The sequence below is a fragment of the Lissotriton helveticus genome, chromosome 5_1 (genome assembly GCF_964261635.1).
Source record: "Lissotriton helveticus chromosome 5_1, aLisHel1.1, whole genome shotgun sequence".
NCBI classification, from domain to species: domain Eukaryota; kingdom Metazoa; phylum Chordata; class Amphibia; order Caudata; family Salamandridae; genus Lissotriton; species Lissotriton helveticus.
In genome coordinates, this window is record NC_136065.1 from 1,937,992,375 (window position 1) to 1,938,280,732 (window position 288,358).

General features: G+C 45.6%; 1 protein-coding gene across 2 annotated transcripts; it reads left to right on the forward strand.

The window, feature by feature from the left end:
* Positions 1-9,169: 9,169 nt before the first annotated feature.
* Positions 9,170-125,897, forward strand: COPZ2 (coat protein complex I subunit zeta 2). 2 transcript variants are annotated; one of them, XR_013595064.1, is made up of 10 exons: positions 9,170-9,334; positions 37,254-37,322; positions 54,889-54,970; positions 56,213-56,304; positions 63,473-63,528; positions 64,897-64,974; positions 117,096-117,147; positions 117,968-118,075; positions 121,490-121,528; positions 123,015-123,111. XR_013595064.1 is itself a non-coding variant. In XM_078645571.1 (9 exons), exons 1-9 carry the CDS (start codon positions 9,311-9,313, stop codon positions 123,060-123,062), a joined length of 540 nt encoding a protein of 179 aa, XP_078501697.1. In that variant the 5' UTR covers positions 9,173-9,310; the 3' UTR covers positions 123,063-125,897. The 2 variants fall into 2 exon arrangements, 1 of the variants encoding a protein (XP_078501697.1); XM_078645571.1 differs by lacking the exon at positions 117,968-118,075 and having other exon boundaries at positions 9,173-9,334; positions 123,015-125,897.
* The last annotated feature ends 162,461 nt before the right edge of the window (positions 125,898-288,358 follow it).

Sequence of the window (288,358 nt, forward strand, 5' to 3'; positions counted from 1 at the left end):
CAGGATTTGTTTTAGAAAAACAAGTCTCTACTGGAGGAGCCGGTTTGAATTCGATGAACCATGTAATTGTTGGATATCAGACTTCTTGCCACGCTCGCGAATATAACAGGAATAAACACCAGACAGACATGATGTTTGAAAATAGAAAGATACTTGCAGACCTGCACCACAGCAATGATGCATGAGTTAACAGCGTACACCGATGTAAGGATTACTAAGCATCCACCCTATCGTGACCAATAAACGTTTCCCCAACTACTTGGGGTTGGGAGAGAAATTAAAGTGTGTAAACATCTTCCCCTGCCAGTTCTCTAAGACTTGTTTTTTTTGTACTCATTTAAAGATAACGTGCGGTCGTCGGAGGAGAGGGGCCGGACGTGATGCACAGCCTGGCTGCAGATCGGGGAATATCTATGACCTCGACCAAGGTGGAGCCACAGAGCAAAGAGTTGCGGGACAAGGCATCATTCTCAACGTGGAAAGTGAAGGAAAGAAGGGCTGTCCAGAAGCCCCTACATGTTGATGAGCTCGTGCCGAAGGTCCCAGCCCATTGTGCCCGATTGATGGGCCCACTTGCTTGAAATTTCTGCCCTCCTTGGTCCGTTTCAGATCTGATCCCACTCCACCCTCTTTTCCCTCGGCCTCCCAAAGCACGCCCCCATCACCCCTTTTTCCATATGGAGTTTTTGAACTTGACTTAAAGAAAGAAAAAAAAACACAGCACAAAAGATAGAATAGGGTTTGTCCCGAAAGAAGAACGGAATACGGGTACCCCGACTAAAGTACCTATGGTAAATTAGTTAGGTAACAGGACAAACAGGAGTGTGGTCCGAGAGCAAAGAGCGGCCACACCCTGCAACGCGAAATCTGAATCCGAGCTGGACGCATAGCTCCACCGCCGGTGCTCAACAGTGCCAACGAAAGAAGAAAAACAATGAGAGCCTACCAGTGATGGCTCGCTGTGATAAGACACTGGAAAGACGAACCCTTTTTTTGAACATTGCCACCCCTTGACTGTCCCTTGTATTAAGTTGAATTCCTCTCCCAACCGCTTTGTATTGATTACCACCCAATTGAGCTTTCGAAACCTTACATCGGTCACTTTCAACTGTACATGGATAACTAAGAAGGCGTTAACTCTGTATCTTGATGATTGTAGAACACCAGTCATGCACATGAACATGCTGTCTAGTTTTGACCCCCATGGAGTCCAGACCTCAAGTGATAATAGCCCTTATCCTGCCAGAACATTTTTGTATGACATCATGTTTGTATTCGGACTAATCTCCTACATCGTCTAAAGTAATGTCCCCGCCTCCAAGGTCTAACGTATGACGCAGCTAATGTAATTTTGTATGCACTGTCTCCCCGCCCATCACATTGACTACATATGGTTATGTACGATTCTGTCTGCATTGATAGCAGAATTATATCCATCTGCCTGTAATGCATATGGGCTACCAAAGCGAATTGTATAACTAATGTCAGCTTGTACATCCTCACCTATGACATGAACAGGAATGAACTAACTTATGATAAAAACTGGGGACTGTGGAAAATGACTAAAATTAGGTATATATAAGCGGCGTTCATTTATGTTCACCCCAGCCACTGTTGAAAGTAAAGTGAAAATCGTGAAACAGTGGCCACGCCATCGTGTCCCTTTTAGGCCCCATCATGCACGCAAGTGGCAGCCATTTTGTGTGTCGTGGCCTCTCTGCCCACTGCCAATAGCCTGCGCGTCTCTCCCCCTCACTCCCCGGCCTTGCAAGCATTCCCCCGCGCCCCGACAGCCCCCGGTCTCTCCTGCTTGGGCCATAAACGCACCTCTAACGCGACCCTGTCTCCGAGCCACATCCCGTGCTAAACCCCCTCGCTCTTTCATCTCACTCAAAGAACAGGCCCTTTTGATAACCTCTTCCTCCCTGCCCGATTGTCCGGCCTGATCCCAAGCCATCACCTAGCCCAACAGATGCAGTTTATTGCCCCCTACAGTAGGACCTCGCCTCACATCAAAGGAGCAGGGATTAATCAATGCTTTCGCACCCCGAAGATCCGACTGATCACACACATCCCCGTTCCCAGCGGAATGTCCAGCTGCGCGATAACCACCACATGCTGAGATCGGGGTGGGAACTCTACTGTAGATGTGTGTGGGAACGGGCCTGGACCGGGGATTCCGAGGATGTCATTTTTGTCCTTCAAAGAAACATTACGGATGCAGTGTATGTAATAAAGCCATAAACCTGTGTATAAGAGGCCAGGCCTCAGAGATGCGGTTAGAGCACCTCGAGAAGATACCCTGTTGTCTGATTTGACGTGTTCTGCTCCGTCGGAATAAACTCCTGTTTCCTGCCTTCCGTCTCCAGCGCCTGCCTCTTTGTTTGGTAATATCGTATGGTATGAGAGGCGGCTAACGCCGGGCAAACACTGAAGGTCCTTGGTCGACATCGGCTCTACCTTTTCACACAACGGGATCTGACTCCGAAACTGCCACGGGACTTGACCTCCGGCGAACATCACCGCACGAAGAGCAAACTGTACCATACTGGAATTGCAGAATGTCCATCTTATAACTGCAGCATCAACCAGCAAATCGGGTGCCATCAATCATGTTCAGGAGTGTTTCTGGTTGTTACCTACAGGAAAAAAGTACATTAAAAAACAGGGCGAGCATACATAACCAATCAATGATACTAAATATTTGTACACGTATGTATAAACATAAACAATCACAGATTCATACGTAAAAAATGATACTACAGTGATACAACAAGCCAGGGTGGGATAATCCTTGCCTCCGTGTCCTTAATAGAATTGAAATTTCTTATTGGGTCTGCTCGAATTTTTTTTATTCTATGTCAGAACCAGAGGCTCTGATTATGGTAGTTTAAAGCTGTGCCATCACCACTTATGCCCATCAACAATACGCTTTCATTAAACGGATCAAATTAGCGGTTATTTCATGCACTGCCTATTTTGCCATGCATTAACAGATGATTCCGTTTCTATACTGAGTAAAGGCATGAATCAATATGTCCAGATGATGATCCCATATTAAATAGGGATCGAAACGTCGTCGACAGCTTACACTTGATGATTTGAATGTTCTATTGTGAAATCACACAAAGTGTACCTAAATATTAATTGTCTGTTTTAATTGTGAACAATTTACAGACTGCCCTTCCTTGCCTCGCATTTGTATGTTATTTTGTCTGTATATATGTGGTAGTTGGACACAGGTTGTGCCCTACTTGGAAATTGTTTAATAACTTTGCCACATCTGACTATAACAACTATTAAATCTGTCCGGCTGGACAGTTCATATAGATTTCAATCTTGGTCTATATTTATTTTTGTCTTGATTATTCGAATTGATGTTTGGGACCATTGTCTCTTGAAATACTGTAATAAAAAGTTGTTAAAGTTTACTCTGAGGACCAATAAGCAGCCTTAAGGTCATCCAAACAAGAAGCCAAAGGAAAAGATTTTGATGGCATTGCACTGTTTGCAGATTGAACACCAAAAATGGTAGTATCAATACCTGCGTCTGTCAAAAGTCAATGTGTCCATCAAGCTAAAATAGGAGCCGCCACCAGTTTGTATGGATTCTGCAAGGCAATAAGGAGTTGACCCCTCGGATTCAACCTAAGTTTGCTAGTACAAGCTTAGTACACTTTGAGGCATTGAACTACACACATCTTCGCGTTTTATGGAAACGCTGGATATGAAACTGATCTGGAGTTCGATTTAGTCCATCTAAAAATGGAAAAAGACACACCCGCCGGATAAAAAACTCTACCAGAAAGGTTAAGGGCACGCACATCTGACACTCTTTTACAAAAAATCATAGAGTAACTTTGTGAGTTTAGCTGACTGCTGTTTGCAGGAGATATATTTGTTGTCGTGCCAACCGTCAAAAAAAAGAATTGAGGACAATATTCACAACACAGAATACCTAGGATGAGGGGGGAGGGACATTCTAATACCCCCATGAGTTTACGAACTATCAGGTGCTCGCAAACCGCTTTATCTTCCACTGGGAGATGCCCATCTGAGATTGCCGACCTGAAGTTATTAACCGATCTGTAGGCCAAACCAGAAGACGCCAAGGAAGGTAAGAAACTCATTACTAAACAGCAATCCGCCCCAAAGGGATCAGCACCCCTTTCACTGCACTAACCATAACATCATCTCTATGCCAAAGCATAACATTTGTGGATGCTATTAGACCAGGCCTGTTTGATGTAGGCACCAGTGTTTTCTGACCTGCCTGGCAAACTCCATCTCACCTGGAAACTTTCCAAGCCACTAGTGAGATGTGTCCTGAGAGAATCAAAGGATGAGGCTGATTCAGCAATAGGGTCTGACAATAGGAGAGTAACATCGGAATGGCACAAGACAACTCTAGAATCACCGGCAACCAAGGCTGACCTTTCCACAGTAGAGTCACCAGAACTAGGTCTGTTTTCTGATGCTGCGCTACAGAAAGAACCTTGGGGATCATTATAAACGGAAGGAATACATAACCCATTAAGGGAGACCAAACGTGGAGAAACGCGTCAGTAGCTTGCCTCTCCGGATCTGATCAACAACTGTAAATGGCATGGATTTGGCAATTGAGGCGAGAGGCAAATAGGCCCACACTGCACGGACCCCACAGGTGATGGATGGTGAAGAAGATCGTCGGATAAAGTCTTCAATCTCTGAAATCCCTGAGGTTTTGAAAATGCCAAACCACTATTGTATTCCGTTGGCCTGGGAGATACTCTGTCATGACCAAATCTGATGACGGAGGCAAAAGTGCTAAAAGTCTTTGGCAGTCTGCACTTGTAGACGAGATTTCGTTCCACCTAGTTTGTTGACAGACCGCACAGCTGAGAGTTTGACCATCTTCAGTAAGATGCAGCAGTCCGACTTTGAGAGAGAAAGACTCTTAATCGCATAGGATCCTGGTAAAAGTTCTAGACAATTGATATGGAGGCTCAACTCCGACCACCAGCACCCTGTGGAAATCAGATCGCATCTCACTCCCCAGCCCCAACGGCTAGCATCCGATTCTATCACTACATCCTGGGAACTGCTAAAGAATGCTTTGCCATTTCATGAATCCATGCAATCGAGCCACCACACAATCTCCGTCTTGGCTTCCACTGACAAACTAACCTGATTTGAGTTGAGACCCTTTCGGAGAGGTTCAATCTTTGAAGAGCCCTGTAGTGAAGGATACCTGGAAAGATTGCCTGAATCGAGGAGGCCAGGAGGTCCACTATCCGGGCTACCGAACTTAATGATATTGTCGGGCTTCACATAGCAGACCTCAACTCCCTCTTGATCGTCGGAATCTTTTGAGGGGCAAGAATAAGTTGGGATAGGACTGAATCTATCTGAAAACCAACAAAGTCCATGCGCTGAGATGATGTCAGAATCTACTTCTGCGCATTTATTATAAAACCTAGATCCTGCTATAGCTGAATCATCCAGGTCGGGTGACAAAGCACTGTCTGACAGTCTTGCACTATGAGAATTAGATAGTCGTAGTAAATGATCAGCAGCACATCCTTTGTGCGCAGAGATTCTACTACTGGCCTCATGATTTTGGTGAAACACCAGGGAGCTGAGGAAAGGCCAAAGGAAAGAACCTTGAATTCGAATCAACGGCCATGCAACATGAATTGCAGAAAGTGTTGATGTAAGAGAAAAAATGAGAACTGTCAAGTAAGCATTTTTCAGGTCCAGCCGGACCATGCAGTCGCCGTGTCGAAGGATATCCTGAAGAATATGGGTGCATACAGCGGTGACTGCGTAGTTCATTGATCCAGGTTTCCTCATAGATAGCCCTTCAGTTGCTACGGGTGGTTTTGGTAGGTACGGTTCATTATTGGTGGTTACGGTGTAGGTTGAAACAGACCAGAGAGAGATCGGCCCAGAAGGGGGTGGGATTGTCTCCTGCGATGTCGAAGAAGTTGGAGAAGACAGGGTCTAGGAGATGTCCGGTGGCGTGGGAGGGTCCTTCACTTGTTGTGAGAGCTTGCTCCGGGCTTTGCAGCTTCTGCACCATGATACATAGGTCAGAATTAAAAATAGGGGATGGATTGCGCCTGTCACGGCCTATAACCACCACGTTCTTGCACCCACGCTTTTTAACTTATTTCTGTCCGACCTGTCACCGGTCCTCAATTCAGTAAACTTGCATCCACCCAAATTGGGCGGCCTCCGCCTCTCAAATCTACTGTGCGCTGATGATCTGGTCCTTATCAGCAACCAAAAGATTGTCTTGCAATGTCTTCTGGACGCAACCGCCACATACTCTGATAGGAATGTCTGCTGATAAATAAAAAGAAAACCAGGATCCTTGTGTTTCGTACAGCCAGGACTAAAAGCCAACATGATCTCTAGATCAGGAGAAAATAGCTGCCACAAGTATTTAGGTGTTCTTTTCAACGAAAACAGCAGATACGCGAGCCAGTTGAGATAATTAAAAAAGAGAGGCACTGCACTGTTGTTCTCTCTCAGATCTGCATACAAAAAATGTAATGGCCCCACTTTTGCACCGATTCTCCAGGTAGCTCAAGTGAAAGTTCTCTCAACCTTAACATATGGGTGTGAAGCTGTGAAAGGGCGAGAGAGCGGGACACTGGACAAAATACTTACAAAAATTTACAGAACGGTTTTCCAGCTCCCATCCCACACATCTCCAACACAAATAAGACTGGAATTTGGAATCTGCAGACAGGCGCTGGCTCGCAAGACGGCCTTTGCTATAAGCTACCACAAGCTTATGGTCTCCAAAGAAGGCACTCAGGCCCACCACTTATGAATTTATTTGGATACAAACCACAGGTCAGTGGGAAACCACTATCTGACCCAAGCCCTCAGCACACTTGGCTTGGCACACTCTTTGGGCCTACACATCCGCCAACAAGAATTTAAAAGGTTAGCAAAAATTAGCATGAAACGGCTCTCTTAAATAAAAGACAGGGCCAGCCTCTCCACACGGAATAAAGGCTGGATGACCTTATGCACTTATAAACAACTGACACCCCAGTGCTACCTAAAAAACCCCTGCAAAGAAAGGACTAAATTACAGTTCATGAAGCTGAGAATAGAGGTCATCCCCATCACCGGTCACCTCCCAATAGGGAAAAGGGGTAATGCTCAGGAAATGTGTCTGCTCTGCAATCAACATAAAGAGGACATAACACATGTATTGTGCCTTTGCCCCACCCTTCCAGAGGATAGAAGGGCTCTGCTACGAAGGGGTTGGATAGCAAAAGACATAAGATACTGCAGAGGATACCACCCTGAACTGTGCCTTGGTCAGATTTATGGACCGTTTTTCCAAGAAGCTAGAGGCGCTGACACGCGAACTTGACAGGCTGATAGATATTTTGACTACTACTGGGCAGTCACCATCGACCCCTCCCCCCAATGATACACACGATTTTCGGCTTATTGACCAACAGACTTGTTTCATTCCTCAAAACGGGTTAAGCATAGCAGGAGCTCATTAGTTTTCACATATTTTCCATATAATTATGCTCCTCTCCTCCTTCAGAGTAATGATGCTGAGCCCTCGTCCTTTACACAAGTATGCACTTTACGCTTAGTACCATCGTGTTAGCAACGTGTAACAGGCATTTTATGACACAATGATTTCTTAACTTCTAATGTTTTAAGCTTGTATTTTAAAAAATCTATTACATAAGTACACTGTGACTTGATGGCATCATCTTTGGCTGCACGAGTTTTGACTAATTATGCAATAAAGTCTTAATACTTGTTGTGAGAGATCAAGTGTGTTCAGGTTTTCCAGAAGGTTGGTGGTTTTCAGGTCGGTGTGGTCCTCCTGGTGAAAGTTGAGATCGCAGAGGAGGATGAAGGTGCTGGAGTTGGAAACGATGGGGGCGGCAAGGTCTGCTGTGGTGTTCCTGAAGTCGGCTCCTGGCCTGGAGGACAATAGTGCAGGGCTCATCCCTGGGTGGAATTGTCGGAGATACCGAGTTTTAACACCCCCAGGAGTTGGACGGGGTGAGGGAGCATTGGATGTAATCTTTGTATGACTGCTGGTTCTGGCCTGCCTTGTGATATTGTAGTCTGGAGGGATAGCTGGGCGGAGGTGGGTTTGAGCCAGGTCTTGCTGAGGAAGAGTAGGTTTGGGGAGAGGTTGTGCACGAGATCCCAGATTTTGATGCAGTGATTGGTGAGAGCCATTACATAACAATGGGGTAGCCCAATATTAATACGCCAGGATCTGGGTGAATAGCAATGCAGAACAACACTGTTGTTACATATCGTGATTGGTGAGAGAGCAAGTGTTTAGGAGGGTACAGGTCAGAGTGGGGTGAGAGTTGCGTGTGGCTGTGCCACGAGGACTGGTTGCGCAAGTGTGTTTGTGTTGGGAGGCGTGGGGTGTGCGTGTTAGCAAGGGGGTGAGGGCAATGAATATGCGGATTTCTTTTTCAAAATCTCCCTCTTTCTGCCCTATGTGTGTTACCATTTTTGGATATTTTATAGTTCAGGCTACTGCCACATACATAGCAACACACCCCATTCGTGTGGGAGACTCGAGACCTTTTTAAAAGGAAACATTGCTTCATTTTAGTTGTCACGCAGCTACAATTACCTCCAATTCAATAAAGAAATTAAAGGAACTCATTTTTTGTAAAAACCTCCCTCTTTCCTGTCTCCAGATGTTGACATGGATTTGCCTATGAGGACCTGCTCTGACAGGTGTTAGGGTGGGTGGGCTCTCTCCTCCTGGCGCTGACCTGCCCCTGTGCTGTTCGTCAGAGGCATTCTCTCCTAGCTTCGGGAGCGTGGGTGGCAGTCTCCGGTGCTGGCCCTGCCTCTGAGGCCTTGTCCTGGCGGCTGAGGGCGGGCAGTCTCCGGTGCTGGCCCAGCCTCTGAGCCCTTGTACTGGCGGCTGAGGGCGGGCAGTCTCCGGTGCTGGCCCTGCCTATGAGGCCTTGTCCTGGCGGCTGAGGGCGGGCTCACAGCGGTGTGATACGGGCCTGTGTGCGGTAGACGGGCTCTCAGGCGCGGGCCTGACCTGGGCCTGCTGCTCCTTTAGACCCCTCTGACGGGGTTGGCCCGGCTCTCTGCTGCCGGTTCTGGGCCCGCCTCCCTGGGCCCGTCCCGGCTGCAGGAAGCGGCTTCTGCTCGGCACTGGGGCCGCCTCCCCGCCTCCAGGGGCGGGATTGCGTGCAGGGGGCTGGCTCCTGAGTTGCAGCCAGGCTGGGGAAGGAGGGGGCGCAGCTGTCTCGCAGACCACAGAGGCCACGTCAACACCGCCGAGGGGACCAGAGCCATGGACCCGATGGCCGTGCTGCCGGTAAGGGGAAGGCGGGTCAGGGCAGCGCTGCTTTAGGACAAGACTGCCTGCTCGCAGCACTAAATGCGCGTGCCCTCCTTCACTCACCAGCGCACATCACTCTCATACCACCTCCTGCACTCCCTGTCGCTCGTCATCTACGGCCATCCTCCTGCACTGTTCCCTCAGTCTAACCATCTGCTGTCACTCCGGCTCACAGTTGTCTGTTCTGCCCACTGTGTCGTTCAGTTTGCCACTTCACTCACTATTGTTTATCTCTGTCACTCATTCTTCCCCTTCACTCATGTTCAGTCCGGTCACTCACTGTCCTCTGCCCCACCCCCTACAACTTCCCCTGCCACTCATCTGTCACACCAGCTTGCCTCTTGCTCTATAATACTTCTCTGTAACTCTTACTCTCTGCCACTCCTGTCCTCCTCTATCACGTTTGCCCACTGCCACTCTTACACACTCTTCTGTCTCTGTTGCCCTATGCCATTCTTGCCCTAGGATTGCCACCTTCCTATTTCTCACGTGGCAGTCTCTACTTTGTTTAAGTGATAGTATATAGTCTAACGGCCAGAGCTGCCGACTTTGAGCATTGGGAATCTGCGCGAATCACGTAATCTCCCCGTGCCTACAAGCGTGATGTATGCTGGTGCTCATGTAAAGCGCTCTAATCCCCTTCGGCCAAATTCGCGCTATGTAAAAATGCAAAACAACTACACTTACTATTTCGTGGGCCGCCTTTGCTTGCGTATTCTGCCCCTTATCACACGCATTTCGCTGGAATTTAAAAAGTATGTCAAACTATTCAAATGTATGCAAGAAATATTCTTATGAAATATCTAGTGGAATGTTGTAACTATAAACGCTTGTCGCATGTGCCTTTATGTGCGCCCTACTGTCCTTCCGCATCACCTCCACTTATCCCAGTCTCTCCGCCCTCCACTTTCAGGCGAATTATTACCTAGTCCTACGCTCTTAACCTCTCCGTACCGCCCCTGTTTACCTAATTATTATCCTGAATTTTTTTTGTCGGCCTTCCAGTCTGCCTGCCTCTCCTACTACTGTCTTTTTTTCCTTCTTTCCCTACTGTTTTTTTCTCCGTCCCTTTTCTTGCAGCTGCATGTGCCCTTTGCCACTCAGTTTGCCCACTCTCTTCCTCCCACCATGGCTTGTTTCTGCTATCGCTGCATTGGCAGCCCTTTCCAAACATTCTTCTCTGAGCAGTCTCTGCAACAGCTGTTGAGTGGGAGAAGTTAGTTAATTTGGGATTTATTTCCAAGGGAGACTGAAAACCTTCAAAGCGCACCACAAACATGTCGAGTATTTTCAAATGCGTTAATGCATCCCTCACACCATGACGTGTTATATAGGGCAGGCAAACCAGTTACAGTACTTAATTTGTAAAATATTAAGTGCCAGGGCTCTGACCTGGAGGCCACTGCAGCTTGCACCACCCATCGCCCTTGTCATCGCTGCCAAAACAACTACTAACATCTCTCTCACATGTAAATGCGACAGCTCAGATTATTCCAGGTCCACAAAGCTAAAGGAATGGCTGGGGAGGCAGGTATGAGCACTGTTTTTATGTATATTGTATTCCTAAACAACAGTTGTTCTGCTCATCTCTAATTTAGATGAGCAGCGCCACTATGTGGTAGACTGTTCTAAGTATGGTGTTGACAATTAGTTGCCGGTGACAAGCACCGGAAACCAATTAAGTGTTGGTGCTGAGCACCGGAAGGCACCGGCTCAAATTAAGCACTGGAAACAGCTTGGGTTTAATGCAAACATTGGGCAGACTTGTGGAAGTAGTTGTCCAAACAAGAATGCTACAACCTGTGAAAAACGAAGTGAAACATTGAGAGGTACAAATAATGTGGTTTGGTGTCTACTTTTTGGTATTTTATTGCTCATACCTGTATTTAGGTATGATGACGTGAGAGGAAGAGGGTAGTGGGTTGAACTGGGAAGACGAGGAATGCGATTGGTCCCTGAAGTCCTCATGCTGCTCCAAGACACATGTACTGTAGATTTTTAAAGTACTTGTGGTGCTTTTGGGTCACATTCTTTGCTATGTATGACACTGGAGAAGGTCATCTCCTTTAATGTAGGTCATGTGGCCTACGCCTTTCTGTAAGCACGCACATCTAGTGTCACATGTAGCCCCAGGGGCCACATATGACACCACCAGAGACTCCTGTACTTGGGATGGCAGATTTAGACCGAGACTTATGTGCCGATATCTTTGCTGTAAAAAGAACTATTGATGGACAGAATGCAGAACAATGTCATACATTCACCCCAGTACAGAGATCTGGGCCTAAATCCATAGTTTTTTTGCTCACCATGCCATTCTAGTTTGGACCTAGCCGTATGAAAATCAGTCTTGACCCTGTGCCCAATAGGAACAGTCTAGCCCGAACTGTCAGGCCAGGGCCTCCCTGGACTGGAAACAAGCATCCTAGGACCGGTTTCGGGGTTTCACCCCTCTTCAGCCAGGATAGCTTGATTCCAGTGGCATGGAGAGCACGGCTGTGGCATCTCTGTTTCTTTCAGGGCGCTGACAAATACTTCAGAATGAAAGATGTAGTTGACAACATGGAGCAAATAATGAGATCAATGTTACTTCATTTTCTGGGGGGGAGAGGGGGGTGGTAATGCAACACATATTCCTGATGCACCAAGTTGCACAACAATTTCATGGTGGCAGTGGATGCCCTCAAACCTCACTTATGTCCTCAGGAAAATGCATATTATTGCTGGTTCCTACGGGTTAAGCATGTCAATAACTATGAAAAGCCCTGGATTTATCTCCCACACAACTGAAAAACGCAATGAGAATTTGTAGAATGATGGATCTTGAAGAAAACATGAATAAGTGCTCATATCACGCAGGTCTGCACTGCCTTAAAATTGCATTAGCTTATATTGAGATAAGAATGCATGCTCCTTAACAAGATGCTGGAGCTGCACTAATGCCAAAAACGGTCAATAGTCCCAACAGTACATAAGGAGGAAGCTTTTGGGGGTGTCAAAGGATAGTCTATAGATCAGGTGAAAAGGATAGAAGCAAGTGGCCACAAGACAGCGTAACATCTTCGGAATATAAATAACTTAGATATGGGTCTTTATATCTATTGCAGTAGAAACACAACCCACGAGGAAGGAGATATAAGGGTGCAAGTATGCCACATGAAGAAAACTCAATAATGTTGTAACTGTATGATGTTTGGGGGGGCCAAGCTTCACAAGCACAAAGCCTAGGAAATCGCTATGAGGCCCTACTGCCCATCCGGCATACAGACAACACCCCTAGGTACCTCACTGAGGAATGCAAGATGAAGAAGTCCATGTTATATCACAGATGCACAGTAATTGTAATTAGGATTTGATAGAACGCATTAAACAAAGAGGCGTTAAAGCGCTAAACCGGGTGAGACTCTGTTAGAAGGAGGAGGAAAACTAATCAGAACCCTAACCTACAGAACCAGCTAGACACACAAACTGAACCAGATAATTTTAAGGGAAGCCTAGTTAGAACAAGCATTTACAATGCAACGGTTTCGCCTTTGGAGAAGTTACAGCTATTGGCATTGTAAATGACAAAATTTGTATTTATGTGTTGGTTTTGAAAACAGATAAATAAATGGCATTGTCATTTACATTGCCAATAGCTTAATCTCTCGCAAATGTGAGAACTATTGTACCCTACGGATGAGCTCAGCAGACAGCAATTACTACCACCCACACACACACCCAGAGCCACACACACACACACCCAGAGCCAGCCACATACACCCAGAGCCAGCCACATACACCCAGAGCCAGCCACATACACCCAGAGCCAGCCACACACACCCAGAGCCAGCCACACACACCCAGAGCCAGCCACACCCAGAGCCCCCCACACACCCAGAGCCCCCCCCCCCACACACACAACCAGAGTAGTCACATACACACACCCACTGGAGCAGTCACACACACACGCAAGCAGTCACATACACACACACACACACACTGGAGCAGTCGCATACACACACACACACACACTGGAGCAGTCACAAACACACACACACATTCTGGAGCAGTCACATATACACACACACACTCTGGAGCAGTCACATACACACACACACACACTGGAGCAGTCACATACACACACACACACACATTGGAGCAGTCACACACACACACACACACTGGAGCAGTCACATACACACACAATGGAGCAGTCACACACGCACACACTCGGGATCCCTCATGTGTAGACAGCGGGTGAGATAGTTGGTGTTTTCAAATATAGAAGAACAGGCAAGGAACATACAAGAACTAAGAATATTGTGTTCATTTGTCCAAGTTCTATTCCTATAAAAAATAACTGCCAAGAAAATAGTCAGAGGACTCAATATGGGAGATGGGCTTTAACAGCGAGGTTCTTCACGATCACCCTTCTTGAAATATGTATGATTAATTAGGTGGACCAAGAGGGAGACAGATGAAAAGTATTCAATCACACTGGATCACCAATAAAATGTAGCATGGAAAGAACCATGAACCTTCTTCCTGACGTACCTGAACTAACCAGCGCCTTAAGACAAATCACTTGTCTCGCTATTTAGGTTATTCTCTCATCATCTCTCCGTGTAGCCTACTGGACCAGGAGCAAACTAATCCAATTTGTATTTCTCTTACTAACAATTGGACCTATCCTGTTTTCACCTTGCTATCTGTGACCATGCCCTCCCTCAATCCTCCACATATCCCCTTCCATTACCTGGCTTCCCTCTTCCACCTGAACAGCATTTTCCCTTATCTGTCCTAAATTGTCCTTAATGCCTCATATACAGACCTTATATTGTGCTGGTACTCTCGTCACAGAAAGTGCAGGTTATGTCTCAGAAGTGGGGAAATGTTATTTGCAATAATCACGACTTGATAGTTGCACAGCACAAAGGTACCATTGCATCCAAGCAATGTGAAATGGGTGCGCGTGGGAAAGGGTATTTAGGTTACACAGCAAGTACACAAAGCTTGATTAAATGGAGAAAGGCACACAGTAAGAACTGGGGGGGGGGGGAGCAAACCTTGCACAGACAGATTTTCATATCAAGAACACTTTCAGAACAAGCAATAGTAAAGCCAAATGACATGGTCTTTTAAACTGGATTCTACTGGCGTTGTCAATGCTTGTTCGGTTCTTCCAATTTTTGTTCGAATACCTTAATTTCAGAACTCCCTGAAGAAAGTGTCACTGTATGCAAATAATTATATTAAAATGCATTCCTGCATGTAAAATATACTTTTTAAATGACTACATTCGAAGTTAATTATAATATTAACAATAAGGAACGCTGCTTGTCAAAACGGACTTATTTCACCATGCAACAAAATGCTGGCTGAAGGCTGGACCACAGCCACGACATTGTTAAGTGGAATCGTGTATTTTAACAACGTGTAACATATGTGGCTGCGACTATGTTATTTCAACTCGCATTCTTACTATAAATGTTCTGACTAAATATCTCCCTACGGGAAAGCGATAAAAATGCAGCATTTTGACCGTATAGAAATGGTCTGAGATACAAATCTGTTTTATTCCAGCCAACAATCTAGGCTTATAGACACAAAATAGGTAAATGTAATAAGCATGCAGAATTAAAGCTGCATACTCTTCACTGCTGGAGAATTCACTGTGTGCACTATACACAACGGGATTACACTGAGCAAGCGAGGACATACAGTTGGGAAAAGAGGGAGCACCCCCTCGATGGAAAAGAAATGTGGGTCGGATGATATATATCTCTACCTAGCAGAGACGCGGGGCGCTGAAATGAGCAGCTAACACACACCCTGGTTGCGGCGTGCTGCTTAAAAGTAAAACATGAATGAAAAATTTTGAAAGAGCACCACAAATTAATAATAAAAACCTACAGTAGGTTCGGGAAAGAGGTGGACAATGGGCAATTAAAGTCAGGAGTAAATACTAACATGATTAGGCGGCCTTTGACCGCAGAAGTCACAGGTGGAGTGCGTGCGTCAGAATGTCCCATGGCAAAAATGAAAGGAACTAATTTGGGAACCGCTAAAGTGGCATTAATAGTTTCAGACGAACACCATAAAAGTGAAGAATCAGCAGTTCTATCCTACCAGAAGGGTGTTTTGTGGTCCACACACTATGCAGATCAGGGCCTTCAACATACGCTATAGCCCTAGGCAGAAGGCTAGAATAAAACCTTCTGCTATACTAGACCAGAACGCTCTCACTGTAAGACACTTTTCGCTCATTGTCCAGAACGCTCTCACTGTAAGACACTTTTCGCTCATTGTCCAGAACGCTCTCACTGTAAGACACTTTTCGCTCATTGTTTTGAAATCGCATATCTGTACTTTCTCATACAAAATATCCTCCTTTTTACAATACTCGTACATTCACTTGTTTGCCTCTCATCGCTCCCCTTCGTTTTACTCTCTCACGAACACACACCTATCACAATTATCTTCCTTCGGCGCTGTCAATATTTTACACCTGTGCACACCCCTTTCACAGGAAATTATTATAAAGATAACCGAATAAGCATGTAGGCTGAATACGCTCGTTTCTTGGGGAGTTCGCACTACCTTAAAACTGCAGAGATCTGTGTACCCCAGATATGAACACCCACAAGTTGAACTCACCCAGGGACCTACAGGTGACTCAGTTCATTGTATACCCTATATGTGCCATATATTGCACGAAAAAATACAAACATCTGGAACACACAAATTCTCTAGGATGAAGTAAAATATAAACGGGACCTGCAGCGTGGACTTAGGTGGCCATAAGGATTTTTAAAGTCATTTTTGGCGACTTAATCAGTATTGTACCTTGCAATTTTAAGGCGATAAATGGGCCCAGGTACAAAAATCAGTAATTATACCGTCCACGCGTCTAGAGTGTCTGCCCCCTCCCAATCAAACTTTCCATTCTAGTTCCAACCACCAGAGCTCACTCCTTATGTAAATGTATATAAAGTTGCATTAGAATTGATAGGGCTCATGCAGCTGCTGCCGAAAGGCGCCTAGAGACTCCACGAACCGTTCCCTTCATTCCCAGCAGCACTTTCTCCCCCTGTTGATGATGTAGTGGGACACTCGCGAGTTTTCGGACACAGAGAGCACATAGTCCCCAGGGATTGTGGCCGAGTCGCGGACCAGGAACGTCCCGTGGCACTGGCCTTGCAAAAGGGCCACTGCCTCGACCCGGGTCTGTCGCCCCCAGTACCAAGCATTGCGGTCCTCTGCATCGAAGTGCCCGGACATGGCGCCACCGCCCCCTAGCGCAGCCCGAAATGGCGGCCGGAAACGCGGCCTCACCTACCGGAAGTAACGCCGAGATCCTAACCAATGAGTGTTAACGGAATATCGCTCAGACGTTGCAGCTTTTTAGTGCACTGCTAAGACAATGAAGCAGTGGTAGTTTCGGACTCTGGTGCCGAGACACGGGGAGCGGGAGGGGGTTCCTCTTCCCGCCCGCGCCGCGCCCCCTCCCAGTGCCACGCCCCCCGCCTGAGCGTACTTCACCTCTCGCGGCCCCCGCTGCGCGGGAGCCGCTCGAGAGAGACTCGTCAGTTGGGGATTCTACAGCACGCTACAGGAGTAGCCTTTCCAGTCCCTACCTTGCCAGGAGCCTTGGGCGGAGTGACAGTGTCCCCGGAGGTTGGCCGCAGAGGAGGTGAGAGGCACGGTGAGCGGGACTGCGAGGACCAGCATTCTTGCTGAACATCGTCAGCTGGTTCCTCTTCCTGCCCGCGCCGCGCCCCCTCCCAGTGCCACGCCCCCCGCCTGAGCGTACTTCACCTCTCGCGGCCCCCGCTGCGCGGGTGCCACTCGAGAGAGACTCGTCAGTTGGGGATTCTACAGCACGCTACAGGAGTAGCCTTTCCAGTCCCTACCTTGCCAGGAGCCTTGGGCGGAGTGACAGTGTCCCCGGAGGTTGGCCGCAGAGGAGGTGAGAGGCACGGCGAGCGGGACTGCGAGGACCAGCATTCTTGCTGAACATCGTCAGCTGGTTCCTCTTCCCGCCCGCGCCGCGCCCCCTCCCAGTGCCACGCCCCCCTGCTATTCATAAGAGCCCCTGGTCACGCGCATCGCGGGACGCGCACGGGGCGGTCCCCGGGGCGAAGACCGGGCAAAGAGCGGGCCGTTTTAGGCCGTTAGAGGCCGGGAGAGACCGGACCGGGCCTCCCCTCTAACGTCGTGCCTGTCCCAAGTCTTTGCCCTTGTCTTCATTAGCCTGCTCTCCCCGATTGTTCCCTCCCCATGGCTACCAGAGTATCTAGGAGCAAGTCTGCCCAACAGTGCTCTAGTACACTTGACATTTTTTTTCACAAGGCCAGCGCTGCGGTCAAGAAAGGTCACACAGTGCCAGACACTCTCCCTGAGGTGAACACTGAAAATGTGTCTGTGGGCCCTTTGGACTCCTCTTCAATTGATGTTAGTACTCCAATACCCCTTCACGATACCCATCTATCACTTTTGGACAGCATTGACGAGACAATTGAGTCAGTCCTCCAACAACTTAGGACCCCGTCAAACTTACCAAGGGATAGTGAGTCCTTGCGTCTTTCCGGGGTGGTGGAGACCACTCCCTATGTGAATTGTGCGGAAATGACCAAGTCGCTGGTCGGGGGCCAAGTTGTAGTGCTAACGGAACCCGTAGGCAGCAGAGTGGACCATCCGCCGAAAAGGAAAAGGTCAAGGGAGCTAACAGGGGCAAAAAGGGCTAAAGTGGACATAACCAATCCAATACTGGATGCCAGCACGGATATTTCGGCATCTCCTGATATCACTTCCCCGGGTATTGGGTCTGGTCAATCAAGCTCGCCATTTGTCACAGTTGTACCAGGGTGCTCTGGGCCATTTATATTTGGTGGACCCCCACCTAATATCACAGATGCTCTAATTAGTTCACTTACGGTCATCCTCAAGAACCTATTGGAACCCTTATCTGTAAAATTGGACTCTATAGACGCTAGACTCATAGCTATAGAAAACGCATACAATAGTAATAGTTCTAGCGGGGGGTTGGGCCTAAGCGCACAGACGGCTCCTCGAGAACCTGTGGGGAATGGACCTCCTACTGTTGAAACAAGCACACAGGCCCAGATTGGGGCACAACACAGTATTACAGGTAGTCATGTCCCCCTACTGCCCCCTTCACAAACCCGTAGGCCCCCTGTCCCTGCACCTAGAAGATCCAAGCCACCGACCCCAACCAATGAGTGAGGGTTGTGCTACCAATGAATATACTGGTCGTCCCATTAGCTCTAATACTAGGCGTAGGGCGGTCAACCTGCCCCCTGAGGCAGTGCCTTATACAGCGATTATGGTGGGAGTTCCTGAGCTCACTGGCGACACTAGAGAGCCACAGGACTCACTTCGCAATAAGGTAATTAGCTGGCTCAACATTAACAGGCCCCTCCCTCCTAACATCAAAGGAGATGTGTTGATGGTTAGAAGGATCCCATGGATTGGAGTCACCCCCAAGAATAGGGCAGGGGACTGTATTATAATCAGCTTTAAAAGCCCACTGGTTGCCCCTTATATCTGCAACTGGCTGGTAAGGCCGGATAAGTCCAACATAGATTTAGTATCCCTCTCACACTTCTACCCAAATGTTTCTAATCAAGTTGTGGGGAGGGAACAGAGCTGGACTAGAGTGGGCTTTGCAATAGATGGTTCACGGTATAGACCCAAGCATAACACACTTCCCGCTTATGGCAATTTCATTCACCAGAACAGATTTTCCTGCCTGGATCAAGAAGATTGACCACAATGGGGAGATACACTACAACACTCAGAAAAATCTGCCCTTGGGGTTCCAGACAGGGGGGAGGGTATACCTCATCCCGCAAATGACAAAAAGATCCAGGTCTCTCTCAATGAGGGGGGGACCTTCTTGGGAAGCATCCCAGTACAAGTTGAGGAATCATCAAGCACATGCATTGCTTCTACATTGCAACCAGTGGAGCTTGTTGTATTACCCACCCCGTCGTCCACCATAACCGGTTTGGGTGATCCGGCTAAGCATGCACACGACATCTCGCCCGTATTAAGTGAAGCAGGTTTGCAACCTCAAGGCTCAGGGTTGAGTATTCTCTCCTGGAATGTGGCAGGCATCATAAATAAGGTGGGCACCCCGGAGTGGGAAACCTGGTCAACAAAAGTGATATCCTCCTTTTCCAGGAGACGTGGGCAAGGGAACCACAGTCTAGGAGGGGGTATGATATTTCTGAAATCCCGGCAAAGTGGAATGGGAGGGGGAGACCTTCGGGCGGTCTAGCAATCTGGGTGGCGAGCCACATTGGGTGCCAGGTGGAAAGGATGGAGACACTTTCACAGGACATTCAGTGTGTGCTCCTCAGATGGCCCGGTAAAAGAACTTGGGCCATTGTTAATGTTTATTCACGACCAGTCGCTGTGGGCAATGAATCCTCTACCCTAGTCGAACTCTCATCTTTTCTAGGACAACTGCCCGGTGACCTGAAAATAGTGATGGGAGGGGACTTCAATTGCCACTTCGAACCCCTGGAGGGTCTAATGGAGGGTCCCTTCACTGCCGAGGATGATCACTGGGGAGTTCCACCCTCCTCCTCACCTCACCCCAAAGCTTGGTCTCCGTTGGTAATACAACTTACTTCCCTCACTTTGAACTTTGCACTGAGGGCGTGCAATGGGCGCACCCCTTCCGACACTCCATCGGTGTGCACATTCAATAGAAAGGGTCATGAGTCAAGGCTGGACTACATATTCATAGACATCTCCCTGTGGTCTAAAGTTCAAGACTTTAGAGTGGTACCGAGAACAGATAGTGACCACAATTCCCTCTTGCTGGAGATTCAGCATCCAGCCCCTGCAGCAGGGCTGACAACTACTGACACCGGAGTTGACCAGGGGGATATACTCCTTACTACAAGTAGGCGTCGGGTGAAATGGGGGAAGTTGGTTGACAAAGAAGATGCTATTAACAAGTTATATGGCATAGCACTCCCCAGGTTCCAGGAGGTGGATGCTCTCATTAACCAACTAAGACCCTCTGATTACAATGAGAGACTATCTGGCATCCATCAGGCCTTGGTCAGGGACCTTGCAGATGTTTTCAACCCGGTGGTGCCCTTAAGAAGGAAAGTGACTCGTACCGCGACTTGGTACACCTCTACTTGCAGGAAAACTAAACCTGAGCTACTTTCCGCCATTAAAGAAGGTAGTGACAAGGCGAGGGTTGTAGCCCTTAGGAGGGAGTATAAGTTAGCACTAGCCAGCGCAAGGGCAGAGTGGGATTGGAACCATTGGCACGAACTGATTGAAGCCCTGAAATCCAAAGACTCTAGAAAATTCTGGGCCCTGGTTAATAACGGAACAGGGGATCTTATATCCGCAGTAGAACCCAATATTGCCCCCTCTATTTGGGAGGCCCACTTCGGAGCATTATATCAAGAAACCACTCTATGGCCCGAAGGGATGGCGGCGGAGTTCCCCTGTCCTCCAGATATGGCCCTGGAATTTTCCCTAGGTGAGGTGAAGATAGCACTGGAGCGCTTGGCGCTGGGGAAGGCACCGGGGCTGGACAAGCTACCCGGTGATCTGTTTAGACACCATCCTGACATCTGGGGCCCGTACCTTCTTATCCTTTTTAATGCTATATTAGGAGGTATGGCGGTCCCTCCCTCCTGGTTAGGGGCTGAAATAGTGCCGATTCATAAGAAAGGGTCCCCTCTGAGTCCGGCAAACTACAGGCCAATTAGCCTTATAGATGTCCCCCAAAAGCTTTTTGCGCGTCTTATTTTGAACCATCTATTAGACTGGGTAGAGGATAACGACATCATGAGTCCCTTGCAGGCTGGCTTCAGGAAAAACACGTCGACCATGGACCAGATCTTCCGCCTCGTACTCCTCTACTGGAAGACGGTGAGGATCGAGGGGGGAAGATTGTACATGGTCTTCGTGGATCTGAGGTCAGCTTTTGACCTAGTCCCGCGCAGGAAACTGTGGGAGGTGCTGGAAAAGCTAGGAGTTCCCCCCCAGCTACTTAACATCTTAGCCAGGCTGCATGAGAACAACTATGCGCAGGTCAGGTGTGGGAGAGATGGCAATTTATCATCCAGGTTCCCCGTCCGTCGAGGGGTGAGGCAGGGTTGCGTCTTGGCACCAACCCTGTTTTGTTTATTCATCAATAATGTCATCTCACACCTGGAAAATGTCAAGAACAACGACGCCCCATGTTCGGCAGGTAGGAGGGTACCGGCAATTATGTTTGCCGATGACACCCTCCTCCTTTCCAAATCTCCTATGGGGATCCAGAGGATCCTGGATGGATTTGGTCTTTTCTGTCGTCAGCACGGGTTGGAGGTGAACACAGAGAAGACCAAGTTTATGATCTTTAACCCACCTACTAAAACTAGGCCCAATCCCACCCTGGGGACTGCCAGCCTTGAGAGGGTGTCTACCTTCATATATCTGGGGGTAACATTGCAGGAAAATTTATCATGGGACCGCCAGATAGTACGATCTAGGGTTAAACTGTCCCAACTGTCGGGCGCAATTTTGAAGGTGGCCAATACTTCTTCCTTCAAGCCCATAAGTCCGGCCCTTGGAACTTATAGGTCCCAGGCCAAGGCAGCGGCCATGTATGGCAGTGAGTTGTGGGGGCATAAAGCGGTGAAGGACTTATCAACAGTTGAAAATAGTTTCTTAAGGCGCCTATTGGCTCTTCCACGTGCCACGCCACTTCTGCCTCTGAGAATGGACATGGGTCTCCCCCCTATTGCAGAGGAGCTTGTGTCAAAGCCAGTGAAGTTCTGGCACAGGCTCTGGTCTACGAATGAACTTCATCACTATAGGGAGGATCTTACCCACGTCATGAGCTTCAACTGCAGTGGCAAAATCCCCTGGCTTGCCTTTGTGAAAAACGAACTGATTGCCATGAATCTCCGCGACCTCTGGGAGGACCCTGCGCGAGGCTGTCAAACAATATCGCGCAAAGCCCTGTCACAAATCTATAAAGATAGGTCCCTTGCACACTTGATGGACGCTCAAAACAGCGGCACCCTTACTTCGCGATTTTTAGAATCCAAAAATTCATATGTTTTTGAACCTTTTATGGATTTTATCTTCCCTATCCTGGCGAGGAAACTCTTTGTTCAATGGAGGCTTGGCACACTCCCTATTAACTCATACACTTGCAAGTGGACCAACGGGGACGATAAAACATGTCCCTGCTGTAACAGCCACTTGGAAGATGATCTCCACATTTTGTTTGTGTGCCCCGCATATCAAAGGCCCAGGAAACATTGGATAGCGCCGTTATGCAAGAACCTAGGGTTCAGAGAGTATGCACAGGCATACAGGATCCTGAAAACCAGTACCCTGAGCCATATTGTGTTCGCTGTTTCCAAATTTCTTATGGCTATATGGTTGATTAGAAAGAAAAAAACCTCTGAAGCCTCCTGAACTTTCTAGTGTTTTTTAATTCTTTCCCCGCCGGGCGAGTGAATTTTATTTTATGTATTTTATAAAAAAAAATAAAAAAAATGTATTTTATTGTATGTAATGTCTTGTACTGCATCTTTTATGGTCTATATGGCCGAAATAAAGAATTTTTGGATTTGGATTTGGATTAGATGTAACTGTCCCCTGTTCACAGAAAGATACTAGATCATGTGGCGCAAGAGGAGCTCTGCCCCAGGTTCATGTGAAAGGACCTATACTACCTGTGGCCTGTGTCAGCCGAAATTTGACAATACTGACAATACTGATAGAGAAGTAAGCTATGGTCATACTCTGGAACTGTCACGATTTCCATATATATCTGTACAGATTCTATTTTACAATCACCAGGAACCATAAGTCCTGCGTACTTCCGATACACAGGTGTGCCATATCTTCTCCCTTGTCGGTAAACTAGTAGATTCTGCAGTATTAATAGCACCAGCATCCTTGTAGTTTATAGCCCTGTCATAAAAACCCTGCAGATTATATCTCCTTTACACACTCGCCCTGTCATTCATTGCGAGCAAGAAGATGACATGTTCATGGAAAACCACATATGGGTAATCGTGAAAGCAGCCTCCCCCTAGAGCCATCACACTAAAATGTATTGTAGCAGCACCTTCTGTAGGTAAATATCTACCAGGCACATGCGTGGGGTTGATTAAATAATATCCAGGAGGAACATCACTATAAACGCCAGAGAACTTGCATTCATAAATGTTTGAAATTAGCTGGCTAAGTCTTAATAGGGCTCATCCTTGCCGGCTTCCTAATCAGTGACACTAGTATTAATACTCCACATCCTTATCTACAAGGTCGTCCAGTTGGCATACGTGGGACACCAAAGGATGAACACAATAAACGCCCATCTTGGTGAATTGATTCCATGGTGGAAGTATGTGCAAGTGGTTTAGAAGATGGTGTAATTGGACAATATTCCACGTCTCATAGCAAACTGAAATACCAGCACCTATGCGGTCAGATGATTGCAGTACAATACTTTGGGAAAAGCTCCTCAGCACTTGTTATGGACATCAGGCACAGTGGATGCCTGTGCCCACTACACTTAGTTTCAGATTGCTGGACCGTACATCTATTAAGGCATTGCTTCCCAAGTTGGAGATTATACATGGCATCCACAGCATTCCCTCAAAAATCAGAAAGACAGTGGGCCCCATGTTTTATGGTTAAGAATTTCGGAGATGCCCCAAATCCCTTGGCATTCTCTTAGCACCTTACCACAAGGGGGGTGAAGCCAACGGTAAGCTTGAAAGATTCATGTTCACCCTCAAAAATCACAACGAGGATTGCTACCATGGTGGACACAGACCTCAAACAAGTACTTCATCGTTTTCTTTTGCTTGAGTAGACCTTCACTGCCCAACTCCTCGACCAAAAGGGCCCTACCATTGATTGTCATGATGCACTTTTTGCTTGGCACCATCCCCAATCATCCTTCCCAGTCAACAAGTAGAAGCTACCCAAGGGCCTCTCCAATAACACAGCACTGTGATGCAGGCAAATGGGCAGACTTGCCTGGCTCTAGAGCAGGAAAAGCAGAGCAATAGACTTGCCAGGTCGTCCAGCAGTAAGAAGCAGAGTGACAGACCCTCCAGGTTCGTGAATAGTATAAAGAAGGATATCACCCTCTTTTGACCTTTGGGACAGCAGGAAGCAGAGAAACCGATAGACCAGGCCCACCAGGGGCTGTGGTCAGCAAGAAGTATGACGTCTGATCATACAGACACATCAGTTCTGGGAGATTAAGAAATCGGCTGAGCTCCCAGGCACACGAAAACCATGATACAAAGAAAAAAATCATACTAGGATCATGAGTTAGTAGGGGACAGATAGATTGACCGTGGGCCTTAGAGGTCATAATCATATGAACAGACCCCCGGGATAGCAGCATAGTGCTTGTTACCCCAGGAGTAACACACATAGTGGTGGATAAGACGTGGCTCATGGTAGTTAGAAGTACAAGTATTGGCCTGCCAGATTCCTGGGGAATAGTAGGAAGCTAAACTGCAGGGCAGGTGGACTTGGGGCAAGATGAGTGACCTGTCATGCCTCTTTTAAACAGAATACTAATGATTTAAATTTGTTTTGTAGGCACTGATAATGTAGATCTAAGACTTGTAATGACATCAGGAATAGGAGAGTCAACCTTATTCTGATTCTAAATAGGACATTGAGGAATTTGCAAGTGCATAGTGGGTTTGGGTTAATGAAAGAGTGAGATTAAACGTTTCCTATAGGAAACTACTCATTACAGACATGACTGTTTAAATAGGCTTTTACCTTACAGTTCATCAGAGGAAGTACAAGAAGGAAAAACATTTGTTTCAAGATTGCAGCATGAGTCTTTTTTGTTAAAACTGCCTTTGAGCCCCTTCTTACCATTTTCTGAATCTATAATTATTCACCACCTATGCTGTGGATACTGTATTAAACAAGGCACTTTTAACACTTTATTTTTTTTCTCTTTATGGATACAATCATTTTATTGAGGATCATTTTATGAGTATCATCACTTACGTCCGAAGAGCAGAGTGAGCTACATATTATTTGGTAGTAACTTCAGTAAGTATTATTCCGCTATAAAATACCTCATACATTTCCCTACTAAGGTACCCCCTCACCATCCCATGGGCATCAGGAAGCTTTTGGTAACCGAAATAGACTCCTAATGTGTTTTCCAAAGAGCAGACTATATTAGGATCTACATGTCACCATGCATCAATCAGCTTTCTGACCTGAAACGTCTGTTTTGATGACATAATTCTCAATATCTTAAGGTATTTGGAACATGTGAGTTCCCTAAATTAAGTCATTACGTATTCCAAGAATGGCGCCCATTCAGCCTTGTAGGTATTACATTCATGCTATAAAGACATGGAAAGCTTTTCCATTCCCTTTAACTCCAACTTGTGATGCTACCCATCGTTGATATCTGGTGTTCTCTTCTTCACCAGAGCACTGTGATGGCTTATCTTGCAGCATATAACAACAGGAAAATCAGCTTTATTCAGAGAGTATAGTGGGAAGGTCAAAGCATTTGGGAGACCCAGCACCGCGTAAATCTTGAAAATAGGACTAGAAGTCTGGAACAGCCCATTTGTGGCATCCAGAACTTTTGCCATTATGTATGCAACCTCAGACAGTGTCACAATAGGTGAATCAGAGTACCAGTGCCCCTGCACACATCAGCACATGCTCGACTGATGTTTATCCCAATCATACAATTTGAGGCCATGGCTTCCTTTGCACCCCTAAGCGAGTGTTGGGACGGAAAAGGCCTTTGCATGGTAAAAGACATATCTCTGCCCTGAGTGCCCAACTGTTTTGTTGTTTACATTCCTAATGCTGATTTTTATTGTCATAGGCTCATGCATGTGCACCGTGACTTAGGCCTGTCTCATGGATTGCAATCTTGTTGGACCGGAAGTGGCGCTCAAAGTGCTACCCTCATAGTGGTGGAAGGCTACCGCCTTCACCAAGAGTTACGCACTTGTTTTCTATTGATTAAATTGTTTATGTGACAGTCTTGCATAGAAAAAGAAAAACAGAATAATACACTAATTGTTGAAATCATACAATAATACTCTTGGTGTGTTTCTTGATACGTATTAATTATGAAAAGCTAAGAAATTGCTCATCTGACAGAACTGCTTGTAGTTCATTGTGTAAACGCCCAGGTTCTGAGGGTCACAGGGCCACCCCATTACAGTTCATGTTCACCTAGAGCTAAGCAGCACAAGAGTGGTAGTGGTAGCTTACCATGTAGTGAGTGATCACTTATAGTTAACAGGTCCTGTTTACCCTGTATCACTGGGGTGAGTCCTACAGTCTCATTCACCTTTTCCGCTGCTGTGTGCTTAACTCACCCTTGGCCTACATCAATTAGATGTTGAGTGCTCCGCAGTTCAGGAGTGCTGACTATGCTTTGGATGTGTGTGTGTGCCTGGGAAGGGTACAGTACAAGCATTGAGCAGTGCTGTACAGTAAAGCATGGTTAGTGCATGCACTGAATGTATGTTTGCCGGCAAGGGATACATTACATGATTGATGTAGTGCTGTGCAGTGCATGTGCAAGAAAAGCATATGCTGCGAGTATGCGTGCTTGCGAGAAGTACTATACATGACGGTTGAAATGTTGTGGAGTGCGCTGGGTGAGTGTGTGTGCAGGCAGTGTGTGTGTGTTTGAAAATAGCAAACAATGGCACAATTCAGAAAGGATACAGTACTGAGCAATGTGCACAGAGTGCGTGCTGCTCATGTGTACACCTGGGATGCCACAATACATCGAGGTGAAAGTAGTGGGCACTACTTGTGCTGTGTATGTATGAGTGCAAATGTGCCTGCAATGGTTCATTACAAGGAGGTTCCTAGGGTTCCATTCTGGGAAGCCTAGACCTGCTGATGAAGACGTGAGGAGCAGAGGACTCCCCCTAGTCAGATTTGTGTATTGCTGCATTCCTGTGAGCTGGGTGGGACACACTGGAGAGTGAGAGAGAGACTCTCTCTAGACACTTCAAAAGGGTACTCTTTGATTTATTGATAGATCACAAGGAAGGGGCCTGAACGCATCTTAGGATGGAGATGGGGCTGGTAAGGAACTCATAAAGAGTAGGGCTGGGAACCCAGGATTAACCTTTTGATGCACATATCACTGTCGCTGACCTCCAGGTGTGAACTAGAGTCACTCCACGGCCTGTGCTGTGGGACTATCAGCTTTGGAGTCTCTCCTGCTGTAGCTGACAGCCTTTCAAGAGGAAGAAGAGTGAGACAAGTGTTCACTTTAAAAGAAGCCGAATTCCAACATAAGACCCAGGCCCTAAAGCACATTTGGTGTCTAGAATGAACTATAATAAAGGGAGGTCATGACCCCCAATTTTGTCATCTGCCAAGCAGCCAGATTGACCGTTTGAGAAGGGGAAGATCTGCAAGACATCTGTCTGTGACCAGGACTGGGGCCCAAGACCTGCTATTCTCCCTGTTGGGTGAGAGGATATCACTCAGGGAAACCAAGACCACCTGCACTGGAGCCTGGAGCACCAGTGCCTGCCTGCGAAGACTAGTATGTCCTCTGAGGAAGAGGAGAGTGTTTGGAAGGAGCGAAGTCCAGTGGAGAGCCCTACTGAGAGGACTCTGGTGTGAGGAGACAGCTGTGCACTGATGGGGTCGTTGACTGTGCGCAGGTGTGTTTCGGCGCCCTTTGTATGCCAGGAGAGGGCCACCATGAGCCGTCCATTGAATGTCCTGCGGGAAGCGCCAAGCCTGTACCGCCTTGTTGCAGTGATTGTATACCAGTGAGAGCCAAAGCAGAAGTGACTGTGCTGAAAAAGTGCCAAGACTTGTGTGAGCTTTAGTGGTGAACCCTTTCGTCGGTAGGGGCCACCAGCAAATACAGAAGCAACCCAGTATGCCAGGAGAGGGTTGCTGGTACTGAGTTTTGCTAAGTTTGGGCAGTTGCTTGGGAAAGTGTAGACTTGGAAATAAAATACTTCTTTTTCATGTTATGGTAGTAATAACTTTATTTGGTTACAGAAATATAACTATAAAAGTACATTATAAAAATACATAAATACAATAAACAGTATTTCATAAAAGCACAATAAAAACTCAGTACCATAAATAAAAATTATTATAATCCACACAGACAGAAGGCAATAGAAATTAGAGACAATAGGCTTGTCCCAATTAGAACAACAGAACATTTCCATACAATAATTAAACATTTAGAAAGTGGAATGCCACTGATAGATGATGTTACATGCCATATAAAAACAAGTATTTGACTGGACATTGATTTTATTGACATTACTGAGGGCACGTTGATTTAGGATTTGGGTTCACTAACCTGTATCTACACTCCCCCGACTCACCCGCACTATCCAAGAGGGAAGATTTGACTGCTCATCCACAGCTACCACTGGGAGTAAAGTGCAGACCCTGTACCTGGCTCAGTTGTTCACGATCCATAGTAGGCCTCAACCACCATAGTTGTGCCAAGTAGTCCCTGCACACCCGTGGCCCTCAGAAGGGGGTCTGACACGGAGCTATGTACGCATTTGTTTTATGTCTTCCTTTCACCTTCAGAAATCATCCACTTAAACTCATCTTTTCATGTCCACTACCACAGGGGTTTCCCCACTTGTCAAGATGCACAAGTATCTTAAAAATATCTGAAATAAGTTACTTGTAATCCTTTCCGTAATTAGTAATTTCCTAAATCTAGTCAGATGCTTCGCTCTGTGGGGTTTAACTGAAGATTGCAGAGCCCTGTGACAAATCTGAAACTAGTATTATCATCTTGTCTCTGGCAGACCGAATTCCACTTAAGGGACGTGCAGTTTGTTTTGTTTATCTTATCACATCAGTCTCCGAATCTGTTACAACCCTGAGTTCTCCATTCACCAAATGAGGTTTCACCAACACGTGGTATAAAGCTCGGTTTACCCCCTATTGAGTAGAAAAGAGAAAGTAATAAAGTAAATGCTAATCTATTAGCTACCTTCTTTTTCTCTGCTTTAGTAGCTCTGCTGATAGGAAAAGAATACAACCCAATCTGCAGTGTCATTTCTCCAGCCATTGCACTTCCAAGACACTTGCCCTTACAGTGGCCTGGTCTACAAGGCAGAACTACAGCTCAAGATTCCTTTGTCGCCCAGTTCATGCTGTTGGACTGCCTGCTAATATCAACAAAATTCTGAAGACCCAAACCAGCTTCCTTGTGGCCTTGCTTAGTAGCAGTCTTGCTAATCTAGGTCATTTCCGCGTCCATATGAAATCATCTAGTTCTCTCCAACTATTTAATCAATGGAGTTGTAACCAGTAACGCAGAGCCTGTAATAGTAATTCTTAAAAGTACCACCATCTTATCTGCCTTCCAAACCACAAGAGACCCTGTCCTCCCATGTACCATGCTTGTAGATCTTTCTGTAACTACTTCAATAATGGGTATAGCATCTTTGCCTAATCTTTTATATTGGGAGTAATCAGACCCGGTAATTAGATCACCAATTTTCCCAGCGATTATTGAGGACTAGAAGTAGGCCCTGTTTCAAGAGATGTCCAGTGCCTGGGATTTCTAGAGGTTACATTTTAACCTAGACACTCCAGGCAGCGGCTGGAGAAAGTGTAGAGGGTCAGACACTGAAATTATAATATCCTGAGCATATAGTGAACATTTTTAGGGCTCGCCTGGCATTGCAGTGCGAAGCGCTGCCGCCAGCGAGCCTTATTGTCGTTGTGTTGCCTCCCCAAGTGGTACAGACCGATGCACGAGCAGACTCCGGTCTGTGAACGCGCTTCTAAGACGCGCTTCCCAGAAACGGGCGAAGACTGCAGGCGCCGCCGCTGGCACGAGCCGCAGGGAACGCAAACGTGCACGCTCACGGCGTCCTGCTCCTGCCCTCCCGCGTCTCTTCCAAGGCTGTTCTGCTCCAGGCCGACTTGTTTACCTAAGGGCTCCGGCTCTCGTCTTTAGTGAACTCTGCAGACTGTGCTGGCCCCCAGCCAGTTAAAAGGTGAGTGAAAGGGAGGTGTGTACATAAATGTGTGCATTGAGGCTTCAGTGCATGCCTGCTCACGAGAAGCACACGTGTTTGCTCTTGTGGGGTGTGAGTGGGGAGCCTACATTATGATGCAGTGTGGGGGTGCACTAGGAGTCGCGCTCCAAAGTGATGTATTTGCAATAGTTATTCATAAAGATATCTTAGCGTATTGCAAAACAAAACGAGTTCGCGCCTCCTCCAGTGTGACTAAAGCGCCATTCAAGGAGAGGTTTCCGACCGTGCAGCAAGCATACATTCTAACACAAAAGTCAAGTCCACGCCAAGCGGTGGGTAGGAGCCTCTCTAACAGCGAATAGTAGGTAACCAAACACTTGTCGCATTCTATTTCCACCCAAAGATGCACAACCCTGAAATCCTGTGCTAGCTCTATCATTTACCCTCAGGCGAGGAAACCCTGTTTAACGTTTAATTGCTTCGTCCGCATGTGCAAGGGCTTATAACTTTGAGCAAATTTAGACCGCTGAGAATTTACAGCACTAATTTTCACATTTTCCAGGCCAGTGAACTATGCATTGCACTGAATGGTAATACATTTATTTTTGGACTGTTCTTTTAAACTCATGAGAATAATGTGGGACACAAGGTAGAATTTCAAAGTTATATGTACTCCACAAGGAACTCGTGCAGAAATACTGCCCGCCACACTGATGGAACGTTAATTACAACTCCAGCATGGAGGTAAAAACTGTAAAAAATAGTAACATTATTGCTACTTCACCTTATTGTTTTCTGACATGACACATACCTCTTGCATTAAATGTGTACGTGGTGCCTGTGATTTTTCTCAGATACACGCATTTATCACACATAAAAGACTTTGTGACTAAGGGTCCAGAATGGAAAAGGGGAGTTGTTACTCCAGATGCCAGATTTCCACCTAGTGGCTGTTCTCCATCTCAAGCCTTTTGGAGTTTCGGCCTCTGTGATTGGAGGGATGGTCAATGGAAGTTTCCAGATTACATATTTCATTCACGTTGTCCACAGTAGTGCACAATTAGATTACATTCTGTCTTGCGACAAGAGGCGGGGCGCAGAATGTGAAAATTCCACAAGGCATCTATTGTGGATTCCACCCCTAATGCCAGGCAGGCAGATCCGTCAGCCTAAAAGTAATCAGGACATCAGATCTGTGGATATTTGTGATCGCCAGTGCTTTAAATGGACAAGTACTGCCCGGTACCAAGATGCTGCACTTCTTTAATTTGAAAGGGAGAGTACCCGCACTTATCAGCACTGTCAAAACACTTTTAATGGAAGAGTACTAGCACTTCTCAGGAAACAGGTACTCTATGGGGTGAGTTTTGTCTCTGTATATCTATTTAAAGCACTGCTGATGTCACAAGAAGCGTGGTGTTATGATATGATGGCCAGGGTACGGCGGGGACCTATGGAATTCACTAAAATGTTACGAATACGGGATGTGACGTCATGCTTCCGTCATGCCATCTCACTGTTGGCTCGCTGCCCTCCTCTTAGCTCTCCCACACCCTCCTGCTTGGTGCTGATAAGGTGAGAACTTGTCAAAGTGTGGAAGTTAGAAGGAACAAGTCAAGTTTATTTCAAAATTTGGAACTCCTTCGAAGTCCACGAGATTAATCATAAAACATCACAAATAAAAACAGTTTTACACTAATAAATAAAATATAAGCGGCAACAAGGGAATCGTCAAAGTATGGAACAGATAACTGTGAAAACGGCTTAACACCTTGCACCGGTGGTCTATCCAGGGTTAGCGGCCGCTACCCCTCGTTGACGTCAATGACTGCTTTATTTATTATACGATAATGCCAAGCTAAATAAACATAATACATTGTGAGTTTTTGCATCATGATAGTCTACACAACAAACGGTTTCTTGGCACCTGTGTAATAGGCATCATTATTATGTGACAACATTAAGTCTATCTGTTTCGGTAAGTTGGAATTCAGTTTCCTCTGCACAGAACAAAACTATTAATGTGCAGTTACACCCCGCTCCTCACAGTGTGCGCTCTACCCACTGAGTTATCTTCCGGAAGACGCCGTCATTAATCGCTCAGAAGCCTGGCTTCTCTGGTGGGGGGGAGGTCAGTGGTGCTGTCATTTTTTAGGTCTCGCGAGCAGAGCGAGAATTCAAGTAGCCAAAATCCTCGTCAAACCAAGGGCTTTCTGCTGCGGTTTTGTTGAAGTTCACGTGAATCACGTGATCAAACAAGCACGCGCATCAGCCTCCCTCCCTCCTAATTGCATTTTTTTAACGGCCGCCGCACAGCACATCAAAGGGCTTCGCCCAGCGTGCGCTCTGCGGCTTCTCGGCTTCTCCTCCCCTAATTATTCATGGCTCAGTTTCCCGGTGCACGCATTTGTTGACATTTTTTTCACCGCTCTCCCCACTCTGCCCCCTCCCCTGCCCGCCGTGTCGCATTTCTCCTCCCCCCTCCCCTTCTCTGCCTTCCATTCCGTCTTGTTTTAATTTATGTTCCTTCGTCCACACTAATTTTTACTATTATTTATAAGTATTTAGTTTTGCAGCACAATATCATTGGTGCAACAAGGATATTGTGCTGCAAAACTAAATACTTATAAGGTCCCACAAGCGAGACCTATTGGCAATGCCAATGCTTGTTTTTCCAGTCCCTGCACTCACTTGGGTGGCTCCCTCCCTGCTTCTCGCCTAACGAGCGAGGTGTTGAGAACCAGGATGGAATATGTTGCACTGGAGTGGAGAGGAGATATGAAAGGGCACGCATTGGTGAACGCACGCTGGCTCCGGTGGCTTAGTGGACTTATGTGTCCACTGGAGGGCCTGTGCTCGACCTCGTGGTCACTGGTTCAAACCCTGGTGGGTCCTCTTAGCCTTTCATCCTTCTAAGGGCGCCAAAATGAGTACGATTGAGTCTGGTCAGAACAAGCATCTGTTATTTAGCGCTAAGATGCCCTTCTGGTTGAAAGTGCACTTTACAAGTGATTTTGGAAGAGGGGATGTATAAGGGGGGGAATTTGATGTGCACAGGGATGTAAGACAGTGCGCAAGGAATCAGAGGCGCAACTAGAGCCAAATTTCGGGGGGGGGGGCTAAGAAAACATGTCGTGGGGGGCTGAATCTTTGAGCAACATGCTGAGTGGAGCTGCAGGGGGCTCTTAAAAGGGGTGAAACAACAGCAAGGTCTCATTAACATTCAAATGGTCTTTAAAAGACCTGTGAAGTGCTGGGGTGGGGCTGTGTGTGTGCCCGGGAAGTGTTTCATCCCGGGCTGCCACACACGACAGGGGGAGGGGAAAAAGCCCTTTCAGTCCAATGGGTGTTGTGCGCCTGCAAGGAATACAGATGAATAGAAGAATCGGGGTAGTGCGAGCATTGAAGGATGTGTTGGATGTCATGAACATGGTTTGGAAAGCACGGATATTCACGCTTTGGATAGAATAGATGTTTCACAAGGCATTTACATAGCCAGAGCACACCGGCCTTTCAGAGGGCCCGGCCTGGAAGGGGTTTCCATGGGTAGAGACTGTCTGCCTCTTTCTCTTCTCTGCTTGAAAACATTCCATTACAAAAGTATTCCACAGTCTTAAGTACCAGTGTGTCAAGAAAGGGCAGTTTTCTTTATACAAATAAGCTGCCAATGTTTATCACCACTGCTAAGCCATTCCACATCAGTGCTCCGCTGGCCTCAGTATGATGTTTCAACAGATGGTTCTCAGCTCAAGTTAGACGCCTATCTTCATTGGGAGTGGGATTTTTAATATTGTTTTCATGGAAGTTGTTGCTTTGGTTTAGAAGGGTTTAATTTGTGGGCAAATGAGTTAAGTGCACTCATGAGTTATATGACTGTAGATATCAGTTGTCCAGTGCCTTATAATGGGCTTCTCTCCCTACTATACAATATGTATCTGTACTACTATCTCCCCAGTATGTTCCAGGTGTTGACTAATGTTTACCCTTGTAAAGTGGACCAGTTGTTATGAAATGGATGGGGCGTCATCTTAGTAGCGCATAGATTTAGTGTTCCTGGTGCCTGTGAAAATTAATTTGACCTTGTGTAATCGAACTGGGGCTCATGTAAAGCGTTTCAATACCTTCTGTGCCAGTTCACACTATACAAGAAAAAAACAGTAATATATAAAGGCAAACAATAATATTACCCATTTAATCCCTACTGAGATATTATCGATCACTAAAATGTACATACACATTGAATGTTAGTAAAACAAAAAGAGTTTAATCAAAGGAAGCAATTTTAAAGCAACTGAAGTAATGCTGATGTAAAATAAACAAAGAAATAGGCTGTCACTGATTCAAAGACAGAATTGTGAAAATAGTTGAATCTGATAACAAATCACATTGTTACACAATAAAAAAAAAAATCATCAGTCCATATTAACTGGCTATAGGTCAACGTTTCAGCCCAAAGGTAGAGTTGATCAGGGCCATTATCGGGATATAGTGTCGCAAAATACAAAAATATATCTGCACACTTCGTAACAAACAGTGGAAGATTTGTTCGTGCCCCTCATGGAATACAAGGTAATTCGCAGAGAACAAAAAAGGGGCAAGGCAGGAGACAATCCAGCCACGGCACACTTTATGGGGCTGACAATTAAAAGCGCCCAATTCTTGAGCCTATATATTTAACATGCAAAAAAGAAATCAACCGTCGGAACGGTCGAGCAGAGACATTAACCGTCTGTACGTTCACTTAAAGGCCCGCAATTCATACGAAACAAGCATTTGCAAGTAATAGGTCTCGCATTTGCGAGAGTTTGAGCTATTGGCTTTGCAAATGACAATACATTGTGTTTTGAAAACCTGCGAGGGTGCACTTTGTACATATAGTCCTTGCTTACGAGATGCAAGGCTGGCAATAACTGCGCCTCTATTACTGCCAGCCTTTCTACTTGTAAGCAAGGACTAAAAGTACAAAGTGCGTGTTTACAACCGCTTGCAGCTTTTAAAAACACATAAATAAAAGGCGAAAGTCATTTACAATGCCAATAGCTCAAACTCTCTCAAATGCGAGACCTATTGCATTGCAAATGCTTGTATTACAATGTGACTTGAGCAGCTCTAGATTTAGGCCAAACATATTAAATATCATAAGCTGGTAAGGAGCAGCATGGTCCCCGGGTGTGTGCTTATCCACCCCCACATTCCTCTCTTTGGTGCACCCTCTTACTTTCTGTTTGTTTGATTACTGTGGCTTGTTGCCCCTGTTTGGTACCTAGACATGTTTAACCTGTTGCTGGCTTGTTGTTGTTGAAGTAAGTGGTATTGTTTTTATCTTCTGCTTACGTCCTCAACTCCCTGTTCAGACCTCTTTATAGTGTGAAATACTAGACGATATTAGCAGTTGTCGGTACCCTAAAAGTGGCTAAGCAGGGTGATTACCCCCCTTCTCGTAGGGTGAATGAATGAAAAGTTTATTCTGTCAATTAACAAAAATTGTTACAAATGATTGAGTATGGCTCTGTGTGTGTGTGGCTGTGTGTGTGTGTGTGGCTGTGTGTGTGTGTGGCTGTGTGTGTGTGGCTCTGTGTGTGTGTGTGTGGCTCTGTGTGTGTGTGTGGCTCTGTGTGTGTGTGGCTCTGTGTGTGTGTGTCTGTGTGTGTGTGTGTGTGTGTGGCTCTGTGTCTGGCTCTGTGTGTGTGTGCGTGTGGCTCTGTGTATGTGTGTGGCTCTGTGTGTGTGTGTGTGTGTGTGGGTGCAAATGCAATAGGGCTCGCATTTGCGAGAGATTAAGCTATTGGCATTGTAAATGACAATGCCATTTATTTATCTGTTTTCAAAACCAACACATAAATAAAAATGTTGTCATTTACAATGCCAATAGCTCTAACTTTTGCAAATGCGAGACCGTTGCATTGTAAATGCTTATTAAGGTTTGCTACCTTTCTGCACTTCCATGATGCCACCATTCCAGCAGACTCATTCTGCAGATGGCTCAAAGGTGAAGGGTGAAGTGGGACAGTTCTGCTTGGTATTTCAATATAGCGAAAAGAGAGGAAGAGTTTCCACTGATTATAGCAGACTCATGATATCTTATACCATGCTTATACCCCGCCATAACCCTTTCATGATATCTTGGACCAATGCAAAATGTATCCAGTTTATTCCTGTGGATGTGCCAGTTTTGAACACCTCCTCTGCATCGATTCTGAGTCAGAGCACATTCTGTGAATGCCCTGTACACTTTATAGGAGGCTTCTCCAATAAGCAGCTCGTGAGATACTGGTAGCTCTCCAGCTACCTGTAAGTAGCTCTCCTGTGTGCAGACCAGCCTACTAAATATGAAGCTTTCACTTTGTTGAATTGATATGTATTTATACTAAGAGATGCATACCAAACTTGAAAGATGTCTATTCAAGATGAATGAAAATTTGTGTGTTTTTAGAACTAATAAACTGATGTTTGGAGAGAAATGGTTAACTTCCTAAAATATATTTAAAGCTGATATTTGAGTGATAAATCATGCAACATTGTGGAGACATTGCTAATATCGACTTGGTGCCAATGGCATTGCACCCGTGGCTGCTATGTAACTCATAGAGGCATTCTACATCGATAAAGAATTTTGTTTGTTACTGTTGGCAACTGTACCTGATGCACTGAGGTGATAACTGTTGGTAATCATGCATGTGGTGGCCACTAATGTAATCATGTTGGACATGGTCTATATTATGACTCTAATAATATTAGTATCTTAGGGCGATTTTTATTGAACATAAGTAGCTCTTGTTACAGAAAAGGTTGGAGAGCTCTGCTTTAGAGGCGTACCTTTGGGACATAACTGTGTGATTTAGGTAGTGTTAAAGACTTACCCTAATAATACATGTCTGTTGCAATTACAGGAACCATCGCTCTACACTGTCAAAGCTGTCTTTATCCTGGACAACGATGGACATCGACTTTTGGCCAAGGTACAGTACAGAGTTGCAATACAATGCATGCAAGGCCTGGGGCATTGGAGAGATTGGGTGCTGAATACATAAGGGCACAGTAGACCAACCGCTTATTGCATAGGAGACGTATAGCACAGGTGGGGCACCTCCCTCGTTATGGCATATTCCACTTTTCCTCCTGGTTACTTACTCCCTTCCCCAGCATCAGTTATCTGTACAGTGCTCACCAGCCCTCCTTTCCTACATTCTGGTAAAATTAAACTCCAGTAAAAAAAAATTAAGAATGTAAAGTGGAACACTACAAATAAATTGCCACTATGTGAAGGCTACTTAATATAAGGTACAAAACCAGGAACTTACCGATAAAGAGTTTAGAAAGGGGTACAGCTGCAGCCACTCAATTGTACCATTATAAGGGGGAAACGTAGGACAGAGTATTGATGTATAGACACAGAGAAGATAGAAAACGAAGGGAGTGCACTCATATATATATATATAATGACTTAGAACATCATTGGGAGACTAACCCAATATACAGTCAAATAAAGGGAATGGAACTGTGCAAACGGCGAAAACTAGAAAATGGTAAAACACCAGGAGACTGCACTATACTAGGTAGTGATGTAATAGTAGGGTTATCCTTGTAAAGTCAAGGAGATGATACAACTCCAGGAGACTACAGTTGAAATACTAGGACTAGGATACACGGTTAGGTGATTGTTCCATATGTAAAGGCATGGATACAGTAAAACACCTGAGTATCGTTACTAAATTAAGGTTAGAATGAGGTAAAGCACCACTGGGCTGTACCATTGTTAGCAAGAAGAGGGCATAACACCATTCAGTTTTAACACAAATAAGGAGTCAGTGGCAGAATGTGGTTGTGTAGCATTGGGCGAAGTGAGAATGCCAATGGTCTGAAGAAACAGATTTAAGTGGATAGCACTGCAGAATGATGCTGTGTCAGCGGCTCATCTGATAAGGTTATTAAACGGGACGGACGGCCTCATTCCAGGTATCAAGATGGAGAATAGCTCAGATGATAACTCCAAATAGCTGAGAGACGTTCATGGATAACCAGACCTGTACCATGTACAATGTAGTATTTAGTAAGACAAGGGCCCCTGTGGGAGGGTTCTACTCTTGGACCTCTCTGCTTTGTCAACCGTAACAATGGGCTGGACTGGGAGTAATTGGGCAGTGCCCGCTAAGCATTCAGCAGGAGATGTCTTGTAATGCTGGCTTCTCCAACAAGTAGCTTGTGCGCTTCTGGTTGCTCTCCAGCTATCTGTGAGTAGCTCTCCTGCCAACTAAATTAGAAGCTTTTGGTTGTCTAAAATAATATATGTATACCAAAATAGAAAATTTGAATCAAAGATCAAAATGTTTGTATTTTCAAAAGCTATTTTAAAAGCTGATATTTGAAAGCCAAATCATGCATCATTAGGAGGCTTATTACTAATATTATTACCTTGGTGCCAGCTGCATTGCAGCTGTGGCTCTTGTGCATTACCTTTGTAGAGGCATTCTAAATTCACAAGGCCTTTTTTCGCATTGCTGATGGGAATTCTTACTGAAATGTTCTGAAGTGATCATGGCTGGTAATTATGCATAGAGTTTCCACTAGTGCAATCTTGCCTGATGTGTACAACACAGATTATATCAGTAGCTGGGCGTGATTTTCATTGAACATCAGTGGCTCTTATTAATTAAAAGGTTGGAGACCCCTGCTGTAATGTATTTAAATTAGATGGAAACAAGACAGAGGTATTGGCCAAAGAAGGGTATTACGAGCTGTGAGCCACTGAGCTTTGGCCTAGAGAGCTGTGTTCACCCCCAGGTCCCATAACAATACAAAGGAACTGATCAAAAACTGTCCGTCCTCTCCCAAATCCAGAATGCATTGTCCACAGGGTTCATCCTTTTAAAACTTATGAGGAGGAAATATCGGCCTTTTCCACCACTGGAGAATTTCAGCCAGGTGGTTGGAGCTTGTGGCTTCTTTTATCTTACTATTGCAATGCAGTCACCCAAGGACCTCCATTGGCAGACTGCAGCCTCCTCAGAACTTGGCGGTGCTGGTGATGATGGGGCAGGGAAAGTTCTGCCATGTCTCACCTGTGAAATACTCTCTGAATTGGTTGTCAATAAAAACAGTACCTTCCTTCAGACACTGCTTTGTCCGCAAAACATACCATATGACCGGGCCTGCCTTTCTATTGAACGTGGTGACTCTACTGCCTAGTCAGGCGGCTGCTGTCAAGTGCTGCCCATTGTCTTGATTGTCCTCAAGGTTACTGGTCATGGGCGGGTGGGAAATGGTTTCATGTCATGGCCATGACTCTCAAACGACTTGCCCCTGGAGTTTCATGCCATCCCCAACATTGCAGTTATTAAAAGCGCATTGAGATTTTATCCACGTTCCCAATTTTAGCCTCTGGTATACCGGTTCCTTCAGATTAATGGAAGGACAACTGGCTTCTTGCTTTGGGTTGTTTGTCCTTTCAGGATTGTCATTTATTGTGTCCTTTCTCTATATAGTCTTAGTTCCAAGATGCTTCGGTGAACGTGGGTCAGTAAATAGAATATTAATAATAATAAAGTCTGAGTCCCTTAATAAATAGGCTCTTTGGGCTGGTGCTCAAGATAGGAGGAGCTTAATCGTACAGCTATATTGTGATGAACTTTGATTATAACTGTATCATGCAAGGCAATACGTTTGTGATCTATGTGTTGCATTTACTTGCATTATTTAAATTGGTAATATGTAGACCTTGAGTTGCAAGTGCTTTGGTGGCGCAATGGTTGGTATTTTTCCCAGCTGCACTTTACAGTTCTTTAATGTTTTTTAATAGAGCTGTGTTTATTTGTGCCTGAAAATATTCTATAGACCAAATATGTGCCAATATGTTGCTTAAAATTTATAGTTGTACTTTTACTTGTTTCTGTAAATCGTTTATATACTTATAAAAAAAATCTTCTCGCGCTGCCAAAATAGGCCTATAAAGGAAACTGATAATGAAGAGATTTTTTTTTCCTCTTGAATTTCTGCAAAGGACAAGACTGTTCATCCTAAACAAATTGTATAACACTAAACTGTACGAAGATGTGATGACAGAAACATAATCCCCAATGAGACCTTCTCTTTTGAGTATTTTCTTTGAGTGACTCCTTAGAATTCCTCTTGCCTATTCTTGGTATTTAGTGTAGTTTTGAATTTGCAAGGTGTGCCTGAAAAAGGATATCATTGGGTCTGCAGTTTTGTAGTTCAATAGGAGATTGTTTCTGCAGTCCCACTTGGGCATAGGTAGATGGCACGTCTCTTTACATATCTGTGTTTCTTGATATGGAGCTCAAGACTTCCAAGAGGACGACCCAGGCCTTCCATAGGTCATTGTATCCGTGTAATTGTCAGCTACAACCTATATATCTGGGATGAGATGGACTCGTATGTGGTCATCATTCCTGTACAAGATAGCCACATTAAAAAAAAATCCTTTTTACAACAATTGTGCTCATGACAGAAGAGTTTACTTCAGGACATGATGAATATCTCAATATATACATGAAATGTAGAAAAGGACTATTTCATTGCAGAACATCAATCAAACCGTAGGGGCGCTTATACGGCCCATCAGTTAGAATCTACCGGTTACCCGTTATCCCTCCCACACTCAACATCATAATTCCCCCCCTGAACTTTCTCTCTCAGTACCCCAGGGGATTTGCCAGGCAAGATATCCATTTTAAGCTTCATCATGGGAAAAGGCAGCACATTCTCTAATATATCCAACAAGGACACGACAAAGAATTAGAAACTCTGGGGCTGAAATTGACAATATTTGCAAATGTCAGGATATATTGATCAGAAGACTTTATTTCTACTTCTACTTACCATCATTCATCTTATCTCTGTGTTAACCCATAAGGTTTCTGTTACTCTAGAGAGGTTCCAAAACTATAGCCATCTAAAAAATGTAAGCAGCCTCATTGTAACCTTAGAGTACACAGCCTTCACCAGTGGGAGTGTGTCCCGTTTATCCCATCAGTTGCAATGTCCCTCAAAAGACCAACCCTCACCAAAGAGGGTATCCTAAACATAATGTAACCTATTTGTAAAGCACACAATTGTCCCAAGAAGCGTTTTGCTGCTGAATAACATGTTTATTGTTACCTAACTGAATGTAACTAATTTGATCAGGTTCAGAAGAAAGTAAGACTGAGTCTGCCCACTAGGATTCAATCCTGTGGCCGTAAGGTCAAACATAGATTTCTGGAGAGGAGGCATTAATCCAGTGAGCTAACAGATGTGGTTACTCCCTTACTTTGCCAAAGATGTTATGTTATATTTAATTTATAGAGCGCGCAGCTACTCGAAAGTGTCCCGGCGCTTACTTCAGAAAAGAAAGAAATGCTGAAGAAATCCGGTTAAAAGAGCAACGTTTTTAGTTTCTTCTTGAACAGCAGTGGATCTAGAATGACCCGCAAGGCCAGGGGCAACCTATTCCAGGCCAGACCTGCTCTGCGCACAAAGGAATTTCCACCAAGTCGCTGGCGCTTAAACTTCGGGGTCTGCATCAACAGCTGAGCAGAAGAGCGCAGCTGTCTCCCTGGTGTATAAAAGGCGAATCTCTTTTACAAATAGATGAGACCCAGACCATAAAGAGCCCGATGAGCAATTGTCAGCATTTTACATTTCAGGCGAGATTGAACTGGGAGCCAGTGCAGAGAACGCAAATGATTCCGAACGCAATGCCTGGATGACAAACCCACAAGAAGTCTGGCTGCCGAGTTTTGCACCACTTGCAATTTCTTCACAAGGAAACCCGGGCAGCCGACCAAGAGGGTGTTGGCATAATCCAAACGGGACAAAATCAGTGCATGGACCACGGTTTCTCTGGCAGTGCTATGCAAAAAGGGAAGAAACTTCATCAAGCTTTTCAGCATGCCAAAACAAGTGCCGGCCAGTTTCTTTACTTGCGTCACAAAGTTCAGATTTTCCTCGAACCAGACGCCAAGATTTTTGGCGGCGCCTTTCTTCTCAGAAGGGCGAGGGAAGCCAGGAGGCCAAAGCGTCTCTCTAAAATCCGATGGGAAAGAGCCATACAGCAGCACCTCAGACTTCCCCTTGTTACATTTCAACTGTGCATTTGCCAGCCAATGGAAGACTGAGGACAGGCAGTGTTGAGCTGACTCAACTGAGTCGTCCTCCTTGTTCCAAATAAACAACAGCTGGGTGTCGTCAGCATATGCCATCACTTTAGCCCTCAGTGACTCCGCAAGGTACACCAGCGGAGTCACGTAGATATTAAAAAGGAGAGGGCTAAGTGATGACCCCTGTGGTACCCCAGTGGTCACAGGCATAGACGCAGAGGCACTCGGAGGGAGCCAGACCTGCTGAAGGAACTAATCCATTGCAAGGCGTGCCAGAAATGCCTATTTCTGACAGGCGGTCGAGGAGCATGGCATGAGGCACAGTTTCGAATGCCGCCGAGAGATCTAGCATAACCAACGATGCTCTCTCGCCGCCATCCAAACACTACCGGATCGCCTCTGTGACCGCTAACATTGCGGACTAAGCCAGATTGGCCAGGTGGAGCTGACTTGCCCCCTCAACAAAGTTGGTGAGTTGAAAAGTAACCACCTTCTCGCATACTTTAGCCAAACTTGGCAGAAGCAAGATAGGGCGGTAGTTCTCAGGCACCAATGGGTCAAGTGACAGCTTCTTAAGTAATGGGAGAATCAAAGCATGTTTCCATGCCTTAGGAACACATGCATCACACAATGATTTGTTGACCATAAGATTTACTTCTGTAATAATGGTGTCTGCCAAATCAGACAAGAGTCTGGCTGCACAAGGATCGTTAGGTGAGCCGGATTTAAGGGCCTTAAGGATTCTGAGAGAGCTGGCAGAATCAACAGGCCTAAACTCAGAAAAGGTGGAGGCCGGTTCTGCCCTGATCATACGAAGTGCCAACACCGCACCAGAATTCCTAGGAGAAATCGAGAATGTCTCTTGGATACTGATTATTTTATCCCTAAAGAATGACGCCAAGGTGTTACACCAAGTTTCTGAGGCAGGTGTAGCCGCCACCTGGTCATTGGGGGCCAAAAAGCTCTGCACAATTGCAAAGATTTCTTTGGGGTTGTTGTTAGCCCGCTCAATCCGAGTGGCGTAGTGCTGGCCTTTGGCCTCTCCTATCGCCGCATAATAGAGTTTTTGTTTAGCTCTAAGAATATTTTTGTCAGTGGGCGGTAGCCACACACAGGCACGCCAGGCTCTCTCTGCTATTTTGCACGAATGTTTCAGAGTCCTCAGCTTGGAGGAAAACCACGGCTTAGAGGGGGACCCTCTCCTCAACCTTGGCTGATAAGGTGCCGACAGGGTAGCCACCGAACTTGTGATCCAATCAGTAAACTGAGATACATTATCCTCCCAATCCCCCGAAAGGGAGGGCTGGAAAGCTGCCAGGGAAGCCCCAGGTCCATTTTCCTAGAGGCTTGGGGACGATGACAGTAGGCCGGATGAGGAGAATTCTTCAAAGCCCAAGAGAAGAATATGGGAAAATGGTCCGACCATGCGATCGGCCTCGGCCCCTTCACCGATGTAAGAAAATTATCACAGATGATGTCTAAAGTGTGCCCTCCTGAGTGGGTGGGAAACAAAACTCTTTGTGAGAGACTCGCCAAAAGAAAGGCGTCCAAAAGAACTATAGAATCCGCTGCCTCAGTGTGGTCGAGGTGGATATTAACATCTCCAAGAACCACAAACTTCAAGAAGCGCAACGCACGGTCAGCCAGTGCGTCCCCACAGGTATCCAGAAAGCTCCTGGATGTCCCAGGAGGCCGATAAATCAAGGACCCCCCCCAAAGTAATGTGGGCTGAGAGTTGTAAACTAAAGTTCAGAACCTCACAATCACCCCAAAGGGTGGATAATTCACTGTGGAGGGTCCAGCCTTCCCTATACCAGATGGCTAGGCCACCACCTCTGCCTACCTGGCGATCCACCCGGTGAACTTTAAAACCAGCAGGTGTAGCCAATGCCACTATAGGGTTAGAGAAGGCATCAAACCAAGTCTCAGTAACAAACAGTATGTCCAGACCGTTGTCAGTGATCAAATCAGCAACATCTACATAGTGCTTCTCCTACGCAGACGACACCCAGCTGATCCTCTCCCTCACCAAAGACCCTAACACCGCCAAAACCAATCTACACGAAGGAATGAAAGAAGTAGCCGATTGGATGAAGAACAGCCGTTTAAAACTAAACTCGGACAAAACGGAAGTCCTCATCTTAGGATCATCCCCCTCTGCCTGGGACGACTCAGGGTGGCCACCGGCCCTGGGTACAGCACCCATACCTACAGATCACGCACGTAACCTGGGCTTCATCCTAGACTCCTCGCTCTCGATGACCAGACAAGTCAACGCCGTCTCATCTTCATGCTTCAACATCCTACGCATGCTCAAAAAAATCTTCCGTTGGATCTCCACCGAAACTAGAAAGACAGTCACCCACGCACTGGTCACTAGTCGACTGGATTATGGAAATACCCTTTACGCCGGAACCACAGCCAAACTACAGAAAAAACTCCAACGCATCCAAAACGCCTCAGCCAGACTCATACTGGACATCCCCCGTCATGCCCACATTTCCGGTCACCTGAAAAGCCTCCACTGGCTCCCAGTAAACAAGAGAATCACATTCCGTCTCCTCACCCACGCACACAAGACCCTCTACGACCTAGGACCAGAATGCCTCAACACACGACTATCCTTCTACACACCCACCCGCCAACTACGTTCATCCAATCAAGCCCTCGCCGCAATTCCGCGCATCCATAGATCCACCATGGGAGGAAGATCCTTCTCCTACTTAGCGGCCAAGACTTGGAATTCTCTCCCCACTCACCTCCGTCTTACGCAGAACCACCTCTCCTTCAAAAAGCAGCTCAAAACCTGGCTTTTTGATAAGTAATGCACCCATCCTCCCCCAAGCGCCTTGAGACCCTCTGGGTGAGTAGTGCGCTATACAAATTACTGAACTTGAACTTGAACTTGAACTTCTTCACCGATCTGGCATTGATGAGGCAGGCACTAATGTTCCCCGACCTAGGTGTATCAGCAAGTATATCAGTTACCAAGGGCTCCGGAACAAAATGAAACCCACAGTCCACACAAGCATAGTCCCTTGTAGGACCGATGGACCAAGCTCTATGGGACGGACAGGGAGGGGGTTTCAAAGATGTCAGCTATTCACTTGATAGGTGAATGGTAACGTTGCTCCCCGAGCCATAACGGGCAGCGTGCCTCGCCCTGAGCGCTGACTTAGCGCTGACGGGCACAGACTGGCTTGCTTTAGGCGCGCCTTAGGCGCGCCCGAGCAGGCCTCATCTTTAGAAGGTGTGGCTGGAGGTGGCGTGCAGCATGCATCATCTGGAATGCTGACCTCGAACAATGCGAGTCGTGTCCAAGGTGGCCTCTGTCCCGTGGTAACCCCCAACAGTGCCGCCCAGTGAGCAAGGGGTATGGTGCACTCAAATTTTTAAAAAATAAGCCTGAGAATGACAGCGACTAAAAACAATTCCCCTACTATGTTTAAAAACGAAATTCAAAGTTTTCCCAGATCACACAACTAACCAACCCCCAAATTCCCTCTGTCAAGATATCACAGAAGCTTAATTTTAAATCAGGAGAGTGAGCAAAGCACCCTTTTCCGCCATCTTTGGTTCAGTTTTGCCTGTCACACATCTTTGGTTCTGTTTCAGAAGTTAAGCTGGAATAACATTCTATACTTAGTATTTAACAGGACCTTTACAAAAAACCATTTTCATAATGTGGGTTCCTTTCATTAAGTGACTCGAAGTATTCCACAAACGTTCATGGTGCACACCTTGACAGTGCTATCAGGAGCTTTGGGAGGTATTTTGGGCTGGTGATGAGAGGCTCGCACTTCTACTACAAATTTCTTCTGTTTATGCTGAACTCTCCACCCAGCTTAATTGTACATTGAGTTCAGTCTGCTCATTCAGTGATTGCTTTATGGTCAATGAGACCCTTGCTGGCTTTCAGTGCTTTTAATTTGTGATTCTCCATAGCTCAAACCCAATCCATTTTTCTTTCTTCTGAAAGAGTTAACTTGAATACCTCTTTGAGATATCCATATCAAGAAGATATTTGTGCGAAAAGAGACCATGGCCTGTTTTTCAGTGATACCAAAGACTACTTTTTACTAGACCTTTTCCTCCTTTTACCTCCTAGTGTCTGACTGAGAACTGGGTAAGCAGAATTGTAATCCTCTCCACAGCTTGCCCAAACAACAAATCCCTAGGAGATGGAAATCGACCTTTTCCTATGGACTCTGTGAATACAACAACCCGACCACCTAAAGGAGTATCCCACACCTATTGTCATTTTGCCTTCCAACTCCTGTGATAAGGCTGGCTGCCGAGCTCTATATACCAAAAGTTGAACACAGGACACAAAGGGAGGTTAAACTTCAGCGTTCCGCAGCTGAAATTCTGTTGTCCCACTATGGCCTTTGCAGTACTGGTGTTCTAACCTTATTCTTGTGTCTGGGAAGAAAAGATGAATTGTCCGTTGAATCCTCAGCTTCTGATCAGACGTAGGAGATGGTTTTCCACCATTCTCTTTATACCAAACTGGAAGCATGATTTTGGGAAAAATCTTATTCTTAGATAGCCTATTAGAAGTTAATCTTGATACCATGGACAACACAAGGAAGGCTCCTTGCAGGAATCCTTACTAAAATGAATTGTCAGTGGTTCTGAAATTGGATCTTTTTATGAAATTGACATCTACTATTGTTCCACTCAGTGGGCATTAAATTTGATTTTAGGCACTGTCATGAACAAACCAGTTATTTAGATAAAACATTTTTTACAAACAACTGTTTCTTGGTTAGTCTGTGAACCTAACGTACTGTCAGACAAAAAAGCTTACATTGCATTTTTCAGAGACCAATGTATTTTTTAAACATAATTCCATTGTTTACTTCTAAACGTGTAATTAGAATTTCATCTTTATCGAGGAAATTGTTCCTTACTATTTTTCATGTAAGACCTAACGGTCCTTCCTATCACACTTGCATAGATTTGGGGATGATTTTGAGATTCTCCAGAGGAAATTCTGTTTCCAGTAGCGCCATACTATATTTGCCACATTCTACAAGGCAGCATTAAAAAATTCACTAAATTTTCCACCACTATGGCATACCACATACAACTCTGATCCCCGCTCACACCGCCATCGCATACCCCACGCTGGACAAGATCATGGCCACCCTCATCCAGGTCAAAGAAGAACTGCACATCATCAAAGAACTTCTCTGCACAAACCCCATACAACTCTCACCCAACTCAACCCACCAAGTAGTTCAAGTGTACTTAACCACTACTTCGGACTCTTAAAGAATATGCACAGACCTTACTCCCTGCTCGACCTCTTTGTTTATCTGTATTATCTGTATTTGTGATCTACATCGATTTGTACTGACTTAGCTGTCTGATTAAGATCTTGTACTCTCTCTATGTAGGGCGCTCTGATATCTGCAAAGATCTTGTTCGCGCTATATAAAACTTTCAAATAAAATAAAAATAAAATAAAATAATAAAATAACTCTGATGCTGATTGTTCAGATAGAAATGGTCAATTTAGCCATTTCGTTGTGACAATGAAATGAAGAGTTCCTAGCCCATTGTGAAATAGGAAGACCAAAGATTAACGTTACCTGAATCACATGAATGTAATTTCTTACCATGCCACACTTGCACTGTGTATGGTGAGGGTGATATTTAGGTCGATATTCAGAAAGCTGACCTTACATTTTGTCCATTGCTTACCGTTGACTTTGTGATATGTAACTCTCACTTTCTGACTTTCTATTTGCTGGCTTTATTTCCTTTAGGCTGTCCAGCTTTAATTTGTCCCCCTGTTGCCCAAACCTTGTTTACTATATTCTTCTACTAACTCGCTTTCTGTAAACAGGCCTTTAAATCTCGTTCTTAACTCATATTTGCTGTGCATTCAGAGATAGAGGCCAAATGTCAAGTTCTCTCTTCTGAGGAAGCTTGGTGTTAACTTTTCTTTCTCTGAATTCAAAGCAAGTGCATTCATGTGACAATCCTGCTGAGTATCCATGTAAGAGGGGAGGGTATATGATGTTTTTTTTCTAGCACACAGAAAAAAACATGTGCTCATGTTTCAGAATATATCAGAATTAGTACAAATGATGCACTTTTTTTGTAATTCAGAAGTGTGATGGAAATAAATATTTGAATACGATCAAAACATCAATACACTAGGTCATGGGTACTCACAAACTTTATCTCTGGGCCAAATTTACTGTGTGGTTTGTGGCAGAGGGCCGCACCGGTGGGGGAGGGGTCAGTCGGGGAGGGGGCGGGGCTAGAGCAAAAAAAACTGTGACCAAGTGGTTGAACACAGACCCCTGCAGCGGACACATTCGTCCACTGAGCCACCAGACCTAGCATACACACATCTATCTATCTATCTATCTATCTATCTATCTATCTATCTATCTATCTATCTATCTCTATCTCTATCTCTATCTCTATCTCTATCTCTATCTCTATCTCTATCTCTATCTCTATCTCTATCTCTATCTCTATCTCTATCTCTATCTCTATCTCTATCTCTATCTCTATCTCTATCTCTATCTCTATCTCTATCTCTATCTCTATCTCTATCTCTATCTCTATCTCTATCTCTATCTCGCTATCTATCTCTATCTCGCTATCTATCTCTATCTCGCTATCTATCTCTATCTCGCTATCTATCTCTATCTCGCTATCTATCTCTATCTCGCTATTTATCTCTATCTCGCTATCTATCTCTATCTCTCTCTGTCTCTATCTCGATCTCTCTCTCTCTCACTCGATCTGTCTCTATCTCTATGTCACTATCTCTGTCTCTCTAGCTAATATCTATCTCTCTAGCTTCTGTCTATGTCTCTGTCTGTCCCTATCTCTGTCTGTCCCTGTCTCTGTCTGTCCCTGTCTCTGTCTGTCCCTTTCTCTATCTGTCTGTCCTTGTCTGTCTGTGCCTGTCTCTATCTGTCTGTCCTTGTCACTATCTGTCTGTCCCTGTCTCTGTCTGTCCCTGTCTTTGTATGTCTCTGTCTCTGTATGTCCCTGTCTCTAACTGTCCCTGTCTCTTTCTGTCCCTGTCTCTGTCTGTCTGTCTGTCTCTGTCTCTATCTGTTTCTCCCTGTCTCTGTCTCTATCTGTCTGTCCCTGTCTCTGTCCCTATCTGTCGGCCCCTGTCTCAATCTGTCTGTCCCTATCTTTCCCTGTCTCTGTCTCTATCTGTCTGTCCCTGTCTCAATGTCCCTGTCTCTGTCTCTGTCTCTATCTGTCTGTCACTGTCTCTGTCTCTCTTTCCCTGTCTCTGTCTGTCCCTGTCTCTACCTGTCCCTGTCTGTCTCTATGTCTGTCTGTCCTTGTCTCTCTCTATCTGTCTCTCTGCCTCGATCTGTCTCTGCGCCTCTATCTGTCTCTGCGCCTCTATCTGTCTCTGCGCCTCTATCTGTCTCTGCGCCTCTATCTGTCTCTGCACCTCTATCTGTCTTTGTCTAAACAGGAAGCTTCCCAAAATGTCCTTTTAAACGTCAGCTGTGAAAGCGCTTACAGCTGACTTTTAAAGGGCCTTTTGGGAAGCTTCCGAAGGTGCCTGATGCCACAGAGGCCAGCAGTAAACACAGAAGATAGCCGCAGGAGCATACGTAATGAATACCTATTTAATATGTATTCACTACGTATGCTCCTGCGGTCATCTTCTGTGTTTACTGCCGGCCGTGGAAACTGCAAGGCAGGGTCCGTGGGCCGCCAATGAAGGCCTGCCGGGCCGCTGGTGGCCTGCGGCCCGTACTATGAGTACCAATGCACTAGGTAATGACATTTGCACACATTATCATTTGTAAGCAGTAAACCCGTATTTCAGTACACATCTAATGGTCTTTTCAAATTAAAATGTGTTGTCTGTGATGGCAGTGCGGTACCACACCATGCATATTCCACACTACTCCACTCCACTCTATGCAATGCCACTCAATCCATGACACCCCACGCCACTGCACTCCACTCCCCTCCCCTCCACACCATTTACCCCACTCCAATCTACCCCACTCCAGTCTATCCCACTAAACTCCAATCTACCCCACCCCACTTCACTACGATCTACTCGTCTACCCCACTCGACTCTACCCCACTCCAGTCCAATCTACCCACTTCAATCTACCCCATCCCACTCCAGTATACCCTGTTCCAATCTACCACATTCCACTCCAATCTACCCCATGCCACTCACTAATATCTACCTCACTCCACTCTAACACACTCCACCCAATCTACCCCTCCCCAATCTATCCCATCCCAATTGACCCCTTTCTACTCTACTCCAATCTACCCCACTCTACCCCAGTCTCCCCACTCCACCCACCTCACCCCACTGCAATCTACCCCACCCCACAGTACCCCACTCCAATCGACTCTACTCCAGTCTATCCGACTCCAAACTACTCCACTCATTTCTGTTCAATCCACCCCACTCCGATCTTGCCCCACCCATTCTCACTCCTGCTGAGAGCTGGGACAAAGTTGAGGAGGCCATTTCAGACCGGCTAACAGTAGCCTGCAATATTCATGCTCCTCTTTGGAAAAACTAAGCAAATTCAACGACCTGAAGCATCTAAATGGTTTTTGGAAGAATTATAGCTAGCTAAATTGAGACTCCACCAGGCTGAACAGAAATGGCAAAATGCTTACCTGCCCGAAAACAAGGAAGCCTTCGTCCAGTGTTTAAAATTAAAATAATCAATTTTGCAGGCTAAATTGACCTTTATTTCAAACAGAATTCTATGCTCTAAAAATAAAACTAAGGATATCTTTGAAATTGTCAGAGAACTATTAAACCCGGGAAGAGTAACCGTACCAGTCACCCCCACCCATAATTTGTGATGCTCTGAACTCTTTCATTTTTCATAAAATAATGGAGATAAGACAGCACCCCTCCCCAGAACGTTAACCATTGAGAACCCATGTGAAGAAAGGAATCCCATCCCACTCTCGGCCTTCCCCATTATCAGTCAAGATTCCCTCATGGATTTAATGGCCAATGTTAAATTGGGATTCCCGAAAGATACTTGGCCCCTCCCCCAGATCCTAAAAATAATTTTCTCCTTTTTTCCTGATACAACTAATTCCCACCTTAAACAATCCCTAACTCAGGGAATTGTCCAACACTCTTTTAAGGAGGCTGTGATAATCCCACTTGAAAATAAATATGGAGAGGACCCAGCAATTTAAAAAAAAACAATCCACCAATCTCTCTTCTCCCCTATTTAGCAAAACTACAAGTGACCCTTGTGGCGCAGCTCCTCTGCTCCTTTCTAGAGGACTCTAAATTCATCGACCCATACCAGGCAGGCTTTCGAACTGCCCACTCAACAGAAACAGTCATTCTTTCTGTAGTAGATGATATGATAGAAGAAGCAGACATAGGCATTAGTCGGACAGAGGATCCAATTTAAAGCCCTTTGTATAGTGTTCAGGGCCCTCCACGGATGACTGCCTCCAGACTCTGGAACACTCTTCCCTTCGAGATTAGGGCCACTAATGAACTTCTGCAGTTTAGGAAAAGGGTAAAAACCTGGCTTTTCCCTGGCTAGCCCGGGTATACTCTGTGCCTCTGTTTCTATCTGGGTTTGGATTTTGTTAGCGCCAGGATGCCTGCAACGGTGACAGTCGCGCTTTATAAGTCTTAAAATAAATATAATAAAATAAATAGTCAGGCATTGGTCCTCCTAGATCTATCAGTGGCCTTCTACATGGTCGACTATGCGACCCTGATTGGACGTGTCGAGGCAGCGTGACTGCAGGGTGTTGCTCTGGACTGGATGGAATCCTTTCTTAAAGACCATTCCCAATTAGTTTGTCACGCTCCCCCTTTTGTTCATCCAAGGTCCAACTAAATTACGAAGTACCACAGGGATCATCCGCATGCCACTATCTTTTTCATCTTTACATCCACCCTCTGGTATATTCCTTTCAGCTGCAGATGGTGACAATGTATAACTAGGCTGATGATATGCAGGTGCTTTTCACCAATGATAACACCTTGGAAATCAAGGGTTTTTTCCAAAACACTATGCTATATATTCGTGATTGGACAAACAGCAATCAGTTGAAGTTGAACTATGACAAAACAGAGATTGTTGTTACAAACAATAAGATCAACTAATGGAATCCTTTCTTCTGGTCTGCCTCCAAAGATGGGATCCCCTTCCTTGCCCGAGAAAGCTGTAAAAAGTCTTGGGTTCCTAATTGATATCCTCATGCGTTCTCCAACTTAGGAGAATCAGAAAAATCAGGAAATATTTTAATTTTCCAGCCACCATCCAAATCATTATTGCCTTAGTCATGTCCCAGATCGTCTATGCAAATGCTCTCTAGCTTGAACTTCCAATAGGCCTCAACCACAGGCTAAAGAAGCACTAAATCAAGCAGCTAGTCTAGTCTTTCAACAACTTAGGTACTGCCATATTAAACCTTTGATGGAAAAGCTACATTGGCTCGTAGCTTAGCATACCATCTTCAAAACATGTTGCACATTTTTTAAATCCCTCCGTGACAAAAGCCCATCCTTTATGTCCACAAGAATTCAGAGCTACACCCCTAATTGAAATCTCAGATCGGCCGACCTAAACCTTTTAATGGTACCAAGATTAGGATAACTCCTTCCTTAATGCCGTTAGATCTGCAGCCAACTATGGGAGGTTCAGGAAACTCTTGAAGACCTGGCTAATTTTCCTGCTAGTTGTCGCCTCTTATTACTTCGGCGCTAAGAAACCATTTTGGTGTACACACACTCTACAAATGCTGCATAACATACCCTACTCCATTCCAATCTACCCTACTCTAATCCACTCAGTCTATCCCTCTCCACTCTACCCCACTACACTACACTCCAATCTACCCCATTTCACACCACTATTCTCCGATCTATCTCACTGCGCTCCAATCTCGACTCCACTCCAGCCTATCCAACTCCACTCCACTCCAATCTATCCCACTTCACTCTACCTCACTCCAATCTACTCACTCTAATCCACCTAATCGACCCCACTCCACTGAACCCCAAACTACCCCACTGAATTCCACTCTACCCAATCTACTACATGCCTTCCAAATCTACCTCACTCCACCCTAATCCACTCCACTCATCCCACTTCATTATACCCTACATCAATCCACACCATCCAATCTGCCCTACTCCTATCTACCCACCCCAATCTACTCCACTCCAATCTACTCAACTCAATCTGCCCCACACTTACCAAATCTCCCTCACTCCAATATACCCCACTCCAGCTAAATCTATCCCACACCACTCTATCCAACGCCACTCCAATCTGTTCGTCTACCCCACTCCACTCCAATCTACCTGACTCCTATCTATCTCACTCCAAACTACCCCACTCAAATCTACTCCTCTTCACTCCAGTCTACCCTACGATAACCCACCTAATCTATCCCACTCCAATCTACCCCACCCCACCCTACCCCACTCCAATCTACCCTACTCCACTTCAGTCTACTCCTTTCCAATCGGCTTCACTCCACTCCAATCTACCCCACTTCACTTCAATCTACGCCACTCCACTCCAGTCTACCCAAATCCACTGTACTCCACTTTTCCCCAAATCTGCCACAATATGTCCTACTTCACTCTACCCGATCTACCCCACTCCAATATAACCCACTCCAATCTACCCCACTCCACCCTAATCTACTGCACTTCCCCCAGTCTACTCCACTTCAATCTACCCCACCCCCACTCCAATCTACCTCAATCTACCCCACTCTACCCAAATCTTCCCTAATGCACCCTAATCTTCCGCATCCCAAGCTACCCCACACTACTCCAATCTACCCCAGTCTCCCACCTACCCCAATCTATGTTCCCTCCATTCCATTCGACCCTTCTATAATCCAGTCAGTGTACACCACTCCAGTCTACCCCGCCCAACTCTACTCAGCCCCACTCCAGTCTACCCCAATATATCCAACACCACTCTACCCCACTCCAATGTGCCCCACTCTATTTACTTCTATCTACTCCACTGCCGACTACCTCACTTCACCACAATCTACACCACTCCAATCTATTCCATTCCAATCTTCTGCAACCCACCCCATTTCATTCTACCCCAATCTATCAAACTCCACTCTACCCCATTCCACTCAACCCCACCCCACTCTGCGCCACTAACATTAAGCAATGCTGACTAGCAGCCACACTGGTGGGCATCATGTCTAAAAACACATTGCCAAAGTCAATAGCTCTTGCATAGGTGAGACGTTGCCAATGCTTGTTCCTGTGGGTCTGTATGAGTGACGCACGCATCCCCCTCCGCCCCCATCCTCATGGTGAGGGCTCATTACCCCTGTGCAGTCTCTGCGAGTTTTCATTCTAACTTCATTGTCCATGTGTTTTTAGTATTCCATGTGTGCGCTTGACACGCCTCTTTCCCTTTTACTGCAGTATTATGATGACAGCTTCCCGTCAACCAAGGAACAAACTGCCTTCGAGAAGAAAGTCTTCAACAAAACCCACAAGACGGACAGTAAGGAGCAGAAAGTGAATTCGTGACCGGCTGAGTGGGGAGAGCACAGGAGTTGTAGCAGGCGATGGGAAGAGGGAGGCGGGAGCGGCGGACTGAAGGGGTGGACTCGGTGGCACTCGAGGCTGGGAGAGGGGCCAGGGTGGTGGCACAGGAGCGTAGAGGATAACTGGTCAGGGCATTCAGGGGCAAGGCTGGACCTAGAGTATGTGAGTGGCAGGAGTAGGAGGTGTGCAGTGGGTTGGGACGGGGTCAGGTGTGTTGAGGCAAAGAGGCATTGTGAAGAACAGGGAAAGGAAGGAGTCTGGCTATAAATGGACCATCAGATGGTGCCTTAAGATCAGGCCCACCGGAGTTGTGATTCTGCAGCATTATCCTTTTGCATATAATTATGTCACGTGATCCCTCATCTGCTGCACAAGTTGCACTATTTAACCAAAATGTGTGTTTCTAGCTCAAATGGATCAAAGGTTACAGAAACCTCTGCTACACTTGTTGCCGCACTGTTGCAGACCATATGATTTGCAAAAGTTAACTGGTCACCGTTCAGTTGCTGCTTGCTATTTTTAGTTGTTAAACAACAGACAGTACAAGCTTGTTTAATAATGACAAAATAGTCCAGCCCCTTTACACTACGTTAAGTCAACCATGCAGCATAACCTGACCCTTCCCTACCACAGACTTCCAGTGGCCCTGAGTAAGATCCATGACTTGTGCTAGTGGTAACCTCCCAGCTTTCTTGCTCGTCTTCCTCTCACACAATATCCCTCCATGGTTCATTTCTGTTTCCCAGGCCTTGAATTAATGACTTCTACCCACAGGCCTTTGGTCGATGCTCTCTGTCCTTAGCTGAATGTCCTGCACCTCTGAATGTCTAGATACTGCCCTGTCTCTTTCAACATCGAGTTAATGCCTTGTATCGCTCCACCTACAGTTAACACTATGTACCTTAGACATCAGGCCAATGCCCTGTAACCCTTGGACATCAAAATAATGTCCTGTGCATTTGTTCTGCATTTATTGTTTTGTTAATGCTTTGTTGCTGTACACCTTGTATGTATCCATATTCACAACACTTCATTGAAATGTTCCTTACAGCAGCACCCTTTCTCCATACATGTAATATTCAGCTAATGCCTCAACTTCCAGAACGCCCCGAGAAAAGAAAAAATATTCCCCACCTGTTGTCCTCCCTCTCTCATCATTACAGATGTTTTCTGTTTAGAAATGTCCTCTCTTCCACAGGTGACATCGCCTTCCTGGAAGGAATGACCATCGTCTACAAGAACAGCATTGATATTTTCCTGTACGTGGTGGGAAGTGCCCAGGAGAACGAGGTGAGAGGCCTGTCATGGGATGGGCAATGTGACGCCTGCCAAGAGGCCCGAGAGACCTGCTCCACTCTGGAGCTAGCACTTATCAGTGCCTGCTAGCACATGCTGCTGACTGGAGGCATTATCGGCTCGAGGAGCACAGGGCAAATAACTACTGCTGATGTTACACTGCAGTGCACGTAGCACTGGGGGTTAAAGGTGACAACAGCTGTTGAAAATGATACAACAGTTTGATTGAGGGGTTCCTGTAGAGCTTTGCTTTGTAAAGTTAGTTAAACCTTTATTTTATAGGTAGATACATCACTTAAAGTATTCCTTGTGTAATCTGAGGGTGATCGCCTGGTGGGTGCTCAATGTGCACGTGATTGTGTCTCTTGAATTCATTAAGCATTTTTCCAAGAATGCACCTCGAATTAGTCATTATTAGCTGTCATGCCCACGGGAGAATTTCTCAAAATGTATTTTGTTTAACGATCACTCCAGAAGAATCATGGTCGCCTGTATTCTGTGACGTGATATTTGTGAAGAGAATTACCCTAAATATCTACCCATAATATTAAAGGTGGCCGGCATGCTGTTCCTTAGATAGTCGCCCTTAACAGCTGTTACATTGTGAAAGTTGTCTGCCTGTCTGTTTTTAATGAAAAACTAAATTCCTTTCAAGACCTAACCTTTTACAAGTTCCTAAATGGGCCAAATCAAAAGTGCATGTATATTTTCTGAAAATCGCAGGAATAGCGGAAGCTTTAATGGCTGAGAAAACATTGTTGTATTTGCAGCCCAGGTGTTTTACACACATAGCAACTTGTATCTTACCTCTGTGGTCTCTTACATTAGCTGTTCGTAACACAGAGGGGTGTATTTGGGTTTAGGAGAGTGCATGTGAAGGATATCCAGGGAAGTCTTAGACATATGAGAGTGACAAGTGCATGTGAGACTTCAGTGCATACTCTGGTGTGTCAGTGGTGTGGGCAGTGTGGCCATGAGCTAGTGTGAGTCACCGTCGCATGTGTGTAGTGCTAGATGTGTGCATGCTATGATGAGCTTGAGCAGTGGCGCCTGTGTTATCTTAGGAATGGTAGGAATAGTTGTACATAGATGGCTTAGAGCAGGCGTGCAAGTTGGCGTGTTTGTAAGCTGGTGTGCATATTGCGCGCCATGTTTGAATACAGATGAGTGTAGATACAAACTTGATGGTTGTGAAAGTGTACATGTTAGCATGTGTAATTTAGAAAAGGGGTGAGCTGATGTTGGGTTGCCTGAGAGGTGGGGTGCGCCAGTGAGAGACCAGTTCACGTGAGAATGACGTGAGGGCTTATTTCAGAGTGATGGTAATCCGTTGGGGCTACTGGTGTTTAAATGTTATCAAAATGGGTAACACAGTTACTCTCTGTACACATACCTCTAAAGGGCAGGGAGGGCTTCCACTGAAGACTTGCTGCTGGAAGTGGTTAAGAGGTGGAAACTCAATACTGTATGAAACATCTGATTGCAAGAAATACATATATTGTCCAGTCAGAGCTTTACCTTTTGAAAGAATAGGCCTTTAATATACAAATGACATATGGTAGTTACAATTCAGAGCAAGAACAATAAAACAAAACGTCTTAGCTGCCTAGCACCTTCTGGTGCAGAGCTGCGCCCACAATGACTGAGCTTACGTAGTTATGCTATAGAACACTAATAACATAGCACCCATTGGACATATATTTTCCAATAGAGAATGGTTCCTTTGGAAACTCTCTGGTCCCATGTCACATAAAATGGGCTCTATTTACAAGCATTAGTTAATTGGATGGTGCCAGACTAGTGTACCAAGATAACTGTGATAACAGCTTTTCTGAGAACTAGCACCACTGGTTTTTAGCCAGTGGTGCTACGAATTTTACAAAAACACCCCGGAAATCATTTATCCAAAAGGTAAGCATCCTCAATGAAAAGTGGGCTCATTCAAGTCAAATTGGAAGATTTATGGTAGCAAAATCTTGATTGTTCAAGTCTTGATTGCCACCCAGAGTAGCAGAGGCACTCACTGATTCTACACAATCACTAATGAAAATTAGGATTTAGGGTAAGAGTCCGACCTCCAATTCAGATATCTCCAGAAACTCAAAGGCTATAGGAATGGTTTAAACCTGTGGTTCTTAGCCTGTGGTCCGAGGAAACCTGGGGGTCCGCAAAGCTTACGCCGTGTGTCCACGGCTATTTAACAAAATAATGAATTATATTATTAAATAATAATAAAATGAATACATTAAAATTAAGTATATTCAATTAAAGAAGCAAAATTGAAAATGTGAAAACGTTTTCTATATTTGATTGTGAATTAAACAAAGCAATTTAATATTTGAGCATTTGTGTGGTCTATACTTTATTTGTATTTTCTGTATATTATATTGAGGTTCAAATCATAGAAAGTGTTGAGCGGGGGTTCCTGACTTTCAATAGTGACTAAAAGGGGGTCCCTGAATTCAAGTAAGATTCAGTGGGAGTCAACCTGGAACAGTACTCCTACAGTCTGTCCTGCGTGTGTAATCATGCACTAAGGTAAGAATCGGTCTTTCCTTTAACCGGCACATTAACGTCTCATACTCGGTTACCTCCAGGGTCCAAACTCAAGAGTCACTATGGTAGGGAACCACTCCTGTAGTTACACATTCATCAAGAAGCAGGTCCCGCCTTGAAACCTACTGGGCTCCACCCTAGTGCTCCTCTTCACATGCCCTGATGAAGGTCCTGGACCTTCCCGCTGGGAATTTTATCGAAGGAGGGATCCCATTGATGGCCAAAACATGTTGCCACTTAATAGGTGTGTTGAGACATTGAATCTCAAAAGCACCCAGATTTAACACCTTTTTTTAACCCAACCCTGTTAACCCTCTAAACAAGCATTTACAATGCAACGGTCTCGCCTTTGCAAAAGTTAGAGCTATTGGCATTGTAAATGACAACATTTTTATTTATGTGTTGGTTTTGAAAACAGATAAATAAATGGCATTGTCTTTTACAATGCCAAAAGCTTAATCTCTCGCAAGTGCGAGACCTATTGCATTTGCACCCCCACAGAGCCCCCCACACACACACACACAGTGCCACACACACACAGCCACATACACACCTGCAGCCACACACACACACACACGCAGCGCCACACACACACAGAGCCACACACACATACACAGAGCCACACACACACACACAGAGCGCCACACACACACAGTGCCACACACACAGCGCCACACACACACACAGCGCCACACACACACACGCCACACACACAGCACCACACACACACACACACACACACTGCAACACACACATACACACAGAGCACTGAGGGTGAGGGGATGTGAGGGTGAGGGTGGGTGAGGGTGTGTGAGGGCGAGGGTGTGTGAGGGTGAGAGGGTGTGTGAGGGTGAGGTGGTGTGAGGGGGTGTGAGGGTGAGGGAGTGAGGGGCTGGGAGGGTGAGGGTGAGAGGGTGTGTGAGGGTGCAGTTTGACGAGATGTGGAGAGAAAAAGGGCGTATATGTCTAATATGGAGTGAACGTAATGGGAATGATTGACCCACTCTGAAAACCACTTCTGTGGCAACATGCTTCAGAAATATTTAATTTACAGTCGAATAATTTCAGAATCTAAATATATTCACTAATTACAACAAATTAATTCTTGCTACTTATTTAGTGAACAGCCATTGACAAAGCCAATAGTCCTGGGTGGTTTTAGGTGCATGATAGTTATTCTGTTTTATATTTGGCTGCAATAACAGAAAGCTCAAAGAGGAACCCAAATGCTAATCAGGTGACACATTATGGGAGTCAGAATTTAGTTTGCATGTTTAAGTCACACCCTTATTTAAATAGGCCGTGCCCCTTCTAGAGGCCCCCCCACTTTTTTCATTTCACTTAAAGCCCTGACCTTGCATGTGGCGTCTATTGATAACTTGCCGTGCTGAAACACAAACGTTTGTGTTTTTACTCTTATACCTGCTCGGTACTGCCATCTGTTAAAACCATGCTTTCACTGTTGTACTAGAGAGTGCTTGGGGGTCTTATTACCTATTGGATTTTTAAGGTTTTTGACCAAAAGGGGTTGCAGAAAGAGTGTGACTTTATTGTCTGGAGGTAACAAAGCTAATGAGACTGGCTGAGAGTGAGACAGTGCTCCAATGTGTTGAAACTCGCCCCCAGTGAGAGAGGCTCCGAGCACGAACACATTTTCACACCTGTGCAGGTCAGGTTGACCGCCTCATGCTGGCAAATGCAGTGAAAGGCAGACTTCACGCTGTGTAAATGTAGAAAATAAAAAAGAGGCTTTTTGTCAGCTCACTGCATTTCATCCTCTGTATGAAAACTGACGCTACAGACCAACGATTCAAGTGTTTGTCTAATTAAGGACATTTGTGAGCCATTGCCTAAATCTATTTCCCACATTACTGCGTTGCTCCACTCTGAACAGCTCTAAAATATATTATTTTCAGAATATTTACAGCTAAACCAAGTGAACTCCTCTCAAGGACTTTGGCAGCTTTTTTTTCCCTCGCTCTCACCTTACAAGCAGCCAGTGCTTACAATAGGCCCTCAGGGGGGCCCGTCATTGGGGGCTTGATGGTTGCTTTGCCCCCAGCGCCTCGTGAGCGCTATATTTGTATTCATGGGCAGAGCACTGTTGTTTTCCCTCAGGGGCAGAGCGCTGTTGTTTTCCCACAGGGAAGCGCTCCTGCCCTTGTGTGCACATCGCGGGTGCCAACACCGCTTATTGCGATATTTTTATTAGCAGGTGCCCACCCTGCGTTATGCCCGTGTTTTTAATCGTTGATCGGACTTTTGCTAGAGAGAGCCTACCCCTCGCTTTTGCCCCCGAGAAAAGGAACGCCGCCGCATCACTTCGTGAAAACCGGAAGTCAGGCAGACCCGCCGGGACGGAGGCGGGGCCTGCACCTAAGCCAGACAAGGCTGGCATGGGCTATGGCGCGGGGCTCCCATGCGCTAAGGAGAGCCCCGCGGTTGCAGCCGGGGAGAGAAAGCCCCGGGTCCCAGGAGGGGGCCCGGGTGAAGAGAGGCAGCGGTCGATGTAGTCAATGGCAGCGCGGGGCTCCCGTGAGGAGAGGGAAGCACGCAGGCGCTGCAGACCACCTCCTTAAAAAGACAGGGAAGCGAGGCAGCTGTTCCGCGGGGCTCCCATGTGCCAGGGAGAGCCCCGCCTTTGCCCGGAGGAGAAGTGCTGCCCCCCTCGGAAGCGAGGAGTCCCCTACGCTGGAGCCCGGTGAGTCGGGGCTGGGCAGGGGACATGGGTGTCTGACTGCTTCCGCTCCTCAAGGGAGCAGATCGTGTGGGTGGTGTCCGCGTGAGGCACCACGTCCGAGCAGCCCCGGATAGCAGTGGGCCGCTCCAATGTGCCCCATGGCCCTGTGGGGGTAGAGAGAGCCCTGGGGAGGGCCCGTGCCCATTTTTATTCTTCCAAACAGCGAGACGGGCAGACGGTTGTTCCTCCGAACAGCCTCCGAACAGCGAGACGGGCAGCAGGAGTCTGTAAGCCCCGTCATTTTCAGACTGGGGGCGTGTTTCTTTAGACTTTCTTTCTGTTGATTGACTGAAGACGTCACAGAGAGAAGGAACATGAAAAAACACCCCCTCAATCTGAAACGGACGGGGCTTAAAGTGACAGACAAAGCTCTTCTCCAATGACTGGCCGCCGTTTAGGAAGCCAGCCTATGGAGAAGAGCTGGCTTGTTTAAGCTCCATACTAGAAGACATAAAATCTCGCCAGCAAGACTGCGCAAGCGCAGCCTATGCTAGCCGAGACCTAATAAAGGGAGTCCCCTGGGTTTACACTGAGGTAGTTTTAATGTGATATCTGGACCCCTTGATTACCCAGAACTTCTTTATACTACGCTCCCTTGTACAAAGGTTGAGACCACTGTGTTGGCAGTGCCCTAACACGGTGCGGCGGACTCGCCGATGATGAAGTATGCCACAAAAGGCCTTTCCGTCCATAAAACTCTGGTTTCTTTGTTCACGGGGGAAGGGAATACCCTTTGGGAAAAGGTGAGCCAAATGACTAGCTGCCATACCGGTTGTGAGTATATTGTCAGTTGTGGAGGCAGTACGGCAGTCGTTTTTCCTCTCTCGCTCTAGTTTGTCGCTCACATGATGGCTCTAAGCCAGTGAATGTGAGAGTCAAGATGAGTGTGCGCAGGTATATGTGTGAGGAGGAGTACGTGAGTGTATACTGTTGTGTTAGGATGTGTCTGTGTACATAGGTCTACACTGTGGTGTTAGTATAGTGAGTGTTCAGATGAGGATCGGAATAAGTACGAGCAGGTATATGCGTGAGGAGTGGATGTATGACATTACAATGCATGCTTTTACCACACATGCCTTTACAACGAGGTTTTTACAACAAAAACTTTTACAACGCATAGCGCCTTGGGGTGCCGGATAGTGAATAGTTTAATTTACTATTCCAACTCCAGTCCCCGTGGACACTAGGGAAGGTGTTGGATAGTAAATTAAACTTATTCCCTATCCTAGAGCGCCCCCAGGGCAATGCGTTGTAATTGTTTGCGTTGTAAAAGTTGCGTCGCAAAGGCACTGCGTGGTAAAAGTTGCGTTGTAAAGGATGTTTCCCGTGAGGAGTGTGTGGGTGTACACTGGTGTAGGTATGGGTCTGAGTGAGTGTACAGATGAGTGTAATGATGATTGTGAGTAGGTGATAGGTAGTAAATATGCACAATTGAGCGAATGGATGGGTGGGCTCGAATGTACATGTAGGAGTCAGGAAGGGTGGAAGGGAGCAGTGGGTGGATGAAGCGGTGATCCTGTGAGCGTCTGAAGCGGTGTTATGAACGCTTCTGTGCAAGTCAGAGTTGGTGTGAGTAATTGTATGCTCGTGTACAATAATGGTTTCTTTTTGACAGTCTAATGTGTTGTGAGTTTGTTTTGTGTGGCTGTAGGTCTAACTAGGATGCTTATGTGCCAAATGGATATCTGCAGGTTTGCACTGCCCAAAAGGTTATGTGTGTGTGAATTAAATGGAGCTATTTGATGGTTCTCTGGAACCCTGAAATCGAACTCGCTGCCTTCCCTGGCTTGTGTAGGTGTTTGAGCTTATGTTTGGGATCCTGTGTATGCAGTTCTTAAAATTAACAGCCATGCTCTTGATCTGCAGTTAATGCTGATGGCTGTACTTGGATGCCTTTTTGATTCCCTCAGTCACATGTTACGGTGAGTGTCGCCAGCAGTGCAGATATCTCCATTCTGTGAGTATCACTAAAAGTACAGACCCTCCATAATTGACTGTAATTGACACCATAATCCCTCCACCCCATAAGTGTTACTAGCAGTTCATTCTTTTTGAACTACGCCAAGGGCTTTGCATAGAAGGCCATCTATACACATCAATGTGTTTCTAATACCCGAAACCATTGATGCACTTTACGTGTGCAACTTCGTAAAGGATCCGTCTGTGCATTACACATACACATACGTACTATGCAATCTGCCTGCCCCTCACGCACAATCTTCCTTCACACACACACACACTGTGTACTGGTCTGATGGGCCCGCCATACGATTTCCTGGTTCTTCTCCTCACACCTACTATGTGCCTTTATCTTTCACTCACAAATGCTCATTGAACCCTGGAGTACCCTCATCTCCCCCTCCTCACACATTCTTTCCATTTAACACTTTTATTCTTCTTTGTCTGTACCTCACACACACACACACACTGTGCGCTGTGTGATTCCAGCACACGCGCAATGGCATGTCCACCATACCCTCACCCGTTAAACATATGCTTTAAGTCTGTTATTCACACATGTCCCTCCATGTTCCTCAAATGCATTTTCCAAATGTATCTCTGCTCTTGACACACATTTTCCGTCTTAATTTGGTATGTACAGAGATCAGTCTAGTCCCTGAGCCGGTGATAATTCCAAACCGGTAGGGTGCAAGTCAAGAAAACAACAGTGAGTACTGTCTCTGATCTCTGTACATACCAAATTAAGCCCTGAGAGTCGGAGACCACTGTTTCTCTGACGAAATACGTGTCGCCTGGCTGTTTTCGTATCATAACAAATTAAAGAAACCAGGACAACAACGTTTAATAATAATTGTTCCAATTGTATTCAAATCACTTCTACATTGTTTACTTTATTTCAAATGTGTGTACGGGATTGGTGCTACGTGTATAGGTGGTAGGATTTTCCTCCACAAGTTAAGGGGTTATTAGGGTCTTCCCTTGTTTGTTAGCACCATACCTATTTGTTTCAGGTCTAACAGACCAACGTTAAGTAGCTGAGCGTCATTACTTCCTATTTACGAAAACCCTGTTCTTTGGTAACTACACACTTTCCGTCTATTGCTAACGCAAACTCATTCTTCCAGCGTTCTAACATACATTCTCCATTTGTTTAAGAGAGGCCCTTTTTCACACAACCTCTCTCTTTGCACTTCGCACACAATCTTGTTTCCTCACATAGAATCCCTGTGTTCTTCCGCTGTTTTCCTTTTGTTGCTCTCACACCCCCTCATATTGTGCACTCATTGTTCCTCTGTTTCTTAGACTTACCTTGATCTCTCCTCCTTTAGAAAGAGCGTGGAGAAGAGATCGCTTTTGGAGAACATGGACGGCACCTTCCTCGTTCTGGATGAAATCGTTGACGGAGGGTGAGTGCCAGCCCTGCAACCTCAGACCAGAGGGGTCTAGACAGTACACCAGGAGTGCAGGGTTTGACAGAGAGGTTCACGAAGGTCTACATTGAGGACAGTATATTCAGGGTGCAGTTCAGTTAGTGAGGAAGCGTGCGGAGAGAGTGCACTGAGAACCTAGCATCTTCTGCATTGTATGGCCCTGAAGGGCAGTGAGGGATGGGCCTGGATCTAACCATATACATTCAGCCTGGGCATAGGTGAGACTGGATTGGGGTGCGCAGAAGACAGCGTTGTGCCTGCTTTGTTTAAACCCTTGAGCAATGCAGCACTGCGGTGAGGCTAACCTGATGGAGTCTCTTGAGAGTATGTGAGGCAGTTGAGGGTCTTGTAAGAATTATCCAGACCTAAGATGGCCGCCTGGTAGGAGCTCCAGCGCCGGAGCTCCTAGTGCTTGGGATCCCTCTCCTGGATTTATCCCCTGATAGCACACGGCATCTTTGGAACGTATACAAGTAACTGGAGTGTTAAAGTAACTGGATTCTAAGAGTAACTGGATTGTCGCTGTAACTGGACTGCTTGGATTACTAGGTCCCCCGCAACGGAACAGCGGAGGAGCACTGGACGACAGGAGCTGACCACCGGAGTTCTCGCCCGAGGGACCCGCTAGAATTCCGCCATCGCCTGTACCGGACTTCACGGCGGGGAATGCCAGGATCCCTGCGGCAGATGTCGGTGAGGCGCCGGACGGACGACTGACCCCCGCGACCCACAACGGAACACTGGAGGAGCACAGGACGACTGGACCGGACCAGAGGGGGTGTCGGACCCCCCCCCCAGCGCTGTCCGCTCTCTCTACAGCACCGGAGAGCACTTCGGAGGACGCTGGGTTTGGAGCCAGGACTGAAACGGCTCTGAAGCGGGTCGTGGCTGCCCCCTCCCCCCTGCATGGAGAACGGTGTCTGTTGCTGAAATTCGGCGTCTGTTGCTGAAATAGCCTGGAGGCTTGGCGGACCCTCCCCCCCCTCAACCCCTGCATGGAAAGCGGCGTCGGAGATCTTTACCTGCAATAGCCTGGAGGCACCCCCACTGGCATAGCGGTGAAGTCCGGAATCCTGCTGCAGGTCCGCGGTGAGCCTCACTTATCTGAGAGGCTCACTCGGCTGAACCTGTCCCTCTCTACATCGGACCCTCGGAAGCTGGAGGTGAGAGGGAGGGTGGAGACGATGCCCAGGGAACCACCAGAGTGGAGTCCCTAGTCTAACAGCGAGACCAGAGTGAAACACACAGCGCCGTCAGCTGTGACGGAAGGGGCTGCAGCACTAAGGCTCAGAGCGCCCTGCAGGCAAGAGCGGGGATTCCTCCTCTGGGGATGTGACACCCTGCGCCCCCCCCCCCCCCCCCACCGGCTGCCGCCGGGACCTTGGGAGCAGCTCTCCGGTTCCTACAGTCACAATTACCCCCCGCCCCACATCAGAGGATTCCTACAGCCTTTGAGGGCAGTGGAGGGCTCGGGGACGCTGTTTAATTCACCAGGAAACCTGCAAACCCCCCCCTAACTCACAGGCTTTCACGACAAAAAAAGGTATTTCTTTTGACCATCGCTTGTACTTTTGCAAAACCCTTTGTTCAAAATGGCGGGGTGCTAAAAAGAAAGGCAATAAATCACCTCCTGTGCCTTCAGATGCCCACGAGGCCCCTTCAAGATAAGACTCCCTCACAGCAACTCTGGAACTGGGCTAGCTTGAAAACGAAACTGCCCTCCCTGCTCACAAAGCCACAAAAATAAAAAGAGGACTACTGTCTCTTCTCCTCATATGGAGCGGCCATCTTTGCCCAGTCTCTCTCTCGGGTGGCTAGCTTGGGTTTACACCCTAGTGTTTACTCCACTTCCTAGGGCCTACCTCATCACTACCTCAACACTATATTTTTCCTATATTATTCTACCTGTCTTGTTGACATTTTTGCAGTATTATACCTTTTTCCGGCAGGTTAGACATTTTTGTAACTGGCGCTCTGTTCACTTTCACGTGTAACACACAGTCTGCTACCTCTTTATCTGGGTTCACACCATGTGTATCCACTACCTCTTGTGTTAGAGACAGTGTTTTTGCCTCTGTTAATGTTTAGACAATGTTTTATCTATATCATATTATTACTTGTATCTTGTACACCTTATAACCTGCACCCAGTTCACTTTCTCTTTGTGACGCACCGATTGCTACCTCATGTACTCTGATTGCTCACTAATGTAAATGCTACCTCGTATACCACTATTATATTTTTACTTGTATTTTATACACTTGTGTAACCTGCACCCAGTTCACTTTCTCTTGTGGCGTACCGATTGCTACCTCATATATTTTGATTGCTCACTAAGGTCACTAATTTCATTGTTGATTCTGACTGCTACATCATATACTCAGTCTGCTCACCATTGTCACTATCGTTACATGTAATTTGTTGTTTGCACCTGTTTTTGCTCCTGTTATCATTATTGTACACCCTCCTACGCCTACCTCTACCCAACATGGATCTCATCGGCAAACACACATATAAAATCATCTACCCACCATTACCCAACAAAAAAGCCGCTAAGCGCTTTAAACATAACTTCCTTAGGACCCACCCTGAAACCCCCTTTGTCGACACCTATTTCTCACCGGTGAATGGATCCATGAATATTGACATCATCTTCCACACCACACGAAGAGTCCAATGGAGAAAAGTGTTCTGCACCTTACTCACCGTCTCCTCTACCAGGAAATCCGCTCATGGCTCAACACTCTCCATCACACCATCCCAACTCTTCCCAGGCAGAACCACCATCACTATCTACAATAACGGGATTGTCCTAATTCAATCCACAGACAGGAACCTGGAACTACTAGACAACATGTTCCCCACCTTCAAACAGCACCTCTCCAACCCACGGACCCCCACTCACAGCACCCCCAGTCCTCACATCCCTAACCGCACAGCCTCCAATCACAACCCAGCTAACATAGCTCAGCCCCAAAACGACACGCACCTCTCCGCTACCCCCAGCACCTTATTCACCCACCCACCTTCTGTAGCTACCCCACACTCCTTAATCACAGACATAGATCTCTCCCCCTCTACCCCCTGCACCTTAATGACCCACCGACCTATTGTAGCTGCCCCACACCTCTCAATCACAGACATAGACCTCTCCCCCATATACACCAACCGCACCCCATCACAGCTGAGAAACATCTCACAGCTCTCCCCTCCCCAATCCGCGGTAATCAGTCACCCTCCTGATCATACTTCCCATTTCATACCACCCGCTCATATCCCCCAAATTCCCTCATGCACTAGCGAAGATCTCCCCCCTTTGCTCACTCCCGTTATCCTCACCCTCCTCACCCCCCACCACACAACCTCTGCAAACGTCGCAGATGCTGCTGTAATCGATCACCCTTCCGATCTCACTTCCCCACACCCCTCATGCATTGGTGATTATCATCCCCCATCACACATCCCCAATACCCCCACCCTCCTTACTCCCCACCCCACTCCTCACACAACTCGCGCAGAACCCACCTCCACCACCTTGAGCATACCTCCCGCGCCCCGCGACATGACCAACCCTCACCCCCTCTCCCCCCCACTCTCACTCCCCAATACCCCACCCCATCGGCCAGACTCACGGAACACACCACCTCCCTCAACCTAACCCCTTATCCTTTATCCCCTCCCATTCTTAGCCCTCACCCCCCTATTGTCACCCCTTCCTTCTCCAGTCTACATTCATCCCCCAACTCACCCACACCGCCTTCCACAAGCGCCATCACTCACGCTATCAACCGCCCCCTGTCCTCATCCCCGCCCCCTGTTCACAAACTCTCTCTTCCTCCGAACGCTACCCCACCTACTCGGACCGCAGAGCCCTGCTCCATCGCGCGCACATCCCGTCACATTCGATCCAGTTCCCACCCCATTACCCGTCTCAAACACTCACCCCCTGCTCTCACTTCCAATTCCATCCCCAATCCAACACTGGACATGATCATCTCCACCCTCCTACAAGTCAAGGAAGAGCTCCACACCATCAAAGAACATCTTCTCACACCCCCCAGGCACCCACTACCCTACACTTCCCCGCCCAACAAGGATTCCATGCGCCCCTCAAACCGCTCCACCCTGCTCTCCCCGCGCTGGCCCTCTATCCCTGATCGCAAGGCCACTGGCCGTCCCCATCGCACCCTAAACACCCTCTCGGGCCGAGACTTACACAATCTACTCTGCTCTTATGGCCCAGGTCCCACAAAACGCTCACCCACAACACACCTCCCCATACCCACGATTCTCACAAATCCCCTCAGGCCACCCACACTGAGCGACAGAAGTTCTGTCCCCTGTAATCTCAAAAATATCCCCCTCTCCTTAGATCATTCTCCCACCCTCCTCACCCCTAGACTAAAGTGTTTCCTGCTCAACTGCAGATCGGCCCGGAGACACTCCTCTGGCATCGCGGAGCTCATCTTATCAAGGGGCATTGATCTTGCAATTCTGACTGAAACGTGGTTAACTGAAACATCCACACCTATAATGGACATACTAGTCCCCCCCAACTATCTCATTATTAGACTCGACAGGAACGGCAAGACGGGCGGGGGAATCGCTTGCATCTACAGGAGCAACCTAGCTGTCACTGAAGGCTCCTCCCCCTCCCTCTCCTCCTGCGAACTCATCTGCCTTGATATTACTAGTGAGGGCAAACCTGTGTGCTCCCTTCATGTTATTTACCACCCACCCGGTGACAACTTCATCTTCTCCCAACAACTAATGGACACGATATCCACCAACGCCGGTCGACAGCTCAATCAAATTTACCTGGGAGACTTCAACCTCCACTGGAATGACCAGAAAGACACTGTGGTGAAGAGCCTTAAGTCTTTCCTCGACGCGCTTGACCTCACCCAAATCTGCAACGGTCCGACACATGAAAAAGGCTCTATCATTGACCTTATCATCGCCAAAGAAGACTCTACCCAACTAGTCGCAATCGAACCATGCGACTGGTCAGACCACCACATCATCACCTTCTTCATCAACGAAAAGGTCAAACTTAACCCGGCGCAACCTGCCAAAACCAAGATTTGGAAGAGGGACCTGAAGAACCTTAACCCAAAGTCCTTGCCTGCCCACACAGGCAGTCTCCTTCTTCCCCCGACGGACGTCTCTGATGTGCATGCATTGACCAACCTCTACCTAGACTCCATGTCTACAATAATCAACGAAGCCGCACCCTTGCAATTGAAGAGAGTCTCCACCAAGAACTCGAACCCATGGTACGATGGCAGACTCAATGAAGACAGACGTGTGATGCGCTTAGCTGAACGCGCGTGGAGATCTGACCCCTCAGCACTGAACCTTAGAACGCTTAAGAATAAGAGAAACGCTTACTTCAGAAAAATCAAACGCTCGAAAGCAATATTCTTTAGCCAACAGCTGGATCAAGCTAAAAACCGACCAAAAAAACTGTTCGAGTTAGTCAAAACCCAAACCAAAACGCAACCTCCACAACCCAACAACTTAACAAAGGCTATCCCAAGTTGCGAAGACTTCTCTGCTTTCTTCAAGCAAAAGAACAACACTATAAGAAGCGATCTCATCAAGGATGTAAGTCGATTCGCCGGCTCCATATGCATAACTAACACTCATGCTAAAAACAACGCTTCATGGACGTCCTTCGACACCTATTCCGAAGAATCAATTCACAAGCTGCTGGTCACCTTGAAACCCGCCAATCATCACACAGACCCCCTACCTGCCAATGCTGTTAAAGTCCTCACCCCCTGTTCCTCCCACTCTGGACTAAAATCATCAACTGTTCCCTGCAACAAGGGCTCATCCCAGATTCCCTCAAGATTGGGCAAGTCACACCTATACTCAAGAAACCCACAGCTGACCCGGCCAACCTAAACAACTATCGTCCTATCACCAATATCACCACTCTAGCAAAACTGTTAGAAAAATGCGTACAACTCCAACTGACAAAACACATTGAGCAGTTTGACCTCCTCAACTCCCACCAATCCGGATTCAGAGCAAAGCATAGCACGGAAACGGCCATGACACACATAATAGATGATGCCCTCCAAATCCTTGATCACAATGAGTCTTGCCTCCTCATCCTTCTTGACCTCTCTTCAGCATTTGATACGGTCAAACACGAGAATCTACTGGAGCTCCTAAATACCAGAATGGGCATATCCGGGACGGTTCTCAAATGGTTCACGTCCTTTCTGCACAACCGTTCGCAGAGGTTCAAGATCAACAACGCACTGTCCTCGCCTGTGCCAGTAACACTGGGCGTCCCGCAAGGTTCCTCCCTATCCCCCACATTGTTCAACCTCGTCATGGAACCACTCACCACCTTGCTTCAATCTTCTAAGGTACATTTCCATATGTACGCCGATGACACTCAGCTCTACCTCAAGCTTCAATCCCCTGAAGACATCAAACTGTTGAATGCCACACTAAGAAACACCCAAGCTTGGCTGGCCGACAATCACCTCAAACTAAATGCTCTGAAAACTGAGTTCCTTCTGATCTCTCCTCCTGCGAAAAAGGCCATCACCCAAACCTGGCTCAATCATCTAACCGCACTCAATGTCCAACCCACCATCGTGGACTCAGCGAAATCCCTTGGCATCACACTGGACTGCAATCTTGACATGCAGCAGCATATTACCATAGCAACTAAAGGAGCCAACTTCCAAATCAACACGCTGAGAAAACTCAAACCCTTCCTACCACCCAAGGACTTCCAAACTGTGGTACAAGCCTTAGTCATTCCTCGCATAGACTACGGAATTGTGGCTCTCAGCGGGCTCCCCCTGACAACAACGGCTCCCCTAAGAGCCTCCCTTAACGCGGCCGCGAGACTCATCACTGGCTCAAGAAAACACTCGCATATATCCCCTGACTTAAAAACCCTGAACTGGCTGCCTATTGAAGCCAGAATTCAGTTGAAAATTGCCTGTATGACACACTCGGCCGTACACCACAAGGCACCCAACTACCTCTCTCATAAGCTGACCATATCAGGAGGCTCAAGATCCAACAGAAGCACAAACACTCTCCTCCTGAAACCACGGAGATTCCGGAAGGAAAAAACATACAAACGCTCCTTCTCTGGAATGGCACCTAGGATCTGGAATGCACTCCCACCAGAAACCAGGCTTATCCCGTCCACTATACTCTTCAAGAAAGAGGTGAAGGCCATCCTTATGGCTAAATACACCTGAACACTATTGATACTGGAACAATGACAGTATTTGGCCCCCACATTATCGGCTGGATGAATATTTATCTATGTCAGTCCATTTTTTGTCTGCTTCTGGATCTAATTCATTGCACGGATGCTATACTATTGATTTCCAACTTGTCTATTGGGTTGTACACAAGGACTTGAGTGCCTCAATAACCTGCAACGCACCCACTACTGACTACTTCTTTGCTCTCAACATTGTGTTTACTCACCCTCTGGGGTGCTATAATCTTATCCGTTTAGACATTGTACTGCTTCCATTTTATTGTTTCTTGATTGTTATTACTCTGTATACTCTTGTATGACTGATACCCTATTTTTTGCATCTCACTGTCTACGGAATCTCATATTGATTTAAGAGTCTTGTTTATCCTACCTACTGTTACTGTAAAGCGCTCTGATATCTGCAAAGATCTTGTTCGCGCTATATAAAACTTTAAAAATAAATAAATAAAATAAATAGGTTGCTGACATGTATCTACAGCACACGCTGTAACTGAAAAAGAGCAAAGTTGACCGAAAATCTTTCCAAAAATGCTTACAATTCCACGTCTCAGACTGCAACATAATGCCTAATTTATTCAAGTTTCTTCTCTCTTGACCCGGCTTCTTGTATTCATTTGTACCTGTTTTCATATTACCGGTTACTTGTGAAGCACTACTGTGCCCGAGTGGCCAGGCCCACTCCAAATATATATGTAAAAAATAAGTAAATACACAGGTAAATAAATACCTAAGTACATATTACGCTGGTCATTGTCATAAGCCATTTCCTCCACAGATTATCTCTGTCCGAATTATGTACACTAGAGACTAACATGACAGTCTGATTTAAAGTTAAAAATCAAGCCATCATCTATTTTCCGAATCATTCTGAGACGATAATGCTAATGCTTACCTGACATCCTTCACCACCAGATTTCAGGTTTGCAGATATTTTTCTAGATTTTCTGAAACCTCTCAACAGTGAGCTGTCTTTACTGTTGCAGTTGTTACATCCTTAATTGACTGTAGCAATTGTAGGTCCTTGTTGCTTGAAAGATCTCCCACTATGACCAGGAGGAACTGAGCCTTGGTTGCCATGAATATTCTTTATTTCACATGTCCGTAACAACAATTAAGTAGTAGTAAACAGACACCACTGCAGCTCAGTCACTGCCTCTTTAACTGCCTCCCAGAATCCTTCAACCCCCACATTCCAGCATGGCATTTTAAGATTCTACTCCAAACCCAACAGGAATATATATATGCTTACATCTAAAATGCCACACATCTGCCTTGTTTATATAAAAATAAATCAACAAACTAAAAAACTAAATACAAATTAACAATAAAAGAAAAAATTGTTTAAAAATAAACAACACTTCTAGATATCTTACAATAAAAATTATACAATACATGCACTAACCTGTCCATAATACAAATCTATCCAGTTTCTTAGGGCGATATTTTTCGCACATGTTACGTCACACCAACTAACTCCTCCAAACAGAAGGAATCTGCTCATTTCCAACCTAAACGCCATTCTTACCATCCTTAAGTGCAGTTGAACCAGAATCAGTCAGACAACTAGAATCATTCAAAGGTATAGGATGAGACAATGTGTTGATCTTCAGGTGACTCCCAGTCAACACCAGGAGGAACGTCACGCAAGCCCTCGTCAGCAGCAGGCCTGATTATGGGAACATACTCTACGCAGGAATCACTGCACCCCTCCTGAAGAGTCTACAGACAATACAGACCTCAATGGCAAGACTCATCCTCGACCTCCCTAGACGGACCCCCACTACACAGCACCTCAAGAAGCCACACTGGCTTCCGATCCAGAAGAGATTCCAGTTCAAGATGTTGATCCATGCATACAAAGCATGCAATGAGGGACCAGCATACATCAAAAAATGCATGACCTTTCACTAACCAGATAACTTCGATTCGCCTCCCTCTTCCTCGCAGACACCCTCTGGATCTGCCGAGGCAACTGCGAAGGACTCTCTGTCTCACACCTGGCGGCCTAAGCTTGGAACAACCTTCCCTTGCCCCTTGCACCTCAGGACCGCCAATCGATCTAGGAATTCAGGAAAGGCCTCAAGACCTGGCTGTTCAAATTAACACATCGGCACAAAGCAGTTCGCTACTTCAGCGCTCAAGTCCCTTAACAGGTGATTTGCTCCACTTTATAAATCCCTGATTGATTTTGGGCAACACAACATCAAAGAGCATATTGCCACCATGCCCATTACTCTGAATTTGTTTCCCTCTACAAATTCAGGGCCAGCCACACTGAGATTCTGTTCATATTCCACACCTTCCACTCTCGCAGCTCTTTTGAAAACCTGAATAACCTTCAAAGGAGAAGACCATTGTGGACACCCCTTGCCTTCACTCTGGTTTCTTACTTCTAACCAATTTCCCCACACAAATTTCCGGTTTAAATAGCCATGCCTTATTATAATCCATCTTTCCTCTCATCTTCTCCTTCACCATTTGCATGTGATCCACACTACTTCCCTGGTTTGGAATAATTGCTGTCCCCTCTCCATTTCCTTAACCACCAAAGGCACAATTTTAACACTTGGATACAACCATGTACGAGTTGGAAAGGAGTGAGACCAGTCACAGGATGCACCGTGGTGCAATATGCCAATAACAGAGACTACAAACACTTCCTCCAATTAAGACCAGAAATACAAGACCATTGCAAAGATTCTTCAGCTATGCTATTGAACCTCTCGACTTGTCCATTAGTTTTGGGATGATATACTGAAATCATTTTATTTACAACACCCAATTCTTCAAAATTTCCTCAAAGCACTCATTAGAAAATTGTGGACCATAATCTGGCACCAAACTTTCAGGAATACCTCCAGAGAAAAAACATGATCTAAAAAAACAATAATATTTTTAGTTTTAACCTTTGGCCATTTAGAAAAATAGTCACCTAAAACTATTCCAAAAGCTTCCTTCCAGGCAGTATATTGAAAGGACCAATAATGTAAATTCCAGCTTGCCTCCTAGGTCCTCAGGGACAGCCACTGGACAAAACTCAACCTTAACTGGACAAGACTCAACCTTACGAGCCTTAGCCATTTTGTCACTATTCGCACAAGCAAAACAAAGCCGAACCCAATTTTCAACAACCGCATCCATAGATGCCCACCAGTATATTTCCCTTAATAGAGGACATTCGAAGATGACCCTCATGGCATAACTCAATTATTCCTCTTCTCAAACCATTAGGTGGAACAAGTTTATCTCCCCCTAAAACAATCCATTAGAAACAATGAACTCACCCTTAATTTTAACAAAATCACCTAATTCACCTATCAAATTCCTTTCCTTAGGCCAACCAATAGAAAAATATTCAATGACTTTTGTTCAGTTACACATTTTTTTCCAAACTTCTTTCTCCCATTTTTCCTCTGAAATAAATTTGACAATAGCATTGATGTCCTCAAAAGTAAATGCAACCTCAACTTCATACTCCGCAAGATTTCTAAATTCATCATCAGTGCTTCCCCTAGGCATCCTTGATATTGAATCTGCATGTACTTTCCTGTGACCAGGAACATATTCCACCCTGTAATAAAAAACTGTAATTTACCAGCTAATCTACTCCACCTAGGAGTTACACCCCATCCTCCAACAGGAGACAGAATATTCACTAAGGGTTTGTGATCTGTTCTTACGATACATTTAGCGCCCCAAACATAAGTTCTATAATGTTTTGAAGCCCATGTGCATGCCAACAATTTCTTTTCAATAGCAGAATAATTTGGTTCAGCTTCCCTCAACATCCTATAAGCATATGCAGAAACCCATTCTTCCTATCCATCCTTTTGCATCAAAACACCACAATCCCCACAGCACTTGCATCTACATGACTTACGCACTCTTTCCCTGCAACAAAAGGTTTCAAACAAGGCCCTATAATGAGTTCTTCCATAAGAGATCTGAAATCAGTATTCAAGCTTCTCATTCTTCCTCAGAATCCACCTTAGATGTTCAACTTTAGAGTCATGGTTTTGTACAAATTTTGCATAAAACTCAGTGAAACCCAAAAAAGAAGACAGTTGTTCCATCATTTGCAGAGTTGGTGCATCACAAATGTCTTTCACATGATCATCCTTTGGTGTAATTCCTTCAGCTGAAATGCAATGTCCTAAATACTCTACTTTGTTTCTAGCAAAATTATACTTATCCATTTCCAAAGTCAGTCCCATAATATGGGAAGCTTTCAAATATTCCTGTGCGTTATCATGCTCCAATTTGTCTTTTCCATAAATGAATATGTTATCATGGAAGGCAACTGCACCATCTAACTCATCCAGGGTCTCCTTCATGATCCTTTGAAAAATTACAGCGTCACTGGCCAATCTGAAAAGCATGCGTTCATAAAGGAAAAGACCATCTGGTGGCTAATAAAAGCAGTAATTAAATTACTGCCTTCATGTAACACCACCTGGTCATACGCACATTAGATCTAAAGTTGTGAAACCAGTAGCTCCTGCTAACATAGATACCAACCCATGTATATTTGGCAAGGGATGTTGATCAATCCATATGGCTTAATTTACACTACATAAGTCTACACACAACCTGAACTCTCCCGATGATTTTGTTTTTTAATTGTTTTTATCGGTAACATTAACAGGGCATCTGTTAGATAAACGGTACATACATTGGATATGGCAGTTCATTATAGAAAACAGCGTCAGTACATTATGCAAGATATTAAATTGACATAATTTCATCTCTATTGGTACATCCCTTTAGTCCCCTACATCCTCCCGTCTACGGATCAGAGTCACTCTCCCCGTCAGGTGTTGGTGGATCACACAAATACTCCCTGTATTCATTCCAGGCACCCCAAATTTTGTCCCATTTCCGAGGGCTCCCCCGGTGCAGATACACCACCCTCTCCGCAAGCATTGCTGCATCTAGATCTCTGCACCAGTCTCCAAGTGCTGGCACCTACCCGGAACCCCAATATTTGGCAATATTTTGCTTGGCGTACATTACACTCAAAGTCACCCAATCCTGGGCAGGGTGGGTAAGATCATTTGGCTCCCAGATGTTCAACAGTCAGAGCCTTGGCTCCGGTACTACAGATTCCTTCACCACCTGTGATATCGTTCTCATGACCTTAGCCCAATATGCCGCAACCTGAGAGCATTGTCATATGGTGTGGAAGAATGTTCCATCCTCCCCGCAGCCTCTCAGACAAAGGCGGTGTGTGGCCCTTCCAATGGTGTGTAAAGTGACTCTAGTGTAATACACACAATGAAGTATCTTCAGCTGTACCAGGCGGAGTCTAGAGGGTATGGCTACTTCCCGCGGGGAAGACAGTGCTGTTTGCCATTCCGCCTCATCTAATTCCCCTAAATCATTAGACCATCTGCTCTTTAGTTTCAGTGTTGGGTCCGGTGAGTTATTAACTAGTTTGCAATATGTGAAGGACATTGCTTTTTTGGGCATGTGTTCAGTAAGTAGTCTGTCTTCCAACGGAGTGGATACTGGTATATCAGTATCCGGCGGGATAACCGATCCTAGGGCATGACTAATTTGCAAATATCTGAATTTTTCAGTGGGCGCTAAATCATACTGGGTTTGTAACTTGTCGGATGGTATTACTACACCTCCCTTCCATAGGTTCCCTACCGTGTAGATACCTATCAGGTCCCACTCTCTGAAACCCTTGCTATTGCGAAGTTTGCCTAGCCTATGTGCTGACCAAAGTGGAGTCATTCTAGAAATAGTGTCCTTGCATTTAAGACGGGTCTGTGCAGCATACCAAATGCCAACTGTGTGTGCCGCTGGGCCAAGCAGGGATGATGTGCCCTTTGTATCATACAGTGTAGAAAGAATTCCTGCCTCTCCCAACTCGTATCTGTCTGCTTGGAATGCTGGTTCTGTGTGGGGTGTGTGCAACCATTGATTTATTATTTTTAGATGGGCGCCCCAATAGTACAACTGAATATCCGGAAGGGCAACACCTCCGTCATACCAGCCCCTATTTAACTTGCTACATGATATGCGTGCTGGCTTATCACCCCAGAGCAGACCTGAGACTAATGCATCTATCATTTTGAAATACTTTACAGGGACAGGGAATGGAGTATTTTTCAATATATACAACAGCCGGGGAAGTGTCATCATTTTATAAAGGGCCGCTTTGCCCAGAAGTGTCAGAGGCAGATAATGCCAGTGTTTCACATCACTCCGGAAACGTTCAAGGGGGGGCTTTAAATTTTGAAGGAGGAAGGCATTCGAATTAGGTGTTACCCACACCCCCAGATATTTAAAGGACTCTTCCGTAACCCTTAGGGGGCATTCCGCCGGAAGTCGCGGAGGAGGGCCTTTAAGAACAAATAGGACAGATTTGGACCAATTGAGGTTATAGCCTGATGCTCGCCCAAAGATTTCACAAATATCTAAGAGCACTATGATAGACCGCCTGGGGGAAGTCAAGTATAAAAGAACATCGTCCGCATACAGAGAAATGCGGTCTTCTTATGTTGCAGTCCAGTTTAGCCCCTTAATCATGTGGTCCCATCGAATCCAGGCCGCCAATGGTTCCAATGCTAGAGCAAAGAGCAAAGGAGACAGTGGGCAGCCCTGGCGCGTTCCACGACCCAACAAAAAGTCCCTTCTCTCCCGATGATTTTAAAGAAATCAAAATCTTAAAAAACCAATGGTGAAGATTCAATAGGTTCATTAATGTTGTCATCACACAAATACTTGAGTAAGCTCTCCAATTTATCTCTATAAATAAATGGAATATTCTTCACTTTATGTCTTACCGGAATAGCATTCTTTATAAAGATTCTCTTGTGCTTAAATCCTTTAAGGCGCACAGCTACCACTGCGGGTAGCTGTGCACCTTACAAGTTTAATAAAAATAAATAAATAAATACTCCCCAATTTGCCTAGTGAAAACTCCAGGAAAGGTCTTCGCTATGGACCAGAGGTCTCCAACCATTTCTGTAATAAGAGCTAGTTATGTTCAGTGAAAACAACCCAAGCTACTATTATTAGATTTGTAATATTAATGACCACATCAGACAAGATTACTTTAGACGCACCCTATGCAAGATTACCAGCAGTGGTCACCTCAGTGCAGGGTTGCCTATAGTGATCACTTCAATGCATGAAGAAATGTTCAATAGACTTTGTCAATTTGGAATGCCTTTACATGGGTAATACGTAGCAGCCATAGCTGCAGTGCCTCTGGCACCAAGGTCATATTAGTAATACATTTCCCACAATGTCACATGATTGTTCACTTAAATATCAGCTTTAAATGGAGTCTTGGCCAAGCAACTTGGCCGACAGGACGTGAGCTTTGCAGCTCCCGGCCGGCCTGCTGTATTATTCTTAAATTATTTTAAAGTCTGGACCCACAGTTTGGCCCTGAGCGCAGCATTGTGACCAGTGGCTCTTGGTGCATTGGGGGTGCCGGGTATTGGCCGAGAAGATCGAAAATGCATGACTTCTGGAGCTGGCTCGTCTAGGCCCGGCAAGAGGTTGGGCCTTGTTACGCGGCAACGGCCCGGGAATCGGGTGGCTATGAACTGGGCCTCTTAGGTCCCACGAGCCCGAGGAGATCTGCGTTATTCACACGACTGACACTGACCTGTCCCCCTGAGGTGCGGAAGGATTGGCAGTGCCAGGGGGTGCGCTCCCTGCCTGGGTGACGTCTCGCTACAAGCGTGCACCTGCAGTCCATTAAAGCTGGGCCTCGGATTCGATAGGGGCGGGCGCTGACCGGTTGGAGAGTGTTCGGCCCAAGAGATTTGGCTGTGAGCTGCTACTTTCTGGTGGGGGAGGGCCCAGATCCTTGATCATGGCCCGTGGATGACTGGATCAGCATTGCGGAGCCGCTGGCATGTTCGGTGTCTCCTGTGAAGTGGCTCGACCCAGCGACGCACTGGGGGCTCTGTGTAACTGAGCTGGGTGCACCCGCTGATTGTGGGGAGCCGTCCATTGTACTGAGCCCTGGGGAATTGGGCTCGGCAGCTCCTTGCACGCTGGTCCGGTTGGCGGGCCTGGGTGGACCCCTCTGCGGCGACGTGAGCTGGTATGTGGAGTCCGTTGCCGGCTGCCCTTCCCACGACTGCTGAACCACTGGGGCACCTGGAGTCCTATAAAGTATTAGCCTGCCTCGTCTGGAGCAGTGGGGTCTTGGTCCGCTGGCCTGGGGATTTCTCTTGACGCCTTAGTTGGACCCAGCAGGTCCCAGGTATGTGCTGGTCCGTGGCGCAAGGCAGGGGCCCCCCTCTGTGGAAACTCTTGGGAGTGGAGGCGAGTGCGCCTCTTATTGACCTCTGCTTTGCGATGGAGGACAGGCAGCTGGGAGCAGAATCCTCAATAGAGGTGGGGAGCCCGGGATGCTCCCCTGCAACATGAGGCGGGTGTTTCGCCGGGCGCTTGGAGTGGTACACTAGGACGACGAGCAATGAACACCAGCGCTTCGCCCAGTGAGTAATAGGCACAGGAGTTCCCTGCCCTGAACATAAGCAGAACTGTAAGTTTGTTTATTAATTTGCGTGGTGTTGGATGCGATTTGGTGTGTATTGGAGGGTCGTTCTTAGAATGAGCCGAGGCTCTGGCCAATTGTAGTTCTACTGCGCCTTGAGGGTTTGCTGCTTTTGGTCAGCATAAGAGGTTGGACATTAAGAAGCACAGCAGTTATTGCTTGCGAGCCCCCCCCCCATGCTATATCGGAATTCTAGCTGGAAATAAGTTTTGCAGCCTGATCAGAGGCGGCACACGCAGGGGAGTACAAACCAACTGAGGGCCATGCTCGGATTGGCACAGGGTCATTGTCCTCTCACGACAAAAATGGGGAAGGATAAGGTCATTCACTCAGGGGCATCTAACACCATCTCACAGTACACCACCCCGCGCCATCCGCCGCAGCGGATCACGCGCCAAAGTACAGGAATGTATGAGGAAGACAGGGGTGGTCATGCAGAATCGAAAAGGGTGGAGATACTGGCCGCCACACAGAGTTTCCTGAAGGCGGTGGAGGCTTGAATAGATACAGTTTCTATTGATGTAAACCTGCTGCTGGCTCATCTCCCCAAGGTAGCAGATAAACTCACGGTAGTGGAAGACGACGTATCAGACCTCAAGGGAGAGATCTCTACCCTAAAAAAACAAGTAATACAGCTAACCTCCACTACGAAAGCTCTTGAATGCTGCGCCGAAGATGCGAAGGGGCACGCTAGGCGTAGTAACATTCGAGCACAGGGATTTTTCGGAGAGAGTGGAGGGCAGGTCGGTTGAGCGGTTTCTGGGACAGTGGATAAAAACACAGCTGTGTACCTCTGGCCTATCTGATATGTTTGCCATTGAGAGGGCCCATAGGGCGCTGGTCCCGCTGCCACCGGGGGCACCCCTGCGTGCCTTCATTGCAACATTTTGAACTATCGAGACAGAGACTGTATCCTCAGGGCCACTAGAGAGCAGCCAGACATTCAGTTTGAAAACCATTTATCCTGATTGTACCAAGCAGGTGCAGGAACAAAGGAAATCGTTTCTAGGTGCAAAGAGGAAATTAAGGGAGTTGATCCTGCAATACATGCTGCTATACCCTGCAGCACTGAAGGTTGTGGTGCAGGGCAAGGCCCACATCTTCGAGAGCCCTGAGGAGGTATGGGAATGACTGGAGATTAGGGTAGATGAATGTTGTATAGTGTATTCTAATCTCCCTATCTGTCATCTATCTTCTCATGCTTTACAACTTGCCTGTATTTAGAATGTTATAGATGTCATAGAATACTTACTAGAGATGAGCCTTCACTTGGTGATGGAAGGCTGAGCATCCAGGAGGACAGCTCCTGGTGGGGCTAACTTAATTACTTATTCAACCATTTAACTACCATCTTGGTTCACCTGTACCATCTGTAACTTCAGCTACAATAAATAACAACTTGGAACTACAACCTGACTCCATGAAGATTATTACATTATTACAATGCACTTCCACAGCGAGAACCTCGCACCCAGACCAAGAAATGGGGCACTGTGCCGCTCCGAGGGACTCGGCCCATGGGGTGGGAGGGTGGCTGAGGAGCGGAGTGGAGGTTCCTCCAGTAGTGGGCACTGGCCCTGACAAAAGTATTACAGTTGGGAGCGATGGAACGCTTCAAGTGAGTACAGATGTCGCGACGACCTCAGATGCCGAGGTTGGTGCCCCCGACCTGGGGGTTGACGATCAGACACAGTGGCTCAGTGAGTCAGTGGACGTGGTCCCGTAAACCTTACTCGGAAAGGAGGGGGAGTTTTCTGAGTAGCAGTTAATATTGGGAATCCGGAACGACCTTCAAAATGTAACGCTTGTGAAGTCCAGCTGTCTACCCTACGCACAGGCCCAGTTCCACTAATAGGGCTGGACAAGATTAGCATGTACAGGGGTGGGCTCAAAAATAATGCTGTCGTACTGGTAATATGAAGATCTTAACATGGGGCATTATCTCCTGCTTGGTCTGAATTGTTGGAGTTCTGGTTGGTGGGTCCAGATTTCGACTTTTTGGGAGGCTTGTGAGTGCTATAGCCCCATTTGCGTGGCATAGTGAGATGCGTGTGACTTGGCACGACTTGGGGGTAGGCATTTTGGATGATAACTGCTGTTTAACAAATGTCCATGGGTGGGGGGGGGGTGGTTGTTGTTGTTGTTCACAAGTTCTTAGACTTGGTTTGTTACAAAGGTGTGAATACCAGTGGCTTTCAGATGGGTGGTCGGGGCTCGGGATTGACGTGATGGTGAGACCAACTTGCGATGGGGGTTGAGTATAGGTTTCTGACCAGGAATGTTCAGGGGATGGGCATTCTTAAGCTCCATCACATAGCTATCGCTTACCTTCAGGAAACACACCTAGATGACAAAGATGCTGATAGACTAGGTAAGAAATGGCGAGGTGAGAGAATTCCTCCTTTTCTACATACGCAAGGGGCTCCATGATATGGATGGCACCTGGCATTCCATTTACACCACCGTATAACGAATCTGATGTGAATGGCGTTATGTTATATTGCGAGATTTGTTAGATGGCAGGGAAATTGTTAACATAAATGTATATGCACCAAACACGTATGACCCCTCGTTCATTCAGGCCATTCTGGAACTCTTGTCTAACGAAGTAGGCGTCCCGTACATATGGATTGGAGACTTCAATTGTGTCCTAGATTTAACCCTCGCTAGACTCCTTCCATCCCCCCAAGGTAGGAACAAAACTCAGAATGTCTCAAATGCTTAGGAAGGTCATGCTGGACCTGGGACTCGGAGGATCATGCTGGACCTGGGAATGTGCCATTCACACACCCATGGAACACAAAGGAGACTGGATAGGGTTCTGGTGTCTGGTGTGCCGGCCTTTCTCGATGTGGAGGTGACCCAGCTGGCGCGCTTCCTGAATATTCATTCCCTGTTGTATTGTTTGTTAGGTGGGGATCGCCCGTATTAGGCCCGAGGCGTTGGCGATTTCCGCCCGATCTACTTCAGAATGAGGTGGGGAAAACTGAAATACCTAAAACAGTAACAGAATATTTGTCAACAAATTATGGGGGTCCCACTGGGAGGGCTACCTAGTGGGAGACCTTAAAGGCTGTAACTCGCCGTGCGAGCATGGGATTGGTCTGTGGGGTGCGGCGGCAGCTGCTTGGAGAGTTGGATAGAGAGGAGAAAACCTTAACCGACATACAGGCGGGAACCTGACAGACATAGAGTAAGGCGCGAGGAAAAGGACACCGCGAGAGCGCATTGCGGACATTTGGGAGAGGCTGGACAGGTACACATTGACGAATTACTGCCAACATCTACATGCTGATGTTGACAAATCAGTTCCTCTCTTGGCATGGATACTCCATAGAGAACAAGCTCCTCCATCTGTTACCACACTGAAGGCTGAGGGTGGGAACCTGGTGCACACCAGGGCTGATATCCTAGACGTATTTCAGCACCACCTACAGAAGGTAGACATTGCTGACCCTGGTGTGACAGCTGAGGGGTATGCCCCCGTTGTCGGGGGTTGGTGCTCACACCCGCCATGGTAGAAGAACTGGATGCTATAATCTCAGCTGTAGAGGTTCAGGAAGCGCTACGAGCTATGCCTGGAACTAAGGCACCAGGAGCCAATGGGTTCCAGTGGCCTTTTTACAGGCATATTCTAGTCAGCTTGTTCAACCCTTGCTGCAAGTGTGCGAAGAGGCATTTGAAGCAGGGTTATTGCCTCAGTCTATGTGCATAGGGGAAATTGTTATGCACCTTATGCTGGGGGGGAACGACTGGGACCCATCATCATACCGCCCCTGACAATGATAAATTCAGACGTAAAAATTCTGTGCAAAGTCCTGGCTGCTAGATTGGCCCCATACATGGTGCACTTGGTTCACGAATACCAATGTGGTTTTATACCAACACGTAATACAGGTATGAATATTAGGAGGCTTACACATGTTTTGCATGAATTACGGCATAGGAGTGATGATCTGACCCTGGTCTCCATAGACTTGGAGAAGGCATTTGATTCTGTGGATTGGGGGAACCTCTTGGAGGTGCTTAGGGTGGCTGGTTTTGGCCCACGGTTCAGAAGGTGGTTACAGATCTTATATACAGCGCCCAGTGCCAGGGTCCGGGTGGAGCACAGTAGGTCGAGAGAGTGGCTTCTTGCGAGGGGGATGCGCTAGGGCTGTCCACTTTCTCCGCTGCGGTTTGCACTGGCTATAGAGCCCCTGCCAATACGGGTGCGTAGAGACTTAGGTCCCCGGGGCATCAAGGTCGGCGAGACCTCCCACATCATATCATTGTACCACGACAACGCTCTATTCTATGTCTTCTCACCACTGGAGGCTATTCAGAGGCTACTACAGGTCTTGGATGAGTTTGGTGCTTTCTCGAGGTTTGGTCTAAACCAAACAAAATCGTTGTTATTCCCCCTGGCTTGTTTGGCGAGCTGTTCTGCGGCTGCACTACCTAGAGTGGGCTTACGGAGGTGACGGAGCATTTTAGGTATCTGGGTGTACAGGTGGTGGGTGTGGACTCCCGGATACTGCAGCACAATGCTCACAAGTTGATAGATACATTGAAGGGGCGGGTGGGCTTTTGGAATACCCTCCCGCTCTCCCTAAAGGGCAGGTTGGCGATAGCTAGGATAGTGGTCTTGCCCCGCTGTCTGTAAATGCTACAGAATGCCCTTTGCCCCGTCCCCAGGTGGATATTCCGGGCTTTGGACTCTATTTTGATAGACCTGTATTGGGCAGGTCGACGTAGCGGAGTGGCACCTGCCACACTAAATCATACATATGAAGGGGGTGGCATTGAGACTCCCAGAATGAATTATTACGCTGCTCATCTACAGTACGCAGCTAAATGGTATGCTGCGTGGCACAATTGCAAAAAAAGGCTGCTCCAGGGCAGAATACAGGATAGTGATTTACCGTTCCTCTTGCAGGGAGCAGGCACCTCCGATGCAGTGCCATATGTGGTCAGGCAGACTGCGCGCTTCTGGCAAACGTTTGCGGTACGCATCTTAAAATGCACCCATTCCACCGTGAGCTTTCTGTGTGGGACATTGCTCCTGTTAAAAGGGTGATGTCCAATATGACATTCCGGGTCTGGCGGGAGGGAGGTTGGCGAGTTTTAGCGCATCTGTACCTTGGAGAGCGCTTTATTACATTCGAACAAGCTTGTGACGACTTTGACTTGGGGCAGGGACAATATATACATTATGAAGCCCTAGCCAACATATTTAAAGAAGTGTGTCCCAGGTACCCAGCGATCCTGCAGCTTACATTCTGCTTGCGTGTTGTGCGGGCAGTCGCCTCATATCACTACTCTATAGGGCTATGAGGGAGGATGCCTGTGCCCCCTCACCCGGGGTGTCTGCTACTTGGAACACCGACCTATCTGCCAAATGCGATGGTCGCTATTTGCAACTCCATTAGCTATTTAGGATATCGCTTAATGCATTTCCCTAAATACCAAACCGACTACATAAGTAATCACTATTTATTTCGCAATTCATTACGTACATATCGATTAGTGATTATCAAATAGTGATTCGCAAGTATTCGCTTTTTGGCCCTCGCTATTCGGTCATTTTATTCATATGACCACTGGTGCTTAAACTGTTACACTGCTGAGAATTTTAAACCCTGGAAATGCTAGTGATGGAACTCTGGATGCGTCAATATAGTAGGAGTTTAAGCGATACAAACTCACTCAGTGGTACGGACTTTCTTTATCTAGGAAAGACAAAAAGCGAGATTCCGATCTTCCCCACTGAGATGTGTACATATTGATTAGCATGTTACAATAAATATCAGCTACAAGTGCTTAACTCACTAGGCAATCTAGCGAGGCACACACTTCCCTTTATTAACATACTGCAGAAAATACAGAGGCAGGCAGCCAGAAAGTAGAAACACCTCAGAAAACAACAGCATGTGAAACCTGCATCGTGATCACTCCACATGCCTCAAATGGAGCCAAACATTAAATTCAAGATTCTGTACACCATACACAACACTTAATCATTCCAGGCAGATACTGGTACTCCCACTACACCATGGCAAAACTCTTCAATCCGACACCTCGAATATGATCCTTTAACCAAGGTGGTGACCACAAAAGTATCAGTCCAGGAGTCCAGCTTGTGGATTGTGCTGAAACATCACTGCTGGGCACAACTCAACCACCTATGGTACAGCAATTGCCTGAGAAGCAAGTTTTTCAAGATAGCCTTCCAGAGTGCCTGCCCATGGAGATTAGCAGCAGACTAGTACCACATGGGAGCTTACCTCAAATTCAATTACTGTCGACCTGCTTACTGAATTTCTGCTGGAGTCCTAGCACTCCAAAGTGACTGCAAGGTACACTATACAAAACTCCTTCAGAAACACAGAGACATATTTGTATAACGCTACAATAGTATATTTTATAAAATGCAGATCACATTTCACAAATGGTTTTACCACATTTAGATGTAAGCATATACATATTCTTGTAGAGTTTGGAGTGGAATCTTAAGATGTCATGCTTGATGTGGAGCTGGAGAGATTCTGGGAGGCTATTGGAGAGGCAGTGACTGAGCTGCAGTAGTGTCTAATCTCTCTTTGGAAAATTCAGGAAATGCGGCTCTATTACCTTTGATTACTGTTACCCCTGTTTCCGCTTAAGGTCGATAGATGTTGGCCACCGTGTTTTGACCCAAAAGGCTCCTACATAAACATCGGCAAATAATCAAATGCAAATAAAAAAATTTGTCAAAAATGAGAGTTGTGAGTAATTTTAAAGGAATTTATTTTTAAGGTTCTCTGACTCTTCATTCATTAGTAAGATATCAATCAGGTTACAGAATTGAAAATAGAAATTTTAAGATATTACAAGCATATCATAATTTCCACACAAGCGGTCCATAAAGAAACAATCCTGTCTAAGACAGTGAGGCACAAATTATATCAGTCAGAACTCATGAAGAGTTAAAATCCTAATGCAAGAGTGAGCGAAGCATGAAGCTACATCATTCATTAATAACCGCAAAATCTCCCATGAAGAGAAATCAAGCATGAAACAAATAAGCCTTAACAAAGCCAGTTAGTCAAAGCATAAGCTTAGGGATATTAATAAAAGTCAGAATGGAACTAAACCTACATCTGAACTGACTTTGTCTGCCTCCGTTACGCTATCCATCAAGTCAGCCCTCTCCTTCCATACATCTGCAAAGCACATCTGCTCTTCTCCTTTCATTTCTGCATCAGAGTCTGAAACTCCTCTGCAGCCCTCCGTCTCTGTCTGCAAGGGTTCTGTCTCTCGCAAAGGTCTCTGCAAGAGTTCTGTAAGCCTTCTGAAACTCTTAACTAGGAACGCATTTATCAAAGAAAAATGTTACAAAGAATGTAGCGTGACTTCATCTTCCTCCAACCGGAATCCAGCATTCTCCACAAGGACACCTGGGCAGCTGCATACGTCATCTTATCACACAGGAAAAAGTCCTTCCCACAGCACATTCTGCATCTTGATTAATACAATTTCATCTCCTAACCTTCATTTAAAGAAAACATTTTTATTTCTAACTAAACACATAATATGACCTACATATGTACTTTTTAATTAAGCATGAAACTTTAAATGTAACATGTTAATGCACTCTTAAAATACCATGTGTTTTCTATTCTCACTAAAGCAAAGAATTAAAGAGGCTTTGTTTAAACCTACCACCAATTACAGAGATACAGCTCCGAGGTGACAGCTTTAAATTATGCAGCTGTTCCGTCTTCACAGGGAGAGAGAAATTCCTTTGCTTATCTTGAAGGCCAACAGAAACTTTCTCAGAGCAATAGCTAATTAAGAGCGGTTTCTGTTTTATGGCGTGCTACTTCTAATAAACGTAATTTTCTCCTAATGCACACTTTTAACACTCTCACAAATTAAAATCACATTTCATAGTTAGAACAAAATCTAAGCTAAATACATTTAAGTCAAACTATGAAGAGTATCAACTCTCCGGGAACCAGCGCGACCGCATCCATAGCGTCAACACGGCCTTCACCCCACACGCTCAACGCCACCACCCACATTGTGATTAACTGGGCTCTAGTGAGAGGCCCCTCCTTCCCTTCAAACCTTGTTTCAAACTTTGCTGCCTCCCATCTCTGCCTGGGCGCCTGTGGTCTTTGTCCCCTGACCCTCTGGTCTCCGGACTGATCTCCTCTGCCCCAGCTCCTCTTGAACGATGAGGCTGCGACTTTGCTGCGGACTGCCCTTCTCCCCCTGGACCTGCTGGCTATGTCAGCCCTCTTCCTGGACTTTCGGACTTGGATCTTTGTGCTCCCTGCCATTTTCTCTGTATGACTCGCCTCTTCTTCTACCTTTCTCCTCCGCCATTTTAGCGATCTCTGACCTCCCCCTCTGTCCTTTCGACTTTCCTATTGTCTCCCCTGTTGCCTCTGACACACTCCTCACTGTCTTATTCACCACTATCTTCTTCCCTCTCTCGTTTATCTCACGTGCCTGCCCTTCTCTGTGACTCTTAGAGTATATCCAGTCCTATCCCTTCCCTTTTTTAAAAATGTTTTAATTTTTTTATTGCCTCGGTTTGGTAAAAAAAAAAAAAATACATTCGTCACATACAGTAATTCATTTCAATACATTATGCATAACTCAGAAATTATTTCTCTATATATCCTCTATATATTCTTTAAGAGCCCCCCATATCGATAAGCCAATCTTTTTTTTCTTGCCCCTTTTAACGCATATAAATTCCACTCTAATTCATAAATATTAAATAATTTTCTTCTCCAAAACTCAAAAGTAGGTGCTTCCAGTTGTAGCCATTCAGTAGCAATACAAAGCCGGGTAATAATCATTAATACAAACAAAAAGTTCTTAAATTTACATAAGTCCGCATTATCGTTAATAGATTGGCTCACCCCAGTTAGCATAAGAGCTGGAGAAATTTTTATAGGATAGTGAATAACATCAGTAATAAATCTTTCTATGTTAAAAATGAAAAACCGCAATTTGGAACAATTATAAAAAATATGCATAATGTCTGCCTCTTCCGCTTTACAACGAAAACACTTCCCATCATATTGTGGACCCCATGTGGCCATTCGTTTGGGAGTATAGTATAGTCTAAACAGGGTTTTATATACCTGTGCCTTCATGTTAGCTGACAAACATAGCTCTTTAGCCATCAAAATAGTATCTAATATGTTCCAACCATTTTCTGCCAGCTGAGTCTGCCAAAAAGTGTTATATTTATCCAAGTCGTCGGGTTTGTATGCCACTAATAGCCGATATAGTAGACCAATCTGTTTCTTTGATTGAATTGCCTCTATTAAACTAATAGTGGGCGGTTTATTTAATTTCCTTGAACAAAAGTCTCTGAGTTGAAGATATTTAAAAAAACTGAAGTGGGATATTTGATATTTACTATTTAAATCAGAGAAGGTTCGGAATGTTCCATCTGTCTCAAACAGATCTCCAATTCGAACCACTCCTTTCCTGTTCCATTCCTTGGCCACATGGTCCCAGAATATAGAGGGTAGTATCTTCCTCGCTGAGAACGGGGTATAATAAGTAATTTTCTCTAACTTTATTAAGGACCTAACTTTTCTCCAAACTTTATATACTGATTCAATCACCTTAAATCTGGTGTGCTTGTAGTAGTTTCCTTCCAGCTCTTTTAATAAGCAACCCTTTGAGTGTTCTCCCAATAGTAAGTAAAAAAATTGAGGGGGATTCTGCTGGATCCTCTATTTGTTCTCCAGTCAATAGAATTCGCATTCTTTGTAGGAAGCATACATAATAATTATATAAAAAATCCGGAATCCCCCGACCTCCTCTCTCTATCGGGAGTGTAAGCCATTTCATCGAGCGCCTTGTTTTCCCGGGTGCCCATAGAAATTTTGTACGTAAAGATTGCAGTTTAAATATATGATTGGTGTGAATTTCTAGGGGAATACTGCGAAATATATAAAGTATCTTGGGTAATACGTTCATCTTAATGATGTTACCTCTACCAATTATGGAAAATTGAAGTTGCCTCCACCTATCTAAAGATTGCTGAATTTGATGTGAAATATTGACCCAGTTAGATTCCACAATCTCTTTTGTGTGTGATTTTATGATAATTCCTAAGTATGTCACCTCAGATGTTACCCTATTATCATTGAATTGAATGCTGTCTGAACACAGTATCTGCGTTTTTGACGCGTTCAATTTGTAACCAGAACTATTTCCAAACTCAGTAGCTAGCCGTTCAATCTCTGTAATTGCCTGATTGGGATCAGTGGTAACTATGGCTATATCGTCCGCATAAGCGAATATAGAATGGGGTATATTGGCAACAACGAATGGTTTAATATATGGTGATTCCAGTAATTTACTTAAAAAAGGATTAATAAACAACGCAAAAAGAAGTGGAGAACAGGAACACCCCTGTCGAGTACCTCTTGTAATGGCTATTCTTTCTGACTTTTGACCCATAACAGTAACTCTCGCGTTAGGTGATCGATATAAAACCTTGATAGCTCTTACAAAGTTTGTGCCGAATCCCATTCTATCCATAACTTCCCACATGTAAGCCCATTCTACGCGATCGAACGCTTTCTCAGCGTCGAGCAATATCAGAGCAAAGTTTCTTTTCTCAGTTTCTGCTATGTCTATTAAAGTGATTACCTTATTAATGTGTGCTACAGTTCCTCTATTAGGAATAAACCCATGTTGGGTCAAAGAAACTAGCGGTGTTATTATCCTAGACAAACGATTTTCTAACATCTTTGAGTATATCTTGCTGTCGCAGTTCAATAGGGATATGGGTCGATATGATGCGGGTAGCTCCGGAGGTTTCCCTTTTTTTGAGAAAACCGCGATTAAGGCATCATCCCATGATTGTGGAGCTTTCCCCAATTGTGCCCTTCTAAAGGTTTCCAACATAATTATTTTTAAGGATTCAAAAAAACATTTATACACTTCAGCTGGAATAAAATCGGGGCCAGCTGCCTTGCCATTAGAAATACTTTTGACTGCCTTCTCCAATTCTTCCATTGAAAAGGGTTGCTCTAAATCGATCTTTTCCCTGTCCGTTAATTTTCTAAAGGTACCTCCATGCAGAAAAGTGTCGGGTACTAGATTGGATTGTTTAGTGTACAAATCAGTATAAAATTGATAGAATATTTCTAGTATTTTCTGTGAATCTTCATATATTATCCCATTTTCATCTTGTAATCTAGCAATTGTACAGTTAGATTCCTTCATTTTTAGTTTTAAGGCCAAGGCCCTACCTACAGCTTCTCCATATTCGTGCATATACCTCCTGTATGTTAAGTATTTCCGCGCTATCTCCTCAGACCAAATTCCTGTAATGTGCGCACGGCATTTGGCAACTAAACCCTCATACTCATAAATTTTAGTTAAATTATTATCCCCCTTCTTAATCTCTGATATTAAATATTCTTCAGCTTTAGAGAGGTGATCATATAAATCCCGCATTTTTCTTCGCTGTAGGTTCTGATAGTAAAACCCATAGCTTGTTGTTTCCCCTCTAAAACACGCTTTCCATGTATCCCAAATTACCTCAATTTTAGCAGATCCTGAGTTATTCTGTATAAATTCATTAGTCCATTTAGTTATGACCTCTCTATACTCTACATTCAAACATAATTTTCTATCAAACGAAAAATTCTTATTCTGTTTTGATTCTCCTATGTGAGCTATCTCTATTGTCAATGGGGAATGATCCGATGTTACCCTAGGATATAGCTGAATTTTTATGTTAGAATGAATTGCAGTTGAAGTGAAAAAATAATCCAAGCGTACGAATTTCTTATGAGGCGAGGAGTAATAGGTGTAACCAGGTGCTAAAGGGTGATTTTTGGCCCATATATCAACCAATGCATGATCTTTCACTAGATCGTATAATGCTCTAAATACCCGAGGTTTTCTACCCTTATAATTCTCAATTCCAGCTTCAAGCTCACCTCCCCTCAAATTAATGTTTAAATCCCCACATAAAACTAGGGGGGATCTCCAATTAGCAAGTTCCATGTTTAGGTATTCAATTATTTCCCCTTCATCCAAATTAGATCCGTAAATAGAGCAAATCGTAATAAGTATACCCCCTATGTTTAATGTGGCTATCACCCATCTGCCCCATTTATCCGATAAACTTTTTACAAGAGTGCCTAGGCGTGGTTTTATCATGATCATTACCCCTCTGATCATAGTTGTTTGTCGAGATGTTGCCAAGAGTAAAAACCCTAAATCAGATGCTAGAGCTCTTTTCGCCCAAGGAAGATGAGTCTCCTGTAAACAAACAATATCTGGGTTCATAAATCGAATTTCAGTTGCAATCCTCTTTCTTTTATTTATATTATTAAGGCCCGACACATTGAAAGAGCATATTTTCAGATTCTTAGCCATTACAGTAATAGCAGATCTCCATTTACGGTGATTAAATTACATCATCCCGCCTTCCTCCTTACTGGCCCTTTAATAGTAACTCTATTCCTTATTATTAGTGCTATACGCTCATTTGACCCCCGCGGCATTTCTCCCTTTTTCCCACCGTGCCACCCTCCACCTACACCCCCCTGCCCCAACTGTCCCCACCCTACCCCCCCCCCCCTCCTTTACCGAGGCTTTCGGACTCCTGGTCCTGATGATGGTACTGACCTACATCTCTCCCCTGTTGTACCTCACAGGCTATTGTTTCAACAAATAAGTATACTGTGCATCCTAACTTTTTTTTCTCCAGATTTTCTCTAACTAGACAAAGCTTCATAAATACTTCATAAGGAAACATAAGAACATTCAGTATTCAAAATCTAAGGATCTTTCCATCATACAAGTATATTCTTTCAGCTATCAGCTATCAGCCATAATATTAGACTTAAACAGTTAACACTAATGAAGCTTAAAAGTCTATTGTATCGTATTTTCCCCTCCTTAATAATTAACAAAAATATACTGCACAGTTGGAAAAAGAAACGAAAGAAAAGCTGAAATCATTCATATTCTAAGCATCTTTTAGATCATACAGATATCCTTTGGCGGCTTCAACATTAGTAAAGAACCGAGTATTCTCTTTATAAATAACTTTCAATATGGCCGGGTTCATGATATATGCTTGTGCGCCCTTCCTTTGAAATTGATTCACTAGTTGTCTTAGTTGCCAACGAATATCCATAGTATATTTACAATAATCCGATGTCGCAAAAAATGTAAATCCTGCTCCCATGCCTTTACTGTTTGGTCGTGTATTCATATAGATATCTTCTCTAGCACGAAAGCTGTTGAAGGCCACCAAGATTGATCTGGGTTTATTGGCATTTTCCCCATGCCGAAGTTGAATATTAAATGGAAATCTGTGGGCACGTTCAATCTCTCGCTCCCAATCCCACCTCTTCATCTCCGGGAATGCCCTTTGAAATAGTTCAATGATAAACTTGCGTGTATCTTGCCCTTCTTTCCCCTCGGGAATTTGCATTAGTCTAAGATTATTACGCCGAGAGCGATTTTCGAAGTCGCCCATCTTCCAAAGTATGTCCTCTTTGTTAGCACTGAGGTATTCAGTAACAGCCTTTTGTTTTACTAGTTCATCTTCGATATTAGACACTCTAGTCTCAACCTCGTTGAACCTCTCCCCAAAGTCAGATTGAGATTTTGCAAGTCTCCGGATGGAACTTTGGAGCTTCCGACAAGAATTTTGAATTTTTTGACTATCTCGTTCTGTCTTTTCCACGTGGCTCAAAATGGTCTGGTAAATTGTAGCTAAAGTAATGTTTTCATTTAAGTCTTCTTGACAACCTCCTGTAGCCCCCTCGATTAGAGAGACATCACCCTCACCCCTAACAGTAATGGGACTGTCTTCAATATCTTCCTCAGCCTCAATTTCATCATCGTCATCTACCTCACTCTCGCCTTCCTCCAAATGCATCTATCCCTTCCCTATGTATATAGAGATAACTCTAATCACTAGTATATGCTGTAGACCGTTGTGCTCTCCACCATTCCTATGTGACTCTTAGAGTATATCCAGTCATATCCCTTCCCTATGTATATAGAGATAACTCTAATCACTAGTATATGCTGTAGACCGTTGTGCTCTCCACCATTCCTATGTGACTCTTAGAGTATATCCAGTCATATCCCTTCCCTATGTATATAGAGATAACTCTAACGACTAGTCTCCTATGTGACTGTTAGAGTATATCCATGTGTATCCCTTCCCTATGTATATAGAGATAACTCTAACAACTAGTCTCCTATGTGACTCTTAGAGTATATCCATGTGTATCCCTTCCCTATGTATATAGAGATAACTCTAACGACTAGTCTCCTATGTGACTGTTAGAGTATTTTCATGTCTTGTAAAATCTTAGGTAAAGTGTTAAGGTATAGAACTGAGGTTTCAGTCTTTAGCGACCATAACCCAGTTCTAATGGAGGTTTTGTCTAGGGATCTGTTACCTTTTAAAACAGCGTTTCACAAGGGAGGCCAGCGAGTGATTCCGATAGATCAAGGACGTAGACTAAAATGGGAAAACATAGAACCAGAGGCCATCTTACAGGATGTTTTGAACAGGGTGGAGGATGACGTAGCTACGTGTCTAGACCCACAGGCTGCTAGCGAGCAAGTAGTTAGTGCATTTGACAGTATTTGCAAACAGATCAACCAAACTCTTACGGTGGTAAAGGGACCCCTTCAAAATTCAGGAAAAAGATGGTTTGATCACTCCTGTTCAAAGGCACACGCTGATTTGTTAAAAGCCCTAAAGTCTAACATAAAAGACCGCGTACTAATAGCCAAGGTGAGAGCAAACTACAAAAAGGTTATACAGACCAGGAAGAACGCTGTGAAAGATAATGCTTGGTCACAGCTACTTGATCCAGAGGTTTTAAAAAATAGTAGCCAATTCTGAAAAGTGGTAAGTCACCCCTTATTCTCACCAGTAGAGAACTGCCCTCTTGAGTCCAACATTGCTGATGAGGCTTGGAGTATGCATTTTAGTAACATATACTCTAGTACCGCTCCTCAAGAGTCATTAAATATGACAACCAAGAGAGATGAGGGTATTTGTATTTCTTTCAAAGTCTCAGATGTGGAAAAGGCAATAGACCAGACCATGAGAAATAAGGCACCTGGCCCTGACGGGGTCCCCGCTGATATCTTTAAGTGTGCTCCAAAATTATGGTCGGAGATCCTGTGTAAGGTCTTTAATAAACTAAACTATAACAACATCCCAGCATCCTGGAAAGAGTCCATTATTGTCCCAGTTTTTAAGAAGGGTAATCGGTCAGATCCAGCCTGTTATCGACCGATCTCCCTAATAGATTCGTCAGTTAAAATTCTGGGACGTGTCATCCTTTTTAAATTACAGGATTGGCTTGAAGAGAAAGGGATTCTGTCAAATGTCCAATACGGTTTCAGATCCAAAAGAAGTACTGTGGATCAGTGTCTCAACTTACAATTGTTAGTGGACAAATACACCGTTGCCAAGGATGGGCTACTATATCTGGGGTTTATGGACCTCTCGTCGGCTTTCGACCTTGTGAACCGATCGAAATTGTGGAAGATTCTAATCGGACTGGGTCTTGATCCAATCTTGGTAAACTTCTTGGCAGACTTACATACTGGCTTGCAAGCCTCTGTCAGAGTAAACTCAGCGGGACGTTGTTCTAGCCATTTCCACTCAGAAAGGGGGGTCAGACAGGGGTGCATTATGGCCCCTCTTTTGTTTACAGTCTATATAAACGCTCTTGAACCTGTACTCAGGGAGGCCATGGCAGACATACCGCATATAGGAGATCTGGGTATACCGGTTCTCCTGTATGCGGATTGTGGAAAAGTAAATTTTGCCATGTTATATGTGCCTACGTGTTCCCCATATTATGCTATATGTGCATGATCGATATGCATGTATACCCCTCTGATCGATTAAAGACGCAATTACAGTTGTGTCCATCTCTAGTATGCCAGTTTCCAGTCCTCGTGAAAACAACGAATATTAGGCTTATGTAAACCTACGTTGCCACATTTTACGGTGTGCACGTTAACTCATTGAATTGTCCCCGTTTCTAGGCCTCAAAAAGGGCCCGGACACCAGATTCAGCTCCTGTCTCCTGAACCCTCTCCGAGGAGCGATACAGCCCCCACCTGCATCCCTGACCCTTAGCTTACTTCATGCCTCGCAGTGCCCGGCCCGGCCTGGCTCTGCCTCCCAGTCTGCCAAGAGTATGTTATGTTTCTAGTTATCAGTCCAGCCCTCCTTCTCTGCATTCCTAAGCTACTGCATCGCATCAATAGTTTCCGTCATGGTCTAGCCTTTATGTCTCCATGTAAGAGAAATACTGTATTAATATTCATAGAATATTCCTCGTACACGCAATACATGTAGAATTATGCATGCATCAGTCCTAATGTCTAGTAGCCTTTGCCCTGATAACTTTTGGATTCTATCAATATGTACTCCAAACACCAGATATCAGATATGCCTTAGGTACATGTCGCTCTGACACTCCAGACTTTAGTCTCCTCTTCTAGCGCAGAAGTCATAGCCCCCAGTTCTCCCTGGTAACACGTCATTGCCCGTTTGCGCGCACCACTAGGTTAGAGGTCCCAGCTGCTCAGGTAGCCCCCTCCATGTTTCCGCCCCGTTCATGACACTTCTGTTTTGTTTACATCACGTGTCTATGTATACGCCCTGTACACGCCTTCTTGTTACATCATTTTGCCCTTATCTTTCGCGACTGCTACGAGTCACGCCTACTGCTACGCCTACTGTATTGAATGTAATGTATTTGTTTAAGTATATATACTGTGCACCCATATTAAAAGTTGCCAATTAGCCACCCAGTTTCCCTTGTCCCTTCCCTGGCAGCTGCCATCCCGTACTATTGCAGGCTGTCCTGTTCCTGTCCTTTATGCCTGATTAAAGCCTGTAGACTCAAGATACCTCGAATCCTGACTCTTATTTATTGAGCTATCTGTTTCATTCACTGTATTAAAAAATAGAACCGGTAATTAATTATTTATTTACCACATAATGGCGCCCGAATAGGGACTTGCCCTTTCCCCACGCGCCGGAGAAGCCACGCAGGCCCCCTGATCCTCTGCAGCCGTGACGGAACCATACCGTGCACGTGCAGATATTTCTGCTTCAAGTATCCCTCAGGCCCACGGAGGAGACGGAGGTTGCGGTCCAGCATCCAGACGAGGCAGTGAGGAACGCGGCGAGTCCCGACCAGAGCCCAAGCCGAGAGTCCAAGGTCCGAGGTATCCGGAGGCCCACCTGTAACTGAAGTCCGAAGTTCGTAGTCCGTCGTCGTAACAGTCCAGTCCAGTCCGAGGCCTTCCGTTCTTGCTGCCCGGTGAGTACCGTTGCTGGGGTAGTATCTAGACAGGGTCAACTAATTTGTCTCTGGTCCGTGGGTTTGGGTACACAGATCCAACACGAAGTGTTCACCTAGGTGGACGCGGGTCCTGACGTGTCTCTTTATGGGACCGGTAAGTTTCGTGCTGTTTTAGCAGTGCATCTAGTCATTCTAGTAAGTTCTGTTCTCGAGAAATTCATGTGTTCTGTCCGAACTGTTATTTTAAATGTTATTCCATGTGTTTTCAATGTCGTGGTATGAGTGATTTGTTTTTCCAGTTATTATTGTGTTTATCGTGTATTGTATTGTGTCCAGATTCCAGCCTAGACAATGCCTCTATTCTCGAAACTACGTCAGTTAAAAACCAGAAAAGGGTTATTAGAGGAAGCAGTTCCTGTCCCGCCTAGGGACAGTCCAGGTCATTTTATGTATCATAAGCATGGCTTAAGTGCCATATTATATCTAGACTTATGGGTGGATTACACCAAGGAATTAGAAGAGAAATATAGATGGCCCGTATCAGGTACGTGGGATGCCGAGTGCATCATGCGAGTAGAAGAAGCATTATGGAAAAAGAAATCCAGACAGTCCCAGAAAGATGCCATCGAGTTATGGCGCAAAGAATCTCATAAAAGAACCGAAAAAGAGATCAGAAAAACAGAATTAAGTAGGGAATCCTCAGAAAGAGCCCAAGAAAGGGAATTAATCGAAGTAGGTGAACGAGTTAAAACAGAACAGTCAGACCGACAGAGAAATGCCCTTATTAAGGGTATGTATCCTCTTCTTGCCGAGGGCTTGCCAAAAGCAACCCCGGAAGCACCATGTAATTTTCCGCCGCCATTAGTTCCGACTAAGCTACGTCACAAACCGACCGCAGCTGATATATTTCTCTCGTCCTATTTGGACGACACAGTCCCAGCCTATGCTAATCCTGTTCCGCCTGCTCCTGTAAATAATGTAATTCCTGTTCCTCCAGCCACCGGGGCACCCGTTGCAGCACCTGTTACGGCACCCCCGGTCCAGCCTACAGTACATGTACCCGCCACATCAGTCACTCTACCAACACGTACAGTACCCACCGAGGATTCCAGTTTAGGAACCGCGGGGGGAAGTCCTCCTGATACCCCGCCTCAACACAGACGTATGACGCTACATGAACTAGCGTTACAGCGTACGCCAAAAGTTCATACATTTACAGATATCAAGCGAGCACTTACCGAATGTCGTTATGATCCAGTTCCAGGCGATGGTACTATGGTCATATATTCATTACGTTTAAGACGGGTGACCGACTATTTGGACACCCTGCCGAATATGAAAGGTTATCTAGACAGAATATATCGTTTTATCCGTACCGGAGTAGATCCAGAAAGTATTGGCGACGCCATGGTTCAAAGAAAAGTCGAGACTCAGCTCATGCTTTTAAAGTTTCTAATTAATTGTTTAATAAGAGAACAAGATTATCCGGATAAAGATCCGGTAGAAATGAAAGTCCTGACCAGGTGGAGTGACCATATAGCCGAGGGAAGACACAAGACACAGAACTGTATAGAGAGTATGTACAAGAAAATCCGTAGGGAAATAATAAAGTTACACGAGAAACGAGAAGCAGCACAAGTAACCGAGAAAGAAGACGACTCTGATAATGAAGAACTAGACGACGAGAATCCCTCCAGAATAGCGTATGTAGGTAGAACTAGACTTCCCGACCGACATTCACGCCTAGATCACAAGAAAGTTTTCCCTCCTCCAGCACCAGAACAAGGTTCTCTCGAGCAAGTATTCCAAGCTACCGATCACATTCTGAAATCACGAATCGGTTATAGTGAACTTAGTACCATGCATGAACAAGAACTAGCCCGATCAGCAGTCCGGTGGACTACTGATTCTACCACTTTTCCAGACGAAATAGTGGCACAAATGTTTCTGAAACTGCCCCCAGCCGAGCAGCGACTGGTGGGTTTGTATATGATCCAGCACCTCATTACACTGTATGAGGGACAGCATTCTGATCCAGGTCCGCTACATGATGTATTGAACGAGTTACTCCAGTATAGATGGAGAGGTCTAGGTACTGATTTAATTAGTATCATTCTAGAACAGCGCCACAAATATCGAACGTTTCTGAATCCGTATTTTGTTCATGTCTCACCTCCAGAAAGTAAATCATTTTACATAGAAAGACAGCATCCGTTACGAGAAGTACACCCAGTTAGAGGAACGGGTGGTGAACTAGAACGAGTATTTGTTTACACCCCTATCACAAAGATGGAACTCTTAGAGATGAAAAAGTTAATTCCTTGTCACGACAAAGATCCAGCAGGGTTCCATCGAGAATTAAAAGACATGCTCCGTATGGGAGAATACACGTATCCTGATATCATTAAAATGTTAAAGGTCCTGTTGCCCGTAGGGGTATATGAAAAACTCAAGGAAAAAGAATGGGAGGTGGGAGAGAAAAAGATAGATTGGACAGCTTTAGAAGCTGAAGATAATTCACGAGTACCAGGTACCGGCCTTGGGGGTAAAGTTAAAGAATTGCCCGAGTTATTGATACAGGTTTTGCCAAGATTACTAGCCACGAAAAAGGAAGATTGGGATGCAATCTCAGCTTGTAAACAGAAACAAGATGAAGACACTAGTGATTTTTATTCTAGATTTGAAAAATGTTTTATTATTAACAGTGGTCTGAAAACAAGTAGTGAATCGTACCCTCATCTTTTTGTTACCAAACTGGTCGAGAATTCAAGTCCACAAGTAAAAAATCGAGTATTGAAAGTCGAAAGTAGTTGGCAAGCTAATACTCAGTCACAAATGTTACAAATGCTCCAGTATCACCAGAATAGAATCCGGGAAGAGCAAGAACACGAAAGGAGACGTATGAAAGACACAAAAATGAAAGTATTAGTTGCACAATCTGTTCCACAAGACAGTCAGAAGAGGGGTCCGAATCAAGCCAGTCATCCTGCAGCTCCTGTTAAAGGGACTTGCAATTACTGTAAACAGCCAGGTCATTTTATAAACGAGTGTGCAGTTCTGAAACACAATATAGCTACTGGTAAGACTAAAGAGAGACCACGTCCGCCTAGACAAGAACAAGTTTCACAGACTTCTCAGCCACCACAGAATGCACAACAGACAGTCACGGTACCGCAGCCTATAGCTGCAACACAACACGTTACACAGCAGATGTACCAGTACACACAGTCAGAGTATCCAGATTATCAGCCATATTCATGAAACAGCCTAGAGAGGGAGGTAGGCTTGCCTCTCATCGAGATACCTGTAGATCAAGAGGGTCCCTATGTACACAGTCAAGTATTAGGGAAGGACAGAAAGTTTTTGATTGATACAGGGGCAAGTAGGACTACCATCAGTCATGACGAGGTTCCAGGGGCTCCGCTCTCAGGCTCTAAAAATGTTTCCCTTGGATTTTCAGGAAAGCCAATTGTTAATGAAATTTCGAAACCAGTTACTCTAGGAGTTGGTCCATTGTCCCGAACTACTGATTTGTTACTCACGAAATCTTGTCCAGAAAATTTGTTAGGCATTAAGACATTGAAAGAATTAGGAGCAGTTATTTGCTGCTCCCCAGAAGGGGTCCGATTGTTTCTGAGAGACTTTAAAGGTCATTATGTATTACGTGATTTTGATCCGAGATTATTGAATGTACCACAGCATTTATGGGCGCAAGGTCCAACTGATGTAGGTTGTATGCATATCACACCCCATCGTGTGACTCTCAAACAAGGTGTAGTTTTGCCACGAATCAGACAGTATAAATTACCACCTGAGGCTGTAGCAGCCTTATCCAAAATTATTGACGAACTTATTGCTCAAGGAGTGGTTGTAGAAACTGACTCCAATGTATGTAATTCTCCTATCATTCCAGTTCTGAAACGTACGGATCCAAATACACCTCCAGTATATCGATTAGTGATTGATCTTCGGGAGCTTAATAAATGTATCATACCCCAGTATCCAGTAGTCCCAGATATTTCATCCCTTTTGACAGCCATTGATTCTGAAGCCACGTTCTTCACAGTTATCGATCTCAAGAATGCATTTTTCAGTGTCCCCATTCATCCAGACAGCCAGTACCTTTTCGGTTTTTGTTTAAATGGAAGAAGCTATAAATTCACACGAGCTCCTCAAGGTTTTACAGAAAGTCCTAGCATTTACAGTCAAGCACTTAAGAGACAACTAGACAATATCCGCATGCCAACTGACACTGCCCTGCTCCAGTATGTCGATGATCTACTGATCACAGCCCGTTCTGAACGTGACTGCGAGCGTGCGTCACTCACGGTTCTATATTTTCTGGCCGAGCAGGGGCACAAGGTGTCCCCTTCCAAATTACAATTCTGTGTCCAGCAAGTGGTATACTTGGGACACTTACTGTCCAAGTGGGGTAGGCAGTTGACACCAGACCGTATCCAGTTAATAGCGAGTCTTCCACAGCCCAAGACACAGAAGGAGGTACGAGCTTTTATCGGCCTCACTTCTTACTGCAGACAATGGATTCCTCAGTATGCATTTCTAGCCAAGCCACTGATACAGTTAACGACACAGGAGGCAGCCGTATCGACTGTCCTCCCTTGGACCCAGGAACATACACTTGTATTCAATGAATTAAAGAAAGCCTTATGTCAAGCACCTGTTCTAGCGACACCAAACTACAGTAAGCCTTTTACACTTTTTGTTACAGAACGTGATGGTACTGCATTATCTGTTCTCACACAAGATCAAGCAGGACAATACAAGCCCTGTGCTTATTTTTCTAGCACATTAGATCCAGTAGCCCAGGCTCTGCCTGCATGCCTCAAGTCAGTTGCAGCCACAGCTCTAGCTATCAGACAAAGTGATCCATAGTGTTAGGACACTCCCTGACAGTACAAGTTCCACACTCCGTGGAAGTTCTTTTAAACCGAACACAGACTCAACACTTGACAATTGCACGTTTAACAGGTTATGAACTGACACTGTTCCAGCCACACATAGAAATCAGACGCTGCAACATTCTAAATCCTGCTACACTGTTACCGTCAGTTACTTCAAATCCGGCCACACATGACTGTGTGGAAGTTGTTAACACTATGACAAAGCCAAGACAAGACCTGACAGATATTGCATTACCTGACCCCAACCTGACACTTTATGTGGATGGTTCATGTATGAGAACGAGTACAGGAGAACTAGTAGCCGCGTATGCAGTGACTACTGACACTGAAGTTATAGAGACACATCGTATTGACACCCTGTCTGCTCAAGCAGCAGAGCTAGTAGCTCTGACCCAAGCCTGCATACGTGCTAAGAACCTGAAAGTAAACATATATACAGATTCACGTTACGCATTCGGAGTTGTACACGACTTTGGAGTGCTCTGGCAGGAGAGAGGTTTCATGACTTCTCATGGAACCAAGATTCAGCATGGTCTCCTCATTCAAGCTCTGTTAGATGCAATACATTTACCGACAGCTATCGCTATCATGAAGTGCAAAGCACATACGAAAGTCACTGACATCATTTCCCAAGGTAACGATCTAGCAGATCGAACAGCCAAGCTTACAGCTCAGACTCCAGACATTCCAGTTAACACGACACAGACACTCACTCCAGATCAGACTACTTGTATGACAGTTAAGGACCCTACACAAGATGTCATAGACATACAGTTACATGCTACTCCTGAAGAAATAAAGAAATGGTCCGAACAAGGAGGGGTCCAGACAGATCAAGGATGGTTGACGAAGGGAAAAGCCACATGGTTTCTCCCCGACTCTATGGTTCAAGTCATTATTAATACCGTACATAGTCCAGCACATCTAGGAGAAAAAGCTATGTTAGACAGTATTCAGAACCTTTGGTTCAACAAGCATTTACGAGCTGCAGCCAAGCAGAAAGTCCGTACCTGTATGATATGTTGTCAGTTCAATCCAGGTAAAAGTGTCCCGGTGGAACAAGGCGGATTCCAACCTCCTGACCACCCTTTTGAAGTCCTCCAGATGGATTATATTCAGATGGAGCGATGTCGAGGTTTCAAGTATGTCCTCGTAGTTGTATGCGCTTTGTCCAGGTGGACAGAAGCATATCCGGTTCCAGATTATACAGCCGCGACCACTGCCAGGCAGTTGGTTCGTGAGTTCTTTCCCCGCTATGGACTCCCTAGGGTCGTGTATTCAGATAACGGCCAGCCATTCTCATCTGAGCTCATGAAACATGTTTCCCTTCTGTTAGGGTACCAGTGGAAGTTCCATTGTGTGCGCCATCCTGAAGCAGCCGGTCTCGTAGAGAGACATAATCAGACTTTGAAAATCCGCATTGCAAAAGTATGTAGAGAAAAAGGTGTAGACTGGCTAGTAGCTCTGCCAGTTGCTCTGTTCTATATGAGGATGGTTGCACATTCCAGATCAGGTCTGTCCCCGTATGAGGTCGTATTCGGCCGCCCCCCAAACATGTGGGGTACACCTAGACCCCGCAGTATTACAGATGTTTCCAGTAATATGCTGACAGATTACCTAGCTTCCTTGATGTCTGCCCTACACTCTTGTCGTTCACAGGTTGCCGCCGCATTTCCAGACAACACCGAGGTGAAACCGCATGAAGTCGTTCCTGGTGAACATGTTTTGGTCCGCAATTTTGATCGTTCAGGTCCGCTGGAGCCCCGTTGGAAGGAGCCTCGCATGGTATTGCTAACAACAAGGACCGCCGTCAAACTTGAAGGCAGGAAGGGGTGGGTCCACCTGAGCCATATAAAGAAGTTCCATGGATTACGAGAAAAGACTTTTGTTAAGGACTGCCTTATTCCTAAAGACTGCCTAAAAACAGACTCTGAACTCAAGCCTCCCCTGTTAGAGAAAACTCCGCAGCAGGAGTATAAAGAAAAATTAAGGTCTAGTAAAATAAGTCAGCCAGTTTAATTGTCTAAGTCCCTCTCGGGTGAAACGGTTAGACAGGTTCCTGACATGTATGAGATAGACCCCCACAGTGAGAGAGTTAGTCAAAACTCTAAAAGATGTATTATTGTTCTAAGTTTCTTGTTATTTTTGAGTCTTATGGTTACCTGCACAAGTTATGCTTTACATTTATGTTTTCCAATTTCACATGTACATATGTTTTCTAATACTACAATAGAACACACATTTAGTGATCTGCCTCCTCACGAGCTATCCTATCGTCTTGCTATGCGCAATAACACATTCATTCGAATGTTACACTATTCACACCAGACCAGCAATGCCACTAATTGTTGGGTGTGTGGTCGACTCCCCCCTTTCCAGACACCGAAGGGAGTTCTGCCACTCTTTCCTTATCCGTTTTCACATAATGGTTCGTGTGGAGCATGGTCCACGTTAACGTCATCCTCCAATGATATGTCCCTTCTGAATAGAACATGTTTTCCAGACAAGCAGGGTCTCTCCCATAGAACAGGGTTAGATCTAGAAAATGAAGTATATGATTTAGGTAATTATTCTTCGCATTTCATGATTGTGAATGTTCAGTCCGATACTACTCCAGATTTGCCTGCTATTTCAGTACTACCAGTCAAAGGCGAATTATGTGTCAGAAAGAATGGTTCCGCACATGTAGGACATAGTGATTGTACTACTACTGTCGAGTATAGTGACAGTGGGAAATATATTTTCAAAGCCTCACGTCATTCTTATTTTGTTTGTGGTCAGACCGCATATGTTCGTCTGCCCCTCGATTGGGATGGAACATGTTACATTGCCTTCCTACTGCCACCAGTTTTTCTAGCCCCATCCGATTATCACAGAAACACACATCTAGTACACGTCAGACCTAGAAGGGAGATCGAGTCCCCAATTGTCGATCAAACTGAAACTACTCTAGAACAGTATCAAGACTTCAACAAAGGTTTCTTTTTCTTTATAGGACCTATCCAGAATAGTAAGTTAATACGTAGGTTAACCAGAACCCTTGAAGCTGTAGTGAATGAGACTACTTCTGCTCTAGGTAACTTAACTGAAGAGCAATCTGCTATGAGATTTGTCGTGCTCCAAAATTGTCTCGTTCTTGACGTCATACTGGCCGATAGAGGAGGAGCATGTAGAGTCATCGGATCTAGTTGCTGCATTTTCATTCCTAATAACGCGCCGTCTGTTTATTCAGCTATAACCAGACTTCATAAAATTGCCCATCAGTTACACCAGAATCCAGGCACCTGGACATGGTCCGGTTGGCTCTGGAGTATCATATCTGTCTGGGGATGGAAAGTATTGTCATTCCTAGGTATTGCAGTAATGATCATATTCAGTTGCTGTCTCTGTATACAATGTGGCCCTGCGATTTGCGGCATGTGTGCTACCTCTTGTATTCCTAGTCCTAAATCCCGTTCCAAGACAAATCGAGACGAGCAAATGATGCTATATGAAATGATAGATGGTATCATGAATATTGATGTTTCCTGATGGAAACGTAGGGCACAAGGAGGGAATGTGGAAAAGTAAATTTTGCCATGTTATATGTGCCTACGTGTTCCCCATATTATGCTATATGTGCATGATCGATATGCATGTATACCCCTCTGATCGATTAAAGACGCAATTACAGTTGTGTCCATCTCTAGTATGCCAGTTTCCAGTCCTCGTGAAAACAACGAATATTAGGCTTATGTAAACCTACGTTGCCACATTTTACGGTGTGCACGTTAACTCATTGAATTGTCCCCGTTTCTAGGCCTCAAAAAGGGCCCGGACACCAGATTCAGCTCCTGTCTCCTGAACCCTCTCCGGGGGCGATACAGCCCCCACCTGCATCCGTGACCCTTAGCTTACTTCATGCCTCGCAGTGCCCGGCCCGGCCTGGCTCTGCCTCCCAGTCTGCCAAGAGTATGTTATGTTTCTAGTTATCAGTCCAGCCCTCCTTCTCTGCATTCCTAAGCTACTGCATCACATCAATAGTTTCCGTCATGGTCTAGCCTTTATGTCTCCATGTAAGAGAAATACTGTATTAATATTCATAGAATATTCCTCGTACACGCAATACATGTAGAATTATGCATGCATCAGTCCTAATGTCTAGTAGCCTTTGCCCTGATAACTTTTGGATTCTATCAATATGTACTCCAAACACCAGATACCAGGTATGCCTTAGGTACATGTCGCTCTGACACTCCAGACTTTAGTCTCCTCTTCTAGCGCAGAAGTCATAGCCCCCAGTTCTCCCTGGTAACACGTCATTGCCCGTTTGCGCGCACCACTAGGTTAGAGGTCCCAGCTGCTCAGGTAGCCCCCTCCATGTTTCCGCCCCGTTCATGACACTTCTGTTACGTTTACATCACGTGTCTATGTATACGCCCTGTACACGCCTTCTTGTTACATCATTTTGCCCTTATCTTTCGCGACTGCTACGAGTCACGCCTACTGTATTGAATGTAATGTATTTGTTTAAGTATATATACTGTGCACCCATATTAAAAGTTGCCAATTAGCCACCCAGTTTCCCTTGTCCCTTCCCTGGCAGCTGCCATCCCGTACTATTGCAGGCTGTCCTGTTCCTGTCCTTTATGCCTGATTAAAGCCTGTAGACTCAAGATACCTCGAATCCTGACTCTTATTTATTGAGCTATCTGTTTCATTCACTGTATTAAAAAATAGAACCGGTAATTAATTATTTATTTACCACAGGATGACGCTGTGCTTCTATCACGAACTGGGGTGGGGCTTCAACGATTGCTGGACGCATTCGGTCGTTTTATGAATTCCCTAGATCTTAAAATAAACGTTAAAAAATCACAAATAATGATAGCTGGGAGAGGATCTCGAAAGAAAAATATTAAAACTTTCTTCTGTTGCAATGAGGAACTGAGCAGAGTCCCCACCTTTCCCTATTTGGGTATTATTTTTGAGGAGAGGGGGAAATGGGGCCCACAGATTAAAGCAAGAAATATTGCTTTTGCTAGAACCTCTATGGCAATTATGGCCTTTAGTAAAAAAACTTGGGGCAAGGCCCATAGCAGCTCTGTTAAACATCTGCAAAGCTAAGTGTCTGGCAGTAGCCACGTATGGCTGCTCACTTTGGGGACACAGTACCACGGACTGCTTGCAAATCACCGAAAATAAATTCATGAGATCAATTTTATCGGTGCCGCAGTCAACCCCTTCTTTTGCAGTGCATTCAGAGCTGGGTGTTGGTTTTATCACAGACATGTTGAAGGTAGCCCCATTAATAACTTGGCTGAAGACTTGGTTGAACGATGAACTCTCCCTGAATCACGCCATTCTTAAGGATTGTCTTAGTTTAGACAACCTAAATAAAATTAAGTGGTTATCCTACGTCAAACAGGGTTTTCAGAAAATTGGAAGACCTGAACTTTTTTACTCCCCAGAAAGTGCAACTCGTAGGGACATAGCATTTACGAAGGGGACTATGTTACGGATGCTATCTCTCGATAGGGAGGAAAGGGAGCTCAGAAAAACCACTGTTAGATCCTTTATTACGGTTGCTAATCCCCCCTGGTCCTGAACTTTACTTGGTTTTAGTGAATCGACCCTATAATAGGTTTCTTTTAACGCGTTTTCGTCTAAATTTGATTTATTTAACACTGGGTCAACTCATGGAATGGAACACTTCTGATCGGGCACCGCCGTGTTCCTGCGATAATTTTTCAAAGCAGGACACAATGCATTTTGTAATGTTCTGTGGCCATTATATGGCCGCAAGGAGGAAGTTTGTTGTGCCTATCCTTAAGGAGGCAGGCTTCATTCAAGTGAGGCCCGCACTCCTATACCTGCAACTACTAGACAGTCCGAGGGTTATTTCTCATGTCGCTAGTTTTTTGGTGAGGGCAGCTCGGGAGAGAAATAAGATAATGAAACTTCGTGCTTAAATGTACTCCTATAAAAATGCACTTTCTGTATATATTGTCTTTTTAAACAAATGACCTATCATGACAGTTACCACTCTATGAACTGATCGTTTTAATGTTTTTTGAATTTTTAACGTTTTTAAATTTGGCTGGATTTTTATGATATTTAAAATGTGTGATTGTAATTGATTGTATTTTGTTCATCATTGTCTTTTTATGATATTGAATTATCGAATAAAGTATTTTGACTGACTGACTGTTAGAGTATATCCATGTGTATCCCTTCCCTATGTATATAGAGATAACTCTAACGACTAGTCTCCTATGTGACTTTTAGAGTATATCCATGTGTATCCCCTCCCTATGTTGATAGAGATATCACTAGTATAGGCCTAGAGTATATCCATTTGTATCTCCTCCGTGTGTGATTTTATCTCTTGTACATTTGCAATTTTTTCTGTTTGTACCTTTTTTGTAACGCATGTAATCCTAAGTCCGTATTCTTTCAACTGGTTCTTATGTAATGCAAAAATGTGCAATCTTTTTACGCATGTAACCGTCAGTCCTTATGTTTTCAACTGGATCCTATGTAAAGCGCTCTGACACTTTCGGGTAAAGTTCGCGCTATATAAAATTGCACAAATAAATAAATAAATAAAAATACTTGCACATGGATTACATATATTGCTAAGTGGAAAGCGTCTGACTGAAGTCTCCGAATTTCAGAGCTCATGTTTTCACTTTGTAGCACAAAATGTCTGCGTGTCACTTTTCAAATGCAGTTTTCATTTCTGAAGCGAAGGCAGGTTTTCCATTATTGATCCTACATTTTAAAATACGTTTAGGCTCTTTCAGTACCATCTATCCATCTAATGACGAGGAAAGTTGGCAGTCCTATAGAATTCAATTTTGGTGGTGTACAATTCCTGTGATTTTCTTGGGAAATACGTATAGGTCTGAATACGCATTAACATTGCATCTAGAAATGCACAAAGAAATACGAGAAATGGCACTCTGTGACAAACCACCAGCTGCTGCAATCACGCCTTGCTAACAGGGGCAATCACATAACACCTGCACATGGGTGAGGATAGACTTGCAGCACAAGGTGTGTCTCTAAAGCTGAGGCGTTAAATCGGCTTTGAGCTCCAGGATATCAGCACTACTTAGCCAGTACTTTACACATATCTCTTACTCAGTTTGGTTAAGTAGTCTAATTCTCAGTCTGAAGCTCCTCTCCCGTCTTCTCTTCCTCTGCAAACCAGCCAGATTACGCATTCTACTTGCAATCACATGCAAAACAGCTGTAGGAAAGTAGGATCTGCTTCTGTGGTTATCCCCACTATTTGCCTGGTGCTAAGCTGTTATTGACTAGTCTGACTGGCATCCTGCTAATCAGGACCCCAGTCTATCTGCTTTCTCCCTAAATTGTTATGATCAGTACTTGGGTACATCCCAGATTGGATACTGGGGTACCCTTATCAGTCCCTAGTTTAAGGTACCAAGGTACCCAGGGCGTAGGTACCCCAGAAGTCCCCCTTGGACTAGGGTCACTGCACTTAAAACCTATAAGTCACCCCTCTAGCAGGCCTTTGTAATCCTGAAGGAAGGTTGCTTAGTTCTAAGTAAGTGAGAGGGTGCCACTGCATGAGCAGGACACCCCTACAGCCTACGGGGTCCATTCTCCCGGGTTGCCACTGAAGCAGCCATATACTATATAGAGGGGCACCACGTTATTATGCGATGAACATCTCGAAACCGGCTGCAACTAATCCTATCATGTTTGCTATCAAACCTGTTGGAATCATACCCCTGCACCGTAAACAGTGCGAGGGTATGATTCCGAGCACTGGAAGAGCCCTCTGTTAGGCTCTCAGTGTTCCTGGTGCCAAGCTCCTAGACCAGGATAGCATAAAATAGTTGCTGCCGATCAGAGGCACATTTCTGCCCTACTGCTGCTGAGCCAAGCTTGAGCAGGGGAAGGCAAAACAATAGGTATCCTGTCACAGAGAGGTGTGACCAACTCCCAGACAAGATTTAGTGTTATGGGTCCAGGTGGGTGCACTTACCAGTGCCACTAAGTCTGCATGTAGGGCACATTTGGTGTCCCAGTGCTTATTCCAGTTCAAAGCAGTCCTGGGAGCCATTGGCTCCCGCTCTGGCGTGAAACTGGACAAAGGACATGGGAGTAACCTCCCCCCCTGTCCAGACCCTCTCCTGGGAGGGTCCCCTGAATCATCCCAACCCTTTCCTTAGGGTACTAAAGGGCTTACCATTGGGTGGGTCCCTAGATTCGTCGTGGGACAAGATTTAGATCAGACACCACTTCTTCTTCTATTGTCTGGGCACTCTGGACTTCGCTGGACTTTCTTTGGGTTCAATTTCGTCATCCCTTCTAGTCTGCTGCATCTTCTATGCCTGTGCACCATACAGGCATAGAAGATGCATAAAGCTTGTGGGCATCAAATACACCTGAAGGAATCTCCCTCGAAGTGAAGGAGTCACTTCCCTGCATTCGAAGGCACCGCAACTAAGTCGCCCGGTCTGCTGATCCTGAGCTTCTCCGGACTCCGAAAGGTTCTGGAGCACAGGTTGTAGTTTTCCAAAGCTCCTGAGGCCTGCCCTGCCCTCTTACCCTCGTGGGGGCTGCAGTAACCATACCCCTATGTACCGCGTCAACTTGCAGTTGCAAAGACTTGTTGGCTTTCTTCCAAGAAGATCTTTGGGCTCCAAGTAGCTTCAAGCACCTCCAGTGACCAAAATCTTCATCCACATCGCATTGTGTGCACCATGGCCTGTATCTTTTGGTGAGCAGCTCTAGGTCCTCTCGTGACTCCAGTGCCTCCAGCCTATGGGTCCATTTGAGGGTCACCTTTGTTTCTTTTGGGCTCCCCTGCTTGTGGTGAGTCCCCTGGACCTTGCTGGTCTCGACGTTGCGTCTTCTTCAGCTCCTGCGTTGGATGCATTTGCCAAGGCTTGTTGGTACTTCCAGCGAACACTGAGCCCTCAGCACTCAACATACTTCGTGGGGCAGCTTGTGCATGGCTCATGGTCTTCCTCAATGTCGCCTGGTCCTCACAGCTGCAGACAAGCTCATCGTCAACTCTTCTGTAACACCCGAGATCGGAGGGCATTTGTCTTCCAAGTCTCCTGGTCACTCCTGAGTGACATAGACTCTGCCCCTCTGCTTCAAGGTACCTCTCATCTAGAACCCACCTTCGGATTCCACCAGACACTTTCTCCTTCACCAGCAGCGGCACTTTCCTGAAGTCCCCCATTGGATTTGACTGTGGTTTCCGACACCACTTCACACGTATGCACCCGGCTTCCCTGGTGTAGGTAAGGTGGGAACTAGGGTATCTACGGGTGGGGTGGTTCTCCAACCTTCCGTCTTCCACTGGGTTTCTTCAGGGTCCACTGGGAAGGGTCCTTCATCTTTAAAAATCCAACTACAACTTACACATAGGCTTGTAGGGAGAACGAGGTTGTGTTCCCACACTGCACACGACCTCCGTGGGGCTCCTAGTCTCTCACCTTGGGTGGTTCCTTAGGTCCCCAGCACTTCTACGTCCTCTCGACATCGCCCTGACTCGAGTCGTGGTTCTTATACCACTTACTAGGTATATGGTTTGGTTCCCCCCTGGGGTCCACTGTGTATTTTGTGCTTTTTACTGCATTTCTTCATAAAGTATTGTGTGCATTGTGCATATCTCTGGGTAGGAGATATGTGTATGTTTTAGAGAGTATTATATAATAAAAACATATTTTTATAAATACTTTATGTGGTTCTTTTTCACTTTATCTATACTCTAAGATTGCATTGTGGTAAAAAAAAAAGCTGCTTTACACCTTCTGTCTCAGCCTGGAGGCTGCTGTCCACAACTACCAATTAGAGAGCTTTCTAAGGTTGCCAAAGTCCTCTTAAATCACCATAAGGGTTGTCTGGACTGGTGCAAGGTGCCCAATTTCATAAGTGGATATCATGTACCAGGCCAGCTTCTCACAACAGCCATTCCAGAAAACCTCAGGTGCATTCTGGGCCAGCTTTTCTAGTTTGCACACAATTGCCACCTGTTGAGTTGGTGGTGAATTGCATGCGCAAAATTGTGTTTTTGCGATTAGATGCTATTTGCGAATGCAATGACCATAAGAATAGCGACTCATTATTAATGATTTCGCAGCAGCGAATCTCTATTTGGAGTTGGTAAAACACCGAATCATTATTCATTCACATTGCACATTTTACAGCTGCAAGCAGTAAAATAGCAAAATGATGTTGCAAAGGTTTTGTACAAATGGCCCCAAGAGGTGAACCATTGCATGGTGTGTGTTAGGTAAATGTTCAATATTATCTGCCTCAGTTTTAGATTCTGTCTCCTCTGAAGGCAGCGTAGTGAAACCATGAGCATTAAATGTCTATTCTAGATGGTTGTTTTTAAGAGAATAGATCGGGGGAACATGTCACAGTGAAGATGAAATGATGGTTTGAGCACGGCACGCTGCCAAGGAATAAGCATGGTTTGGAGCGCTGGAACGACTGGGACAGTTGCTAATAGCAGAGGTGTCCCATTGTAAAGTCTGTGGCCTTTCATCTGAGCACGGGGGCCAACTGTGACTACCTTCTGCCAACTGTGCTCAAAGGACATCAGCAGCCTTAAGGGTATTATTATAGGTTGCAGAGCCCTAGGAGTCAGCTTTAGGACAGAGCAGAAAGTACGCAGCGTGCTTCTGAGAAGCATTGGGACTGATAAACTCAGGGATCTTTCTCCCTGGAACATGCATAGTTGTCTTTTAGAAGGTCCATCCTGGGTATTGGAAAACCGCAGGCAAATAGCCTGGCTCTGATGAATGTTTATTCTAAGCTTTGATGGCACACAGTGTATTATTAACTTATTAACAAGAAGTATTAGAGAGCATTTAAATAAACAAGGGGGGCATTGTATCCTCAGCCAACTTGTGCAGGACCTGGTACCGGCTTGTATCTTAGATGGCAGTATCAGAAAGTGTATTGTGAAAAACACAGTTGATGGACAGAATGTAGAACAATGTCATACATTCACCCCAGTACAAGGATCTGGGCCTAAATCCATCGTTTTTTTGCACTCCACACCACCCTGGGTTAGACACTGGCTATATGCAAATCAGCTCTGACCCTGTGCCTCATGGGAACAGTCCAGTCCGAACTACCAAGCCATGTCTTTCCCAGACCGGAATCAAGCATCCAAGGACCGGTGTCTGGCTATCAGCCTTCATTCAGCCTGGATAGCTTGACTCCAGTGGTGTGGGGAGCCTGGGACTCACGTCTGAGCATACCCAGCCCACTCGGGGTGAAAATTGCAAAAAACACAGTTGATGGACAGAATGTAGAACAAAGTCATACATTCACCCCAGTACAAGGATCTGGGCCTAAATCCATCGTTTTTTTGCACTCCACACCACCCTGGGTTAGACACTGGCTATATGCAAATCAGCTCTGACCCTGTGCCTCATGGGAACAGTCCAGTCCGAACTACCAAGCCATGTCTTTCCCAGACCGGAATCAAGCATCCAAGGACCGGTTTCTGGCTATCAGCCTTCATTCAGCCTGGATAGCTTGACTCCAGTCGTGTGGAGAGCCTGGGACTCACGTCTGAGCATACCCAGCCCACTCGGGGTGAAAATTGCAAAAAACACAGTTGATGGACAGAATGTAGAACAATGTCATACATTCACCCCAGTACAAGGATCTGGGCCTAAATCCATCGTTTTTTTGCACTCCACACCACCCTGGGTTAGACACTGGCTAAATGCAAATCAGCTCTGACCCTGTGCCTCATGGGAACAGTCCAGTCCGAACTACCAAGCCATGTCTTTCCCAGACCGGAATCAAGCATCCAAGGACCGGTTTCTGGCTATCAGCCTTCATCAGCCTGGATAGCTTGACTCCAGTGGTGTGGAGAGCCTGGGACTCACGTCTGAGCATACCCAGCACACTCAGGGTGAAAATTGCAAAAAACACAGTTGATGGACAGAATGTAGAACAATGTAATACATTCACCCCAGTACAAGGACCTGGGCCTAAATCCATCGTTTTTTTGCACTCCACACCACCCTTGGTTAGACACTGGCTATATGCATATCAGCTCTGACCCTGTGCCTCATGGGAACAGTCCAGTCCGAACTACCAAGCCATGTCTTTCCCAGACCGGAATCAAGCATCCAAGGGCCGGTTTCTGGCAATCAGCCTTCATCAGCCTGGATAGCTTGACTCAACTGTGTTTTTTGCAATGTTCACCCCGAGTGGGCTGGGTATGCTCAGACGTGAGTCCCAGGCTCTCCACACCACTGGACTCAAGCTATCCAGGCTGATGAAGGCTGATAGCCAGAAACCGGTCCTTGGATGCTTGATTCCGGTCTGGGTAAGACATGGCTTGGTAGTTCGGACTGAACTATTCCCATGAGGCACAGGGTCAGAGCTGATATGCATATAGCCAGTGTCTAACCAAGGGTGGTGTGGAGTGCAAAAAAACGATGGATTTAGGCCCAGATCCTTGTACTGGGGTGAATGTATGACATTGTTCTACATTCTGTCCATCAACTGTGTTTTTTAGAAAGTGTATTGTGGACTGAAGGGCTCTATTCTGCATTCTGGGCTGCAGTGGCATCTATCCCAGTGTCTGCAGAGTGTTGGAGTTCATTCAGGGCTGCACAGTTACACACTGTGTAACTTGGAGTGGAAGGGCACATTCGTTCTATAGTGGTACAGTCACTTCTTGGCTCTTGGATCTCGGATCTCATTCCCTCTTCCTCCAGTATACAGTATCCTGGACTGCAGAGGCATGGTGATATCATGGACAGCTTGGGTCCAGTCCTGATATTTAACTGTTAGGTCAGTTCCTGCATCACAGACCGCAGGTCATGTCTAGTATTCTGAAATCAAATTTGTGACCTGTGTCCTAAACAGTGGGATCGCACTGTATATTGTAGGCTATGAGTGTCATATTGTGTATCCTAGGATGCCAGGTCCTAGTGTGTGCCCTAGTTTGCAGGATCAAGTCCTGTATCCAGGTCTTCAGTGTCCTGAATGACAGAGGCACGCTCCTTATCCCGGACTGTGGAGTTGTGGCCTGTATCCTGGACTGAGGAATGCAACCTGCATCCTTGACTGCAGAGCTGTAATGTGTAACTTGGACAGCTGGGGGGATGATTCCCTACAGGGTCCAGACCCCTATTATGGACTGCAGGATTGTGGACCCTGGACTAAGGGTTTGCTGGTATTGCGGACTTCAGGGCCACGTCCTGCATCTTGGACCGCAGTGTCACATCCTGTGTATTGAATTGTGCAGTTGTATCCTGTATCTTGGACTGTGTGGTTGTATTCTGTAACACATACTTTGGTGTCATATTCTGTTCCCTGAGCTGTGGGTTCCCGTCCTGTGTCTCAGAACAAGGTCATGTTTTGTAACCCAGACTGTGGGTTCACAGACTTCATCATAGTTGTGCGTAGTGCTTGTATCCTCAAAAGAGAGGAGTTGGCCTAACGGCTAGGGCGGTCGACCTCGAATCTGGGGAACTGGGTTCGAGTCACGGCAATGACGCTGAACATCCTGTTATTCTGGGCAAATCACTTAATCTCACCGTGGCTAACAAAAATGAATGTGTGTCCTCATGTACCTTAACTAGTGCTGTGTAAAGCGCCCTGATTACCGAATTCGGGTCAAGTTCGCACTATATAAAACTCTGCAAAAAAAGCACCATTGCATCTTATATTCTGGACTGCTGACAGCATCACTAACCTAGCCCACTCTCCCACATGAGGGAGGCATGGTATTGTAAATGCAGGAGGCAGCTTCTACTAAGTATTGAGTTGCACTGACAGAGGGTCACAGACAGTACTAGGGCATCAAAGGGCCAAGATCTGGAGTAGCAGGTGTTGCTTCAAGTCATGTTTAAAGGGCTTTAATTTGACAGAACATTGTGTATGCCCATGTACTGGGAACAGCAGGGGCTCTGCAGATCAGCATAGATGTGTTTGATGTCCCATAAACAGTACATGAATCAGTTGAAAAGCATGGCAGCCACCATGCTGCGCTTGCAGGGCAGGCTGTGAGCAGACGCTGATTGTCTTTCTTTGCTTTTTATCAGAGTGATCCTAGAGAGTGACTCCCAGCAGGTGGTGCAGAAACTGAACTTCAGGGTAAGAAAATGCCCCAACCTACCTACATTCCTGCTTTTATCTGGCCTTGCATGTACCTAGCACTTACCTCTACCAGCTCATTTCTTATATGCCTCTTTTATACATCTATCACTTACCTTGACCTGCTTGCTTTATACTTCTGCCTGTCTTCTACTTGCCTATTCTCTCAATCTATATTAAACCATTTCCTACCTCCACTCAGTAACCTGCATTTTGCGCCTTCTTCTGCATCTGTGTCCCTTACCTACTGCTACCGGTAGCTGCCTCAACCTCTTCTTGCTCCTTTAATGAACCATCTATTAGACCCTATCTGTCACTGCTCTGCTTAAGCCTGCACCACTTCTGCCTCCCCCCCCCAGCCTGTCCCTTACATGTATCTGCTCCCAGCCTCTGCTGACCTCTGCCTTTCCCTGCCTGTGTTTTCCCCATACGGCTACCTGCACCCCCCTCTGCTTGCTCTCCACCTTTACTCTACCTGCTCCCTGCCGCCACATGCTACGCACTTCAAAATATCCTCCCCAACTCTTTGCCTGCATCTTGTCTGTACCTGCCTCCCCCACATGTGCTCTACTCTTGTCTGGCATGTGCTTTGCCTCTTGACTCCATCTTCTTGTAGACCCCTCAGTTCTCCTGACCTCAGTCTGCCGCCTGTCTTTAATTCCCTTCTCCTACATCCACTCCCTGCCCCTATTCTGCTTGCTGCCTCTATCACTACTCCTGCCTTTAATAACCCAACTGCCTCTTCTCCCCTTCTTCACAACTCCCTTCTCCGATGATACAGTCCAGACCTTTATTCTTTCTTTAACCTTTTATGTCCCAGAATGCCTTGGAGCCAGCCTATGGCTTTGTGCTGTTCGATTACATCACAGGTAGCACAGAGCAAACCACACAACTCGCGGCAAAGAATAACACCTAGAAGAGCTTCTGCGTGAGTCCCTTGCATGCAGTGTGCACAGGGCATGTCCAGTGCGTGTGGTGGAGGAAGTGGCACGCCAGGCGTTTTGCATCACATATAGAAATTTGGATGCACTCTATTGTTAATGAATTTGTAAATGTTAATGAGTTTGTAAAGGACGCTTACACCAAAGTAGGCGTCTTGGCGCTAGTGGCATAGACCCTAAGCACTGTCAATAGTCAACTGCAAACACAATCCAGACTTTTGAGGAGTACAGGACAGTTAGTCTAAAGAAACAAGCCAGCTTTTTAAATCCTTCCCAAATTTCAAAAGGTTTGGTTGAGCTCGTACATGTTTTGGCAGTAAATTCCACCACTGTGCTGCCGTTAAGTAAAGCTTCTCCCACCCCAATAGGCTTGTCTTATTCTTGGTACATGTACTTTGTTGGCAGTACCAGACTGTAAGATACGGGGGGAGAGTACAGTTAAAGATTTCCTGCAAGAAAAATGGACCGGCTTGATGTAGTCCCTTATGAACCCAACAAAGCACTGGCATAAGGAAACTTGAGCGGGCCCCCTGCAAGGTACGGTGAGGGGCCTCTCCGGCCTGAGTTATGTGCTGAGGGGCCCCCCACTCTGCATGTGATGCGGGGATCTGTGTTACACCACTGCATATTTGGTCTGTTCCTGCTTGTCAAATGTCTTCTACACAAGATGTGGTGTGCCTCTTTGTCACATGTTTAGGAAAGGGGCATCATTGTAAAGCTTAGCGCAGGTCACTTGTAACCATGGTAGTGAGTATCTGCATGGACGGTGTACTGGGCAGGGTGTGTCTGTACCCTCGTCTTGCTGCACTCTCTTGGTTGCATAGTGAAATGTGTTTTTGCATGCCACTTGCAAATGATGCTGCATGCCGAGTGTGCATGTGGGAATTAATACCTATTAAACCATTATGAATTTTATATCGCATGTGCATGCACTCAAAGTGTAAGTCTGCATGTCATGTGTGTGAGGATCTGCTTGTCACACGTCCACAAAAGCAGTAGGTAAAAGTGTGTTAGATGAGATAGTGTGTTACGAACTTGTGAGTATCAACATATTCTGTGAGAGAGTATCGATACCACTTGGATGTATGTCTCTATCGCGTCTGCAAAAATAGTATGTTACAGGTATGTGAGTGTCTGGATGCTTAATGTGAGTAAAGTCTATAGGTTCTTCATGCCATGTCTGCATGGATTGTCTGTGTTACGTGTATGGGAGTTTCAGCATGGATTTCAAGAGAGTGTGTGAATGCAAGTACTAATCCATCAAAGCGCAAACATTCCATTCAACAAAGTATGCAGAGTCCCTTCCCTGTTATTATTCATGAGAATCCCCGTGAATGACTCCAAACGCAGGGATGATTGCATGCTAGGGACAGGAGGCCTCCATCCATTCTGCCATGTACACAATGTGCATCATCCTGCGAATAGTAATTAGAGAGAGCATGCAACAGTCCTCTTGACCATTGTCTGGCACCATGATGCCGCAGTTGTCCGCACAGTGGAAGATGTCCATCATGGCATGCATTATGTGAATCTGTACCACCTAGTTTGATAGGTTGGTGTCCAGTTGCAATTGTAAACCTCTGATGCAGGCATTGTAGTTTTAAAAGAGGAGGGGAGGGCCATTCACGCCCACTCCACCTTCCACATTCTAGTGAGCTGCAAAGTGCACATTCCAAGTCGAAAGGATTTTTCCGACCCACTGGGTACCTTTAGTAAGCTGTGGCTTGCCTTTTGCAGTCAGAAGGGTTATGCTTTTGCACAGTGGAGGGTTTGCAGCAGCTCATAGACTTTATACATTAGGCCCAAAATAATTCATTGTGATGTAATGCACTTGGATTCAGGATTACATTGAATCCCTTTTGGTTCCTGGGAATTCATGTTTGTCCTTAAGGTCTTTATAGAATCTAACAGAGGTCACTGCTTCTTTTTGCCTGGGTTTCCTCTATGGAAATCACTCTCGTTGCCTATCTCTTGCTGTGAAATTAACCTGAAAATCAATAAACTATTAGAGGACATCAATTTAATTAATGCAGAATGTTAACCTTGTGATTGTTAGCACAACTGAAAAGCTTCTAGAGGGGATTAAAAGGCTCACCTAAATTAACCATTTGAAAATTTCATGTTTTTGCACTTACAGTTCTCTCAAACACACAGAAAATGTGTTGGTCGGAATGCTTGCATGAAATCTAACCACTGGCAATCACTTGGGAAAGCATTCCAACCCATCATTATTTTGCCTACCATTCAATCAATCAGGGTTTTTTAAAAGCACGCTACTCACCCGTGAGGGTCTAAAAGGCACTGGGGGGAGGGGGGGGGGGGACTAGCTCCGGTTTCAGTCGAAGAGCCAAGTCTTGAGGTTCTTCCTGAACAGGTGCAGGGTCGGGGAGCGTATGATGTTCACTGGGAGCTGGTTCCAGGTCTTGGCTGCATGTAGGAGAAGGCTCTTTCGCTTGCTTGGCTTCTGCGAATGCGGGGGGTCTCTGCCAGGGCTAGGTCGGCGGAACAGAGGTTCCTCTTGGGTACGTGGAAGGAGACTCTCTCATTGAGGTATTTGGGGCTGATGTTGTGGAGGGATTTGTAGGCGTGGGTGAGCAGTTTGAAGGTGACTCTATTCTCGACGGGGAGCCAGTGGAGGTCTCGCAGGTGTTGGGTCATGTGTTTGTGTCTTTGTATCCTGAGGGCGAGTCTGGTTGTGGTGTTCTGGATGGTTTGGAGCTTGTGTAGGAGAGTTCTGTTGATTCCGGCATAGAGGGCGTTGCTGTAGTCCAGCCTACTGGTGATGAGCGCGTGGGTGACAGTCCTCCTGCATTCGTGGGGAATCCATTTGAAGGTCTTGCAGAGGGTGCGAAGGCAGTTGAAACTGTTGGAGGCGATGGAGTTTATCTGGCGGGTCATGGTGAGGGATGAGTTCAGGATGATGCCGAGGTTCCATGCATGGTCGGTAGGGGTGGGTGGGCTACCGAGGGCCACCAGGTGTTGTCCCAGGCGGAGGTGGAGGGTCCGAGGAGGAGGACTTCTGTCTTCTCCGAGTTGAGCTTCAGGCAGCTATATCTTCATCCAGGCTTCCATTGCTACCTCAGTTTGGACCCAGCCATATGCAAATCTGTCTTGATTCTAATCTGATAGGCACAGTCCAGCCAAAACTACATGGCCAGGTCCTCCTTAAAACAGAACACAAACAACTCTGGACCGGTTTCGCCCTGGTTGGGCTCATCAGTTGGATGTAGTATGGTTCCAAGTGGCACAATGAGCAGAGGTGGCATGGTGGGGTGCTGCCCAATTAATTAGCAGTGGCTGAGAATAATTCAAGCATTTCATCCATTACTTTTTTGTACACTTGTCCGTTCTCTCAATTGTGTGGCTGTTTTTGTCTAATCTTATACTTTTCTCATCTTCAGGTGGATGACAATCCACTGTCTGAGCAGAGTGTGGCCCAGGTAAGTGTTGCTGCCTCAATTTCTCAGCTTAATCATTCACATGCTTGACAATTTGTGTTTAAGAGCGTTACAGTGTAGAGGTGGAGAAGACCGTAAGCGAGTGGAGAGCTGAGTTAATGGTCCTAGTCTCTTCTGATTAGGTGTAAAGAGATAATAAGAAAGTAAGATAAAGTAAGACAGATTGTGAGGTTAAGGATATAACTACACAGAATTAAATGTCACAGGTGAATTCAGAATAAACAACCAAATCCAAGTCACTGAAGTAGATTCTCTGTATTGACCTATGTATCCCAACAAGAGTAGATCAGGTGTGGCCAGCTCATCATGAGGACTTCTGTAATGCTTTCTCTGACCTACTCACCTTTACCTAATGACTATGCACCTTAACCCGTTCCGTGCTCGTGACAGAACCACTCCGTCACGAGCCACGGGCACGCTGTGCTAATGACGGAGTGGTTCTGTCACTCCGCGGCCGCTCCGCCCGCGCTGCATCAATTCCGCGCCTGCGTAGCTGAATTAATGAGTGGGCGGGCTGTGACGGAACCACTCCGTCATGAGCACAGCACGCCTGTGGCTCGTGACGGAGTGGTTCCGTCACAAGCATGGCGGTGCTGCACGACTCCGTCCCCCCCTCCCCCCCGCGCCCCGCGGCGGAATTACCGCCACGGCAAAGGGTTTATCTCCGCGCCCCGGGTGCATGAAATGGGCCACTGCTGTGCATCTACAAGTTACTTACCCCTAAGGAGCCATTAAATGTATCCATGTAACCTACAAAACTCTTCATTGACCCCTAAATCCATCAACCTGATTGCCCTTTGCATTGATGCCTGCATCAAGCTCGCATGGCATGGTCCTCAGCACCCACATACTGCTCCCCCATACAAGCCTCTGAATGCTCTCTGTAACCTTCTCTCATCTCAGGAACCTCTGACTCCAGCAACTTGACTATTCATATCAAATCCTCTGCTCAAGTCAAATGGGAAGGTGTCCAGCTTTATTACCTGCTTTACTCATGTTTGATGCGTACCAGTGTCCATCCTCCACCTGACTCACATTTGAGCTAACAACATCCCCACTCACGCGTGAGAACCATTTATACCTGTGCCATAGTCCCCTTTAAGGAAACTTGGCATTGCTCTCACAACCACACATACAACTTAGCAAAGAATAGCCTTTTGATCCAGTGTTTGCAGTGTATTTGTATCAATCAATCAGGACATTTGTAAAGCGCACTACTTACCCATGAGGGTCTCAAGGCGCTGGGGATGCTGCTACTGCTCGAATAGCCAGGTCTTGAGGAGTCTTCTGAAGGTTAGCAGGTCCTAGGTCTGCCGAAGGAGGATGGGGATGGCGTTCCAGGTTTTGGCTGCAAGATGGGGGAACGATTTGCCGCTGGAAGATGCTAGTGTCCTGCTTTGCTTTTCACAGTTTTCTCAAGGTTCACCCTGTTTGGTGGCTAAAGTTTGTCTTTCTTCTTCCATGGTAGGTCCTGCAGTCAGCCAAAGAGCAGATCAGATGGTCTATTCTTAAGTGAGTGCCCAGCAAGTGCCATGGACCTCAAAGTTCTGCTGTCCTTTGTTTGGATGGCTAGACAGAGTGCATTGAACATCTTCCTCGAGCACTGCAGGAGCTTGCTTCCTTTGTTGATGAGCTACTTCTCCTATTTACCTGCACAACACACATGGAAGGAAGATGTCTCACACCAGCACGTGTCCTGTTTGTCTGCTAGACCACACATGTGACCTATTTCTGTTCACCTTGCGACTCGACAGTTTAAAGGCCCCTTGCTCCTGGGAAGCAGTGCTTGCAGCAGTTCACAATCTTGAAGAAAGCCACTACACAAGATTTATTTAATTTTAAACAGTATTTAGAGGAGAGGAGTTGGCCTAACGGCTAGGGCGCTCGACCTCGGACCTGGGGATCTGGGTTCGAGTCTCGGTAACGACGCCAAAACACTCCTGTGATTCTGGGCAAATCACTTAATCTCCCTGTGCCTAAAATGAATGCGTGTCCTCATGTAACGTAACTGGTACTATGTAAAGCGCTCTGATACCTGATTCAGTTCGGGTCTAGTTCGCGCTATATAAAACTCTTGGGGGAGAAAAAAAAAATTTAACCGTGGGAGGAGATAAAAGGGGCATAAACTTAGGAGTGATACCATTAAAAATGAGGTGGCAGCCCTACACATATATTAGAGCTTTGCCAGCTTGCAACTGCTGTCTCTCAACTAGAGGTCATCACATTATGAAAGTTAGAAGCTTTTCCATGCATCATGCCTTCCCCATGCAATCCTTTTCCCACCCTAAACCAGTTATACTATTTCTGATGCCTGCTATATTTGCTCCTACCGGAACCGTCTACCCAAGACTCTGGTAATGTATGTTTGCTGTGTCCTGCCTATGAGGTATCTCCAAGTTTACAGCTGTCTTTGCAATAGCCAAGACAGGACAAATGTATAGTTTTGTAGATGTTCAGCTTGAATAAAATTTCCGCTTATGAATATTTGAGTGTCATTATGCATGTTTCATGCACTTCCTTCTCTTTTCAGACTCCGTCTCGCAATACCATAGTTCACTTGTTCGTCCTCATAGGTCCTGCTTCCCTCACCTCCGCTTTAGTCTCTCTCTAGTTCTTCTGCTCCACATGTTTTCCCTCTGCTTGAGCCTAGCTCCTTTTTCTCATCCCATCTCTCTTCACTCCCTCCCTTCAGATATGAGTGGCTCCATTTCTTCTTACTGATTTTTGGCTTTTCCACATCACTCACAATTCAGTGCCTCCCTCTGCGTGTCTCCTGCAAAGACAGTACAAAAATCTGTCACCATAACATTGCCTGCTCGAATATGGCTTCATTTGGAGGACACACCTGCAGCACTGTCTCCTGGGCCTTTGTTCTCTCAGGAGAGAAGGATGGAAGAGAAAAAAAGCGGAGTGTAAGAAGGGAAGAAGCGGTGGAGAATGGAAAAGACATAGAGAGAAGGCAAATGGAAGGAAAGGAGCATAAAGGAAAAGTGAAGGATAAACGTATTTGGCAAATTGGACTTAGAATGCATGGAGGCCTTAGAAGGATGGAGCAGATATTTTTAGAAATCCAAGGGAAATTGATTTCTCTTCTCCATTCATGCTAATTCTATTTTCTCTCTTTGCTGTAGCATTGGAGTTTCTTTGCACTTTCCTTTCTAATTTTACTTTGCAGCAGTAAGCTTTTTTGTTATGCTTGTCTGAGAATAGCGGAAGGGATGGGGATTCAATGCAAGAACCTCCCCAAAGTAACCTTAAAAATCAGGAAAGAAAATCAGTATGTTCGTGTAAATTTAAAATTGTCACCAATCAATATAGGTGTGTTTTGAGGTGTATATAAGAGACTAATATCAAAGTGGAAGATTGGAGAATAAGCGAATGGCAGACCTGACGGGGTGTGAAAAATAATGTCTGCAATTGCATACATATGCTTAAATAGTGGTTAGATGTTGTTAAATTAAAAGAATCGAAGAATAGGAATACAAGAGGTAGGTGTTTTTAAGTTCTGAAACTCTAGGATAATTTAGGTTGATGGAAGATAAATACTTTAGGAACCACAAACTTAATATCCTGAAAAGAAACACCTGCCCAGGTGTCTTCTCTATACCACTTTCTCTGCATACAATTAAAGGGTGGAGAGCAATATGGCCGAAGAATATGGCCAATTAGTGATTCTGACGGAAGAGTAGATTGTTACATAAGGAGATGCTTATAATTTATTTATTTTTGCAGAGTTTTATATAGCGCGAACTAGAACCGAACCGAATCAGTTATCAGAGCGCTTTACATAGCACCAGTTACGTTACATGAGGACACACTTTCATTTTAGGCACGGGGAGATTAAGTGATTTGCCCAAAATCACAGGGGGTTTTTGGCGTCGTTACCGAGACTCGAACCCAGATCCCCAGGTCCGAGGTCGAGCGCCTTAGCCGTTAGGCCAACCCCTCACCCTAATAATTAGTACGCATATACCTTAATTGGATGCTTTGAAGTTTTTTTCAAAAAGTGTAATTTTTTTGTATACTGTTATGAAGGTTGTGTTATCCTAAGGTGGAGACTTTAATCTCTCACTTGATGCGGAGCTGGACAGACAGCCGCAAACCGTATTTAATAGATACAGATTTTTGTGAGTTCTGGGCGATATTAACTTGAACTTAACAATCCTTGGTGGAAATCAGATCAAGTTTGAAAGCAGTTTTTCTACGTGTCATCCCTTTGTCCCACAGTTGAGAATTTGTTATGTTGTTACCCTAAGTGAACACCTAAAGAGGATGGTTAGTGTAGACTATATCCCAAGGAATGTGTCCGACCATTCCCCAGCAATTTTTACAATAGAGTACTTTAAAATCATGGAACCTCGTTTGTGTTTTTGTTTAACTCCATATTGTCACTGGAAGTTCTTATGGTAACACTGTGAGCATAGTAAGGAGATTTTAGACTGGAAAAAATTATAAAATAAAAGAAACCTTAATTTCAAAAGAGACAATTGACAACAAATTCATACAGAACATATTTTGCAATTATGTACGGGCATGACAATAGTTAAATTAACTCTCCTATCATGAATGCACATATACTTTATATTCTCTCAGGAGACACAATAGAAACGCAGGTAGTGTGGTAATTGCGTTGGAGACAGCACCTAAAAATATACATTCAATCTAGAACTCTGCTTATCATTCAATAACTCAGTTCTCCAGTTGTTAATCCCTATGGTCATACTTCTGGAGATGAATGGGAACTAACCAGTTATTTAACATATAATACTGAAGTCATGCAGTCTTGCATGGGTTTAGTAGATAAAGGGATCAAAACAAAGAGATTATTTTAGATATTGCTTGGTTGAATTTAACGTAAGCTCCAGGCACAGGTAGTTGAACTGCGCCTTTGTATTAGGTACACTAGGGTGAGTTGGTAACCACCACATCCTCCTCCAGGTTTTTCAAGAAGCAGTTGAAAATATACAGATTCGACACTTCTTAGAATTCAGAAATAGTATTTATACCTAAAAGCAAAATGACCATCACAAGCCGTTCCTCTAATTACTCAACAGTTTGACTTAATGTGGATAACTAAGAACTTACCAAGAATTCCAGCTTAGAGAATTCTGTGTGTACTACTAAACAGGACCAACATCGTTTTAGTGCAGGGAGGAGTACACTGTTGTTTATTTGTTTTTATAAACAATTTGATTTTTAGAATGACATTGAATGTAAAGGTAATGAAAAACGTTATGACTAATCATATGGCACACAGTTCTGGTCACAAGCATCTATCCTTATATAACAAATGGAACATCCACTTCTAGGGCCCGATTCCGATCTCGTTCGGAAGACATGCCGACCGAACCGGTTCCAGAATGCATTCTGTACGACTCAGATCGGGGGAGTCCGACCGAACAAGTATGATGCATCCGGATCCGATTCGGTTGGACTTCCTTTGACTTCAATGGGAGCCTGTGTTCCGAACATGAACACAGGCTCCCATTGAAGAAAGGGGTGGCTGGGGGAAAACGTGCACCCTGTGGCAGGCACCCCATGGTGTCTGCCACACAGGGCATGGTTGGGAAGAGGGGACCCATGGGTACCCCCAGGGCCTAGATTCGGAGGGCCCCCCCAAAGACCGATTTCGGCAGCCGTTTCGTTCCGGACAAACTGAATCGGAAAGGCTGTCCTAATCGGTCATCATACTCGCTCGTTAGGAAACCAAGCTGTACGAATCGGCTCCGGAAAGTCTCAAACTGTCCGAATACCTTTCGGATCCGATTCGGTCAGCCCTAAATGTTTCCAGGCGTCGTATTTGGTCGTTCTGAACTGGGAACGAGTCGGTCAGAAACATTGGCTCCGGATCGGATTCTACAAACCTGAATCCGATTCGGAGCCCATTCGACCGACATTGGAATCGGCCCCTTAGTGTGTCCAACAAAACGCTAGTTACATCAGCAACAGTACATCCTAAGTACCTTCAATAGCCCCATAATTGTATGTCGGCCAACATAGCCTAGTCTATTAAAATTAGATTTCTAAGTCCCCCCAGATCTTTCCATGTTTGGCAGAGCAGTCTAGCTTTGTAGAAGGGCTCTTCAGTTAGCATGCATCCATCCGCATGCTGAGTCTTGTGTATTTCTGAGCACATGTGGAATAATATATATCGTAAAAGGGTAGTTATAGCGGCGGAACATAGTGCCAAATCTTGTGACTCTGTTTGTTGGGCATTTATTCTTAAAAGCACAAGAGGCAACTCGTTTTGGTCAAAAGTATATTAAGATGGTCAGACTAGTAGATAAATATACCATAACCTCGATTTTGGTGAATTACCTATTTTTCAGATAGGCTAAATCTTTGGCACGACAACGCATAAGGCCGACCTCTGTCCCCATGAATCACTAGTTTGACAGCCACAGTAGACTATATCAGATTTTATATAGACTAACGGCTGTCTCCTATATCTAAGAAATATCAGTACTGACTACTAGGTTCCAAAGAAGATATCCAGCTTCTCAGTAGCATCAGAAATGACATATGATTCATCCACAAACTTAAATTAGGGTCCCCAAACTAGTTGTCAGTACATGTTTGGGAAATGTGAGTGTCTGTGGACTCCTTGCAGTATGTATGCAGATGTTCAGAGTGTAATAAGCCGTATATTACCCTTGTTAAGAGTGGGAAGGGGTCATGACTCACAAGAACGTCAGGTGAGTCATGACGCCCTCCCCTCCCTCAACAATGGTATGCATTGTGTATCTACATAATTGGTTTATGCCATAGCATTGTTCGTGTACTCATTTTAACAAAAGGTATTAAACCAAAACATCCACTCAGGGGGTTGAGTATATGCAGTAAACTAAAACCACATTCAAGAGGCCTTACAACTATTACGATAGTTGTTTTCCTGTGTAATGTAATTGTCACGATCTGTGAAGCAGTTAAAAGTGCTTTTCCTGTTACTTTTGCTGCTCTATAGTAATAAACTCACATTTGACCTTCACACTGTAGTAATCAATATGTGTTAATTAGTTGTATTAGTGTAATTGCTCTAAATAACGGGTTATTGGATCACATATATTTTTACTGCCGTGATGTGTCATTTGCATCGCTTTCTCTCTATTACAGGTTTTGGATTTAAGATATGTCATTTGTGACCAGTTGTAAATAAGATTATATCTGGTCAAAGATTATATAATCTCTGATAGTGCTGACCCAGATAACAAAAATGGACATCACATTTGTTAACATTCCAGTGGCAGTGTCAGTTAACCTGGCTTTTCCAGCAATAGCCAAGGAGCCGAGTGTTTCAGTTATATGTAGTCAGTTGTCTGTCTTGAAGTCTTTCAGCGCCAGGACACTCTTTTGAGTAGCTGCGTGCTCTCATAAATACCTTTTTAGGTAGGTTTTTTAAATCCAAGGAAACGTAATCGCTAGATAGATAGTTAAATGTATACATTGCTACATCAAAGCAAAACGAACACAACCCACAATGCCAAGGAATCATTCAACTAGGAAAAAAGGAGCATCAATGACTTTCTTGAGAAATAGCCTGCTAAAAGACATTTGCAAAGCCTAAACATGGAAAAACCCACAAACCTTTACCAAACACAATTGTGTGGATGTACAAGCCAGACAGCAAGCTCTAGTGGGATAAACAGTTTTACGCACATCATTTCAGGCAAGTGCTCTATTTCATGCCTAAAGACACTGCAAGAGGAGTACTGCTTTACAGTCTACACCACAAGTACTCATAGTAAGGCCTTCCTTGGTGGCCCGCGGACCTTGCAGACATCCTACCTGTGTTTTTTTTTAAAGAGCGTCAGCAAACACCTGCGGTTGCAGCAGCGCGGATTCCGAGAGACTCTGCTCTATGGGGGCCGGGCGATTCCAGCGTTAGTCAGAGTGGAGGTGCAGGGACGCTAAGAAGAGGTGAAATACAACAAAGCCTTATTAACAAGTACATGGTCTTTTAAAGACCTGTGAAGTACTCGGGTGCCGCTGTGTGTGTGCCCGGGAAGCTGTCTCAGCCTGGGCTGCCACAGACGCGGGGTGAGGTGATAGAGGACTGCAGTGTGTGAGAGCCGGATGAGGTGACGGAGGGCAGCAGGGAGTGAGAGCCGGGTGAGGTGTAGGACGGCAGCAGGGATTGAGAGCCGGGTGAGGTGTGCATTAAGAGCCTGTGATGTAATGTTTCCCGCCAGCCTGTAGTCAGAGAGTTGAGCCAAGGCCAGGGAGCACAGGCCTGGTCTCCGCTCTAGCAGCACAGCGCACAAATGCTCGCCGCCAGGTTGGCGCTATATATAATTGATGCATACACGGACGGGTGATCTGACAGCTCTGGGGTAAGAGTCAGAATTAAAGGCAACAACAGATGTGACCCCTTGGCCCAGTGGTGGGACACAAACCCCGCGAAGCAGCAAATTTAGAGTGTAAACGTGCTGGCTTTTACATTACACAGGGAGGGCTGTCTCTGGGCTGGTGATGGGGACGTGTAGACACAGTACGTGTGCACTGCCCGAGGAGCAGAGACCGATAGAGAAATAATCAGACAGAGACAGATAGAGGCAGAAACAGATAGAGGCAGAGACAAATAGAGACCGGGCAGACCGAGCTAGATAGAGGCAGAGACCGGGTCAGACTGACCGAGGCAGATACAGACAGAGACAGATCGAGGCAGAGGCAGGGACAGGGGCAGACAGATAGAGGCAGAGACGGAGAGGGAGAAAGAGGGAGGGAGACAGGGACAGACAGAGAGAGGCAGGGACAGAGGCAGAGAGAAGGAGACGGGGAGAGAGAGGGAGATAGAGGGAGATAGAGGGAGGGAGAACGAGAGTGACAGGGAGGGAGGGAGACAGAGAGAGGGAGACTGAGAGGGAGGGAGACCGAGGGAGGGTGACAGTGGGAGGGAGTCGGGGAGACAGAGAGAGGGAGACAGACAGGGATACAGAAGGAGACAGACAGAGGGATCTGTGTAAGATACGTAACCCTGCTGTTATTGCCGCTTTGTGGGGTGATCCCAAGGCCTGCTCCCACTATTCTTCGATTTATCCCAGGTCAGTTTCCCAATCAATTTTCAACTTTATTAATGGGTTTGGGGAATTGTCCATGATCGTTTTCTGCCCATATCATTAACGTTCCAGGACAGAATTTTCAGTCTGGACATTTCCATGTCCTACATCATCAATGCAGTGCTTAATTTGAGTTGCTGGTTTCCGGTGCTCAGCACTGGCAATTAATCATCAACACTGGCGCTTTTCATGAACACCAGTTAAGGACACATTCATTTATGGTAGTCATGGGGAAATTACATGATTTTCCATGAATAACAGGATGTTAAGCTGATGCCGAGACTCAAATTCAGCAGCTCTATCCATTACGCCATATCCTCACCCCTCTTTCATGGTTAGTAGTTGGTTCTGTTTCAGGCGGCGCTAACAAGAGAAATGAGCTGGTGCACGCTGCCCCCAGACAAGAGCCCCGCCTCTTATTTTTTTACAAATTAACCACTGCATCAATGTAACTTTTTTAAGAAGTGGGGCGTTCAGCATCCTGTCCTCTAGTGAAGTGGAGTCTGTTTGTGCCTACTCACTGGAGTGTCTCTTGGGGGGTTGTACGATGGAACAACGCAGGTAAATACATTGCATGCCTTTGCCACGCATTTTTTAGCACGCATGTTTTTACGGCGAATATGCATTTACAACGCATGCCAATACCATGCAGTTTTTAGATTAAAAAATAATGTATTTTGTGGGGCAGACCCCCCCGATCCCGAACTTACCTTAAATGCGTGGTATTGGCATGCGTTGTAAATGCATATTCGTGGTAAAAATATGCTTGCAAAAAAATGTGTGGTAAAGGCACAACAAGTTAAAAACCTCGTTGTAAAGGCTGTCGGGGGCTTCATCCCAATATGATCCCACTGAAGGAATCCCTGTAGTTTTCCCAGCTCTGCCAACATGTCCATGGGCGTCCGCAGAAATTTTTCCAGGGGGGGGCAACATTTTTACTTCATCACCATCCTCCGACATAATTGAGCACAAGTATTAAATAAACAAATAAAAAATCTAATAAAACAAAAGAGCTTAAATAACAAAAGAAACCCATGGGGTGGGAGAAATATCATGTAAGGCTTCACAGCAGATTACCTGGCAACCACAATGAAACAGAGGAAAAATAAACAAGCAATGGCATAGCCAATAGGTCTCGCCTTTGGGACCTTATAAGTGTTTAGCCATGCAACACTTGATGTTGTTGCACCAAGGATATTGTACTGGATAACTAAACACTTATAAGGTCGCAAAGGGGAGACCTATTGGCTATGTCAATGCTGTTTTTTTTTTAATGACAAGCAGTGCTATAGGGCTCCGGCTGCCACTTAGTCCACCACATCCCACGTAGATGCTGCAGCCATCTTTGAATGGTTTTAAAGCCAATTTAAAAGCTGTCACCAGTGTATGTCAATCCCTATCTCAACTGTGAGACTGCTCTCCTGCTTCCCAATTCTATTAAATACAAATTATGTAAAACGAGCATCCCATTCTGAGCTACACAGCTCATCCTACCCACGTTTCATGCGCAGATTTGAAATACTGATGGTTTGGGCTTCCCGGAATTCAACTGGTTGAGAGGTGGAGAGGTGTAGAGAGGTAGAGAGGTAGAGAGGTAGAGAGAGGTAGAGAGAGAGAGGTCGAGAGGTAGAGGTAGGTAGAGAGAGGTAGAGGTAGAGGTAGGGAGAGAGAGATAGGTAGAGAGAGAGGTAGAGAGAGAGGTAGCGGTGTAAAGGTAGAGAGAGAGGTATAGAGAGAGAGGGAGGGGTAGAGAGAGAGAGGGAGAGAGGTAAAGGAGGAGAGGTAGAGAAAGAGGTCGAGAGGTAGAGGTAGAGAGAGAGAGTGGTAGAGGGAGAGGTAGAGAGGTAGAGGTAGAGAGAGAGAGTGGTAGAGGGAGAGGTAGAGAGGTAGAGAGAGGTAAAGAGGTAGAGAGAGAGAGGTAGAGAGAGAGAGGTAGAGAGGGAGAGGAAGGGAGAGAGGAAGAGAGAAAGGTAGAGAGAGGGGTAGAGGTGTAAAGGTAGAGAGAGAGGTATAGAGAGAGAGGGAGGGGTAGAGAGAGAGAGAGAGAGAGAGAGGTAAAGGAGGAGAGGTAGAGAAAGAGGTCGAGAGGTAGAGAGAGAGTGGTAGAGGGAGAGGTAGAGAGAGGTAAAGAGGTAGAGAGGTAGAGAGAGAGAGGTAGAGAGGGAGAGGAAGGGAGAGAGGAAGAGAGAAAGGTAGAGAGAGGGGTAGAGAGGGGTAGAGAGAGAGGTAGAGAGAGGTAGAGGTAGAGAGAGAGAGGTAGAGAGAGAGGTAGAGGTAGAGAGGTAGAGAGAGAGAGAGAGAGAGAGAGAGAGAGAGAGAGGTAGAGAGAGAGAGGTAGCGAGAGAGGTAGAGAGAGAGAGAGAGAGGTAGAGAGAGAGAGGTAGAGAGAGAGAGAGGGGTAGAGAGAGAGAGGTAGAGAGAGAGGTAGAGAGAGAGAGTGGTAGAGAGAGATGTAGACAGAGAGGTAGAGGTAGGGAGAGAGAGAGGTAGAGGGAGAGAGGTAGAGAGAGAGTGGTAGAGGGAGAGGTAGACAGGGAGAGAGAGGCAGAGAGAGAGGGAGGAAGAGAGAGAGGTAGAAAGAGAGGTAGAGAGAGAGGAAGAGAGGGGTAGAGAGAGGTAGAGAGAGAGGTAGAAAAAGAAGTAAAGAGAGAGGTAGAGAGAGAGAGGTAGAGGTAGAGGTAGAGGTAGGGAGAGAGAGGTAGAGAGAGAGTTAGAGAGAGAGAGGGGTAGAGAGAGAGAGAGGTAGAGAGAGAGGGGTAGAGAGAGAGGAAGAGAGAGAGGTAGAGAGGTAGAGAGAGAGAGAAAGAGAGAGAGGTAGAGAGAGAGGTAGAGAGGGGTAGAGAGGTAGAGAGAGAGGTAGAGAGAGAGAGAGAGAGGTAGAGAGAGAGGTAGAGGCAGGGAGAGAGAGAGAGGTAGAGAGAGAGAGGTAGAGAGAGAGGTAGAGGGAGGTAGAGGTAGAGATGTAAACGTACAGAGAGAGTGGTAGAAGGAGAGGTAGAGAGGGAGAGAGAGGTAAAGAGGTAGAGAGAGGTAGAGAGAGAGGTAGAGAGAGGTAGAAAGAGTGGTAGAGAGAGAGATAGAGAGGGGTAGAGAGGTAGAGAGAGAGGTAGAGAGAGAGAGGTAGAGGTAGAGAGATGTAGAGAGGTAGAGAGAGAGGGGTAGAGAGAGAGGTAGAGAGAGAGAGCGCTAGAGAGAGAGGGAGGTAGAGAGAGAGAGGTAGGAAGAGAGAGAGGTAGAGAGAGAGAGGTAGAGATAGAGGTAGAGAGGTAGAGAGAGGTAGAGAGAGAGAGGTAGAGAGAGAGAGAGAGGCAGAGAGAGAGAGGTAGAGAGAGAGAGAGAGGTGGAGAGAGAGGTAGAGAGCGGGAGGTAGAGCGAGAGAGATAGAGAGAAAGAGGTAGAGAGGTAGAGAGAGAGAGGTAGAGAGACAGGTAGAGGTAGAGAGGTAGAGAGAGAGGGGTAGAGAGAGAGGTAGAGAGGGGTAGAGAGAGAGGTAGAGAGAGAGGTAGAGAGAGAGAGAGAGCGGTAGAGAGAGAGAGGAAGAGAGAGAGAGGTAGAGAGAGAGGTAGAGAGAGAGAGGTAGAGAGAAAGAGGTAGAGGTAGAGAGGTGTAGAGAGGTAGAGAGAGGTAGAGAGAGAGAGGTAGAGAGAGAGAGGTAGAGAGAGAGGTATAGAGGGAGGTAGAGAGAGAGAGGTATGGAGAGAGAGGTAGAGAGATAGAGAGGTAGAGAGAGAGAGGTAGAGAGAGAGAGCGGTAGAGAGAGAGGGAGGTAGAGAGAGAGAGGTAGGGAGAGAGAGGTAGAGAGAGAGAGAGGTAGAGAGAGAGAGAGGTAGAGGTAGAGAGCTGTAGAGAAGTAGAGAGAGGTAGAGAGAGAGAGGTAGAGAGAGAGAGGTAGAGAGAGGTGGAGAGAGAGAGGTGGAGAGAGAGAGGTAGAGCGAGAGGTAGAGCGAGAGGTAGAGAGAGAGAGATAGAGAGTAAGAGAGATAGAGAGAGGTAGAGAGGGAGAGGTAGAGAAAGAGAGGTAGAGAGAGAGGGGTAGAGAGACAGGTAGAGGTAGAGAGGTAGAGAGAGAGAGGTAGAGAGAGAGGTAGAGAGAGAGAGGTAGAGAGAGGTAGAGAGAGAGAGGTAGAGAGAGAGAGAGAGGTGTAGAGAGAGACGTAGAGAGAGAGGTAGAGAGAGGTAGAGCCACGTAGAGAGAGAGGTAGAGAGGTAGCGAGACGTAGAGATAGAGGTAGAGAAGTAAGAGAGGTAGAGAGAGGTAGAGAGGTAGAGAGAGAGGTAGAGGTAGAGAAAGAGGTAGAGAGAGAGAGGTAGAGAGGTAGAGACAGAGGTAGAGAGAAAGGTAGAGAGAGAGAGGTAGAGAGGTAGAGAGAGGTAGAGAGACGTAGAGAGAGAGGTAGAGAAGTAAGAGAGGTAGAGAGGTAGAGAGAGAGGTAGAGGTAGGGAGAGAGAGAGAGGTAGAGAAAGAGGTAGAGAGAGAGAGGTAGAGAGGTAGATTGGAGAACCTAGCATTTCCAGAGCATTAAAGGCTCTACTCATTTGTAACGTCATTCCTTTCACTGCACATCCTGCTTTATCTAAATAACTAGGCCCCTTATATACAAAAGGATGTTGTGGTCATAAAGCTTACAATTTGCAGCATCACAGTGGTTGCTACTGATGGTTTTTACCCCTCCCTAGGGCCCCTGCAGCTCCACTCTTCCTTAGCTTGAAAAATGTGCCCCCCCCCCCGAAATTTGACTCTAGGTGCGCATCTGCTTCAAGCTGTGGGAGCAGCCAGGCCCGGATCTTCTCTCTTGCCCCTCAGCAGCAGTTTTACCGCTCATCAAGCAGGACAGTCATTGCAAGCGCTTTCTCACGCTTTTAAAATTGACGGCCCTGCAGACAAACACCACTGTCTGTGGGGGCTGTCAATAGTGACGGACCGGTGTTCCAGGGGGGGGCAAGTGCCCCCTCTTGCCCTCCCCTGCGGACGCCCATGAACATGTCACTATCCCTTAGAGGTGGCGCGAGTATTATTGTTCCTCCCCATCCTAAGTATTAATGTCGCTCCTCTCTAGTCTGCAGTTACTGTTTTTGACTGTGTAGGGAGTGCATTCAGTAGTTTAGACTTGTATAAAGCAGCGTTTTACTCCCTATTGCCCATTGTACAGTTGTTAACCTTTAGGTCCGGTTCTTCTTGAGGCCTAGGCCCAGTCATTTGCAGGGACTAGCTGTGTTGCTCAGTAATATTTTTAGATGTTGGGAGAGCAATTACCTCCGCCTCAACTTTCCTAAAGAAGTCCACAGGGATTTCGTAGGGGGAGTTATAAAGGCGGTACAGGAACCTGAACAAGGCTACCATTTTAAACCTGGCCCAATACTGACAGTGGCGACATTCACTTTTCTATGTATCTAACAGTGTGTACAGGTTGATGGTGAGGAAGTCCTCTACGTCCTGGGTCACATATGACTTGCTCCTCTTCCCAGAGCTGAGTGGTCGCTCCCCAGGGTCCCTCCAAGGTCGCTGGTATCGTATGTAGCGCTTTGCCCTGTGTAACTGGAACTGCTTTGAGTGCCTGTGCCTGCAGATCGCCATTGAGCAAACTTGCTTTGTAATTGATTTGTACTCGACTAACTCGAGCCTGTCTGCGCGCTGTGCCGCTCTGCTCCCACGGCTGCATTGCTGTCTGTGCCTGCTGCCTACCTGGTCGCCGCTGAGCTTGCCTGCATTTCGATTGTATTCTTAAAGTGCAATTCCACTCGGTTTGCGCGTTTTGCAGTGCTCCCCCCCCGCCTCCATTTTGTTGATTGTTGTGCTCGTCTTTGGCCCGCCCCGCCTCCCAGCTGAGACGCCCTCCCACTTAGTTCATCAGCGCTTCCCCTCCTGAAGTCGTCGTGACTTGCTCCTCTTCCCAGAGCTGAGTGGTCGCTCCCCAGGGTCCCTCCAAGGTCGCTGGTATCGTATGTAGCGCTTTGCCCTGTGTAACTGGAACTGCTTTGAGTGCCTGTGCCTGCAGATCGCCATTGAGCAAACTTGCTTTGTAATTGATTTGTACTCGGCTAACTCGAGCCTGTCTGCGCGCTGTGCCGCTCTGCTCCCACGGCTGCATTGCTGTCTGTGCCTGCTGCCTACCTGGTCGCCGCTGAGCTTGCCTGCATTTCGATTGTATTCTTAAAGTGCAATTCCACTCGGTTTGCGCGTTTTGCAGTGCTCCCCCCCCGCCTCCATTTTGTTGATTGTTGTGCTCGTCTTTGGCCCGCCCCGCCTCCCAGCTGAGACGCCCTCGCCCCTCCCCCTCCACCATCCATATATGACAGTAGTTCCCGCGCGCAGCGTTTACGCGCAGCGTTCGCGCCCAATCCGCGCCGAAGGTGCGCCAAAGGTAAGCCCGTCTACGCCCGTCCGCGCCAAGTCCGCGCCCAGCGCCAGACCCCCTGGCCCTCGCGCTGCCCAGCCCCCCCGCGTTACCTACGATGCTGCCACCCTCCTAGCCCTTAACCCCGGTCGCGCCCCCAACTGCGTCCAAGCCGCTCCTGGACGCACCCATGGACCGTTCTCCTGCCTCTCCTGCAAATTCATCGGCACCGACAACATCTCCGCTACGAACACAACACAGATTCCCGACCCCAACCACCTAGAATGCATCCTTCTTAACACCCGCTCGGTCCACAGGCACGCCATTGACCTTTGGAACCTACTAGACACCATCTCTCCTGACGTCGCCTTCCTAACGGAAACATGGATGAACGCTTCCTCCGCCCCTGACATCGCCATTGCTATCCCTGAGGACTATAAGATCACACGCAAGGACCGCACCGACCATACAGGAGGCGGAATCGCCATCGTCCATAAGAAATCAATCCGCATCTCAACCAGCTCTGACGCCAACCTCGCTAACTCCGAACACCTTCACTTCCAGATCCACATCGACCCCAAGACCACACTCAGAGGCACCCTCCTCTACAGACCACCAGGACCCCGCGCAAAATTCAGTGAAGACATCACGGACTTCATCACCCCACACGCGCTCCCCTCCAAAGACTACATCCTTCTGGGGGACCTCAACTTCCACCTTGAAAAGACCAACGACCGCAACACCGCCACCCTCTTGGACAACCTAGCCAACCTCGGACTTAAACAACTGGTCACTTCCCCCACCCACATCGCAGGTCACACACTCGACCCCATCCTCACCTCCAGCAACCATGTCTCCTTCAGCCACACTACGGATCTCCTCTGGACTGACCACAGCTGCGTTCACTTCACCTACAACAAGCCGAAACCCATCATCCACCTCCAACCAACTCTACAAAGAAACTGGAACAAAATCACCACGGAGCAGATCTCCACATCGCTCCTTCAAACCTCCCCAGCCCTCTCTTCTAACGCCAACGAAGCCGCCTCTAACCTCACCCTTTGGTTATCCAACACCGCCGACACCTTAGCACCACTGAAAATACGTCAACACAAACTTGGCAGCAAGAAGTCCTCATGGTTCAACGATGACCTCAAGAAGTCCAAGAAACTGGGCCGCTCCCTTGAAAAGGCCTGGAAAAAAGACCCATCCACCAGCAGCAAGGACGCCTTCAAAAGCGCCATCCGTACTCACCATCAACTGATCCGAAAAGCCAAGAAAACAGCATTCAAGGATCGACTTGACAACAACGCCCACAACAGCAAGGAACTTTTCAACATCATCAAGGAATTTTCCAACCCATCAGCCAACTCCAACGACATCACCCCCTCTCAAACCCTCTGCGATTCCCTAGCCTCTTTTTTCCACAACAAGATTGCGGACATCCACAACAGCTTTGTTAACCAACCCGGAAGCCAACCCACCCTACCATCAGATGACCATCTTTCCCCCGTTAACACCCTTAACGCCTGGAACCCAATCTCCACTGAGGACACCATCCGCCTGATGAATTCCATCCACTCTGGATCCCCCACAGACCCATGCCCTCACCACATCTTCAACAAAGCAGACTCCGTCATAGCTCCGCACCTCCGAGACGTCATCAACTGCTCCTTCAACTCCGCTACCTTCCCAGAAGACTGGAAACACGCTGAACTCACCGCCCTTCTGAAAAAACCAACAGCAGACCCCACCGAACTCAAAAACTACCGCCCCATCTCGCTTCTTCCTTTCCCGGCCAAAGTCATCGAGAAAGCTGTCAACAACCAGCTCGCCGCCTTCCTCGAAGCCAACAATTCGCTCGACCCCTCACAATCTGGCTTCCGAGCCAAACACAGCACTGAGACCGCCCTCATCGCAGCAACAGACGACATTCGAACTCTACTGGACAATGGAGACACAGTCGCCCTCATCCTCCTCGACCTCTCCGCAGCCTTCGACACAGTCTGCCACAGCACCCTTTTACAACGCCTCAGAAACATCGGAATCCAAGGAAAGGCACTGGAATGGATCACCTCGTTCCTCACCGGAAGAACCCAGAGAGTCCGCCTCCCACCATTCAAGTCCGAGGCCTCTGAAATCATCTGCGGCGTACCACAAGGATCCTCACTCAGTCCCACCCTCTTCAACGTATACATGAGCCCCCTCGCAGCCATCGCCCGCCAACACAACCTCAACATCATCTCTTACGCGGATGACACGCAGCTGATCCTATCTCTCACCAAGGACCCCAGCACCGCCAAAACTAACCTTCACGAAGGAATGAAAGAAGTCGCCGAATGGATGAAACAAAGCCGTCTGAAACTGAACTCAGACAAAACAGAAGTCCTCATCTTGGGTACATCCCCCTCTGCATGGGACAACTCCTGGTGGCCGGAAGCCCTCGGAAAAGCACCCACCCCGACTGACCACGCACGGAACCTAGGTGTCATCCTGGACTCCTCACTCTCAATGAACAGACAAGTCAACGCCGTATCCTCTTCCTGCTTCAACATTCTTCGCATGCTCAGAAAAACATTTCGCTGGATCCCCACCGAAACAAGGAAAACAGTCACCCACGCTCTAGTCACGAGCCGTCTGGACTACGGAAACACCCTCTACGCAGGTACCACCGCTAAACTCCAGAAGAAACTACAACGAATCCAAAACGCCTCAGCCAGGCTCATATTAGACATCCCACGCAACGAACACATCTCTGGTCACCTTAAAAACCTCCACTGGCTACCCGTCAATAAGAGGATTACGTTCCGACTGCTCACCCACGCACACAAATCACTCTACGACATCGGACCAAATTGCCTCAACTCTCGACTGTCCTTCTACACCCCCTCCCGCCAACTCCGCTCTTCCAGCCAAGCCTTCGCCACTGTACCTCGCATCAACAAGACCACCATGGGAGGCAGATCCTTCTCATACCTGGCTGCCAAAACATGGAACTCACTCCCCTCTTACCTTCGCCTCACCCAGAATCACCTAGCGTTCCGAAAGCAGCTTAAAACGTGGATATTTGACAAATAATCCTCCTCCCCTTCCTAAGCGCCTTGAAACCCTCTGGGTATGTAGTGCGCTATATAAATTTTATGACTTGACTTGACTTGACATACATGATAGCAAAATCCTCCAGTAGTGATCGCCAGTGGGTAGTCAGAGGGTAATTTTGAAGAATACCCCGTTAAGGGGTACAGCAGGAACTTATCCCAATTAATTGTGTATCTTGAATATTTGCCAAAGATCCAGAAAATCTGTAGAAGTCTGGAAATTGACATATTTGTTTGGGCTATATACAGTAGTATGTCATTTGCATACAGCAAAATTCTCTCATCCACTGCCTCTTCCCAACATAATCCGCTGACCAGGAGCCCTCTTGGATCCAGCACCTCTGGGGCTCCAGCCCCAAGGCAAAGATCATAGGTGAAGGTGCACAATGCCTCTCTAACTGTATTTGGGTTCGACCAACAACCCATTCACCTGTACCGTTGCCAGTGGCTGCTCATACAACAGTTGCGTCCACTACTTGAATTCTGGACCTATTCCTATCCTCTCAAGAACCACAAACATATACATCGTCATTCAAGGATGTCAAATGCCTTGGCAGGACCTAGAGACAGGACCACCATTGATTATCGCACTCCCTCCGTGTAGTCCATGCATCCTTATAGTCATACAGATTTAGTTGCGTGCCTGTATTAGGCGTAAAACTGTGGTGATCCGCATATAACCAGAAATGTTATTACTCTACTCAGCCTCCTCCGCAGGACTTTTGCGAGGTTCTTGACCTCTGCATTTAGCAATGGTAAAGGCTGGTGTGAGGCACAATAATTTGGCTGTTTGCATTCTTTCAGTATTGCCACTATTCGGGGAGCCAACCCTCCTCCTTGGCCGTTGTAAACATTCGCAGAAGAAATGGTGACAGCTTACTGGCCATGCATTAGATAATTCCAGCAGCAGGCCATTTGCCCCTCCGGCCTTACCCAATTGTAATTATGAGCTACAAACACTTCTGTTGGGTAAAAGACATTTCCTCAAGGGGAATTGTAAATAAAGTTTTTAATTAAACATTAAATACGCAAAGGGCCTGTAAGTGATCTCTTCAACCAGTGGGAAACTTCTCCTGACTCAAATGACACAAATCTTTCAAGAAAATAATATCTTACAATCACTAACACAAAACATCAAATTATGTTTTAGATATATTATTTTTCATATATCAAAACATGTATATATATCTTGTTTCATATTTCTCTTTTTAACTGCTGTCCAGAAAACATAAAGAACAATACATCACATTAACATATACATAGTGAACATCAGAAATATCCCAGTGATCACATACTCAAGCATGAGGCCTTGGAACCACATATAATCAAAATGTCCCAAAAACGTTTTGTTAAGTGTATCCTTTTATCATCATTCCATATTCCAAGGAAGGACATAACATATTGTTGTCGACGTTTCGACCCTGTGTTCAAGTGTTACTGAATATGGGAAACATTGTTTACAACGCGGTGTTTACACCGCACTACCTTTACCACGCTGCCATTACAACGCAAGTCGTTACTACGACTTGCGCTGGATGGCGCTGTTGGTTAAGGAATATTGTAATTTTATATTCCAACACCTTCCCTACTGTTACGTGGGCTGGTGTTGGAATATAAAATTATAATAATCCTCAATCCGTGCCCTCCAACGCAAGTTGTTGTTACAACTTGCGTTGTAGAAAACGCGTTATAAAGTACCGCGATCTAAAAGATTGCGTTGTAGTGACATACATCCCTGAATATACATCATGGCGGGCCTTCCTCAGAACTAAAACAGGGCAGCTTTAAATGTATTCAAAGTAAGACACATATCAAATATCCAGAACGGTATCCAGTATGTACCATGACATCTCAGACACCAGCCAGGGTTCACTCGATGTGGGGAATGGGTTTATTTGTCTTGATCAAGTATCCTTCTTCAATTTTAGTCCTCTTGCCTAATCATGGCTTCATTTGTTTTTGATTTCGAATTTAACAAGCAGCAGCACTTTCTGATAGTTCTTGATAATTATGCTGTTTGAAGGCCCAGCTGTTTGTCTCCCATTAAGTAGCTTAAGGAACTCTGCTTCTATTGCATCAGCTTGCTCCTTCTATTTTCCCTTTTAGGAATCAAATGGCCCTGCCGCTTACCACCGTTTTATATGCTTTCCAAAGTTTGGCACTAGACTTAACAACACCCACATTTTTCTTAAAATAGAGATCTGTGTATGCGTGGAGTTTATTCACCAATTCCCTATTTTTTAAATAACATGCTTTGAGTGATAAGCCCTCCTTATACCCTCCCTCTAACCCTCTCACCTCTACACGAGGGAATGGTCTGATATCCCCCTCGCAAGTATACGTGGTCCCTGAAATGGGCCCCTGTGAAGTCAGTGGATAAGAAATTGGCAATTCCAGGAAAACATGTGGTGGGCACTCAAAAAGTGTATTGTTTTTCAAATAAGTGCTGTTTCCGTTGGTAAACATCCTTTACCCCGCAGTCAGAACAACAACCTGCCTTTCGAACGTAGTCACTTCCCCGACTGCGACATTACCATGCGTTCCTTTAACCCACAAGACATTATAAAGACTAGCGTTAGCGGGTGTGTTGTTGGACTGGTGTTGGATTTTAAGTCCAACACCTTCCCTTCTGTTGCATAGACAGGAGTTGGAATAGTAATTTATACTGGTAAAGTAACATGTGGTAACATTGCACTTGGGGTGGTGACTGCGTTGTAAAGGCATGCGGTTTAAATGCATGCGGGGTTCCGTCATACAACCTTTTCTGCCGTACGTCACCCAGAGGGCCTTCTTTCATGTTACTCCCCCGTGGGGTACTCCTGTCTAGTTCCTCTTGCATAACCAAATGGAAGTCATCGCCCAGCATAAGTATCCCTATCAGCCTTTTTAACAGCAAGATGTCCAGTGTCAAGAGTACTGGATGTGTTGTTGAATCGGGACATAAATCGTACAATGATTTAACGTCATTTCATCCCAGTGGCCTGTTTGCGCTACATATCTTCCTTGCAAATCAGTCCAGGTTTGTTGCAAGATGTAAGGTGTGGAATGTTTGATCAGTAGACCCCGCTCCCTGTGAGTCTGATGTGCATCCCGAGTAGGCCCGGTTTTGTAGCCACATCTTTAAAGTGCCCTGCAATGTTACGTTTAAGGTGGGTCTCCTGAAGCATTATTATATTGGAACCATATCTTTCGGATATTGCAGGACTATCACTTTTTTAATCTTGCTTCCCAGACCATTAACGTTCCAGGACAGCGTGCTCAGTCAAGGGGAATGCAAAAGAAACAGTTGATGGATGGAATGCTGGACAATGCAAACATTCACCCCCAATCACAAGGATCTGTGTTTAATCCATCATTCTTTTGCTCACCACACCATCCCAGTTTGGACCCAGCCATATGCAAATCAGTCTTGACCCTGTTCCTTGTGGGAACAGTCCAGCCCGAACTGCCAAACCATCCTCCCTGGACCGGAAACAAGCATCCTGGGACAGGTTTCAGGGCATCACCCTTCATCAGCCAGGCTAGCTTGAATCCAGTGGTGTGGTGAGCACGGAACCCATGTCTGGGCATACCCTTTCCAATTAGGGCGACATATGCAAAAGAAACAGTTGATGGACGGAATGCTGGACAATCCAAACATTCACCCCCAGTCACAAGGATCTGGGTTTAATCCATCATTCTTTTGCTCACCACACCACCCCAGTTTGGACCCAGCCATATGCAAATCAGTCTTGACCCTGTTCCTTGTGGGGACAGTCCAGCCCGAACTGCCAAGCCATACCCGTCCCACTCGGGGGTGACAAATGCAAAAAGAACCCATGTCTCACATTTACATTGTACTGTTCTTGGACAGAATGTGTACACACAGTTTCTACTCCAGCGAGTTACACAGGTAAGATGCTTGGAAAGTTTTCAGCAGATTTGCACTATGAAGGACAAAGTAAAAGAAGGTGTATGTGGGAGTTCATGGGGCAGCAATTTTAGGAAGATGCATTAAGCTGTTAGCCATAATTATGGATCTCACCGTTGTCTTATTGTGTATAAGAGAGGAGATAGGAGTTACCTTTGCTGTGTACTTATGCTACATGTTCTTACAAACACACGTTTAGTTATAGGTTAACCTTTTGGCATGTTTTTATGTTTGGGATGCACATGTCAATTGCTGACAGCTTAGGAATCTCAAATGATAGTAAACATTTGTTATGCTGATGGGTCTCTGGCACCTGGCATTGCCATGAACTCTTGTATATTGCTTCTTATTAAATATTCCAAAGATGACCTTATCATATAGGCACCACTCTTTGCCATCAGTTCCTACATGTAGATCCTGCACTGCAGAAGTTGGATTGAATTAAGGATTATTGAACCAAGGTAGACAGTGGCATAGCTAGACCTTTTCCTGCCTGCAGATGTCCGGGCGTTTGCCTCCCTGCAATGGCCGCAGGTAACAGAAGGAGGGAGGGGGGGATGGACCATGTGTTTGCCACCTGCTGCAGCCGCAGGTAAGAGCTGGGGAGGCGACACGGCGGGCCCCAAAACTTGTGCCTCCCGGGGGGGATCACCCCCCTGTTGTCACTTTGCTACGCCATTGAAGGTAGACACAAGAGGGTATTAAGTGGACATCTTGAAAAGCTTAAAGTGTTCAAACACTGTCACACTATGTGAAGGGACAGAACCAGTGCATCATAAAAGTAAGGAACTGAAACAATACTAGTTGATTTAAGTAAGTAAGTCCTCATTGAGCGGCATTGGCTGGCTCCTGCTGCGATTCCCAAAATGGCTTATGGGAGCTTAGTATGGCTGATAGTCAATTATTATTGCTGATTTATTGTTTGAGATCAAACATATTCCAGGGAGATAACATGTGTAGGCTGATTTTAGGGCATAGCTTTGGGGAGATGATCTGCCTCAGACATTTTCTGATGACCGTGAGGGTTTTACACCCAGTAAGCTCAACTTTCATACAAGGCCACTGGCATGCTCCTGTTGTAATATCATGAGGCATTAGAGCATGGCGTGTAGGTTGGGGGCAGAGGGCACTTAAATTGCATTATTATTCCAAAGTTCTGCTGAAGGTTGCTCGGATTAAGCAACCGTGTGCCAGTGGTCGCGCTATATGGAGCCTTGGACCCAAACTCTGGAACAACTTTTCTTTCAATCAGCATTGTATCCAGGGTCATCTATCTTTTAGGAAATTCATTTTTGTGCTAAATTGCCAAGTTTAGCTCCAGAGACTCGTGCTCTTACTTTCCACTGCCTAGTTCCCAGATGCTCTCAGGATTGAATGTATGTGCTGTATAAATACTAAAATAAAATCCAATCGCAAACCTTTTTGTGAGGGTGGCTACTGCCCTCTCATTTCATGCTATGAGCGACTGTTGGTGGTGGGTGTAAAAATAGGGGTTACAGACATTTTGTTTACCTGCAGTCTATAGATGGATGGTGGTCTAATGCCTCCCTCTATTTTTTACCAGTTGTTTACCTACATTATGTTTGGAATCTACTTGAAGTATCCTGCACATATGTGTATCTTTATGTTGGTTTCACATGTTTAAGTGGATGGGTGAAGAGTGGAGTTCAGTAGGTGCCACGTATGGGAGATGCACTAGAAGGTGGTTCCCTAAGACAGCGCGTACACATCTCAAATTTCCCTCCATTAATCTATTTGGGTGGAGAGAGGTGGTCCACCAGAGAACCTCTTTTGTAGCTGCAGCTTCCCTGCCAGTGTCAAACCTCCCCTTCTGCCTTTCCTGCTCAGGGTCAGAATTGCTTTAGGAGTATGATCCCACTTCTAATGGATAATTCGAACTACAGACTCCTAACCTTAGAAAATGCTTCCGTGCCAGACTCAAGCTGCAGAACTTTGTAGCAGTGCCCCCGAGGGCTGAGTCCATACCGCTCTGTAAGTGAAGAAGGGGTACTGCATAAAAGTACCACCACTGCGTGCTGACATCAGTTCCTTTCTTCCCATGCCTTCTGATGTGGCTCAGGATCTATGCTTTTGACTGTCTGTCTTCTGGTGAATCCAAAACATCTCCAAAGTGCTAGAGAATGATGTTCCCACCAAAAGTTGCACGCCCTTGAGGTCACCGGCCACAGTTCCTCAGTTGGTTCTGCCAAGTTATTACTGTGATCCGTACACAGAATCTATCTATTGGGCTGATAGACGCATGTCCTTTGGGTCATGGCCTACGAGATCTTGCCAGCAGCCCCAGAGGAAAGTAGAGCGTCTCTAGCTCAAATGATGCATCGTGTGCAGAATGTGGCCAAGAACATTATGTGCACCGGTTTGCATACCACGGTTTGAAGTTGGCAGGAAAGTAAGTTTCCAGTGTTGACCCTTGTAGACATGCCTGGATGAATTCTACCAGATCCTTAGGTGATGTACGGGTATCGCTAATGGAAATGCCCTTTGATGGATCTCACCTTTTTTTTTGTCAAACCAAGTTTTATTCATTTTTTAGCGACAGAAAGAAAAAAGACTTGCGACAGTCCCGCATAACATCCCACACAGGGGGCAGCTAAGCAAGGCATGCAATATATGACACCTAGTCCAAGTGAGATAGCAGGTACCCAGGCCGTGAGAGGCCAAGGCCAACAGAAAGCTTGGAAGCTTAGCGAGGGTCATGTCTCTTTCAGGTTAACACTTAGAACTCAGTCACGGGAGGAGCAGTGACAAAGCAGTCGCTAATATCAGTGGAATTCGGTAAGCCCCCATCCCGTGAAGGCGGAATGCCGTCACACTAATTCGTCAGGCTGTCGCAAGAACAAAAAACCAAAAGAACCCCCCCCAGTCCCATAACACTCCCTCCTCCCCTAGTGGTGGTAGCAATGGCCGCCCAAAATTATGGATCTCACCTTTTTAGAGAGAAGGCAGACCACTTTGGAAAGCTCAAAGACAGTAGGCCAACAATATGTGTCTTGGGGTTGTTGACTTTATCAAGAAATGTTCTCATTAGAGACAGCCAGTGACTCAGCAGACAGCCTAATACTGTGAGTCCGCAGACACAGCACTGGCAGGCAGCACCAGCACTAGTCCTCCATCTGTTCTTCCCTTGCAACAATGACCAACAAACCACTTTAGTTTGCCCTGAGTGGCTCTTCCCTAAACAATCACAGGCAAGATTCAGCATTTTCTCATGGGTTGGCAATCCATAATGACCAACAGATGGGCTTTGCAAATTATTCAAAAAGTTTACGCCCTACCTTGTGTCTCCTTCCCACCCAATATCCCTTCCTTATCAGAACACATTTCAGAAGAGCATCTATACTTCCTGTTACGGGAGATACACCTGTTGCTCTCTATGGGTGCCAAGGAAGAGCAGAGAGTATTTCTGATGTTTCTTAATCCTGAAAAAGGATGTGGTTTGCAGGCTTATCTTGGACCTCCAGCCCCTGAATGTCTTCCAGTGGAAGGTCAAATTCTGAATGCTTGTATTGGCACCGTTGCTTTCTGCTCTGGGCTCAGGAGACAGGATGGCGTCCTTGTACTTGTAGGTACCATGTTTTCATATACACGTCCTCGAGTCCCATAGCTGTTACATGTGTTTCAAAGTGGCTCAAGAGCATTTTCAGTTTGCCAGCCTTACCAGGGTCCTTTGGTTGTTCACCACAGTGATTGTGGTGGTCATTGCCCGTATTTGGAGGATGCGAGCAACTGTGTTTCCGTAGCTTGATAACTGGCTACTTAAGATGGGCTTGCTGCAGCCTGTCATGAACCACTTCCCAGGGACTACGCTATTTCATTCATCACAGGGGTTTACCGTAAACGAGCTGAAGTCTCACTTGATTCCATCACAGAAGCATCTAATCATTGGGGTGATTCTGGGCACAATGGTGTTCAAGGCTATTTTTCCTCCACATTGAGTCTGGGTCAATCGGACTATCATCCAGATATTTCAGGCTTGATCTCGGATCCAGGTGAGCGTGGCTCTGACACTTCATAGCCTCATGCATACTCCTTTTCAACAATGCCAGATGACACATGAAAGCCCTGCAGTGAGACATTATTTCCCGGTGGGCCCTGCCTCAAGGCTGCTGGTTCATCAACACTGTCCACGTCTGGGAGGAGATGACCCGCAATCTGCAGCTGCGGCTGACTGGTCACAGTATGTCCTGCAGCAGGCTACTCTCTCTTCCCCACAGAAGAGAGCTGACAAAGGTAATGAACGCATTAATGCTCGTTTGGGGGATTATCTGGGAGATGAGAGGTCTCTATTACTGTGGAGGGTCAGCTCCTAATCAACCCTTTGAAGGTAGGGGCCATTTGTGTGGCTTTTAAGGCTTTCCTGTCGTCCATCCAGGGAGGCTGGTGAAGGTTCTCAAGGATAAGACCACTGCCATTTTGGACAGCAACAAACATGGCAGTGTTGGGTCCTGGATCATCAAGCTTTGCATCTCTGGAGGTGGGTAGAGTGCCAGGACTACTTCCTGTTGTCCAACTTGGTGGCAGAAGCCCTGAGTACCTGGCAAATGAGCTCAGCAGACGTAGTCTGCCAAATCAAGAGTGGCACCTACATCACAAGGTGGCACAGGGCGCACGCTGAGAACAGGCCATGTCAACAATTTTGCAAGTTGGAGTTTCTGTGAGAACGCTTGTTAGGAGATGCATTCTAGCTAGAATAAAAGAAGGCACTCCTGTATTCCCAACACTATCCCTCTTACCCCGAGTCTCGAAGAAGAAGACCAAACAGGCATTCCAGCCCCGGATTGGGCCAAGAAAGTGTAGTGCCCAGAACTCCGGATATTAACTTTGGGAGGACCTACTGTATCATCAGCAAGGCAGGGTCCTCCACCTGAATCTCTTCCATCCATGGAGACTGAGCAGCGGCAATTGACTGTGCTCGAATTGCCGCCTAAAGTTGTGGATATCCTCCTCGCTGCCAGAAATCCCTCCTCAAAATCCATCCATGCCAAGCGCTTGGACAAAAGTGTGGTGCACAGTATACTGATCCCTTACAGACAAAAATATTGGACATCCTTTTGTTTGTTTTGTCTTGAGCCCAAAAAGGTCTTGCCGTAGGCATGGTAAGAAGTTATTTTTCTGCCTTTTCGACCTTTCTACTTTTCCTGGACCAACCGTCCCTGTTGAAATCACCTTTTATGATTAGGTTTATTAAAGATTCGACAGACCTATTCCCTCCCAAACCATTTCTGATGCCACAAAGGGATCTTAACTTGGTATTTCCATTTGTCAAATGTACGCCTTTTTAGCCTATGCATAGTTGCTCGTTGAGTGTCCTGATCATGAAGACTACCTTTCTAATTGCAATTATGTCAGCTTGTCGCATGAGAGAACTGCAGGTACCACCTTACACCACTTTTATTCAGACAAATTGTGAACTTAGGTGGGTTTCCTATAGAAAGTTGTGACTCCTTTCTAATTGGGCAGTCTTCCCCCACTCCAAAGGATTCCAGTACAAGACATCCACATGATGTATGGTCTTGACCGTCCACTTAATACTAGATACCATTGTGGTTAAGCTGTGGCCTTTTCCTGACGAAGGCACTCCACAGTGCCGAAACGCACGTAGAATACAACAACTGTCAATTGAATTTGTGCCACATTGTTTTTCCCTAAACACATATGAGAAACATTTATTAATAATTGTATTTGATAAGAAGCTCTGTATCAATGTATTTCTGTTGTTACTTTTGTGACAATGTTTTTAATTGAGCCATTTTGTGGTTTGTTGTACATGATGATTTGATTGAGATAGTATGAATGAGCCAAGTTACTGTATTAAATATTATTAATAAAAACATATTTTGTATTTTCGTATAAAAAACAGTATTTGAATTGTTCTTTCTTTTTCTTCTTTTTTGTTTCAATTACTATTCATGTAAAATGGTTATACTGTATTGTTGCCTTAAGTCTTCAAATTGATTTATTGATCCCTGCCTTAAGGAATTTTCACCCTAACAGCAGGGGGCCTCCTCTTTTTTTACACTTTTGATTATCTACCTGATGATCATTGTAATGCCATTATATTGGTTGACCACTTTTCAGAGTGCTGGAGGTCAGGATGGTTGGCAAGACTATCATGACTGTGGTGTTTGAGTTTTTGGTAAAGCAGGTCAGCCTATGGAGTTAGTCTCTGGTATCATGACACAGTTTATATCAGAAGGGAGACCTGTTTTGAAGGAATCTGGTATTAACCATAGTAGGATGGCTTTATATCAAGCAGAAGCTAATGGGCAGGTTTTATAAATGACCAGAATTTTAAAGGAATCGGTCATCTTGCTGTAAAATCGAAATTGGGTTGGAATAAAGCTTTACAATATTCCCCATTAACATGTAGAAGCATTACTCCTTCATGGCCGTTTTCACAAAAGTAAATTTATATGTGAAGATTTATTCACATATAAATGTACTCTTCCACTTTGTAGTAACTTAGCCACTTTTGGCTATTCGCCATGTCCAACTTTATAGTTGCTCCAAGAGTAGTAGTACATGTCTCCACCCTCTAAAATCCAATGGGTATAATGTAATTTATAACTGTAAAGCTATGCTCTCCACCACCAGGGTGGAGATCTCCCTATGGTAAAGTATAGGGATTAGTTTAGTAAACACATTTTAATGTTAAGTATTAATCTAAAAGAATGTTCTATATTTTAAAACCTAGAATAGATTATAAAATATTATAGCACTATTGTTTCAAAAGGATATAAACAATTAATTAATTAAAATCTATTTGAAAAATGTATAAGTATTTATTTAAAAACTAGCAGCCTGTCCCGACATTGTCCGGGTATGAATTGCTGCCGGGCAGCAGTATATTGTTTTGTAATATTTCGTTTTGATAGCATTTCTTATTTGTGACAGGCCTGTGAAACGCTCCGATTCACAGTGCACTGCTGATGCACTTAAAGTGCGCGTTCAGTAGTGTGTGAACTCGAGTTTCCCTGCTTTATTTTTCCTTGCAATATTATATAGCGCAAACTCGACAGCATGGCATGAGCACAATTTACATTACAGAAGAACACATTCATTTGTGGTAGGCACGGGGAGACACATCGATTTGCCCGGAATCACAGGATGTTGAGCTGATGCCGAGATTCGAACGTGGATCCCCAGCTCTAAAGTTCGCAATTCTAGAACTTGTGGCGGGAGGTGTGTCTAAAAGTGTATGTCGCTGCTGGCCATCAATGCGAGAGACCTGTGCATTTTTCAAATCGGTGGTGAAAAAATATGAGTATGTTAGATGTGGGCCGCCGTGCCACCAATGTACTTACCGGGGGAGGGTAAACACCCATTATTCCGCAACTTTCTTTCCGCATACCCATCACTCCGCATACTTTCATTACGAAAGTACCATGACTCCGCAATGCCATTATAACGCATGGCATTACATTTTATATGCTTTTACCACGCATACATTTACAACGAAATCCGTTGTAAATGCATGAATGGTAAAAGCATGTTTTTTTTTATGTTTGGATAAGGTAAGTATGGGTATAGGGGTATATGTTTTGGGGTACTGAGGTAAATGTTTTGGGGTGTTTGGGTATTTTAACCACTTGGATGCTAAGGGTATTTGTTCTTCTTCATGTAATTTCCATGACGAGCTGGGCTCGTCATGAGCGTCGAAGGGGTTAAGGGTTCAGATATAGTTTTGGGTTATGGGGTACAGGGGTAGTTTTAGGGTTTAGGGATAGGTATGGGTTTTGGGGTACAGGGGTATTTTTAGGGTTCAGGGCTAGGTTTGGGTTTTGGGGTATAGGGGTATTTTTAGGGTTCAGGGGTAGGTTTAGGTTTTGGGGTACAGGGGTATTTTAAGGGTTCAGGGCTAGGTTTTGGGGTACAGGGGTATTTTTAGGATTCAGGGCTAGGTTTGGGTTTTGGGGTACAGGAGTATTTTAGGGTTCAGGGGTAAGTTTGGGTTTTGGGGTACAGGGTTATTTTTAGGGTTCAGGGCTAGGTTTGGGTTTTTGGGGTACAGGGGTATTTTTAGGGTTCAGGGGTAGGTTTGGGAGTACAGGGGTATTTTAGGGTTCAGGGGTGGTTTGGGGTACAGTGGTATTTTTAGGGTTCAGGGCTAGGTTTGGGTTTTGGGGTACAGGGGTATTTTTAGGGTTCAGGGGTAGGTTTGGGGTTTGAGGTACAGTGGTATTTATAGAGTTCAGGGCTAGGTTTGGGTTTTGCGTACAGGGGTATTTTTAGGGTTTAGGGATAGGTTTGGGTTTTGGGGTACAGGGTATATTTATAGGGTTAAGATGGGTTAGTGTTTAAGGGTGTTGGGGTATTTTAAGGAGTACGGGTGGGTTATGGTTATGGGGTGCAGGGGTATTTAAAGGGAGCAGGGTGGGATTAGCACATGATATGAGACATGGCATGAAGGGCGGAACGTACCACACACCCCCAGCGTTTGTCACGCCCCCAGCACACGCCCAGAGCACAACGCAGACACGCCCACAAAGGACTACTTTGCTGGCCCGGTTCTTTTACCTTTTAAATGTATATGGTGGGCGTCTGCATAGCCTATGTCCTTCTGCTGTAACTGCCCTTTCCAACGCTGTATTGGGTGTTGTGATTGGTGCTGTGGTTCCTGAGATTACCCGCCACAAAGGTTTGGGCTCTCTCTTTATAATATTAGTATAGATGTATTTAAAAAACAGCTTCAGTAAAAAGGTATGAACAATTTGTAAAGGTTATGTATAGAATTAATTTTAAAATAATTAAATGATGTTAACAAAAAGGAAAAGTCAAATTTAAATTAAAATGATAAAAAAGTGTTAATAATTAGAATAAAGTTGTATTTTTTATTATATATAAACTATGAACATTAAATATAATATATATATATATATTTACTCTAAATTATATAATTTCTTTAAATAAACATTATTTCTTATAGGATGGTATTTCTATCTCTAACATTCCTTTCTTATCTAAAATGTTGGAGAAGTGTGTGCAACAACAGCTAAGTCAACACATCAACAACTTCCACCTACTAGATGACTTCCAATCCGGGTTCAGACCTGGGCACAGCACTGAAACCACCATGCCCATTATTTTTGATGATGGCCTCTAAGCCCTGGACCAAGGCAAAACCTGTCTCCTAATCCTCCTAGATCTATCCTCAGCCTTCGACACGGTGAACCATGAAAAATTACTTGAACGCTTCAAACACAGGATGGGATTGGATGGCTCTGTTCTAGAATGGTTTAGATCCTTCCTACAAAACCAATCACAGAGATTCCTAATTAACGGTAACCTGTCTGCTCCCTCTCCGGTCACAGTCGGAGTCCCTCATGGATCAACTCTGTCCCTCACCCTCTTCAACCTTTACCTAGAACCGCTTATCGATGTTCTACGCACCGCGAATATCTCCTACCATATGTATGCTGACGATACCCAGATCTATATCAAAGTCTCTTCTCTCGAGGAGATTCTCTCCCTGAATGAGGCCCTGAAACTGACTGTCCAATGGCTTGCCGCCAATCAACTTAAACTCAACGCAAAGAAAACAGAATTTCTCCTAATTTCCCCTACAAAAAACAACCCTGAGCTTCAGTTATGGATAAAGTCTATCGCAGCCTTAAACTGCCCACCGACCATCGTGGAATCAGCCAAATCTCTGGGAATGTCCTGGACTACAATCTAAACATGCGAGATCACATCAACTCGATGGCCAAATCAGCCAGGTTCCACCTGAGCTATCTAAGGAAACTGAAACCCATCCTCAACGCTTCCCACCTAAAAATGGCAGTCCAAGCGCTAGTCATCTCTAGACTGGAATATGGCTGTTCCACCCTCTCTGGGTTACCCATGACCTCCATGGCACCTTTGAAAGCCTGCCTCAATGCGGTCGCCAGACTACTTACCGGCACAAGAAAGTTCGACCACATTTCTACACACCTGAATGCTCTGAACTGGCTTCCTCTCGAGGCCAGAATACAGCTGAAACTGGCATGCATTACGCACCAGGCTCTATACGCAACCTCTTCTGCATATCTTGCACAAAAACGTGTAATATCTGGAGGAAGCAGAATCTCCCGGTCCGCTAGAGACCTCCTACTCCAACCAGCCTGTTTTCAGAAGAAAAAAAACTTACAATCGAGCCTTCTCCGGGGCTGCACCAAGAATATGGAACTCTCTCCCACCCGCCATTAGAAGAATTCCTTCTCTGGCACGCTTCAAGAAGGAAGCCAAAACCTTCCTTTGGGTAAATTCCTCGTTTAACTGAGACCCTGTTTAACTTCCGGCTTTGGCCTCCCCCTGTCTACCTAGTCTTCCCCCCAAGATACCGGGGGCCCCGCCCTGTGTTATTGTAAATATAAATTGTACATACGTGTCCTTCTATCCATTATATTTCCAGCACTGTATGTATACTATGTGATGCTAAGCCTTTTGTATAACTCTATGACTCCTGTAAAGCACTCTGATACCCTAATGGATCACGTTTGCACTCTATAAAACACTAAATAAATAAATATTTTAAATCCCACCCTCCATTATTTTCTATGGGAGGGAGTTGTAGTTCCAGTATGCCCATATGTGGTACTGGACTTACTCTAGGTCTGAGGTAGAGTACATTTATGACTGTTCTTGATTATTTTTGGTAAATTTAGATGGTAAGTTTCTGCTGTTAGATGTTTGTCCCTTCCTAACCCCTCCTTACCCCCTAAACCCCTCCCATCTAGTAGTAGCTGTTCCCCATTTTCCAGCTACTCCTACTGTCCCTCTCACATTTACTACTAAAACTAGGACATACATGTGGGAAGATCGCTGCAATTGGGACAGAGAACTCTTCAAAGTAAACATATGAGTGGGGGAGGCATAGGGAACCATACCGAGTTGTGAATAGCATTCTGTAATATGTGATAATTGCTATTGTAGTACTACTAAAATAACTTCAAAATGCTATTTGTAAGTAGGTCCCACAGTGTCTTTGCTGGTGCAAATGAAAGGCAAGTCATGACAGTACTGAAGTCTCTATTGGAAAAGTGGAGAAATATCAGGATAATAAAATACACAATTCGTAGAAAAGGTGTGTGGGAAGATGTACCTGTGTGGGCAGTATAATGGCTGCAGGCCATTGCATTTGCTTGAAGAAACTGATGATAGTATACAACTGCTGGTGGAAGTTTTGTGGAATGTGATATGGCTCGAAAATGGTTGCGTGTGGAATTTTGAGTCCGGATTTTCAAAGTATGGAGGAAGAGGGAATGCATGTAAAAATGCAGATACTGTTGATGTGGTTAACAATATTGTTTTCAACTTTGAGATTTGGGACATTTCAGGAGGCTGACACGACGGTGGTGATGAAAGAGCTTTAAGAGGATGGGTTGCATCTGGATGAGTTTAGAAATGTGAGAGTGATATACCTGGACATCAGAGGTTGCGAAAAAGGAATATAACGTCATCTGCTTTGGATGATTATCAGTTAGGGTAGCTGTCCGTGAGGTGATGGAGCGTATTTGACATGTGACTAATGAGGCTGGTGTATGTATGGAATGTTACAGTCACTGGTATGTGTTCCGTATGTCTCTGTGTGGTGTGGAATGTTTGTGTTGTGAAATTGGTGTGTGTGTAAAGGGAGACCTAGTATGGTGACTGATTCTTGTGTGGAATGTTTGAGTTGGTTATTGTGGTGTACATGTGTGGGTGGGAATGTCTATGTGTTTTGTGAGTATATCTTATGCTGTTTCTAGGCGTGCATAATTTATGACTTATAAACCGCATCCTGAAGCTCATCATTCTGTGTCCAGAGTTGTCAAGCCAGTCTGGAAAGTGGCTACTGTGTGCCTTCCTAACTCCTTCTATTCTCCTTTGCATCACCATGTTTACTCTCACTTCCCTTAAGTCTTATACAGTGTTCCACTACTAATCCAGCCAGATGTTCCTGAACAACCTGTACTGCCATCTTTTGACTGTGTCACAACTAAAGTGCCACAACGGTGCCCACAAAACCACATTTAAAGTTACCATAACACTGGGACACATTGCTCCCATTTTCTACCACCAATCAAGTGATAATGGACCTAATCTTTGACCACATGCTGGATGCACAGCGTATCTTTGAAGTTGCCCGCATTTGCCGGATGTTATCCTCTTATTACTGATATTCACTTACCTAACACACACAATGCCGCCGCAGGCTTTAATGGGGTCACTTACTTTTAAAACTTTGAATGCCCTACAATAAAAGGGTTTGTAGCCTATTCTACTTAATGGGATCACCCTCCTAAATACTTCCCATGACCTGCAATTGTAATGCAAGGGGCTGACCAGTAGCGGCTGCTGTGCGGGTGGAGTGGTGAGGCGCAAGGGGGGGGCGATGACGACGAAGAGGTTGGGGGGGGAGGAAGGGGATAAGGACAAGAAGGAAATATTTATTCTCCATGTCCTCGCTGCAGCAAAGGCTCCCCTGCGTCCAATCCTGATGCTGCTCTCATGTCTGAAAGTAGCATCAGGATTGGCCTGAGCGCTGTGAGTTTGAATTCCTAAAGAGACTGGGAGCCTCTGCTTTGCTGTCTCCAACCCAGTCATGCAGCTGGGTTGGAGACAGCTCAGTGAGCATGTCTTGTCGGTTTTGCTGGCCTTAGGCGGCTGGCCAAACAGACATGCGCACTGATCACAGTGCAACCACTCCCTCTGTCACTGCCCTCGCAATGACCCCATCTCCAAGACTCGCTCAGCCCTCGGAACCTGATAAATAAAATGATAAGAAAACCGTTTTCTTATCATTCTTTTTTTCACGTTTTGAGGCAGGCCTGGGGGGTCAACGCTCCTCCGCCACAGCGGAGGGGCCATCACTGGGGCAGACAGGCAGGCTATTAAGATACCTTCAGCAAGGCCATAAGGACAACGGTATGTAGTTTGGTAAAATACATTGCACACATTCCTGATGTGAGCACAATGGCATAAAGCCCTAGGGGCATGCCTACAACCATAGTGTGAGGAAAGCCATCTCTAAGTGGGTCACCCCTTGGAAGGCTTAACTGTGAGAGGAACGGATTGAATCGGCATGAAGGCTGCAAACCCCCTCACTCGTATGAGCAGCTTTTATGCGCACTGCTGGGTAGTGGGAGGGGCTGGCAGCCCTGTGCCTTATGAGAATCAGGCACTGATAGTCCTTATGAGTAATCAGTACTGGTATTCAGTTTGACACGCTGCCACTAGTGCACAGTGTGAGCGGTCAGTACTGAGGAGCGGTATAGGAAACCTGCATCCCTGAGCTGACATCACATCAGGAGCTGCCCTTAATGTAGTGATTGAACCTTCTCCCAAGCCTACTTCTGTCCTCTATCTCTTTCTCGCTCCTGTTACTTCCAGCCCCTTGCCTATTTCACCTCTCCTGCCCATTCCCTTCCATCCTGCCAACCAGATGTCCTGGGCTGGTAAACGGCAATGTGCCACCATTCTACGCAGAAGGCCAGTTCGTTATCCCTCTAGTTTAACCATTTCTTTCTCCTCTCATAATCCTTCTTTTCCATCTCACTCCCAACCTTCAAAACCTGTGAGGCAAACTTAGCACAAATAATAAATAATAATAATACAAATAAATACCAGTTTGTAGGTGTTGGTGGGTGGATTAAGCCATCCATACTACTACTACTATTATTTTCTGTGTGTTAATTTGTCATGAGAACGTTGACATTTTGAATAAAAATGTTGTGCACATGAGCAGAAGCCTTGCATGGCATGACCTGTAGTTAGAGCAGGGAACATTAACTTGAGAAGCTGATTGAATTATTTGTATCTAAATGCTAATTTATGAACACATTTCAGCAAAGCAAAACAGATTTTATCTTACAGCCCGAAGGTAGCCTTGCTACATTTTAGACGTGATGTATGTCTTTATGAATTCTTCCGCACCCATTCTGGGGGTGGCTCTTTAGACTGGTTTTTAAGTCGTTAAGTGTGGGGCAGGCATGGCTGTCAGGAGACAAGGCATTCAAGGGATGGAGCATAGCAGACGAACAGACACACTAGAGGTCACACATGGAGCTTTAGGTGTGACCAGTATATTTTGGTGTGAGAAATCAGATTTCTCAAAGGAGTATTGACATGTCAGCGGGGAGAGTACCATGATAGTCAGCAGCTTGTAGAGCAGAGAGCCACCGAGCTGTATGATTAAATGGTGTGGTGGGTGTGTTTCTGGGCCGGTTAAAGAAGTTCCTGGTTGGAAACCTAAGCACCTTGTCTAGTGGGGTAAAGCAATAGGGAAGGAGGCCCACTAGAAGACTGTTCAAACAGTCCAGTTTGCTATCTGCTAGAAAATTAACTTGTGTTTTGGTCAGACCTGTTAACATGCTGCTGCAATGATACTAAGGGCCATATGTATGTATTAAGCAAAATCTGGTGCAAAATAAGGAATTGCAAAATTTGCGATTCCTTATTTTGCAATTGCATTTAAGGAATCGCAAATTTTGCGATTCCTTAAATGTAATGTATGAAGCAAAAAAATTTTGCAAAATGTCCTTAAGGAATCGCAAATTACCACCAACTTCTAGTTGGTGGTAAGTTGCAAATTCCTTGAAAAATGCACATTTCTGCATTTTTCAAAGTGCCATGTGACGCACATACATGCCCTTGGGGCATGTATGTGCGCCACATGTGCACCCATGCATATTTCAGGGGTACAACAGGGTGTCCTTTGGACACCCCTGCACCCTTGAAATTATTCTCAATTTGTGATAAGCAAATTGCGAATCGCAAATTAAGAATAATTTCCCATTCATTCCTATGGGCCTCCTGGCCCATAGAAATGAACGGGAAAGTATTCCTTAATTGCGATTCGCAATTTGCTAATCGCAATTAAGGAATTTTAAGGAATCGCAAAAAAAAATGCGATTTTGTACATATATACCCATTTGCGATTCTCAAATAGCGATTTCTTAAAAATCGCTATTTGAGAATCGCAAATGGGTATCTTGATACATATGGCCCTAAATTATTTCATGTGCATTGAAGGCTTGAAAATTACAACTAAAATCCAAGCCCGTCAGGTTGTCTGGAGGGAAGTGGCCAGAGGATAGAGGTGTGATGGGAGCAGAGGAAGAGTGAAAGGAGAGGACTTCCATCTTGGAAAACTTGAATTTAAGGATCTGGAGATTGAAGTTTAAGAGTGTAGTTAGGGAAAGCGAAGATTTGCACCTAGACGGCATAGAGATGGGATGAGGAAGCAAAAGAGATGATGTCACAAAGTGATGCAGAATTGAGAGAGAATAGGAGTCTTCCTAGAGATGATCCTTGGGAGGGGCCCAGAAAAAGATCTGCCAAGAATGAACAGACAGGTGGGAGGAAAACCAATGGAGAGCTGTGTTGTTGATATCAATAATTTGGAATAAAAATTAGTAGGGGGTGATCCACAGTGTAAAAAGCTACTGATATGTCAAGAAGAAGAGAGTGGAAAGTGGGGCATTGTGGTGAGCAGAGAAGATCAAATTGCCCACGTGGGTAAGGGCAGTTTCTGTTGAATGAAGGACATGGAAACCATATTGGAAGAGGTTTTGCAGGTAGATGGATACGAGATAAAAAGTGAGTTGGTTGAAGACTAGGTGCTGGAATATCTTAAAGAAGAAGGGGAGGAGTGATAGATCCTACAGCCATAGTACGAACGCTTGGGGGCCATTCGTGGGGTGCTTGGAAGCTTGGGAAATGGTGGAGTAACACACTGGGGCTTCCGGTGCCGACTCACAAGGAGCTCCACTGTCAGCCCATAATCTTATTTCTACTATTCAACCTGCCCAGGAGTCTCCTCATCCTGTAAGTGAGCAAGACAATGCTCTGCCAGGGGGTGCCCAACCCTATTCCCAAAACAGAGAGGCTAACCCCCCTGGGTCCGAACTTGTTATTCGGGGGAACACCAGCATGGAGGCAATCATATCGTCTGCAGATATCTCCGTCATCAAAATCCTCCCCTCCGCTTGCCCTTATGTGAAAATTTTAACAGCTGTTTCCTCTTTAGCCTCTTTGGAATCAACCGAGCAACTAAAGAACAAAGTCTTCCATCGGCTGAGACACTCATTGAGGTTTATTAACTACATCTACAGTGATATTGTAATGCTCAGGAAATTTGCTTTGGTTGGCTCTTCGTGCAAGGAATATCCTGGGGACCTGTGTGATAGTTAATTTTAGGAGCCCCCGGGTGATGGCCTGCCAATAGGACTCTGCCATCGCTGGACTTGTATCCCTGTCTTCTATCCAGCTTCTTCCTCTGCGGTTCTTCTATTGGCATCTGGGCCAATGGCCAAAGAGCTCTGGTATGCGTTCCTGCATCAGGGAAGGGGGCGGGGGAATTATGCGGCAGCAGATTCAACAGTCTGAATCTCAACGTTCAATACTTTTGCTCTGTTTGCAAATGCTACAGATTTTGATTGACGTATCAGGAGTAACTAATGGCCTCTGGATGGCATGATTAATCTGGGTACTCGGAACTTGGCTGGGATAGCTTAAACTAAGTAATTCTGATTGGCTGGCTGTCATTTCAAGATTTAATATCATCTGCCTTCAGGAGACGTGGGCGTAGACACTTTTCATGTAAATGGATTTGTTACATATGTTACTCCTGCTCAACCTTCTAGAACTGGGCTGGCAAAAGCAGGATTGGCTACTTTAATCTCCCGCCTGCTAGCAGTAAAACTTAGGTGGTTTATTAACGACGATCTCCATTTCCATTTGCTTGGTTTAGGAATTTCTTAAGGAATTGACTTAGTATTAATTAATTATTATAACAACTGCTGTGAAAAAATAATATGGATGTGTTGGATGACTTGGCTTCAGCTCTTGGGACACAAATTGATCCAATTAAGCATAACATGCTCCTTTTCTGGGCAGGGGATTTTAATGGTCACCTCTGTAGCTCTGACTCAAAGGCAGGGTGCAGTTTTGAAGAAGACTTGGGGGAAGGTCAAACTCATTTTTTACACTAACATAACATAACATGCGTGCTTAACATTTTCACCTTATAGAGATGCTTTAAACCCCCTATTTTGCTTAGTTAACTTGAGGTGTGAGAGTGATTTTTGCCCTAACGTTCGGCCGATTTTACCATCCTTTTCAGGAAGAGGAGCCACAAGTGGTATTGATCAGATACTAATTTCAGGGAAATTAATACAAAATGTAAGAGATTTCAAAGTTACTCCAGTATGTTTGAGTGACCACAGTATAGTTGAGTTGAAGCTCAACTTGGGGATCCCTGCGAAAACGAATCTCCCCATAGTAAGAAATGTAAGCACAGTTAGGCATAATGGGGTTTGTATCTTGGATGATCTCAAGATTCATCTTTCTGACCTAATCTCAGAGAACAAGGAAAATTCAAATATTTGTCTAGCAGGCGATTATTAGCCAAGAGAGGTCGTAATGCCAGTTAAAGTTATTTTTATTCTATTATTGTAAAACTGACTAAACCTACAGCCCCAATGAGAAATTGTGCTAAGGTTTGGTTTGATGAAGCATGTAGGGAGGCACACTCAAATTTAAAGAAGGTATTGAGATTTCACCCTAAAGATTGTACTGCATTGCTTACTGCAGATTGCATTACAAACATGCATTAAATATGTGCACGCTTACCATCAGGGTAGAGGATTGGGATAACTTGATTAAAGCTGGTGTTTTAAAAGACTCAAGCATGTTTTGGTCTGTATGTAATTTCCCATATTTTAGAGAGGAAAATTAGCAGTATTTGTATTAGGGGGTTTCGGAAGATCAGTGGATAGCCCACTATAGTAAAATCTTTTTGGATGATACAGGTCGGAGTGACGCCATTGCTGGTCAAATTACTCCTGGAGTTATTACATTTAATGCTAATTTCTGTATGGATGAAATTCAATTAACATTGAGCAGGAGTCACATGGGCAAAGCAGTAGGGACCAATGGTGTTCCAGTTGATCCGATTAAAGACAATGGTGCTCTCTGGGTCCCATTATTAACTAACCTGCTGAACTCAGCCTATAATGGTGGTCTTCCTTTACACTTGGCCTAAAACAACTATTGTTTGTCTTTAAAAAGGGGGATAGATGCAACCCTAAATGTTACCTCCCAATCTCATTGCTTGAGCTCAGTATACATTATGGGCAGAGAGCTGCTGGAAAGGTTACAAAGCTGGGCAGAGGAACAAGCTATTATCTCTGATCTCCAGTACGGTTCCAGGAAGGGTCGCAGCACCATAGAGCACTGCTTAAACTTGGAAATCGTTGTGAGTAAGCACACAACGGCTAAGAAAGGTTTTTAATTCCTGGCATTAATGGACCTCAGCAGGGCATTTGATTGTGTTAACCACATAAAATTATGGCAGACTATGTATTCTATGTGGGCTGACCGGCAAATAATTCATTTGCTTAGTCACCTTCATCAGAATGTTATTGCTAGGGTCCAGTTTCGGCCAGGAGGGGAATGTACTAGGCCTTTTTGGGTGAATAAGGTTGTCAGACAAGGGTGCGTTCTGGCCCCATTTTTATTTACATTATATATAAATGGCATTGAACGAGCTCTTCTGCAATCTGCTTCTAGTCTACCCAAAATTGTCTCCCGATTGAAACCTGCTTTATTATACACAGATGATACGGTTCTTTTGGCCCATATTGCAAATGGGCTTCCGTCGCGGTTAAATCCATATACATCGTACATAGAAGACCTGAATTTAGAAAGTTAACCTAATAAAGACCCATGTCATGAACTGTGTGAAGGGAATTCCAAAAGCAAAAAAATGTACTGTTAAAAATACTGTGTTTTCGAAAATCATTACCTTTTCGTATCTGGGGTTTTTATTTGATAACCAGGGAAATGGACCACCCAGACACGACCCAACAACTAATGAAGACAGTCACCTCTATATTCCGATTTCCTTCAAAAATGGGGTCTAAGCCAATTACAGAGATGCTTACAACTCATAATGATAAAAGTATCTCGGCCGCCACCTATGATTCTAGTATTTGGGTTCATGCTGATTGTGAACTACTAAAACAGGCCGAGAACAACATTTTTAGAAGACTCTTAGCTGCCCCCATCCCCCACATCTACCCCAGCATTCATATGCCATAAGGAATTGGGAGTTCCATATATTGACTATATTATTAGATTGCACCGTACGCAGCTGTGGCATTCAATCTGGTTGAAACTCGAACCCACTTTGAAAAGGGCTTTAATTGTTGACTGTCTGTCCCTTGATGTTTCACATAAAATTCATTGGTTGGAATCTATCAGATCGCCCCATGAATCTTTAGGTCTTACATGCGTCCTTCATACTGTTATGACATTGACAAAACTTGAACTTAAGCAGAACTTGAAAGCCTTGACTAGTGAGGCTAGGGAACAACGTTGAAGTATTGAGAGCTCTGTGGCAGCTCAGGCTTCTATCCCCCAAGTCATGGCCTGCAGATGTATCTCATGCATGTTTCAAATAGTCATCAAAGTTGTATTACAACTCATGTTTGTCTTGGTACAATTCATTTTATGGTGGCAAATCTACAGCAGGCCAAATGTTCAAAGATAATAGACTGTGCCTGCGTAATGGAGCACCTGCACAAAGCACTTTACACTTAGTTTTTTTCCACCAAGTTTGATAAATCTCCTAGAGCCCGTATTTTTAAAGCAATTTGTAAACGCTGCAGTGGTTTAAGTCCATTTTGAATTTAGTGTAAAGTGACAAGTGTGGGCCATATTTCCTTTTGGGGCTGTATATGGAGTGATAGTTTTGTGGGGAGGATGGACAATCATCACAGTATGTATTAGATCCTGGTTACAATGATAGGGAAGGGATCAGAAGTTGATTGGAGAAGGGCAGATTCTCAGATAGATGGTTTGCCACTTGTGGGTGTAGGTGTAGAGTGTGTGTTCATTAGTATGTGGTCTGGGAGTAGTTGGGAGAAAGGGGTCTTTTGCAGTTGGTTGGTGAGATTTGGGTTGAAATTCCCGAGAAGAATGAGGGTGTGCATGGGTCAAAATAGTCTGTGAAATGAATTTCAAAGGATGAAGGTGTTGTGGTGGGTGAGGCTGCTGGCATTGTTGTAAGTGATTTGTTGACCATGAGACCAACTCCACTACGTGTTCGAATGCTTCATGGCGTGTGAATGAAGGAGGCATTATGGCTGGCCGCACCCATCATTCAGAATAATGAAACTGAACAGCTTTTCTCTTTATCCATACGCACATGTAAAAGTACAATAAAAACACAATAAAAACAGATGCCTTGGTCATTCTGAAATCAAAACCGGATTTTACTGTTTGGTGACTTGACAAGCCGAGCCCCACAGTGGAGTGGCACAATGTGTTGCGCAAATGACCAACGTATTCTAACATACGTTTCATACAGTCAACAACAAATGCAGGCTGAAAACACGGCACTGACTGTTGCAGATGTGCAGTTCGAAGAGATTATTAACGCTGCACTGTGAACGTGCACGCACACTCACAAACACTGTCTTTGAAGGAAAAAATGCGGTATTTATTTCAGTCCTAGATGGGTCTAGGCTAGACAAGAGGAAGGGCAAGGGCGGCGGGGCACGCAGGGCGGGGGGGGGGGGGGGAGGAAGTAGGGGTTTAGCACTCCATGCCAGCACACTGCAGAGAAGAGAAAACTGCTCACCCCGGTGTCTGCTAAAACATCAATGCACTGCTGAGCACAGCAAAACGGGGGAGGCGGCTGAGGTCAGAGATACACCGAGTCCTCGCGCCACCACAGGGAGCGCTCGCGCGGCCCTTGATCTGACATGCAAAGCAGTCTCATCCAGCCCTTGGCTGCTCTCCGTTACTGTTCGCTTTGTAAATGTTTGCACTTTTATACAGCGCGAACTCGACTCCAAAGTATTGGAGCATTTAACATGGGCAGCAGTTACATTATACAAGGTCACATTCCAGGCTAACACTCAGCCATGGCTGGCCCTAGCACTGGTTGCACCCGGTGCAACAGTCTTTTGTGGCTCCCTCCCTTCCATTTTCTCCTTCTCCATGAATTCCCTTACTACCACTCACCATAATGCACCTCATCTCTCAATAGCACCTTTCTGACAAACATTTAATTTTTTTATAGCGCTACTCATAGTTTACTCACGCTCAGTTCTGTGATCTGCATGTGCATTGTGAGTGCAGAGGGTATGCAACGTTTACAACGAAATTTTTACAACGCACTACCATTACAACGCAGGTATTACCACGCATACCATTACAACGCATTGCGCTGGGGGGCGCTCTAGGGTAAGTAATAAGTTTAATTTTCTATCCAACACCTTCCCTAGTGTCCACGGGGATTGGAGTTGGAATAGAAAATTATACTTACCACTATCCAGCACCTCTAAGCGCTATGCGTTGTAACGGTATTCGTTGTAAATACCGCGTTGTAAAGGTATGCGTGGTAAAAGTATGCGTTGTAACGTCATACATCCGTGCAGAGTGATCACTGTGAGTGCAGGGTGAGCGGGTGTTATAGTGTGAGTGCATGGTGATCAGTGTGAGTGTATGGTGATCAGTGTGAGTGCATTGTGATCGCCGTGAGTGCAGGGTGAGAATGAAAGTGAAGGGCAAGATTGAGGAGTGAGTTGTCTGAATGCAGGGTGCATTCCCAGACACTTGAAGTAACTCAGCTTGTTATTGACGACGGTTTAGGGTTTCAGATATAAGTTAAACTACTGCTATTATGGCATGAATCAGGGATCGAGGGTGGAGGAAATAAATAATGTGCTGATCCTGTAACAAACTTCCAGTCTTATTATTTGGGTTCCAGCTCATTATTTTGATGTCCCAGATGGTCCAAAAATAAACAGTCACCTAAAGCGTATTTTCAGCATTTATCTGTGCATTCTTCGAACAGCAAATATAAATAAAAAGCACTTTTAATTGTGTTCTAGGGCTGCCAGAATGATCCATGACTGATAATTAAAGGGAACAAAGACAGAAGAGTCACATTACAAGTGACTACATACTTTTTTATTTTTAACCCTATTTAGACGAGGTCTTTGCAGGCTGTTTAAACAACACATAGCTGGCATTTTCTTTTGGCAACCATACTTTATATTCCTTTTCATGAAATGCATGCTCACACTACGGCAGTAAATGTAAAATGCAAATGTAAGGAATAGGCACTGGGGCCATGGGGTACCGGAACCAGAAAAAAAACTAAGGCTCGGTAACCAGTTAACAGAGATATGTAAATATGCAAATGGTCTTTAAAGACCTGTGAAAAACTCGGGTGTGCCGAGATAAGACTCCAGACATTGCCTAGTCGAGTCCACAGCAGGTCGGTCTGAGACACACAACGGGATGGGGGTTAGGTTGGGGTTGGGAGGCTGAAGCCCTTTTAGCCATATGGGCGATGCGTGCCTGGCCCTTCTAACGCTGTGATGCCTTGGCACAGTTTTAAACTGTTGATATTAACCCTGCAGAGGGGACCTCAAAGCCGCTGTCTGAAACTCGGATGAAATCTGAACCCCATCTGAGGTTCCGTGGTTTTCGGGACCGGACTCCATTTTGTTTAAGTTGTTTGTGACGCCATTTTGTGTTGCCCTCACGTAGGCCTATGGAGGTAAACGAACGAGCAAAGTTGCATGGGCTTCGTTGTTCATGTATGCATTAACAGGCCCTTTTCGACTTGCGAGTGAATTGCAAGATGCTGACCCTGTCACCTGAAACTGACCTTTTTTGAAGCCAATTTTCCTAGCTGATCGTTGTCTGAGATTACCAATCAATGTTCAGGATATCGTTAACTTTTAGTTTCTTGCACATATCTTATCCTACTTAACATCTGAATTGTTCCTTTCCTTACGACTTTTCATTACATGGGTAGTGCTTTCAATTATGGGTTTGTCCGGCTGGTGGAAGTTGAATATGGGACAGTCCTAATAATTAACTTGTGGGTTGGTACAATGTAAAGTGAGCTTTTTGGAATGTAATAATGTATGTGAAAATGTATTTCATTGGTCAGAATTTGCCGCAGTGGGTGTGCATTCGTAATTAATCAAAAACAGCATAAAAAGTGATGTCTTGCTCTATGAAAATTGAGCAGTCTCCTGAGTTGTACACCGTGTTGTATTGCTTGGTTTACTGTTACTAACTGCAGCTAATAAATTTGATCTCTGACGCCACCTAGAAGTATTCCGTGTCTCTGTATTCCAAGACAGGAGAACTCGAAGACTTCGGGTGTGTCCCTGGCCCCGCTGGGTTCTAAGAAAACCCCTTGAAGTTGGAAGCTAGACTAGTGAGCTATAAGATGCCTGATCTTAGCAAATTTGGGAAATGGTTTAGTTGTGGTTGCAACAGGGATTCCCGATTGGAGGATTCGTGCCCAATACCTCCGGTTGGAACTCCGACTTATGAGCTCTATTCAAAATACGGAGTGGGTCCTATTACTTATAATGAAGTGTGGGTCCGCTATACAAGGAAAGATGGTGTTTTACGATGGCCCCAACATGGTAGTTTCGAATTAAATATTTTAGATAATCTGGAAGTTGCGCTATTTAAGAAGAAAGCCCGGCCGGCAATGTTTTACTCTTTCCGCCTCTGGCGAAAGGAAGCCAAACAGCGAGAAATTAAGCAAGCAAAGAGAGATAGGAAAGATAAGAATATGTCAGCACTACAAGCTGCTAGGCAGTTTAGGGAAGATGGAGAAGAGCGTGCGAGTGAAGTTTTAGATAGACAGCGTTGCATGGCCATAGATAAATGTTATCCGGCCTTGCCGTCTTCTCCTCCGAAAGTAATTGAAGATCTTGAAAATGATCCTTTGATCTCTCATTTACTGAGATTACCACCCCCTTATGTGCAGGGTGCTACTGCACCTCCATTACCCCCCGGTTGTTGCACCCTTTGTTGTTCAACCTCCTGCTGTTGTTCAGCCACCCGGTGCTCCACAGATGGTTTTGCCTCCTACTGTGCAACCCACTCTAGGGTCGCCAGCTTTGCTACCAGTTTTGCCTCAAACTTCTTTGCCTTCTACTTCTGCATCTTCGACTCCTACTGCTCTTGTTCCTACACCTCTTTTGCCTCCAAATACTTATTCTCCAGTTCTTATGTCTGCTTCTTCTCCTTCTGCTCGAAAACGAATGACTGAGACTGTTGCTAATCTGTTGTCTCCATTGTTTGGGTCACTGAGTATGACCCCTGTTTCGGAACGTAAGCAGAGTCGTAGTCAGGTTCCTGGTCCCGAAGAACGAGCAGTGTTGGATCTTTTGGCTCGTAGATGGATTTGAAATGATTCTAGGTATAATTTACAAGCGGTTATGGATGTTTTCTTTCAGTGGGATCAGCCGAAGCAAAGGTATGTTTTTGATGTAATGTGTACTTTTCTCCGTCAGGAATGGGAAGATAATGAGTTGGGTCCAATTCCGTAGGAAGTGCTTGATGTTCAGTCCGAATTTTCTAAAGGGACGATAGTGGAGTCTGATGTTGAGGAAGCCGTAGAGACGATACTTGTTTTTAGGTCTAGACTACCGCCTCAGACATTGTACGAACCTGATTCCTCTGTTAGGAGGAAAGTGAAGCAGTATCCTAAGAGAGAGGTTCCTCCAGTATGGAGAGAGGAAGTTGTTGCTAATGTTAATCAGGGTATTCAGGGTGTACCGGCACATTTTCAGCGAGTGTGTGTACATGTTCCTTGGAAGAGAGCAGAGGTCTTGGCTCTTAAGCAGACCTTGCCTGACCCCCGTAAGAATCCTGCTGGTTATACAAGGAGTTGTCTCAGACAGTTGAAGCGTGTATAATGAATTTAGCTGACATAGATATGTTGATGGGTAATGTAGTTCCTCAACCTTTGTGGGCGAAGATTCGTCATGAGAATCATGCACAAGAATTAGGAGATATGTGGGCTAATATTGTTGCTGCAGATGGTCGGCAGGTAGGAGGTGCCAAACCTGAGCCCTTAGTTGCAGAATTACCTGGTAGGATTATTAATTTAATGAAAACTATGATGCCTCCTTTAAGAGTGAATTGGGACAAGTTAGCAGCATGCAAACAAAAGAAAGACGAGAGTGTGTCTGATTTCTTCACGAGGTTTGAGGAAACGTTTATCGATCATAGTGGTCAGGACATGAGTACGGAAGGTGGTCAAAGGTTGTTAGTGGACAAATTTGTCTTTAATTTGCTTACCGAACTTTCTAATAAGTTAAAGGACTCTGAGAGTTCCTGGGCTGTTTCTTCGTCAACCCAGATATTGGCTACTGCACAATATTATGAGAATAGAGATAAAGATGAGAAGGATAAAATAGAGAAGAAGACTAAAGAATTAAAGACGAAAGTTCTTTTGCAGCAAGCTTATCCGCCTCGTCAGAATCAGCCTCAGTTTCAGCAACCTCCACAGTTTCAGAGATTGTTACAGAAGCCCGAGCCTTATGCTCCGCGATTCTTTCCTGGACCTAATCAGTGTGCTTACTGTAGAGAGGAAGGTCATTTCAAGAATAGTTGCCTGGCTTTGTTACAGCGTGCGAATGGTGTATCTGGTCAGAGAGGTCGTGGTGGTTTCCAGCAAGCTCCTAGGGGTAGGGGACGTGGTGTGTTACCCCAGAGTGAGCTTTCCTCTTCCCTTCAGAATTCTGCGAATTATTTTGACAGACAGAATGTTCCGAGTGGTCAGTCTGCACAGTACTATCTTGATGATTATTATGTCGAGAGTGAGAGTGCTGGTTATAATGATAGTTAGGACAGCCATGGGCAAAGAGAGGGAGTAGTGTCAGTTCCAGTAGACCAGAGTGGACCTTATGTTGAAGTGATTACATCAGGTGTGGTAGAACCTTTTCTTTTGGATACTGGTGCGACAAAGAGTTCTATTATGCACTCTAAACTTCCTGGCGCACCTTTGTCTGGCTTGACCAACGTTTCAGTAGGATTTTCTGGCGCCCCAGTTTGTAACCCGGTTTCTAGTCCTTTGTCCCTTTCTATTGGTCCTTGTGAATTGGAAGCTCCACTTATTTTAACGACTGGTTGTGGTGAGAATCTGTTGGGTTTGGACTTGCTGAAAAGATTGCATGCGACATTACATTGCTCTCCTGCGGGAGTACATCTTACCTTGGGTAAGAAAGTTATTTCTCCGATGTATTTGTCTAAAGATTGCCTTCCACTGGAATTGCGTTCTCTTCCTGATACACTTTGGGCTACAGGTCCCAATGATGTTGGTCTCTTGCAGATTCCACCCTATGTTGATACCCTCAAGTTGAATGCTAGGTTACCTCGTATTCCCCAATATAAAATATCGAGCGATGGCGAGAGAGCTCTTCTAGCGATTGTCTATGATTTGGTTGAGAAGGGTGTAGTTGAAGAAACTAGAGGTAATGTGTGTAACAGTCCTGTTTTTCCTGTCCTTAAGCGTACTGATGCTTCTCAGCCACCTGTGTATCGGTTTGTGATTGATCTTCGAGAAGTGAACAAAATTGTTGTGCCACAGTTTCCTGTTGTCCCTGATATCACTGCTTTGTTGACTCTGATTCCTGCTTCAGCAGCCTGGTTTTCTGTTATCGACTTGAAAAATGCTTTCTTCAGTATTCCGATTGCCGAGGAGAGTAGAGATATTTTCGGCTTCTCTTTAGGAGGCCGAAGCTTCCGGTTTAAGAGAGATCCTCAAGGTTATTGTGAAAGCCCCTCCATCTATAGTCAGGCGTTGAAAACTCAGCTTGATGATTTTGTGTTGCCTACTGGTGCTACTCTTATCCAGTATGTTGATGATTTGCTGGTTACTGCTGATGATGAAGAGATTTGTAAAGAGGCTACTCTTTCTTTGTTACGACATTTGTCTGACCTTCATCATAAAGTTATTAAAAAACAAGGAGAGAGCAAGGGATGTTGTTCACTGAAAGTGAACCGAGACTACTCCTATTCCCCTGAAAGGAACTAAATTAAACAAAAAGAGGAGTACCCCCAACGAAGAGTTTGAAACATTCCTGGGAGGGTAGACTTACTGGCAAAAAGGAAAAATTTTTATCCTTTTTATAAAACCCCTCACTCACCAACCTAGTGGTGACATGCTTCATCATCGGGGTCCACCCTGGTGACCTAGCGTCACCAGGATGTGCTTCAACACCTGTAATACAGTGGAGCGGGTTGTGACTGTAGGTGCAAAAAAATAATGTTAAAAATTGTCCTGGTTTAACTCAAAACATAATTTTTATTTTAGAGCAACTGAACAATGTTAAAAAGTAAAGGCGAGATACTGGTAGGAAAGTTACGACCAGAGTATCTCTATATGTGTCTTTGTGGGTTGGTCAACATGTTTCTACCAAATGGGCAAATACCCGGTATTCCTCAGGACCAAAAACCAGGGAGACGGACGGTGTGGGCCCCCTAAAAGGCGCACCCTATCCTGAACCCCTGTGTACCTAATGGCAAATGGCCAGTGGTATAGACGCTCAGTCGAGTGGACGAGCATGCGAAAAAAGAAAAAAGAGACCTGTGGGGTGAAAAAGTAAACAAACATCAGCTATGATCATGCTTACACACAAGCTGCATGGCGTAAGGAGGGAAGGCTTACTTAGTTATAGGCTCTCAAGTGCTTCAACGGGCGGTGGTAGGCTCTTCACAAGCGGGGAACATATTCTGTAATATCGGAATATGAATGGGTGAGAGACGGGGCTGCTGGTCGAGCGGGTAGGATATGCCCGACTCGATTACCTGATTACACAGCGATCCCCGACAGTGTGTCAGGATATCTGAGGGGAACGATGTCTACTTACAGTTAGTTGGTGAAGAAACCGGCCATTAACCTACTTCTACCGTCCTCTGCTCGGCTAGTAATGCCGTGCGGGACAGGCTCCGTAATGAAATGTTTGCCGCTTCCGGGATGGGCGTGGTTACGAGGCAGCAATGGGAGGGGCTACAAGCGTCACATGGCGTCATGACGTGAAGGGAGGGGTACACAGCTTGTGTGTACTTTTATGTGTTACATGTGTGTTAGTCTTGTATGTTACTTAATAATAATAAGGGCACAATTTGCAGCGCCGATTTTTCGCAATCACCATGCAATGACTGGGTACTAAGAAGGTAATTTTTGCGCGGAAATATGCGCCTTCAAGAATATTTACGAGTGTGATAAACAATAATGCATGTAGCAATGCACGCACCTATTGATAAGTGTATGTGTCCCAAAAAAAAAACCCACGGACACTCTATCATCACGTTATTTGATCACATGGAGGGCTGCAAACCTCATTGGCATGAAATATCACAGCACAGAGACACATCACGACGTAACAGGATAGTAAGCATGATCATAGCTAATGTTTGTTTACTTTTTCTCCCCACAGGTCTCTTTTTTCTTTTTTCGCATGCTCGTCCACTCGACTGAGCGTCTATACCACTGGCCATTTGCCATTAGGTACACAGGAGTTCAGGATAGGGTGCGCCTTTTAGGGGGCCCACACCGTCCGTCTCCCTGGTTTTTGGTCCTGAGGAATACCGGGTATTTGCCCATTTCGTAGAAACATGTTGACCAACCCACAAAGACACATATAGAGATACTCTGGTCGTAACTCTCCTACCAGTATCTCGCCTTTACTTTTTAATATTGTTCAGTTGCTCTAAAATAAAAATTATGTTTTGAGTTAAACCAGGACAATTTTTAACATTATTTTTTTGCACCTACAGTCACAACCCGCTCCACTGTATTACAGGTGTTGAAGCACATCCTGGTGACGCTAGGTCACCAGGGTGGACCCCGATGATGAAGCATGTCACCACTAGGTTGGTGAGTGAGGGGTTTTATATAAAAGGATCACATTTTTTCCTTTTTGCCAGTAAGTCTACCCTCCCGGGAATTTTTCAAACTCTTCGTTGGGGGTACTCCTCTTTTTGTTTAATTTACTTCATCATAAAGTGTCACCTTCCAAGTTACAGTACTGTCGACAAGAAGTAACCTACTTAGGTCATCTCTTGTCGAAGGAGGGAAGAAGATTGACCCCAGAACGAATTCAAGCGATTGCGCAAATGACTGTGCCATCCACACAGAGAGAAGTGCGTGCCTTTTTAGGTATCACATCGTATTGTAGGCAGTGGATTCCGAATTTCTCATTGCTAGCGAAACCTTTGTTAGCACTGACTCATAAAGATACTCCGTATCCTCTCCCTTGGTCTGATGAATGTCAGAAAAGTTTTTCTGAATTACGTGATGCATTGTGTTCGGCTCCGGTATTGGGTACTCTCGACTACAGTAAACCTTTCACATTGTATGTTCACGAGAAAGAAGGTTGTGCATTGTCAGTGTTGACGCAACAATTTGGAGACAAGCAACGCCCATGTGCGTATTTTTCAGCGACGTTAGATCCGGTAGCTAAAGCGTTGCAGAGTTGTTTGAGAGCTACAGCGGCAGCGGCTGTTTCTATCCGACAGTCTGCTGGTTTGGTATTGGATAATACGCTGATTGTGATGGTCCCACATGCAGTGGATACTCTACTGAATAGGACTAAGACTCAGCACCTTACTAGCGTGCGTTTGTCAGGTTATGAGTTGACACTTTTAGCTAGCCATGTGCACATTAAAAGATGTAATGTGTTGAATCCAGCTACGTTGTTGCAGATTTCTGTAGAGACAGATGTTCAGGAACAGCATGATTGTGTTCTCCGGACAGAGGAGGAAACGAAGGCTAGAGTTGATTAAAAAGATACTCCTCTCACGAATGTTGATGGTACCTTATGGGTAGATGGTTCATGTTTCAAGCTTCCGAATGGTGAGACGACTGCGGCATATGCCGTCACAACTTTACATACAGTTGTTGAAACAGCACGCATAGCACAGAATTCTGCGCAAGCAGCAGAGTTGATTGCATTGACTAGAGCGTGTGTATTGTCAGAGGGAAAGCAAGTGAATGTTTATACTGATAGCCAGTATGCGTTTGGTGTTGCCCACAGTTTTGGGCGTTTGTGGAGAAAGAGAGGATTTCTTACTTCCCATGGTACGAAAATACAGCATGGGCAGTTAGTGAATGAACTTCTGGAATCACTTACTCTCCCAAAGCAGATTGCAATTGTGAAGTGTAGTGCCCATAAGAAAGTTGTGGATGATGTAGGTCGAGGAAATGCGTTTGCGGATGAAGTTGCGAAGGAAACGGCGAAAGACATGATGAGCCGTATGTATGTCGCAGGCCCTGCTAATTGGGTTATGGCTGGTGGAATGTGTGAAGACACAATAGAAAGTGTGAAGTCAATTCAGGCTGAAGCTACGGAAAAGGAAGTGAGTACGTGGAGAGAAAGTACGGGTATGTTGGATTCGACAGGTTGTTGGGTTGAGTTGTCGGAACACCAGCGATGGTTGTTGCCTGATGCGTATGTGTTCCCAGTGGTTACTATGGCTCATGGAATGGCTCACATTAGCTCGAAAGGGATATGCAAGTTGTTGGCTCCAGTATGGCAGAATGCTGGAATTCCTAAATGTGCTGAGAATGTGGTGAAACATTGTATGGTTTGTTTGAAGTACAATCCTGGAAAGGGAACTCCAACTCCAGCTGGTCATTTTGCTCCTCCGACGTATCCGTTTGAGGTGATACAGCTAGATTATATTCATATGGAGAGATGCAAAAATTTGAAGTATGTCCTTGTGGTTGTTTGTGCCTTTTCCAGATGGATAGAGGCTTACCCCTAAAGGATAATACTGCCTTGTCTACAGCCAAGGTTTTGCTCAAAGAGTATTTCCCTAGATATGGTTTGCCGAGAATTGCATGGAGTGACAATGGAAGTGAATTTGTGGGTCAGATCATGAAGAAAGTGTGTGCTGGTTTGGGTATCAATCAGAAATTCCATGCTGCGAATCACCCCCACTCTGCTGGACTTGTCGAGTGCTATAATGGCACCTTGAAGTTGAAATTGGCTAAAATAAAAGCGAGCACTGGTCTTACATGGCCAGATGACTTGCCGTTGGCTCTTTTGTCAACAAAGACGACAGTGCATTCTCGTGTGAGACTTAGCCCATACGAAATAGTTTTTGGTCGTCCAGCGAATGTTTGGGGTGTGCCTCGTCCTAAGAAATACAGTGAGATTGAGTACCCTATGTTGGTGGATTACTTACATGACTTGACTGCTAAATTACGTGTTCTCCACCAACAGGTCTATGACAGTTTGCCGACAGCTACTGCAGATCCAGGCCATACGATTCAACCTGGTGATTTTGTCTTGACGAAGAATTTCCAACGAACTAAGAATTCGGAATCAAGATGGACTGGACCACATTTGGTCCTTTTGGCCACTAGAACTGCTGTTAGGGTAGCTGGTAAAAAAAACTGGGTGCATGCCACCCATTGCAAAAGAGTTCCTTTGCCCTTACCGTATGATAAGTGGGTGAGGGATGGTATAGCCGACTCTGAATGTGAGAGAATTCCTAGATTTGTACCTTTTAGTGATGCACATTTGACATGGACTCAGTCAGAACGCGAGGATGATGACATTCTGCAAGCTGCTGTGCCTTCCCATTTGAGACTCGACACAACGAATCCGGAAATCCTTTTTCAAGACCAAACTGTGCCTGGTAAAGAGCGCTACAATCTAAGATCGAGAAAGACTGAACCTATGGACAAATAAAGATTGAATTTTTTTATGTAGTGAATTACACCTTGTCAGATCAAGAGACTATTTTTCTTTTTCGAGTCACCATCCGGACTCAGCTGCAGGGTCGCGGTACAGCCTTAAGGGGTGAGCCGCGTATTGACATAAGGTCTGTGGTTCATGGTCGTTAGTACGATCTTGACGCACACTTAAGTGAAGAAGGTAATAGCCGTGAGCAGCACGTTAGAGGATGGAGTCTTTTGAGTCTGATAAGGGTATTAAGAGAATCAATTCTAAAATGAAAATGTGTACATTGGTCTGTAGCAAATGTTTTTTAATATTGTGTTTTCTAATGCTTTTGTATATTACATTGGCTTGTGTGGGTTGGATTGTCTATGTTACACAACAGACGCTTGCATCTACCTCCCAACCTACTCTTTCTTTTTCTACTGTTTCCCCACATGAGTTTCACACGTTGCCTGAACATGAACAGACACGAAGATCAGAATTTGTGAACAATTCGTGTATACAGATGTTGCATCAGCATCAGCTAGTTGTAAATACCACGAATTGTTGGGTGTTTGGTCTTATGTCGCATATGACAGATAAGGGAATGCCATATTTAGTTTTGCCTTTTTCGCCTAATGGGTCAGTATGGGCACTCCAAGCAATGTTTATCTATGCGTACGTTCCGTCAAAGATAATGCGAGTAAAAATGCCTTGATACAGGGAATAGTAGATATGATCAGAGATATTGATGCATATAATGCTATCCCTAAAGATGAGGTACGAGCATATGTTGGTTGGAACAAGACTGGATATAGCATTAGCCTGACAGAGAAAGAGAGACAGAAAAGGTCTCCTCCTATTTGGATTGTAGCCCACCGAGGTCATTTTTGTCTGCAAGGTAATGGTCAGAACCAGAGAGCTCAGCTTGGTAAGAGTGTGTGTGTTCACACCTATGTCTATATGTCCCAGAAATCTCCACCGTTCATGCCAGCTAAAGGCACGTATTTTATTTGTTACGACAGAGCATATACATGGTTGCCTTCTGATTTTTCAGGCACATGTTATGTGGCATTTTTGCTTCCCTCTACGTATACAGCTGCTTTCAATTACCATAAGACAAGATATGGTAGAGGTGTTATCGATGTGAAAGATACTGTCGCACAAGAAGTTGGAGACTTCTTTAAGGGTTTTCTGTCCTTTTGGGGTCCTATGGCTAATAGTAGGAATATTCGTCAGCTTACGAGAGTGGTCGAAGCCACTATAAATGAGACTGCACGTGCCCTTAGCAATATTACAGCTGAGCTCCAAGCAGATCGCCTTATGACAATTACAAAACCGCTTTGTTTTAGATATTATACTTGCAGATAGAGGTGGAGTATGTAAATTGATCGGGTCTAGTTGCTGCGTTTTCATACCAGATAATGCCCCAGCAGTGTACCAAGCCATCTTGAAGTTGCATAAGTTTGCTGAGTCTATACATGTAGACGAAGGGAACTGGTCGTTGATAGAATGGTTTTGGGAACTGCTGTCCAAATGGGGATGGAAGATTCTGATATTCCTTGGTATGGCTTTAGCTATCCTTTTCTCGTGTTGTTTATGCATCCAGTGTGGTCCCACCATTTGTGGCCTTTGTGCTACGATCTGTGTGAGAAGACCCGTCCCGAGAGAAGCGAAGGATAATAAGATGATGTTACAGCAACACCTGATGACCTGATGAGAATAGATATAGACCTGGATTCAGATTGACGTGAGTTTAGGTCATTGCCTACGTAATGGCAAAAGGAGGTCTGAGGTTCCATGGTTTTCGGGACTGGACTCCATTTTGTTTAAGTTGTTTGTGACGCCATTTTGTGTTGCCCTCACATAGGCCTATGGAGGTAAACGAACGAGCAAAGTTGCATGGGCTTCGTTGTTCATGTATGCATTAACAGGCCCTTTTCGACTTGCGAGTGAATTGCAAGAGGCTGACCCCGTCACCTGAAACTGACCTTTTACGCAGCCAATTTTCCTAGCTGATCGTTGTCTGAGATTACCAATCAATGTTCAGGATATCGTTAACTTTTAGTTTCTTGCACATATCTTATCCTACTCAACATCTGAATTGTTCCTTTCCTTACGACTTTTCATTACATGGGTAGTGCTTTCAATTATGGGTTTGTTCGGCTTGTGGAAATTGAATTTGGGACAGTCCTAATAATTAACTTGTGGGTTGGTACAATGTAAAGTGAGCTTTTTGGAATGTAATAATGTATGTGAAAATGTATTTCATTGGTCAGAATTTGCCGCAGTGGGTGTGCATTCGTAATTAATCGAAAACAGCATACAAAGTGATGTCTTGTTCTATGATAATTGAACAGTATCCTGAGTTGTACACCGTGTTGTATTGCTTGGTTTACTGTTACTAGCTGCAGCTAATAAATTGAATCTCTGACGCCACCTAGAAGTATTCCGTGTCTCTGTATTCCAAGACAGGAGAACTCGAAGACTTCGGGTGTGTCCCTGGCACTGCTGGGTTCTAAGAAAACCCGGTTCTTCACATCCCAGCAAAGAGGACCTCAAAGGAGCTGCAAAATAAGGATGACATCTGAACCCTGTACTTCTAAAATAATTAAGAAATTTGACCAGTTCAAGACAAAACCACTTTTCATTGTTACCTTGTAGAAAGTCCATGATGCAAATATATTTAAATGCATCCCGTTTCCATGCTGTTAGACACTGCAAATTGAAAGCAACCTATGTAAACATGTTCCAGCGCAGGTACCTCTGGTGAGAAACCAGTGGACATTTTTAAAAATATTAAATAACAAAGACACTTTGCTTGTCTTTTTATAGTGTTAAACGTTTGTGTGCAGATTATGGTTATATTTAATTGTATAGTATTGTGTCTCAGGTTAAGTGGCTACTGTGTGGCAGCCTGTAAGGAAATAGACAGGTCGAATGATTATATGAGCCTGTAGATATCCAGGTACCTAGAAAAAATGTATGATAATTGTTACTTCAAGTAAACCTTTCCCTTCAATTTATTTTTCTAAATGTCTATATTAATAATGTGAACAAATCTAAAATATAATCAAGAGCAGAGTGAATGTGAATTTACCAAGGGGTATCTGACTCCTAGGACCCAGGGAAAAGCACAGTCAACGTATGATTGGCAGGGGTAGCTGCTTTTTAAGAGTAATAGTTGCCTGCCACTGCCTCATAATGTGCTGTTTAAAGAGGCATGTCTTCAGCTGTTTTCCTTAATTGTAATAAGGTTTGGGCAGTCCTGGTGGAGAGCTTAATGATGGTCCAGATCCTGGGTGTATCTATGGAGAAAGCCTGTTGATTTATTTTTGTTGTTTTTTGCACTTTTCATCTGGTCTGATGGTGTCCTGGATGTACTGAAAGCCACCAGCAATGGTGACCTTGTGAGCCACGTAGACAGAAGGGATTGTCATGATTGCTTTATGGATGATGCAGTTGGTTTTGAAGATGGTGAAGGCTTACGAGGGCAGCAAGTGGAGTTCCATTAAGGTAGGAGAGATGTGGTCATGTCATTTAAGGCCCTTGATAGATCCTACTGCTACATGAAGGATGCCCATAAGGGGGGCAGTGTGGAGTCAAGCTAGCTCGGCTGATTAGGGGTAATACTACAAAACTGGTCCCAAGATGCTTGCTTCCAGTCCAGGGAGACCCCGACCTCACAGTTCAGGCTGGACGGTTCCTATGGGGAGCAGGTTCAAGACTAATTTGCATATGGCTGGGTTTAAACGAGAATGGCATGGGGAGCAAAAGAAATATGGTTTTAGGACCAGATCTCTGAATTTGGGTGAATGTTTGATATTTTTCAGCATTTTGTCCATCAATTGTTCTTTTTGCATTTGTCACCCGAGTGGGACGGGTATACCAAGACTGGAGTCAAACTAGCCTGGCTGATGAGGGGTGATACACTGAAACTGGTGCCAGGAAGCTTCTTTCAGATCCAGGGATTACCTGGCCTGGCAGTTCGGGCTGGGCTGTTTCCATGGGGAGCAGGTTACAGACTTGTTTGCATATGGCTGGTTTTAAACATGCCATTCCAGTTTAAAACCAGCCATATGCAAACAAGTCTGTAACCTGCTCCCCATGGAAACAGCCCAGCCCGAACTGCCAGGCCAGGTAATCCCTGGATGTGCTCCTTGGGGGTGAGAAAGGTGTCAGGGATGAACCTGAGAGATTTAGCACTGTCAAGAACAGTGTGAACCTGATTATTACCAAGACCAGTGTCAATCTGCTTAGTAACAACAGCATAAGTGATCTATGTAATATCAATAGTATAGTGAGCCCAGATAAAATCAAAAATTCATAGGCATTGGGCTAAAAGTCCCCGCCTCCCGTACTGAAATGGCTGCAAGGGCCTGCATTACACCCCTGCAGTCCCTCTCTTTGTTCCTGCGGGTTATTTTCCTATTACTTTACCATAACACTAACAAATGGTCGAAGGCTCCTTCTAGATAAACCCACTTGGGGTGCTTTCCCAGAACGCCTGGATTTCATGTCATGTGATAGACTGTTATCCCACTAAGGGTAGTGACCGGTGGACTGGAAACCCACCAAGCGGGGGGGAGGCCTGAGAAAGAGACTGAAAGGGTGAACGATCTAGAGTCTCCCATCTCCAACTGAACCCTGTGCGCACTACTTCCCGCAGCGATGGACCACATCACGTCTGGGGTGGACATAGGTATATGTAGTCACCCCCTACACTATTTTTAGAGAGGCGACTGTGTTCCCCTTACCCAATGCCAAAGGTAACTCAGAGGTGTCAACTTGTGCCCCAGCACTGAAGCTGGTTGGATTTACAAACCAGTAGCAGCTGGTATCTGGGCACAGTGGCAGGGTGGGGAGGGGAACCGGGGACAGACAACAAAATATATATTTTTTTTTAATGATAACTTACCTGCATCCACGCTCTGATCTGGCTCCGTGCACTGCAGGCACCGGCTCCCAGAATCCCCTGCTGCTAATCCAGACGCTGCTTGAAAGCAGCTTCAGGATTGGCCTGATTTAGATTCAGTGCGCATGACGGGTTGGCTGCCCTGATTCAGCAGGCCAAACATGCGCACTGATTACAGTACAAAACACTCCTCCGCCAGCCTGTCATCTCTGGCCCCGCCCCAAAACCTTGGCTCCGACAGCCAAAACAAAATCATAATAAACAAGTGTTTATATTGTTTTTTCATTTTTTTGGGCTGCTGGTGGGGGAGGGGGGACGCTCCTGCAACATAGCGGAGGAGTCGCTGCTGTTACAAACAGCATGCATGTAACCGGCCCCCAGGGTGCTTTTAAATCCTCTTCCCATTGGCAGCATGCTCTTGATTTACGAGAGGTGCATTATTATTAGCGATTTTTTTAATCTATTATCCGAGAAAAGATTGTGCTTTGAAGAAGGAAAAAGAGCACCAATAGAAAACAGGCATGCATTAACACCGAATTTTTATGTTAAAAAATATACACCCAGCACATTCTGTTCACTCTCTGAACGCAATTTAATTATGTAATTCCAGGTTCTACATGTCACTTTAGAAACTAGAGTCTTCATTCAGGTGTTTTGGCGCCCAATTACATTTTATTTGTGGAATACCTACGTTTTATTTATAAAAAGATAAACAAACAAAAAAAAAGTTATTTTCACATGTCTGGTTATGTCAATTGGTTGGTTTTGTGAACAGGCCCATTCAGTTTTACGTGGGGAATGTTATAAGGGTAACACTTTGTGATGCCGCGACTGGCACCACTGGGCGCTTCCCCGGTGGCTGGCATTGTGGTGCCCGGTGTCACTGCTGCTGAGGGTTGGTCCTGCTCCTGGGCAGGGAGCGGCTGCGTTTCCTGCCTGCAGCGCTGATAAATAAATTATGCAAAAGCAAACGGTTTAAAAACCTGCTTAAAAACCATTTGTTTTAGCATTTGGATGGTCCCTGCCACCTGCAGGCTGTGCTTGACGGCTTTGGCTTTAGGGGTGGGGATTGGGAAGAGTGTGTGGAGGGGGTGGGGGGGTGTGAGGGATTTTGTTGATGCTTGACTCTGAGAGTCAAGTACATCATACATGATAAAGAATCTTCAAAATGTAAAACAGTTTATGCCTTTTTTAATGTGAGCTTTGCTATGCATTCTAGTTTAGTATATTACATATACTATTACATTTGCAACGACAGCTTCCACCACCTTCATGACATCAACGCTGATGGTGAACCAGGAGGAAGGCTGGCTTTTTCCCACTATGCGTGCCCTAGGGTGTTATAACCGGAGTAACATTATATTGTTTTGCTTTTTGTACAGAGCTCACCTCAAACTGATATATTTCAAGGAACTCTCACGTGGTGAGAAAGAAAAACTCTGAAAGAACGTAAATGTCTAAGATCACACAATATGGTCACGTGGCAGCCGGGATTGAAGCACGGTATTTGTCCAATTCGGGCACTTTGTGGTTCTCATTGTCTCTCTCATTTTAAATCAAAGCTGAATGCTTTATGTAATGTTTAGTCCTTCGAGGCGCTAAGCCAGAGCCCTGTATTAAAAACAACAGGCTATGCATGTCTCACAAGCACTGGGGGTAGCAGTAGTGTTGCAGGAGGTGATATTTTATTGCAGAAGCTAAAATGAAAACCAAAGCACCCACCCTTGGTCAAGCGATCGAGACCATTTGCTTCACTTGGCTAAATGTATTTATTCGTTGTCGTCCTTTTTTATTTGAAAGAATTCATCGACACAGTCCTTACCCATCTAAATATTCATTCGGGAGGCTATGCATCCTTGTCTCCAGTGGCCACCCATCCATTCAATGATTGGACACGGTTACATTATGGAAATTAAACACACTTTATTTCCATTTTTAAAAAAAACATTTCTTTGGGGGAGAACCTTCCCATCCCGCTCCACCTCCCCCCAAATTCTTCTTGCAGTAGTCAGGCTGGCTTGCTGCGCCCGCTCGCTACGTGCAGTATGGGGCTGCCCTGAAAAAAATTCCCAGGGCTGCTTTGGAGTCCAGTCCGGCCAGACCTCTTGTGACGTAACTGAAAATTCTGTAGGCTAATTAGTCCTCTCAATCAATACTCCCTTGTGTTTTTTTGCTTACATAACTAATGCCCTGACATTGCTAGATTTACCTCGAAACTGCTTTAAAAAGAAAAAAGTAGTTTAAAATTAAAAACGTATCCAATACTGAACGAATTATGTTAGAATGTTTCTCCCCACATGGTGTCCCGATTCCGAAGTGTGCTTTGAAAAATCATGGTGCCCGCAGACACAGAAGAGGAAATGAGCGATCGGCGATCTCCTTTTCACGCCACCTCTACTGCTGTCTCTTGTTTACGGTCCCAAACGCTGAAGTCTACAGATACTCTTTATCCTCACTCCCCGAGGATCCGCGGAATGGGATCTGTGGTCCTACAGGGACCTCTAGCGACCGTAGAAAGGGCTGCAACAATCAGGGTTGAACGCGACGAGTGTGGTTAGAGATATAAAACGGTATATTTACAAAAGGAAGGGGGCGGGGACATAATGCCGGTGGTTCTCAGGGCTTTTCAGTAGCACTTCCTTGGACCTAGAAGCCTACACGAATTGTAGTCACTTTTCTGAGGAAAAATACCGGCCGTTTTATTACGTGTTGCTGTTCTGCTACTAGGTGAAAAATAATTCATGTAAAATTGTCAGGATTTTTAGTAAACATGGTAATGATCCCTCTGTTTGCTCAGATAATCGTTCTGAAATGAGTTAGACGACACTCAAATACTTTTGGACTATTTTCTTTATGTATTTATTGTTTTGTGTTTAAGTTTCAGATGCGGCAAAAAATACCAGATTTCACTGCTTTTCTAAAAAAAAAATGTACGAACTGGATTTACAAATATAGGCCAGGATGGTAAAAAAAATAAAAACCGAGCAGGTGGCAAAGGCATCTGTAGTAGTAAACTTTAATAATGTTTAGTCACTTGTCTTTAAAACTAGATAAAATCTTGTTTTAAAAACAGAGAATCCCCTCCCCTTCCTCTCTTCCCTACTTGTAAACCAGGCTAATACCCAATACACCACAATTTAATACACCCCAGCATTAAATAATTAACTGAACCTATTGCATCACTAGTACAAACATATTTAAAAAAAATTTGACAATGCGCATGCCAATTCAACTGTATCTGGCGGAGTCTCTCCGCTACTATCGAAAGTTCCTAACATCGCGGTCCTCCGTGTCAGTTATAGTAGTGTCCATGTATGAAAAATCAAAAACAAGGACATTCCACACACATATAAATAGAACAAAATGTTTTCATGGCACGAGGGACGCATAATGACTTAATTGGAAACCTTTGCCAATGTAGAAAAGACAGACAGTGAGGCAGTAGCTAAACATTAAATGCAACTTGCTTTCTGGTTGGGGCTGCTAGTTAATGCTGATCTCACGCACATTAAAACTTGCCTCCACCAGTATTCAGTCTATTGTCTCAGAAAATTGGGACATACTCAAAATGTACCTAGATTTGCTGGGACAGATGGTGAAAAACCAAGACCGGTCTAGCAAATCCGACTTGCCTGGTTACACCACATATAGCACCAAAGAGGCATGAAACACAAATGTATGGAGTAGGGTAGGATCCAAAGTTCTTAAGTTTCCCAGATCCATGTGTGTGCAGCTTAACCAGTCCAATTTGTTTCCTTTACAATCTGTGTTTTGTGGTCCATTTGATCCTAACTCAAAATCAAGACTACATGTCCCAGAATGCAAAGAACAATTTTTGACTGGCTAAGCTGCTTGTGCATGTACCAGGGAAACGTAAACGCTCTGATAGATCAGGAGAGGGTAAAGAGGCGCAAAAGAGCATGCAGATTGGGGGTATGGCTGTATTAACAAGACTTCCATCAAAAACATTTTCATGTTGTCCTAACAACATGAATTTTTTTTGATGGAATTATTGAAATTCACACTCATGCATAGCTACTGGAGTGACCGTACTGTATATTAACATTTAACTTCATGGTTGAACACTATAACGTGGTAATAGAGTAACACAGACTTAGTAATTGAGATGTCCATTCTCTTTATAATGAGTGATTTCTTCTTAACATGCATGCTTATCGTGGCTATAAATACACCGGAAGTACTAACAGAACACTACGACGCTCGCGATGCTTTTTAGATGCAGCAATAAATCTTTATTGACGTTCAATATATTGTCACTTTAACAAACACGTCACCACCAGTCGTCAGCACATAAGAACATAGGTTCACAGCTTTAAGCAACAACTAACTACGTAACCGTCACACACGATCAATGCAGGAGAGACCCTCACCGCGTTTTAGATTCCGGCAAGCACCCATTAATCTGTTAACAAACAGCGACTCTTAGCATAAATGCAGGCGCCACATATGTTTGTTAACCACCGTTCTCGTAGCGCGTAATGGATGCGATTGCATATAGCGATATAGCGTACATCAGAGATGGCCGGATTCTAACCAAAGACTACAATTCGGTGAAAACAGCACAAACGCTATAAGACACATAGGACTCTTTGGAGATTAGGTTTATGGAAAACAGGGTTAAACCCACAAGAGTCTAAAGGGACCTGGGTAATTATCAGTACGAAAGGAAGGGGTCCTAGACACAAAACAAATGATTCAAACTTATTGCTTATTCTCAATTTGAAGACTGTGTAAACGTGGTCCCTTAAGCCAAAGGCCACATCACGAGGCTCGTAAAGAGTCCAAAAAATAACTGATGAACAAGGGCCTAACTCCGCTGGAGCCGTTAATGTCTTGCTTGGGGTCGGAGTTGGTCGTTGGTGTTGTAGTCTACGTTTCGACCCGGATTAACAGTAGGAGTGTGTTCCTTACAGAGTGGGTCTTCGTCAGGACAAAGGGAGTTGTGGGTGGGCAACCTCCTGGGGGATAGTTAAAAAAGAATCAGTTAGACCACTCCCGTCCTATTAATTGTTACAAGGAGGGCGGATTTTTTGAAGGACAATTAAAAACGTGTTGTCAAATTGTGTCGAAAACACAATACACATAATGTTGAGGAATACATAGAATATCGATAGCTCACCTATCGCTGGGGGCGAGAGGGGCTGGATCAAAAGAAGGTGACCGCATAAATGTTTAGAAGTATAACACATTAGGAGCATAAAGTGCTTTGTGCGTCTATTTTATTTTTATTTCTTCTTTATTTGTAGAAATTATCTTTCTGAACCAGTAATCGTACGAGTCTACACTATCCTATGAGATAAATGCACTCTACCATTTAGACACAACATGTATGTGCTAAGAGGAATCCAAAAATGTCCTGATAGATCATATCGTATGAGTTGATCACGTATGGCCTGGATGAATGATAATTGTATAACAATACTACTCTACATTTAACATGTAAGGTCTGTTGAACTTCGCTCTCTCAGAGCGACGGAGCCAGTATCCCACAAATAGGTTGATCTCTAATAAAGTCCTAAACATTACTGCATTCTAAAGGGTCGACCTTTTGATGCACCCTTTTGGCGTCCCTGAACCGGTTTGGATTAATCTTATAACTTTTGTAGGATATAGTAGCATAGCCTCCCCAAAATAATTACACGGATATTATTATCCACTTTGTAAAGATTTTATTATCACACTTTAAAAACACCAAGACGGGCGAGTCTTTTTTCAGTCTTTTTTCTATCTGCATGACCTCAATCGGATGCCCTGCCCCCTTTTAAAACCAAACAAGGAAGTAAACGGTTAGACGCGGTCGGTGGCTGTGCGAAGAGCATCTTGAGCACATCGGATTCATTCCGGCGGGTTTTTACAAGTCCAAGGTAATTAGTTCATCCCGCTTTTCTTTGTTTTACGAATCTAGACAACGCGGTGTAATCACTGTTCGGTCTATGAACGTGTGGGTGCCTTACTGTTTTACAGGAGGCTGTACAAATCAAGTATGATGCGGTCTACCTCCAGATGAGTTTCTACTTGTGGAGGTAAGGTTTCTAACACAGTCGCCCCTTTTCTGTATCTAGTTAAACACGGCATCAATATCTTAAAAGGTTTTTCCCTCATGTTTTCAGGCTTAATGTAAAACCCGAATTTCTACAGACCGATGCTCCCAGAACCTGCAGCTCATGAGAGGTAATCTCGGAACCACAATAATTTATAGACAGGTTGTTTTCTTTTTCAAAATTATGCCTAGACACTGGTTACAAAAATTAAAATTTGTCTCCTCTTTGTGTCTCCCTTACGTAGGCGTTCTCTAATTAAATCTGGTCGGGGTAGCACGAAGTTTTTAAGCACTTAAAAGTGTACAACTTGCACAGAATCCATCCTGTCTGCTATCTAATTGAATCGTAGTGGTAAGCCTTACTTAATGAACTATCCCTGATTTTCAGAGTGAACATAAAAATAATGCCTCTATGATTTTTTTTTTTTTTAAAAAAACGTCTTCCTATTTTAAGGTGACCAAATCAACAATCCTTAAGAACCTTTTACTGTATTGTCAAGACGCCCTGAGAACCTTCAGAGATTAGAGGTGAATTACAGGCCACGGTTAGTAGGTATTTGTAATCCTGATTTAGTTCGATAAGTATGTAATCATGCAACTGTCCGTGAATATTAGAGAATTACTATCTCTTTTTTCCTATTTAAGATTGGTGAGACCGCTGATATGGGGTGTAGTTTTAGATACTGTTCATCTCATATTGGACAAGATGTCAGCATTCTGGGGCATCTTACTTTCACGGTGCTATTGACTTAACAGCGCTGACCCGACATGCTCTTTTGTATTTATATTTCATGTTGAAAAACTGGTAATCGCAAGACTTTTAGATGAATAAGCCTTTTCCTCGTTATTCACAGTTAGAAAATATCACTTTGACCGGGGAGAATTCACCTTCTGTTGATCCAGCCCCTCTCGCCCCCAGCGATAGGTGAGCTATCGATATTCTATGTATTCCTCAACATTATGTGTATTGTGTTTTCGACACAATTTGACAACACGTTTTTAATTGTCCTTCAAAAAATCCGCCCTCCTTGTAACAATTAATAGGACGGGAGTGGTCTAACTGATTCTTTTTTAACTATCCCCCAGGAGGTTGCCCACCCACAACTCCCTTTGTCGTGACGAAGACCCACTCTGTAAGGAACACACTCCTACTGTTAATCCGGGTCGAAACGTAGACTACAACACCAACGACCAACTCCGACCCCAAGCAAGACATTAACGGCTCCAGCGGAGTTAGGCCCTTGTTCATCAGTTATTTTTTGGACTCTTTACGAGCCTTGTGATGTGGCCTTTGGCTTAAGGGACCACGTTTACACAGTCTTCAAATTGAGAATAAGCAATAAGTTTGAATCATTTGTTTTGTGTCTAGGACCCCTTCCTTTCTTTGGAGATTAGGGCAGGACCACACTAGACTAACTTTTGTTTATTTATTTTGTTTACTTAACCTTATCCACACAGTGGTGGTTACTAATCGGCGATTCTATGTTATGATATAATAAACATGTTGCATTTGATTCAAACAACATTTACTATACTCTCAACTCTTGAGGGTCAACGTCTCGGAACCCAACAAACTCACAGAACAAACTGAGTATATGATAACCCGCTACAAACAACGAGGATATCCAGAAACTCTTTTGAAACAAGCATTGATCGAACAAACAAAAAAACTAGAGGAAACCTGTTGACATCACAGCCCACAACCAAGGATGACAGAATTACCAGTGTGAGCAAGTACTCCAACATGAGTCGCCAATTCAAAAAGATAATCAAAAAACATTGGAGCTTACTAAGGATGGAGCCAGACTTCAAAACATCTTTGAACAAGAATACCTCTTCGCATACACTAGGTCTAAAAACCTAGGAGAAATGTTGAAACACCCTAGCAGGAGCATCGATACTAAACAATTTAGCGGCACCACCCCCTGTTGGAACTGTAACAACTGTCATAACATCATTAGAGGAGGCTTTATTACCTCATGAAAGGACACAAATCCACTTACAAGTGAATGCTACGTGTGATACTACAAATATTATCTATATGCTCAAGTGCCCCTGTGGGAAAGTGTATGTCGGCCAAACCGAACATAAATTGAAAATCAGACTCAATGAGCATAAGAGTAATATAAGAACAAAAGTCTTAAAATCCACTGTAGCGTCCCACATCATAGAGGCGCAACATCATATAAGCCGACTTAAAGCATGTGTTTTGGAAACTGTTGAAAGGGCGGAAGGAGTGGACCACAGGAATACCCCATTGAAAAGAGAGAATCATTGGCTTTATCACTTGAACACTTTGAAGCCCCATGGTTTAAATGAGCGGGTTGAATTTTATGTTATTTATAAATACATGGACTCTCTTGTCATTTTGAATTTCAGTAATATGCCTATCGGACTACTGGCATGTAATATTGAGGCCTAAAGTACATAGTGACCGTACTGTATATTAACATTTCACTTCATGGTTGAACACAATGTTAACATAATGTGGTAATAGAGTAACACAGACTTAGTAATTGAGATGTCCATTCTCTTTATAATGAGTGATTTCTTCTTAACATGCATGCTTATCGCGGCAATACATACACCAGAAGTACTAACAGAACACTACGCCGCTCGCGATGTTTTTTAGATGCAGCAATGAATCTTTATTCACATTCAATATCGTTGTCACTTTAACAAACACGTCACCACCAGTCATCAGCACGTAAGAACATAGGTTCACAGCTTTAAGCAACAACTAACGATGTAACTGTCACACACGATCAACGCAGGAGAGTCCCTCATCGCGTTTTAGATTCTGGTAAGCACCCATTAATCTGTTAACATACCGCGACTCTTAGCATAAATGCAGGTGCCACATATGTTTGTTAACCACCGTTCTCATAGCGCGTAATGGATGCGATTGCATATAGCGATATAGCGTACATCAGAGATGGCCGGATTCTAACCAAAGACTACAATTCGGTGAAAACAGCACAAACGCTATAAGACACATAGGACTTTTTGGAGATTAGGGCAGGACCACACTCGCCTAACTTTTGTTTGTTTATTTTGTTTACTTAACCTTATCCACACGGTGGTGGTTACTAATCGGCGATTCTATGTTATGATATAATAAACATGTTGCATTTGATTCACTCTTCAGATATTTCCCTGATGAAGGCTCGTGAAGCCGAAATGCATTGGGAGGGAGGAAAATATGCATGAAAGCACAATGTGGACATAATGTATTATGGGAAAAGAAGTTTCTACCGACATGCGGAAGAATATGGTGTGAATAAAACACATTGAATGACTAAATAAAGTCAGAAGAACAAACACAGCATTATTATTTTTCGTTTAACTTGGCTGGATACTCAGCACTTTTTTACCTGTGCCAAGGGAGACAGCCTAAGGACCTTGGGACTGCTACTCCATATTTTATAATTTACACTCCAGAGTGGGGAGTGATTCCCTGGAGCACGGTTTACTGATAATATAGAGAATAAGCATCCACAGTGCACGACCTACCCCATAATAAAGGCTTATTCGTCGTCACTCAAGTTGAGTTCTTGAGTGCGTGTTTTTAATGAACAATTATCAAAATGTTCCTAGGTATAATCTGATTATATACTACTAAAATATATTGATATAAATGATGACTTCATATTTTTAGTCCTTTCTGTCACAATCGGAGTTCGTAGCACTATAAATATACATGCAACTGTTCTCCACTGTGCCAACTAGGATTCAATGTTATGATTTTCTGGCTGAACCACTAGAATTATGTGATTCTGCTGCATTTTCCACATAATTCTGGCTTTGCCACATTTGCCACTTGATAAGTCATCTGCTGCATAATATACCGATTTAAACAAAAAAGAGTTTATAGCTCAAATGGATCAAAAGTTGCTAAAAATGGAGCGACGTGTTGCCAAGTAGGGAGCGTCCTTTGCAAGGCGTAACTGGTCACCTTTCAGTTTCTTATTAGCATATTTGGTTGTTGAACTGGTACTCAAGAGGTGACATCTTTGCCTAGACAGTATTCACATGTGTAATAATGGAGAAATAAGGAAATACTTCATAAAGTGTGCTGCATTGAGCAACAAAATGTGCCTTTTTTATGCAGCATAATGTAGTCCTCTTCTGCTACATAATTCTAGTGGATATATTTTATGGTCGGACAGAGACACACACACACACAGACACACACCTGCATTCATCACTTTAACCAACTGAGGCTTTAAAATAAAATCTATTAGTTTAACTTAAATTTACTTTTCTTTATAGCATGTGTGCATTATTTCATTTGCAGTTACCTCAAGTAACAACAAATAACAAATCAGTTACAGAATATATAGCATTTTTAGCGGCCAGTCAACCTACTCACTGACCCCGACCCCACTGCATCCAGGATCACAGTTCATATGCTGCTTTAGCCATTTCAAGTGCTGTAGGTAAACCACGAATGCCTGGAAACATGCCAAAGAAACAAAGGGCCTGATTTAGAGATTACCAGACAGGTTACTCCGTTACAAACATGACAGATATCCCGGCCGCCATTTTACAAGTGCCAAGCTATGTAATGGACTCGTAATAAGGCGGACTGGATATCCATCACATTTGTGACGGAGTAACCCGGTCCACCAAACTCTAAATCAGGCTCAGTCATGCTTCCAGGCCGTCTTCATTTACATATACTTGAAGACCCATTTGCGCCCGCCTGGGAATGCGATCGCGGACCCCCAAGGGGGCATACCCCACAGTTTGAAGACCTCTGTTCTAGAAGTAGACAAGTCTGGTTCGAGTCTCTGAATGGATTACTGTGAGATTACAGACAAGACTATATTTCCGCACAGGGCTGCCCGACAAAACATAGCACGATTTGGGGCTCAAGTGGTATAATTTTGCTCTGGTAATTGTATGATCTGAAAGTATCTGAAATCCTTGATAATTTTATACGGATCGAATGTCTATTAGGCCTTTCCATTACAAATCACTGCATGATAGTATCCTGTATTTGTTGTTGGAATCTAATGAAAAATATATAAAAATCTAGCTTGAGTGAAATATCCAGCTCAGGCTTAACCCTTACAACATGGGACTGGCTCTAAAATATAGCCAGGACAAGCACTCCGGGCACTGCCCTGTTCTCTGTCTAATGCAATTATTGAAAGACAAACATTGTGAAAAATAGGACAGCTGGGGCGGGATATAGAATATCTACGTGATTTAAAAGCAGAACTTGTGAATTAATGTCTTAGTAGCAAGATTCTCTTCTTGTGTGTCATGAAAGCCTGTAACCCTAAAAGCACCATCTGTGGGATTAGCAAAACATTTTTGAGGTGTTGGGCAACTCCAAAAAATGGGCTGTTTTTCTTAAGTCAGAGGTAGCCAGCAACATTAGAATAAAAATGAAGTGACCTGGATTTCATTACAAGACTGGAGGCTAACATTATACAAAATCTTTTATTATGCCACTCCTGTCAGCAGCCACTTTAAAGAACACTTATTTCAACAACAATCCCGAACTGGAATACTAAAAAAACGAACAAAAGTCTTTAACATGGAACTCTCTGCCTCTTTTAAATGCTGCTCCGATTCCCTTTCACTTAACGTTCATGAGACCTAGAAGATGAATTGCACATTGTGTAACCAGGAAACTTGGGCTCAAATTCGAGCATCCTCACTAGACCAAATTGTGTCATGTTACATAAATCTGTTTACTTCACACTGCCTCGTTGTCCTACAGTGACGAGCTTGAGGGCACTGAGAAGTATTTCATTTCAGGATGAGTACTATACAAAAAGGTCACTTTAGTATGTTTAATGTGCAACCATGGTGCTTCACATAGAAAAGCATCGGCTAAATATACAGTTGACATGACGTATTTCTCTCGCGCCTCATAGTAACGTCATCAGAGCTAATCTTGACTGTTTGCAAGTGTATGATTAATAAATGCCACTTACAGTAATTACATACATAATGTTTTGAAAGGTCCCACAAATATTGATCACGTAACCATTTTTAGAATTTTAGAGAGTTTCTATGTTATTTTACATGACACTTGTGTGATTCATATGCTAATCTTGTGATGACTTTGCACAGGCTTAGGGGTGTTGCAGGTGTGAAGCACTGCTGTTTTTTGTTACTGGGGGCTGATATAGCAGTATTGTTGCGAAACCACCCCCCAAGTTCAAAACCGGCCCCACCGCTACAAAATTGCCCCCCACCCTTACAGCCTCCCGGGTAAACACCCGATGCCCGCTTCCGTCAATCAGGCCCTGAATAATATAAAATCAGCCGGAAGGCGCATGGTCAGTGATTGGCTGCCGCCCCCTCCCTATGACCACACCAACCCCCGGACACAAGGACATTAAGCATGGTTATCTTTGGAAGGCGGGGGGTCGCAAGACCCCCCGGCCGTATTTATTAAGATATAAAACAATAAATTTTAATTGTACGATAAGCAGTTTATACAAAAATTCAGCAGGACATTAGATACATGATTGTCAACAAGTATGAGAGACTATCCTTAACAAAACTCTAATACAGATTGTTTCCTAACCGAATCTAACATCCTCATCTGAAATTTAGTATACTAACATTTCCGGCCATATGGCAAGGTCACTAACCGGTGTCAGGTCCTACTAGCTGCGCCTCACCACAAGATGTGCGCATGCGCAGCCGGGCCCGTTAATTACCCGGTCCACGCCGTGAACTCCATTTACCTACTTAAGGAGGGCCCTTACTCAGCACCATCTGTTGACGTCATAAGTATGCACGCGCGGGGTGGCTACCAGCCTAAGGAAAGCGTGACTCCTCCAACCCGCGCCCCTTTGAAGCACCAATTACCTTGCCCCTGAAGTTCTAGGAAGGGCCAATGGCCCCTCCCCCTGGGCTGGAACCTCCATAGGATGATGCCCGCCCCCTCAGACCTTAAAATAACTGCTCACCGGTCATGACCTTACCGCCACAGGCCAGCATTGTTAACCGACGATCTGGCCTCCCCTTTCCTATCCCTACAATCGGACAGCCTTACCTAGCAAAACCCTCTAACCATGCCCAGAGATTATTAGACCACAGGACATTCCCTGCCTCAGTCAAGTGTACCCCGTCCCCCAGATAGAAATGCTTACCCCAGATACACCCGTGTGGAATCGTCTACAACCGGGGGGCTTGGAATAGTTTGTCCAACTGTGTGTTGATCCTCTTTACCGAGTGATTCAATGCCCTGACAGAGTCCCCCCCTCGCCACTGCCACCGAGGGATAAGTTGCGACCATACTACTGTGCAACCCGGGCAAATCCTAGCTACCCACCCAGCAGTGGAGATGATTTCCTCAATAAGGATGCGCCTCCCTAGTCTGGCCAAATCATTCTCCCCAGGTGAATTATCACCACTGACGGGGGTGGGCTGCTGCGCTAAAATTCCCTGGAAGAAGCTCCTAAACTGGCTGAGGCACAGACCCCCTCTACCAAAAAAGGAGATATGAAACCCCCGCTGCGCTGCCCTGTTCCTGCCGTCTCCTGAAAGAAAAACATGTTCCGCACGCCTCACATAAGAATGGCCCACAATCCAAGTCACCACTTTCTTGTGTCCCTCCTGTTGCTTGTGCTGCGATGGTGTTGATCGTTGTAGCCCGCCGGCGAGTTCCTCCCCTGCGTCACAGGTTTGAGAAACTGCAAAAAAACAGAAATGCACCAGGCGTGAGCACCATCCTGTCATAACAAGTCAATTCGTACATAACGTTTGTAACACTCCGACGACCATCTCCCTATTCTCTTTACATTCTCTACCGGGAGACCCCTTGCTACTGCTTCAGTTGCTGCCCCAATCCTAAATGAGTGAGTGCCAAATTCCTTGGGGTCGAAACCTGTCTGTCTGACCGTCAGCTCCAAGACTCGCCTAAACTGGTACCTGGTCAATGGAGTGCCATCGGCGTGACACAACAGTGCACTCCCCGACGTGCCCTTTCGCTGCCTGTGGAGTAACTCCACGTGTGAAACCGGGCAGCAAGGGTTGGCCCGTGCCCGGTGGAGCACTATGGTGTGACCCCGAGACTCCTGGTCAGTCTTTGACCTCTGAATTGTCACCCACATAGTATCCTCTCTGATCTTTACACAAGCCCGCTGCAGGCCGCCTAGCGTATCCCCTTTTGACCCTGCGACTAATTCACCTATTCTCAGAGCCCCATAGAAGGCCAGGGCAAATGCAGCCCTAAACAGAAGTACCTCCCACTCGGAGCTACAGACACTGTGAAGTGCTCCCAATAAGGCTGTCAGCCGAGCCAGCCCAATGGGCCTTCTTCCATCTGGTGCGTGACCTTGTAGGCGGCGCCAACCCCTCAAAGCCTTGCGCACCATGAAGGTGTTAGTAGGATCCCGCATGCCCTTAGCCTGCGCGAAGAAGGAAACCGCCACCCTATGTCTGCTCGCTGTCGCCACTGAGCGCCCTTCCCTGTGCATTGATTCCAAGTAGGCCGCAAAGCTGTCCTCCTGCGCCCACCTAGCCTCCCATTCCAGCCCCAAGAAAGCCCGGTAAGACAAAAACGCCCCTTCATAAGCTGTCTTGGTCCTGGGGGCTAAGCTAGCAACCACGAGGTCCTGTAGTCTGGGGCACCAACCTGCCAAAGTACTGCCGGGAAGTGGGCTGGCGAGGGGTCTGCTGCAGGAAGATGCTCCCTGAATACCTGCATTTTAAAGCGAGAAAGGGAATCAGCTGCATTGTTGAGGATTCCTGGGACATGCTTAGCTCTGAAGACCACATTCCATTTTAAGCACTGTAACACAATCTCCTTTATCAGGCGGAGTATGACGGGGCAGCGTGCTCCCTGTTGATTTATACATTCCACGACTGTCATGTTATCCGACCAGAACACCACCGATTGATTACATAGGTATTCCGGCCAGACCTTCAAGGCCACCCATATTGGAAAGAGTTCCAGGAAGCCAATATTGGTGGTCAGACCCCACGCTTTCCATTCCTTCGGCCACCGCTGGGTGACCCACTTGGACCCCAGAATGGCGCCGAAGCCCACACTACCAGCAGCGTCAGTCCATAAACCCAACTCTGCTGATGTGGCGGGAGGACTGGGCCACACTATTCTGCCATTAAATTCCACCAGGAATGCCATCCATATATGCATATCCTGGCGAACCTCAGATGACAGCCTCGTGCGGTGATGTTTCTCCCGTAGACCTCTCATGGCTTGTGCAATGGAGCGTGAAAATGGGCGTGCCATTGGGATAACTCGCAGGGCAAAATTCAGTTGCCCCACTACTTCCTGCAGCTGTTGCAAGGTCACCTTGTCCTTGCGTAGGCATTGTGAAAGCGCCGCTCTAAATCTAGACACTTTGTCCCTGGGCAGCCTGAAGCATCCCTCCACCGAGTCAATTTCTATCCCAAGGAATTCTAAGCAGGTGGCCGGGCCGACCGTCTTCCCTGGCGCTAGCGGGACCCCAAAAGCCCGCATGAGCACGCAAAATTCCTGCAATGCCCAAGCACACTCCTGAGAGCCCGCCGCACCTAAGAAAAGGAAGTGGTCTAGGTAATGCATGACCTGCTGGTGGCCCGTCGCCTGTCTCATGACCCATTCAAGAAATGAGCTAAACGTCTCAAAGTAAGCACATGAAATGGAACAGCCCATGGGCATGCATTTGTCCATGTAAAACTTGCCTTCGAAATTGAAACCTAGGAGGTGGGGATCCAACGGATGGACTGGGAGGAGACGGAAAGCCGATTCTATGTCAGACTTTGCCATCAGTGCCCCCGGCCCCAGAGCTCGCAATAAATCAACTGCCTGGTCAAATGAGGCATATTTCACACTACAAATTCCTTCATCAATCGCATCATTCAAGGATGCTCCTCTTGGTGCCGACAGGTTGTGAATCAGTCTAAACTCGCCTCTCTCTTTTTTAGGTACTACTCCCAGCGGTGAACACACAAAATTGGGGACAGGCACCTCCTGGAAGGGGCCCTCTATCCTGCCCAGTGACAGTTCCTTGCTAATCTTCGCCCCCACCACATCAGGGTTATGCTTTACCGACAGTTGGTTCCTGCAACGTGCGCTACCTGTGTACCCCCCCGCCGGGATCCTAAAACCTTGTGAGAAACCTTCCTGAAGGAGGGTGGCCGCTGCGTGGTCCGGGTATCTATTCAACCATGGGATCATTACCAAAACGTCTATCGGTGTGGGAGGGCCCGAATCGTCTGCCCTACTCTGGCTTCCCCCTTCCCCTCTGACCGTGGTTGCCTTGCTTGGACCTGCAAGTTGTCTCAGGGTGGGATGGGTGGCCACAGACTGCGCATGCATGTCTAAATCTACAGGTGCCCTGGGCCCTTGTGCAGGAGCGCTTATTAAAGTCCCAGCAAACCCCCTTTCTCTCTGACCCCCCCCCCTATTTTTCCCCGGGACCTCACTCCCCTGGGATGACCGAAAGGACTGTTGGGGTCTGGCGGAGAACACCCTGACTGCATTAGTGGCCTGGGATGGGGCTGTGTCCCCTGAGAACTGTTTATGCCAAGACATAGAATCTACTCTGTCCCATGCCAGTGATGAGTCAAATTCCTTTGCTTTCCTGAAATTCACATCATACTCTTTCCACGCATCCCCAGTGTATTGATCGCTCCACCCCACAATCCTGCTCTGATAGCAAGCCATAGCTGCCTGTACATTAGGGGGGCGTTCGGCCGTGATAGCCGTAAGGACGGAAAAGGCCCTGATCCAATTCTTCAAAGTCTCATCTACCCTGAACCTGGAGCACTGTGCCCTCCATTCACTCGGATGCATCCATTCCTTCAGTAACTTGGCCTGCTCCATTTCCCTATTGTCTAGCAACAATGAAAAAATGTAAACATACTTTCCCGCCCAAATCAACTCTTTCACTGCCTGTGACACATGTTGTGCCAAATTTTCACTCCTGGATGGCACTGAGCCGTCCCCCAAGAGAGGCAGAGCCACCTCCTTACCATTAATGGGCACCTCAACCGGTAAGCCTTCGACTCCCTTCGGTTGGGCGGGACTGGAACCTGTAAGTGAAGAAGATGAGGGCACCGGAATATTGTCAGCCGCAGTCGCAGCTTTAATCTTTTCTACCAACTTCGCCGCTTCTGCCGCATGATCTGATGAGGCAGGGAACACTCCGCCCTTTTGCAACCAAGGTAACAAGGCGGCTATCTGAGATACCAACTCAACAGGGACCGTGTCCGGGTTGTCTACCGGCACCACTGGGACCCCAAGAGGCATGTCCGGTGGCACTGGCGCGATAGCCAAGGGAGCGGGTGTCGGCGGCACACTCGGGACCGGAAGCGGTACCATGGGCGGTGGGTTACTCCCCGGAGGTGGGGGTGCCGGCGTCATGTCCATTACCGGTAAAGCGGGCACCGGGACAACTGGCAGAGGTGCCAGAGGGACAGATGCCGCAGGTACGGGTGTATTTAGGACCTGCACTAGGGGCACGAGGGCTGGGGCACTGTACCTCGGCTTCTTGGCCTTAGATCTCTTTGGTAGGGTAACAAAACCCCCCCTCGGCAAGAGGGCCGCTCTCTGCCGAATGGGCCTGCCTGATGGGCCTGGTGGATCTGCAAACCTCTCATTCATGCGGGCCTCCAATTCATCAACCTTCCCCAACCTCTTATTAATTTCGCCCATCTCACGCATCATGGCGTGCATCATAACCTCCATGCTAGGCCCTCCTTTACCACCCCTTGGCCCCGGCATGTTTGCAAACCCCTGCCCTACACTCCTAGTGTTAGACCACAGGTGACCGTGTGCTTTGTACCTTCACCAGCTGGAGGATGCACAGGGGGCTATAAGCACCATGCAACCGTAACCGCAACGCCCCGGCTTCTCCGGTTTGTCAGGGGTGAGTAAACTCTAACGTAGACCCACCCGGCGGCTACCAGAAGCAGTGAAATGCAAGACCCCCGCTCTCCTCTTACCGATCCAATCCTGCGTCTTTCACGACCAGCATCGAGTGTGCGGCTACTTCCGCCCTCCCTCACTTCTAGGCTCACCGCGTGCAGGATGCCGTGGCTTGTATTGGGAATACAAAACTTGTGATTGTCTGTAATAGAAAAAAGGTATTAACACCTAGGAGGGGCTAACTCACACAATTGCTGAAAATCATCAAACAAAACGACTGGAAATAGTGTCCCAAGGGGATGAGGAATTTCCCCAGCCTTTGTTAACCACCCCAATGCCAAACCTGTTGCTAAATTAAATTAACGTCCAATGCCTAAACCTGGTTGTCCCATTGCACTAAACCACAGCACCATTCCTAATTAAAAACACATCGCTACCTGCAGTATTCTCCCTCTAGTCTCCCCCCCAAGCACTGCCCTGGTTGGCCCTGCTTCGCCCCCACCACGAGAAAAAACGATCTCCAGGGATGCCTGGCTCACTCTGTTCGCCCGGCCGTTTACGGAGCAGGAAATGCCCAACACGAGTCCCGATTCGAGGACAACAGCCCCTAACCTTCTTCAATGCGAGTACACACCTCGCTCGAAGTCACCACCGCTGTACCAGTGCGGCGCTCTAATAGATTGCAGCCCGGGAGCACCCCGCCGACCGGCACTCGAGCTGTAGCAAACGCTGCTCGTCCCTGATCACTCCCGCCCCGACAAATACCTTGGGCAGACCCCGGGGAACACTCTCAGGCGGCGCTCCGCTGTTGTTTTAAAAAGAAACACCTTTCCTTCCTTCGTGCGCGCTATTCGGCGCAAAAGCCTGCTCCTCGCTGCTGCTGCCGGCGACAAACGATCGCCTGGAGGATCCGGAGGCCCTGGAAGATAAAATCAAACAAGCATTAAGCAAACAAGAAGCCCCGAGCGCGGGGCACCACCGGTATGGGGGGGAGCGTCCAGGCAACAAGGAGTCCCCTGGGCGCTCCCCGCTTCTTTATCCCCTCCTACAGCCCGCCCCCTCTGACCCGGATGTCGCTTAATGCCATCCGGGTCAGGGAGGGCGCCCGCCAATCAGTGGTGGAGCGCGCCCCTGAAGACACGCCCCACCACCGAGAGGCCTTGGTGGAGGGGAGCGGTCGCCACACCGCATTGCGGGCGGGGGGGGCCAAGAGCCCCCCCCCTTTTCAAGTGTGGCTGCCTCTGAGACCGGAACTATTCTCATGAGCAGGAGCTTAGCTTCAGGGGTGGTGGGAGGCTGGGGTTTTACGCCCCCTAATAAATGAATTTTGTGATAGATAGTTGGGTGCAGTTGCTTTCAGTCCGGTATGGTGAGGTGTCTGTCGGATTTCACCAGGATTTTTTTGCACACACAGACAACATTTTGAATGCACACGTTCTCCCTCTCTCTGTTTGGAAAAGTTTAAACAATTATGCTTATTTCACAAAATAATGTGCCTTGTCTCACTTGGAACCCCTACCAATCTGAAATTATCTCCCTTTCCTCTGCCCCTTAAGCTCCTCTTGTGCGCCCTGCTTGTGGTATAATGCATTGTAATATTATGTGCCAGCGGGACTGTCGGGAAATTTGAGGCTCACCCCCCCCCCCCCAATCTTACTAACCAGGCTTTGCTTCTGCTCACGAGGGAGCAATGTACATTAACCAAGATTTTGTTATAAAATAACATATTCACAGACAAAGTACGATTAATCTAGTACTCCATGAAGTCCTGCAGGGTCATAGAGAGCAGTCAAGAATGAGACCGCCTTTCAAAGAGCGGGATTCTGGTGAAGTCTACGAGGCCACTAGAGCTGAAAGTCGTCGTTCTGTGGAGGAATGCGAATAATTGAAGATGGAATAGATCTGTAGTCTTGTGCAAGCGTGCTAGTGCACTCTAAGGTCTCACATCCTGAAAATGCCTAGAAAAGAGAACCAACTTAATTGATGAAATCACAGAAGTTGATGTCACACAACCTCTGACATGTATGGCAACAGAAGAAGCAACAGTAATGTTCACAATTATCATTAGCAGTTAACAAAGTGGCAAGTACGGTCAGGTAGATGCGTGTTATGGATATAAACAACGGAAAGTCCAGCCCAGTGTCAATGCAGCAGCTCTTACAATTCAGTTCATACAATCAGGGGAGTGCATCTCCTCATGACAATATGGCATTGCCACAGCCGGGAACATAGTATACAAAAGCTGTCAACATGTTACAGGACACACCCGGGGAGGGACGGGTATCACACATTGCGGCAGTTAAATTGTGAACTAGAACCCACCTACCCAACCTGGTGGGAACTATGCCTTGCTTCAGCTGTGAGGCAGAGTCTGGCTGTCGAGATGCGAGGTATGTTCTGAAAGGACCCCATATGTCTCAGGGACGGGATGAAGAGGGCACTGTGGTGGAATATACCTCACTTTTTGTGTTGCAGGAAGCCAAGCTACCCATCCAACTCTGAACTATGGGAACTGTCTTGCGGCCCAAGTGTATAGCCACTTTTCGCTTGGCCAGCAAGAAACTAAGGGCTGCAAACTTCGGAACGTTTTGGGCAAAGTTCGCCACGTAGCCCAGTAGCGCATTTTCGGGTATAGGGTCAAGTGATAAGTTGATCATGTCACCCAATGTCTTGTATACAGCCTGCTAGTAGTTGCAAGTGTGGGCATGTCCATACTAGGTGTGCGAAGTCAGCCCGAGGGGCCGCACATTTGCGACAGAAGTGAGGTCTGGACGTGTCTAGTTTGTGAACTCTGGCAGGTGTGATGTATATTCTGCAGAAAAACTTGAAGTGTAGTAATTTGTGTTGGCTGTTGAGGGAGATTTCTTTTGTGACTGTGCAGCAGGTAGCTTATTGGTCATCTGTGATTGGGTCACCCAAATCCCCTTCCCAGTGCTTATAGATCTTGTCATCGTTGATGGGGATGAGCCTTGTACATGCTTTGTACAGTCTGGAGATAAGATGGGAACCCAGCTCACTCTCTATAACCAACGATAAGGGGGCAAATGATTCTGGTTCAAGGGGAAAGCTGGGCATTGTCGCTCGCATAGTTGATTGAATCCGACCCAGCATGAATTTGTCCATGAATGTGACGTTAGGGAAGCGAATGTCGTCACCTACCGTAAAGGCATTGCCGCCCAGGAACAAGTCTCCTGCTTTTATAATAGTAAATTTGGGCGAGGTGCGTTGCACTATCCGCTCACCCGTAATTGGTAGCCAGCGGGCGTTGGGGAGTGGTAATGCTGTTGAGTACAGAGAGGCCGTGTTGGTGACCCGCTGAAGCTTCTCCAAGGCTCAACTGGTTGTGGAGACTACTGGAATGTCGTTTGGATCTCTGGAGAGGCCTTTGGGTAGGACCGTGGATAATTGTTAGGGGAGGACTAGGTCAGACTCTGGGCGAAGGAAAGGGATCCTGGCGTCCGGGTGATACCAAGCATATGTGTAGCTGCATTGAGCTACTAAATAATACAAATGGAGATCGGTACCCCTTATCCGCCTCTATCGTAAGGGAGGGTAAGCACTTGCCAGCGAACTCTGGCCCGTTTATCACCCCATACCAGTCATATCAAGTGCGATCTGAGCATCGAGAAAAAACTGTTTGGAAGGGGTACAGGAATATTGTTGAAAAGGTATAAAAATTTGGGGAGGACGACCATCGGATGAAGCGTTTTAAAAAATTTTGATTATAGCCCTTCTGAAAGTTTGACATTTAGGTAACTCTGAGTGGGAGCTCTAACAAACCTCCGAATGTGTGATACTCACTCACAATGAGTGAGACTTGATGTCTCTGGTGTATTCATGATAAGGAACCTACGATTTAGAAATTTTTAAAAAATGTGTCTGCTTCTGCTGCCACCTTCTCCACTGGCCCCAGTTGCTCACCTCACCATTATGAATGATTCGAACAGCATATGAGTGTCACAGCCAGAAGTCAGAAAGATACACTGATGAATTCTCCCCTCGGAGCGGTAACAGAGTAGAGGTATTCTGAAATTGCACATAATAACATCAGCGTTGCTTCAGTCATAGGGATTGAAATTGTCCACTCAACTGTAAATTACTAAACTCAATATCATGGTTTAATTTATTAATTATTTAGGACGTCATGGGTAAGATGTACGACCATTCCGTTTGACGGGTCACAAATTAAGATTTTTTGTGAGTCGCAATTTGCGACTCACAAAATGAAATATACTAATGTGTCTCAGACACATTTAGTGATTCGTAATGGCCAGCCTCATCAATATTCATGGGGCAGGTCGCAATTTGCAAACCATTGGGAATGGCCAATAACACAGGGATGGTGGCCTGCTGGGAACCTCCATGTCTGTGTTTGCTTTTTAAATAATGCAACTTTTTTTTCCTTCCAAATGCAGACTGTTTTGCAGGATAAAGCTTGGATAAGCATTGCTGTACCTTTTAGAATTTGGTGAAGACGTAAGTGCCTCTCTTGTGATTTGCGCAAAAAGCAGGAAGAAATGATTAACTTCTGATTATTTTGATAAAATAAAAGAACTTGGAAGAAAAAGGATGTGTCGATTGGCATCTGTGGAATGCAAAGTAAAACACAGCTGTGCGTCCGGTGCGGGGCGGTATGCCGCTCCAATTCAGAGCATTATAAGTAACAGCGTGGCTTCGGGCTGTCCACGCTATCCGGGAGCACGCAAAGAGAAGTGAATATGGAGGAATAAACAGAAAAGAATGTGAAAAAGTGGTGTGCACCATGTCATTTATACAGTGCAATTAAAGACTTTCAGCCCATTGGACAAGGAGCACCCGTTGGATTACTTTTTGAGATTTGAAGAATTTAAAAACGTCACAAGAGAGACAATTGAATAACATTTGTTCACATCATGTTTCATAAGATTAGGATCGTATGCAACATACTTGGAGAATGATTGATGTTTTAGTTCCCATACAATAATCTTTCAGTACACATTGGAGCTGAATAATGTATAAATTCACGGGGGGCATAAATGTCCGGAATATCGAGGGACAATAAATCAACGTTAGATTTGACATCTGAGGGTGGGCGGGGCAATAATGGTGGGTACTGAGGTAGGAGATAAGGTTAGAGTTGATAGTGTAACTAACAAGAAGGGCAATTGGTGCTTTAGATCGAAGGAGTAGTGCATTGTGGGCCTGGTCGGCAGTTACTGAGGTGGGAGGGACATAGAGATCGGAGGGTGACGTGATTAGTGAATGTTCGATTGACAACAGGTGCGGGAGAAGGGAGGGGTGGAGCATAAGAAGCTTGATGCAGAACATTCCAACAGTTGGTTAGACTTGGTTGGAGGCTAGAGGAACAGGAAAAGTGACGGCGCTAACATTGTGAAAGGTATGACGGAAATACAAATAGCGAACTAGTTTCTACCTCTGAAATTGCATGAATATTGGAGCAATGTGGTAGTAGAGGAAACATAGAGGAGGGTATCGCCTAGAGGGATCAGGGGAGAGGAGGTTCACGTCATTAAGGCCTGGGACACACAATAATTACGAAGGCAGCACTTGAGGAGAGGCACAAAAGGGTAAAAATAGCCTTGAAAGTACTGGTATTCATTCATAGGAGTAGCATTTGTTAGGCTTATAGCGGGAAAACGTTGATTCTGGGGAGGGTTTAGGGTACTAATGTGTTATTAATAACGGAAGAGATTGGGTAAGACATTTTTTTTAAAAGATGTGTTTTGCATTTTAGATAATCAAACCCCTGACGAAGGGTCGAAGAGAATGACCCGAAATGCATTGGGTAAATGAAATTGAGGAGTGTGGATCAAATTTACGCACGCCCTCAGGGTGCAGGATAAAGCTTGGATAAGCATTGCTGTACCTTTTAGAATTTGGTGAAGACGTAAGCGCCTCTCTTGTGATTTGCGCAAAAAGCAGCAAGAAATGATTAACTTCTGATTATTTTGATAAAATATAAGAACTTGGAAAAAAAAGAATGTGTCGATTGGCATCTGTGGAATGCAAAGTAAAACACAGCTATGCGTCCGGTGCGGGCGATATGCCGCTCCAATTCAGAACGCTTTAAAAACTACCATTCAAAAAAATACAATAAAAAGGGGATATATTTTATGACCTCCTAGACTTTTAAATTTACACAAAGGATCCCAGGTTAAATCCATAATGCATACATAGATTCGATTAAAAATAGATGGATGAAAAGTAATAAAATTACATGTCCGACGAGGCAATCTTAAAGCAGAATGCAAGGCACCTAAAAGAGTTCACAGAACACACCTTGTATTAGGGTCAGTAAACAGCACTAAAGACCAGGGACCAAAGTCATTCAGCCGCTCCATTCCCAACACATGCCCTGTGGGCCACTCACACATGTACGTCCAGGACCATACAGAGGCGGTGACGTGCCGCGAAACACACAGAGCCCTAATCTAAAGGCGGTGTGAAAACTCCCTGGAGCCCAAGAATCATCCAAATGCTTAAATGTTCATAAAACAGAGGACAAAGATGGGGGTCTTACCAACACCAGTTTATCTCCTGTGAAAACACTCCCTACGATCCGGCAGCGATACTCCGCTTGTGACCGTATCCCGAACATCCTAAAAAAGACTTCTACGGAAGAGTTTTATCAAAAGGGTGCAATCTATCAGTTGAGCCATGACCAGCATGTAGGTGACAAAACCAAGCAGGGTCTAGATGTTTCAAATAATGTAATTCTTCTCTCCGGCAAGGAAGGGTCCCCAGTGGAATAAAGCAAGATATTAGTCCGCCATTGTTAAAGACATCAATCAGCTCCAAGAACTTTCTCAGTCCAATAACATCCAACACAATTGGCAATCAAGCTTCATGTGAGGGAGGGAGATAAAAATTGTCATAGTATATTTCGGGAAAGATCTACTTACCACTATTGATGCTGGTATAACAGGATTCCAATGATGCTCGTCCGTTCTGCCACCTACCACAAACAACTTCTTCATGGAATACCAACACGGGTGGGCGGGAGCCCACTGCGTGGCTATTCAATGGGGCCAATCGTTCCTCTAAATCCAGAGTCAACCATTCCAAATAAGCTTAACTTCGTCAATGACAACCATCAAGGTCAGTGACAACAGTGATTACCACTATCTGACGCGCTTAAAAATATTGACACTTGTACTCTGGCTTAAGAAACCACTCAGTGAAAAATGCAATGACAAAAGTATGCAGATTATATCCAAGCCGTCTTCAGATTAGGTAACCACATTGATAAGTGGGAAAAAAATGTCAGAACTTCCTTGATACACATACCCTTCTGGAGAAAAGAGAGCGTACTTTGTGTTAAGGGCACGACAATGGAGATACTCATAGAAACCGGTCTTGTCACTTGAAAAATGTGACTGAAACAGTAGCTCTGGCTTTATGCCAAGTTCTTAACTATTCACTTGAGTCTGCTGTAGAATTTCCTTCCCATAAACAAATAATTTTTAGAGCATTGCTTAAAAAAAAAGTAGAAAAGCCAGTTACTACTGAACTAGCTACGTTTGTCAGGAATCCGGACGGGTAGCGCCTACCGTATCACAAAGGCCAGGACTACAACTCCCAGGAGGCAATTGATCAGAGGAGTGGCCTATTATACAGGCTAACACACACACGCAGATTCCGTGCTGCACGAAGTAGTGCTCTCCCATTGAATTTTCATTTTCCTTCGTTTATGTTTGGCTCGTCGAGCCAAGGATTAGTATCCTTGCAGCAATTGTGGGAATAGCAGTTTGCTGGACTTTTCTTCTTTACTGTTTATGGAAACAAAAGAAGATAACAATTTTCTTTGAGTTGCTTATGACTTTGCTCTTGGGAACTGAACCTTTGGGGAGTAAAAAAAATCAATTTTTTTTCTCCCTGTGTATTAAGACTCTGCGTATCTACCAGCAGCTTTTATTTTATTTTGGACGTCTTCTCATTACTAAGGGTGTAATAAGGAACCGGTATGTACGGCGTCTGCATGAAGTAATATCGTTTGTTGAGGGGTTGCCTTCTGATGTGAATTAATCTGGTACCTTATGCCTTGTAGAAATATGTTCATGACGGGAGAGGGATTCCCAGTTGCATGAAGAATGAGAGGGACGTCCGTCAGATGATCAAGGTAAAGAGGAGTAACTAGCGAGACCATATAAGAGTAGATTTCATGTGTTTGTTTATTTATGGTATTGTTCTTTGTTTTACATGTTCCTTTTCCCCGCTGTTCCTTTCCTATCCTTCCCTCACCTGATTGCCCCAGCACTCTGTGCTTATATTCAGAGTTGGGGATGTCAGGAGGTGGACCCCTTATTGATTCACCTTGATTTTGCGGAGTTCTTATCTCAGAGGAAAGAGATTTCTGACAATGTTTCTAGAGAATACCTTGGCCCTTGATCATACGTAATCTGGCTTCAAAGCCTGCCAGAGAATGGAGGCAGCTCTGATTGCCGCCTTGGGTGACAAAAGAATCACTTTGGATGGTGGTGGTGTCACTGTCTTAATTTTATTAGATGTTCCTGTTGCCTTTGACATATTTGTTATGTTATGTATATTTGTAAAGTGCCCTATCACCCAGGGTATCCTGGCCCTGCGTAGGTGTGTGTGCCTAGCCTGGTCTATGGCAGGTTGGTGATTTGATAAGCCAGGTCTTCAGCTTCTTGCTGAATTCAAGTAGAGAGGGCAGGAGGCTCTGATGTAGAGCTGGAAGTTGTTCCACATTTTAGGAGCTTTGGAAGGGAATGGCCGTCCTTCTGATCTGGTTCTCTATAAGCGTGGGATGTATGCGAATAGGAGTCCTGCGGAGGTGTCTGGCTGGTATTTGGAAGGAAATGTGACTAATCAGTTATGTTTAGTGCCTTGAATGTGTGTGAGGAGTTTGAATTGAGCATGTTTGTGTATCAGGGGCAAGAGTAGTTCCCTGAAGTATGGTGTGATGTGAGTTCTGTGTGGGAGGTTGAGGATGAGTCTGGCTACTGAATTTTGGATGGTTAGTAGTCTTCTAGTGAGTTGTTTTGTGATCCCAGTGTAGAGCGTGTTCCCATAGTCCAACTTGTTGGTGATTGGGCATAAGTGACAGTTTTTATAGTGTTGCTTCAGAGCCATTTCCCTCAGGGTGTGGAAGCAGGATGCAGTGACAGCGTTAACTTGTGCAATTATGTCCAGTTTGTGATTATTCTGAGGTTCCTGGCATGAGTTCTGGGTGTGGGTCCGAGTTAGGCCCGCCACCATTTAGAGTCCCAGAGTCTGACAAGACATCTGTCTTGAGACAGTTGACCATCATCCATTTAGCATCTTCGGTCATGAAGGCGGAGAACTTGTTTCTAGTGTTAGGGGTCTTGTCCAAGAGGGAGAGTTTAAGGTGTGTGTCTTCTGAATAGGAGAGGATGTTGATGCTTATGCGCAGATGATGTTGGCCAGAGGGACCATGTATGCAAGGAAGAGAGTGGGGCTAAATGGTAAGCCTTAAGGCACTCGCAGATGAGTTTGCAGGCTTCCGAGGAGTAATGTGCCAGACTGACAGCTTGTGTTCTATCTGCTGAGAAGAAGCAGGTCCAGCGGAGTCGGTCCTTAGATGCCAATATTGTGCAGGTGTCTGATGAGGGTGAAGTGTGAGACCATGTCAAATGCTGCAGAGAGGCCCAGGTTAATGAGGGTCACCATACCTCCTCTGTCAAGGATCATGGCGTGTCATCTGTGGCGGCGATGAGTGTTGTTTCTGTCTGTGATTGGGCCTGAATCCAAACTGCACAGTGTCGAGGAGCTGGTGGCTGCTGAGGTGGTCGGTGAGGCATTGTGTCTGATTAGTTTCTCTAAGAACTTTACCGGGTCTGTATTTGGAAAGTATGGTTGGGTCAATGTTTGGTTTCTTGAGCAGGGGAATGATGGTAGCATGTTTCAAGGTGTCAGGGAATGTGGCTGAGGATGGGTGTTAGTGCTTCGCTGATCAGTACAAATCCTTTGGTGAAGGTGTGGTAAGGGCGAGAGTTAGATGGAGCCCCCGAGTTGATGGTCTTCATGGTAGCAGTGATTTTGAGGGTGGTAATGGCAGGGTACAAGGTCAGGGTTCATTCATTGAACATGGTGGGAACGGTGACAGGGTCTGGTTTAGGGTTAAAGATGCTGTAAACTGAGGTGATTTTGTTACAGAAGAATTCTGAGAGCAGTCTGGCATCAATGCGATCTGGAAGAACTGTGCACTTGGTGTTTCTATCTGCTGACAATAGCGTCTTAGGGCTAATTTGAAGATGTCTTTATCTGCAGCTTCTCAACTTGTTCTCCATTTGTGCTCCAGTTGCTGCAGTGGCGTTTTGTCAGCCTGAGTTCCTCTGTGTACCAGCTGGTCTGTGGTCGGCGTTGCTCTTATGATGCACTTGAGGGGAGCCAGGGTGTATATGCATGCAGTGATTCAGCTATCGAGGTTTTTGATGGCTTCAGTGAGTCGCTGGTGTGCTTGGGCCAGTGCTCGGAGAGTGGGGAGGGCCACTCTTCTCATGAGATGCTTTTCCAGCTACGTTGGGTGGTTTCAGTGGTGGTAAGTCTGCGCTGGGAAAGGGCAGGTATGATGAAACTGTTGAATGTGTGATCTGTCTAGGTCATTCTTGCTGGCTTGTTGACTGTGATGTTGCTGATTGAGGAGAAAATCAGATCCAATAGGTGTTCTGTGGTGTGGGTGGATTCTGTAATGTGCTGGGTGATGCAAAAGTTTCTGAGGTTTTCTAAAAGGGCCGTAGAGTTTGAGTCGGTGCCAACTACTAGGTGAAAGTTAAGGTCTCTGAGGAGTATGTAGGTGCAGGCTTTGATGGTGAGGGGTGACCTAGTCAGCGATGTTGCTAGAGAAATTGGTGCGCGTCCCGGTAATCTGTATACAAGGATTCCACCTAGGGAGAAGTTGGCTGTGATGCGTATCTTGAACGTGAGGTGCTCCATGTAGCTGGTGAGGGTGTCCGTGTAGGCGGTGCAGCTGATGGTATCGTTGAATATGATGATGACTACACCCCTGGGCTTGTGCTGACGGTCTTGCCTAATGCTCTTTTAGCCAATGGAAATGGCTGTAGCAGTGTCCGGTGCCAAAATTGGGTAAAGCCATGTTTCCATGAGAAGGAATAGGTCTGGAGCATTGTCGTACAGAAGGTTCCATATTTCTGTGCATGTTTAATGCGGAAGCAGGTGTTGAAGAGCATGCATGCAAGTGTGGCAAGTTGTTTGGGTACGAGAATTAATTTCTCAAAGCTAGAGTGTAAGATGCTTCCAGAGTCTGGTTTCTAAGACTGAGAATCTTCTATCCCCTTAGGGTCTCAAATTAGTTCCGGCGACTGTCAGCAAAGAAATGTCACTAGAGATGAGTGGGCAATGAGGCAGTACAGAAAGATATATTAGGAGCCAGGTATTTTGGCTGACCACCCATCAGGCATTTGCAAACCAAAATCTAAATCTTGAATTCCACTCATGCCTTTACTGGTAAGTCAGTTAAGGACTGTCTGAGATGATAAACTCTGTGCAGTTTGTGTAGTCTAAAAATAACCAGAGCTATTACATTTTAGCAGTACTTTAAATGGAAATGTAGTACTTTGCTCATTATCTAGTGTCTGCTTGACACTGAAAAGTGCTGCCACTCTCCCATTAAATGTATTACAGCTTTCAGAATTAAAGAAGTGCAGGTTCTCAGTACCAGACAGTACATGCTCATTTAAAGTACTGCGTCTTAGGCATAATAAAGCCTACTTAGTTGATGGTCAGGATGGCCCCCAAACCAGGCATTCCTATAATCAGGTTTCAAATTGTTTACAGACCACCAAAGGGTGGATTTTGACCAGAATATAGACCCTGCAGAGTTGTGCAAGTTTGAACCTGCAGTTCTTAATCATTTGGTTGATATGGGGACCTAAACTCATGTCAGCATCCCAGAGGACCCCAGATGTTTTGTACTGGGCTCAAGCAGTCAGTCGACACTCCGAATAAAGTAGGTGCCGGGGACAGCAAGAGTGAAATAAAATCAAGGCAACACTTACTTAGGACCTCCACTTCCTTATTATGGAAGAGATAGTAATGGCACTTCTCAGCACTGCTCTAATGCTTTAGTGGGAGAGCACCGGCACATCTCAGTAGCAAACAGGTTCTCTGGGACAAGGAGAATCCAACCCTTCTATATTTCCATTTCAAGCACTGAATGAAGGTGCTTGGGACTCAGATGAATTACCTTTTTTTTTTCTACATTCAATTTAAAGTTGTTCAGTCTAACCAGTTTGTAATCTTTATCAGTCTTGATTTCAGTTTTTCAAAAGGGTTGGGTGGATCTCCGCCTGCTTTGACACAGAATTAAGCAGTCAATGTGAGCGGTCCAGCGCCCCACTAAGCCACGCCCACTTGCTCATGGCGGGCTATTTCTTAGATGCTATTGTGTGTCCATGCCAGATTTGGAACATCCTGGTAGGACTCAAGCCTGCCTCTCTGCTCCTCTCTTGGCTCTAAGTAATTGCGCGCTCTTTCATTTTCCTTGTATTTCTGGAGGTGCCCGGCTCCAGCCGCCCTTTCCCATTCTATGAGTGTGTTATAAGCCTTGAATCTTTGACGTTTTTTAATGTTTTTATGGTGTCACTTTCTCAATTTTATTTTAATTCAGTTTCTGTTCCCAATACCAATTGATGGCAGGGAATCCAGCTGCTTAAAACCAGAACCTGCCAAGCTCCAGCCTGTCTTTTATTCCCTCCACCTGCTTTGACACACAATGAATCTCTCCGGGTGAGTGTTCCAGCGTCACACTTAGCCATGCCGGCATGCCGTGGCAGATTATTTCTTAGATGTGGTTGTAACTGCGCAGCTGGCGTGCCAGAGGCAAGCCCATCTACACCAGTCTGTGCCTGGACAGCGGCCAGTACCAGGATCCCTGGCTCTTCCACCACTCAACTCCACTACCCTCTCTAATACTCCATTGAGGAATTACAAGCTCCTGCCAACTCAATTAAAATATGCCTCTACTGCCCGCAACCTCTTTATTCTTCAGAAGTATCTATCAATAGCTGCTCACAAAGGTTTATGACCCTAAAAGCATACTCCAATATCATGACAACCCTGGCTCTGTCTTACATTAGATTGCGCTCTTCCAAACGCCTTTCTTCCATTAATTGCCTTCACATCAATATCCACTCTTTACCTAAATAACAACTAGATCTGTATGGATTATTAACTGTTAAGCAGCCCAATATTCTCTTTCTCATGGAGACAAGGCTTAGAGAATCTTTTGCCTTTGAAATAGCCTACACTACCCTCCAGGACTCCTTCATTTCATGAGGAGGCTACCTACATAGATCTGGTGGGGGCAAAGTCATCAGTTTTAGATCCGACTACTCCTGCACTCTTCCTGATTCTAATCGCTTCTTTTATAATGTAGGCTATTTATTCTCCCTTAAGACGTGCCCAACATCTATCATCCGCCAGGCACAAGAAACAGTTTGGTGTGTAACTGGTCAACTTTATTATCCCCATGCCAAATTTAGACAACCTCAACTTCGACTTACAAAAACCTCATGGCGCTGACTCAGTTAACTTGGCCGACTCATTGGAGGTCTTAGGACTTCACCAGAAGATCATGTCCCCGACCCACGAATAGGTCACATTCTTGCCCCCAATCTCACCAACTTCAACTCCTGGACAGTGAGCAACCCTCAACCCCTCCTGTGGTTCTACCACTTCCCGGTAGCATCACACCTTCTCCTTTGCTAATTTCCACTGGGTCAACACGCAACACCTTGATCAAACACACCTGGTTTAAAACCATTCAAGACAATCTCTCACATGCATTAGCTATTGCCCATCCCTCTTTCCATTTCTGATATTTCTTAATCTGCAAACAATTTCAGTGACTGAAGAATATTGGCTTATGGTGGCATTGTTTCTCTGAAACCCTATCGACCCTCCAGAGACGCTCTTTCTGCTCCCTGGTTTTCAAATGAACTAGGAGCTGCTAAGCATCACTGTAAAACCCTAGAGTGGGCCTGGAGAAACTCCAGAATCTAAAGTAACTTGCAAGAGGGCTATTAAAAAACATCAACATCTTATTCGCACCATTTGCGCCTCACATTATAACTCGAAATCAACAATGCAACTAGGGGCATTTGCTTTATTATGAAAAATATACTTAATCCTGATACTGTAACATCGCCATTACACTCTCTCAAGAGCTTTGCAACAATCCTTCAGATTTCTTTCAGAAAAACATCCACACAAGATCCCAGCAGACTTGGAGGCCAAACTTCCCCTGGAACCTTTGAACATCTTTGACCACCCTTACATCTCCAGCTTAGATTCTTCTCTTCGGAATTTTCCTTGCGGACCGGCAAATTATTAAAGCCCCTCTTTCTGTTTTAAAATAGGGCTCCCCTCTCCACCCATGCCTGCCACACATTTTCTCTTGTGCCGTAGATACCTTGGCCCCTGCTCCTACCAGGTTATGCAAGCTGTCCTTGTCATCGGCCCAGCTGCCTCCCAGTTAGAAGCCATGATCCTACTACTCCACTCCTGAAGAAGCCATCAGCTGATTCCAGTCTGTCAAGCAACGTTCATGCAATGTGTCTCTTGCCCCGTCCACACAAGATTCTAGAATATGAAATGTATAAGGCAGCTCTCAATCTACCAAGACTCAAACAACCGCCTTCATTCCATCGAATCTGGATTCTGACCCTAACACGTTGCGGAAAATGCACTCCTTGCCATGTGTGGCAATCATATGGCCATTCTAGAGAAAGGAGGATCTACTGCTCTGGCCCTCTTAGACCCCGCCACACCATTTGACATGGGCTCCCACTCCATCTTGATCAAGCGACTCTTTGAAAGTGGCCTCCATCTGAAATCCCTAAAATGGCTTACTTCCTTTCTATCGAATAGGCCTCAGTCCATCTTGCTCTCTCCATTTTTCTCCTCTGCGAAGAGTATGGAGCCCTCCAGGGCTTCTCGCTCAGCCCCACAATATTCAACATTTATATAGCTCCATTCTCCACTCTTATCAGATGTTTTTGATTCGAGATCATGTCCTATGAAAACAATACCCAAATGTTCTGCTATAAATCTTATACAATATATCTGGACACTTCAGTGCCTGTGTGTCTGTAGTAGCCAAGTAGATGAGCAATAACTGCCTGACCTGAAACTCTGATAAGAGTGCAATCTTACAGAGTGGCTGAAACTCACCCATCCCCATGCCAGCCACATCTTCAAAAATATCTCGGCTTCTACTTCATTTCGCTTCCCAGATTAACCAGGTTGCAGCATCCCGATTCCTGATTCCCAGAATAGTAAGGAAAATCTTTCCCCTTCTCAATATTCAAATGAAAAATTATTATTTAAGATCTCATTACATCTAAACTAGATTACTGGAACTGATTATATTCGAGCTTACTGGGTTTATCTGATCACAGAGCCAATTGTCAACACGATCCTCTCTACCTCAGGTGCACAATTCTGCCGTATCTCCCGCCCCGCACTTGTCTGTCAGTCAATACCTACCTTCTACTGATCCCTTGAGTAAGGAGGAGCCGACTGTGCGGCTGCTCCATCTCCTGTCAGGCAAGTTGTGGACCTGTCAGGCAAATTGTGGACCTGTCAGGCAAGTTGTGGACCTGTCAGGCAAATTGTGGACCTGTCAGGCAAGTTGTGGACCTGTCAGGCAAATTGTGGACCTGTCAGGCAAATTGTGGACCTGTCAGGCAAGTAGTGGATGCCACTCCCTTCAACCACTTGAGCCACCGCCACCCCTTGGATTCTTTTTAACAAAACTGGTGCTCATGTAAAGCGCTCTGATACCCGATGTCTCGGGTCTAGTTCGCGCTATATAAAAAAAATGTAAATTTAAAAAAAGAGCTAAATACCTGCTTTTGCAAGCAAAGGTAGCACGCCCTCCTGATATTCAAGTACCCTCAAGCATCAGGAGGCCCCTTGGGGTAGCAGTGTGCTGTAAAAAATTAGGTTGTTCACCTGATACCTCTAAATTGGATGTCATTTAAACAAGACTGAAACTCGAGTCCCTTGGCACAACTAAGGTGGGACCTGGGGCTAAGATAAATGTTAAATAATATGGCAGGCAATTATATATCTGTGGAAATTAAAAAAAAAACGTTTATGCTTAAAACGTCGAATATGACCCTCAAGAAACAAGGCAAATTAACTTAATGTTTCCTTGCCGTCCTCAAGAAACAAGGCAAACCAACTTAATGTTACCATTGAGTATAACTCCTAAGAAATAAGACACACCAATGTAATGTTATCATCGAATCTGGCCCTCAAGAAACAAGGCAAACCTACTTAATGTAATCATCAAGTATGACCCTCAAGAAACCAAGCAACCCAAAATAACCAACTTCATGTTATCATTGAGTACGGTCCCCAAGAAATAAGGCAAACCAACTTAATGTTATCATTGAGAATGGCTCTCAAAGTACCAGACAAACCAAAATAACTAACTTCATGTTATCATTGAGTACGGTCCCCAAGAAATAAGGCAAACCAACTTAATGTTATCATTGAGAATGGCTCTCAAATTACCAGACAAACCAAAATAACTAACTTCATGTTATCATTGAGTACGGCCCTCAAAAAACAAGGCAAACCAACTTAACATTACCATCGAGTCTGTCCCTCAGGAAACCAGTCAAACCAACTTAACCAACTTCATGTTATCATTGAGTATGGCCCTCAATAAAAAAGGCAAAGCTACCTAACGTTATCAGTCAGTCAGTCAGTCAAAGCTTTTATTTTCGGTTAAAAACCATAAAAAGACAATTTGCAGTTTACAAATTTCATAGTCTGTTTTAAAAAAGGAGAAGTTAAAAACTATTTTTAAAAAATCACAATAGGAATTGTATCATAAAATGTACAAAAAAGTTTAAAAACAGTATAAAACAGTATACCCATCTCAAGATAACAGACATAGAATAATAGGTAGGGGCCTATACAATGAATACCCTTACCATGATCAAGGATAGAGCCCTTAGCTGTTGGGGAATATTTTAGAACTTCCTTTTAAAATTCCACATCTAGTGTGCCACATGGATATAAGGAACCTTGAAGTTGCAAACACAGCCAAGGCCGTAGTATCCGTTCTTAGAATTCTCAGCACTACCCTAAAGTCTCTGAGACCCCTGGACCTGCAATACTGGACTATCCATTTGGTCCTCGCACCGCGGTACGAGGGGCAGAAGAGCAGAACGTGCTGATCTGTTTCCTCTGCAGCCCCGCACCCGGGGCAAGTGCTCGTTGATTGTGTGCTCCTAATCCACTTTTGGGTGAAACCCCTAAGCGGCAGTGAGCCGTGCCTAAATTGGATGTATAGCTTCTTAGCCAGCGGAGGCTGGATATCGTCCAAGAATTTCTCGAATCCTGGAAGTGCCTTGGAATCAAGAAAGTGCTCAGTCAGCCTACCCATAAAAGGATTTGTGAGAACGCTGGCGAGGCGATATTGGTTTAGGGCCAGACTCAAAGATTTTTTAGAAATCTGGGTACATGCCGCCTCAGGAGACATCCACAGATCCCCCATTCCAAGTGCTAGAGTGAGATGTTTAATGTGACTCAGCCATGGAATCTTTCCCGCTCCACTTACAGACAGAAGATCGCGGAGATCCTCTTTGTAACTCTCTAGTTCTGGAGTGGACCAAAGCCGTCTCCAGTATAGCAGTGGACGGTTCAAAGTGATATCCTGTATAGGGGCTAATCCCAGGTCGAACCTTAAAGGAGTTAGGGGGGTACTACTGGGGAGTCGCAGGATCCGTCTGATGAAGCTATTCTCCGTAAGGGAAAGTGAGGGAGTGCTGACATGCCCCCAGAGGTCCGCCCCATAGATCGCACCGCCGCGTGCCTGCACTTTGTATATTTCAACCGGCGGGCCTACTAGTTTCTGGGATGTTTTGTTGAAAACTTTTAAAATGCCACCCGAGGATTGCGATAGTTTCAGGTTCGCCCTGGCTACGTGTGAGGACCAGTCCGTTTTGTCATTAAGGGTAACCCCCAGATAGTCAAATGTAGACACACGGTCCAAAGGCAGACCATCCATGTGGGGATGGGGGCAATTTGATTTTTTTTTAGGGTTGTATACCATGTACTTGGTTTTGGAGACATTGATCTCCAAGTCCCTCGTCCTGCAGAAGCTACAAAAAGCCTCCAATGTTCGCTGGATACCCCCAAAAGATTTTGATAGTAGGAGGGTATCATCAGCGAACATTAGTGCTGGTATTTTCCGCCGTGCCAAGGAGGGGGAGTCCAAGTCCCTAGCCCCCGCTAAGTGTGCGATCAGCTCATTAAGATATAGGGAGAAAAGCGTAGGGGCTAGGACGCACCCCTGTCTCACACCTTTGTCGACAGGGAACGGGCCGTCAGCTTCCCACCCTTTCTGAACCTGACCCTGGCATAATTACCCTCGTGCATTCGTCTAAAAAGATCACACAAATAGGTTGGGCGCCCAGATCCAGAAGCAGGGCCCAGAGCTTATCCCTATTGACTAAATCGAATGCGGACCTAAGGTCCACAAAAATCAAAAACAAACTACCTGCCCCTAAAACAACAGTCCTCCAGTATATAAGCTGGAGCCTGAACAGTTGATCGATCGTAGATACTCCCGCCCGAAATCCTGCCTGTGGGGAGGTTAGGATGTGATGGTCATCCATCCAATTCTGCAACCTGAACAGTAGGACTCGGGCGAAGATCTTCTGCAATACGTCGATCAAACTGATGGGTCGGTAGTTTGCGGGATCAAGGAGGGGGAAGCCTTTTTGTAAATAGGGATAATTTCCGCACCCAACCATGTGCGGGGAATATCCAAGCCCTGCATAATGGCGCTAAACAGGACACACATGTAAGGAGCCCAGACCCTTTGTTCGGACCGGTAAAGGTCGCCAGGGATTCCGTCCAAGCCTGGAGCTTTCCCGGCGGCCAGGCTTTTAAGCGCTGCATTTACTTCCAGCAATGTGCACGGATAGTTAACTTGGATTGTACCCCTCGAGGGCTCGGGAGCCAATGGTCTTGTTGGTTCCATTGCAACATCTGGATCAGCTAGGGGACCAAGCAAATATAGGGGTTTGAAGTGGGCAAGCCACATGTCCTCACTGAGGCTAGGTGATACAGCTGGCATCTCTGTCTACGATCCCCCCGGACCAGATTCCAAAAGGATCTGTAGTCCCGGGTGGCGAGGGCCCTGCTCACCTTGTCCCACCTATCCGCCTCCCATTCAGATTTGGCCTCTGAAACTAGAGTTTTATAGTTTTGTCTGGCCTTCCTAATCTGTCTGGGTGACCCCATTTTAACCTCCTTTACTAAGGTAGTTTTCGCCTCCCTACAATTTTTATTGAACCAGTGTTGTTCTTTCTTCCGGGCCCCGAGCCTACCTGGCTTGGAGGTATAGAAGTATCCTACCAGTGCAGAAAGAAGCTCGTGGTGGATATGCTGGAGGGCCAACAGGCTCGATGGGTCTAGATTAGGTCCTGTCAAGTCGCTAGCCGCTATTAAAGCCCCAGCTACATGGTTGTAGATTTCTGCTAGTGTGTCCGGGGCTAGTGCCACCTTTGCCCAACCAATTTGTCTACCTCCCGCCTTTTGCAGGTAGTTCTCATTTTGGGAGGGTTCCACTGTCGTCCGTGTATTGTGTGCCCCTAGATGGATGACCAATTCCAGCGTTAGGAGATTGTGGTCACTCTCGACCCGAGGGATTACCCTAAACGTTTTTACTTTTGTTCAGTATTCTACGTTAACCAGAATGTAATCTATTGTGGTGCTTGTATCTAATCTATTGAAAGTGTGAGCACCCGGTATATCTGGTAACAATCTGCCGTTGCATGCCCTAAGGGAGTTAGATACAACCAAATTATTGATTGCTAGGACCAATGGGGATAATCGCTTTGCTGGATACATATGGCATTCGGAGATTAACCAAGTCTCGTCCTCCTCGGTCGTGACCGGGGGGATCCCCCAGAGTGGCTCAAAGTGACAGTTAAAGTCTGCACCTATCACCTTATTATAGGAGGGGGGAAGGATGAGAGTAGTGCCTCCAGGGCCTCTAGGGTTGATAGTCCTAGCTAGAGTGGGGTCTGGCGTAAATAAATGTTAATCACAGCCACCACCGAGGCGTCCTTGAGTGTGGGAAGAATACATAGGATGTCCGGACTGTGTGTATCAAATATCTTAACCGAGCACCCCAGGTGTACTGCTACCCAAGTACATAATCCTCCTGATGGTCTTCCCCTCGGGCCCTGTACTGCCGGTATGTGGTAGGACGCGAATCCTACCCTACATGGGGCAGACAAGAGCCAGGTTTCCTGGAATAGGCATATGCATAGCCATCCATCAGGTCTCCCCACTCCGGGATCGGCAATTTTGCCCCCAGCCCTGCAACGTTCCAGGACCCAATCAGGGAAGAGCTGTGAGATCCCTGGCCAGCGGGAGATTCCGGGTGTGAGTCGGGGGTGATGGTAGACCCCCCCCGACAGGTGCCCAGACCCCGACCACCCCCAGGAACATTCAGGTTCGATGGTGGGCATGGGGATGGAGGACCAACCTCTATGGGGCACTGGTTTAAATCTACAGACCCTATTTTGTTGCTAGAGCCTCCCTCTCTCAGCCTCTCGGAGGGGTGGTTAGCCATAGTGTTGTCATCCCCTTGTGGTGTTAGTCAGTCAACGTAGCTCAGGGCCCTATATCTATTGGCCACTGGCACATTATACTCCAAACCATAACCACCTAAGTAAGGGGGGGGGGGGTTGTGCCATGGTCTGTGGGTAGAAATACCCCAAGTGCTGAGTGCGAATTTTGCTCGTATTTTCCAACCCACAATTGCCTAGGATGTGTTTGACCACCTCAGTGTCCCTAAAATTAATGATCACGCAATCACCTCCTATATCCTTGTGTCTAGTACCCAGTCAGCTGACTCTACGTGCAAATAGAATCCCCCCCCGTCCCGATCCTACTATTGGTCCATGTCGATTTAGCCAAAATATGATTTTGTTTTTTAGCTCTAGGTAGGATTCGGTGGAGCTTGCTTCCAAAGGTGGAACTCCCGTAAGCACCACCACATAGGGCATAGCCTCAGGCGGGAGCAAGTTTTGATGAGCTCTCTACCTGCCGGTACTGGAGGGCAGGGGGCACAGGTTTACCATCAGCACGAGGCCGTATCACAGGAACTGCCAAAGGTGGGGGCGGTACACATGTTGATGGGACATTTGCTTTGGGTGCCTCAGATGGACAGAGGGTACCTGCAGGTCTATTTAGTACACTAGTAGATTTCTGTACAACCACATGGGCCATGACATGTGGTTGTTTAGTTGTTTGTGTAGGGGTTCCCCCCACCAAACCCGTGGCCACGGAAGTGCCTGGGGTAGAAACTGTGCCCTCTCCCAAATCATGGTTCCCCTGTGAGCTAGCTCGCTGCAACTTCCCTGGGCATTTGTTAGAGACAAGAGAGAGAATTCTATCTAGTCTTGATGATAAGGGTTTTACATAGGAGCTTATTACTTGTCCTATGTAAGCCTGCAAATCAGTCATCAAGTCTGTGACCCAGAGAGGTGGTGTAGAGGAAGGGCGAGGAGGAACTGGCTCAGTCTGTACTCTCATAGGAGAATATGTTTTCTTCCTCTTCGTGTATTTCCTTGTCGTTTTTGTTTTTTTCCTTTTGGGGCTAGACACGGAATTATTGGATTCTGTTGGATGGGGAGCCAATGGAGAAGGTGGATCAGAGACAATCACCTCGGGTATGATCTGGGCACATGGTAATCCAAAGAACGAGGGCATTTGGTAAGCTGTTGACTCAAATGGATTGGCAATTGTCGTAAAGGGGTCTTCTTCTACCCGTAGAGGGACTAGTGCAGGGGTTGAAGATAGACGCCTTTCCCTATCTTCGATGGCCGTTGCTACTGCTCCTATGGTTTTCTGGAGCATTAGTTCAATTGCAGTTAGGGTCGGAAGTGGTTGAGTCGTGGCAGCTTGTTGCCTGGTTCTGGGGCGTGGGAGGGAAGGGTTGGTGAGTTTCCCCATGCTGGGCATGCCCTAGGGTGAAGTACCTCAAACACCTACTTACTCCACAGGGGATACAAAGTAAAAAAAAGGTGTAGCCTAAGTGAGGCCACCTTTACTAGTTTAAATTTAACGCTTGAACTGTTTAGGACAGAGCCCAATTTTGAACGGGGCCCAGTAGTACAACAAATAATATGCTATTCAAATTACAACAATTTAGAATTAAAACTCAAGTAGATGACCGAATGGTCGATGGCTTTAGGTCTTACAGTTTGTAGGATGGAATGTCAAGGGGGTGGCCCAGCCCTGCCTCGGACGGCCACAGACGGCCCGCCCTTTGCCCGGGCTTCGCCCGGCTCCGCCCGCGCGCCTCCCGTGGGGCGGGAGGCACTCCTTGCACTTGTAGCACCTCCGGGCGCAGGGATGAGGTCACAGGTGCAGCGCCGGAGCCCGGGGCAGCTGGGGGATGTAGTTTCCCACTGCAGACCGGACCGGCAAGAAGGAAACAGCAGCCGTTGCCCTCACGGCGCAGGAGATGTAAGAGAGGGTGTCATTTGCCCAGGGATAGGTACGAGCCAGCCGTTGCCCTCACGGCGCGTGTCCCAAGCTCTGCGTCCCCCTGGAGCACTCGGCGCTCCTTGCACTTGTAGCGCCTCCGGGCGCAGGGATGAGGTCACAGGTGCAGCGCCGGTGCCCGGGGCAGCTGGGGGATGTAGTTTCCCGCTGCAGACCGGACCGGCAAGAAGGAAACAGCAGCCGTTGCCCTCACGGCGCAGGAGATGGAAGAGAGGGTGTCGTTTGCCCAGGGACAGGTACGAGCCAGCCGTTGCCCTCACGGCACGTGTCCCAAGCTCTGCGTCCCCCTGGAGCACTCGGCGCTCTTTGCACTTGTAGCGCCTCTGGGCGCAGGGATGAGGTCACAGGTGCAGCGCCGGAGCCCGGGGCAGCTGGGGGATGTAGTTTCCCGCTGCATGACCTGCAAGAAACCAGGCAAACCAACTTAATGTTATATCGGATGACCAGAGGCGGTCCTACAGAAGTGAATGGTCAACGGTGTCAAAATCCTTTAACAGGCTGTCATGACCTAGAGGGAAGATCTCCCCTGTCCAGCTGCTAATAGTTGGTCCCATATGTGGTGTCATCATACAATGTGTTATCAGTAATATCATGACGTTAATGCAGCTCTCGTACTATATTATTTGATGATTGTTATATCGAGCCTGTTAACATAGCGCATGTTCTCAGATTCCTGATATTGGTGGATGGCACTGTTGTGATAGAGTAACCCGTCCGCCGAGATCTAAATCAAGCCCATACTGCGTGATCATATGATGTTTAGAATAGGGAGCATTTTAACCTATGTGTGTCAACATACGACATGTCACTATGTATGATCACAATGTATTATTGAATATATCAATGTGTCATCAGAAGATGCCCTATCACATGCCAAGTGTTGTCATACTTCTCTTACAGGGTGTCATGTGTGTTGTAACATGATGCACCTGTTTTATTTATTTACCTTTTTTTGAGGAGTGCTGCCTTTTGCCTCGCGGTCACTTCAGAGCACTGATCACACAAAGCGTGGTCTCGCTCTTCGTACAACACGTATGTCTACTTATTTAAAGGAGATACAGATCATCCTTTGAATCCTCGGAGTGCTGCACATTTGCAAACGCGCATCTTCGTCATTAAATATCACATTCCTCTTGGAGACACTGGAATGCAGTTCTTTCTGCACCGATGTATTATTGACTGGAATCCCGGGACCCGCCTCTGCATTCATCAGGGTTCATTGACTTCCACACGACGAGCTGTCCGGTGACAAGTTAACACGTGTTGTGCTCTGATTTTTCACGCGCTGAATCTCGCTTGATGCAGTGTAGCGCTTTGACATCAATATAGTTCGCTGCTATCACTAGAGGGGCCTCTTGGCGCTCACCCTTGCTGCTGGCTTGGGACTGTGTGCCTGAGAGGAGGTGTGTGGGTGCGGGGAGGACTGTCTAGTCTCACGCTTTATATGATGCAATCAATCAATTCTTTCTTTATTCGTCCTTCTGAAGGTCATAAAATATACACCATATTAAAAACATCCAATAAAATCATACACGTCTCCACAATACAAAACTCCTTTTATATTTAAAAAGATTACAACAGCAAGCAAATACTGGAATTTTTTCTCTGAACTGAGGTGACAATGCAAAGCGATTAGGTTCATAAATAGCAGCAGATATTATCTAATAGTGCAAAAGACAACAGCAGCCATAAATAGCAGCAAATAAATAACCAATAGTACATGGATAATAAAAATCAATCCTATAAAAAAGATTAGCAGCAGGGGTAGACATTTTAGCAGCAATACAGATTCGATCCATGCAGGATTATTAATATGATGCATTTTGTAATACGTGGATTGTTCTCACGGTTCAAATGATCCATATCGTCGGTTCTCTCTTGTCTATATGACGCTCAATGATGCCCTTTAACTCTACATTCGAAGCGTTTGTGTGACGTGTTATCCTAAGTTGTGTTTTTTAACTCCTTTGTGGGTTGATCTGTGAAATTCCGCATAGTAGGTGACAGAGATATGTGTCAATGTTATTGTTACAAAAATGCCGTAAATACGGAGGGCGCAGCGTGAAACGGTGTCAGTGCGCACGACTCAGGAGCGGAAAAGTTGCACAGTGTGTCTTCCTAGTGACAGGTCAATACGCCACACTAAACACACTGGGGGATGTGTGTGTTGGGGGTGGGGGGTGGCTGGATTAAAGTTAGTGTGTGTGTGCACTGATAAACTGACGAGGCGACTGAATAAATGAATCAGAAATAAGGAACATACATTTGACGTTTAGAAAACGAGAACATCCCATTCCAACAGGGAAATATCTGAGCGCCGTTCGTTTCCCGTGAACTCATTACACACAGTCATTAAAATCTGACATGCGACACCCTAATGCTTCTGTCCTCGCAGTGAAACGCCAATGCCACGAGCCAAAAACGGAATAAAGGCGGAACAGATTTGCACAACGATCCAGCTACGTTTAGATCAGTGGTACGTGCAGTGGTGTGCCACGAGGGGGCGCTTAAGTATCGTTACTGTTCTGGCTGAAGAGCGTCATGCTGGTTTAAAAAACATATTGTATAATTCTAATTTCTAATTTAAAATGCTTGTAAAGCGCAGCATACACCTTGCGGTTTCTTGGCGCTGAAGGTTCAGTGGCTGAGGGGAAGGAAGACCGGGGAGAAAATTTAGGCGGGGAAAGCCTGGCTAAATAGGAAAGTTTTCAAATCTCCACGGAAAGAAAGGTACTGAGTTGCGGAGCGGAGGTTATCAGGGAGAGAGTTCCAAAAGGAAGGGGCCAGAGTAGAGAAATTGGATCCACCCCATTTTTTGCGCGAGAAACGGGGGATCAGGAGAAGGGACTTGGAGGAGGACCGGAGATTTCTTGCGGGGACGTAGGGTTTGATAAGTGAAGTGATGAAAGCAGGGGCAGTGCCCTGACGGGCCTGGAAAACCATGCACCCGATTTTGAAGAGGGAACGTTGTTTCACGGGGAGCCAGTGGAGTTTCTTTAGGAGGGGGGTGGAGTGGTGATAACGTGGGAGGCCAAATATCAGTCTGGCCGCCTGGTTCTGGATGGCTTGGAGTCTACGCAAACTATAGGCAGGGATGCCATGGAAAAGAGCGTTGGCGTAGTCCAAACGCGAGATTACCAGGGCGGCCATGATGGTCTTGAGGGCCTGAGGGGTGAAGAAGCGGGAGACAGAGCGGATAGTTCGAAGAGTGAGGAAACAGGAGGAGACCACGGAGCTGATGTGAGAGTGAAGAGTGAGCTGATTGTTCATTTTTACACCCAGTGTTTTGACAGTGGTGGAGGGGGAGGGTGCAGGGCCAAGAGAGGAGGGCCAGAAAAGAGAGTTCCAGGGACTGGACGAACCACCAGTGAGAACCAGCTCAGTTTTATCAGGGTTCAGTTTAAGGTGGTTGTGATTCATCCAGTCCCTGATGAATGTCATAGTAGACTGGAAATTGGAGACCGAGAGAGAAGAGGGGGACAGATCAAAGATGAGCTGGAGGTCATCCGCGTAGTTAAAGACGGTGACCTCCAACTGCTGGAGAGCAAAGATGAGAGGAAAGATATAAAGGTTAAAGAGAAGAGGGGAGAGAGAGGAACCCTGGGGAACACCACAAGTGACAGGGAGGGGAGTGGAGGTGAAGTCGCCAAGACGGACCGCCTGGGTGCGGTCCCTCAGAAAGGAGGAGAGCCAGACAAGGGCTGATCCCCCGATGCCAGCCGCCTTGACACGGGTGAGTAGGATGGTATGGTCCACCGTGTCAAAGGCGGCGGAAAGATCGAGGAGGACCAGTGCCTGGTGGTTGTTGTCATCCATGCCCTTTCTGAGGTTGTCTAGGACGGCGACTACGACCGATTCTGTTGAGTGCCTGGGGCGGAATCCTGCCTGACGAGAAGCCAGCCCCCCATTCGCCTCAATGTGGGTGCTCAGAGCCGCGGTAACATGGCGTTCCATCACCTTGCCCAGAAAGGGCAGCAGGGAGATGGGGCGAAAGTTGGACGAGATAGAAGGGTCCGAGCCGGGTTTCTTCAGCAGGGGTACTATGGTGGCTGCTTTTAGTACCGGGGGCACCACACCCTGTGCCAAGGCGCTGTTGAGGAAGGCAATCGGGGGATCAGGGCAGCTAGAATAGATTTGCTGTAGGATGCGAGCAGGGCAGACATCCGCCGGTGACCCAGATTTAACTTTGGGAAGGATCGACAGAAAGGATTCCTGAGTGAGGGGAGGGATGACAGTGAGATGATTTTGAACTGGGGGGGGGGAGGGATCGACGAAGGTAGGCGAGGGTAGAGGGATATTGGCCTTGATATTGGTGATCTTATCCACGAAGTAGTTGTTTAATTGGTCGCAGAGAAGCTGGGAAGGAGGGATTTGGGGCGAGGCTCGATCTGAGAACGCCAGGTCGTTTACGATGTCAAAAATAGCCCTGGGTTTGTTGGCGGCCGACATTATTCTCGTAGAGAAGTAGTCGGTCTTAGCAGCTAGAATTGCTGATTTGTAATCAGCCAACAGTGTCAGAAAGTGGGTTTTTAATAACGGGCAGTAGTTCTTCCTCCACTGCCTCTCCGCCCTCCGAACGCTCAGCTTAAGTTCTTTTAGATGGTCGTTAAACCATCGGTTAGAGTCCTTAAGCCGGCGGATGGAGATGCGTCGTAAGGGGGCCTCTGAGTCACAGGCTCCAGCCAGCCAGGTGTTAATGGCCTTGGCCTGTGAGGCCGATGATAAGCCAGAGAGGGGGGGGGTGGAATTGTGAAGCAGGGAGGTCAGGGAGGGGAGATCCAGCCTGTTCCAGTTCCGCGCCCAGGTGTTTTTGGCAAGCGGGGTTTTGGGGGATGAGTTGTGGGGGATGGTGAAAGAGATGAGGGCATGATCGGACCAAGGGCAAGGGGAGACCGCCACCGAAGCCAGAGGGAGGTTAAGAGCCCAGACCTGATCAAGTGTGTGCCCGTGAGAATGAGTGGGGACAGAAATGTGTGGGACAAAGTTGAGGGAAGACAGAGATTCGGTAAATTCTTTTGAGGCGGAGCACTCGTGTGGGTCTGAGGGCCAGTAATTAAAATCCCCCAGCACCAAAACCGAGGCAAAGTTGACCGCCAGATTTGCCAGCAGGTCTTGGAAGGCAGGTAGAAATGAAGGCGAGGGCTGAGGGGGGCGGTACATGAGGAGACAAGTGATGGGAGGGGCGGTCTGGAGGGAACGGGCCACCAGGAAGTCGACAGGGGCCATAGGGGGAGAGGGAAGTAACTGGAAGTGCAGGTCTGACCTAGTAATTAGTGCGACCCCACCGCCCGCCCTGCCGGCCGGTCGATCGGCACGTAGGGCCACGTAAGACGGTGGAAGGGTGGCCAGGAGAGCGGGAAGGGAGGTATCGCAATACCAGGTCTCGGTCAAGAGCAGTAGGTCAGGTTTCTCGGTATCGAGTAGGACGAACAGCTCGTGGTGATGCTTGACCGCCGACCTGGTATTGAGTAGAATAACGGACAGAGCTGGGGTGGAGGGGGGTGGGTCAGGGCAGGGGAGGCAGGGTGGGAGGGGAGATTGCGGCGGGGAGTGCGGCAGTGCAGGGAGGGTGGGGGCAAGGCCCAATGAATCGACGAGTCTACGGACAGGGTCCGGAAGTGGCCAGGTGCCTTGGAGGGCGATAAGGTCTTTGGAGGAATATGATATAATTTGGGCATAGCGTCGTGCCCCTTGCCCCGTTCGGCCGCGGACGGGCGCAGACGGGCTTGACTTGTGCGCGACTTCGGCGCGAAGTCGGCGCTCCCGCTGCGCTCGTCCGCTGCGCGTTCTATATTGACACATAGATAAAGGCGGCCGTAAGGGCGGGAAGGGGCGTGGCCTGGAGGTGGGCGTGGCCAGCCGTTGGGAGGGCGTCACGTGAGCGATGGATCCGCTGCACGGAGCCCTCGATGTGCAAGTCAGCAAATAGCAGCAGGTAAGGTATAAAAACACAAGTTACACACTTTAAAATACAGCGTCTCCCGGCTTCCGCCTCAGGAGCATAGAACCAAATGAGCGCTCGCTAGCTGGCGCTTAAGAAGGGCGGGAAGGGGCGTGGCCTGGAGGTGGGCGTGGCCAGCCGTTGGGAGGGCGTCACGTGAGCGATGGATCCGCTGCACGGAGCCCTCGATGTGCAAGTCAGCAAATAGCAGCAGGTAAGGTATAAAAACACAAGTTACACACTTTAAAATACAGCGTCTCCCGGCTTCCGCCTCAGGAGCATAGAACCAAATGAGCGCTCGCTAGCTGGCGCTTAAGAAGGGCGGGAAGGGGCGTGGCCTGGAGGTGGGCGTGGCCAGCCGTTGGGAGGGCGTCACGTGAGCGATGGATCCGCTGCACGGAGCCCTCGATGTGCAAGTCAGCAAATAGCAGCAGGTAAGGTATTGTGATTGTATTAACACAGTGCTTAGTACCGCCAAGGCGTCGAGTAGCACGCTACTCCGGAACCCAAAGTGGGTTTGTGGCCGATTAGTAGAGGGAAATAGAAGTTGTTAATTGGAATGGTGGGCATGCGAGTCTGCTAATTGGATTTAATGTGGAAAATAATAAAGAGATATACAGTTGTAATATTATTGTTAGATTAAATTAGTGGCTAAAATATCTGTGGGAAAAAAAATACTGTTTCCCCACGTAAAATCTGTTTGTATTCCACTTTCTAAGAGTTGGGAGCAAAGACTATAAACTCATGTCTGGTGCCCAACCTTAGCCTTTAATATTGCTGTAGCCTGGCAAAGCGCTACATTTCAAGCCATTATAAAAAAAAAAAAAACACTATTTTAGTCCTCATTTGACATTCTCCAAATCCTGTGAGGCCGGTGCATTAAATATAAAAATTAGAAGTGCAGGTACTGACTATCCAGAGTACCTGTTTGCTTCTGATAAGTGATGGCACGCTCCCAATTTTTTTTAAAGCCATCTTTATTAGCATTTTCAGAACACATTTTACAGCGGCTTTGCCAGCTCATGCCAGTCGGACAAGCATCTCAATCTGAATAACGCTTCCAACATAATCTCTGATATCATGTTGAGCTGTTTCTGCGTATTCGAGTTACATGTCCTTAAGATGTTAAAAAAAATCGTACAAAAATATAAACAATAAGCCAAACTTGCAGTCGTCGTGTTCTGTATATCTCTTGATGGCGGGAGGGTCCCAGCCACCCTGTGATCTATGAGCCCCATACGTGCATCCCCCTTGTGTATTAACATGTATCACCGCTTGGATTCAAGCCCACAGCCTGTATTCGCGCTACAGCCCCTCCATGTGCGAGTCACCCCCGGGCGGGGAAGGGTGCACTCAGCCTCTTGGTCAGCGCCGCGGGCACTCTCCCATTAAATATACTGAATCAGTGCAGGTTCTCTCCCTTTCAAATTACATCCCAGGTACTCCGTACTGGACAGCACCTGCCCATTTAAAGCACTGTGCGGCGCGATGGTGCCGTGCACAGAGCAACCTTTGAGATTTAGTTCAGACGTCTGCCGGTGATGAATACAGTCCAGAATAACTAATAAACCCCAGAAGTTGAAAAAAGTTTTTTTGTATTGTGTAGAAAATGGCTTCTAACTTTTGAGACTCCTAAAGGATTGATGGCAATTTTTAGGTGTGGTTGGAGGGAGGTGCGGGTTTACCTGATGTTACCAGTTCTTTAAACTATGAAGTGATTGAGGCTCCGCCCATACCAGAATAACTAATTCACCCCATTCTATTGGCTGTTTGGTGTAGCCTATGGAGAAAAGTACGTATAAGAATCACATTAAATGATTTCTCTCATAGATGCAGTGCATAAAGAAAACAACCTTTCATTTAATTATTGCAGCACGTTCTTCTTTACAGTTTTCAGCAGGACTGAAAATGAAAGCCGGTCCTAATGGCTTTGCCATTGCTTGTTTTCTGTTAGATGTCTCCCTGATATTCCTCTTCCATGCACTTGCAAGGGGACTCTGACAACGCCCATCGGTTGCCACGCCTCCCCCTTTGCTCTCAGACTTACGTGTATTTGTTTGCGCAGGTTCACACATGGTTCCTCGGCGCTGAATAACAGGTGTTTATTGTCACCCAACTCAATGGTACTTACACTATGTAAGCGGGGGCTGTACACTGCTACGGCAGCAGGTTAAGGCTTGCCATACTTATGTTATGCAAGTGACATCTAAGAAAGTGAAATGACTTCCAAAGCGTTGGAGATAGAATTTCATGTCTTCGTCTTCCACACATGCGTTGAGGTGTCAGTGACGTAAATAAATGAATGTATAATAAATGAGCCATACTTCAACCTATGACGGGAAGGGGTCCTGTCACAAACGTATCGTGACACGAACCTACAGAAATAGCAACTACTCTTCTATATAGCGCTCAGAACCGACACGTGTGCTACATAAAAACAAAATGATAATCCTTCTGTAGTATACTGCTCAGCCAGGATGTGTGACGTGTAGAGAATGTGGAATGTTAGTTGGATGTGATGAGTTGCTGAATGGGCTGAGCAGAACACAGACCGCTCCTGTTGGGGCTCTCCTTCATCTTGAATACAACTAAAATAAATACATCATTTAAATCACAAAGAATGGACTTATTCTTGTTCATTACACCTTCTGAAACCACCATTCTTTGACAGCACGTGTATCCTCGATGCACCCGTCAAGCTTTGAAAACACCCATTTAGCCTCACTTTAGTGCTTTCCTGTCGCTGCACTCCAGTTACCAACCCCTTGCCTGCGAGGTCCATGCTGTTTGGAAACCTCCCTGCTCCCGGCACGCCATCTCTGAAGCCCTCCTGCTAGTCTCAAACACGCTGGGCTGACCCTACCCTACCGCTCTTGATTTGTTTTTTTTTTTTGAAGTTTTAAATAGCGCGAATTTGACCCGAAGGTATCAGGGCGCTTTACTTACATGAGCACCAGTTACATTACAGACTGACTGACACATTCATTCCTAGGCACAGAGAGATTAAGTGGTTTGTATAGGATGCGTGAGCATCCCACCAGACTCGAACTTGGTTCTCCAGCTTCAAAGACGGCCGCTCTAGCCGTTAAGCCACACTCTTTGGTTTCGTTTGGTAGATACATGCATTGTGGATGCTGTAGTCTTGGTCTACTTGGACCAGACTAACCTATCCGCCGGCAATTAAGCGTAGGTAAAAATCCCAGAACTGCAAAGAGTATCCTTTGACGACACTGGATAGTGCCAGCCAGGCTCCTCCGCATTCTACATGCGCCCACAGCGTCAAAGAGTCCCCTGTCCTCGTGCTGCCTCCTGCGTTCTACCTGTGCCTCCCTAGACATCATCCCCACAGTGCCCTCCTCACCATCCGCTCCCAACTGTTCCCATTAAAACCCTGCTCTCCATGGAAACCACGCGCTCTCCTGCGCGCACTACACTCCCCGGGTACCCCCGCTTTTCTTGTACCCTCTGCACTCCCCGTACAATATTCCTCATGCTTGCACCCTCCACATGGTGTCCCGCCATGCTCTCCCTACATTCAGTCTGTGCGTCCCCCTCCAGGTTCTCCTTGCTGCTTCTCCAGCAAGTGAGCCTTTTATTCTTTTTCACAGATAATGCCGTGGTTTTGGGTCACTTGTCATTGGCTGCAAAAGCAACGCAACATCTCGATTCCGATTGGCTCGCAGCCGGACATTGATTGATTGTCTCAAGGGTGATTGGGTGGATGGCTGCGAGACGATCAGGGTAGTGATTGGAAGGGGCCTAGTGATGTCAGAGGTTAGTCGAGATGGTAGTGGGCGGGGAGTTTGTGGGACGGAATGAAGGGGTGTGGCGGGGCAGCAGGTTCCTAATTGTCTGGAAGTTTCACATTACACAGGGAACGTTGCATGCTATAGAGCCCCGGACAAATTTTTAATAAACCAGGTAAAATAAAACCCTATAAAATCTGTCCTATAACTCTCCTAACCTTTTAAGAATCATTGAAATTTGGAAACCAACAAAAGGTCACAACTAATTGATATTTACCTGAGATGTGGGACAACGTGTGAGATAATTGAGGTAAAGTTCGTTCTACTTCTTTTAACTGTTACACCACTGTTTACTGACTCTACATGAAAATGTTAATAAACTCTGTTTAAAAACAAACAAACTATAAAGTGTTATTAGAGTGACAAAAATGCAGTGCTCCAGTAGAAATGTTTACTTCACAACCAAGCATTGTTGTAGTGCATAATTCGGAAAAACATGAGTGCCAAACCCAAACCTCTGCTAGAAGTCTGCGTCCAGCACTATTAAATATTCGCGCGCAGAATACCAAGGGTACATAGTCCTGAGTATACTTCATGCCTCTTTAATATCCCTGCCCCTTTATCTTACTCTTCCAGGTTCCTGCTGTCTCCCTTTGTGATGTTTTTGCACTCTCTCTTCCTTTTTCTTTCCCTTTTGTATTTTTTCTCCCCTCTTGCTGAAAATCTTCTGAGAATAAACAGTGCATGTGGGCCGCACCTGCAACCACTGGCTAAAATGAAGCACTAATGAGTTGATCTCAGTATATATTGAGCTATCGGACAGGCCGTACACAAGAGACAGCTAGGACACCATTTAAGAGAGTTAAAGGCCACTTTACTAGGACAGGTCAGTACATTAGCTTTCAGAACATCACAAAATTATTAAAAATCCCTACCTCACTAAGACATCAGATTCAACTGAGGCCCCACACCCTGAATCCTTCCCCCTAGAAGTAACCTGGAGACACCAAGCAACCAGGGGCGGCTGGTGACATTTGAAAGTGGTGGGGCGTAAACTAATTTGCATATTGCACCGCAGCGAGCGCAGCGAGCGAGCGCAGCGAGCGAGCCCGAACCACCTTGCATCCATCCATACATCAGTCATGCATCCACCCATCCATCCATCCACCCACCCACCCATCCATCCACCAATTCTGCATCCATCCTGCATCCATCATTCATTCATGCATCCACCCATCCATCCAGCATCCATCATTCATTCATGCACCCATCCATCCACCCTGCATCCATCATTCATTCATGCATCCGCCCATCCATCCATCCACCCATCCATCCTGCATCCATCATTCATTCATGCATCCACCCATCCATCCATCCTGCATCCATCATTCATTCATGCATCCATCCATCCACCCATCCATCCACCCATCCATCCACCCATCCATCCACCCATCCATCCATCCTGCATCCATTCCTGTGTCCACCCATCCATCTACCCATCCTGCATCCATCATTCATTCATGCACCCATCCATCCTGCATCCATCATTCATTCATCCAACCATCCATCCATCCACCCATCCTGCATCCATCATTCATTCATGCACCCATCCATCCATCCTGCATCCATCATTCATTCATGCATCCACCCATTCATCCACCCATCATTCATCCATCATCCATCCATCCACCCATCCTGCATCCATCATTCATTCATGCACCCATCCATCCACCCTGCATCCATCCTGCATCCATCATTCATTCATCTACCTATCCACCCATCCTGCATCCATCCTGCATCCATCCATCATTCATTCATGCATCCACCCATCCATTCATCCACCCATCATTCATCCTGCATCCATTCATGCATCCACCCATCCTGCATCCACCATTCATGTATTTTTATGACCATATCACTTGCACACAGCTTGTCAGTGTTTAATACCAGTCTCCAACCTTGTACTCCAGCACCAATGATACATGATTAATATTAATTGTTTTTAAAAACATGTATTTATTCGTCACCAATTTCACACCTTAGTCGGAACATCATTTTTATTTGTTTTTTAAAATATCTATTTATTTAACACCAAAGTAAGTCATGTATACATTTTTATGGTTGGATAAGAGGCTCGAACCTGGTTTCCCAGCACCAAAGTCGGCCGTGCTATCCGTCAGGGGTTATGTAACCGGGCTATGTAGTGACCAGCCAATCCTGCGCCAGGATTGGCTGGGAGGGCACCATGACTCCTCGCCCAGTCGCCCTGTGTAACCCCGGGGGCTGCGGCCCTCCCCCTGGTCCTCTCTCTAAGGGGGAATTCACAAGAAAACGATCTGCGCATGCGCGGGCATGTTTGTGCCCAAAAATACACTTGCAGCTGCAGCAGCCCGATCCTTCACCCCCCCCCCACCCCCCTCCCCCTTGCGCACTCCGGGAAGGTCGGGTGTCTCCCGGTTTCCCGTCCGGCAGATAGCGCGATTTTTTAAAATAATTGTGTTTGGCTTCTAGTGACGACGTGGTGGGTCCATGGGGCTTAGTGGGGCTTCGCCCCTACGCCCCAATGGACGCACCGCGCCTGCAAGCAACCCCATCATTACTCCATTAAAAGCCACGTCCAACCACCGTCCATCTGAACATGCCCAAACACTTGCATTCCATGCGCCAGTCCCTTCTTAAAATCTGTCCTGCACCTTTGTTGATATCCCCCTTTGTAGGTGCAACGGTCTGACTCGTGATGCCCCAGCCCTTGCGGACTATTGCATCAGCCCTATCTTTTTACAGCCGTGATCTGCCCTGTTAGCAAAATGTACAGCCTACCCACCTGCCAGATCCAACAAAGCGCACTTCTGAATGAACCAATAATCAATAATCTTTGTCCAAAAGATAAACCGCAAAATAAATCCACTCCTAGGCCTCTGAAAGAGATACTCCCGCTAGGGAGGGAGGGACTGTTAATAGTCAGGGAGAGGATGTGTGCATGGTCTGACTGTCACCCAGATAATAATGCACCTATACATCACAAGAACCAACATTCCACCCTTGGTGGTGCACTACTCATCACATTGAGCCCGTGACATCATTTTATCTGGTAACCCTACCTTTGTTCCACTCATCTTTTTGCCCCCTGCCTATATATGTGTAATTTTCACAGTGGGTATTACTATTCCCAGTGAGATGTATTCGCAGCCCATTTTCAGAATGCAGGAAGCCTGTCTTAATGCCCATTATTCGGATTTCTCACTATAGTTCCCACAGTGCTTCTGCTCAGTGCAAGATAATGCCTGCTTTGTTTTGCAGATATCTAGGAAATTCGTTTTTATTTGTGTTCCTGGTTCCTTTGCACATGATATCTATAAAGTCCGCCCGTGGCCCTCAGTTTTCTTTGTGAGGATCTATAGATTTTTCTTCTGTAACTGTGGTTACCAAAATGTTTTGCTCAAGTAGGTGTATTTTACACACTTTTGTAGAGGATTTTTATTGGAATTTATAAACTGGTGTAATACCAGTTGGCCTGACAATTCTAAATTATCAGGAAAGCATGTGGCGCACAAAAAATTCTTTCAATAGTAAATGTCATGTCTGTTCGTAACAACTAATGGTTTATTTCTCATGCGTCCTTTTGGTTAATATTCAATCAATCAATCAATCAATACATTTATAGAGCGCACTACTCACCCGTAGGGTCTCAAGGCGCTAGGAGGGGGGGGTGCCTTTACTGCTCGAACAGCCAGGTCTTAAGCTTCTTCCTGAAGGAGAGGTGGTCCTGGGTCAGGCGCAGGTCGGTCGGGAGGGAGTTCCAGGTCTTGGCGGCCAGGTAGGAGAAGGACCTTCCTCCTGTTGTCGCTCTTCGGATGCGGGGGACGGCGGCGAGGGCGTGGCTGGTTGATCTGAGGTGGCGCTTGGGAGCGTAGAAGTTGATTCGGTTGTTGAGGTAGCTCGGGCCTTGGTTGTGTAGGGCTTTGTGTGCGTGGGTGAGGAGTCGGAAGGTGATTCTCTTGTTGACGGGGAGCCAGTGCAGGTCTCTCAGGTGCCCGGAGATGTGGCTGTTTCGTGGGATGTCGAGGATGAGTCTGGCTGAGGCGTTCTGGATCCGCTGGAGTCTCTTCTGGAGCTTGGCAGTGGTTCCGGCGTAGAGGGCGTTGCCGTAGTCCAGTCGGCTGGTGACGAGGGCCTGGGTGACAATCTTCCTGGTCTCGGTGGGGATCCACCAGAAGATCTTCCGTAGCATGCGCAGGATGTTGAAGCATGACGAGGAGACGGCGTTGACTTGTCTGGTCATGGAGAGGGAGGAGTCCAGGATGAAGCCCAGGTTGCGTGCGTGGTCCGTCGGTTTGGGTGCGGTGCCCAGGGCGGGGGGCCACCAGGAGTCGTCCCAGGCGGAGGGCGAGGAGCCCAGGATGAGGACCTCCGTCTTGTCTGAGTTCAGTTTCAGGCGGCTGGTCGTCATCCACTCGGCTACATCTCTCATCCCTTCGTGCAGGTTGGCTCTGGCGGCGGCGGGGTCGTTGGTCAGGGAGAGGATCAGTTGGGTGTCGTCGGCGTAGGAGATTATGTTGAGGTTGTGTTGGCGTGCGATGGCCGCGAGGGGGCTCATGTAGACGTTGAAGAGGGTGGGACTCAACGAGGATCCTTGAGGGACGCCGCAGATGACTTCGGTGGCCTCTGATTTGTACGGTGGTAGGCGGACTCTCTGTGTTCTTCCGTCGAGGAAGGAGGTGATCCATTCCAGTGCCTTCTCCTGGATTCCGATGTTGCCAAGGCGCTGTACTAGGGTGCGGTGGCAGACAGTGTTGAATGCCGCGGAGAGGTCCAGGAGGATGAGGGCCGCTGTTTCTCCGTTGTCCATCAGGGTTCGGATGTCATCGGTGGCAGCGATGAGGGCGGTCTCGGTGCTGTGGTTGGCTCGGAAGCCAGACTGTGAGGGGTCGAGGGATCCATTTGTCTCGAGGAAGGCGGCCAGCTGTTTGTTGACGGTCTTTTCGATGACTTTGGCCGGGAACGGGAGGAGCGAGATGGGACGGTAATTCTTGAGTTCGGTGGGGTCCGCTGTAGGTTTCTTGAGTAGAGCGCTGAGTTCGGCGTGCTTCCAGCTCTCAGGGAAGGTGGCGTTGTCGAAGGAGGTGTTGATAATGTCCCGCAGGTGGGGTGCGATGACAACGTCGGCCTTGTTGAAGACGTGGTGAGGGCAGGGGTCGGTTGGAGATCCGGAGTGGATGAGTTCATCGTGCGGATGGTGTCTTCGGTGCTGATCGGGGTCCAGGCGCGGAGGGTGGTGGTGGGTGGCGTTGCTGCGGTTGTGGCGTGCGTTGGTTGGATGCTGAAGCTGTTGTGTATGTCCGCGATCTTGTTGTGGAAGTAGGAGGCGAGGGAGTTGCAGAGGTCTTGCGATGGGGTGATGTCGTTGTTTCCGGCGTTGGGGTTGGAGAGCTCTTTCACGATGTTGAAGAGTTCCTTGCAGTTGTGTGCGTTGTTGTCCAGACGGTCCTTGTATGCAGTTTTCTTGGTGGCGCGGATCAGTTGGTGGTGTTTCCGGGTGGCGAGCTTGAGGGTGGACATGTTGTTCGTTGTTGGTTCCCTTCTCCATACTTTCTCGACATGTGAATCAGTTTGCCATCAGATGAAGAGTTATATTTACAGCCTTCTTTTCCATTGCGTACCCTAAATTCAGAGTCTGCAGTCATTTTTATTTCAAAGAAAAATGAGTTAATCGCTTTGATTGCTTTACATTAGTGTTTATTTTTTGTACATAAGCAAGAAATGGGGAGCATATTCCTCAGTTTAATTGTTTAGAAATGTTGTGGTTTTCTCCATTAGTAATACATACCATGTTTTTAGCCACCTTAAATCACTGGAAAGTTTGCCTTGCGTTTTCCATCTAAATTCTAGAATAAGTCTGACCAGTAACAGCAGTGTAATTTTTGGGTAATTTCCTCATCCATTCATTCTATAAACTTCTTCTTCCCTGTTGCACTCAGCAGTGTATTTCCACGTGCATTCCTTTTTTAGGTCTCGCCTCTCAATGCGCATGCGCATTGAGCAGAGCGAGACTATTGCGACTTAAACAGACTTTACCCAACTAGTATCCCAACTGGCGATTTGGTGCTGTGCCCGTGCGCTTTTAGGTCAATGCGCAAGCGCATTGACCTAAAATGCGCGTGCACATCATCAAATCGCCATCTGTTCCCCAGCAGCACTCCTCCCACACCTTTGAAGTGAAGCTTAGCTTCACTTCAAAGGCCCCTGCTGCTTCACACCCTCATCGCCGCTCTCCCCGCTCCGCCCCCTCCCCTGCCCGCCGTGTCGCATTTCTCCATAGACCCATCAAAGCAGAAAAAAACGTTCCCGATTTCAAGAGCATTTTCTAAAAGAGATCGGGTTCGGGGGTTGATATGCAGCAGCTCAGCAACAACCCTGAAAACGGGATTATTACTAACTGCCTGGTCATGGTTTTTTTTTACCCGCTCCGCCCCCTCCCCTGCCCGCCGTGTCGCATTTCTACTTAGACCCATCAAAGCAGAAAAAAACGTTCCCGAATTCAAGAGCATTTTCTAAAAGAGATCAGGTCCGGGGTTGATATGCAGCAGCTCAGCAACAACCCTGAAAACGGCATTATTACTAACTGCCTGGTCAGACCACCCTGCACTGAACTCCCAGAGACTTCATGAAATGTGAGGTCGGGGTAAAGATCTCACCGCCACTGTCGCAACGACCAGAGCAGGTTTAGCTAGCACATTTAATATTCTTCATAAATGTTAATTACATTTGACATTACACCAAATATAACGCCATGTTCACTCTGCGTGCAGTGTGATTGAGCACTGACCTTTGGTTATGTGTCACACCAGTGCTGCACAGACCGTAAACTGTTGACCCAACGAATATATTAACAATTGCAGCAGCATCTTAAGCAGTTGAAATTCTCTCATGTTGAAAAGCCACAAATGATCTGCCAGAATGTGAAATGTTGCATCTGCTGGGTCGTTCTTCAGTGTTCATTCATGGCTGTGGAAGGATTTCTGTCCTGTGTTCGCTGTACTTGTCAGTATTTGTTGTTGAGCGCTGTATTTTATTTGCCTTTAGTCACAGCTGATATCGTGCGGGGAAAAAAACACGGATCCTGATAGTAGCTGATGTGTGCTGCACTGCGAAAGCATCTTCTACGTTTGTGTGGAAACTTGCCTGTAGTTGCAACGATTGTGACACCTGGGACCTACGTTTTTATTACCTCTGTTCCGTTGAGAAAGAATCTGGGATGTCCTGTTGCCCAGCTAGCTGCACTTTAGTCCTAACATGTCTTAGTTATGATGGTTTTAACAAGCAAATTAATTCTGATGTGGATTTCATCTATTTATTTTGGTCTTTATTATGTTAATCGTACGTATTTGATTATTGTACAGCTTTTTATTCTCTTTCTCTAAATGTATTTGTTGCAGAATATTTGTATAGTGTTATATATATATATTTTATTTACGTCCTACATTTGGCAAAATACAGAATAATTGACTGACCCCTATGCCTTATTGGCACCGTTATTTGTCCTACGAATACAATCCACTAATTTCAAATTGGCAAGATATTGTCGCTGTATTAATTTTACTAGCAGTTCTTTCGGACAGGACCTACAGCACTGTCTGATTGCTAAATATTGCATCTGCTGGTGTCATACCACCAGCCTGGCTGGGGCGTCTGCTGTGGAATATGACCGAGCCAACATTCCTCTACCAGGCTTGGAACTCGTCCTCACTCGTACTCAAACTACTTTATGACACACACACTGAACCCACACACTACTTTAGGCCACACACACTGCACCCTCACACTACTTTAGGCCACACACACACTGCGCCCTCTCACTACTTTAGCCCACACACACTGCACCCTCACACTACTTTAGGCCACACACACACTGCGCCCTCTCACTACTTTAGCCCACACACACTCCACCCTCACACTACTTTAGGCCACACACACTGCGCTCTCACACACTGCGCCCACACTTAATGCAACATACACTCCAAACAATACCACTCAGAGCCACATAATTACATGCCACACAATTACACTCTACTGAATACAACATACACTCCACACATTACCACTCAGTGCCACATAATTAAATGCTACATAATTACACTGCGCTCAACGCAACATACACTCCGAATACCACTCAGTGCCACATAATTACACTCTACTAAATGCAACACACACTCCACACAATACCACATAATTATATGCTACATAATTACAATGCAACATACACTCCAAACAATAACACTCAGTGCCAAATAGTTAGACGCCCCACAATTACACTCTGATGAATACAACATACACTCCTCATAATACCACTCAGTGCCACATAATTAAATGCTACATAATTACACTGCGCTCAACGCAAAATACCCTCCAAATAGCACTCAGTGCCACATAATTACACGCCACATAATTACACTGCACTCAATGCAACATACACTACAACACCCACTCAGTACAACAACATTTTATGCTACGTATTTACACTGCGCTCAACGCAACATACACTCAAAATACCACTCACTACCACATAATTACACACCACATAATTACACTGCACTCAATGCAACATACACTCCAAATACCAGTCAGTGTCACATAATTACATGCCACATAATTACCCTACACTCAATGCAACATACACTCCAAATACCACTCTGTGCCACATATTTATATGCTACATATTTACACTGCGCTCAACGCAACATACACTCCTAATACCACTCAGTGCCTCATAACTACACACCACATAATTACACTATCTATCTATCACCCTCACTCTATCTATCTATTGCCATCACTCTATCTACAGCCCTCACTATACCACTCTACCACCCTCACTCTACCTCCCTCACTCTACCACCCTCACACCCTCACTATACCCAGTTCTCAGCAAAAATGCAATGTATCAATGTTTAAAGCTTTATTATAAAAGTACAAAAAAAATAATATTACACTTTTACTCTTGATTTTTTAAAAATATAACATACGCAACACATACATTTCTCACAATTGTTTTCTTTTTTAAATGTAGTGCCATTATACATTACAAAAATTATTATGTAATTAATAGTTACATATAAAATGTATAAGCCATTAAGATTGGTCATATCAATACATGTAAGACAGGGGAATACTAAACATCTAGCTTTAATAATGCTATAGGTGTCACATTTGCAAATTCTATAAATATTGGCATTTACGATAACAAAATGAATACATTTGCTATTATAAAAACATAAACATAACTTAAAAAATTATTACATTTACAAGACCAATAGCTCCAACTTTTCTAATGCGAGACCTATTGCATTTCCAATGCTTGTTTATAAGTGAGAACCCCGCCTTTGCTGTCTCATTACTTTTGACTTGCAAACATTGACCTGAATGAAGGTGTCTTGCCAGCATACTTGCACGGCGTTTAGTGGGGCTTTCATGTGTTGCAGTTCCAGCAACCATCAATGCGTGTTGTGTATTGCGGACGTGAGATCTTTTTCCCTGTGCATCTCTGCCCTGTTGCTTTTTCTGGATTCTTGATGCAAATGAGAAATAGAGTTGCTAAAATTTGATGGATTTAGCTGTAAACTGCCGTTTGGGTCCTGGTGCACTTGCGCTCTTGTTCTCAGGTGCAGTTCTTTGATCAGAGTTTTCAGACAGTGGCTATTTTAATTTCTGTCCGTTTTTTCCAAAGCTATAGTCTTGGTATTAGGTTGAACGTAGAGGCATAGTTTCAGAAATGCATCCTCAAGTTGCCCCATTCTCTGCTCAGCGAAATTAGGGCCTTCTTGTTAAAGATTTGGAGAATAACTAGGTTTTTCCCTGCATACTCTCTTTGCCAAACCTCGAAACCAACACAACCCCACAGTTAATATATTCTAAACAGGCTTACTACATGCAAGCAACACACCACGAAATGGGCCTTTATCAGACATTCAAAAGTATCCCACAACCACCAGTAACACCACACACCATCGTTGCAAACCCACCTACAAATGGATAGAAGCACACAACACACACTAGACAGAAACCCACCTACAAATGATGGAAGCACACACTAGACAGAAACCCACCTACAAATGATGGAAGCACACACTAGACAGAAACCCACCTACAAATGATGGAAGCACACAGCGCACACTAGACAGAAACCCACCTACAAATGATGGAAGCACACAGCACACATTAGACAGAAACCCACCTACAAATGAATGGAAGCACACAGCACACACTAGACAGAAACCAACCTACAAATGAATGGAAGCACACAGCACACACTAGACAGAAACCAACCTACAAATGAATGGAAGCACACAGCACACATTAGACAGAAACCCACCTACAAACGAATGGAGCACACAGCACACACTAGGCAGAACCACCCACTACCATGTGCGCAATACAGGACCAAGGTTGGCAAAGTTTGCTTATTGCTGCCAAATCAGCGTTACTGCCAAGCATTATAGCAGCCTACACACTTGAAATACAGTAAGGAAACTAGCATATACATAACGCACTCTAACTCACATAACATTGCAATTTAAGACACCAGCCACTATATTCGAGGCGAGCAATGGACAATCAATCCACCCCAAAAACAAGAGAGCAAAGGTAAGTACTTTGGCACACCCACCCACACAAAAACCACAAAGATCTTCCAAAATCAGACTCTTGTTACTTTCGCACTAACTCAAAAACCATTACAACACTAGGAATTGTTGAAAACTCTCTACTAAATACACACACAAAGAACCACTACCGAAACAGCAAACACGGTCAAACACTCGGTCCTTCAGTCTGACTGGTGGCCTCCCCAACCTGCACTCAGGGGCGCCCAGATAGAGAATGCGCTGGGAAGCCACATGGATGGCGATTGACGCTATACAAATGCGATGAAGATAACAACCATCCGTTTAATAGATAAATCGCATGAAAAAGATGGCGTTGGTAAATTACACATACCAGTTTAACACTTCGACAGTTTGCAAAGCAGGGTCAGTGACAATGACAGTGAATAATTTAGAGTGAACACTTCAGAGGCAGATAGCTGTTTTGTAGCCCCCTGGGGTAGAGCCCTACCCCTCCCACCCCTCTGTCCATCACTGAAGGGGGGGCTGTCTCCATCTCTGTCTCCCCTGCGCTCCACCAAGGGAGGGGGCCATCTCTCGCCCTGATCATTGGCTCGCTACTGGAGGGGGGCGTCTCTTCCCCTCTTTTTGTAAGAGATCGTCATTTGTGCAGTAGTAGGGAGCTAGCTATGTTTTTTAGGCAGAGCGCGGTGCTCCGCCGGGCCGGCTGCTATTTTCGGCAGGGGGTGGGTGTGGGGTCACATACCCCGGAGAGGGTGCGTGGGAGGAGGTTAAAGCCGCGCTGCTCTTGAGCACGAGCCCTTCATGGGATTGACCCGGATGCGATACGGCAAATGAGGCCTGAAGTGAGAGTGACAGGCCTGGCCGACCCCAGGCAGACAGCAGAAGCTCCCATGAGCCCTCGCTCGCCCGGCCCAGGACACGTCAATGCACGTCTGATTTTAATACTAAGGCGAAAGATCAGGGCCACAGTGAAACAATCTCACTGCCCGTGGCTGTGTGTCACAGTAAATAACAGGCATTTCACAAGTGACTGGAGCCCAGTGTAATATAAAGCCCAGAAGGAAACAGCCATTGAAAAGCCAATAGGTCTGGGCCTAATGTGGTGCATGCAGCATTAGTACATCAGAGCGAGACACAGGAGGATTTAATGTGCTAAAGACGCAGCGGTAGCACATTAAAGGGAGACATACAGGATGGAACCTGCAGAAGTGGACAGACATGGCGACAGCTGTAAAGAGTTATTCATGCAGTCCAGTGGAAGCGGGATGCTGCTAGACAGCCAATAGCATTGGGTGAGATATGCATACTCCACTGGGCTGCGCCAAGATGAGTCTGACAGAGGCTCAAGCCAGTGGCTGAACTAGGGTGGTCGAAGACACCCAATGGTTAATAGAAAGAGTGACTCTAAAATGGACTCTGTATATTAGCATTAGGTCAGTTGGACTTATGCACTGTCAAAACCCAGACCTAAAGGGCTGGGCAGGCTCAACCCTGGCATCAAAGTGTGATTTGCAGTTGGCACACAAATCCTTCCTTTTTGCAAAATATACAAGCAGTGGACTGGCCTGCTGCACAGCTGCCATACTATCCTGTCTCAACTGCAGCCAGTCATGGCTTTTTATCCAACAGCACTAGGCATGCCGGAATTCGTAGACCAATATATACTGTATTTGTATTTAACCCCTTCGATGCTGGTGACGGAACCGTTCCGTCATCAGTTACGGCTGAGCTGTGCTGATGACGGAACGGTTCCGTCACGACCGCGCCCTGTTCTGGAATGTCCAGCACAGGGCGCGGCTAAGGCGCCGCACGGAAGCGGTTAAATAGCAGTTTTCAAACCCCTTACGAGTCTCTGGGTGGGCTGATTGTATTATTTACCAGAGGCTTCACACCCTGGCAAAGTCCTGAAGTGTTCAGATCTGTATTGAGTTTGCAGGCAGTCTTTAGAGTGTATAATTGAAAGCGTGTCGTTTGTAGTTTAGCCAATATGGTTCATGTTGGATGATGTGCATCAGGTTTGAATGAAACAGTGGCAGCAAGGTGTACTCTGTTACTGTGCGCAGGCATGTGTTATAGCAGACGTTGTGCATGGCGGTAGTTACCAACTTGAGGGCAGGCAGTGTCAGATGTAGAATCTGGCATTGGTGTGCATCAGTTGGGTCTCCTAGAATATATGTAGTCCTCTCAGTGGTATCAGAAAATCCTCAACCCATTGCAGGCACTGTCAGACCACTGAAAGGAGTACTATATTGCATCCACCGAGAAACAGTAGATGACTACCCTACTGGAGGCACTGCGAAAAACACCAAACAAGGATACTACATGAAGTCCAAACCGGTGCGACAGAAGGCCACCCTATTGAAGGCGAAACTAACCTACCAGCCTGAATACTACAATGAGCCCACCCAGGAGCGACAGCCAACCACCTCATTGGAGGCGATGTAAAACCACCAAAAAACCCACCAAAAGGACTTTTATATGGCGTCCATCAGGCACAACAACTGACCACCGCATGGGAGGCCCTGTCAAACCAGCAAAAAGAAATACTACATAGAGTCCACCCTGGAGTGATAAAGCGACATCTCAATGGAGGTGACATTTAAAGGAGAATTGTCTGGAGTTTGCACAGCAGCAACAGGGGACCACCACAACGGGCGATATACAGAAGCAAGTGGGATGAAGGGTAGATGACAGAGCTTTGAGCACAAGGCCCTTTTCTGGCCTGTGCAGGGCCATACAGGGAAGAAGCAACAGAAAACATACTTATCCTCCTGCCATTCGCCTGGATGCTATGGAAGGACACCCAGGTGAAAAAGGTTAAGTATTCCAAGGAAGGGGAGAAGCAGAATGAGTAACGATGGGCTGTAAAGGGGAGGGAAGTCCCAGACCACCCTGGCTGTTAGGGCACGAAGCCAGGGGAGGAGAGGAAAACAGCAGAGTTAGAAAAAGGCTCATGTGAAAATGCAGTGAAAGAAATGGGAGAACATGAGAGGGAGCGAAAGCAAGATAAGGAATACAAAAAAAGAGAGAAGGAGAAGGAAAGGGGTGGAAAGAGAAAAGAAAAGGGCTCAAGAGGGCAGATAGAATCACTTGAGAGAAATCGAACAGCACACAAGGGCGAAGGCAACATCAAAACATCGAGCCCTGGGGATGGGGAGCTGTGAGAATGGGGAGGGGGGGGGAGGGAGCACACAAGGGAGATAGCGGGAAAATACATGCATGTCCATGGAGTGCTTAACCAAAAAGAAAAAAAAAATAGTTCTCTAAAAATGAGCATTTGAAGGACACAATCAAAAATATTGTAAAGAGGGTGTGCTCCAAGGGAGGGACACACATGAGAAGAGAAAGGCAAGCCAACACAGGCCAACAGATAAACAGCAAGCAAATGAGAGTGACAATAAAGCCAACCAGTAGGAAGCAATATCCACTGTAAGTTTTTGGTCAGCCCACAAAAGATCTTTTGCAAAGATAGCTTGCGCATCCTGGTAGCACAACCTAAAATTGAACAATTGCGCAAAACACATTAGCAAAAACAAACTACCACAGTATGTGAAGCAGTACAATTATTATAATAAATTACATTGAAATTGCCATGCATTAAAACAAAAGCGTTTTAGTGGGACAAAATAGCTTTATCTGACCTGTGGATGCATTTACATGAACGCGCAGAGCCACAGATTGCCTGCATAACACTGTGGGTAATAAGGCCAGAAAGTTTCTTATGTGACATGGCGCCTCCTGCAGCGGTGCTTAAAAAATACGATTTTGTGGCTGGTTGGTCGGGCGGGACAGAGACAGTTGCATGTCATGTTTGACATGCACCTGAATCAGTCTCCGTGCTCCCTGCTTTTTTGGGTCCTCGACCTCGACCTGTCAGACAAATGTCGGGACGGAATAGTCTTCTGCAAGAACCCGTTTGAGATGCGCCTTTATTGTGGCTCTTATCGTGTTTAAGTCTTTGTTTATTAGTTCTCATAACAAAGAACAGAGTGAGTAAAGATCTGTTTACAAATCAACACAGCATAAAATAAACCTGATTCAGCTCCTGGATATGAGCAAAAAAGGAATACATGTTTGAGTTTCACAAAAAACTTGCAAGAGCAAATCGTAAAAGAGAGGAGAAGAAAGGGATGAAAAGATGAGGAAGAATGAGGGTGAAGAAAAAAAAAGGATGGGGCAAAGGGATGCGTATGGGGAGACCAACAACTTCAGCATCACAGATATTAATCACAATTCAATTCAATATTTATTAAAGTTTTGGAACTCCAATGAGGTCCACTCAAAAGGATACATACCAATTATTACATAAAGTACAATAAAACCATGTGACAACGCATTAATGACAAACAACTCAGAGTAACATTTTTCAACATATAGCAATTTCAAGGAATAAAGTTTGCAATTAGCAGCCCACAATGAGGAAACAGAGCATATCCTGAATTGTGCAAATAGCAATTAGAAAGCAACCGGATCATGTGCAAATTTACAATTAAAATTAAAAAATCCAGCTTCAGCAAACACTTATCTTGGAAAAAATCAGTTGCGTTACAGCAGCCTTATGGATGTATGACGTTACAACGCACACTTTTACAACGCATACCTTTACAACACATTTTTTACAACGCAACATCCATTACAACGCATTCCATTACAACGCATGCCATTGCAACGAAATTTTAAAAACTACATTTACAACGCATTCCATTACAACGTATAATACCTTTACAACGCATACCATTACAATGCATAACATTACATTGCATGTTTGGTAAGTATTGGATAGTGTAGGGGTAAAAATTACTATTCTAACTCCAGGGGGTGCAACAGTAGGGTAAGTGTTGGATAGTGTAGGGCTAAAAATTACTATTCTAACTCCAGGGGTTGCAACAGTAGGGTAAGTGTTGGATGGTAATGTTATGCGTTGTAATGGTATGCGTTGTAATGACTGCATTGTAATGACATGCGTTGTAGTGGTATGCGTTGTAGTGTCATGCGTTGTAATGGTTGGGTTGTAATGGCATGCGTTGTAATGGATGTTGCGTTGTAAAAGTTTCGTTGTAATGGTAGTGCGTTGTTAAAGTTGCGTTGTAAAGGTTGTTTCCCCAGCATTATATACAGAATAAATTCCAACTTCTATATAGAATTACATTTTTTTTTAATTGCAGCAGAACAATGAGCTAAAAATAAACCTATCCCACCTATGCAAAAACGTTTAAAATAATAGCCAAAACAATGCGAAATACATTTGAAAAGAGGAGAGAATATTAAGACTACATAGTAGGGCAATGTCTCAGAGATTAAAGCCCATTTGAATAGATATACAATTAAAATATGTACATAAATTCCTTTAAAAAGTTGAACAGTTTTACACAAACTGCTTAATTTTTTGGACTAAAAAGAAAGTCACGAGCTGAAGCTACATTCTTAACACCATTTTGTAAAAACATCGGCCTAAGCCAGCGACGACGACTTAAGACCAGTGCTGGACAAACAAACAAAATATGATCCAGGTTCTGAATGCTCAGTTCACAGAAATTACAATTTTTCCCATTTTTCGTGCTCTGGGACCAGGGTGCTGTTAAATCGTTTAGAGGTAGGAGATTTATGCAATATAAGGAGAACCAGCGTCTTGTCCCATGATCTAAGATCCAGGTTAAATATTTCTGGGGAAGTCTCGGGGAAGTTGTCCTGGCTATTATTTTTAATCTCTCTTTAGTATTACAGGATTCAATATTTCTATTAAAACTGATCTTACCACTTAAGTTTTTTGTTAAGGATTTAAATTCTAATAACGGGAGGGTAATCACAGATTCTTCCTGTACACACAAAAATTTTAGTGCCAGAGAGAAGTCACGATATAAGGAATATTTCCCCCCAAACCACAGAAGATTTCTTGACACATGAAACCTCTTAGTGAATAAGGTTCACTATTCTTTAACTGGTATCCCCAAAGTAAAACTCTGGAAACGCCTTGGATATAGGTGCTTATCAAAACAAATTTCGATCTAATAACTGCTGATGGAACTATAAAGACATCCATTTCCGACATCTGCTTGGTCCCTTTGGCAGACTAACGTTAAGAGATTTAAGTCAATAAATTCTATGTATTTAATGTGCGGCCGATGTCATGTCTCATCTTCACCCATCATCAGACCCCATTTTCGTAGTAGGTATGGTTCAGTGGCGGCTTTGCACAGTTGTCCAATGGCATCAATGCTGCCAGGTAACTTTATTCTCAGATTCATCCTCCATCCCTCTATATTATGGAAAGCGATCTCTAGACCAGTTGCCCTGGTTACAAGAGTGCTCTTTGATCCTCTGCAGTATAGTAGTCTAGGTTGTGGCACTCTAGTCTGGTTACAGGTGCAGGGTTGGAGAGAATAAGGGTTGGAAGATAGGGGTAGTTAGTGGGCAGAGGAGGCAGTCAGTGTATGTCAGATCTCACTCATCGCGTAGGGTAGGAGACCAGATCCTGTGGCTCTTGCTCTTACTTGCACATTTATGAAGGTGTGGATTGGCTACATGTCTCACAAAGGTCACTTTCAGCCAACCCTGGTGTTTTAGCCAATAGCATTACACATATTGGCATTTGTAGAACTGTAATTACCATTTGGTAAAAACAAACTACAAGTTCCAGAATGCATAGTGTTAGCTGAAAACTAGGATAGACTGAGAGATACCCTGATTACAATTGGCCAGTTGATAGCTACTGTCTACTCTTTGCTCTGTAATTCACGTTATTTCCCTGTGAGCATACCTCTTAGCTCACCGATATTAAACTGGTTTCACTCTTATTTATTTTTGTAATAGATAATACATAGTGCTACTAGATGACTCTGTGCCATCAAGGACATCATGTTCCAGCTGTACACTTTTGTTTGATAAATCATAACTTTCAACTGTGTTAGTCCAGTTGAAACTAAAAAAAGACCACGATTCCTAGAATGCATTATTTTGTTAATGGAAAGTCCAACACTCTAAAATGTTGTTCCTGGTAACATATGGGCTAATTAGGATGGTGGACAGACTTGAGTTCGTCCGCCATCCTGTGGTACTTGCGGCGGTCCTGCATACCAAATCAGGATGCGACTGCCACCATGGCGGTCGCATTTTGTTTTTTAACATTGCAGTGGATGCTGCTCACAGCACCGTGAAGCGAAGAACCATGTTGTGCATTTCACTACACTACGTGGCAGGCACCACATGGTGCCTGCCAAGTAGTCTTGTGAAATGTAGGGGGTACAATGGGTACCCCCCCAAGTGCACCCTCACCTCCCCCCAACACATGGGGGCCCGCAAAGGGCCCTCCTAAGTAATCCCCACATGCTTTTCCTTGGTAGCATTGCCACCATGGATAGGCCTGCAATTACCATCATCATAATTTGGTGGACGGTGCCTGGACCGTCTGCAGGCAACCTGAATGATTGCTTATGGCCGACAAGTGGCTGACGCTTTTTCTATCCAACGCAGTCAGGAAACAATTCCCCTGTCATCCCAATTTGGCGGGGGGACACTCACGGTCGGCGGACTAAGGACCCCCACCGCATGGCTAGCGGTGGCGGTCCTTCCACCCTCCTAATCGACTCCAAAGTGTCATCAGGTAACCTATATAAAGAATACATTTTTGTGGAGGGGTTTACTGTTTCCCTTCTAATCAATCGATACATGTTTGTGTGTAAAATAGGTTGCTTTGCTGTGGGTAGATAGAGCAGTCAACAGGGCACTGGTAAAATGATTGATTCTTCGCTAGGCCTGACTTTTTAACCAACAACACTAAGCATGCTGGAAATGGTAGTTTATATTTTCCAATCATAAGAAAAGGATTGAAAGTATCAGCAAGTTCTGTGCTGTTTGCCGAAAAAAGTAACTCTCAAGACCTGGGGCATTTCGTGGTTGCATCCGGGTTAGTGAATAAAATATCAGTTTAAGGGTTGCCAGCACTCTCAACATCGTCATGACACCCAGGCCCAGATTTTGTATTCTTCACACAGTGGAGCACTGCGTGGAAAACTGCAGCGCAGCATTGTGCGTAAGACAAATAATAGTCCAGCACCAGATTTTGTGGGAGCTGCCTGTTGATGCTGTCATTGGCAGTGCCTGTGCTAAACAAGCACTGGCAAAGCTAATAGGTCTACCTATGGAAGCTATTGGCTTTAGCAATGATTTGTAGCCATGCTGCACAGGAGTGCTGATGCTTTGCAATGTGGATAAACAATTTTTCTGTAAGTGGCTACATATCATTGGCAAAGCCAGCAATGCCCATGCCATACAGCATGAACAAAAGGCAATGGCAGAACCAATAGTCTCAAAGGCAAGACCTAAATATTTGCCAGTGCTTGGTTGGTCTCGGCACAACACTCCTTTGACTGTGAACAAATCAGTTAATCTCATCATGTGTGAAAAATAAAAAAGAATATGACATTTGGCAAAAAATCCTATCACATAAAGAAGGCACTTGCACCCATGTCCATGTCTTCGTGAAAATACATTTGGAAGCAGATAACATCTGTTGTCACAATAAAATCTCTTGTCACAATAAGTATACTTTTCAAAGGAGAAAAGGGCTTCTTTGTAGAGCGTTTGACATAGTAAAACATAGCTATAAATGGCAAGAGGTTCAACTAGGACGACAGGGAAGAATAAAAAATAAAAGCAGTACCTCAATCACAGTGCGATCAGGTGAAGGGTGGGAGGACCGCAGGCAAGCTAAAGCAATCAGGACTTGGCCTGTGTTCCAGTACAAAGAAGGGTAAGTGAAGGGTAAGTGAAGCCAGCCCGCACTGGCCAATTAGATGGCAGCAAATAAGAGTGGCACTGAAGCCAATTAATGTTAAGCAATAGACTGGCTGCCAGCACCTTGTTGTATAAACCAGTTCTTGCAAGCAAGAGTATATGCATAGCTCGAGCTGTCGCAGGCGAGACCTAAAAAGGCTGCTCTGCTTGTCGTTCAGCCTTTCAATACTGTGGTGCAAAGGTCTGCCAGCTATTTCTAGTGTAGGATTTATACTCAAGGTTCCCCTCAATACAAATTCATACATATGGACAACTGCATAGGTGGCAAGATGTGCATGATGTTTGATTTAGTGTAAAGCATAAGTTACTCATTGGTTTATCAGGTGATATAGCACTTAACCCATTACTTGCACCTGGTTTCACTAAGCATTGGGATTTGGCGCAGAGCCAGATCTTGCTACTTAAGTGAATCTGGTTTTGTGGTGCAAACTATGGGGTTTGCACTGTTCCACTCAAGACACCCCTCTTTTTCATATATTAACACAGGATTGGTGCTAAGTAGACTTGGTGCTGCTTGTGTCTCAACTTTCAGTGAAAAATAGATTTTGCCCATGAAAGTGGATTATCACTTCTGTTTGCGCAGCATAAGCACAAACCTTTAGTAAATCTAGAACTCAGTTTTCAGAACTCAGTTTTCAGTTCTGGGATTCCATTTGACCACCTCTTGTGCTATGGGAGCTCTAGACTTATGTTGCTTCCACTGAACTAATTAAACTTATGCAACTCATAATAATGATGTGTAAGAGAAAAACACCAACCTGAAAGCATTCCGTTCTGACGATATGGTGCTCAGCCATATTATCTCCAAATTTAGGCAGGAATTGCTCTGTCCTTCTTAGCTGCTATAAAAAGTATATTTCATTTTCGATTTTAATTCCTAGTGTTTGGTCTCTTGCATAGCACCAGCATCACCAAATGTTGTCTTTCTACCCTTTCAGAAAGTTTGCAGACATGGCAGCACTTTGGCTAGGTTTGCCCTATAGAAATACCATCTACATACAAGGCTGCCAAGGGACATCACGCCATGTGTGATAGCTTCAGACAGTCCTGACACATGAGAGCGTTTAGCAACTATCTTGTGGGAGGCGTGTAGAAGAGGGGGTGAGGACCCAGAATTGAGGACTGGGAAAATCTGTGAAAGGCCAAGGGAAAGGAAAGGATGGCAGAACCTAATGAGCAATAGTGGTACAGTGGAGGAACACACTATGCGGAGAGTAGAAAGTGGAGGCAGACAGATGACCGAATGGAAGGAGTAAATGATTGCCAGCAGGCACAACCAAGATGGCATTCTAGTTTATTTCATTTACGTCTTGGAACTGGCACCCAATGTCATCATTGTTTAATGGCGTTACCTGGTTTCATGTGGTATATTTGTCTAAACAGTTGCATTTTACTTGTATGTTCCACTCACTTGATAAGGTCCTAGGTTGAGAAATGCAGATGCAACTGATTCCTGTTGAAACCATGTGTATCTGATGAACTGGAGTTTTCACCGTATTATGGAGAGCACAGTGTGGAGGAAGAATAATAATTTTGAGCTGCTTTTATATGGAGCATTATACAATCGTTTTTGCCATTTTAGACAATGTAAATAATAGGGCATACAATAATTTTGGAAGTGTAAGAGTGTGGAGGAAACACTGAATAGCTTTGTATCTGGCTCCAATTCATGACAGGGGTGTTCCTCAGTGTTGGGTTCCCAGCCAGCTTCATTAAGCATGCTGGTACTTGTAGTTTCCCCTGCCTTTATAAGAATGGAACTGGAAGTCCAACATGATTAATGATGATGGTTGAACAACCAAGTATGGTTGCAAGTCATTGTCGTGAAAATTGTTCAGTTGGCTTCTGTAATGATAACATAGCTGCTAAGTGACACCATGCCATGTGTGACGCCTTCAGGCCAGTCCTGCCTTTTTTTGTCATCATCACTTTACATATCGGGATGTATAGCCAATACCTACACAATAACAAAGCTACAATTCCCTGAGTTAAGTTGTCTCATATAACATGGGGCCACTATGCAGCTATGTAGAAATCCGGAAAAGGGGAATTGGAGTGAAGATAGGGAGAGTCAGAGAGAGATGAATGCAAGTCACGAGGACAGTGTAAGGAATGGAAGTAGGAGTAGGGGAATCAGAATCTAAGTAAACAAGCATTGAGAAAGCCAAAAGGTCTCACCTATGCGAGAGCTATTGGCTTTGGCAATGTGTTATAGCCATGTTGTATACTAGTGTGGTTGCTGTTCAACATGGCTAAAAGTTAGTGGCGTAGATTGGAGTGGAATGGGGTAGGTTGGAGTGGGGCAGACACTGTCTTGTGAATGGAAGATTATATGTGTGTCCAACACAAACAACTTATACAAAAAGAAGTGAAATGTAAAAATATTTAAATTGTTGAGAAACCAGTGGTAAGGAAAAACTAAGGGGCAGTGGAATTACTCACAACACCACAGATGTTACCACAATGCTGTTCAAGTGTGCTAAGACTTCAGGCTAGGCAATAGACAACTGTCACCACACACACACCCATGCAAAAGTTTACCATCACTTAAATATCAAGCTGGCCGGTCTCCTCTTCACTGATAAACACAATCTTTCTGGACAATAACAAACCCTGCAACTATGTGGAATGGGATCTTAGGACCTGATTTAGATCTTGGAGGACGGGTTACTCCGTCACAACGGTGACCGATATTCCGGCCGCTGAAATGTAAATTCCATTATATCACATGGGATTTATTAGTTATGCAGACAGGATATCCGTGACCGTTGTGACGGGAGTAACCTGGCTGCCAAGATCTAAATCAGGCTATTTGTTTCCAAAAGCACAGCAAAATAAATACAAAGGTAAAAATGTGCTACACTGTTGCTAGATTCATAACATGACATCGCTCAGACGTTGGTCTATCATAAGCCCAGTCCATACAGGAAAAGAGACAAACCAGGCAAAGCGCCTCGAGGCCACAACAGTGGCAGCTAGGTATTACATAAGAATTTTAATCAAACCCAAAGAATAAGATTTTAACAGACTCAAAATTGTGAACTTTTCCTAGGGCGGGTGTTCAGAATTATCCATCATCAAACACCACATCAGGTACATAATTCCTCTGAACAAAGGTGTCGTAATCAAGTCCAGGCTGATTGTGATGTTTCATGAGGATTTATTCAAGTTGGTTACAGATAAGTAGTACAGTAGTAATCGGCGCCACCAGGAGCAGCCAGCCAGGCGCTCAGCCCTTCTCCAACTGTAAGTTCCCACTCCCAACATTCCATCTTGCATCATTCAGGCAGCATTCCACTGGCATAGCATGAATCATAACAAACCAGGATACTACAAAAGGTTAGGATCAAAATTCTCCTATAAAAACCTGGCAGGTGGCAGCTCTACAAATCACTCACCCAACAGAAGTAGAGGCCAGTTCTGGGCCCATTTGACATGGCTGAAGTGGGCTCTGCCTATTCTTAGAACTGCCTTTAAAATCTGGTGATGACACAACGCCCTTGGTGAAATGTAAAGATTTTCTGACAGGCTGGTGCCTCAGAAAGGCCCAAAACTAATAGCAGACACAGTTTTAATTCTTTAAAGCGACCGGGTTAGGGCGGGAATAAGGCGATCTCTGCATCAAATCACAGTTTTAGCCCAAATACAGTCTTCCACGGAATCTGGGAAGCTTGCTCTGAAGACCACATACAACAGCCTGGCTTCAGAAAAGCAGGGACACGTGTGACTTCCTGTTCTCAACTCTACTAGCCTTTCAGAGGCACCACCTTGTCAGAAGTGTCTTTATTTTAGGCGGATCCGAGTCTGAACCAAGCAGTGCTGGAACAATTTTGAATGTGGTGGAGGTGAAAGCATTCTGTTTTTTTTTTTAAACAACAAAATGAAAGGCAGCAGTCCTTGCTGCGAAAGGCTGCCTTGCTGTCATCTCACCACCAGCTCCAGCTACTGTGTCTGGACCACAAGCTGTGGGGGGACGAGGCCCTGTAGGCCGCACGCGCACCGCGGGGCGCCTGGCCGTCCCCATGGCAACCGAGGCCTACTGGGCCGCAGCCTCATCCCCGGCCTAGCAACCCGCGCGCAGCCCAAACATCTGCTCCCCACTGGGCTGCTGGGACCGAGGGTGGCTTCTGCGCTCCCCATTAAAACACACAAATTAGAGCGGGCGTCCAATGAGGGGCTCGCCACTGCCGAGACAGGTTGTTCCAGAGAGCGGTTTGATTAATGCGCCGGGCCTCCATCTTGTCACTCTGTTTTTGTCTCCTGTACACAAAAAGAGGAAAGGGAAAGACAACAAAGCAGCGGGAATGGTAGGACCCCTATTGGCGCTGTCAGGCCTGATGGATGGCCTGCACCAAACTTGGATGGGCGACTGGGGGCACGCCGCCATCATCCCGCCTGGAAAGCCGGGGCCATCTACCCCAAAATGGTCAGGGGGCCTCCTTGTCCAGGCACAAGAGAGGACGGTTTAGGGACGGGGGGCGCATGCAAGCTCGCAAGTTTGGCTTCTAGCCGCAGTAGGAGAGACAAGTTTGGACACTGGACAAGGGATGGTTGTTAGTGCCACTGAATAGCTATTTTTGGGACTTGTTTGTGTATATGTGAACATTTTGATGGGCAGGTCTTAAATGAAACTGAAGTGTATAGAATACGATTGAAAATAGTTATTAACAAAGTAAATGCCCATTATTGTTAATAAAAAGGAATATTGTTAAAAAAAATATGGGCTTAATTTAGAGTTTGGCCGATGGGATACTGCGTCACAAATGTGAGGGATATCCCTTCCGCCTTATTAGAAGTGAATGATATTCAATGACACTTGTAATACGGCGAACAGGATATCAGTCACATTTGCGACTGAATATCCCATCAACCAAATTTTAAATTAGGCCCTTTAAATTAGGCCACAAGTCCACTTAAATCTAAAAGTATCTCAGTTTCTTCACCGATTCAAATTCAGTAGATGCTCTCCCCATGCCTATAAGACGTTGGACACATCAAGTCCTGCCCTTTCTCCTCTTACAGTTCACTGCTTCTGACCCACATATTTATATACTGTCTTTTATTGCTCAAACGCTACCTTTGTATTCACTCAGAGCTCTGCTTTTCATCGTCCGATTATACATTATCCCTCAAGTGAATTTGTATAGCACTTTATTCCCTCAACTAGGCAATTAACCACTCTGATTCGCCTCAGCTTCCCAGGTGCTTTTTCTTGATGCATGGTTGAAAGGATGTTCGATGTAGTATGTCCTACATGGGAGGTATTGGATGAAGTGTGTGAGGTTCAAAAACATGCTTTAAAATTGGTGTGCGGTATGTCACTGCATGAGGTGTTGTAGAGTGTGAGAACAGATTCATGCAAATCCAATTTCCAATTTATATAGTTCATCTGCTTCTTAGAATTACATGAATGGGGATACCCAGGTTTCCAGTGCTTACTAGACTTACAGATGATTGTCAATTCTTTATTTATACCTACATCTAAAGTTTAGCTGTCTGAGTGGAGGAAGAGCTTCTGCCTCTTTTCAAATCTTTGAAGGACTCTATAGTCAGAAGTTGGGACGGGGAGATAAATCTGCAATGCAGTGGCCTGGTTCGGTATTAGTTATGGCATTTCTATTAAAGGAAACATGGTTCAATGCCATTAATTGCTCAATAAGCGATGCAAGGTTCTCTGAAAGTAACACATCTACCTACTGGCAGCCAGTGTAGCGCTATGATGTCTGGTGAAAGCTTTCTGGTAGGTTCTTTTTGAGGAAAGCCAATGAATGGAATCAAAATCATTGACAGCATCTCATCAGGTAGACGCTTTGTTTGGAGCTTGGATTTGCTTCAGAATACACAAACGTGAGATGTGGGAGTCCTTATTCATCCCCAGGGTACCCATTTCTGATGAATAGGATGGTGGTTGCTATAGTTATTGTAGCCAGGTGGTTTGAGGGTGATAGTGGTCCATTTATCACTTGCTTATATTTAGCTTGAGGTGGTTGGGTAAAATCCACTGCCCAAGTGGTTGTAGGCATTGTCCAATAGTACAGGAATTTAGATCCAATGGATTTTCATCCTTTTAAAAAAAATATCTTTATTGGCATTTTGTTATCATAACTTGCATTATATACAAAATAGATGACATTTCTTGATACAGTTCCTGAAGACACATAAAACATGATATATATAGCATTTATGTAGAGCGGAATTAGAAGTTGTCAGTATTTATCGATGTACTTATATATGAGGCCCTTTTAGTGACCAATGTGTCTATCCCACATCCTTCATTGGACCAACAGATCTGTGTCCCTAGTGTTTAATGTCCGCTGATTATGGGATGTCATTTTCACTCTAAGATTTCCTCCAGTCGGCGGTGAAACGCTATATTGCCATCTAATATTCTCATTTACATAAACACAACACAGATACCCCTAAATAGGTATAAACACATTTAATACAACTAACGCAGGTCAGGGGGAACAGAATCTGTGTAGTAATCAATTATAAGGGGGTAGGAGGGCTCGTGGGGTAGTGTCCGGTCGGGGTTTGTCTGGTCCACAGCCTTGTCCGGTACATATACATGGCCCTTCCCGTGTCACCCAGGGGGAGGGGGGAAAAGTAAGAGGGAGAACGAAGAAAGAAGAAGAAAAGAGAAGGCGAGGGGATAACCATGCTCATCTAGCACAGCTGCCGTAGTCTAACCTATCCCAACTCTAGTGTTCCGAATGTCTCCTTCCGCAGAAGGCTCACTGTCTTCTCCTGAAGTATTAGGTTGACACGGGTCTTCTCAGGCAAACACAACCTCCCTCCAAGGGTCAGCATTTGGATGTTGGCGTAAGCCCTTCAATTCGTCCTTGCTGAGAGCTCTTCCCTCAGCTCGTTCCCATCTAGATGGATTTTCAAGCTTTATAGTGGTTTTCATGCAGTCAGAATAGTTACAACAGTTGGGATAAAAGGGGGTGAAGAGAGCAGGTGCAGAGCAAGTCAAACATTAAATAAGAGAGGTGCAACACTCACATCTTGGGTACGCCAGCTGTGACATTAAATGGCTTAGAGGAGAAGTGAGATGGGTGGTCTCTCAAGTTACAAAGCCAGGGTGATTTCTTTAACTCTTGTGTAATCAAGTCCTTGTAGGAGTCTAGGATGATGAACCATATCAAAGGAAGATGAGAGATCAAGTAGGAGGAGTGCCACTACTTCATTTGAGTCATCAGAAGTTTTTGCTATCCTCCCATGAGACATCAATACTGGTTTAGCACTGCAGCCACAATAGACTCCAGGCTGGTAGTGCAAAAGGAGGCTGTTTTCTTCATGAATGACAATATTTTATTGAATGCAGTTCTTTTGATGATTTTGCTTAAAAATGGTCATTAGATAGTTGGAAGCGTTGTTTCTTAGAATTTTCATGAAAGCAGCTTTCAGTGAGGATAGCAAGGTTGTGGTTATATAAGCAGGGAGTGAAGATGGCTCTAGCTGTGATGGCAGCAGGCATTTTGAGGAGGGTGTCTTTGAACACATGAGTCAGCTGCAAATCTGGAGAATTCGAGGGTTAGGGTATTGTTTAACTCTCCTGTATGGAGGTATGAGTGGAGGAGAACGGCATCCGCAAAGATATCCAGTATGGGTTGCAGGAGAGGGATGGGAATGCATCAACCTTTGCCTTTTCTTGTGGAACTATCCAATAGCCAAGCTCCTGGGTTTCATGGACCTGTCCTGTGACTTTGATTGTGTATCAAGCACAAAACAGTGGGGCATAATGGAAGACCTGGGAATTGACAGATCCATCATTAACACCATTGGAGACATTTATTGTGACTCAAATGCTGTGGTAAGGTTTGGGCTAAGAGGAGAGTTCTCCGATACGCTAAGGGTTCACAGGGGTGTCAGGCAAGGGTGTGTCCCTGCATCTTTCCTATTCTCCCTCCATATTAACCACCTAGAGAGAAAGTTGGCACTAAGGGGCAGGGATGGCCCCAGATTAGAAAGCGCCCAATACTAGCTTTATTATACGCTGACGGTGCTATCATCACGGGCCGCACACCTGTTACTGGGGAACATCCTTTACAACGCAACTTTTACCACGCACTACCATTACAATGCAACCATTACAACGCAAGTCATTACAACGACTTGCGCTGGAGGGCGCTGTAGGATAGGGAAAAGTTTAATTTTCTATCCAACACCTTCCCTACTATCCACGGGGACTGGAGTTGGAATAGAAAATTAAACTATTCCACTATCCAGCGCCCCACAACACAAGTCGTTGTAACGACTTGCGTTGTAAAAATTGTGTTGTAATGGCATGCGTGGTAAAAGCATGCACTGTGATGTCATACAACCCCTGTTGCTCTGCATTGGCTCTTATATGCCTTCACCACCTTTATGGAGGGACTGGATATGAGGATTATTACTGACAAGTCCTTTGTAATATCCTGTGGACATAGGAGGGACATGAGTCCAACCTTCAGGCTTCATGCTACCCCTGTAAAACTCGTGAATAATTTTATGTACCTGGGGGTAACCTTTACTGGAAGAGGTTCATGGCTTCCACAGTTAGAGATCAAGAATAACGAATTGGCAAGGAGTGTTAATGCGGTTTTCTTGTTTGCCGCTAAATTAGGTAAAAGATAATTTTCTCACACGTTGGCTATTTATCACGCAAAATGTGTTGGCACAGCTACATACGGAGAGCGGATTTGAAGCATACAGGCGGTATTGCCCCTACAGGTTACAGAAAATAAATTCACTCGTTAGCTATTGGCTCTCCCATTGTTTACCACCTCATTAATCAGTCATAGGGAGTAGGCCTTCTATATCTTGAAGATATCCCAATGACACAACCAATAATGCTGTGGTGAAGGGTTGGATCAATGTGGTCCTCTCCCTAAATAGAATGATAATTGAGGACTGTCTGTCTCAGTCTGGGGGCTTAGAGATTCCCTGGCTGAGGGGCATTAGGGATATGGCCATGGCCCTGGGTGGAAGGGACTTGTTTGAAGACCCTGCGCGAGCTCTTTCTATGGTGGACAAAAAAACTGTCAGGGCTTTTTTGTCCACCTAAAACTGTCATGGCTATGTGCTATGCCCATTGGGAGGAGGGCATTTGGAGGAGGGTATGGGCAAGGGCATCTGAACCCTCCTGTTGTCTCATTGTCACAAACCTGGGGGCTGGAAGCAAGACGATTCACCTCCCTGGAGCCGACTGCACCCTTCTTTTGTTGCAGGGCCACCTCGACGAGTGCGGAAGTCAGGCAGCCCGGAAGAGACTAGAGCTTTTATTGAACATGAGCACGTCAAGAGGAGGAGACGAGGCAGACCTTAAAGGAGAGGAGGGCGGACAATCAGGAAGGTCGTCATCGAACGGCGTGATAAGAGGAGAGTATCCAGCTTGCATTGGGGACCCAGATCCCAAAGGACTGGAGGAGCCAAAGCCAGAGGAACCGGAACATAGGAGGGACTCAGCAACTTCTGCAGGCGAGAGGGCATATCCTGTCTGCCGGTCGGACTCCATTCCTAGCCACGTCCCAGGAGGAAAGTGACTCAGCCAGGTGCGTGAAAGACTCTTAAGCAGAACTTGTAAGCGGGAGGGAAAGTCGCAAATGGGAGGTGGTCAGGAGAGAGAGAAAAGGGGTGAAAGCTGGGTTGAAGGTAAACTTCTTTAAAGGTGATACTATTTGGGTTGAAGCAACGCTACTTGGGTTTAGAGGCAAAGAGAATTCTGCCTTTCCTGAGTTTATGTTTTTTTGTTATTACCTTCTATTCTTTTGGCTTCTTTCCTTCAACTTGAGCACCGGTCCTTTCCTCTTGTATCACCCCTCCATTAACCTCACTATTTTAAAGAGGAGACTTGAGAAGATCACTACTCTAACACACGAATGGGACAATTATAGCAGTGAAGTGAAGTGAAGTGAAGGAGTTTTGTAAAGCGCGGCTGCTGCCCAAGGGCGTCCAAACGCTAAATAAAGGTAACAGAGCTCTGAGGAAAGAGGGGAGAGATCCAAGTGGGGAGCTAATTTCTGAAAAGATGTGTTTTTAGCTCTTTAAGGAAGGATGAAAGGATAGGGTTGGACCTAAATGAGAGGGGAAGGGAGTTCCATAATTTAGCAGCGTTGAGCGTGAAGGACCTGCCTCCTGCTCTGGACTTTTAACTCTGGGAACTGCAGCGAGGAATGCGTTCTCTGAGCGAAGTGACTTACCAGGACAGTAGGGAGTGAGAAGTGTGTGGTTAATCTCAGGTCTGGCTCTGTGGAAGGCTTGGTGCGATATGCACAGCGTCTTAAATTTTATTCTATCCCTGACCGGGAGCCAGTGCAGTGACCTGATCCCTGGCTTAGCTGATTCTCTGCGTGGGATTTGGAGTAGCGTGCGAGCTGCACAGTTCTGTGTGCGCTGAAATTTCTGCAGCACGTAGTCAGGGGCTCCCAAGTAAAGGGCATTGTTGAAGTCGAGCCGAGATTGGATGAGGCCCTGAATAACAACCTGTTTAGCTTCTTTCTAGGGGCAGAATAGGCAGGATTTTTCGCAGCATTCGGATAATCCCGAAGCAAGTTGCTGCTGTTTTAGTTGCCTGCGTATTGAAGGTGAGGGTTTTGTCCAGCCAGACTCCCAGACCTTTAATGTCCTCCTTCGGGGATGGAGGAGGACCCAAACTGGGAGGCCATAGCTGGTCCATGGGAGTGAGAATAGGGGGGCCAAGGAGCATTATCTCGGTCTTATCGCCATTGAGTTTTAATGAGGATGCTGTCATCCATCTCCTGACGTCCTCCATGCATGCTGCTAGGTTGATTTGGGGGAGCCTGCTGTTCTTCTGTGCCAGAGAAACCACCAGCTGAGTGTCGTCCTGTGACTTACCTGATTTCTTCTTTCTGTTGAGGGTATCGACAGACAGGAACTCCAAAGGCCACGCAGAAGAAAAGAAGACGTTAATTTTGGACTACTGTTTCTTTTTTGTGCTTTCTTTTGGAAATTGTGAAATAAATGACTGAGTTTCCACCAAAAATAGACTGACTTTGTAGTATCTGCTCTATTCAAGATCACACTCATATATGCAGCTCAAACTACTTAACACCATTCAGTCATTTTTCCTACACGAGGCACAGCACTATCAGCAACTACTCAGGTTACGACGTAGCCTTTTTCATGGACTAATCAACGTCCCCCGGTGCAACGAGTGGTCGCAAGATCGCCGACCCTGTCCATATGATCAGAAATCAGCACAGAACACTTTACACGCGATGTTCTTTTGTATATTTTACACCTATTATAGATCTTCTGTTCAAAAGCCTTTATTGATTAAGTACTCTCTGCATCATTGCACAGAAGCACTGCACTTTTTACAATCCCTGTCCTCAGAGGAGATTGTGTTTACCGTGTATACTTTCTTGAAGTTGGTGCTTAAGGCAAGAAGAACACTTGGGTAGCTATCTATATGGTTGTGCGCCTTTCTGTCATTAAGACACTTTTCATATATTATTGCATTGATGCATAGCAATAAATATAATTTCATTGCAAAGATTAAATGTGTTTTTATGTATTAATTGTAACTATCATCGCAAGATGCAACATGTTATTTATGATTACTTACACTGTACTTTGTAATATTGCTACAGAAGTACGCTAGCAGGTTTCTAAATTAATGTAATTACAGTTAATTCCTTCTGCGCTGCGTGAATTTTTGTGCTGTGAGGGCGTTTTAATGAGTGGGCGGGGTTCGGACATCCCCCGGCCGTCCTCCGCACACGCCCACTGTGAAGTCGGACGGCGCATGGAAGGGGTTAAAGCACTTTGTCATCTGTGTTTATTTTTAATTTGGACTTACTATCTTTTTTAAAGATCTCAATACGAATTTGTGAAGTTTTATTTTGTTGTTGTACAGGATTGTATTTTAGTTTACTTTTGTGGTCTATATCAATGTTGCCCACTAAAAGCATTTTGATTGATTGATTGGGTATTGAAGAGGATTAGCTTCAGACCTTGATTTGTTTTGTATTAAGATGAGGCGGTCAATTTAGTTGTGGGTAACACTTGTGTTAACATTAGTACCAAATGAAGTTAGAAATCACAAGTAGTGCCAACTAGTATGTCCAGGTTCCACCCCACTGGTAGCATGATGACTCTCGTTCAGCTCACCCTAGAACGAGCTTCCCAAACTGACCAATGTAGACCCCGCCCGCCAAACATTCCTCATACATCAAGCCTTCTCAACACTTTCATGCAGGCACAGACAAAGGACAACGGAAGTCAAGACACAACACATTTCCCTTTTTTTGCAAGTGAAACAAAACGAGGTAACAAGTTAACACTCTCTCACCACACTCCCCCATATCAGACATATATACAATATGCACTCAGTCGAGTATAATAAATAATACTACTACCATGCAGGCAATCATAAATATAGTTTGGCACACACAGGAGGGTCAGGTAACATGCACACCAACCTAACCATGATGGATGACTCACCTAACATCACCCACTGAAATGGCATGCAGTGTTAATCCACACACGTACATATCTCTGTCTTAGATGAGATATGATATGAAGGGGCACTTCATTTCACCAACCCAGAACATGTATATAACCGCCCGCTTTGGTATGTGGTCTGAAACCCCAAAGGTGCACACAGTTTTCACTGTATTAGAACATTCATTTAACCACCCTCAGTGGACTGTCATGTACATACATCTTCCCTCCAGGTGCTGTAAGTAATATATAGTTTGACACCCCAAAGAAGCATACAATTTCACACACACTAAACATACCACACATATCACACATTCTCAATATTGACACTCATCCATGCACAACAGTTACGTAAGTTAAAAGTGGTGCGATCAGTGAGTTAAGTTGCTTTTTATTCTCAAGTCATAATATATAAGGTAATTAATGCCTTTCTAATGGCGTAGTTAGCCAGAGAGTAACATATGTCATGGGAATCAAATCATGACTCTGAGCCTGGAATTCAATGATTTTTGTGTGCTGGTCCCTTGATAGGCAAAAGGCAACTGTGGCACAGCAAGGGCAGTAGTCAGTCAGTCAGTCACAATATCTTTATTTCGGCGAAATGCCATAAAAGAGACAGATTGAAGGTAAAATGCATTCTACATAATATCAAATTCCATTTAAATCCACAGTAAATCAGAATAAAAATAGTAATAACATATTTACATAGGTTAAAAAAGAGATCATTGCGATTTAAGAGGTGTTGCCCTTCTACAGCACATGCGATACAGAAAGGGCAGTAGAACTGTTTTGCTTTTTTTGACTGTGATGTTAAAGGTTCTGAAGTGGCATGGGAGTGCCAGTTTGTTCTTAATGCTGTAGGCTTTCTTCCAGAATCCAGCCAGATACCTTCTAATTAATCTTAGAGATTTTACTGCAGATTTCAGCCAGTCACATTTCTTAAGGAGTTTGGTGGGAGGGTGGATTTGAGTGGTTATTAAAGACAGTTGTTGGTCAATTGTTGTTATTGTCGGGCTGGTGATTAAGGGAGTTAATAGTAGGGGGCAAAGGAGGATACATCCAGTTATTTCCATTGTCTGACACTTATTAGTTGGATTGTTGGAGCTGATAATGTTCATTGCTGATGGAATGGAGAGGTTGAATATAATCACAAGATGACCAGTCAAGGTCATGGGACTGTCCTCAGTCATGGAGAATTCTATTAGGGGAGGCTCATATAACATTGATTGCATTTTCTGCTGTATGGCTGTCTCTACACACCAGTTGCTGAAAGTTCATTGATTCAGTATTAGAGAGTAGGCATTCTTTTGATATATACCAGGTTTGTCAAACTATGTTTTGAGGTCTTCAAGTGTTCACAGCTTGGGATACTCTAAGGTAATCTCTGCACTGAATTCCAGGAAGTGCTCGGTGAACACTATAGGACTTATTTACAAGCCCATTGCGCTGCCAGTGCAACACTTTTTTTGGTCACCTGGCAGCACAATGGGCTTGCCCATATTTACAAGGCCACATAAAGTCACCCTGCGTGAACGTTCATGGCCTTGTAAATATTGGCCCCTTTCGCTCATTACTCTGCATGAAAGGGGTATTCCATGGGTGCTGCTGTGGGTGTTCCCACGCATCATCTAAGGAACTTGTTGCATTCCCAGATTTACAAGATGTTTTTAAACTGGGTATGTGTTAGAATCCTATGCATCCCCAGAGAAGGTGTAGGAATGGCGCAAAGAGGAGAAATACCTTTATTTCTCCTAATTTTTTTCCCTCTTTCTATGCGTGCTGCAGAATGAAGAGAAAATTGCCATGAATTATTCTTTTTGTGCAGGAAGGTATCCCTTCCTGCACAAAACAATCATCCTACAGCACAGCCACCCTTGCAAAATGACACTAGGGTGCCTGCGCTGGCGCATGGCAGCAAATTGTTTGCCAGTGCAGGGGAAAGCACAGAGATGCGTCATATTGTTGTTAATACAACACATCCCTGTGCTTTGAAAATGACGTCGCACAACGCAGCTAAAGGGCTTGAGGCACCGCAGCATTGTACTGAAAATGATGCCCTATGTTGTTTGGTGGGGCCTGCAGATCAGGAAAAAAAGGGAATGCACATGCTGGTTGTGCTGAATGCTCAAAGAGTAGATATTCACATGCAGTGACTCTGCAGTCCTCTATTTATTCGCACAGAAGGGTGGTTTTTAGAAGACTAGCAAGACCTTTGCTTAGACCTTGCATTATGGACTCTATCTCATGTACCAAAAAGCACCCTGCACCTCATTCCTTCCACACTCCATGTACCCCAGCAAAAATGTCCCATAGCCTACCTTACAAAATCCTTTAATTTTGCAATCAGAGAAAAATAAATAAACTCCAATCTCCACAATAAAAGTATAAGCAACAATTTGTCAGAAGATAGAGCCTGACATTTGAGACCTCTATCTTTGAGCGCACAGCATATGTGACAAGATAATAAACGAAATTTAAAGGCATCTCATTGCCCATTCATCTTCTCAACTCCAGCATGGTTATTTTGGGGGTGCAGGAGCTGCATCGCTACTTCCAGCGCCTGTGAAACATAGAGTTAAAAAAATGCTTGCAAATGAAACTACATGTCACATATTTATTGACTGACATCTATGGAAGGGTGGGAGAAGGTAGACATAATCTAGATTCATGAGCATGGACGTGTGTGATTGGCCCTCTGTCCCCTCCCTCCATCTTTGCTAATGCTGGAGGGTGCAGCAGAGGCATGCTACCATCATATGAAGACTAAAGTCAGACCTGACTATATGAAGTCTCACTCATTGAGTGTTAGTCTAACCACACACCCCAGCAAACTCAACTCAGACTTCTGTTCTGCAGAGTTTCATTGCGAACTGTTGAATCAGGTCATTTTATTTATTTTATTTATTTAAAGAGTTTTATATAGCGCGAACAGGACCCGTGGGTATCAGAGCGTTTTACATATTATGAGGTAGTAAGGAGATACAACTTATAAAGAAGAAATGTATCAGTATATATGACAATAAAAGACAATTAATTACAATATCTACAGTATTCTTTCCGTGGCCTGAGGTAATCTGATTTTGGTAAATTAAGTTCAATTAGTCCTGTATCTGGGCTTCTAATTTCCATCTTCTCCGCCCTTGTAGTATAACTCTGCTTTTAATTTAGAGAGTGGCCAGCTAGATTTAAGGCAGGAATTTGCTCATTAGAAATATTTTCGTTTCCTTCTTGAATGTTGCTGTGTTTGTTATCTTTCTGATGTTTGGTGGAAGAGAGTTCCATATTCTAGGGGCAGCTCCGGAGAATGCTCTATGATAAGTTTTTTTCTTCTTGAATATGGGTGGTCTCAGTACCAACTCCTTAGCACTCCTAGCAGGTCTGTCTCCTCCCGATAGAACTATCTTGTGGGCAAGATATCTTGGAGTGTTGTAGTGAAGTGCTTTGTGGGTGATTACTTAAATCACTTAGAAACTGTAGTCATGCGGTATGTAGTGCCACATAAACACAGCTTACAATTTATGCAAGGGGGTAAGATTAATTGAAAAGCAGTAGACACAGCATCCAAAATAAACTGTAAGCAAGCACATGCATCAAGTAAGGTCGTTTATTTGGTGCTTGGGAAAGCGGTGCTTAGAAACATTATCCCTCTGCTTAGTATTGAAGGCTTTGAATAATACAGGACTGCTATCGCTCAAAAGGCTATTTGCCTGGTACCACCCGGCAAGACGGTTGCGGTCCTCAGGCACAAGACTGATGAAAGTACCCAGAATACGCACCACGACTTGGGGTGGCAGGAGTCTTTCTTATGGTACCGCAAAGCTGTGGAACACACTACCAGCCGAGTTGAGAGGTGTTCCATTTTTAGGAAAAATCTAAAAACTTGGCTTTTCCAGAACTGAGTAACTAGGAGGAATTACTGCAGTCCATAGCGCCAAGACACCTCCGGGTATTCGTGTGCTCAATAAGTCTCATTAACATTAACATCCACATGTATATCAGTTTAGGTCATGGAACTCCAAGGTGACATGCATTATCCTTATTATGTAGGGCAGAGGGTACTTTATTCCTTATAATACGTGGTCACAACATTTCTCTTCCCATAAACCACTATTTCCTAGGTGTTGTATTCTTTCACATGAAAGAGATAGGATGTTTATAAACATGAAGGCTAAAATTATAATCTCTAGTGCAAAATCAAGCACATCAAAAGGCAGCTACATATTTTTTGCAAAAATATATTATAATCAGTGTAGTAAAAGTCAGATTAAAAGACCTCTGTAGCTCACAATGACGAGAAACATGCAGAGAGATTCTGTCTGTCCTATACTTTCCCCATGCGTGAAAAAAATACATATGTTGCCATTATTATCTCTTTTCTGGTTATCACTGTTCATTTAGAAAGCCAGAGCAGAAAAAGGAAAAGCCACATGCTTAGTGATCTGCCTTTCTCTGAGACTGCTGGCTCTGGCTTCAGGCATTCTGATGTCAGAACTCAACTTTAATACGTTTTTACAGTTGAGCAGCTGCATCATTTCTTTATTACAGCCGACTAGTGATGTCACAATTCTCCTTTAATAAGGAATTTAGAGGCAGACTTTTTTCTAGGAATTGCAGACTCCCATGTATTATAAGGAAATTAAAGGAGGAACAGTAAGCAAAGGGGCATTTATGCCTAAATTCGTCCTGCTGTGATGCTAGCAAATCCGAGGATGGTGAGAAAGAAATATAAACATATATTTCTAATGAAAGACCACCATCATAGGAAGGAAAATTGACAAAGCTAGAATTCACCCCATGGAGCTGAGACACTGAGCAATACTGCACAACTACCTTCAGAGGGGGCTTCAACTGCTACATAGAAAACAAGTTGGAAATGTGCTGCCTACTTAGAGGGTAAGTTGAAAAATGTTTACTCTCCCTAATACACCTACTGCCGGCTCATGTTTGATGTGTCAATGTGCTGAAACAGAAGTAACAAAATAATCAACAATGACTTAATTGCAAATGCTCCACATATCTGCTAAAGCCAAAACATCCTCTCACCTCGTTGAATCTTTACCCTCTAAACTACTCAAAGAGATAAGCTGTGCTGTTCCACCATTCACGAGAAGCCTAATTAATGACTCTTTCAAACACTTCAATCTGGCTTCAGACCAGGATGCAGCATCGAAACAGGTATTCTAAAACCAAGCATTGGTGAAACCAATAGGTCTCACTCATACCAATACTGTACAGTATGAAGAAAAGGATAAGAAAGAACTATAACGAAGCTTCGTCATTATGCATAAGCATGTGTGATAACTTATGCATGCGCATTCATGATGACTTATGTGTGCAAATACATGATGATGTATGATCATGTGTGAGCAGGTAGCTTGTATGCTTGACCACACATGCATGTGTTTTCAAAATGACACAAGTACCTCTTTTTTTATTTACTATTCTGAAATGGATTGGTAAAAAACATAAAATAAGCAGCAAAAAGGTGATTTTTTTGGTAGGTATAAGAAACATGTTAATAAAAAACAGGACTGCAGGGGTGGGGGCAATCGAGTAGCAGGTGGAGATGGAAGCAATGGGTAGTGGGCAGGGGAGGAGAAAAGCAGTGCATGAGGGAGAGGAACATAGGGAGAGGCAAGCAAGTAAGGGAACAATGCAAAGCTGGTGGGGAGAGAAAGAAGCACATGGGTGAGAGACAGCAACATGGAGCATAGGGGGAGGGAGCTCGCAGATGAGAGACCAACACAGAGCACGGCAAGAGCAAAAGACACGAGGGGACAACTGTAGAACACACGTAGTCCCATGGAGTGCTTAAGCAAAAAGAAAAAAGTAGTTACTTAAAAATAAGCAAAAGATGGACACATGTAAAGAGGGTGTGCCGCAGGGCAGGGTCAAACAGAAGATGCACATGGAAGGGCATCCAATACGAAGCTAGCAAATGAGAATGACATGAAAGCTAAGCAATGGTAAGCAGTGGGTGGGCTTTAAACCCACTGTAAGTTCTTCGTAAGCTGAAAATAGATCTTTTTCAACTTCCAGCTCGCTGTCTAGTAGGCTCGTATAATAACTCACAATGCACTTCTCTTTCTTGACAAATTGTGAGTTCAGCTTCCTCATTCTTCTGGCCTAAAAGTAGAGTTTGCTGCTGCAACAAATGATGGATGGAATGCTGAATAAATCAAACATTCACCCCAGTCAAGAAATCTGGGTTGAATCCATTGTTCTTTTGCTCGCTCACTACGCCAACCCAGTTTGGACCCAGTCATTGGCAAATCAGTCTTGACCCTGCTCCTCATCGAAACAGTCCAGCCCGAACTGCCACTCTGGCTCCTTCCTGGACCGGAAACAAGCATCCTGGGACCGGGTTCGGGGTATCAGTACTCATCCACCAGTCTAGCTTGAATCCTGTGGCACAGTGAGCAAGAGACCCACGTCTGGGCATACCCATCCCACTTACAGTGAAAAATGCTGCTGCATCAAATGATGGTCGGAATGCTGAATAAATCAAACATTCCCCCAACCCCTCCCCTGTCAAGAGGTCTGGGTTAAATCCATCATTTGTTTGCTCACTACACCACCCCAGTTTGGACCCAGTCTTGACCCTGATCCCCATGGGAACAATCCAGCCCAAACGGCCAAGCAGAGTTTGACAGAGTATACAACTTTAATTTATATGACATTTTTTAGGTTGGATTGTGGATGATTGGAACAGTTCTTAGTGGGTTTTTGTCATTGCACACGAATGAGTGTCAACATGAAAAACAAACTTTCCAAAATCTCAACACTACATTAAGGTGTTGCACAAAGTTTCATTCTCTAGCCCATCTTTTCATTTTGTGTTTGGATCCTTTAACTTCTTCCTCAAGCACTTAAACATTGCATACAGTGTTCATATTGATGACACCCAGCTCTTTTTGAAACTCTCTGCTTCCAAAGATATTTAAAATGCTTGTGATACACTGCCTTAAACTCCATTTATTTAAAGCTGAGGTCTTCCTGATCTCTTCCCCAAAACTGCCATGTTCCCGTCCAAGTCTGGCTAAATAGCTCCTCCAGTATGATCTGCCGCCCCATTAGTCTGGAAGATCCAAAATAGCCAGGCTTCTTCCTAGGTAAGAACTACAGGTGTCTTTGAGGTATAAAATCCTCTATCCCCTATCACTGAACTTTGGAAAATCACTACTTGTAGGAATTCCTAAACTACACCCAACCTCCTCTAAAAGTGTCATTACTCACAGCAGCTAGGCTGAACTACTTGCATAACACAGTTTGTGCATATTTCTCCCATATTAATCACACTGTATTGGCTACAAATTGAGGCTAGCAGTATCCATTAGCTAGCTTGCAAAATCCAAATAAATCTTCATTACAGCTCTACAATCTATTTAATCCAGAAACTAGGCTTATCTGGTAGTTCAGACACCCTACATTATCCCTTCGGACATTTGAAATGTATGCTCCTTTGACTCATTTATAAAACAAAAAGATGCTATTTGCAAGCTGGAATGATGTGGTGCAGTTGCAGAGGGTTGTATCCAGGAACATATGAGGTACCCCTCATATTTTCCCCTTTACTGGGAGAACTGACATGAACAGACTGTGTGGTCTGTTAATGTGAAGATATGATTATAACCCAGTCAGAATTTCACCTTTCCAAGGTCAATAAAATGAGGACCACTCAGTTGAGTAATATTAATGTTATTACCATACAGACCTGCCAACACATGATGCCACCGTGTGTCATATGATATCAGCTCCCTTCACACAGCTCGTGTTTGGAGGATCTGCAGGGTGATGCCAGGTCGTTAACTCCCGGTCCACCTCCAGGATATCAGTGGAAGGCTAAGGAGCTTTTGGTGGTTATGTTTCTTTTCGGAAGGGTTAATCTGGGAGTTTACAAGTGCTTCACAGGTAGTGCCAGGCATAGAGCCCCCTCCCTCCTTCAAGGCCGTGCCCACTCCTCACTTAGAAAAAAACATTTTTCAATTGGCTGGTCTAATTATATCCTAGAGCAGAGTTTGTTAATGTGTTGTCCAGGGACCCTGGGTCCATGACACCCAATCAGGGGGTCTGCAACTATTTAAACATTTGAACTCTATTAACAGATTAATAAAGTGTATATATATATAAAGAAGCAAAATAAAATTGTCAATTTTTAAACGTTCTGTAAATGTGGAGGTATTTGAGATTGGAGACTAAAAACTAAATTGGTGTCCTCAGATTGATTGATGGGATCAGTGCAAGTGCATCAAACAGAGTAAATTATGGATGGTGGGTGGCGTCAATTGAATTTAGAAAGACCTTCCCACTAAAATTTAAAATGTTGATTTAGTAAAAATATTTTTTTGTGAACTGAATAAAATATTTGATCATTCACGTATTTGTTTGATGAATGATTGTTTCCGGATTTGTTGTGTATTGCTTTGATATTCAGTTCATCAGAATTGCTTATGTCAGAGTCCCCAGATTCAAATAATGATTCATTGGGGTCCCCAGATTCAAAATATGATTCATTGGGGGTCCCCAGATTCCACTATTGATTAAGTGGGGGTTCTCAGAAGTCAAAAGGTTGAGAGCCACTGGCCTAAAGGGCATGATTTATAAGTGGACTGTAAAGTGGTCTCTCCTCTGTTGGGAGTGGGATGACACGTCTGGCGGAGAGTGCTTAGACCCTGTAAAGCACTTATTTACTCTACACCACTTCAGCTTAGCGATGGCACACTCCATCATTTTCAAGGATAAACAACTGTTTTGTAATTGTCAGTTGGCTATCGGCGACCCTACTGCCAAGTTCTAATCGAAAATGGCCAACAGGTCTTGATGAAGGATGGTTGTCCACACTGTATAGTTCCTAATACAGATTAGTGGATGAAGAGAGTCACTGATATTAAAGCCTGATTGCCGATAGGGCTGGCCATCCACCATCTCACCTATTGGCCATCCACCATCTCACCTAAGTATGTATGTAATGGCATTTATACAGTACAAGCCTAACTAAGTAGCAACGGAGTTCTAGAGATTACATGGGAAAGTTGGGAGACGATTCTTAGATCATATACATCAAGTGAGGATTACACAAATACACTTCATATGTTACATTTTTAGACATATGTAGATTAAGTGATTTTCCAAGAATTACAGGATTCTGGGCTTAGCTATAAGGTTAAACTCAAACTGAAGTCATTAAGTTGCAATGTTGACCGCTTTGACCTCTAGACCACTTCTCCCCGCCACATAATAGCACCCAGGTGGGCGTAGCCTACACCCCACTGCTGTTTGCCTCGCAAACCCTCTATCAAGCAGGCTGCGACAAAGTAATCTGGACTGGGCTGCTTCCTCCTCCAATCCAGAGGATGGAGATAGGACCTCTAGATTGGTCCTCTTCACACCTTGCTGTCTGGAAAAAGAGCAAACTCTGGCAATGACAACTAGAGGATATAGTGCCAAGGGCATGAGAGGAGTACAAGGAGTCATGTGGCAAAGCTGTGGGGCTTCTCCGGCCTAGTCAGTTACTCAATCAACTGCAGCTGGCCATGTCACTTTCAAGGCGACATAGAAGGGCAGCATCTTTGTGTTGCTCCCCTCTTAGAATCTTGAGCAACTGTGGAAAAATGTCCTCTATATGGCAAAGAAAAGAATACGTCGGCATACCAGGTATAGTAAAGTATTAAAGTGCATCGCTGTTGATACCGCCAACAGGACAGCTCCAGCTTTCTCAGGATGGGTGTCAGCTGTTCGATTAACTCACTGCTGACACCTGGACCCCCATAAGCTTACACAACCTACATAATCAATAAATGTGCAACACAGTTTTATCCACAAAAGAGTTGTCAGGGTCATATATCGTGCCACATGTATGGTATTTGTGAGGTCACTTTTGTCCTTACATCCTCCAAGGACTGGAGGTAGCAATGCTATGAGTGCTGCTGGAGACGTATCCCTTCCCGTCCCTTCCTTTCCCTTTTTTGGGACAGGGGTGCCTTCCTTCGAAGTTTCTGTCTGTTTTTCACTCCGCTTATGTCATAGAACAGTGGCTGGCTGCTTGACCCTCTACACCCAACTGAGGTCTGGTGAGCAGGGTACCGCCTTCCGTTGAAGTGTACCTGCCTGCTCTTTGGTTCCCACTGCTTGTAATTTCAATTTTAAGTTGTATTAATGTAGCACTTACTACCCCTTAGGAGGCGCTGAATCGCTTTGCAGCAAGTAACATGCTACTCTGGAACCCCAGATGAGAGTTAATAGTTAGTAGGTTAGTACTAAGGGCATATTTACGGGAGGGTTGCATCTCATTTGCATCACGTAATGTGGTACACGCGCTACACAGACCTCTAAACAGATTTATGAAGCCATGCAAAGCCACTTTGCATAGCTCTGAGTGGTCTCATAAGTCTGGAGAAGCGCAGCACAGTACAAATTGTTGTTTTGTGCTACTCTGTCCTGGGTAGCAGTTCTATTGTCGATGCGGTGGGTGTTCCCATGCAAATCCCATGGATTTTGACGCATTCCCAGATTTACAAGGACCAGTAAACCTGGGAATGCACCAAAATCTTACACCTTCCCAGGAGAGGGGCAACGAGGAGAAATATCTTTATTTCTCCTTATTTTTTCCTCTTTCTATGTGTGCTGCATTTTTGAGCAGTGGGTTCCCCTTCCTGTAAAGAAACAATCCTGTCTACAAGGTGCAAGGGTGCCTGCATTGGCTCTAGGATGCCAAAATGGCTCCAGGGCAAGGGGAAAGGACAGGAATACACTGTATTGGATAAATGCAGCTCATTCCTGCCCTTTTTCTGTGACGCAGGGCAGCGTAGCAAGGTGACTTGCGGCACTGCCATGTGCCACAAAAGTCATAAATATTCCCCTAAGTGTTTTTTTCCCTATGTGCTTTTGTTGTGTTAGGTTTGATATCCAGTGTGTTTAGTGGAGTTTAGAGTAGGAAGAGAATGATGGGAATGGATCTGAAAAGAGAATTAGCATGTTGTTTTTAGGTCTCGGACTAGCGTCCCACGCAGTCGGAGGAGTCCGAGATTTTATGTTTCACAGTACTGGGGCTTGAGCCCGCCTCTCTCTTCCATTAGCTGGCTTCCAAAATGGAGGCCAGCCATTGGAGGACAGGGGCATCACTCAGTTCAAGCCCCGTCTTGAACCGATTCGGGGGCGTGTTTTTGCAATTTTTTAATCTTGTTATTTAATCTTGACGTCACTGCAAAAACACGCCTCCGAATTCCGAAAATGGCCGTGTGTTTCTCCGAGGCATTTCCGCCTCGCCTCGGAGAAACGTGGTGTGGTGGTGTTTCCAGAGCTGCTCGCCTCCCCCCCTTCTGCTTTCAGGAGCTGCTCGGCTCCGGGCGGTGTTTCGAGAGCTGCTCACCTCCCCCCTTCTGCTTTCAGGAGCTGCTCGGCTCCGCTCGCCTCCCCCCCTTCCCCCTTCCCTCTGCCCTCCTCCGTCGCGCTCTCGCCTCCCCCCCTCCTCCGACGCAGCTCTACTCCGTCGCGCTCTGCCGCTCCCCCGGCCCCTACCCCTCCCTCCCTCCCTCTCCAGCAGCCATGCTGCCTCTGGTTGTTTGTGTTAGGAGTTCTCTGTTAGTTCGAGCCGACGAGTCGTATTTGCAACGCCTCCACAATCATTTCTTAAGATTCAGTGGAAATATTTTAGTTTTTTTCCTTTCGAACTTTTATAGCGTGCGGAGCAGAAACGGCGATTTTGAGTAAGAATCCCGAGGCTAGAAGAATGCATGCGGGGTGGACAGAGTGGCGGTCTGAGCATGTTCACCCCCTACGCCCGACAGACAGACAGACAGACACCACAGCAGGGTGGCCCGGACACTTCAGAGGTATCCCCCCTTCATCAGAAGAATATGCGCCCATAAATGTCTGTTTTCTTTAATATTCACCTAGCGCCTCGACGCCACTTCTTAGCGCTTTGGAAAAACCCTAACAGACAAGGGTGACACGCACATGCAATGTGCGATGTTTGACTCCGACTCGCATTATGTCTGCATCAGGACAAGGTGCCCGGGGAGGTGGGGGGGGAGGTTTTGGCATGTCGGTGCGGGTCCCGGGGTCTGGGGAGAGAAATTGCAGCATGCAGGCTCCGCCAGGGGTCACCACGAACGCACGCATCTCTCACGCACACACACGCCCTTACCATTCACACGCACTCGTGCAACGCCCCGGGGTCCAGGCTAACGAGCCCGCGTGCCTCTGTGGACCTGAGCACCCCGTGCAGCGTCTAGCAGCAGCACCACCGAGCAGAGGCACCAGGCGCTATATTACACGTCTACTGATAGACACCGTGTTCATGAACTAAAGCATCACAACGACCGAGTCACCACAATTCTGCCCCACAACACCGCCACCTGCGTGCATTGCGGGTTGTGTTCGTCAGTGCACGCGTGTCCTTGTTCTAGGGGGCAGAGGGGATTAACGCGTTTACTACTGCTCCATCCTTGTTTTATACAGCGCAGAGCACCAATTGTACTAGTATTTAGTACAATGCATTGCATTACTTAGCTCATAAAATGGTAGCAAAAAAATTATTTACTAACTGAGGGGACTCTGGCCTACATACGTAATGAGAACATTTACTACTTAGAGATATCAATATAGGACTAGCTATGTTGTGTTAGAGGAAACTCAGAAGGTATATCTGTAGGCAAACCCTTAGGTTTGGTCATGAAGCCCTCACACACCAACCTAGTTGGTGTCATGCTTCATCATCGGGCCCACCACAGTGACACCGAATGTGTCCCGGGTGTGCTGCGACTCCAGATTACTGAGGAGCTGGTATTCTTACTGAGTGTGCAGTGTTGGTGAGAATGAAGATGAAAGGTTTTAAAAGCTATACAGGTGGTCCCAGTTCCCGAGGGTAAGAGGTAAATTTAATACCTGGGCCCCTGTTAGCAAGATAAAAAGGCTGTGGACGATGTGGAGTATATTAGGGGCTCCTACGTCCTTGTGGTCTACATGTTTCAGCCAGGCCTTTTGATTAAAACTGGCTTTCCTCAGGACCAAATGAGTATGTGTGGGTGAAAATAAACTATATTAAGTGAAAGTGTGTGGTAAAAAAGTGTTGCACTCGCTAAGGTGCCGTACGTGTAAGAGGGGGATTCCCTCTGCTTTACTGTACATAAAACACAAAGACAGTACAGACATACAAAAAGAGTCATTGAGAATGGTATTAACCAAAACACAACAAATAGCCGGCTTCTGGTGTGCGTGAGCGACCTAGAGCGGCAAGTAACAATGCCATGAGTGTGCCATGGCTAAGGTGAACTATGGCGGTTAAATATTAAACGCAGTGGCAGTGGTGGGCTACACAGCGAAACAGGCATAGCGTGAGGTACAGGTAAGTATGGTACATAATTCCTCACACTTGCTACTTGCTGTTAAAGCCTCATGGGTCACTTGGCAGGGAGGGAAAGAAGATCCTAAATGTTTGTAGAGGATTACAGTTAGGATAGTACCTGTGGAGAGAAATTGTTGCTTACCCAGAGCGTTGTGCAGAGATCAAGCTTACTCACGGTATTTCCGATCAGCGGTTCCTGCGACCTATCGTCCTGCTCCAGTGTCCCGAATGAGCTTTGCCAGAGTCAGGTATGGGCTTAAATAGCCGGTTTGATTGTTATCACCTGGAGAGGGGAGAGGGCGCGGTCGCGTTTCCTTTTTAGAGCGCGGGCGCTGGGAGCTAGCGGTCTGCGCGTTGCGCATGCGCGATGTGAGGTTTCCAGCGCATGCGTGGTAGAGGTGTGTGCGAGCGCTATCCATTCGCGCATGCGCCATGGTACCAGGACTAGGTTAGCATTGGTAGTGGCATGTGCGCGCGAGTGCGTGCGCAACTGGGGCAAAAAAAGGAAAAGAAGCCCGTGTGGGTCTTTTAAGGTTTAAAAAGCAACAACAGCGATTGCAAGGTATATAGGCAAAGAAGGCAATTACAGAGTAGGGACAGACCACGAGTCTGAGCGCAGACAGGGATACTGACCAATACTTTACATAGGAGTGTTTATCTCGCCAGAGCATTCCACGGGATGGAATCATTGAGCCCCTCTATATGGGTAGAAAGGCGATAAATCCAGCGTTGCTCTTTGGTGAGCAGAGTCTTCTCATCACAAGCTGAAAGTGCGAATTGTTCGATGACCGTCCAGGTGAAATCATTCGGGGTGTGATTTTGCACGATGAAGTGCTGGGTCAGTTTGCTGATGTTTTTACCACAGCGCATGGTGCTCCTGTGTTCAGTCATCCTGGTTCTAACCTTCCTGGTCGTCATGCCTATGTATCTCAAGCCACAGCGACAGGTGATTAGGTATACTAGGTTAGATGAATTACAGTTCGTGAATTGTCGTTGTGTCCAGGTTTTACCATCTTCCAACGACAATGTTTTGGAAGGGGTAGTCAGGTGGCAGACGCTACAGTTGTAACATGGTTGGTGGCCTGTTAGTTCTGGTAGGCCCCAAGTGTTTAAAATTGTATGGCCGGTTTGCTGTGTTTTTCTGGGTCTCGTGGTTACCAGCTGATCCTTCAGATTTTGTGCTCTTTTGTAAGCAAAGCGGGGGAGGTCCCAGTTCCTCGCGCCTGAATTGATGATCTTCCAATTTTTGCGAATTATGCTGGAGACCTGATTGGAGGCGGTGTTATAGGTGGTGACACACGTCATGATGGGTGTTTCTGGTGGTCTGACCACGGTCTCAAGAAGGGCCTCCCTGTTTTGGTTGCGTGCTCGTTTACAGGATTTTGTGATGATTCTGGATGGGTAGCCACGGTCTCCCAACTTGTGGACCAAGGCTTTGGACTGGTGTTTGAAGTCATGGAGGTTGCTGCAGTTCCGGCGAATGCGCAGGAACTGTCCAAATGGCAGGTTCTCTCTCAAAGGTCTGGGGTGGAAACTATCAAAGCGCAACAACGAGTTCCTGGAAGTCGGTTTGTAATGAGTCGTTGTGGTCAGACCCCCCTGATCAGCTTTTATGTTGAGGTCCAGAAACGCCAGTTCAGTAGAACTGCTAGTGCAGGTGAACTTTAGAAAGGGATCAAGGCTATTGATCCAGGTGAGAAAATCTTTCAATGTCTCCTCATTGCCTTCCCAGACAATGAGGATATCGTCAATATATCGACGCCAAATTGTTATATTTGCTGAGTAGGGGTTCGTGGGGGCTTCGATATTTGTCTGCTCAAAGTGGTGGACATATAGCCCCGCCACGCTCGGCGCAAAGACACTGCCCATCGAGGTACCATTCGTTTGTAAGAAGAATGTATCTTCGTATTGGAAATAGTTCTCTTTTAATGCCAGCGTGGCGCAATCCAAGATGAAGTGACGGGGTGTACGATGTTGCCAGTCAATCTCCATCAAGACATCATGGAGTACCTTCAGTGTGGCATCCTGAGGGAGGCTCGTATATAGGCTCTCCACGTCCAATCCCACCAGGAGGTGTTTGTCTCTATCGAAACTGACATCCTTGATGATGTTAAGGAGGTGCTTCGTGTCTTTGACGTAGGATGGAGTTTTCTGAACCAATGGGTTGAGGTAGTGATCGCAGAACCGTGATAACGGTTCTAGGAGGGACTTTATCCCTGACACTATGGGTCTGCCCGGTGGTGGGGTGACCCCTTTATGCACCTTGGGCATGATGTAAAAGTAGGGTACTTTTGCATCACGTGTGTTGAGATACTCAGCTTCTTGCTTTGAGATGTATTCTGCGTCAGAAGCCTCCTGTACTAGTTCTGTGATCTTTTTTTGTAGATCTTTGGATGGGTCTCTCAGTAATTTTCTATAGTTACGAGTGTCGCTTAATAGTCTGCGGCATTCGGTGTCGTAGTCGATTTTGTTCATGATGACTATCCCTCCACCTTTATCTGCTGGTTTGATGATGCGGGTAGGGTCATTTTGGAGTTTTTTGATGATCTCCCTATCTTGAAAAGACAGATTGTTGAAATGGTTTTGGGGTTGCAATTTCTCGACTTCTGAGTATACTGCCAACTCGAAGGTACTGATCTCCACTGGCACGGTGGCAGGTGGTGGAGTGAAGTTGGATTTGAGTTTCAACCCAGTCTCATTAGTGGTTTCTGAGTCAAGAGGTTTCTCCTTGTTTTCGAAAAACGCTTTTAGCTTGAGTTTTCTAAAAAACTCGGCCAGTTCGACATGGAGTTTGAAAGTATCTAGTCTGATGGTCGGGACAAATGACAGTCCTTTGTTCAGGACATTGGTTTCTTCATTGGTGAGGGGTACGTCGGAGAGGTTGAATACCAGGGTGCCGGTATTGGTTGGTTCAGCTATTTGCTGGGGCCCGCTTGCTCTTTGGCTTTGTTCCTCGTGTTGGCACTGACCGGATCCTCTTCTGTGGACCACTGTGCTGGTTGAGGCGCCCACTGCACTTGCTGTGGTGGATTCCTTCTCTTGCCACGGGGTCTGCGGCCTTGGCCTAAAAAAGGATATCGTTGATTTGGGTTGTTCTGGTAGTATGGTACCTGGCCAGGCGGATATAAAGGTGGATATCCATAATAAGGAGGCATTGGGCCAAATGGAGGAGGGCCGAAGTTCTGGAATTGCGGGGGGCCTTGCCAAGGTTGTGCTTGTTGTTTCCCTCCACGGCCTCTCCCTCTGGCTTTGTGGGATCCATTACTGGAGCCACTGGAAATGGAACTAGTATCTCCTGAGCTGTCCGTGTTCTGGCCTCTTGTGGGTGCAGTATACGTGTCGTCAGCATAGGGATAAGTTTTTAGATAGCTGAAGTTTTTTAGATCCTTCTCGAATTTCTTTATCTTGGTTTGGGTTAGGTATTCTTTGTAATCGTTCATCTCCCGATTTTGATCTTCCAATTTCTTTTTGTATCCTGTCAGAGTGGTTTTGAAGTGGGTCTCAGTTGCCTGGATCTCTATTATAACTGCGTCTGAAAGGCGTTTGGCAGTTTTTATTATCAAGATGAGCCAGTCCCTGGTGCAGTGCCAGGCTATCTGAGCCCAGTCTTTCCTAAAGGTGACATCATCAAGGAATATTCTGGGAGCGTTGGTGACCAGTAAGCCTTTAGGCGCTGTGTTGGTCCTCAGGTATTGTGCGAGGATAACGCCATGCAAAATAGTGCGTATCCTGTTTCGCTTTTTCTCAGTGAGAGTGTCCCAATCTGTAGTCTGCGCTATTGTTGTTGCTGTGTTAAAATCTGCCAAGAGTGTGGGGTCATCGAGGATTTCAGTGACGTCATCCTCGGTGAATGTTAGGCCTGTGTTTTGTGCCATCTTGTATCAGTCAGGTGTCTCTCGCAGCTGCGCGCTGCCAATTATCAGCAAATCAAAAGGGAGAGAGAGGACTAGGTAAGCCAGTCCGGGTCCCCTGGTTATATGTAGAGATATCAATATAGGACTAGCTATGTTGTGTTAGAGGAAACTCAGAAGGTATATCTGTAGGCAAACCCTTAGGTTTGGTCATGAAGCCCTCACACACCAACCTAGTTGGTGTCATGCTTCATCATCGGGCCCACCACAGTGACACCGAATGTGTCCCGGGTGTGCTGCGACTCCAGATTACTGAGGAGCTGGTATTCTTACTGAGTGTGCAGTGTTGGTGAGAATGAAGATGAAAGGTTTTAAAAGCTATACAGGTGGTCCCAGTTCCCGAGGGTAAGAGGTAAATTTAATACCTGGGCCCCTGTTAGCAAGATAAAAAGGCTGTGGACGATGTGGAGTATATTAGGGGCTCCTACGTCCTTGTGGTCTACATGTTTCAGCCAGGCCTTTTGATTAAAACTGGCTTTCCTCAGGACCAAATGAGTATGTGTGGGTGAAAATAAACTATATTAAGTGAAAGTGTGTGGTAAAAAAGTGTTGCACTCGCTAAGGTGCCGTACGTGTAAGAGGGGGATTCCCTCTGCTTTACTGTACATAAAACACAAAGACAGTACAGACATACAAAAAGAGTCATTGAGAATGGTATTAACCAAAACACAACAAATAGCCGGCTTCTGGTGTGCGTGAGCGACCTAGAGCGGCAAGTAACAATGCCATGAGTGTGCCATGGCTAAGGTGAACTATGGCGGTTAAATATTAAACGCAGTGGCAGTGGTGGGCTACACAGCGAAACAGGCATAGCGTGAGGTACAGGTAAGTATGGTACATAATTCCTCACACTTGCTACTTGCTGTTAAAGCCTCATGGGTCACTTGGCAGGGAGGGAAAGAAGATCCTAAATGTTTGTAGAGGATTACAGTTAGGATAGTACCTGTGGAGAGAAATTGTTGCTTACCCAGAGCGTTGTGCAGAGATCAAGCTTACTCACGGTATTTCCGATCAGCGGTTCCTGCGACCTATCGTCCTGCTCCAGTGTCCCGAATGAGCTTTGCCAGAGTCAGGTATGGGCTTAAATAGCCGGTTTGATTGTTATCACCTGGAGAGGGGAGAGGGCGCGGTCGCGTTTCCTTTTTAGAGCGCGGGCGCTGGGAGCTAGCGGTCTGCGCGTTGCGCATGCGCGATGTGAGGTTTCCAGCGCATGCGTGGTAGAGGTGTGTGCGAGCGCTATCCATTCGCGCATGCGCCATGGTACCAGGACTAGGTTAGCATTGGTAGTGGCATGTGCGCGCGAGTGCGTGCGCAACTGGGGCAAAAAAAGGAAAAGAAGCCCGTGCACATGCCACTACCAATGCTAACCTAGTCCTGGTACCATGGCGCATGCGCGAATGGATAGCGCTCGCACACACCTCTACCACGCATGCGCTGGAAACCTCACATCGCGCATGCGCAACGCGCAGACCGCTAGCTCCCAGCGCCCGCGCTCTAAAAAGGAAACGCGACCGCGCCCTCTCCCCTCTCCAGGTGATAACAATCAAACCGGCTATTTAAGCCCATACCTGACTCTGGCAAAGCTCATTCGGGACACTGGAGCAGGACGATAGGTCGCAGGAACCGCTGATCGGAAATACCGTGAGTAAGCTTGATCTCTGCACAACGCTCTGGGTAAGCAACAATTTCTCTCCACAGGTACTATCCTAACTGTAATCCTCTACAAACATTTAGGATCTTCTTTCCCTCCCAGCCAAGTGACCCATGAGGCTTTAACAGCAAGTAGCAAGTGTGAGGAATTATGTACCATACTTACCTGTACCTCACGCTATGCCTGTTTCGCTGTGTAGCCCACCACTGCCACTGCGTTTAATATTTAACCGCCATAGTTCACCTTAGCCATGGCACACTCATGGCATTGTTACTTGCCGCTCTAGGTCGCTCACGCACACCAGAAGCCGGCTATTTGTTGTGTTTTGGTTAATACCATTCTCAATGACTCTTTTTGTATGTCTGTACTGTCTTTGTGTTTTATGTACAGTAAAGCAGAGGGAATCCCCCTCTTACACGTACGGCACCTTAGCGAGTGCAACACTTTTTTACCACACACTTTCACTTAATATAGTTTATTTTCACCCACACATACTCATTTGGTCCTGAGGAAAGCCAGTTTTAATCAAAAGGCCTGGCTGAAACATGTAGACCACAAGGACGTAGGAGCCCCTAATATACTCCACATCGTCCACAGCCTTTTTATCTTGCTAACAGGGGCCCAGGTATTAAATTTACCTCTTACCCTCGGGAACTGGGACCACCTGTATAGCTTTTAAAACCTTTCATCTTCATTCTCACCAACACTGCACACTCAGTAAGAATACCAGCTCCTCAGTAATCTGGAGTCGCAGCACACCCGGGACACATTCGGTGTCACTGTGGTGGGCCCGATGATGAAGCATGACACCAACTAGGTTGGTGTGTGAGGGCTTCATGACCAAACCTAAGGGTTTGCCTACAGATATACCTTCTGAGTTTCCTCTAACACAACATAGCTAGTCCTATATTGATATCTCTACATATAACCAGGGGACCCGGACTGGCTTACCTAGTCCTCTCTCTCCCTTTTGATTTGCTGATAATTGGCAGCGCGCAGCTGCGAGAGACACCTGACTGATACAAGATGGCACAAAACACAGGCCTAACATTCACCGAGGATGACGTCACTGAAATCCTCGATGACCCCACACTCTTGGCAGATTTTAACACAGCAACAACAATAGCGCAGACTACAGATTGGGACACTCTCACTGAGAAAAAGCGAAACAGGATACGCACTATTTTGCATGGCGTTATCCTCGCACAATACCTGAGGACCAACACAGCGCCTAAAGGCTTACTGGTCACCAACGCTCCCAGAATATTCCTTGATGATGTCACCTTTAGGAAAGACTGGGCTCAGATAGCCTGGCACTGCACCAGGGACTGGCTCATCTTGATAATAAAAACTGCCAAACGCCTTTCAGACGCAGTTATAATAGAGATCCAGGCAACTGAGACCCACTTCAAAACCACTCTGACAGGATACAAAAAGAAATTGGAAGATCAAAATCGGGAGATGAACGATTACAAAGAATACCTAACCCAAACCAAGATAAAGAAATTCGAGAAGGATCTAAAAAACTTCAGCTATCTAAAAACTTATCCCTATGCTGACGACACGTATACTGCACCCACAAGAGGCCAGAACACGGACAGCTCAGGAGATACTAGTTCCATTTCCAGTGGCTCCAGTAATGGATCCCACAAAGCCAGAGGGAGAGGCCGTGGAGGGAAACAACAAGCACAACCTTGGCAAGGCCCCCCGCAATTCCAGAACTTCGGCCCTCCTCCATTTGGCCCAATGCCTCCTTATTATGGATATCCACCTTTATATCCGCCTGGCCAGGTACCATACTACCAGAACAACCCAAATCAACGATATCCTTTTTTAGGCCAAGGCCGCAGACCCCGTGGCAAGAGAAGGAATCCACCACAGCAAGTGCAGTGGGCGCCTCAACCAGCACAGTGGTCCACAGAAGAGGATCCGGTCAGTGCCAACACGAGGAACAAAGCCAAAGAGCAAGCGGGCCCCAGCAAATAGCTGAACCAACCAATACCGGCACCCTGGTATTCAACCTCTCCGACGTACCCCTCACCAATGAAGAAACCAATGTCCTGAACAAAGGACTGTCATTTGTCCCGACCATCAGACTAGATACTTTCAAACTCCATGTCGAACTGGCCGAGTTTTTTAGAAAACTCAAGCTAAAAGCGTTTTTCGAAAACAAGGAGAAACCTCTTGACTCAGAAACCACTAATGAGACTGGGTTGAAACTCAAATCCAACTTCACTCCACCACCTGCCACCGTGCCAGTGGAGATCAGTACCTTCGAGTTGGCAGTATACTCAGAAGTCGAGAAATTGCAACCCCAAAACCATTTCAACAATCTGTCTTTTCAAGATAGGGAGATCATCAAAAAACTCCAAAATGACCCTACCCGCATCATCAAACCAGCAGATAAAGGTGGAGGGATAGTCATCATGAACAAAATCGACTACGACACCGAATGCCGCACACTATTAAGCGACACTCGTAACTATAGAAAATTACTGAGAGACCCATCCAAAGATCTACAAAAAAAGATCACAGAACTAGTACAGGAGGCTTCTGACGCAGAATACATCTCAAAGCAAGAAGCTGAGTATCTCAACACACGTGATGCAAAAGTACCCTACTTTTACATCATGCCCAAGGTGCATAAAGGGGTCACCCCACCACCGGGCAGACCCATAGTGTCAGGGATAAAGTCCCTCCTAGAACCGTTATCACGGTTCTGCGATCACTACCTCAACCCATTGGTTCAGAAAACTCCATCCTACGTCAAAGACACGAAGCACCTCCTTAACATCATCAAGGATGTCAGTTTCGATAGAGACAAACACCTCCTGGTGGGATTGGACGTGGAGAGCCTATATACGAGCCTCCCTCAGGATGCCACACTGAAGGTACTCCATGATGTCTTGATGGAGATTGACTGGCAACATCGTACACCCCGTCACTTCATCTTGGATTGCGCCACGCTGGCATTAAAAGAGAACTATTTCCAATACGAAGATACATTCTTCTTACAAACGAATGGTACCTCGATGGGCAGTGTCTTTGCGCCGAGCGTGGCGGGGCTATATGTCCACCACTTTGAGCAGACAAATATCGAAGCCCCCACGAACCCCTACTCAGCAAATATAACAATTTGGCGTCGATATATTGACGATATCCTCATTGTCTGGGAAGGCAATGAGGAGACATTGAAAGATTTTCTCACCTGGATCAATAGCCTTGATCCCTTTCTAAAGTTCACCTGCACTAGCAGTTCTACTGAACTGGCGTTTCTGGACCTCAACATAAAAGCTGATCAGGGGGGTCTGACCACAACGACTCATTACAAACCGACTTCCAGGAACTCGTTGTTGCGCTTTGATAGTTTCCACCCCAGACCTTTGAGAGAGAACCTGCCATTTGGACAGTTCCTGCGCATTCGCCGGAACTGCAGCAACCTCCATGACTTCAAACACCAGTCCAAAGCCTTGGTCCACAAGTTGGGAGACCGTGGCTACCCATCCAGAATCATCACAAAATCCTGTAAACGAGCACGCAACCAAAACAGGGAGGCCCTTCTTGAGACCGTGGTCAGACCACCAGAAACACCCATCATGACGTGTGTCACCACCTATAACACCGCCTCCAATCAGGTCTCCAGCATAATTCGCAAAAATTGGAAGATCATCAATTCAGGCGCGAGGAACTGGGACCTCCCCCGCTTTGCTTACAAAAGAGCACAAAATCTGAAGGATCAGCTGGTAACCACGAGACCCAGAAAAACACAGCAAACCGGCCATACAATTTTAAACACTTGGGGCCTACCAGAACTAACAGGCCACCAACCATGTTACAACTGTAGCGTCTGCCACCTGACTACCCCTTCCAAAACATTGTCGTTGGAAGATGGTAAAACCTGGACACAACGACAATTCACGAACTGTAATTCATCTAACCTAGTATACCTAATCACCTGTCGCTGTGGCTTGAGATACATAGGCATGACGACCAGGAAGGTTAGAACCAGGATGACTGAACACAGGAGCACCATGCGCTGTGGTAAAAACATCAGCAAACTGACCCAGCACTTCATCGTGCAAAATCACACCCCGAATGATTTCACCTGGACGGTCATCGAACAATTCGCACTTTCAGCTTGTGATGAGAAGACTCTGCTCACCAAAGAGCAACGCTGGATTTATCGCCTTTCTACCCATATAGAGGGGCTCAATGATTCCATCCCGTGGAATGCTCTGGCGAGATAAACACTCCTATGTAAAGTATTGGTCAGTATCCCTGTCTGCGCTCAGACTCGTGGTCTGTCCCTACTCTGTAATTGCCTTCTTTGCCTATATACCTTGCAATCGCTGTTGTTGCTTTTTAAACCTTAAAAGACCCACACGGGCTTCTTTTCCTTTTTTTGCCCCAGTTGCGCACGCACTCGCGCGCACATGCCACTACCAATGCTAACCTAGTCCTGGTACCATGGCGCATGCGCGAATGGATAGCGCTCGCACACACCTCTACCACGCATGCGCTGGAAACCTCACATCGCGCATGCGCAACGCGCAGACCGCTAGCTCCCAGCGCCCGCGCTCTAAAAAGGAAACGCGACCGCGCCCTCTCCCCTCTCCAGGTGATAACAATCAAACCGGCTATTTAAGCCCATACCTGACTCTGGCAAAGCTCATTCGGGACACTGGAGCAGGACGATAGGTCGCAGGAACCGCTGATCGGAAATACCGTGAGTAAGCTTGATCTCTGCACAACGCTCTGGGTAAGCAACAATTTCTCTCCACAGGTACTATCCTAACTGTAATCCTCTACAAACATTTAGGATCTTCTTTCCCTCCCTGCCAAGTGACCCATGAGGCTTTAACAGCAAGTAGCAAGTGTGAGGAATTATGTACCATACTTACCTGTACCTCACGCTATGCCTGTTTCGCTGTGTAGCCCACCACTGCCACTGCGTTTAATATTTAACCGCCATAGTTCACCTTAGCCATGGCACACTCATGGCATTGTTACTTGCCGCTCTAGGTCGCTCACGCACACCAGAAGCCGGCTATTTGTTGTGTTTTGGTTAATACCATTCTCAATGACTCTTTTTGTATGTCTGTACTGTCTTTGTGTTTTATGTACAGTAAAGCAGAGGGAATCCCCCTCTTACACGTACGGCACCTTAGCGAGTGCAACACTTTTTTACCACACACTTTCACTTAATATAGTTTATTTTCACCCACACATACTCATTTGGTCCTGAGGAAAGCCAGTTTTAATCAAAAGGCCTGGCTGAAACATGTAGACCACAAGGACGTAGGAGCCCCTAATATACTCCACATCGTCCACAGCCTTTTTATCTTGCTAACAGGGGCCCAGGTATTAAATTTACCTCTTACCCTCGGGAACTGGGACCACCTGTATAGCTTTTAAAACCTTTCATCTTCATTCTCACCAACACTGCACACTCAGTAAGAATACCAGCTCCTCAGTAATCTGGAGTCGCAGCACACCCGGGACACATTCGGTGTCACTGTGGTGGGCCCGATGATGAAGCATGACACCAACTAGGTTGGTGTGTGAGGGCTTCATGACCAAACCTAAGGGTTTGCCTACAGATATACCTTCTGAGTTTCCTCTAACACAACATAGCTAGTCCTATATTGATATCTCTACATATAACCAGGGGACCCGGACTGGCTTACCTAGTCCTCTCTCTCCCTTTTGATTTGCTGAACATTTACTACTTCACATACCATTACTGTAAGCCATTGGTTCGTTTACGATTCCACGTGTGCAGGAAGTAATTTGTTAATGTTGTTGTCATCGCGAAAGCATTTGTTGTTTAGTGGATTTCTGTCAGTGCGCAGTAGTAATTATCTGCATTAAGCAGTTTGCCGCGATTATTGGCTTTGTTTCAGGCGGATCCTGTGTTCAGACTGAGCGCCAGGTTGGAAGTGTGTCTGAAGAGCTTCTTCGGCTAGATCCCTAGAGGTGGCGATCGACCAATCAACAGGGAGAACCGAGGCAGGAATCTTACCGGGCTCTGAGGAGCCGAGTCATCGAAATATTACTCGTGCAACAAACATCAGATCCAAATATGTTAAAATATCTTCTTTTTTTAAAAGTGTATTTAACATTCGGAAGCGTTTGGCTATACTACAGATTAAAACACTGCGTTGAAAGCTGTGTAGACCGTGAGAGCTGTGTGGGCTGTGAGAGCTGTGTGGACTGTGAGAGCTGTGTGGGCTGTGAGAGCTGTGTGGGCTGTGAGAGCTGTGTGGGCTGTGAGAGCTGTGTGAGCTGTGTGGACTGTGAGAGCTGTGTGGACTGTGAGAGCTGTGTGAGCTGAGAGCTCTGTGGGCTGGTAGACCTGTTTGAGCTGTAAAAGCTGTGTGAGCTATGTGAGCTGTGTATGTGAGAGTTGTGTGAGCTGTGTAAGAAATTTGAGCTGCAAGAGTTGTGTACGCTGTGAGAGCCATGTGAGGAATGAGAACTGTGAGGGCTGTTGGATCTGTGAGGGCTGTTGGAGCTGTGAGAGCTGTGAGAGCTGGTGGGCTGTGAGAGCTGTGTGGGCTGTCTGAGCTGTTTGAGCTCTGAGAGCTGTGTGGGCTGTTGGAGCTGTGAGAGCTGTGTGGGTTGTGTGGGCTGTGAGAGTTGTGTGGGCTGTGAGAGCTGTGTGGGCAGTGAGAGCTGTGAGGGCTATGAAAACTGTGTGCGCTATGCGAGCTGTGAGAGCTGTGTATGCTGTGAGAGTTGTGTGAGCTGGGTAAGAAATTTGAGCTGCGAGAGCTGTGTAAGCTGTGAGAGCCGTGTGAAGAATGAGAACTGTGAGGGCTGTTGGAGCTGTGAGAGCTGTTTGAGCTGTGAGAGCTGTGTGGGCTGTGAGAGCTGTGTGGGCTGTTGGAGCTGTGAGAGCTGTGTGGGCTGTGAGAGCTGTGTGGGATGTGAGAGCTGTGTGGGCTGTGAGAGCTGTGTGGGCTGTGAGAGCTGTGTGGGCTGTGAAAGCTGTGTGAGCTATGCGGGCTGTGCGAGCTGTGTAAGCTGTGAGAGCCACGTGAGGAATGAGAACTGTGAGAGCTGTTTGAGCTGTGAGAGCTGTGAGAGCTG

Coding starts and splice junctions, on each gene's coding strand:
- COPZ2 (XM_078645571.1), top strand. CDS start 9,311: ATGGACCCGATGGCCGTGCTGCCG. Junction 9,335..37,253: donor ACCCGATGGCCGTGCTGCCG/GTAAGGGGAAGG, acceptor TTGCAATTACAG/GAACCATCGCTCTACACTGT. Junction 54,971..56,212: donor CAAAACCCACAAGACGGACA/GTAAGGAGCAGA, acceptor TCTCTTCCACAG/GTGACATCGCCTTCCTGGAA.